Source organism: Mustela erminea, chromosome 1, assembly GCF_009829155.1.
Source record: "Mustela erminea isolate mMusErm1 chromosome 1, mMusErm1.Pri, whole genome shotgun sequence".
Lineage (NCBI taxonomy): Eukaryota > Metazoa > Chordata > Mammalia > Carnivora > Mustelidae > Mustela > Mustela erminea.
Genome location: NC_045614.1, coordinates 180,048,771 through 180,337,128, shown reverse-complemented (window position 1 = coordinate 180,337,128; position 288,358 = coordinate 180,048,771). Strand labels below are relative to the sequence as shown.

The 288,358-nt window shown below is 36.1% G+C and overlaps 1 protein-coding gene and 1 pseudogene across 3 annotated transcripts; both read left to right on the top strand.

Moving 5' to 3' along the window:
• The first annotated feature begins 93,252 nt into the window (after window positions 1–93,252).
• Window positions 93,253–238,263, top strand: HTR1F (5-hydroxytryptamine receptor 1F). 3 transcript variants are annotated; one of them, XM_032352010.1, is made up of 3 exons: window positions 93,253–93,354; window positions 154,378–154,565; window positions 236,581–238,263. In XM_032352010.1, exon 3 carries the CDS (start codon window positions 236,627–236,629, stop codon window positions 237,722–237,724), a length of 1,098 nt encoding a protein of 365 aa, XP_032207901.1. In that variant the 5' UTR covers window positions 93,253–93,354; window positions 154,378–154,565; window positions 236,581–236,626; the 3' UTR covers window positions 237,725–238,263. The 3 variants fall into 3 exon arrangements, with proteins under 3 accessions (XP_032207901.1, XP_032207921.1, XP_032207911.1); XM_032352020.1 differs by lacking the exon at window positions 93,253–93,354 and adding an exon at window positions 147,549–147,711; XM_032352030.1 differs by lacking the exon at window positions 154,378–154,565 and having other exon boundaries at window positions 93,314–93,354.
• On the top strand, window positions 132,403–133,115 carry LOC116595540 (annotated as a pseudogene).
• Window positions 238,264–288,358: the final 50,095 nt, after the last annotated feature.

Sequence of the window (288,358 nt, the reverse complement as noted above, 5' to 3'; positions counted from 1 at the left end):
TCTCTGTGGGGTAAACTTTGATTACTGCAAGGCAGGAACCTTTGCTTCCACTCAAGTTCTAGCAGGGTACTTCTGGAACAAGGGGAAGTACCTCCCTGTGGCTCTTCTAGGAGAGTACTACGGACCCAGTGAACATGCCTGCAGAGTGACAGGCCGCAGCTCTTCAGGGCTTGTTGGGCAACCAGGTCAAACCTAAGAATGCATTACATTATACTGCTTCTTTTCCTCACTTCCCTTTTATGCTTATCCTCACTGCCCTGGATGTGCTCTTCCCAAATCAAGTATGAGAACTTTATCCTTGTCTCAAGTTCTTTCTTTTCTTCTGCTCCAAGTGTTTGTCCTTAATCAGTAGCAGAATGAAAAATATCCATGCATGGCTTCCTTGAGAAATTCTTATTTTAAGATTAAAAAAAGAGGAATAACATACGTGTGTGTGTGTGTGCACGTGCAAGGACTCACACCATGCTTAGCCAAATAACAAAGCAGAAGTGGCTTTACTGAAGAATTTACATATTTGTGTACCTTTTATACAAAACCTGGGAAGATTCAATATTTCAGAGTATTAAAATTATGTCACACTGCATAGTCACTGCTTAGTATCCCACATATTCTTTCTTGATCTTCCTGGCACACTTTTCTTATCAGTTTACCATGGAACTCCGGGGGTAAATTCATTGTAGTAGGTATCCTATGGCTTTTAGGATTGTGAAGTATACAATTTTGGCACACAGTTACATAGAATCCTTCTTTAGATAGCAAATTAAGAAAACATGGCAGTGCTACTTCACCCTGTTTGAATTTAATTGTCAAAATAATCACTTAAAAATCAAATACCCTTAAAACAAAGGGTTAAAGTTGATTATATGCCAGAAGTTCTCCATTTATAATAAGGTCACATTTTTTAAGATATCAATGATTGCTATGTAATTTTCCTCCTGAAACTGCACCATTTTCACTTTCAATATAGACAAATATAACAAGTAGTGATGTGCCAGCCAAAGATTACTTTTTGTCATACTTTAAATGTTTCTGGAATTACAGACATAGCTGTAACCCCAAATTTCTCTAGTCTATCCCTTCTCTGTCTCCTATTGCAAGCACTACAATTTAGATTTGTGTGCAAACAGGGTTTATAGGTGCTACACCTATGCTTCTATACCGTTAGACTGGAAAAGGCAAAATTTACATATTTTATTTCTAACCTTTTCCTGCAAATAACCTTAATGTAGTATTTTGGAAAACATCAAATGAATATACTATCATTTTTTTAATGTAATTCCTGAGAAAACTTGGTTTTCATTTTTTCCTCCATTATAAGCAATGATGTAGTAAGCATCCCTACACGTGAGTTCTTTGCAGAATTACTTGAGATAGATCCTGAAGCAGGATTCCTGTGGCAAGTGATAGGTGCCTAATCAAATATTACGAAGTTGCCTTCCAGAGTCCATCCACATTTAAAGGTTGACCAGATCAAAATTCATTAATTGGGTGTATAAGATTTAAGTGATCTAGTTGTATAGTTGTATAATTTTTAAATCATTAACCTATTTCAATCAGTTCATACATTTTATTATCATAAAGACTGTGTCTATTTTCAATGATTTCACGTGGAAAACATCTGATTATTAATAGAATAAGTATTATTTTGAGAGCCCCTGTCATTTACATATGTCTATAAATTTTGTGAGGTTGATTATGACAAGATTTTCCAGAGAGCACAATTGTTCCATCTATAGCTTCTGAAATTCCTTCTCAAAAAGTGAAGCCATTATGCCAAGCAAAATAATCAGAGAAGGACAAATACCAAATACCATGATTGACTTCGCTCATATGTGGACTTTAAGAAACAAAACGGGGCAGGGGGGAGGCAAACCAAGAAACAGACTCTTAACTGTGGAGAACAAACTGATGGTGATGGTGGGGGTGGGGGGGAGGAGAATTGGTAATGGGGATTAAGGAGGGCACTTGTGATGAGCCCCAGCTGTTAAATGGAAGCATTTAAACATTAGGTTGCACACCTAAAACTAATATTACCCTATGTTAACTGAAATTTAGAACTGAAAAAGATCAGTTGGGGAAAAAAGTGAAGCCACTCAAAATTGTACAGCTTATGGATTTTTTAAATTTTTAAAGCAATGATATCTTTTAGATATGTGAAAAATACCAAAGATTGTATTGGAGTCTGATTGCTACTCTTCAATAAATGGATTGAATTTTTTCACCAATTGAAAAGATTCCAGAACTGAAATCCATATACAGATGTGAGGTCTTTTTTATTCAAAAGCTTTTGTTAGAACAATTCACATAAAGCAATTTAAAAACTCGAGTCAGAGTGTAGCTTTTCAAGCACATTTTATAGCTACTAATACCTTGTAATAATAATAGTAATTAACATTAAGTGCTTCTTACAAGCTAGACACTAAGTTAAATACACATACCAGCTTGCATTTTCCCCACATCTCCCTTCCCACAGGCCCTTCTTCTACAACACATTGAAAATCCATCAATTGTTAGGATCTACTTGCCTTCTGCTCAAACTTGGAAACACTTGTGATGGCTCTGAGAAAGAATAGAGAAGTGATGCTGTGTTACTTTCCAAGGCTGGCTTATAACAGTTTTTGCCTTGCCTCGAAGTCATGTGCTCCAGACTATTACAGACAGTGATGAAGTAAGCATCCCTGTATATGGGTTTTTCACAAGATTTATTCAAGACACAACTTGTAGTTTTCCTGTGGTGCATTTTTACCTTAACCAAATAATGCATGGACTTCTAGTCATCCAGCCCGGGTGCCAGGCATGTGATTGAACAAGTCTTTTATCACACTTTATCACAGATTTACCCTCAGACTTTGAGTCGCCCCAGCCCCAATCATTGTGAAGCAAACAATGCTTTCCTGCCATGCTATGTTCAAATTCCTGACCACGGGATCTGTGAGAACAAAATTTCAAGATATTAAATTTGAGTAATTTGTTCTATGGCAACGATTACTGGAACAGACGTGGTAACTTTTTAAAGTCCTAACAATTTTTTAGATTAATCCAATTTTATCAATGTGTTAAGAATGCTTAATAGTTTCTAGCTAAAAACTATACAAGTTAATCATCTCTAATAAACATGGTCACTGTAAAGTCTTCCATGGCATTATTGGGGGTGAAAGGGATAATACTTATTAAAAATATTCATGAAAAAACGTCCTACCTCCAATTTAAGTGCACTTTTACTGAAAAATTACTGAATTTACTGAAACCTATAATTCTGTCAATTCCTCTCAGAAAAAAAAAAAAAAAAAAAAAAAAACAATTGGATAAGAAACCAGCAGCAGAAGAGACATTTGGGAAAGGTCAACGTGTTCTAAACTAACACCTTTAACTTTCAAGTTGTTTATACCCAACTTACTGGACTACACCTGAAATTAGAGGATTCTTACTCAAAATGAATGACACTTGGGAAATAAAGTCATTATTCTAAGTCTGCCCTTTAGGATGAATTATACATTTTATTACAATTTTACTCTCAAGAAAAAAAGGTCCAAGTATACTTTTAGCCAAATCTATAAGTTAAATATTGACAAATGACATATAATCATCATACAATAAAATGTAAAGAAATACCCCCAACATCGGGTACACGTTTATCCTTTCAAAAGGTTAAACAAAGTCTGTATTGGGATTTCCAGACTTAGAGTTAAGAGGTCATTAAGTGTATGGAGTTTATTGTGGGAAAGAGACTTACTTTCACCTACCTGGATCCATGAAGTTCTTTTTTCTGAGTTTTCGTTACAAAAAATGTGACCAAACATTTCTATTGTAACCACCTTATTTCAAATCATCAGCACATTGCCAAGTTAATGCAAAACATTTGCACAGATCTTTCTATATCTGTTGTTGCCCCCTCAATCCTATTTCCATCAAAAAGCCTAGGATTTTTAAAGCACATATTTTTAGAACATAAGTCAAGTAATGCTGCTTCCCCGGTTTTAAACCTCCGAATAAAAGCTTAACAAAAATGGAGGGAAAAAATCCCAACTCTTACCCTTGCCTGAATTTGGCTTCGTATCAGACCCCTCTCCTCTTCCCTCAGTATGTCCCAGTTCTTCTGTCCTTCTGTCCCCATTGCTCACCAAGCTCCTTCAACTGTTAGGATTTCTACAGTTGTTGGACTCTCTATTCAAAGGCTCTGTGTCCCAAGATTCAGAGAAGTGCTCTTTCACTTTTTTAACTGAAATATCAGTCTCCATGTCAGAAAAGGTTTCCCCAGACATCACAATCTAATATTGCTCTACAGACTCCCACTTCAATGCACTCTATCAACCCACACTTTTTGTTCTTCTCTCGTTCTTAATGGCTATCAGAAATTACACCATGAATTTATTCATCTTCTATTTATTGTCGATCTCTAGAATATAAATTCCATAAGAGCAAGGTCCTATACCTCCCTTTCCTCCCTATAACAAATAATCATTTGTTCAATAAATAGATAGGAAACACAAAACACAAACTGAGTTTTTATAGAAGCAGTGTGGACATCAGTTTGACTTGATACAAACTCCAAAGAAAGCAATAATAAGGACACAGACACTGCAAGTGAGTAATTTCTTCTACTAAGAAACTACAACTCAATTGCCTATCAACCTAAAACAGAACCTTTAAATTCCTTATCTTTTGTAAATCCAGGACTGTTACAATTATGTTAATTTAATTTCAATTCCCAACCATAAAAGAGTATTTTACAACAACATTAAAGGATACTAACATTACATATATATGTACATCAATTATCTCCCTCCAAAAATAAGGTCAGGTTCTAATGCTCAAAACCTCAGAATAGGACCTTATGTGTTGTGGCTGAGCCACAGGCCCAGATACATGGCCAAACATTATTCTGAATGTTTTTATGAAGTGGTTTTTGGATGAGATCATCATTTAAATTGGTGAATGTTGAATCCACTGCACTCCATCATCCTGGTAGGACTAATCCAGTCAGCTAAGACCTGAAGTGGGTGGAGTTGGGGGAGAAAGACTGAACTCTCGCTGAGCAAGAGGAAATTTTGCCAAAGACAGCTTTCTAACTTGAACTGTAGTTTTGGCTTTTCCCTGGGTCTCCAGCCTGCTGGTTTACCCTGAGGATTTTAGATTTGCCAGCTATGATCTCATGAACCAATTCCTTAAAATAAATCTTTTCCTTTAGTATACATATATTCTATTGATTCTGTTCCTCTGGAGAGCCCTAATACATTTATAAATAGGAACTTTGTAGATGTACTCAAATTAAAATGAGATCATACTGGATTAAGGTGAACACTAATGACTGGTACGTCGATAAAACTGGCAGAAAGAGGGGAATTTGTACATAGAGACAAGAGGCAGGCAAGAGCCTATGTGACAATGGAAGCAGAGTTTGGAGTGATCCATCTACAAACCAAGGAAAGGCAAGCATTTCTCATCAGAATTTCAGGGAAAAAACAAACCCTGCCAACACCATCATTTCAGACTTGTCCTGCCAGAACTGCGAAAGAATACGTTTCTGTTGTTTTAGGCCATCCTGTGTGTAGTAACTGGTTACAGTAGCCCTAGGAAACTACTACAAGATGTTAAAAAAAAAAAGGTTTCAAAAGCATTATGGATGTACTCTCCAAAGAGCAACCACAAAACAACAACAACAAAAAAGAACTGAATTTAAAAGTGAAGAGATCAGATCCAAGGGTAACATGCATAACTCGTTAAGCTCTATTCTCTAGGTTACTGTACTAACAATGAAGATTTTTTTCACCAAAAAAATAAAAATAAACCACTTGTAAGATGTAAAATGTATTTGGATTTGTTTTGAATTTTAGACCTATTTTAATATTCTGATAATTCATGTGGTTTTTTATGCCAACCTTCCCTGAATATTTCAGCACAATCTTTTGTTCTATCCCACTCCTGCTCTTGAAAATCCCTCATGACCCCTTAGGTTTAGAGGAGCCATTTTCTTAGGGCATAAAAGTATATCCCAAACAGAAGAGTTCATTCAGAGCCAGTTTAAGCAAAGTGAAGTTGCAAGGCAATTAGACATTTGTCTAATGAATTCACATGCAATGAATTCTGATTTGCTGAAATAGCTCTGATTTTTCTACTGGCCACAGGATAATTATTCTAAGGTTATCTTGACCTTAAATATTCAGACCTTTACCCAGAAAGGTTAATGTATTAGTTCCTATACCTGCGTAGGAAATTACTATCAACTTGGTCACTTACAGCAACAGAAATTTATTCTCGGAGCTGTGGAGGCCCAAAATCTCAAGGAGTTGGCAGAGCCGCCCTCCCTCTGGAGCATATAGAGGAGAATCTGTTCCTTGTCTCTTTCAGCTTCTAGTGGTGGTCCATATTCATGGACTTGGGATCACATTGCCTTCTCTTTGATCTCTTCTGAGGACCCGTCATTGGAATGAGGGCCCAACTGCATAACACATCCTCATCTCGAAATCCTTAATTGCAAATGCAAATACTTTTTCTTACTCATAGGCTCCAGCGGTTAGGGTATGGGTAGATTTTTGGGAAGTCCAGATTCAGCCCACTACACTAAATTTTGCTCATGAATTTCTCTTTAATTGCCACCCAGATCTGGTAATCCTTTATTCACCTTATAGGAGTTATCGCTTGAATGAAAATATCTTGCATCTGTATCATTTGACACATACTCATTAGCAACAGTTTTTTTTTTTTTTTAACTTTCATTAGGAAATGGGCAGAAACAGCTTTTATCAGTCAAATAAGTTGAGACCACACATAAAATAATAGACTTTCACTCCTGGAACCGATATAACACCATGCACTAACTAGATTTTAAATAAGCTTGAAACAAAAATGAATACAATTTAAAAATTAAAAATTAAATAATAAACTTTCAGCATAGCAATTCTTTTATACAGAAGTCCATAAACCACTGAAATTAAAACACATTCCCGAACTGTTAAAAAAAAAAAAATTTACTTAGGAACACACACTTCCACTTTTATAAACAAAGTCTATTTTTTTTTTCCTGTTTACGTCACTTTATAGCTAGATTCTATCAACTTTCCTTCCTTCGTCAAAGCCTACTAAATGCTACTGGGTTTTAAATCTATTTCCTTATCTCCTTTAACAACTTCATCTTTAAAAATTGCATATCTGCCATTTCATTCACCGCCTTTCTCCTGCTCTGCGTCCAGTCATTTATACAATCCTACCCGTTTTCCTTTCTAAATGTCTCTTGAATCTATTACATTCTCTCCAACTGTCCTATTTCCCCCGCTTCTTGGTTCAGATATCCGTCACCTCTTACTTGATTAATTGCAAAAGACAACCTGAGATTCCTAGCTCCCCTAAAGACCCAGTACTTCCTGCACACAACCACCAATTAGGGACCAGTTTCCAAAAGACAATTCCACTCATTCCGTTTCCCTGACTTAGAAGGCTCCTGGGGTTCCACACTCGTAAGCTAAAAAGCAAGTTACACTTTGACATACAAATTCATCATCTCTTTCAAAACCTCCAACTCTCCCTGCTGCCCACCACCTCCAGCTAAAAGGGGGCTTGCATATTGCCCAAGAAGTCCCAACTATTTCACTCGTCGGCTTCCAACTTGGAACACACAACGCAATGCTCTTCATTCTCTTTGTTGAAGGATAAACTCCTGCTCATCTTTCAGGAAACAACTCAAATTTCTCTCACTCTGTGACATCCGCTCCATCCATTTTTATTGACAATTGTTGGGCTGGCAGGAAGGGCTACTAAAGATGGCGAAAAGTTCCCGCCACAAGACCTGAACTCGGCCAGAAGAATAAAGGTCCAAGATGGCGAAAGTTCCCGCCATAGGACCTGAGCTCGGACAGGAGAACAAAGGCCCACGCAGGAATCTGAGACCCCTGCCCCCGGCTCCTGTGGACCAATGGGATCTGAACAAGCAGGGGAGATATCCGAATAAGGGAAACTTGCCAAAAGACCCCTGAGCTTTCCCCAAGACCCCTTAAAAGCCCTTCCTTCCTGCCTTGGGTGCGACTTCTGCCACTCTGCTTTCCAGAGTCGAGGAACCTCACCAGAGGGTGCCCACCTCCTCCCTGTGCAACTTTCCCGGCTCCCCTTCTCCTGAGCCCTGAAACTTCGCCAGAGAGTGTTTTTAACAAATCTTGCCTTGCACCCACTTTGCCTGGTGTTGTGTTTATCTCACCGGAAAAACTTTACAACAATGACAAATTTTTACATGCAAAAATGGGGCTGACGATCAAACCTTACTCACCTATCCTTGGCTTACGGCTTCTGGAGCTACACAAGGGCAATCTGACACTGGCCACCGCACCTGGAGGGCAAGAAGCTGAAGAAAGTGGGTAGTTTTAAAAAGCAAGGGATCTTACACATACAGCTTGTCTCCATGATCGGCAAAACCAGGAGACCTATACACCCACCCACCAGAATCTTGACTTTATATAGAGGCCACAAGTGGGGGCTAGTCCTGTATATAGTCCAGGTGATCTTAATAACATTACTCCTTCAAGAGTGCATTCTCCTTGAATTTGGCCCCCACCCTCACCGCTGTGGAAATGGTAAGCGGAGAGGTATGTTGCCCTGATTCAGCTTCAAGGTCAACTAGGGGTCATGTCCTCTGGATGACCTCCTCTAACACCTGTATGGCCTATTGTTAAAATGTTGAAATAGTTTCATTCGGTTGTAATCATTTAATCAGTGCCATGAGTCCTCAAGAATTTTCCCAAGATCACAGATGCCAACGTCCTTCAGGTGAGCTGCAAGGATTTGCCCCAACACTATGGCCAACATTGGTTCTGATTTGCTAATGCCTATGAGTTGTTTCACTTTTTAAAAAGCCTTAACATGGGGCGCCTGGGTGGCTCAGTGGGTCTAAGCCTCTGCCTTCGGCTCAGGTCACAATCTCAGGGCCTGGGATCAAGCCCAGCATCGGGCTCTTGGCTCAAAGGGTAGACTGCCTCCCTCCTCTCTCTCTACCTGCTTCCCTGCCTACTTGTGATCTCTCTCTGTCAAATAAATAAATAAAATCTTAAAAAAAAAAAAAAAAGAATCTTTAATATTACATCTAAGAAGGAAATCGAGGAATTGATACTCTCTCAAATTTTCATAATTTAGAGTGTCATCCATGAGTAGGAAACTAATGGAACTATGCTAGAAATTCAAGGTATAATAAGATGTCTTTAAAGGGTATATAATTAGCAGGCAAAATAATATATTTGCACACATTAATACAGGATATCCTATATAACTGAGCCATGCATGGTGCAAAGAACTATGTGTTATAGAAGATGAAACCATCATTCACTGCTGGCCAAAAAAAAAATGAGATAGAATCTGACAAATGCACAAGATGTAGTAAATCTAGAGAGGTATATAGGGAGGCAATTCTGGATCAATTGAGTATTTGGTGCAAGTGGTGAATTGAGATAATAGAATGTGCACACTGATAGTGATTAAATCAGTTTAACTAGAACATTTGATCTGTATAAGTGAACAGGGAAAATTAAGCCAGTTATGTTATGGTGGCAAGCATGAAAAAAACCTGAATGGAAAACTAAGAAATGTGCATTTATTCAAGAGGAGAATATTTCTTGCAATACTATTTTGAAATTGTGGAGAAAACCAAGTCATTCTTTGTCCATTAATAGATCAGTGGTTACAACATGATACAGACATGCTACAGAATTTTGAGACGCATGGGGTAAATCCATATGTATTGACAAGAAAAAAAATCACCAAGACATATTAAGTTATAAAAGAAAGTGGTAGGGCCCTAACCGTCCCTCTCTCTTTTCCCTTTATCTCTCTCCCTATCTCTTTCTCTCTCTTTTTTTTAAATTTTTTAAAAGATTTTATTTATTTATTTGTCAGAGAGAGTGAGCACAGGCAGCCAGAGTGGCAGGCAGAGGCAGAGGGAGAAGCAGGCTCCCTGCTGAGCAAAGAGCCCTATTCGAGACTCGATCGCAGGACGCTGAGATCATGACCTAAGCTGAAGGCAGCTGCTTAACCAGCTGAGCCACTCAGGCGTCCCATCTCCCTATCTCTTTCTCTTTAAACCACAAAAGTATACGTAACTTATTTGGGAAATTTTGGAAGGTAATAAAAAGAAATTTGAGAAATCTTAGAAACTGATAGAAAAAAATCATACCCATAATAATATAGAACTTTATAAATAGTATACTTCATAAGGCTAAAAAAAAAAAAGACAAAATAATCTCCATTCTACACCTCTCCGAGCACACCCACCAGAACACTTGCAGAACCAAAAAAAAAAAAAAAAAAAGCATTGAAGTTATTTAACCATAGGAATCATGACAGTGATAAAATTGATGTGATTTGAAGTTGGGTTCATGAGCGAACGGCTAAGAAAGAATTTTTGAGGCATTTTTGGTGCAAAAAGTGGCTTTATTATAGCATGGACATAGGACCCGTGGGCAGAAAAAGCTGCACCTGCAAGTGTGAGGCATGACTGATCATGTATTTTAAGTTTTGTGGAGGGAGCAGAAATAGAGATAACGTAAGTTTCTAAAAAATTTTTCTGTGCAGGACCTTGAAGAATTTATTATTAAGATAAGGTTACTCTTAGTCTTTTTTTTTTTTTTTTTAAGATTTTATTTATTTATTTGTCAGAGAGAGAGAGAGTTCAAGCATGGGGAGCCGCTGGCAGAGGGAGGAGGAGAAGCAGGCTCCCTGCAGACCTGGGAGCCGGATGAGACTCAGAACTTGGAACTTGATCCCAGGACCCTGTAATCAGGACCTGAGCCAGACACAGACACAACCATCCTAGCCACCCAGGCGTCCCTACTTTTAGTCTTTAATGAAGTGTAAGCATTATTAAGGCATAAGGCAGCCGTGAACTCCTTGAGGAATGTGACGCTCCTCATGTCTCAGGTATCTACCAATGGGCTGCGAGCTCTAAGTAGATTTCACTCTAAGCTAAGCTTTTCTTGCCTTTGTTCTTCTCATCAATAGAATCTGCTTTTGTGCACATCATTTGTTCACCCCTAAGACATTGAAGAGGTTTCAAAATTTGAGAACATTAGGGAGGTCATCCAGAGGATGTGACCTTCAGCCCACCCAGTGAGAAGGAGCCCATTGGAATCTTCTCACCCCCTCCCCTGTCCTTGAAATATACACTCTGCTTGCTTTCCCCACTCCCCGAAGCTGCTTTCAAGACATAGCCTTGAGACAGCAATGTGGTGCTGAGAACGTCTAGACGTTGCACATGACTGTACCCAGTTACGCATCTATATAAACTTTTTAAGATTTTGCTAGCAGGTGAGAACTACTCGTTTTGTGGCTGCTCAAGACAAGCCTCGTAAGTTCTCTTGCTTATGAAAACTGCCACCTAAAACTCTGGAGGGGTTTGCTTCTTTCTTAGGTCTCTCCCTGTCTTCTGAGTATGGGACAGGTTTCATTTTTCACCTGGGAAGCTCACAGGGAGGTTACATACAAGCAGAGAAGTGTCTGCTTCTTATTAATTTTAGTATTGTATTAGAGTATATTTTTGGTTTAATTTTTATCAAAAAAATTTAAGAGTTTTTCCCACCAATAATGATTTTAGAGGAGAGAAACCAAATGTAAATGTAAAAGTAGGTTTCCTTACTCAAAATAATTTAGTGGCTTCTCTTAAACTTTCCTAGAAACACAGAAAATTACTCTGCATGCCTGGGGAAAGAATTTTTTAAAATCGTAATATAAAGATATGTTAAATAAACCTCCAGTTCTCAAATAAGGCATCTCTGCCAGAAACAATTGAAAATAAAAATATTCTTTGGTAGAATTTATGCTACAAATCGAATGGTTTCTCCAATGTTTGCTTATAGATCCCATTTTAAAAAAAATGTATGTCACAAGAAAAAAAAAAAAGATTTGAGGGAGAATTTTAAGACTGAGAAAAGATGAAATAAGCTTCACTCCCTTCTCCCTACCCCAAGAACATTTACAGGTCTAAAAACAAAAAAGTGGTACCTTTTGATGTCAACATGCATACAGATTTGGTGCATTTTATTGTTTTACTCCAGACCATTTTTAATAGAAAAGGTTTTTTAGGGTTTTTTTTTCCCCCTTTGCCTCAGAGCCCTTGTCAAGTTGCTGCTACCTGTTAAAGACGAATTCAAACATGCTGAGTAATAACTAGCAGCCTACAGACCCAGAGAGTGTTTCAAAAGCATACCAAGTACACTGACAACATTTTTTATGAAAATATTTCATTCTGTGACTTCAAGCTTAAACAAGAAACCAGAGGAATCTAGGTTTGGTAGGTTTCTAAAAAACTTGGAATTTAATATTTTATCACTTGAAAGAGATTAAGGTACTTCATCTTTCTTATGTAGTCATGTAAAAAATAATGAAACTAGAATCATGAGATGTGTTCATATATTCTAAAACCAGTGTGTTTAATATTATGATTGAATATTCTCTATATAATGTTGCATAAACTCAAAAGAATAATTAAGAGTTGATATATTTAAAAATGAAAGAAAAATGTACCCTTTGGGTTAAAAGTAATGATACATATCCAGTTATATGTATTTATGTTATGTTATAAAATATATTTATATAAGATGTAAATATACATATATTTTGAATACATATAATGAATACATATTCATTTGCTGGGATCTAAAAAAGGGTGGTTTATATGAGCTAAAAAGTTCTAAAGAGATCGATTTCTCAATTTATATTATAAAATTATTGCCACAGTGATCAACAATGCAAACTTTAACACAAAATATATATTAACACTCCTCGTAGTAGATGTTATAATGTGGTCCATATAAAGACAAAGATATAAATTTTTTTAGGTTGATACCAAATGGTATAATATTTATTGAAATGTGTGACCTGATATAAAGTCTTCATGCTCAAAAACATTTCTGAAAGACAGAAACTATAGTGGCGAGCAATGTTTTTTTAAACGTTTCATTTGGTTTGTTTTCCTTAGGAAAACATTAATTGTATACTAATATCAGATATTAGTATATGTCAGGTAGTATGTATATAAATAAAGAGGAATTTACTTTTCTTGATATTCATGGGACAAGTGACTGGCGGACAGGAAGTGGTCAATGCTGAGCTGATTCTAAATCGATCTCCACAGAAAATGTTTATTTGAGAGATAAGTTTAAAAAGGAATTCAAGAAAAAAATCAACAACAACAGGATTTGAGGGTCATGGAATTTGCCAAACCTTTCTATTCAAAGAAAGATTGTACTTTCAGATTCTTTCATTCAAGTTGTAGTGTGGCTAGATATAGATATGTAGTTTATTTGGACCTTTACAACTTGTGTATATATCTGTGCATGTGCATATACATTAATAATATAATCAAAAATGGTTTTAGAGTGAAAATGTCTTGTTTTCACAAATAACTTCAGATATTAAGTATAAGACAACATAGAAAAAGGTGTTTTACTTTGCTTTATTTTTTATTTCTCCTCTAAAGAAAAATATTTAAAATCAAGAAATACCTAAGATATGTTCTGCTATGATAGAGAAACTCCAGCTCTAGAAGTAAGAACAAAAAATCTGACTGAACAATACATCTGGGCCCTCAGAGAAACTTTGTTCTGATTATTATTCAGAATCCCTAAATTACAGAGGAAATGAAAATAAATGGCAGAGGCCAACTTAGCAGTTCAGTAATTGGGATTGAGGTGCTTTGTCATCAGAATAAAATAGAATACATTGGTAGCCTGGCAGATGAAGAATATAAATGCACACTCATTGGGGTGCCTGGGTGGCTCAGTTAGTTAAGCGTCTGATGCGATTTCAGCTTAGGTCATGATCTCAGGGTCATGAGATGAAGCCCTGCAAGGGCTCCGTACTCAGCAGAGTCAGCTTGAGATTCTCTCTCTTTCTTCCTTCCCTCTGCCCCTTCCCTCATTTGTGCTCATGCTCTCTCTCAAATAAATAAAATCTTTAAAAAAAAAAAAATGCTTGCTCATTGGTGAAATTTGGCCTTCTGAGTTGAACTGGAAATTGTACAAAGCAGATAAAAATGCACTCTGTCCAGTTAGCATTTCAACCTAAATACCAGCAACTTTTACCTGTATACCCTAGAGCTTTAGAAGTATATGAGTTGTAATTCACACAGATATACATTATCTCATCTTTTAAAACATCACAAGGTATACCATGAAGTAATTAATCATATTCGCTTATATAAATTCTGTCAAATTATCAGAATAACTCATCAAGGTCTTTCTGTTCTATACGCCTAAGATACTGCCTCACCCCAAGAGATGGGCCCTTCATTTGTTCATGTATATGGGGTTTACTACAGTGCCCTCAATTAGAAGACACCTATTATTTGTGTTGAGTGAACTGGGTAACTAGGAAAAATTCTGATCCCATTTTTAAGCTATATATTTCCTAGTTTGCAAATGATGATGCAAGTCTGGACTTTCCAAAAGGGGACGAAAGACTTGTAAATACTAAGAAATACTAGAAAATTACAGAGAAATTTTATTAAAAATAAAATAGATGTCCGTGTCCCATCCTGAGCATTCATGAGTCAGGAAGATGTGAGAAGCAAGAAGAAACATGCATTTTTAACAATAGTCCCACATGATTTTGAGGTCAATTTCAAAGATATCAAATTGAAATATTTGTGCAAAGGGGTTATACCATACTATTCCACATTTTAATAAAGAACAGAGAAGATGTCAGATACATTCAACTGAAATATGTTGGCCTTACCCAATTTTGACATTTTGTGTGTGTATGAATTGCAGTGAACTTACTCTAAGTTGTTATATTTAAAACAAGTTTTGATAATTCAGAAAACATAAAGACCTTTGAACAAAATAAAAGACCTGTTTTCTAGGAAATTTAATACTAAGAACTGTCAGTTGTCCTGTTCTATTAGGTTGGAATCTCAACCTAGTAGAAAGCTGGGAATTGTAAATCAAAAGCCTGAATTGACCAATACCTGCCAGCATCCTATCTTTCGAAAGACTACATACATTAAAAAGCTGGGATACTCAGAATTCCCTCCTACACAGTTTTGTATCCTTCTGTTCTATAGATAATCTACTCATGGGAGCATAGGCATTGCCAAGTTTGCCTTTGAGATTAGTTCAATTTCAGTGGGAAGAAGGCACAGAGAGAAGAAGGTAGAGGAAAGGAATTGCATAGCATCACCATTTCTACTGGGTCAGTATTCTCAGATAAGTGGACTGAAAAATACTACACGTGATTGACTTTATTTTTTATTGCAAACTTAAAACAGGAGGACTACTAGGATCTGACATTAAAAATTATTCTGGTCTTGGGACTTCCAGATAGCTCAGTTGATTAAGTGCCTTCAGCTCAGGTCGTGATCTCAGGGGACTGGCATCGGCCCTGTGTTGGGCTCCCCACTCATTGGGTAGTCTGTTTGTCCCTTTTCCTCTCCCTCTGCCTCTCTCCCACTGCTCATTCTCACTCATTCTCTCTCAAATAAATACATAAAATCTCTAAAAAAAATTCTGGGGGTGCTTGTGTGTTACAGTAGTTTAAGCACCCAACTCTTGGTTTCTGCTCAGGTCTGATCTCAAGGTCTTGGGATCAGGCTCCCCACTCAGCACAGGGTCTACTTGAGATTCTCTCTCCCTCCCCTTGCCTCCCCCCGCCCCCGCCCCCGCCATGCATATGTGCATATGCTCTCTCCTTCTCTCTTTCTCTGAAATCTTAAAAAAAAAAAATTTTCTGGTCTGAATAAGAATTTCTCTCAAGAATCCAGCTTGGAGAAAGGAGAGAAGAAGTGTTTTATGAGATTATACTATTTCTAATGAGACCCAAGAACGAAAAAGTTTAGAAAAATATTTCTATCACAATTTGAGTTTTAAAAACAAGGCTGAAACACTTCCAAGTTTACTCCTACAGAGGCACAGAAATGGTGTCTAAGAAAGGTATGTGATGCACATGGCCAGGAAGGGAAAGTCAGAGGTGGTGGAGATGGCAGAGAAACTGGGCTGATAGAGCCTCAAGCCTCAGGAAGTACCTTCTTCCCACAGTCCCCTGGCTGCTTCCACAACTAGAAGCATAACAATATATTCCATTGCTGTAAGACTTTGTTTAGTAAAGGCATGATAAACTGAATGGTTTCCATCCTCACATGATGAATATCCAACAAGCCTATCTCTCAATGTGTGTGTCTCTGTTGTCATAATTACACCGTTTATGATATATCAGGAACCATATTCTGGTTTATGAATAGCTCCTCATCAGCCATGTATTTCATCTGCCATTCACCCATATTTTTTTTTTGACAACCCAATATCTACCTATGGTAATTGCATGCTGGTAATTTATTTTTAATATCTGTCAGCTGGTTTGGCTGGAATTTTAAAATAGATAATAACAGCATTGAGTCTTACAACAATGTGATTTTTTTTTCCCTCCCTATTAGATACAAAATGACTACTTTTTGTGAAACAGAGAAACTACAAAAGGAATTTTCTAAGACACTTGAACATATTAGAAAAATAAGGCATTTAACAAGTCATAAGATTTTGAGTGCTGAATCTGTCACCCCGTTGTTTCATGAATGTGTGTCTTACCACTTCATCCTTCTAAGTAGAATATCATTTTCATCTATTTTTTCAAATAAATGAAATATTAAATGACACTAATATTCTAGAAAATTTTAATCAACAAATTTTAACTCTGACATTTCTTTTAACCATTTTGGTTGTCTTTCTTTTAAAAAAATTTTTTTTTAATTTACTTTGACACAGGGAAAGAAAGAGACAGAGAGAGGGCAAAAGCAAGGGGAGCAGCAGAGGGAGAGGGAGAGGCAGGCTCCCTGTTGAGCAGGGAGCCTGATGTGGGACTCAGTCCCAGGACACCAGGACCATGAACTGAGCTAAAGGCAGACACTTAACTGACTGAGCCACCCAGGTGTCTTTTAGTTATCTTTCTAATATACAATGGCTAGTGCTAATCAAGAGAAAAAGGTAGAAAGATAAAGAGAAATTATTAAACTATTAAGCAGGTTTGTAAGAGGCATTGGGTGTGACACAATATTTTGGAGATCTTTTACATGTGTCATTAACAAATATGAAACATACAAAACCAGAAGTTTATGGATCATCTAGGCATATGAAAAGTAGGCAAAAATTAATATATTTGAGCACTTTTGAGACAATGTAAGAAAATAAGTAATGAACGTAAGAGAGATTGAGTTAAGAATTGAACAAGCATCATATTTTTTTTAATTAAAAAATAATGTAATAGTCAGCTATAGTTAAACTCAGCTAAGCATCTGCTTGGGACTTTATTGCTAATGGGAGTTAAGAGCACAGGTCTTGTGCACACTTGTGTATCCATGTGTATTTGTTGTAGAGGAAACCTTGTCAGAAAGATACCCCAAAAGAGTTCAACAATGAAGAATACTGCCATTGGCAAAGGAAAGGAAATAAGTTGAAGCTTTCATGGCATCTGGGGAAACTTAAGTTCATTCAAAACTTCTGGTGCATATGTATTAGAATCATTTTTGTTGCACAAAAATAAAAAATAAAATTAAAAAATAAATAATGTATTATTAGCCCCAGGAGTACAGGTCTGTGAATCGCCAGGTTTACACACTTCACAGCACTCACCATAGCACATACCCTCCCCAATGTCCATAACTCCATCACCCTCTCCCTAACCCCCTCCCCCTGGCAACCCTCAGTTTGTTTTATGAGATTAAGAGTCTCTTATGGTTTGTCTCCATCCCAATCCCATCTTGTTTCATTTATTATTTTCCTACCTCCCAAGCCCCCCATGTTGCATCCCCACTTCCTCATATCAGGGAGATCATATAATAGTTGTCTTTCTCCGATTGACTTATTTCGCTAAGCATAATACCCTCTAGTTCCATCCATGTCATCACAAAAGCCAAGATTTCATTTCATTTGATGGCTGCATAGTATTCCATTGTATATATATACCACCTCTTCTTTATCCATTCATCTGTTGATGGACATCGAGATTCTTTCCATAGTTTGGCTATTGTGGACATTGCTGCTATAAATATTTGGGTGCATGTGCCCCTTTGGATCACTACCTTTGTATCTTTAGGGTAAATACCCAGTAGTGCAATTGCTGGGTCATAGGGTAGCTCTATTTTCAACTTTTTGGGGAACCTCCATGCTGTTTTCCAGAGTGGTTGCACTAGCTTGCATTCCCACCAACAGTGTAGGAGGGTTCCCCTTTCTCCGCATCCTCATCAGCATCTGTCATTTCCTGACTTGTTAATTTTAGCCATTCTGACTGGTGTGAGGTGGTATCTCATTGTGGTTTTGATTTGCATTTCCCTGATGCCAAGCGATGTGGAGCACTTTTTCATGTGCCTGTTGGCCACCTGGATGTCTTCCTTGCAGAAATGTCTCTTCCTGTCCTCTGCCCATTTCTTGATTGGATTATTTGTTCTTTGGGTGTTGAGTTTGTTAAGCTCTATAGATTTTGGATACTAGCCCTTTATCTGATATGTCATTTGCAAATATCTTCTCCCATTCTATCAGTTGTCTTTTGGTTTTGTTGACTGTTTCCTTTGCTGTGCAAAAGCTTTTGATCTTGATGAAGTTCCAATAGTTCATTTTTGCCCTTGCTTCCCTTGCCTTTGGCAATGTACCTAAGAAGAAGTTGCTGCGGCTGAGGTCAAAGAGGTTGCTGCCTGTGTTCTCCTCAAGGATTTTGATGGATTCCTTTCTCACATTGACGTCCTTCATCCATTTTGAGTCTATTTTCGTGTGTGGTGTAAGGAAATGGTCCAGTTTCATTTTTCTGCATGTGGCTGTGCAATTTTCCCAGCACCATTTGTTGAAGAGACTGTCTTTTTTCATTGGACATTCTTTTCTGCTTTGTTGAAGATTAGTTGACCATAGAGTTGAGGGTCTATTTCTGGGCTCTCTATTCTGTTCCATTGATCTATGTGTCTGTTTTTGTGGCAGTACCATGCTGTCTTGATGATGACAGCTTTGTAAAAGAGCTTGAAGTCTAGAATTGTGATGCCACCAACTTTGGTTTTCTTTTTCAATATTCCTTTGACTATTCAAGGTCTTTTCTGGTTTTATACAAATTTTGGGATTATTTGTTCCATTTCTTTAGAAAAAAATGGATGGTACTTTGATTGGGATAACATTAAATGTGTAGATTGCTTTAGGTAGCACAGACATTTTCACAATATTTGTTCTTCCAATCCATGAGCATGGAACATTTTTCCATTTCTTTGTGTCTTCCTCAATTTCTTTTATGAGTACTTTATAGTTTTCTGAGTACAGATTCTTTGCCTCTTTGGTTAGGTTTATTCCTAGGTATCTTATGGTTTTGGGTGCAGTTTTAAATGGGATTGACTCCTTAGTTCCTCTTTCTTCCGTCTTGTTGGTTTAAAGAAATGCAACTGACTTCTGTGCATTGATTTTATATCCTGACACTTTACTGAACTCCAGAGAGGCATCATCTTTAACATCTCCCTTTTAACCAAATTTTATTCTCTTGATCAGTACATTAATATTTTTAGTTAAGACCTCTCTTCTGATCTCAAAATATATGTGTAATTGTCTGCTAACATCTCCACATAGAAGTCACAGAGGCACTTTAAATTACACAGATACGTCTAAACCAGTCATCCTCTCCCTCCTCCAGAGAGTTCCAAATAAGTTTGAAAAACTTTTTTTAGGGTGATCATCCCTCATCCATTTTTCAACATCCTTTTATTGTACTTTCTGCAATACATATTTATAATTTAAAAATCTGTCTTCCCTGTAAGACTATGAGCTTTTAAAGTAAGGCATGGGTCTAAAATGTTCACCACTGTTTTCCAAACACAGTGAAATATCTGCCTCATGGTATGTATTAAAAATTGAATTAATTAAATTAAATTAATTTGAATGAAAAACATTTACTTGAAAGTAGGGTGAAGAGTAGAGTAATTTTCTCCATAAGATAATTCCATGATTTAAATAAAGTACAAGAAGTATAATGAAGTATAATAAAATAAGAAATGGGAATATAACCCAAGGAGAAAAAGGAAAAGTTGACAAGAAGAAAATCCCAATGTATATTCCATATGCTGAGTTTACCAACAAAACCAGACACCCATTCTAGCAATTGTCATTATAGCATTTCAGCATTGTTTTCAGACTTGCCAATGATATTGATATTTATGTTATAATTCAATATTTTAGAATTACAAAAATGTGTATATACAAGCACAATGTTTAAAGCACACACACAAAAATCCATTTCAACACTTGGAGAATATACCATGATTTTTGTTGTTATCATTTGAGGATGAATTTTCAAAAAGAAATTAAATGTAATTTAACTTTAATTGTATTTTATTGATTTTTATAATGAAGTAATTATTTCCCTGTCTGGTAAAATTACATAGTTCTGCATCTCGCTTTAACAATTAATACCACATAGTTGTCCTGATAATGTTCAGGGAACTTATCTCAAAGAGTATTTCCAAGTTGTTTCATTACATAAAAATCCTTATATAAATTTTTTTAAGATTTTTATTTATTTGTCAGAGAAAGAGAGTATGCACAGGCAGGCAGAGAGGGAGGAAGAGAGAGAGGAGGAAGCAGGCTCCCTGCCAAGCAAGGAGCCCGATGTGGGACTCAATCCCAGGACCCCAGGATCATGACCTGAGCTGAAGGCAGCGGCTTAACCAACTGAGCCACCCAGGCGTCCCATTTATATAAATTTTAATTCCCAGATTTCTGTCTTTCATAGTTTGATTTTAGTTTGTCTGAGGGCTGCAATATAATGTGTAAAACTTGACCAATCTTTTTGAAGAAAGTATTGACTATTCATAAACAAATTTAAATAGTAGGTAAGAGTCAGCTGCCTTATATATTAAAAAAAAAACCTTTTATTTAATAGGAATCTGTAGAAAATTAGTAAACATAAGATCAAATCATCATTAAGTTTCTTTTCAAAATACAGTTGGGTCTATTTGCCTTATTGTTCAACTTTATTAAAACTTTATAAGAGAATTATTAGTAATTTGTCTTTCATGTAAACACTAATATTTTTGTGAAATATGAATATTTGTTTCTGGGATAGTCTGAGCTCCCTCTATATTTTAGACAATGAATGGTATTTTTTTACTTGCTAGTTAGAAAAGAAACCTTATATTGCAATAAATACCTATACCAAGAAACAACATATGCCTCAGGGATAAGTTAATTGTATGAAGGAATTACTCTTTGACTTTCCTAATGACATAAGGAAAAAAACAAGACAATCAAAATTATTTTTCAGGTTAATGTTTTGCATTGGTATTTTTCCTTTACTTCTTCAAGCATATTTCTTTTGCCATTGAGATTGCTTCCAAGTTCTTTCTACCTCTCTTAAGGATTTTATATTGTTTGGCTTTGTATTTTATATTCTATGATAGAGAATTTAAACAGGTGTAGAGTATATTATACAGCGTAACAAATTCCTGTGTATCCTTCCCCCAAATACAAACGTTTTCTTTGTTTACAGTTCTTGTTCATCTATGATCCCTCCTGCTTCCCACTCCCTAACATGGCAGCAGTGGTGATGATGATGATGATTACAGTGATGGGGGGGGGGGCTAGCATTTATACCCATTGAAATACAGAAATCTTATACATACAATCTTATACAATTTTGAAAAATGGATGCCCCCATAAAGGAAATAGGTTTATCATATTTTTGTCTTCCCAGAAATTTCGCATGTCCCTTCCCAGTCAATCTAGCCATCAGAAGCAAAAGCTCTTTGAATTTTTTCAAATTAGATTGCTGTTGTATATTCCAGGACTTCACATAAGTGGAATTATGTATTATGTGTTCTTTTGTTTATGGATTTTTTCTCTAGCATTTTTTCTGTGAGATGCATCGAAGTTGATGTGTGTATTGCTAGTTCATTCTTTGTCATTGCTGAGTAGTAGCTCATTTTATAAATACACAAAAATGTATTAATTCCTTCCTTTATTAATGGCTATTTGAGTTGTTTCCAGTTTTCAGCTGTGTATAAAACTGCTATGAACATTTTTGAACAAGTCTCACTGTGGACATATGTTTTTATTTTTCTTTGATAGATAATTAAGGAATTATTAGATCAAAAGTAGTTGTGTACTTACTTAACTTATTATGAAAGTATCAAGTCTTTTCTGAAGTTATTATGTAATTTTATTTGTAATGCATGAGATACTGTTTCTCCACCTTTTCACCAACATTTAGTGTGGTTAGTCTTTTTTCTTTTAGCCATTTTGATAGGTATATAGTGGTATATCATTGTGATCTTAGTTTGCATTTTTCTCCTGCTTTTTAGCCACTTTTTAATCTTCCTTTGGGAAGTATCTGTTCAAATATTTGCCCATTTTTATTTGTACTTTTTTACTACCCTATCATTGAGCTAAAGAATTTATATATTTATAAAATATCTATATCTGTATCTAGTGGATACATGTCCTTTGTCAGATATGTTTTGCAAATGTTTTCTTTCAGTCCTTAGCTAGCCTATTCATTTTTCTATTAATGGTGTCTTTTAACAATCAGACATATAACTTTAAGGAAGTTGGTTTTCTGTTTTTGTTTTTTATTTTTTTTCTCTGTCCTGTTTAAGAAATCTTTACCAAATTAAAAAATGAAAAAAATTCTTTTTTGCCCTAAAAGCTTCAGAATGGTTTTTTTATAATTTTTTTTCATTTTTCAATTGTTTCCTTCTTATATATAGAAATACGCTTGATTTTATATATTCATCTTGTATCTTGAGACCTTGCTAAGTACTTATTCTAAAAATTGCTGGTAGTTAATTTTTTGAATACCATGTAACTTATCATAGGTGACAGAGACAATTTCATATTTTCTTTCAAATCTCTATGTTCTTTATAAATATGAGCAATATTTAATGTAATACTGTACTTACAGAAAATATTTGATCACAATTATAAACAAATGTAAATCTATAAAAATTTGGGGAGCTATCCTGTAGCTATCTATAGAATTCTAGTATCCCAACTTTGTCCAGTAATTCCTTTGAAGCATTATATGCACATTAAGTAGTAAATAATAGTGAAAGATTAATTGAATAATGTTATTTTATTTGCACATGATTAAAAAAATCAAAGTGTTTTTTAATTCAGTCTATTAGGCCATTATTTTGGACATAAATTTCAGATTATCATTTTATTTTTAGGAATGTATTCATTTATTTATTTTTTTTAAATATGACTTGAATTTTTATAGCAGTTTAAGGTTCACAGCAAAATTAAGGGAAAGTTACAGAGATTTCCCATAAAATTTTATCCCCCTCTCCCACATGCAGAGCCTCCCCCATTATCAACACTTATCAGAGTGGCACATAGATTGCGATTCATAGACCTACATTGACATATCATAATCACCCATAGTCCATAGTTCTTGTTTTCTACAGATACAGCTTCTGTGGGAATAAAGAATTTAGGAATCTTAAATCTTAGGAATCCAAAATTCCAATTGTGTCAGAGTTGAGAAACTCTGCTGTAATGAGAGTTATCCAAAGGCTTAAGGAGATTACGTTAGGCACTGTATTTTTCATGGAAGGTCTGTTCACCCATTCATTAAGTCTGTGCCCTGGAAGGGTCCAGAAGAAACTCTCTCTGCTCCTTACAACAGTTAGAAATACATTTGTGAGGAAACCCCAGTATCCTGGAAAAGCTCCTATTATCAAAATAATCTCCCTGAATTCAGGTGGGATGATGAGATTCCAGAATAACAAAAACTTAGTGGTGACATTTAACTGCCAATAAAGATGAACATGGCTATCATAAGGAGCACCAGAGTTAAGGCCATCCTTTGACCTGCAAAAACCTTTAGCTTTGACCAATTGATTATAACGCCTCTAGAACTGGAGTAGATAGACAATTGCTAAAATCTCATATAATTTACATACAAAGAAAAGGTCTAGATCTGGTGAACAGACTTGTGTCACCACACTAGAAAGTCACAGCCCTTCCACAATTCCCACAGACTTCAGCAGTTTACATACGTAGAGTCCTTTAAATGAGAGGGAGCCAGGGTCTGATTGAAGGTATCCCACTACAATGCCAAAAATTTGTACTGTAAAGCTTCTTCTGTGACACTCCCAAGGTCACTGGGATAGCTGCTCATTAGAGAGGTAGAATAATTAACATCTTCAGCTTACTGGTCATGACTTCTAAACTGACACTAATTCCTGGGGACTGAAAACACTACTGTGGTCCAATAGTCAAAATAAAGACTGACAGAGGTCAGGTGATCAATGGAGTTTTGGTTTCAGTAAACCCAGTGTGTCCTTAAAACCATCATGTGGTTAGCGCCTCTGACTCGGAATGCAAAATTGGAATAGACATACTCACTTCCTGACCTGTTGGTCTCCTGACCAATGCAAGAAAGGCTGTTGGTATGAAAAGTCCAGTGGATGCCAGCAGAACTGCCTCTAGCTAACATTTAACCAATAGCCATACTACATTTCTTATGGGATTTCAATAATCAATGTTCTTCTCAAGGACTAAAGCAAGGTGATGCACAGAGAGCAATCTGTATCACACATATGCTAGATTTCTCTGAACCCAAACCTTCTCAAAGCGGATACCTGAGAAGGGAAATTCTGTTGTTTCCCACTTGTTTCCTGTTTTCTCAAAGCAGCACTTTTGTTGAGTATAGTGGCTGAAACATCATACCTATATTTATTTCCAAAGCCTACCTGATCAGAGATGTCAGAACACCAAACTATAGGGCCCAGTAGCCATGACTGACAGACCTAAGCCAATCCTTTCCTATCTGATTAAAATTATTTTCCTCAGTCAATGTTTATAACCCCTCCCCAAATCACCCATAGTTTTCCCCTTAGAGTTAATTAGACTAAATGTCATTCAGCATCTAATTTCTGTCTAACTTCATTTGCATGCCTTGTGGATAGCAGCTGAAGTGGAGTATGGAGTTCAACTTCAGTTCTTCTTTGAGTTCCATTTGATCAATGTTCCAATGTTCTTTACTGACTTTCTGGAAAAACTTTCCATTTGATCAATGTTCCAATGTTCTTTACTGACTTTCTGGAAAAACTCACATTCTACTTGGAATTTTAATGTGTGTGTGTGTGTGTGTGTGTGTGTGTGTGTGTGAAAAGCTATACATGGTTCGTTCTTATTTAATTGAATACACTAAGTGTGAGCATGTTCCCTTCCTTACTTTTAAAATTGTCTGTGTTTGCCCTCCTTGTTTCAGGATGACACTTACCATAGGTGTTAAAGTTACTGGTTTCCCTCTTAGTATTGCTTTGGACTCATAAATTTTGATACGTACTATTGCCCTGTCATTTATTTACATTTTTAGTTACATTTCTATGATAGGTCTTTATCTCATTTGTTACCTATTTGTTGTTGTATCTTGACATCTCTAAAGTAATATGTCTTTTCTTCATCTTCCTCCTTCCTAATGTTAGGGCCTATTCTTGATCAGTTTTCAGAGCTTTTTCTGTCCGATACTCTTGAAAGAATCCATTCTTACAGTCATAAATTCTACCAGGATGAAGGGCAGTTACTATCTTGTTATGTGGTATTTACAATTCTGTTTCACGAGTTCTGCATCTAGATTAATTTCTTATTTGGTTGATTTTGCTCCTTTTTTGTTTCTAATCCTGAATTGACATCATTTAGTTTATGTTTTCATTTTTTTATGAAATTATAAAATAAGGTTAACACTTTATCTCTGACTCAAGCTAAATAAAACAGTTTTCTAAATATATTGTCATTATGATTTTAAGTTTTCACTTCACAAAAAATGTTGTAAAATTTATTATAATTCCTCAAGTATATTTTATATTCTTTATTTCCGAAGAGAGCTTCAAATTTTTTTAATGCATGATTTCCTTCAATGTCACTTTTAAAGGAATAGAGGACTGAGAAGTTATTTTACTAAAGGTCATAAGGCTACCTTAGGCCAAATCTTTGAATCCCTAGGTCTTTTTTTTTTTTTTTTAGATATTTCTTTCTTTATTTTATTTTGAGAGACAGTGTGAGTAAGCAAGAGAACAGGAGCAGTGTGGAAAGGAAGAACCAGGCTCAATCCCAGGATCCTGGGATCATGACCTGAGCTGAAGGCAGATGCTTAACTGACTGAGCCACCCAGACGCCCTGAATTCCTAGGCCTTTGTATTTTTCACTCAACTGCAGAATATTTTACTATTTCTTATATTATGTATTCTTAACAGTGAAGTTCTGCCTACCTTTCAATTTCCTAGTTAAATATCTATTTTATGAATATTATCTTCTACAATATCAATATGACAACTATCTCCCATGAGATCAATGTTGAATTGATAGTTTCAAAAAGATATCTTCCCCCACGACTATAACCATACATGTTCACTCATAGCAGATTGATATCAAGAACTCAAGACTTTGTCAAAAGTAATTCTATTTGCTTAAAACAAACAGCAAACAACCTCCTCTCAGATTTTATTTTCTCTTGGATGTTTCCAGAGTACTGATTATCAACATAGATCCTCTATTGAATCCCAAGATGATTAGTTTTATTGGTTCCCAGGTGTAAACAGAATAAAATAATAGCTAAAGCATTAATTTTTAGAGTCTCAAAAATTTTCTTTTATCTAATGCTGCAAAAATTCATCCAGTGTCTTATAGCTGTAAATATTATCTTGCTTTCTTTTATATAAGGGAAAACTTCTAAACAAACTTCTGTTTGGTATTTATCTAAATCAAAGTTAAACTGCTCATTGTTGCTGTTGTTTATATACTCTTTTCTAATAAATGCAACTACAGAAAGCACATAGAAAATACGGCTGCTCTCCCTCAGTTACTGATATCAGTATGAGGAAGTGAGCTCTCTGGAGAGAACCAAGTTTCAGAGACAGCTTTTTGAACAAAGAAAAAGCCAGTCATAACATTAGAATAGAGAATCACTAAACAATCCCTCCTGTCTCCAAATCTACTCAGTTCCAGTAAAGAGGCTTTTTATTTGTGATGAAGAGAAGAATCTCCTACACTACTAATCATGTTAAATTACAATTACCTATTCACGTCTTAGACAACTTGGGTCCAGAAGCAGTTTTCCTTGCCATTCACAAATGCAGAGGCAAGTGCTCATGACCTGAGAGGAGTGGAGATTGAAAAGTGGCCAGACACAGAAGGATGGAAGCCAGGGCCTCTTGGAGCAACTTGACTCCAGCAGACAGACTGCCACACGTCCGAGAGAAACAGGAGGAAGAGTGGGGGGGACAAACACAGTGGACTTCTTCAACACTTTTGCCAAGGGCTCATTACATGTTTTCAACTACAGTTATAGAATAGTCACCTGGGAAGATTTTAAAAACACCACCATTGTCTGTGCCTCATATCACAGAACAATTAAATCAGGATCTTTAGAAGTGAGGCCCAGGGGCACCTGGGTGGTTCAACTGGTTAAGCCACTGCCTTTGACTCAGGTCATAATCCCAGGGTCCTGGGATGGAGTCCTGCATCAGGCTCCTTGCTTGGCAGGGAGCCTGCTTCTCCCTCTCTCTCTGCCTGCCTCTCTGCCTACTTGTGATCTCTCTCTGTCAAATAAATAAATAAAAATCTTTAGAAGTGAGGCCCAATAACTGTTTTCAAAAACTTCTTGATGAACCTAAAGAACAGCCTAAAAACTCCTGGATTCTGTTCTGGTCACGTTACCCTCAGAGATTTGTCCTTGGCAGATTAAGTATAACAAATGGCAGTTACCCCTAGTAAATTTGAAGAATTATGTCTCCCCATCTCTCTAAACTACAATTGGCTTGTCTCTCAAAGAAGCAACCTTTGACCTGGACCTATAAGTTTTAGGCTATCTTAACTATTCAAAGAGTCTTGCTTTTCTCTGTCAATATTTCATTTGATTATGCAGGACTACATTTAAAATATATAGTGGATCCTTTAAAATACGTAGCGGATCCATTTTGGTTGTTGTTGGTTTTTTTGTTTGTTTGTTTGTTTGTTTACCTTCCAGCTTCCTGATTATATTTTTTAATATTTTCTAGAACCAAAACTAATAATAGAGGATACCACTATACCCTCCAATTTATGAGTTAACCAACTTATGAACCAATATTAAACATTACATGGCAGACAACATACAATGAGATGTCAAGTTTGATTTGAGATCCAACTTAAAATCCAACGAGACAACTATAGGCCAGTATCTAAGGAATTTGAAAAAGTCTAAGATTAAAAATTCTCCAAGTTGATGTCTGGTAGGATGGAAATAAGATAGAAAGATGAGCTATTATACCAGTAGAACACAAGGAGCGTAAGAAAATGATGGAGGGTTTAGGAGTGTGACATTTGTATGCATATATGTATATGTAAGAGAAGCCAAGGTAACAGGGCTACATAAGACAAGGACTGGATCCCAGGAATTAGTTCTAAAAGAGAAGAATTACTAAAACAGGTCTTCAGGGTAGGCAAAGACATAGATTTGGGGCAGAGCAGCATGTTAATCAGGAAAATGGGTTGTCCGTAACAGAGGAATCCAAAATTAGAGTAAAATCCAGAGGATTGAAGAATTCCACTAAAAACACAGCTTTGACCTTTTTGTAGCTTTGGCCATCTTCTTTTATTACCTGGTGTGCTCGCTTCGGCAGCACATATAATATTACCTGGAACATTTCTCTAAGTCCGTTCCTTCCTTACAGATAAAAAGACCAAAAAAAAACAAATAAGGAAAAGCTTTCAAAAAATTGCTAACAAGTGTGAAATTCCATAAGCTATTGCCCAACTCAGGGCTCTAAGTCATTAAAAACACCTTGGTTGCTGTGGTTCTTTTTTCTGTATGCAGGGTCCATAGGGAGTTCATCTTCAGGTTTTATTATCTCTTAGGAAAAAAAATACTTTATAGGCTCAGTCTTTAATGTCTAACTTAATCATAGATCTGTCTGTATCTTGGAGTAAATATATAAAGAATATTTTAGATGGAAGAAGAATTTGCTATCATCTTCTTTTGTTAAACTAAAAAAAAAAAAAAAAAAATCAGACATGTGGGAGGCTCTTCCCTTATGAAAACAAATCCTACAGTTTGCTTATCAGTCACACTTGGTGATCAGAGGTATATGGAGAACATTCTGTCCTTCAAGCTCAAATGGCCTATTTCAGTTTGTATAGATCTTTGTGTGCAAAATTAGCATCCACTCCTCACAGGCACACAGATCTTTTTCTTAAAATAATGAGAATAAAATGTCAGGAATCTAGCTGTATTGCAAATTTTTAAAACTTCATATTACATGATGTCTCAACATCCCCACAAGCAGGTTGGGAGCAACCCCCCCTCCCAGCCCCTAACCAGGTGACCAGGGACAGCAAAGTGATAAGGCTTGACCTTGCCACAAGTTCCCTTTCTTGCTCTCCCCTGTGTCCTAGACACACTCAGATACACCAATAAAACCCCCTCATGCATTTTGCTTTCGTGCTCCACCCTGACCCCTACAACAGCACTTGTCCATGGGTCCCCATTTCTTTTGGACTCCCTGATATTCCTCCCAGATGGTCCCCATATGGTGTGCTGCATCTCCCTCTTCCAGGACCAATGAGTATAATTAATCTCTTTCACTTTCATAGCTTCTCCCTGGTGTTATTTCATGTTTGCACCAGACTGATCATCAAACAATCCTATGTTTAAGTAACATAATCATTCCTTACAATGCACCTCCCCACTGCTCAGCTTTATCAGGGAGCTGAGTCCATCTGGTGAACACCCCTTCCCTTTATCCCTTTCCCACAAGTTCTCTCCATTTGCCTACTATTATTCCATGGTTTCCAGTTTCAAGAGATGAGAGAAAGTAACAGGGGCCACACACATCAACATGGCACTAAGTCCATCTCCAGAATCTGTTTTGCCCTATATAACATGACTCTGTCCTGCATAATTACTGCAAGTTATTATACTAGAAGAACCTCTCATTTCTCCATTGTAAGTTAAATTTCCAACAAACCCCTACTTTTATCCTAACTTGGTTAATGCTCAGGCCTGGAAAGCAAAATAAAAATCCTGGCCTGCCACACAAGATACGGGATTCACTCATTTACATATTTATTTTTGTTAGAACATAATAAAAAGTGAAGTAGTCTCAATTTGCCTCATGGCATGAATTGCAACAGTGCACATTCCAAGAAGTCAGGTAAACATAGATACATAGTAAACAACTTCAGATTTTAATACGTAAGTAGCTAAATTGTATTTTTCTCCTATTACTAAAATATAATGTTTAGGCAGAAATTTTTTCCATCATTTTGATATATTGACATTCTGAGCTCTAACAAAACGCTTTGTGCTCTGAACTCATGTTTTCATCAAAAATGAAAGCACAAATATAACAATATAAGAGCAAATCTTGGGGCAGATTTAGATGTGAAGAGTTGCTTAATAGCACATCTAAAGTTCAGTGCTAATACATACTGCTTCCTTCTATGAGAAAATATGGGGGGAAACAATAAACAATATTTTATTTTTTTTAAATGAAAGACATACAGAAGTAAAAATGAGCTAGAAGTTCATTTTAGAAGTTCCCATTTTGGGAGACACTGTTTTCCAGCTATAAGCTGTTCAAATAAAATTTCATCAAGACTGGGTATGTTTTTTAACTCATTCACACAAGAAAAAGAATATATTTGTATTAACAATTCCAACTTTGGGACACCTAGATGGCTTAGTTGGTTAAGCATCTGCTTTTGGCTGGGGTCATGATCCCAGGGTCCTGGGATCCAGTTCCACACTAAGCTCCTTGCTTAACAGGGAGCTTCTCTGCCTGTCTCTCTCCCTCACCCCTACTTATGAGCTCTCTCTCTCTCTGACAAGTAAACAAATAAAATCCTACAAAAAAAAAAAAAAAATCCTAACTTCTAAGGCATTAATTCCTTACTTTAAACAATTGTGTCTTTTCAAGTACTTTGAGATAAACCACTAATAAAGATTTTTTTAGCAGCCATCTTCTATAGCCTTTATTTAATCTAATAAACTAGATTAACCTCATTCATTCAACAAATATTTATAAATCATCTATGTGCCAGGGATTATCCTTTATCTAACACTTTAATGATGTATTATTGGGCTTCAAGATGCTGACTGGGGCTAACCCAAATAATCATAGGTCCATAGATAAAATCCAAATTTTCAGCCAATAATTTAATCTGAGATGAAAGACCATGCATTTGTGCTGCCCCGTAAGTATTCCCTATGTAGGCAAGTTTGCAGGGTTCAATCAGGTAGACCCAAAAATTTCTGTATAGCATGTCAGAGCAACTCTTCCTATTGATCATAGGGCAGAGCTACATACAGACTCTTTATTTCAATGGTTTGCTTCTTTCAAACCACACATTTGGGGTAGAAAAGAGGGAGTGTTTGATATACCTACTTCAAGTCACTTTTCCCCCCAACCCATAAAAATGCAAAACTTTGCAAAGTGTACCTCTGTGATCTTTTCTTTTTCTCTAATTCTACAGCTGTCCATGTTCCTTCCTGATGACACATTACTTCTATAGATTACTTAATATTTCATTTGGGTCCTCATCTTAGGAATCATTCTGTTTTCATAAGATGACTTTGTCAATTGCTATTCTGATCTTTTATGTATTTATTTTATAAATGTCTCAGATACTTTTTTGAATGATAAAGGGATTCATAGTAAGGTATATTTCCTTTATTTTCTGCTCTGAAGAACCACCTACAAGCCCTATTTTATAAATGTAGTTGCTGAAAATCAGAGGGATTATTATAGGACTACTCATCGATGTTAGTAAACTGAAGTGGAATTAGACTCAAATTATTCTTATCTTGAGTTTAATTACTTCTCTTTACTTCTTGATATTTCTTCCACATTATGGTAGATATGTGAAATCCCATAGAACAAATGATATCTAGAGATGAGAAGGAACCCAAAATAGAAGGGCAAAATGAGAGTTCACTGCTAGCATGGAGAGCCACCCCAGGCTAGCACACCTACGAGATCAAAGACCTCTACCTTGTTTAGCCTGCAGGCTGATCAAATTTCTCCACAACACAGCCTATATTTCTTTTGAGGCATAGTGGTTATTTTAATTTGACCTCGGCAGGGGCATTGGGCAGCAGCCAATCTCAAGGTATTGAAGGCTTTAGAAACCCAAGAAATTCCATTGCCAGTTTAGATGGTTTGGCAAGTTCTGAGAACTGGCTTGTTCCCAACAATTTACCTATCATGTAAACTAACAGCGCACCTTATGCTGGGCGGTAATTGAGCAGGACGGTAATGGAGCAGGACGATAATAAATAAATGAGAAGGACTTACCAAGAGCAGGTTCTGCTTCCACAAATCTATGTGCTACTTACTACAAATACATATAAAAAGATTTACAACTGCTTTGTATATCTTGGGAAATTCCATAGAAATGGGACCATGCAACATCAAATCTGAATGTAGCTTTGCTTTCCATCTTTCTTCTTAAATTATTTATTTAAAACAATGTTTTTGGCTAGAGGTTCATGTTTCCAGACTTTCATATAAGATACAAAGACTAATTTTTGCTAAAAAAAAAAATAAATAAAAACAGGGAAGGATTGTTTAGGAATGAATATTGTAGTTATTCCAAAGAAAATGCAATGTCATTTATAACATAATGTTTTTATCTGCAATTTACACTATTTTGCAGAGTTGATGCAATATTATAAATATATTAGTAGTAAGAGGCAGCTGAGCCAGATTAGCAAAGAAATTTGGCTCCAGCTCTAGAGGAAGACCACCTGAGTATGAATCCTATCTCCCCAACTGCCTATCCGGAAACAGATAATTCACTTGACCTTTTTAAACTTTAGTTTCACGACTTGTAACATTGTAACATGCCAGTTCCCCTCTTGTTAGATTATCGTGAGGGATTAATGAGAAAAACCCACGCAAAACCCTAAACCCAGTACTTTTTTAGGTAAGCACCACTAATAATCAATGTAATTTCCCACCAACCATTGCTCAACTTCTTTCTTCTAAGGATACATCAATCAGTATTATCATTCACCTACTACCTGGATAACAACTAAAAATCTCCACTCTAAATAGACAACAGTGTTAATCCAACTTTTTGTTATTGTGATATGATGCCACAGAGCATCTCCTGTTTAGATTTCAATGGAATATTACTCTATTCCAGAAAAGAAACTTCTGTGTTTTTCTATCAAGGAAACTTGACTTAAAAGAAAAATAAATTTGACCCAAATGTTGACCCTACAGAAGTTTATAATTGATGTTAATTATGTTGTAGTATAGTTTTTGATAAATTGCAAATGACAAATAGAAATTACAAAATTTGTTTTTAATAAATACAGCATGTATTTAAAGCACTCACCTGTATTCCATTTTTCGGTTAAGAAAAAGCAAGGAAAGCAAGGAGTAAAGGGTATGAGAGGAGGAGAGATTAAATTGAAAAATGAGAGAAGGGAAATAATTGGATGATGGAAGGAGAGAGAAATAGATCTAGAGAGACTCTGGAAGAAAGCTATGTTTGAGGAGAGAAAGAAAAATACCACCACTAGAAAAATCATGATTCCTCCAGGTATCCGGACTAGGGCAGGTTTACAGATGCTAAAGGAACTACTAATCTTCTTGCTTGATCCATCAAAGAAGGCTGGTTTCTTTCTCATGTCCTCCATCAAAATCTCCTGATTCTAGGCCAGATTCCCTCACTTTTCAAATCCAGACATCCTACTTGAGAGTCTTTCGTTGCCTGTTTGGACAAAATTGCTCACTGGCTCTCCAGTGATGACCAGTTGTCAACATCAGGAGCCAAACAAATGCCCCCGACTTTAATTTGCTTAACCCCAAATATTGTTACATTGTAAACCACCCACTGCTTCTGCCACCACTGGGTGGATTAAACTGATTCCTAGAAAATATCGTATATAATTAGCTTTTTCTGATCTTTGCCACCTGCAGAGAGGGTCAGATCTCCCCCACTGGGACATTTCTACCATGAAACGAATGCTTGTATGTGTGTAGATCATTAAAGTAGGATCATCCTCCATGACTGAATTTATGCTTCTGAAAACTCTCTGTGGTACTGGAATATAGTTGAAGACATTTGGAATGCACAGTCTTGGAATGAGATTGCTGGGAGGAGAAAATGGAGAGTAAACATAGATTTGGCCCATTTTTTACTTTGCCAACTGAGATATTTTATTTTCAAGAATGCAGATTTGTCATTTAATATTCTTGCTCATTGGCATCCATTCCTCTAAAATGAAGTCCCAAATACTTAGTACGATCTCACAGACCCTTCAGGAAGTGTCCCCTGGTTGGCATCCCAGACCATCTCCATCCATACCATTCATTGCTCTCTTCACTTCTGCTCAAGATCTGTGCACATGCTGAGTCTTCCACATGAAAAGGTGCTTCCCTTCTTTTGTCACATTCCCTGGAGTCCACCTTAAATACACTTCTTCATAGAACTGAAACATCACTTCTAGACATTACCTCATCTCTGCTCAGATTAGTCAGGCTTCCTTTATTATGTGTTATGATAGTACCATCTACTTTTCCTTCATAGCATTTTAGCACAGTACAGTGTGTGTGTGTGTACATGAGAAATTAGATACTATCTATCTCTTACTTTAAATTATAAGCTCCATGAAAGAAGAAATCAAGTCTGGTATCTTCATCATTGCACTCCTTTTGTCTTGGGAATAGTTCACATGTGATAGATGCTAAAAATAACTTGTTGAATGAGCAAATCAGTGAATTAATTCTTTACAGACTAACCATTACTGCCACTTTCAATTCCTTGTAAGAGCTCATTTAGTACCAAACAACAAATAAAGACTTAATCCTAGCACAAGAGTTTAAAACTAAAATTTAAAGAGCTCAATAAAAAAATTGTTTTTCATCCTATTAACTAGGAAAATCTTAATTATATACTTGAAATTAATCTAAGAACTATTTTTTTCTGCACTTAGAGATTGATTGTTCCAGATATAAGATGTAGCTTTTTAAAAGGAGAGGATACTTTTTATGACATTGGCTGTAAATATTCTGAAATGGCAGAGGAACAAGTTTTCATTAGCACAGGATCCTGCTTCCTAGCGATAAGAACCATGTGTAAAAGGAATCCTGTCATAAATTTCTAATAGTAGGTAAAAGTAGTTTTGATTACATACTTCAAATTTCTGTTATTTCCTCAGAGTCTGCCCATAATTTCCTTAGGCTTGTTTTGTCTTATTACTTGACACCAAAAGTTAGAGTGTGTATTGACTGATTGGTTTGGTTGGATGAGTAGGTGGTGGTTGTCAGTAGATGTGAGGGATACTGGAGAACTAAAATGTTAAGCCTCAAGCATGGATTTCTACAGTAAAATTAATTAAACTTTCAGATTGAACATGATATAAGAAATAGTCAACTGGCACTACCTTGCAATGATTTAATTTCTTTTCTATTGACATCCTATCTGTCATGGTCAAAGAGGTTCAGACATCATAAACAACAAGTAAACTCAGGAAACTATAAACCATAAACACACATACTTAAAAATCCAACAGACCAGGGTGCCTGGGTGGCTCAGTGGGTTAAAGCCTCTGCCTTGGGCTCAGGTCATGATCCCGGGGTCCTGGGATTGAGCCCTGCATCAGGCTGATCAGTGGGGAGCCTGCCTCCCCCTCTCTCTCTGCCTGCCTCTCTGCCTACTTGTGATCTCTCTCTCTCTGTCAAATAAGTAAATAAAATCTTAAAAAAAAAATCCAACAGGACGTATATATTATGTTTAAATATTGCTATAAACATGTGAACCAGAACATTGTTATAAGTATTAAATACTAATCAAATAATCTATCTTTCCTACATAAAAAAATATTTTTTGATTTACTCTTGAAACAGCATATTATTTTGGGGCTTACCAATAACATTTTCAGAAGATTGTTCATACATTTAGAAAATTGCCAAAAAGGGTGTGAAAGATGCCTAATATTTAAGGATTTAGAGCACTTCTGTCCTAAATAGTCTGACATAATATCTATCACAATGCAGGTAGCTCACCACTGTTCAAGGCTAAAAAGGATCAAGGTTATAAGCAATTCTACAATCTATTCACTCCTCCCATGAAAGGGTCTCTAATCTGTTTGGATGTGGCACCCCCGTGAACAGGTCATTATTTTTAATAGAAGTGGGTCTATGGACTCTAAGCACTGGTGAGCTGACAACAGTGATAGCAGTGTGCTTACCAACCTGCCCTGGAATTTGTATTTTAGATTACTGGAACGAGGAGTATTTCTCTCTTCTCGGATTTAAGATTTAGTTCTTGTGCTGATGCTGTGGGTTTTGCTGTAACTTTTGTTTCCCATTCTGTATGAAGCTAATTAGAAGAGACCTCATAAAAGTAATTAAACTGAAGAGAAGACACTGATAATAGTAACCTAATATGTGATCATTTCATTCAAGTATGTATAAGTCATCACTTGAATAACTACAGGGTAAGAGCAGAATGTATTTGCTGATTGTGGTTGATACTCATTCCATTTTTGTCATGTTTGTGTTCTCTTCATATGCCTTTGGATCTAAAGCCTGCAGTAGGATGAAATGTTTAAAATCTTATACATTAGGGGTGCCTGGGTGGCTCAGTGAGTTAAAGCCTCTGCCTTCTGCTCGGGTCATGATCCCAGGGTCTTGGAATCAAGCCCGGCATCGGGCTCTTTGCTTGACAGGGAGCCTGCTTCCTCCTTTTTCTCTGCCTACCTCTCTGCCTACTTGTGATCTCTGTCAGTCAAATAAATAAATAAAATCTTTAAAAAATAAAAATAAAAAAATAAAATATTGTACATTAGTATATTTTAAATCCATATTTTTATTGGTAAATGCACAGAAAATCTAGCAGCAGTCTTTCTGATGATAAACATAGAAATAATCTAATGAAATTCTACCAAAATAGGAGTTTCAACAAAAAAAATGAGTTTAGAATTAATAACTATGTTGCTGGGGAAAAACTGGAACATTAAACTATTAATTAAGTTTTTGGACAATGATGAAAATTTTGTAATGTAATCATTTAAAGGGAATAAAATTAAACTAAAATTAATGACTGTTTAAATATTTAAATTAAGAGATACAGTTAAAAAGATGTCAAACAAAACATTTAAGCACATAATACTAAACAGTTAAAATAATCCCCTAAAGAACATCAAAAACACATTCAGAGAAATTCAAAAATAAGCAAATAAAACAACTGTAATTACTAAGTTAATCTATGCTTTGAAAATTACTTTCAATTTCAGTGTGTTTTTAGAAAAATAACAAATGAACAATTGTTCCCTGTAAGAATAAGGAAATTGTCGTATTGATTTATTCTCATATATCTGTCCCTAGAGCATGATTTTCTTGAAAGCAAGGGTATTTTATTTTTTGTTGTTTTCATCTTCACCTCTCATAATAACTGAGATATAATTGAAAATATTCTTTTTTTTTTTTTTAACACTGTTGGACAGAAGACTGGCTAGCTAGCCTCTCTGAAATCAACATTTTGAGTCATATATATCCCAGTCTCTCTTGATTGATATTCTTTTAAAGTCAAGTTCAGCTTTCTCTTTATTCCATTTTTTTAGGAAAAAAGTTGATTAACCCATTCCACCAATTTGCATTCCCATTTTGGCTGGTTAACTTGCCTTTGAAAGTTGAATGAAACCTTCATTTTACTATTTAGGTTTTTTTTTTTAGGGTTTTTTTGGTTTTGTTTTTAATATGCCTCTCATGACTCTTATTCTAAATGAAAAATTCCTTTTCATTCATCTATAAGCTTATAGCAATCTCTTCTCCACCCCAATTATTCTTATTTGCCCTTCTGGCATTATTTTGCTACCAATATATTCTGGGCAAAATAAACTATATTTAATAAAAAGTGGGGCATGAATTTTGTTTTGTTTCAATATCGTTCTTCATTATTCCCAAATAGTGTTGTGGAATCAAACCTATCAATGGATTTAATTAATAAAAATTGCAGTGTGAATCTAGTTTTAAAAACTATGCAATCATCTCATTATGCATGTGGAAGTGTGTGTGTATACCACATCTCCTTATACATGCTTCTATCAATGGACACGGAGGTTGCTTCCATATCTTGGGTATTGTAAGTAATACAACAAACATATGAGTGCATATGTCTTTTTCAATTAGCCTTTTCATTTTCTTTGGGTTAATCTCCAGCAGTGGAATTACTGGATTGCATGGTATTTCTATTTTAACTTTTTGAGGAATCCCCATACTATTTTCCATAGTGGTCATACCAATTTATATTCCCACCAATAATGCATAATTATTTTTTTTTCCCCAACATCCCCACCAACACTTGTTACCTCTTTTCTTTTTTCTTTTATCCATTCTGACAGGTCTATAGTGATATCTCATTGTGGTTTTGATTTGCATTTCCCTGATGATGAATGATGTTGAGCATCTTTTCATGGGTGTGGCCATCTGTAGGTCTTCTTTGGAAAAATGTCTATCCAGGTCCTCTACCCATTTTTTAATCAGATTGGTTTTTTTTGGTGTGGCGTTGTATAAGTTCTTTATATATTTTGAAACCTAATCTTTTATCAGATAGGTCATTTGTAAATATATTCTCCCATTTGGTAGGTTGCCTTTTTGTTCTGTTGATTGTTTTCTTTGCTGTGAAGAAACTTTTTATTTTTATGTGGTCCCAATAGTTTATTTTGCTTTTGTTTTTCTTGCCTTAGGACATATATCTAGATGAGATTTTGCCATTTGCGGCATGAATGGACCTAGAGGGTATTATGTTAAGTGGAATAAGTTAGACTGAAAAGACAAATACTATATGATTTCACGTCATATGTGGAATCTAAAAAAATAAAACAAATAAACAAAAAGCAGAACCAGGCTTATAAATATGGAGAACAAACTATGGTTGCCAGAGGGAAGGGGGATGATATAGGTCAAACTGTATGAAAAGGAGTGGAAGATACAGCCTTTCAGTTATGGAATAATAGGTCATGGGAATAAAAGGGGGAGCATAGGGGATATAATCAATGATATCGTAACAGCATTGTATGGTGACAGATGGTAGATACACTTATGAGCAAAGCATAATGTATATGTTGAACCATTATGTTGTATACCTAAAACTAATGTAACATTAGTTACATTAATGTAACTCAAATAAAAAAAATGTTTATGTAATCAAAAAATTATGGTAGCATTAAAAAAGGAAGTTAGGAAATCTTCATGGAGGAGGTGGCTACTAACTGTGGAGTTTTTCATTACAAAAAGTAGTATGCATAGTGTTTAAAGCATTCATTTTGTAATGTGAAGATGATAATACATACAACAAAGACTTGTTCTGAGGATTAAAACAAGATAATATCTGTGGAGTGCTTTGCTCCCTGCCTAGCCTATTCATCCCAAAGACAGTACCTGGTACATTCATGGCAGGTATAGGGTGATGATGATTGTGGTGTCAGTAGCAATCGTCACATTTGGGGAAGAGGATTCCAGTTGTTGACAAAAACCTAAGAAAACATTTTGAAAACCACAGCAAAGTGTTTCAGTTAAAGTGTAGAGAATATCCTGTTATAGCTAGAACACATTGTAGAATAAACTGATTAAGTCAATAGATTGGAATTTTCCCCTTAAGTAGACTTTACCATCATAATTAGCAAAGTAATAACATCATGTTATAATGTTTCAGAAGTGGCATATAATTGAGAAAAAGATCCACAGATATCCCAAGAGAAGAAAAGTTACTGGAATCAAACTTAAATCCTCAACAAAATAGTAAAATACTTTTACAATTACTAATTTTTTAATACCAGTTCACAGATAACCATTTATTTTCTTCATAAACAACAATTAAGAATTATTTATCTAACCTGCTAAGTTACAAATATCACTGCAAGAAGCTGTTCATTGGGATCCAAAAGAAACCATGTGTATGTGTGCATGTGTACATTGCAAAACGGGAACAATAATGGTTCCTACTTCATAAACTTATTATAATGATTAAGTTAATCACTCTCAAGTACTCAAAACAATGTTGGGCACATAGTAACTTTTTTCCACAAACATTAGCTATAATTTATAATGGTGTATTAAATGTTCATGAACTAGATCTCAAACTTCTATGTTATGAAATGCATATAAGCAACAGTATATAGACTTTTCATTGAAGTACTTATAATTATTTTGTGGTCTATCAGTTTCACAGAAATTTTGCTTTGCTTTCCATGCTACGAGTATTTCTATGATATTTGGTTTCATTAAGACATGGTCTTTGCCTATTTAAACCCCACATACCCTTCAGGATGCACCCTGAAGACATGCTACGTCTTCCATGAGTCTTTCACACTTTCAACCCCAACATCCACCCCAACCACTATTTAGGATCACAATGTTGTTCCTAACCCACTGGGAAAAAATACATTCATTCAGAGGTCTCATTCAGTTTTCTCCTCCCTTTTATCTCCTAACTTGATTAGAAAATTCCCTGGGGTCAATGGTTCCTTCCTATCTCATTTTTGTATTTCTGATAATAATGAGCTGTCATTTAGTGGACAAAATCTTGTAAGACTGTTTTATACTTAATATAATTAACATGATTGACTTTCAGGAACAGCAACTGAGAACAACACTAGCAGAACCAAATTTTCACTGGTAGGGAGCAGGTTTTAATAAGGGAGAAAAACATGCCAGACTGCCTGTTATGGACTGAATTTTGTTCCCCCAGTATTCATATGTTGAAGTACTATTCATCAATGCCTCAGAGGGGGACTGTGTTTCAAAGTAGGGCCTTTAAGAAGATAATTAAGATTAAATTAAGTCACAAGTTTGAGCTCTAATCCAATATGACTGGTGTTTTTTATAAGTGAAAGAGATTCCATTGATACATGCATACAAAGGGACAGCCATGGGAGGACAAAACAGTTAGAGGGCAGCAAAATGCCCACCAAGGAGAGAGGCCTCACAGGAAGCTAATCCTGTTGCTACCTTGAGCTCAGACTTCCTTTACTAGTTGTGCCTCCTCCCCAAATCGATATGTTGAAGTTCTAACCCTCAGCACCTTAGAATGTGACCTTATTTGGAAACAGGGCCATGGAAGATATAATTAGTTAAGATGAGGTCTTGCTGGAGAAGAGTTGGCTTCTTATCCAACATGAGTCACCATCCTCCTAAAATGGAAATGGGCACAGAGAAACACAATAGAGGCAGGAAGACATGGAAATTTTCCATGTGGAAAAAGTCATGTGGAGTTCTGTGGCCACAAGCCAAGGAACCACCAGAAGGTAGTAGAGAGGCAGAGTCCTCAGAAGGAACCAACCTTGCAACACTTTGAGCTCAGACTTACAGTCTTTAGAACTCAGGCAATAAATCTCTGTTTCTTCCCCCATTGAGTTTTGGTACTTGGTTACAACAGCAAGGGCAAACAAAAATACGTGATTTAACTTGTAGTCATTTTTATATAAGAAGGATATTTACTGGGGTGTCTGGGTGGCCCATTTGGTTAAGCGTCTGCCTTTGGCTCAGGTTATGATCCCAGAGTCCTGGGATAGAGCCCTGCATTGGTCTCCCTGCTCAGCAAGGAATCTGCTTCTCCCTCTTCCTCTGCCTACCTTTCTGCCTACTTGTGCTCTCTTTCTTTTTCTGTCCAATAAGTAAATAAAGTCGTTAAAAAAGATGAAGAGGAAGGAGAAAAAGGAGGAAGAGGAGGAGGAGGAGAAGAAGAAGAAGGACATTTATTTGGATGTCTAGGTGGCTCAGTCAGTTAAGCATCCACCTTCGGCTCGGCTCATGATCCCAGTGTCCTGGGATCCAGTCTGAATTGGGTTCCTTTCTCAGTGGGGAGCCTGCTTCTTCCTCTGCCTGCTGTTCTTCCTGCTTATATGCACTTTCTCTCTCTGACAAATAAGTAAATAATCTTTAAAAAAATTATTATAAAGCAGACTTTGCTGCTGATAATCCATGGAAGCCTAGTCTGAAATTAACTGTTGAATCTCATATACAAAAATGGAGCCAGAGGAGCAATTAGTATTCTAAGAGGAGAAAAAAAGTGAGCTTGTATGAAGTTTCTCAGTAGTTCCAAATAAGGATTTTTAGTCCCTCATTTCTCTAGCTTCCCTTCCATTAGCTTGAAATGTTCCTTTATAATTGGAAATGGTAAAGTAACAATTGCAAAGGAGTTGGGATTTGGATAGTCCTCTGCCCCGCTTTAAACTTTCCATCTTGCCTTCACACCACTGGAAGCACACTTGAGAACTAACTGGTAAACGTGGCATTACGGAGTAAGAAAAAGGAAAAGCAAAATTCCACTAGACACATTGCCTTGTATTGGCTTTTGCTAAGCAATTTTAAAGAGCACAATTGTAACTGGTTGTATGAAATTGACACAATAATTCAACTTACTCCTACAAGAGGTATTTGCCTACTCATTGCCTGGACATTGAATTAAAGGGTAAATCAGTAGGTGAATGAGTAAATGCCCAACTATAAATAATATTTATGGAATCAGGCTGGCCAATCTGATATCAGAAAATATTTGGGTATTCTCTTTGAGATAGTCAGAATCAGGAATTATATTTTCTATCCACTTCCTCCAAAAATCATTTACAATGAAGTTAACAAAGCTTATGATGACTCAAGCCTCCTTATTTGCAACTGCCCCTTAGGAGAGGACAGAGCAATGTGTTCTTTTGGTCAAATGCTTTTTGTAATATTGTGGGAGAAAAAATAATCGTATTTTTTTCTTAAAGAACGCCCTCAAAATTCTATAAGTTTCTGAATCCATCTCTGCCTCGCAGACAGCCACATTCAGACTCTCTGCCCAGAAGGAGGGCTTAGAGTTTCCTGGTTGTAGCTTTGGGGAAATGAAGGTGCAGAACCTGAGTGAAGATAAATCTTGGCCCATTAAATAGCTGACAGGCTCACTCATAGGTGACAGAGACCTAAAAGAAGCACCAATTTGTCAAGCACGGCCCCAGAGACTGTCAGGGAACTCTAAGACTACATTAAAAGTTGTTCAGTGCCAAAGCCACATACTCTGTCCCTTGGTAATTTAATCAGTGAGGTTTCCATCTTCACTTCTGCTAAATAGGAAGCACATGTCAGAAAAGTCAAGTTGGCTAGATTAGGCAAGAGAGCCAGGGAAAGAATAAAAAGTAAGGAAACAATCTGGAGTAAGACCTTTTTAAAAGGGAACAATCAATTGAAGTACCAAAATCAAGTTTATTTTAGGGAAATCATAATGAGCTTTTAAACCCTCACCGCCTTTTGAAATATACTCTTTTTCCAGAAACTTGAAAAATTAATTTAAAAATATGTTGGAAATACATGAAAACTCAAGAATAAAAATATTCCCAATATGAGTGACACAGAGTTAAAGAGATATAAATGACAAAAAAACTTTGAACTCTCATTTTAATCCTCATGTTGCTAAAGTCAAGTGAAGTGACTAAAGGGAAGAAAAAAAACTGTCCTAATTTGATTTTCCTTTTTTTATTTAAATAAGTCATACAGAAGGTTGAAATGTGCCTTGTTCTTTTAAAATGTCACCAACTGTCCTGCTATCAAAAAGCCATTGTCTGCTGACCTAATATGTGAAGTGGTAATCAATGTACCACCAATGTGATAAATTAGCTCTTATTAATCTAGACTTGGGAGGCATGAAGTAGTTATAAAATTCTTGCAGAGCTTCAACCAAACACTTACCAGAAGCTGTCTTAAGGGGTGCCTGGGTTGTTCAGTGGTGAAAGGTCTGCCTTCGGTTCAGGTCATGGTCCCACGGTCCTTGGATTAAGTCCCACATTGGGCTCCCTGCTCAGTAGGAAGCCTGCTTCTCCCTCTCCCACTCCCCCTGCTTGTATTCCTCTCTCTGTGTCAAATAAATGAGTGGGATCCTTTAAAAAAACAGAGAGAGAGAAAGAGAGAGAGAGAGAAGGAGAGAGCTCAAAAGAAAAGAAAAGAAAAGAAAACCTGTCTTAATTAAGCCTAACATCAGGACTTAATTATTAATAATCTTTTAATAGAAAAACAAATTGAAAATCTCACAATAAAAATCTGGAAAATTAGGAGCATCTGCCTTCAGCTCAGATCAGGATCCTAGGGTCCTGGGATCCAGCCCCGCACTGGGCTCTCTGCTCAGCAGGAAGCCTGCTTCCCCGCTTGTGTTCCCTCTCTCACTGTATCTCTCTGTGTCAAATAAATAAATAAAATCTTTTTAAAAATCTGGAAAACTTAATACACACTCAAAGCATTCCATAATAATCGGTGAAAATTTGACTATAATTATCAAACTTAAGATGGTTTTTAAAACTCTGTTTATCCTCTGTTTCCAAACCCCATCCCTTTCCCAAATCCAGAAAAAGTATTTGTTTTTCTGATCTTTCTCCATTTTCATAAATAATAAGATTACATTAGATGAAGCATCTTTCCTTGAATATTTAATATAATGTCTTTCAAATTAGCCTTTGGGGATAAATCTATTCTTCTTTGGATCTGAAGCATATATTTTTCTGATGAGTCACTGTAGCTTAAACTAAGTATTTAGCTGTTATATTTAAATGTCTATAATTTCCTAAAGAAGTGCTAAACAGCTCCTTAGGATATGATCTAATTTGACAACCACTCAGAAATTCATCACTATGATTCGTAACTCTCCTTCAGTAAACAATCAAATCGTCCACTGGATTTATTGCTTTTGACTTTACAAACCAAAAAGAAGTCTATCTTATTAAGCTTTATAATTTAAGTAACCAGTTTTCCAATGTATTCTCACTAGTATGTGCGGTAAGTATGCCCAACTCTTCCACTGAGGCCTGATGCTAATTAGAAATTTCTGGACAATAGATTTGTTATTTAAATCTCAGTTACTAACCTTCATGTGCAACAAGATAGATAGCCATATATATTTTTTTTAAGTCCTCAAGTATACAACAAAGAAATCACAATGTTTCCTTCAGTGGGTTGCAGCTTTGTTTCTATTAGGAATAACTGATAATCAGGGTGCTGCCAGAAGAAGGGCTCAATTTTCAGGAAGTTGCACCTGTGATTTCAGCTGCTGCGGGTCAGTGGCAGGCACTCCAGCTGAAATTGCAGAAGCCATAAAACTGTTGACAGCAGAACTCAATTTTATTGCTTTCACATTCCAGAGTGAGCATAACAGGAGTAGGGTTTAACTGGTTGCATCCCAGGCTGGAGACACTACTACCAGAGGAAGCCATAGTATTTTGAGAATCCTTTTTTTTTTTTTTTTTTGGTCATTAATTTTCATTTGAGCTATACTAATAATTACCTTTTATTGAGGTCTTACTGTGTGTTAGGCATCATCTAGAGGTTTTATATGTTATTTAGGACTCATAGATGAATAAAGAGAAGCTGACAGGAGATAAATAATCCATCCAAATCCTCAAGTCTTTTCCTCTCTATACAGCAATTTGAATTGGCCAGTTAAATGAGAAATCACATTATATTATAATCTTTCTTCATATAACATGGCCCTTGGACCAGCAGCCATGGCTTCACTTGGGAGCTTGTAAATCTCAGACACCACCCGCAACCTACTGGATGAAATCTTCATTTTAACATGTTTCTCACATCAGTCATATGCACATTTAATTCACAAAGCACTACACAACATTCTATGCCATTGAAAATATTCAAGAGACCCTTATGGATATCCTTTATCTCTCTAGCAAATTAAAATCAGCGACTTACTTGTAAACATTTTACAAAAACATTCCAGCAGTCACATTTTCAGGTGTATAAGTAATGTAAAAATTAAAGGAAAGTGCTTGAGAGAAGCAGCATGTTGGAGAGCCTTGCTAGGAAGTAAGGCATATCAGATCCTTCCTAGCCAAAATTCAAAGATGTTTCATGATGTAGAGTCCAAATCTCAACAGAATGCATTTACCAGCAAAAATAATTATAGTAACTGTCAGATGTTTTATTTAATAATCAACTAAATGTAATCCCATTTGTTTACTTATTCATCCTTTCAACAAGAGTCTGCTGAATGCCTACAAGAGTGGGTCCCAAATTTTACCAGTATCAGAATCACCTGGAGGACTTGCTAAAACACAAATTGCGAGTCCCCACCCCCAGAGTTTCTGATCCTGTACATTTCTAACACGTACCCAGGTGATTCTGATGCTGCTGGTGCTGGACCTGCACTTTGAGAACCACTGACTTTGAAGATGTCAGACTAGGTATTTGGATGATTATAATGATGAACGAGATACTGTTTCTTTTTTTAGAAACCTAAACTTATGTTGGGCAGCCAGAATAACTACACAAATATGTGTAAGGTACAAAGTGATCATCAAAAATGAGTGAGTGACAAAATAAACACTACCAGTATTCAAAAAAAAAAAAAAGATACACGTACTTCCTGCTGAAAGGTTGAAGTGGAATTTGGAGAGAGCTGATGTGCTTGTAACAAACTGTGGATAGAATTTGGGAGTAAAGGCATTCTTGGGGTAAAGAATCATTGAGTTTTTATACTAAGATAGAGAATTGTAAGACTATAAAACTGAAAAGTTGATTGCTCCACCATAGTTTTTGAAAATGGGAAAAAAGAAAATGAGACTGGGAAAATACGCTACAAATAGAGAAGGGTGAAATTAAGTGCACTCGACATTTATTATAAGACATGCCGTGCTAATTAGTAGTTAATGGATTAGAAACATAATAATTTCTGTGGCTTAGGAAATTTAATGTAGAAACTCTCTTGCCTAAATTCCTACAGCTAATATGTGTCAGAGGTGGGATTCTAAACACTGGTCCTCCTGACTCCAAAATTTTCTCTGTTCCTCCATTTTCCAAATGTATTAGGGGAAGTGGGAGAAAGAAGGATACCATGGTAACAAAATGTGGCAAGTTCAAGGGCAGGATGGATAGAAAACCAGACTGATAAGTAGATAGATGAGAAGAGACAGGAAACTATGTGTGCTTGTAAACTGAAGGAGAAAGAAAGGAAAAGATTAAGAGGGAACTTGATGGTGAGCAGTATTCAAAAAGACAGGAAAGAAGATAAGTGACACCAGTGGCTGGCTGAGCTGTGAAAGGAAGGCAGCTTGTGCTCCCCCTGTAATAGGAGGAAAGCAGAAGTGAGGTAAGTGAAGATGCAGACATCTTTACTACGTAACAGATACGGATGAAAAAGGTAACAGAAAATTCCAGTAAGATCGCTTAGCTGAAGGGGTCTCCTATCTTTCACAAAGTGCAACAGGAGGGCATTTGGAAAGGATAAAGATAAAAATGGAAACATTGCAAGATTGAGGAATTTAGAGAATTTAAAATAGAGATGTTTGCAATAAAAGAGACCAATTGTGATTCACTTGCATTATTTTATTACTCCAAACAAGAAATTATGTTCCTTTAATTCAGGTACTAATTTCAAATATCACCCTCTAAAATACTACATTCCATGTGCCTGCCTCCCTGATTTCTGTCACCCTGTTTTATCTGGCTTTGTATTTGAAATCATCATTTTAGTTCATTTATTTCCTATCTTTCCACTGTTACTAATTTAAATAATTTAGGAAAATAGATACCTTTTCTATCTTTCCCATCACATATCCCCAGTGCCTAAAACAACATTTAGTACATGCTATATGCCCAAACAGTATTTGTTAAATGAATAAATGTTATTTATTCATTCTAATATAACTCTCTCAAAAGTTGGAGATTGAGATAATCCAGGATGAGAGGGCTGGAGAGGGTGATTAAAATAAGCAAACAACGAAAAATTCAAAAAACACCAAAAAAAATAAAAAGGAGGAGGAGAAAATGGGCAAATTATTTAAAGTACAACAAATGTAGCATAGAAATGTCTGATGTATGAGTATAGACACAGAAGTTACTTTCAGAGTAGTGGTTCTCAAAGTGTAGTCCAGGGCCAGCAGGATCAGCAACACTTGGGTACTTGTTAGAAATTCACATCAGCCCCACTTGAGGACTATTGAATAAGAAACATCAGGGTTCTGTATCTGTTAGGTAATTTGCTATTGCTGCTTAACCTTTTGGCTAAGTTAAGTATAGGAGATCTGTTGCAAGCTAAAGTTTTAAAACCACAGCTTTGCCATGATGATCTTTCCTAATGACAAGCTTGCAATTAAAAGAAATTGCTGTACATATACCATGAATAATATTCTGTGCAAAACACGTATTTCACGTAATCTCCCTCTGCTGAAGGTACTCAGGACACAACTACATGACTACTTGTTGAGTCTGTTGAAGACAGAGTTTATTATGCATGTATAAAGCTGGGTTCAGAGTGTGTCACTGGGAGTATTACATTACTGAATTAACCTTTCAGTTTTGAAAATCAGTGATTCTAAAAGATTTTACCCTACATTTAGTGTACTGTAGACAAACACTTAAAATGGACTTTCTTCATATCTTCTCTTTTTATTTGAAAATAATTCGTTTCTCTAAAAATGATAGTCATCTCCATTAGCTGAGAACTCACAATTGAGGAGCTGAACTAAACTGATTTCATTACATTTATATAAAGATAAAATTACCACAGATACCATTTATCTCTGTATATTCCCAGTTCTTTTCAAGGAAAATTTATGCAATGCCTCCAATTTTTTTCCACTTAAAAATTGCCAAAACAACACTAACCAAACACTCCACCTCGAATGTTCTTTGAGAAAAGAAGAGATGGAAGTAAGTGAGTGCAGCAATGTCAACCTAGTACCTGGAAATCAGAAACAAGCCTCCAGAACCTCATCTCACAGGTGTTGGGAGTTTTATTACATTTCTCTGCCAATGAAGTATGGCTCTGCTGTCCAAAGAAAAAAGTCTGCTTAAGATTTTTAGCAGCTTTCCAAATGATCTACATTCCACCACAGATAAAATATCTCTTCCGGACACATCAGACTGATTGGGGGAAAAAAATCTATAAATGAGTGCCACATTGCATTCTCTAGTGAATTATCTTAGCAAAGAAATCCAGAGAGAGCGACAAAATGAAATTTAAATTGGTGTCATGACTGAGGCAGACAATGAAGAGGCTGAGAATTAGGAGTTGGAGGTGTTCGGTAGGGATAGAAATAGGAAGAGGGTTCTAATGAATGACCTCATGAGAGATAGACTAAAACGGAGTCACAAATAGGCCAAAAGCTTGACAGAAAAAAGCTTCATTTGTTGTAAATTGGGACAAGTAGGGGTGCCTGAGTGCCTCAGTTGGTTAGGCGTCCAACTCTTGATGTCAGCTCAGATCATAATCTCAGGATCGTGAGGTTGAGCTCCACATCAGGCTCTGTGCTCATCAGGGAGTCTCATTGAAATTGTGTCACTCTGTCTCTCTCTCCTGCTCCTCCCCACTCCTCCACCATGTGTGTGTATACACACACACACACACACACACACAAACTCACACACACACTCAGTCTGTCTCTCAAATAAAGAAATCTTTAAAAAAAAATAGTTGCAACAAGTAGTAATACTTCTACAAATTTTCATTATCAGATACTTTTAGTCTGATTGTTCTGTCCTTTGCACTTCTAGAAAAAATTATATGACCCTAAAAGGTTATGGCTAGAACCTAAGCTCAGATTTACAAAATAAAAGTAGTCCAAATTATCTGGGACTTCCTTAATCTATATCTGAGGGAAGAACTACACCCTCGTATTGTGCTTGGGTTGGGAGGACTGACTTTCACAAAGGAGGGTTTGAGTTCATCAGAGACGGTCAAAGTTGGAAAATTTAAATTGACAAAGTCCTCAGAATATGCTGGCCTGAACTGATAGGAGGGTAAAATGTAAAATGCACTGTTTTGTATGCCAGTGTCTGCTATATAAAGCTGGGTTTAACATACATTTCCTAGAAAGTTTAATGGATATCAATTATAACCTTTTTATTCTACAAATGTATTATAGTAAAAACTCACATAAGTTATCTATGATTCGTCATTTAGCTATATAGAAGACTAAAAAAACAATGTATTCTTCTTTTTTCTTTTAAAGATTTTATCTATTCATTTAAGAGAGAGAGAGAGAGAGAGAGCATGAGCAGGGAAGGGACAAAGGGAGAGAGAGAGAGAAGCAGACTCCCCGCTGAGCAGAGAGCCCGAGGCAGGGCTTGATCCCAGGACCTAGAGATCATGACCTGAGCCAAAGGTAGATGCTAAACCAACTGAGCCACCCAGGCACCCCAAGAATATATTATATAAATGCATTCCACACTTTCTAAAGTGAAAATTTGGTAATCAAGCTCTCACTAAACATGAGATTTACAATGTACTTAGCATGCATTGTGTACTTATACCTGCACACAGTGGGATTCTTCAATATTTACTTTTTTTAATCAGTATGCCTATCTATAATAAAAATATGTGTTCACCTTTCCAATAAAATTATCTTTAAAGACCATCCACTCCTCCAAATTCATCTCTCAAAAACCTGAAACCATTTAAAACCGGAAGTATTAAATGCTATTGTTTTCCATTTGTGAGATACCCTTTACATTTCGAGGTCATAACTATTATGACAATTTGTAGTCCTCACTCTTTGCTTATTCTAGGACCTAAACAGAAAAAAGATCTGGATATTGAATTTGTCTGGTGGGCTTACAATGGCCACAGATGTTGATACTATTAATAAAACAGCATAGCATGGTTAGTCATCTCAATGAAACACCAAGAATATGATTTTGTTTACCAAGTAAAATTAAATGCAATTATATAGTGATACAGAAGTAATATTAAAATTGATACAGGATATAATAATTGAATAACACTTTTCCTGTTTCTTCTTGTGCTTTTTCCTTCAAGTTTAAGTCATGAATTAGTATCTTTTAAATAGTATTTTCTTCATTGTTGATAAAGTATTCTCAAAAAAAAAACAAAACAAAACAAAAAAAAAAACTTCCAAAATCCTAACCAACCAAAGAAATGATATGAATTTAACTATCAGGGGAATTTTTCATCATTTTGTTTCTTTTTAAGATAATCTTTTTCTCATCCCCAAAGTAATTTATACACTTATATGGGACAAAGCATCAAGAGGAAATATACAGAACATTTGAATGAAGAAATAAAGAAAGAACCTTTACGTAAAGAAAACAATTGCTTAATACTTCTGTTTTGCTCTTACACAGTTAGCTTGGAAACTGCTGGGAAAGGAGGTGTTAATTAGGCTGAAGAACTGAGCTAAATGGCAAATAATATGTCTGGTTATTAAAAAATCAAACTTTAACACATTCATAGTAAATTTTTCTTATTTGAATTATCAAATAATATACAGCATTAGACAGTCTCTACAAAATTTCCCAAATCAGTCAAATATAGAGTTCATAATTTCTCATAATAGGAGACTTAAGGTAAATAAATCACTATACATTGCTGGGTTTTAAGCTACATTACGTTTTTTAAAAATTAAAAAGTTGACCATTTCAAAAATATCTCAAAGCAAATACGGATGTAGCATAAGCAGCTGGATTACTACATGCATGGCTAACGTGATAACAATGTTTCTGTGCTTCTAGAGAGAATTATATCAAAGATGTCATGGTGGGAGATGCATGTTAAAAGGATATATAGGCAGAAAGAGAAATCACACTCTGATACCTTCTCTCATCTTCATGATCTGTTTGTGCTCTGACTTGGGCACCTGGACTGACGGAGAACTTGGAGATTTTCAGAGGGAGTTCCTAGCGTGTCACCACCTCTATGTCTGCGTGGGAAGGAGAGGGAAGGGACGATGACCGCAATATGAAGAGAATTTTCTAAATTTTCAGATATATGCTCGATATTCAAATACTACAGCAGCACGAAACAGCGCCTCAGGGAAAAATTTTGGAGAATGAGTTGCTAATTTTTTTCTTCTACTTTTTTTTTTTTTTTTAGAATTGACTTTTCATTTTCTTGCTTTGTACAGTGGAAGCTAAGAACATTAAGATTACATTAAAACATTAGAACATAGACTTTAACTTTTTTCAACATGCTTTCTCTGTAAAATTTTTGTAATGTTTTATTAGATTTCCTCTTAGGCAGTTAGTATTTTTTATGTTACTACAAATAGTATCTTTCATATTTCATTTATAAATTATATATTATACAGAAAATAGTTATTTAGCTATTTTATACTTCATACTATAATCCTGAGAAGAATTTTAAATATTCTTAGGCAGTGATAAAATTAAGATAAAAGAAAAAACTAAACTGAAGTAAAAGTTTACTAAAAATAAAGTGAAAGAACAAACCAAAAAAATAGCAAAAAAAATTATTTGTTAAGCCCTGTAGTATGATACCTTATGTATAAGATATTCCCTATTGAAAGAAATATTGTCATCCAAGGAAAAGGGTACTTATAACTAATAAGCATATTTCTCTTTTGCATAACTGGAACTTCCTCAACCTAGTCATATAGATGACATTGCATTTCTAATAATAATTCAAATTTACCGATTCTTACCTCTACCTGGTAATACAAGAATTTCAGCAATATAAAAATGGCTCAGCCCTCATTCCATCTCTAAGCTCAATTATTCTGCGGTTTCCAGAGGGCTCACAATTCTTGTACAGTCCAACCAGTTCCTGCTAGCTGGTGCCATTGCTCTTCCTAGTTGGGCCACAGTTCTAGAAGGACACTTCCAGAGACACTGAGAAGACTGTGCTCAATGTCAGGAGAACTCTCTGACCTGTGTTTTCCACTCTGTTAAGAACTCAAAACCTTGATGCTTATGCATCAAAATTTTTGAGAGCTTTAGTTATAACTCCTCTGCACTTTATAGAACTCAGTTGAGGATGAGTGAGAAAACAAATCTAAATAATAGAAACTACAATAGTCCCAATTAATTATTGAGATATAGCTTAATAAGCACCCATAATATTCCCTACATATGTCCAATTGATCAGATTTTATATAAATATACATAATATTATACTGATATATAGCGTGTATATATATGTGTGTGTGTTTATTGTGTGTGTATGAGACATGGTATTGCATGAAACTATGCAATCGACATGGAGCAGATTAAAAAAAAAAAAACTAACAAATTTGTATTGATATCCAAAAGCTCATACAAATAGAAAGGGAAACCCTCCCACTTAGGCTAAAGTCTGCATGCCTGTACACACACACACACACACACACACACACACACATTCATGTGCAAATCATCTTTTTCTAAGATGTTCTTAGAAAAAGCCTCAGTTGTCGCTTGTATTCCATAATTTGAAAGCTATTGCTATGACTTTCACCTCACAGTTTCCAGCAAACTAATATCTGAAGTTCTAACACTCAGAGTTATTTGTCCTAAGCTTGTACACTTATGTTGCACTGAAAATGAAATGACTGATTAGGAGCACCCTGAGCTACTGCGGCCAGGAGTCTCTATAAAAGACTTACAGAGGAAGAGTGATGTCAGCCATACATTAACTCCAAGAAGGATTCTTCTGCTCATCAAAGCTAAGTCAGGAGAGTCTTCCTGCATGGTGGTGAGACCCAGCCCTGTCCGACTCCACAGCATGGGTGGAATGCAGAGGCAGTGCCAGGGTCACTGAGTGCTTAGATAAAGTGAAAAGGAACACTCTTGATATACAGAAACAGAAATCAAGTCAACATTGTGAATGTGCAGCAGGCATCTTTCAGAGCAAATTGGAGGGAACTAATGTTCTCCAGATTTCCATGGATAACATTGTGGCATTTAAATTGAACTTTGAAATTCTGCACTAAAAGGCATTATAATAGCACTTTCTCTTAAAAATCCAATAAATCCACAGTAAAGAGATTTTAAAAGCATAACCTGATAAGCAGTGAGGGATAGCAAAGGGGGCAACAGAAAATGAAGGTGAGAGCAGACGATTGATACAGAGTTTCTAAGAAAACCGAACCTTAATTCAGCAAGTGAAGAAAGTTTACACCACAGAGTGTTCAAAAATGTCATGGATCTATAGCACCAGATACCTCTGTAACTGGGGAGGCAGGGAAGCAAAATGTCAGGAGGATTAGGTGAAATGGCATTTAGACTGCCATTCCGGACTCTGTGATAAGGCTCCCTCTCTCTGTTCCTTCACCCTCACTATTTTTTCTGGAAACCTCTTCATTATAGAAGATATAATGAAGAGTCTTTGTTGGTAAATTATGCTAGACACAGTTGAAGATCTGCGTTCTAAACCAAAAATAAAATTAGGGAACATATGACATTTGATTCTATATCCCTTCAACAACTAACTCTCAAAAGGCTGACGTTCAACAGTGTCTACATAGAAGAATACTGGGAAAATTTTCACTGGGGAATCTGACAAACCCAAGAGAAAAGACCTAAAAAGGCAGATATAGAGAGTTTCCAACAAATTTCTCATCTAGATTACTTCGAGTAAGTTTTCTCAATAGGGCCTATTTTTCGAAAATAAAAGATAAGAAGTGTTGGCCTGGATGTGGAGAAATTGAAACCCTTATGTACTGTGGGTGGGAATGTAAAATGGTACAGCCATTATGGAAAACACTATGGAGTTTCCTTAAAAAATTAAATATACAATTACCACACGATCTGGCAATCCTACTTCTGGGTATTTATTTAGCCAAAGAATAGTATTCCATTGTATGTGGATGGACTATATTTTGTTTCACTCATCAAGGAAAAAAATAACAAAATATTAGCAAAGTACTTATACATTAAGGAACACTATCTTAAAAACCAATATTAATAAGAAAAAAAGTCGAACTGATGTTATGACTTCAAAGAGAATAGGCCACTCAAGAAATAAAAACCCAAGCAACTAATAAAACATAGGGCAAAATGCTCCACCTTGGTATTATTCAGGGAAATGCAAATTAAAACAACAAATGCATATCATATTTCAGTTATCAATTTAGAAAAGTGAAAGTGGAATTGCATTACTGCTGACAAATGAATGGGATGAAAATTGCTTTCTCATGCCTTACTGGTGGGACTCCAAATTGATACACTTTTTTTTTTGGAGAATATAAATTATCCTTTAACCAAACAACTCAAAAATAAAAATAAATGCTTAAGAATATATTTACAAAGATGTTTGCAGAAATATTTCTGAGGTGACAAAATAAAAAGTCTTCAAAGAATTAAAGAATAATTATATAAATTGTATCACAGTTTCTCTATGCAATATTAAGGGCTTATAACAAGATATCTTTGGAAAAAGAACTTTATTTTTGATTTAGAGGAATATTAATATAAAAGTGAATTCCTGCAGACTTGATGCAGCAAAGTTAGAATGTTTACAGATTTATTCCAGTTCTTAGAAAATAAAGGGAAACCGTGTGTTGGAGAATGTGGGACATTGGTCTGATGGGTCATGAGGAATTTCAGTTTTTTTCGATTTACATTTTTAGGAATAGCCTTTGACATGTTTTCCGGGTCTTCTGTCTGAATTTCCAGAGTTCAGAATTCATTTACCACTCAGCTTTCAGTAGTGCTTTCACAGAAAGACCAATGACTTTAACAACCACTTTAGGAAACTTCATTTAAAAAATGAAGAGGAAATATCCAAAATAAGAACAATAGCAATAATGAAAACTGAAGCAGAAATCAAGGAAATAATAAACAACAACAACAACAAAATAATCGAGAAAGTGATGCTCTCCAAAATTGATTCTTTGAGAGGATTAATAAGATGGGACAACTACTCACCAGACTTTTCAGGAACAAAACAAGAGGACACAAATTAACAATACCAAGGAGTAGGAGACTTGTCTTTATAACCTTTATAACCTATAATCCACAGGTTAAAGTGATAAAAAGAAATATTATGAATAACTTTATGTCAATAAATTTGACATTTTAGATGAAATGGAAAAACTTCTTAAGAGACAAGAATTACCATAGCTAACTGAAGAAGAAATAAACTGACTAGACCTATAGCAAATAAATAAATGCAAAATTAAACCCCACTGAGATAGCAGTGCTCAGCTATTTAAAAAGCCAGCTGTATAATTGTTTTGAGGATGTGGAACAAGAGGAATTTTCATACACTGCTGTAGGAGTATAAAATGGTATCCCCACTTTGAAAAACAGTATGGCAGTTTCTTAAAAAGTTCAGAAACATACCTAAACTTATGATTCAACCTTTCAGGTATTTATCCTAAAAGAGAAATGAAAGCATAATATGGCCACATAAAGATACTCACATGAATGTTCATGCAAGCTTTATTTTTTGATAGCCAAAAACTGGAAACAAGGTAAACATCTGTCAACATTTGAATGAGCAAAGAATAACAAATCGTGATATATCCATATAATAGAATGCTACTTAGCAAAAAAGTGAAAATCCTACACACTACAACATGATTTCTCTTGAAATAATTGTGCTGAATGAAATAAGCCAGACGAAACATTCTATTATTTTCTAAGAAGTAGAAGTGGATATATAGTGACAGAAAGCAGATTCATGGTAGCTGGGGAAAGGAGTAGGGAGGATTATAGGGTAAAATTCCCAAGGAGCAGGAGGAAACTTTTAGGGATCAAGGATGAGTTTCTTACCTTGATTGTGAGTTTCACAGGTATATACATTTGTCAAAACTTATCACTTTGTACACTTTCAATATGTGCAGTTTATTATGTATTAACTATACCTTAAAAGGGGTGTGTGTGTGTGTGTTTAAGTTGACTCATGGAGCGCAGCACAGTTGTCATAAATATGTGACATATTTATATATAAATGTCACACACATGCCACATGTATGTACATACATTCCTACATGACATATGTATATAACTTATTGCATTATATATATATATATATGTGTCACATATACATGGCAATTGTGCCACAGCTAGCTGAGTACCATGACAGAAAGATCATACTAAGGAGTATGATATCAGGAGATACTCCTTGCCATCATCTTGAGAGATCTTGCTGCAAAAAAAAAAAAAAAAAAAAAATGCTTTCTTCAAAGACTTGTTTTTCCTCCTGGAAACTGTGATCCCCAAAACAGCTCAAGCCATACTTCAAGCTAGTGGATATGCAGAATAACTCTAGATGTGATAGGAAAGCAAGCACTCTCCTCTCTCAATAGGCAGTGGAAATCCCTGAATCAAATATCAGAACCACATATATGGTTTTCAACTGTGTTGAACTGAAACCATTTTACTACAAAATTCCAAATATGGCCCAATTATTATAATAATACAATTCTGCACCGAAAGTCCTATTTCAGGTTTTAGTCATTAGAGAATAATATGAATATATTAAATGCAAATATCCAGAGCCCCAGAAGACATAAAAAAAAAAAAAGGCCTCATGATATGCTTCTGAAGAAAATCATTAGCAATAAAAATTATGTCTAATTTACATGGCCAAACAATCATGGGCTCAGTAATACTTTATTTCCAGATATTTTAGAAGCTAGATTGCTAAAGTCAACATGAGAAAAGACATTTTTTTAACAGATTGTATTATAGATGTTGCTTATAATTTTTGCTGCGAGGGTAATTTTTTTTTAAAAGATTTTATTTATTTAAAAAAAAAGATTTTATTTATTTGACAGACAGAGATCACAAGTAGGCAGAGAGGCAGGCAGAGAGAGAAAGAGAAGCAGGCTCCCTGCTGAGCAGAGAGCCCAATGTGGGGCTGGATCCCAGGACCCTGGACCTGAGCCAAAGACAGAGAATTTAACCCATTGAGGCACCCAGGTGCCCCGAGGGTAATTTTTAAAATAAATAAGCACTATAGGGCAATCCTAGGCCAGCAGGTATATGTTGGGTCATTTATATACACCATATACAGCTGGTTCCTTGGATTCTGAATAGGAAAAGCAAACAGGGCTTGTAACTGGGGGGCTATATGCCCCTCTCATTGCCCTCTTAGGCGGATTTGGGACATTAAGGCCCAGAGAGGACCAGAGCTGTGTTCAGTTCACAAAGCAAATAGTAGTGCAGCTAGGAGTCTAACTCACTTATCACCTGCCTTTCCCACTGTTACCTCCTGGGGGGTGGGGGTAAGTTCAGGAATGGGAGCAGTCATCCTGGGGAGAGCAAGGAACAGCCTAGGGATTCAGAGTAAGGGGCCGTGTGATATTATGATTTTTAGTAAGAAATGCGTATTTGGTCTTTGTCTGCATTCCTGGCACAGTACTCCTGAAAGACTTGGGATTTTCTAAGTTATGAGACTGATAAGGAGTACCTTTTACTATGTTAATCCAGTGCCATTGGGAAGCTTCTAAGGATGGGGGCTGGTTGCCAAGGAAACCAGCAGAGTTGTTTGAGGGTTGGAACTTCCCATCCAGGGAGGGGAGAGGCTAAAGGTTGAATCAATCACCGATGGTCAGTGATTTGATCAATCATGCCTGTGTCATGAAGTCCCCATAAAACCCATAAGGATGGGATTTGGAGAGCTTCCAGGCTGGTGAACGCATGGAGATGGGAGAGTGGTGCCTTTGTAGAGTGCACTGAAGCTCCACGCCCCTTCCGCATACCTTATCTTACCCACTTCTTCCATCTAGCTGTTCCTGAGTTATAATCTTTTATAATAAGCTGGTAATTCCATAAATAAACAGTTTCCCTGAGTTCTGTGAGCCACTGTAGCAAATTAACCAGAACCAAGGAGGGATGGGTCATAGAAACCTCTGATTGATAGCCAGTCAGTCAGAAGTACAGGTGGGTTTGTGTCTGAAGTCGAGGAGAGGCAGGACAGTCTTGTGAGATTTGACAACCTAAATAAGAAGGTAAACTGAGGAAAGCTCCAAAAAACCCGAATTCATTCAGGAAGAGCAGAGGAAGTGCTTTTTGGGACATGCCAACTGCAGCGAGCTACAGGCAAGTCCACTGAGGGTTTGGGGTGGGCTGTATTTAAGGGCAGAGAATGTAAAGGGAGGACGGTTCCGTTGGGGTCTGATCCAATGAAAGTCAAACACACACCAGCCCTGACTGACAAGATGAAGCATGTTCAACAAGCCTCACTTGTCAAGTCGAAATGGCCTGTGCATCCTGGCCCCAGCAGCATCTTCGCTTTCCGTGAGAGAGCGGCAGCTGCACCTGTGAAGGACTCTTCATTCCCCCCACTCCATTGCCTGAAGGGGAGCCGCCTGCTCAGTGAGTCCTTCTGTCCCTGAGAGTCCCCACCGCGGGCCTGTTTCCTGCGGCTCTGCGAATCGGAAACCTGACAGTGAGCACAGGGCTCCTGCGGGTTCCACCTCCCCACCAGCTGTGCTGAACTGAAGAGGACTGTGTTTATTCTACTGCATGGGCAGATCTCAAACTGTTCTCATAACGCAGACAAATATTCCCCTTGATGAACTCTGTTATGTTTTCACCGACTCGAGTTGCTGCAAAAGGCCTAGAGGTTTGGTCAGCCACATGGAAAACTACGGACTGTTTAATGAAAGACACCCTTCTTCGGGGCCATGGAGTATAAAAATGAGGCTGCTCATCAGACTGTCTGGGCCACTTGTCCAGATGGCCAGGATGAAGCTTTCTTCTCTGATGAGGCCAGTTAGAATCACACTGCTCACCAAGTCTGCTCCGCACAGACTGCCACCGTCCCTGCCTAGACTGATCACCGTCACGGGATGTGGCCGTCTATCTAATGTCATGGGCTGGGCACAGGGTAAAGGACACTGTGTTCCTGATGCGGAGGCTACCACCACATCCCACACTCTTGCCAACAGTTGGCCTATTGTCTCAGAGTGGGAGGGACCAAATTAAATGGGACTTGGCCCCCATCCAGTGTATGCAGGTTAATTATATTAGTCCCTGACACTCTCATCGAGGCTACTAATGGTGCCTCACTAATGCGGGCACATTTTCTAGATTGTGGAATCGCTGTCCCAATCCAGGCAGCTGACTCTAGTCACACCATTGTGGTGCCAGAAATTAATCTTTATTATGTGTTTGACTGTCTGAATCATTCGTAGTCTGACAATGGTGCTCCTTTTATCACAAAAGTCATTCAACAATTTTGACAATGCTCTGATAGGTATTTGATGGATCTTCCACACTGCCTCCCATCCTAAGGCGTCTAGTATTTTGGAGCATTGGAAAGGTCTCTTAAAAATCAACTCAAAAAGATTTATTTTTTTTTTAAGATTTTATTTATTTATTTGTCAGAGAGAGAGATAGAGCATAAGCAGAGGGAATAGCAGGCAGAAGGAGAAGCAGGCTCCCTGCTGAGCACGGGGCCTGATGTGGGACTCGATCCCAGGACCCCGGGATCATGACCTGAGCCAAAGGCAGATGCTTAACTGATTGAGTCACCCAGGTGCCCCTCAGAAAGATTTCTTATTGTATTTCCCTCACTGCCTCCACCCAAGTAAGGTGGGTTGGTCGTTCAAAGAGCATCAAAAGATCATGATGAAAATGGTGGTGGTGATGGGGAGGGTGGTGTACGTTGAAAATTTGGGATTCCAATCCGATGAACCCTGAGTCTCGTGGTCTTTTCTCTTCCTTAATAAAAAACCCAGGCTTGATGAGCTAGTACTTCTCCGAGAGGGACAGCTGAACCAAAAGGGGCCTTAAGGGATTCAAACTGAATTCTGGCCCAGCCACCTGAGTTCTCTTGTTAAATGCACATGGTTTTAGAATGTAAGAATAAATACTCTTTGGTATACCATATAGCAAGCATACTGTACAACAAACCCCCTGCAGTGACCTACTAGGAGATACACTGAGTCTCTGAAGATTTCATAGAATGTCCTCATCCCTTTTGCTCCTTCTAGATGAAAGGTTTAGTTGACAGTAGAGGATGGTTGGGAATAGGTGACATTATATACTACTATAGTAGGATATACAGATTGTGTAGCAGTGAAAAGAGAGCAGGAACCCTGACACCTTAGAAGAAATACATACCTTAGACTAAGAAGGTGCAAGAAAGGAAGGGATCTTAATGATTTCTGCATTTCAGAATTGTCCTGGAAGTTGAGTTTTCTATCCCCTACCATTGCCTACCTGGCAATGATTGGATCACCATTCTCCTTAACTGTCCAAGAAATCTACTGGAAAGGACAGGGGAACGCCCCATCCCCACATCTCGCTAATCAACACTTGTCAATACATCTGGATATCTTTCCCAGCCTTCTTCTTGTAGCTGTTGCTTTGATGCTCCATGGGACAGATAACTCTCCCCCAGCAGGTGGCATGTGAGAACCAGACAGATCAGGCAAACTGCCTTCAGGCAGTCTCTCCAAAAACAAGAATTAGACTCAACTATTCAGACTGAACTAGGAGCTAAACCAGCTGTGATAGAGGTGCTCTTAGAGACACTGTCAGCCTGTGTCTCCTGACCAACATCGGTCCCACTTGGAGGATTACTTTTTATTTTATTTTTTTTTTTTAATTTTTTTTTTTTTTTTTAATTTCCAGCATAACAGTATTCATTATTTTTGCACCACACCCCGTGCTCCATGCAATCCGTGCCCTCTATAATACCCACCACCTGGTACCCCAACCTCCCACCCCCCGTCCCTTCAAAACCCTCAGATTGTTTTTCAGAGTCCATAGTCTCTCATGGTTCACCTCCCCTTCCAATTTCCCCCAACTCCCTTCTCCACTCTAAGTCCCCATGTCCTCCATGCTATTTGTTATGCTCCACAAATAAGTGAAACCATATGATAATTGACTCTCTCTGCTTGACTTATTTCACTCAGCATAATCTCTTCCAGTCCCGTCCATGTTGCTACAAAAGTTGGGTATTCATCCTTTCTGATGGAGGCATAATACTCTATCCCCAGGGGTACAGGTCTGTGAATCACCAGGTTTACACACTTCACAGCACTCACCAAAGCACATACCCTCCCCAATGTCCATAATCCCACCCCCTTCTCCCAAACCCCCTCCCCCCAGCAACCCTCAGTTTGTTTTGTGAGATTAAAAGTCACTTATGGTTTGTCTCCCTCCCAATCCCATCTTGTTTCATTTATTCTTCTCCTACCCACTTAAGCCCCCATGTTGCATCACCACTTCCTCATATCAGGGAGATCATATGATAGTTGTCTTTCTCTGCTTGACTTATTTCGCTAAGCATGATACGCTCTAGTTCCATCCATGTTGTCGCAAATGGCAAGATTTCATTTCTTTTGATGGCTGCATAGTATTCCATTGTGTATATATACCACATCTTCTTGATCCATTCATCTGTTGATGGACATCTAGGTTCTTTCCATAGTTTGGCTATTGTGGACATTGCTGCTATAAACATTCGGGTGCATGTGCCCCTTCGGATCACTACGTTTGTATCCTTAGGGTAAATACCCAATAGTGCAATTGCTGGGTCATAGGGCAGTTCTATTTTCAACATTTTGAGGAACCTCCATGCTGTTTTCCAGAGTGGCTGCACCAGCTTGCATTACTTTTTAAAATAATAATGATCATTATTATTATTATTTCTTCTAATTTTTTAAATTTTTATTTAAAATTTAAGTATAATTAACATATAGTTATATTAGTTTCAGATGTGCAATAAAATGATTTCAACAATTCTATATGTTACTCCGTGCTCATGATGATAAATGTACTCTTAATCCTCTTCACCTGTTCACTCAACACTCCCTGCCACTTCCCATCTGGCAGACTAGTTTGTTCACTATACTTAAGGGCCTGTTTTTGTTTGTCTCTTTTCCCTTTGTTCATTGGTTTTGTTCTTAAGTTCCACGTAATAGTGAAATCATATGGTATTTGTCTTTCTCTGACTTATTTACTTAACATTATACCCTAGGACCATCCATGTTACCTCAAATGGCAAGATTTCTTTTTTATGGCTGCATAATATTTCAATGTTTATATATACCACTTCTTAAAAAAAAAAAAAGATTTTATTTAGTTATTTGAGAGATAAAGAGAGAGCATGAGAGGGGGGAAGGTGAGAGGGAGTCTTCCCCACCAGGCAGGGAGCCCAACACACGACTCAGTCCTGGGACTCCAGGATCATGACCAGAGCCGAAGGCAGTTGCTCAGCTGACTGAGCCACTCAGCTGCCCGGTACCACTTCTTCTTTATCCATTTGTCTATCAGTGGAACTTGGATTGCTTCCGTAATTTGACTATTGCAAATAATGCTACAATGAACATAGGGGTGCGTCTATCTTTTCAAATTAGTGTTTTCATTTTCTTTGAATAAATATCCAGTAGTGGAATTATTGAATCATATGGAATTCTATTTTTAATTTTTTGAGGAATGTCCATACTGTTTTCTATAGCAGCTGCACATTCCTACCAACTGTGCATGACGGTTCCTTTTTCTCCACATCCTTGCCATACTTGTTATTTTTGTGTTTTTGATTCTAGCCATTCATACAGATGAGAGGTGATATTTCATCGTAGTTTTGATTTGTATTTTTGTGATGATTAGTGATGTTGAACATCTTTTCATGTGTCTGTTGGCCATCTGTATGTCTTCTTTGGAAAAATGTCTATTCATGTTTTCTGCTCATTTTTTGTTGGATGACGTGTGGTTTTGGTGTTAAAGTTCTATAAGTCCTTTATATATTTTGGATACTATTTGGATAATGTATTTGGATAAAATATCTGGATATTTGCATATCTCTTCTCAGATATATCATTTGCAAATATCTTCTCCCATTTGGTAGGCTGCCTTTTTGTTTTGTTGATGGTTCCCTTCACTGTGCAAAAGTTGTTTTTTTTTTTTTTCATTTTAGTGTAGTCTCAATAGTTTGTGTTTTGTTTTGTTTTTTTAAGATTTCATTTATTTATTTGACAGAGAGAGCAAGACAGCATAAGCAGGAGGAGCAGTAAAAGAAGCAGGCTCCCCACCAAGCAAGGAGCCTAATAGGGGGCTCGATCCCAGGTTCCTGGGACCATGACCTGAGCTAAAGGCAGATGCTTAACCATCTAAGCCACCCAGGCACCTCTCAATAGTTTAATTTTGCTTCCACTTGGAGGATTCATACAATTGTAAACAGCACTTTCTTCCCAAGATGTACATATACCCCCTGATGGAACTTCTTATGCAAAAGCCACCATTAACTTTCTCCTTTCTTCAAGTTTTTAAGGAAATTCAACCAATAATTGATATAGCCCTCAGATGACTGTGGAGATCTTTCCAAAATGGCTACTCTCAATTCCTTAGGGGATCTTCCCAGAAAGAGAGCTGATTCATGATTTATAAGTACTAAGTGGGCAGTTATACCTACAATCAGCTTCCTTCCATTAGAAAATATGATACCAATTTGGAAAATTGAACTACAGAGCATAAGACTGTTCATATCTCATCATAAACTCCTCATAATACAAGTCACCATTAATTGTGTCTATTCATGAATATAGGCTTGGCAGTAAATCTCTCTGAAAGACAGGCTTTCACATTCCAGATGTGCCACTTAATAATGGAATGAACTTGAGAAAATTAGAACACTTCAGTGTTTTAGATTTGTTTTATCCCTGAAAATATGGGTAATATTACCAAAATTGAAAAATTACACAAATTTGTCTGGCACAGTTACTGGCATATAATAGAGGCTCAGATAATTCTCTAGTTTTCCTTCCCTCGCTTAAATTCTTTAGTGATACAATTGAAATTTTTAAATTATTTTTCTTTTGTTATTTATTATTTGGGACTTTTAAATACTGACTCTTTAAGAGAAAAAAAAAACAGTCTTGCCTATACTATGTGATGTGCTGAAAATAAATTGCACTTGGAAATCTACTGATCTAGATATATAAATTGAGTTGCCATCACTTTTTATCAGTGTAAGCTTCTGCAAGTTACTTAAATTCCTGGACATAAAAAGTTAGGGATTTTAACTAAATGATCATTACTGTGCCTACAATTTCTAAAAGAATAATGTCTTTTTGAATACTGTGTGAGATTTCTAAAATATCTTTTAAGAGCACTGAGATTTATTTTTTAAGGATCTGGAAGGGTCATCTTTTAAAAATGCATTACATATATTCTTACATTCTTTAAAAAATTATTCAGAAGACATTTAACCATGTATTGATAAATCAGGATTACTATTAAGGTTATTGAATATCATAACGTGCTGTTATACTGAATAGTCAAAATATCCATGCCTCATGATTTTTAGATTTAGGGCTTCAGATATGTGGCAACATCCTTCTGAAATCTGAAAAACAGAAAGTCTTATTTTTAAAAATAAAGTCAGAAAAATAGTTTCAAATTTTATTTATTTGTTTCTTGAATTGTCATTTTTTTCTACTGATTTCTTTTTCAGATTAGGATCCAGTGAAACTGCATAAATTGTAATTGGTTGATATGCCTCTTTTTTTTTAGTTTTATTAATTTGTTCTTTTTTTTAATTTTATTTTATTTCTTTTCAGTATTCCAAAATTCGTTGTTTATGCACCACACTCAGAGCTCCATGCAATACGTGCCCTCCATACAAATTTTATTTTTCAAGTGAAAAAAAAGTAAATTTGTTTACCGTAGGCAATGGCTCTATTTAAATATATGTCAACTCTTGAAGAATACAAAGGTTAGGGGCACTGACTCTTACACAGTCAAAAATCAGGTATAATTTTTGACTCCCTCAAAACTTAACTACTAATAACCTACTGTTGACTGGAAAACTTCTTGATAACATAAATAGTCAGTTAACACATATTTAGTATGTTATGTGTGTTATATACTGTATTCTTACAATAGAATAAGCTAGAGAAAAGAAAAAGTTATTTTAAAAGTATTGCAAGAGAAAATGTACTTACAGTACCATATTATATTTACCAGGGGAAAAAAATCCACATTAAGTGGACCTGTGCAGTTCAAACCTGGGTTGGTCAAGGGTCAATAGTATTTCAATAAAATTCCCTACATTATTAGATCTATTCACAGAAACAACTTGCCTTCCAAGTCAATATTAAGCACTAGCCCTGCTGTTTTAAAATATAGGCAGAAAAAAACAATGGGATTCCTATTGACAGAGCTCTACAACATCAGCCCTCGCTGAGATTCTGGAAGGTGTTAGGTACCTAACAGGGAAGTCATTGTGGTCTAAGCACTATTGCAGCTCATGGCCAGCTCAGGTTCCATGCATAGATTTTCACAAATTAATTTTCCAAGCATGAATCATATTCTGGCAGTTCTTTTCAGAATTATAGCAAAAGAATGAAATCAGTGTGTAAGGGTTTTGTGTGGGGACCCTGGGGGAGAAGAAAGATGGATATTGTATGCCACATCATTTAATCCCATTATCTCATTTTATATCCTGGTTACTCAGGTTCATTCAGAAGCTAATAATCATGTTTGTTAAAACAGAATATTTAATTGCTATGAGTGGGACATCTGAGAGAATGCCCAGTATGGCAAAACCTTGGCAGATCACAATGACCTAAACTCTACTTTCACTCCTCTTTCAAGGGTATATTGATTGGATTGAGCCCTTACATGTTAAGGGGAAATGGACTTGGCAAGAAGGAGAGGCAAAGATTGAATGATGCTCTCTGAATGCAGATTGTCTCAGTATCACAAGGAAAATTTATTTTTAGCTGGAAAATTTCAATGTTGAAAGTCATAACTAGTACTATTTTATTAAACATAAGTGCTTTTTAATAATCTCTATGCAGTATCTTTTTTTACAGAGCTGAAGGCATTTTTTTTTTTTTTTTTTTTGCTCACATCTTCTCAGTCCATTAGGTAGAACCACTAAGGGAATCATCTGTTTTAGTGATTTTTTTGGTTCTCTTTATTGAGAACTATAATTATGTCTTCCTACCTTCCCCCAAGTATATGAAATAGAACAATTTCTTCATCTAAAGTAAAGTGGTGAAATTATGTGTCCACTCTTTCATTATATATATATATGTATTTCACTATATTTATAAAGAGTACATGATTTAATTCTAGAACCTCAGAGTATTTTTTTTTTATCATTTTGCTGAAAAATGACCAACTAAAATACCAAACCAGGCATGTAATCAAAAGCATTTTTTAAAAATGGATCACTTCGGGTGCCTGGGTGGCTTAGTGGGTTAAAGCCTCTGCCTTCGGCTCAAGTCATGATCTCAGGGTTCTGGAATTGAGCCCCACATTGGGCTCTCTTCTCAGCATGGAGACTGCTTCCTCCTTTCTCTCTGCCTGCTTCTCTGCCTACTTGTCTGTCAAAAAAATAAAATCTTTGGGGAAAAAAAAAGAAATTACATTTCAATAAGCAGTAACACATCAATAAGAGTTTGAAGGAAGTGTTCTTGACTTCCTAATATAATATTTCCCAAACTGTCAAATACCCTGGAAAATAGATATATTACTTTCTCCAGGAAAAATTCTGAAGTCTTATTCTCTTAATGTAAATAGTAGAGGGTTTCAGGGAATTGATGAAGTTATTGGTAATGCATTTATTATATTATATTTCTTCCTTTTAAACTCTGCTACCCACGATTCTGGCTACCTTCTCCACCTGTGACTCCCAATACCTTTCTAAGAATGTCTCCCTTTTTATAATATAACTTTTCTGCAGAAAGACTCTGTCTTCACTATCCCTTCAGGAGCCTTGTTCGTCAAGTACAAATATGAGAAACAGTTCTAAGGAGGAGTGAATGGGATCTAATGACTTATTTGCTATTGGGGGCAAGGGAGAGGACAGCATTTAGATAAGTAGAATCAGAAACCTTTGGTTACCAGCAGAAATGGAGGTAATATATTTATTTATTCCTTACAAGTAAGGATCATTGCTGCAGTTTCCTTATTGAAAAGTTTGCTGCCAGCTTGAGACCCAGAACATTTACTGGGGTTTCTGTTGTTCTTCCCCAACACTTAAGAAACTGAGAATGAGAAATCAGTAGCTTCCTAACCACCCATTCCAAGATTCCATCTGTTTTCTTCTTTATTTGCCAAAATAGTTTAGATTTTTTTTTTTCTATCCATGCTGCCTCACCTAAAAGTAGATCTTTCCTTCAGATCTCAGTTATATACTTGAAACTGGAAACTTGAAAGCTTTGCACTGGAAAACGTTATCTTCTTTGAAATATACTTATGCCCGAAGTGGTTTAGAGAAATGGCATTTCTTGTTCATGACTCATGAGCTCCATCCACTATGATGCCAGACATCATAGTAGTACTGAAGGGTTCCGAGGCAACTAAACCAAGAAGACTTCCCTTCCCCCAAAAGCTTACAGTGTACATGTGCAAAACAATAAAGCCACACAGTATGGCAGGTATATAGCAAAGGGGAAGAGAGAAGTGTGCAAGGAATCAACAAATTCTACCTAGGAAATAAGGCATCACAAATGAGTTCATAGAGCTGATGCCTCCATGCACTTTTGAATAAATAATAGTAGTTTGCATTCCCTGCAAAGAGAGTAGGTCAGTATAGGTACAGATGCAATAAACAGACTGATGTGTTCAGGGAATGTTAAACAAAACAGCATGTATAAAACTACAGTGCAGACAAGTATTCTACAAGAGATAAAAATGGATAGGCAGGCAGGATGCCCTTTACAGAAGATTTATGATATTTCTAGGTGTATTGTGATTGCTTGTCCTACACCCACCCACAGCATCTTTATTACATGACAGCTATGTAGTCTGAGTGGGGTTCACTCCAGTCCAAGTTCAGAGGTGGGTCATGATGGATTTCAACCACCAGGGTCATTCCACACCCCCTGTTATTATGGTTGGTTCACTGAGAGACACTAACCAAGGTCTAAATGAGTCGATACACTGCAATTACCTAAGGGATTTGTTCAAAGAAGGCTCAGTCAGCACAAAGCTAAAAGCCGTTTTTTTAAAAGTTCATGAGAACTGACTGGAACTACCCTTCCTCTGAAGAAGGAAGCTCCTTGTCTCATTTGCAGCTAAACAAAGTCAGCCTAAGAATGAAACTAATGGAGTAGAAGAGAGAATCAAAAGAAAAGCAGTAAAAAAGTCCATGAGGCACAGTCTTAATTTTAATGACACGATCCAATCAATTTACTTTCCATTGAGACAGAGTTGGTGTTAAATCTTCTAATACAGCACCCTCTAGGACCCCTTGAAACAGTTTAGTTAGAGATATAATATCACCATTTTTATGTTTTAAAGAGACCATTCAAGCCATTCATAGAAAGAATATAAAAATTACAAGCCACAACACTGGCTACCTAATTTGCTAAGAGTGAGCCCCACTCCTGTGTTCCCCTGTAGACACATCCTCTCCAACCAAGCCTCAGCTCCAGGTTCCCTCCTATAGCAAACCCAAGCAAACCTGCCTAATGCTGCATATACCTCTCCTACCTGCATCTGCAGATCTGCCTTCTTTAATATGTCCTTTGCTAGCCCCTATCCAAAGTGGTACCACAAACCTGGCATTATATAAGAAGCCCCAACAAAAACTTCTACCATGGGAACAGGGGAAGATAACCACATTACCAGTCTGACTGCAGCCCCAGCAGTGGGCTGGGGGCAGACATCTGGTTTGACTGCAGGTCTTGCCCGCTGATGAACCCTTCTCAGAGGACAGCACAGAGAACGTGTCCAGCAGTTTGGTGCTGCCACCTCTCTGGCAAATTCCTGGGCTGAGTCAACTCTGGCCTAAGGCAGCTCCAGAATGGCCCACTAACAACAGGGGGCAAAACCCTTTCCACAACAGCCAGAGGGTCCTTACAAATGACTGGACTGAAGCAAAAGCAGCTCAACCACAACAATAGGGTATACACAGCACATATAGGAGACATCCCTGTAGCTCTGAGTCCTTGTGAACAGGGAACACTGAACTGCAGGACAGTATAGGGCCTGTTTTTCATAAGGCCATAAGGCCTGCTTTCAAGAGCAGGAGATGTGGCTGCCTTTCCTAACACATAGACACAGAGAATTAGTCAAAATTAAGAGACAGAGGAGTATGCCCTAAATGAAAGAACAGGACAAAAATCACAGGAAGAGAGCTAAACAAAACAGAGGTAAGTAACATACCAGATAAAGAATTTAAGGTAATCATCATAAAGATACTCTCTGGATTTGCAAAAGGAGTAGAGCACCTCATCATAAACATGCTCATTGAACTTCTGAAAAGAGTAGAGGTCTTTAATGAGACACTCAACAAAGAGATAGAAAGGATGCCTGGGTGGCTCAGTTGGTTAAGCATCTCCTTTGGCTCAGTTCATGATTCCAGGGTCCTGGGATCAACTCCTGCATTAGGTTCCTTGCTCAGTGGGGAGCCTACTTTTCTCTCTGCCTGCTGCTCCCCCTGCTTGTGTGCATGCTGTCTCTCTGACAAATAAATAAATAAAATATTTTTTTAAAGAGAGAGAAAAAAAAGAACTACTCAGAGACAAAGAACTCAATAACTGCAAATAAAAATATGCCGTAGGGGAAATAAAAGCAAAAGTGAACTATTAGGACGTCATCAAGCTAAAAAGCTTCTGCCCAGCAAAGGAAATAATCAAAACAGCTAAAAGGCAACCTACAGAATAGGAGAAGATAATTGCAAATGACATATCTGATAAAGGACTAGTATCCAAAATATGTAAGAACTTATAAAAGTCAATACCCTTAAAACAATTAATCCAGTTTAAAAATGGCCAGAAGACTTGAATAGATATTTTTCCAAAGAAGTCATATAGATGGCAAATGGACACACAAAAAGATGTTCAACATCACTGATCACCAGGAAAATAATAATCAAAACTATGAGACACCACCTCATACCTATCATAATGGCTAAACACAGGAAACAACAGATGTTGGCAAGGATGTGGAGAAAGGGGAACCCTCTTAAGCTGTTGGTGGGAATGCAAGCTGGTGCAGCCACTCTGGAAAATAATATGGAGGTTCCACAAAAAGTTAAAAATGGAACTACCTTACAATCCAGCAATTGCATTACTAAGTATTTGCCCAAAGGATACGAAAATACTTATTCAAAGGGACACATGCACTCTGATGTTTATAGCAGCATTATCAACAATAGCCAAATTATGTAGAGCCTGGATGTCTATCAACTGACAAATGGGTAAGAAAGAGGCGGTATATACACAAAATGAAATATTACTCAGCCATAAAAAAGAATGAAATCTTGCTATTTGCAATGATGTGGATGGAATGAGAGAGTATTATGGTAAGGGGGAAAAAAGAGCAAATCAGAAAACAGACTCTAAACTATAGAGAACACACTCAGGATTGCTGGAGTAGAGGTGGGCAGGGGAATTGATTAAATGGGGGATGGGTTAAATGGGTTATGGGTATTAAGGAGAGCACTTATTGTGATGAGAACTGACTGTTGCCTGTAAGTTATGAATCACTAAATTCTACACCTGAAACTAAAGTTGCACAGTATGTTAGCTAACTGGAATTTAGGGGCTCCTGGGTGGCTCAGATGGTTAGATGTCTGCCTTCGAGTCAGGTCATGATCCCAGGGTCCGGAATCGAGCCCTGCTGTCTGCCCTGCTTGTGCTCTCTCACTCTCTCTGTCAAAAATAAATGAAATCTTAAAAAAAAAAAAAAAAAAGAGAGAGAGAGAAGAAAAAGAAAGAGAAAAAAAGAATTGCTTGCTCTCTTTAAAAACAAACAAATAAAAAAATCCCTAATTGGAATTTAAATAAAAACTTGAAACTATAAATAAATAAATAAGTAAAGTGGCTCTGCTGTATTGACAATGTTAATTTTCTTATTTCAATAAAATCAATTGACAACATTAAGTATATATATATACACTAGAAGCAATCAATAGTAGACTAGAGAAAGCAGAAGAATGAATCAGTGACCTAGAGGACAGAGCAATGGAAAACAATCTCATTCAGAATAAAAGGAGACATAAAGAGTTTCAAAGACAAACAGAAGTTAAAGGAATTCATGACCACTCAACCAGCCCTATAAGAAATGTTAAAAGGGATTCTTTGAGCAGAAAGAAAAGACCATAAAAGTAAGAGTAAGAAAAATAGGAAGCAGAAAAGTAGTAAAATTAAGTATATCTACAAAAATCAGGAGTTTCACAAAATAAAAGGATATAAAGTATGATGCTCTATACCTAAAATTTGAGAGGGAGAGGAGTAAAGAATGGGATCAGACTCAGTGATCATCAAGTTAATATAAACTGCTCTATGCAGAAGATGTTACATAAAAACCTTACGGTAATTACAAATCAAAAGCCAATAATAGACACACAAAGAATAAAGAGAAAGAAATCAGAGTATGCCACTAAAGCAAACCAGCAAACCATGAGAGAAAAAAGCAAGAAAAGAAAGGAAGAGAGAAAGCATGAAAACAACCATAAAACAAGTAACAAAATAGCAGTAGGTACATACCTATCAATAATTACTTTGAGTATAAATAGACTAATCACTCCAATGAAAGGACATTCGGTGGTGGAAAAGTTAAAAAAGTGAGACCCATCAATGTGCTGCTTACAAGGGACTCATTTCGGACCTAAAGACATATGCAGACTATAAGTGAAGCATGTGTCATGCAAATGGAGGTGAAAAAGAAAGCCAGGAAGCAATACTTGTATTGGGATAAAATAGACTTTAAAACGTAGAACAAAGACTATAACAAGAGACAAAGAAGGATGCTATATAATCATAATAGGAACAATCCAACAAGAAGATAAAGTGATTGTAAATATTTATGCACCTAACATGGGAGCACCCAAATACATAAAGAAAATATTAACAAACATAAATGAGGAGATTAATAGTAATACAATAACGGTATGGAACTTTAACACCCACTACATCAATGGATAGATCATCTAAACAGAAAACCAACAAGAAAACACTGCTTGAATGTCACATGGGACCAGATGGATGTAACAGATATATACAGGACATTCCATCCTAAAACATCAGAATACACATTTTTCAAATGCACAAGGAACATTCTCTGAAACAGATCACACATTAGTCCACAAAACAAATCTCAGCAAATTCAAAAAGGTTGAAGTCATACCATGCATCTTTTCCAACCACAATATTATGAAACTAGAAATTAACCACAAGAAAAAAAATAGAGAAAGAATACAAATACGGGGAGGTTAGTGACGTCCAGGTGGTTCAGTAAGTTAAGTATCTACCTTCAGCTCAGGTCATGATCCCAGGGTTCTGGGGTCAAGTTCTGCTTTGGGCTCCCTCCTCAACAGAGAGCCTGCTTCTCTGTCTCCGTCTGCCATTCCCCTGTTTGTGTTCTCTCTCTCTCTCTCTCTCAAATAAATAAACAAAATATATATTTTTTTAAATATGTGGAGGTTAAATAACATGCTATTACAGAACGAATGGGTCAACCAAGAAATCAAAGGGGACATTTTTTTTTTTTAGTTGAGACAAATGGGATGCCTGAGAGGCTCAGTCCATTAAGCATCTGCCTTTGGCTCAGGTCATAATCCCAAGGTCCTGGGATCGAGTTCTGCATTGTCTTCCTTGCTCAGTAGGGAGCCTGCTTTTCTCTCTGCCTGCCACTCTCCCTGCTTGTGTGCTCGCTTGCTTGCTCTTTCTCTCTCTCTCTCTGACAAATAAATAGAATCTTTAAAAAAAATAAAAATAGAGATGAATGAAAATTAAAACACAATGGTCCAAAATCTGGACAGCAAAATCTAGAACAGCGAAAGCTGTTCTAAGAAGGAAGTTTATAGAAATACAAGCCTATCTCAAGAAGCAAGAAAACTCTCAAATAAATAACATAACCTTACACTTAAAGGAGCTAGGAAAAGAAGAACAAAGAAAACCCAGAACCACCAGCAGAAGGAAAAAAATAATAAAGATTAGGGCAGAAATAAAAGAAACAGAAACACTACCACCAACACCCACTACATCAATGTATAAAACAACAGCAACAACAATAACAACAACAAACCAACACCCCCACACACACACATCAATAGATAGCAACAACAGCAGCAACGACAACAAACCAAGAGAAAAGATCAGTGAAACCAGGAGCTGGTTCTTTGAAAAGATCAGCAAGAGAGAGGACTCAAATAAACAAAATCACAAATGAAAAAGGGGAAATAGGGGCGCCTGGGTGGCTCAGTGGGTTAAAGCCTCTGCCTTCAGCTCAGGTCATAATCCCAGGGTTCTAGGATTGAGCCCCACATCGGGCTCTCTGCTCAGCAGGGAGCCTGCTTCCTCCTCTCTCTCTGCCTGCTTCTCTGCCTACTTGTGATCTCTGTCTGTCAAATAAATAAATAAAATTTTTTAAAAAAAGGAAAAGAAAAAGGGGAAATAACAATTGACATTACAGAAATACAAAGGATTACAAGAATATTATGAAAAACTATATGGCAACAAATTGGACAACTGAGAAGAAGAGGATAGGTTCCTAGAAACATATAACCTCCCAAACTGAATCAGGAAGAAACAGAAAACTTGAACAAACTGGTTAACAACAATAAAATTGAATCATTAATCAAAAAATTACCAAGAAGCATAAATTCAGGACCAGAGGGCTTCACAGGTGAATTCTACCAATCATTTAAAAAATATAGAACTATAGGTCAATATCTCTGATGAACATAAATGCAAATTCTCAACAAAATATTGGAAAGCTGAATCCAACAATACATTAAAAAATTATTTACCATGATCAAGTGAGATTTATTCCAGGCATGCAGGTATGGTTTAATATTTGTAAATCAATCAGTATGATGATACACTGTATCAAGAGAAAGGGTAAAAACCACATGATCATTTCAGTAGGTGGACGAAAACATTTGAGAAAGTACAACAATCAATCATGATAAAAACCCCTAAAAGGAGATTTAGAGGGATCATACCTCAACATGATAAAGGCCATATATGAAAAACTCACAGCTAACATCACACTCAATGGTAGAAAACTGAGAGCTTTTCCCCTAAGGTCAGGAACAATACAAGGATGTCTACTCTCACGACTTTTATTCAACATAGTAATAGAAGTCCTAGCTCAGCAATCAGGCAAGAAAAATAAATAAAATGCATCCAAATTGGTAAGAAAGAAGTAAATTTTTCACAATCTGCAGATGACATCTTACTATATATAGAAAACTCTAGATTCCACCAAAAAACTACTAGAACTGATAAATGAATTCAGGTAAGGTTGCAGGATACCAAATCAATATACAGAAATCTGTTGCATTTCTGTACACTAATAATGAAGAAGGAAAAAGAGAAATTAAGAAAACAATCCCATTTATAATTGTGCCTATGATAATCAGATACTTAGGGATAAACTTACCCAAGGAGATAACTATATGAAAACTATAAACTATATGAAAACTATATGAAAAGTTATATGAAAAACTATAACTATATGAAAACTATAAAACATTGATGAGAGAAATTGAAGATGACATAAGTATATAGATATTCCTTATGGATTGGAAAAACAAATACTGTTAAAATGTCCACATTACTCTAAGCAATGTACAGATTTAATATAATCCCTATCAAAATATCAGTAGCATTTTTCACAGAACTAGAAAAAATAATCCTAAAATTTTTATGCAACCACCAAAGACCCTGAAGAGCCCAAGTATCCTTGAAAAAGAAGAACAAAGCTGCAGGTATCACAATCCCAGATTTCAAGATACACTGCAAAGCTGTGCTAACCAAAACAGAATGGTAGAGGCACAAAAATAGATCAACAGAACACAGTAGAAAACCTAGAAATAAACCCACAGTTACATGGTCAATTAATCTGTGACAAAGGAGGTAAAAATATGCAATGGGAAAAAGATGTTCTTTTCAACAAATGGTGTTGAGTAAACAACATTTACGTGCAAAAGAATAAAACTGGGCCACTTTCTTACACCATACACAAAAATAAACTCAGAATAGATTAAGAAATTAAATGTGATGCCTGAAACCATAAAAATCCTAGGAGAGAGAACAGGAATTCCTCTGACATCCACTGTATAGCATTGTTCTTAGACATGTCTCCTGAGGCAAGGGAAACAAAGCAAAAATGAACTGTTGAGGTTTCATCAAAATAAAAAGCTTCTACACAGCAAAGGAAACAATCAACAAAACTAAAAGGCAACCTACCGAATAGGAGAAGGCATTTGCAAATGACACATATGGTAAAGGGGTAGTATCGCAAATATGTAAAGAACTTTTATAATTCAACACCAAAACTACAAATAATCCAATTAAAAATGGCAGAAGACTTGAACAGACAGTTCTCCAAGGAAGACATACAGATGGCAAACAGACATCCAAAAAGAAGCTCAATATCACTCATCGTCAGGGAACTGCAAATCAAAACCACAAGGAAATATTACCCCACACCTGTCAAAATTGTTGACATCAAGAACACAAGAAGCAACAGGTGTTGGTGAGGATGTGGAGAAAAAGGAACCCTCGTGCACTATTGGTGGGAATGCAAACTGGTGCAGCTACTGTGGAAAACAGTATGGATGTCCCTTAAAAAATAAAAAATAGAATTACCATATGATCCAGTAATTCCATTACTGGGTATTTACCCAAAGAAAATGAAAACATTAATTCAGAAAGATATATGTACCCCTATATTTACTGCAACATTATTTACAATTCCCAAGATATGGAAGCAAATTAAGTGTCCCTTTGTAGATGAATGGATAAAGAAATTTTATATACACACACACACACACACACACACGCACACACATATACATACAGTGGAATATTACTCAGCCATAAAAAAGGAATGAAATCTTGCCCTTTGAGACAAAATGGATGGACCTAAAGGGTATAATGTTAAATGAATAAGTCAGTCAGAGAAAGACAATTACTATATCATTTCATTTATACATTGAATTTAAGAAACAAAACAAATGAATAAAGAAAGAGATAAAAAACAGACTCTTAACTATAGAGAACAAACTGATGGTTACCAGAGAGGAGGTGGGTGGGGGTGATGGGTGAAATTGGTGAAGGGGATTAAGAGGACACATATCATGTTGAAAACTTAGTAATGTATAAAATTGTTGAATCATTTTATTGTATACCTGAAACTAATATAACACTGTACATTAGTCATACTGGAATTAGATAAGTAGATGTTAGATAGATAGATGATAATAATAGTAATGAGAGGAAGAAGAAGGAAGAAAGGAAGGGAGGGAGGGAAAGGAAAGAAAGATGAAAAAAAAAAAAGACAGGGAAAGAATGACCAAAAGAGAGTAGGAGAGGTGTTGGCAATACCACAGAAAGTAAGAAAAGATACCACTCATTTATTCACACTTTAACTTTGCTTCAGGTGGGATTCTGAGTGCTGAGATGCAATGCAACCAGCAGATAAAACACACTTTCCTGGAGTTGATAGTCTCTGTGAGTCATTTCTCATCTTGCACAAAGCAGTTTCAGGTCAGTGGTGAAAGCAAAATTCAAACAGCACATGTGGAAAACTGAGTGGAATGAAAAGAAGCAAATCCCTGCACTGTAGTCTGAAACATTGAGAAGCATGGTCTTGAAACAGGCAGGAGTAACTAGTTGTGGAGAGTCCAATCACAGGCTGGCTGTGATCTGTAAGGTGATGATGATTATGTTTAGGCTTTGGGACAAAGAAACAAACAAACAAACAAAAAAAAACAAAAACAAAAACAAAAAACACAAGAAAGAAATGTTTAAAAATACAGTTAAGAACGGGAACAGCAATTATTGCTTGCAAGGTCCTGGACGAAGTGGGATAAGTTTGAATCAAGAACACAAATGGTGAAGTCAGCCTTGAATGTGAAGAGGATGTGACAATAAGAACGTGGTCGGCCATTTTGGGCCTCCCCAGAGTGTGACTCTGTTCTATGGTCTTGCAGAGCTGTGCCCACACCTGTATTTTACTGTTGTGATTGTTGCTTTTCTCCCTGATGAGCTTGAACCGTGTGCAACTGGCAGTGGTGTGTATTACCTGTTCACTAATGAGAGCGGTGCCTGGAATATAGTACATGCTTAACAAACATATGTCAATAACAGAATGCTCCCAGAGCAGGAGTGAGCATTTCTGACTTAAAAGTGTAAATTCTACAGGTAAAGGAATTTCCAAACAACTTCAATTAGTTCTGACTTTATTTCCATGAGGCCTCAGGAGTCAGTAAACAAAATAAAAAACTTCAGAGTTATAGTGGGGTTTTCTTTCTAGTTCTTATTAAACTTTCTTGCCATCATAGCTATAAATAAATATACAAACAACTCCATATGTATTCAACTTACACCCATGACAATTGTCATCTGTCTTCACTGACTAATGGTCCTCCAAATGGGAACAGCTTCTCTGCAGTTATCTCTTTCAAAAATGTTTAAGTACTTATGAGACTTCAGAGTTAACACTACAGCTCAAGTGTTATAGACCACCAGTCTCCCCAAAGCATAAATAAATATAGAAATCTCAAGTCCTTTATATTGCTGATAAAATAAGAACTGTTTTTTAGTTAAGAGTTCTCTAATGACTCACATAATCAATATTCTCTATGAAAGAATAGATTTAAAATGCAAATCAGGTGTTTCCCTTTATACAACTAAACACACTACTGCAATCACCATTCCTGCCCTTTCTTCCCAAAATGTCTCTAATCATAGCAACAAAGAATAGTTCATTACCCAGTGAATTGGAAGAAAATGCCTCACTTTTGAAAATCCTGTTTCAGAGAAACCTTAAATAGCTTCCAAGTTCAAGTGACTGAACTTTATTCATCCTTAGTTGGTAAACTTGTTTTTAGTTCTGAAAGAGGGAACATTAAGAAATAAAACTTTAAGTGTAGCCACTACCACTGACCTGTACAGAAGAGATTACACCCTCTACTAAGAATACATTCTTGACATTTGTACCGCTTTTCAAATCCAATTACAACCAAAAATTAATGTGATAGTGATTTCTAAGCTCTTACCAATGACTCACTTAATTCACATGGTTGTTAGGAATACAAAACTTGCTCTGTAAGTGTTGGCCCTAATGTATGTTATTTTGTTATATCCCTATCGATCCCTGTGTACATGGGTATCTATTAGGAGCCTGTTCCACTGTGACAGAAAATGCAATTTATAATGATTTATACTAATAGGGGTTTATTTTTCTCACATAAGAAGTTTGAAAGTAGGAGTCAGCTGCTCGGTAATATTGTCAGGGGATTGCACTTTCTATCTCTCTGCTGTGCCATCTTTAGTGTATTACTCTGTTTCTCGTGAACAACAGATTATGATCACAATATGCCAGCTACAGGTCTGGATGCCTGTCTATTTTCAGGGTAGAAAAAATGGGGACAAAAGATGCAGGCCACCACTTTTCTTTATTTCAAGAATGGAAAAGCCTCTGCAGAAGTCCCTCGATATACTATCATTTTGGTCTCATTGGCTACTTTTGGCTGCAAGAGAAATCAAGAAATCAGAAAACAGTATTCTAGAAATTGGATTAAACCAAACACTATGCATTGCCAAAGGTTGTGCTCACTGTTGTCTCAGGTAAAATCAGAGAACAATCATAGAAAAAAAAGGAGAAGACAGATCTCGGGTAGACAACGAATAATGGCTGCCATAGTACATAATGAAGTCTATTGTCTAGAAGGTTCAGGCAATACAGTTTTACTTTTCCTCACTTTTTCTAGTTAAAAAATGTTTAGGTAGTAACAACTCTAATCCCCTCAAGAGCAGGAACTGTGATTTTCCTCTATTTTGCTACAATACAGATACAATAACTGACAGAGGAGATGCACACTGGATGATAAATGAATGAATGGATGAATAATCCATATGTAAATTACTGATTTTCAGAAATTTGGATGCCATAACATCATTCTGTACTAAATTTATATTGAATAATAAATATTTTATGTTGTGTACCTGGGATTCTCTTATGTCTTTGACTTCTTTTTTAGCTGACATATAACACTGTGTAAGTTAAAGGTGTATAACACGTTGATTTAATACACTGATACACGGCAAAGTGATTGCCACTACAGTGTTAGCTATACCTCCATTGTGTCACAGAGCTACCATTTCTTTTTCATAGTAAGAACATTTAGGATTTACTCTCTTAGCAACTTTCAAGTATATATTAAGTTTTCTTAACCATAATTATTCTGTTGCATAATAACTCTAGATCCCCAGAACTTATTTAACTTATTCAAAAGGTTGTACTCTTTGACCAACATCTCTCCATTTCCCCCACTCTATAGGCTCTGGTAACTACCATTCTAGTCTGTTTCCATGAGTTCAGCTTTTTCATATTCCACATGTAAGTGAAATCATGTGGTACTTGTCTTTCCCTGTTTGACTTATTTCATTTAGCATAATGCCATCGAGGTCCATTCATGTTGTTGCACATGACAGGATTTCTTTCCTTTTTTATGTCTGAATAATATTCCATTGTATATATATATATATCACAATTTCTTTTTCCACTATCCATCCACAAACACTTAGGTTGTTTCCATATCTTGCTGTCATAAATAATGCGACAATAAACATACAAGTGCAGATAACACTTTAAGATCCTATTTTCATTTCCTTTAGACATATACCCAGAAGTGGGATTGCTGGATTATAGGTAGTTTTATTTTGAATTTTTTGAGGAACCTCCATATCATTTTCCATAGTACCCTGCAACAACTTACCTTCTCACCAACATTGCACAAGTTTTCCCTTTACTCTACATTCTTGCCAACACTTTATGTCTTGTCTTTTTGATACCATTATAACAGGTGTGAGGTGATATCTCATCAAGGTTTTGATTCGCATTTCCTTGGTGATTCATGATGTTGATTTTATTTATTCATTTGACAGACATAGATCACAGTAGGCGGGGGTGGGGGAAGCAGGTTCCCTGCTGAGCAGGGAATCCTATGTGGGGCTCAATCCCAGGACCCTGGGATCATGACCTGAGCTGAAGGCAGAGGCTTTAACCCACTGAGCCACCCAGGTGCCCCAAATCTTAAATTTTTTTTAAGATTTTATTTATTTATTCATCAGAGAGAGAGAGAAAGAGCAAGTATAAGCAGGGGTAGTGGCAGGCAGAGGGAGAAGCAGGCTCCCTACTGAAGAGCCTGATGCAGGACTCAATCCCAGGACCCCAGGATCATGACCCGAGCCAAAGGCAGATGCCCAACTGACTGAGCCACCCAGGCATCCTCCTCTGCCCATTTTTTAATCACATCATTTGATTTTTTTGCTAAAGAACTGTGTGAGCTCTTTATATATTTTGGACATTAACCCCTTCTTAGATATATGATTTGCAAATATTTTCTCTCTTGCTATAGATTCCTTTTCATTTTGTTGAGGGTTTTCTTTGCTGTGCAGGACATTTTAGTTTGATGTTGTCTCACTTGTTTATTTTTGCTTTTGTTGCCTTTGCATTTGGTGTCAAATTCCCCCAAAAATCACTGTCAAGGACCATGTCAAGGAATTTAAGCCCTGTGTTTTTGTCTGGGAGTTTTATGGTTTCAAGTCTTTAATCCATTTTTGAGTTGTTATATATATATATATATGTTGTAAGATAGGGTTCTAATTTCATTCTTTTGCATTTTGCTATTTTGTTTTTCCAACACTGTTTAGTGAAGAGATTATGTTCCCCATTTTGTATTCTTGGCTAATTATAAATTGATCTTTATTTTCTTCCTTTTAATAACTTTGGGCTTCATTCTCCTTATATATTTTTAACTTCTGCCAACCCATGTGAAATTTAAAGGCAGTGTCCTTTTTCAAAAGGGAGAAGCTGAATTATTTAAATATTAAATGTACTAAAGGATGAACCACAAAGTAAATGTTCACAGCAACTGGAATGAAGTAAGGAAGGGAGAAGGAAGTATCAGAAAGGAAGTACTCAAGCTACCAAAAGATTGTCAGGGTTTGGATGGCAGCCAGATGTCTAAGAGTGAAATGCAACATCATCCAAAGTCCTGGGGAAAAACAACAACAAAAAGTTTAAGTTGATTTAGGTGTGTCTTTTCAAGTTTAAAAATAAAACCAGACTTCTATTAAATAGTCTTTGATAACTGTTAAATTCAATATAATGGAAAAGGATCTTAACCATATAGGGCCATTAGAAGCTCTTTAGATAATACTCAGAATGATATTTCTATCTTTTTGAACAGTACCAAATGGCATGAAGCAGGCAAGGATTTTCTTTTCCCTGTAAACTCTTTTCTCTATTGCCCAATCCTCTGCTCAACCTTCCAGCTTTGACAAAAGGGAGTCATTGCTTAGATTGAGAAAAAGCCCCTAGATTGCCTTACATGGAACTAAGAAAATCTCAATAGGAAAAGTAAAGAAAGTTTCACACCATCTTCTGAACTCTCTAGGAGTCCATGATAGATAAAAATAAATATTTTCTTTCTGGAAACAAGCTAGCTCCACAACCTTGTCGAAGGTGAAAATGAGAAGCTTTTTTTGCAGTTACTTTTCAGAGATTTAAATTTTTATAGGAAAAAAAAAGTTGAAAAGAATCCCATAATCTATTACTCTTAACCACACAAGAAAAGACTTGTTAAACTGATGAAACAGTGCCCTCCTAGTGTGCAGTTGTTTTAGTTGCAAGGCAAATGTAAGAAAACAAACAGCACCATAAATATCGTAATTCTGTGCAAATACAAATCAGTCAAGTAATGGCAAATTCAATGGAATCATAAAAATTTAAAGCAAAATAAGATCTTAGAAAACAATAAATCTACCCTTCTTATTTTAATGAAGAGCAAACTAAGATTTAAAGCTACATAACTGGGAGACAGAGGTCAAACAAAACTCAGGTATCCATTGGCACGTGATTAATCCATTTCATCATGCTGTAAATTTTTGGATGGTATATGACTACCCTTGAGTTTATCATTATGATTATCAGATACGTATGCAAATTTATATGTAAATAGTTAATCTAAAAGTTTCACAGATTTTCATTGACTACTTTGATTTGCCTAATGGCTAACATGATTATGAATTTTTAAACTGTCCCTTTTAAATGGGTGTTCTTGGCTTTTATTATGCATAAATTATTATGCACATAAAAAATTAATGTGTGAAAGTTTATGTATATACTTGCCTATTAATTCTAATATGCATAATATAGACATTAAACCTGGGGTGAAGTCTGTCAGAGCCATGCTGCAGCTGGTGAATATCAAAGATACAGCCATTTGCCTTCAAATTAATTGCAGATGACTTGTGTATGAAATAGGAAAGCATTGCTGCAGTTTTACGTTCCTTTAAAATCAGTCCAAATTGTGTATGTGGTTGCCACAGACTAGATAAAAAAGTTGGTATCAGGTGCCTGGGTGGCTCAGTGGGTTGTCTCTGCCTTCGGCTCAATTCATGATCTCAGCGTCCTGGGATCAAGCCCCGCAGAGAGCTCTCATCAGAGAGCCTGCTTCCCCCTCTCTCTCTGCCTGCCTTTCTGCCTACTTGTGATTTCTCTCTCTGTGTGTCAAATAAATAAATAAAATCTTTAAAAAAAAAAAAGTTGGTATCTCCATTGAAATGGTATGTGCTAATCATCTGAAATGGTATGTGCAGATCATAAACATTGTCCTACAATGTCAACTTCTCTAATTGTGTATCAAATTTTTTAAATTATATAGTATTTTATGAAGAATGGCACAATAACTATTATGGCTATGTTTTTATTTAATTAGTAATGTGCCATTTACTGGATATTAGTGGGAACTCATCTGTAGAAGAGTTTCTCTGTATGTTTCAATCAGAAAATTAGCTGAATGTTATCTTACTGAATATATCAAAACAAGTCTGAAATAGTTTATTCTAATGAAACTATAGTTATTTCATTTGTGAAGTTATAATCATGTTTTCTAAAAATTCAACATTAGATACTTTTATATTATCTTATATCCTATCCTAAAATTTCTTAAGTAATAATATTTAACAATAATAACATACTTATTTTAAGTCATTTTCTGCTTCAGAAATTAAATATTCATTTTGAATGAGGAGACAGGAAAGTGTGCTCTCTTCTAATACCATATAGAAAGACTAATCAAAATGGACCGAATGCCTAAATATAAGAGCTACAAACCTAAAACTCTTGGAAGAAATTAGAGGAATAATTTCATAGGCCATGGATTAGATAAAGCCTTCTTAGATATGACACCAAAAGCAACAGTTTTTTGTTTGTTTGTTTTATTACAATACACAATTTATTGGAGAGTTAAATTGCTTATTTGGGTCAGTGTCACATGGCCTTTTAATTTGTACTTTATCAAAATTTAAAACTTTAGGGAATACCAACAAAGGAAGTTAAAAAACAACCCAAAGAATGGGAAGAAAATATTCATAAGTCATATATCCTTATTTTATAATATATAAAATACATAAATATATATATAAAATGTATATAAATATATAAAAACTCTTACAACTCAAAATAAAAGACCAAATAAATACACCTAAAAATTGGCAAAGGATTTGAATGAATACTTCTCCAAAGACATACAAATGGCTAATAAGCATATGAAAATATGCTCAACACCATTAAACCATTAGGAAAATGCAAATCAAAATTCCAATGAAGTACTACATTGTACCCAGTATGCTGGTTATAATCAAAAAGTCAGATAATAACTAGGGTTGACAAGAATATGGAGAAATTAGAAGCCTCATATTGAATGAAAATGCTGCAGATGCTTTGAAAAAGCATCTGGAAGGTCCTGAAAAGGTTACTATAGAATTACCATATGGCCAGCAATTCTGCTCTTACGTCTAGAAAGAAATGAAATGAAAACATATGACTATGCAAATACTTGTACACGAGTGTTTATAGCATCATTATTTGTAACAGTTAAAGACTGGAAACAACTCAGAAGTCTTCACCTCCTGAATAGATAAATGTAGTAAACTCACATAATGGAATACTGTTCAGCAATCCAAAGGAATGAAGTACTGATACATGTTGCAACATGGATGAACTTTGGAAAAATGTTGAGTGAAAGAAGTCAGTCATAAAAGAGTGCATATTGTATATTCTACTTACACTGAATGTTTGGAATAGGCAAATCTATAGAAATAAAAAGTAGATTAGTGGTCACCTAGAACAAGGGAATGGAATGGGGGAAATATGGAGTAAGGGCTCATGGATGTGGCATTTTCCTAAAAGAATTTTTTATTTATCTTAGAGAGAGAGAGAGAGAGAATGAAGAGAGCAGAGGGAGAGGTAGAGAGACAAAGAGAATCTCACTCAGACTCTCAGCTGAGCACAGGGTTCAATCTCATGACCCTGAGATCATGGCCTGGCCAAAACCAGGAGTCTGACACTTAACCAACTGATCGACCCAGGCACTCCAGATTTGGCATTTCTTTTGGGGGTGATGAATACGTTCTAAGATTGATTAGAGTGATGGTTGCACAACTCTAAGTATACTGAAAACCACTGAATGTAGACTTTATATGGGTAAATTTTATGGTATATGAATTGCATCTCAATAAAAATGTTAAACAAGACTATAAGGTGTGAGCTTGTGTTGGTGAAAGCAAAGGAGCAGAGAAGGGATAAAAGGAAGAGAAGAGGCCTAGGAACAGGGCTGAACAACAAGATAAGGGCTGGAGTTGAAACTGGCAGGACAGAGATAATCAAATAATAGTAATAACACATGCTTTATAATAATATAAAGGGTGTTATAATATAGGTATTATATATAAGAACAAATAACATAATAACCAAAACATAATAATATAACAAAAACTCAGACCTTAAAAAACTTACTATATAGCAACATAAAACCATTCTTAGTACCTTTGACTTTAAAATTAATATACACAGCTGTGTTTTTTTTTAAAGATTTTATTTATTTATTTGACAGAGAGAGACACATGAGAGAGGGAACACAAGTGGGGCGTGGAGGGGAGTTGGAGAAGGAGAGGTTAGACTTCCCACTGAGGAGGAAGCCTGATGAGGGGCTTGATCCCAGGACCCTGGGATCATGACCTGAGCTGAAGGCAGATACTTAATGACTGAGCCACCCAGGCACCCCACAACTGTGTTTTAATAATAGTGTTTCAAGAGGAAAAACATTCTTTGGAATTAGTCATAAGATGGATTCAATCCAGTATATGCCACTTACTCGCCGATTAACCCTATGAAAGTTACTAAGCTTCTCCAAGCCTCAGTTTCCCTATAATTGAAATAGGTACAATGATACATTCTCCTGATACTACAATACAATACGGGTAGTGTGCTTCTGCTTGGCATGGTATTAGATTCCATACATGGTAGCTTTTAGTAGAGGAAGTAGTATAATCATTATCCTTCAGTAACAATCACTACCAATTTGCTGTATTCTACTGAAATTTCTGTTGTATTTATCTACTATGGCAATAGGATAGTCCAAAGTCGTTACTTAATAGAATATCGTTTCTAGGTTCTACAGGAGGATGTCAGCAAAAAGAAGCTTTTCTTTTCTATTACATATCAAACAGTTAAAAAATAGCAAATACTTTTCATCATATAGAAGAAAACATAGGGAAAAATAGAATAATCAAAAGCAACTGATCTAAAACCCAACTGTATATTATTACAAAATAATATAACTCTCTCACTGAGGTATCACCATTTAGAAAAGAAAGTTAAAGTGAAAGGAAAAACAGAGGTAGAGGTACAGAAAATAGGAGACAAATAGAAATTGGAGTCTCCAAAAGCAGAAGAACAAGAAAAATATATGCAACTGAAGACAAATAATTCTTCATTATTATACCATCAACTTAAAAAATAGACAGTTTCAGTTGTGACAAATAGGCAATAAAATATAACAATAAAAAGGGCAAAATGACATTTAAGTTTTGTATATTGTAATACTATGTCATAAAAAAGCATGGTATATAATAATAGATAATACTTGGTGCCAAACATTTGCCTATCTATTTCATAGAGAGATGCTCCTCTAACGCTGAGAGGTTAATTACACACATATACTTGTGCATTTATCCATAACATCCCTTATAAAATGCCAGATAAGAAATAAAATGGAGGGGGTGCCTGGGTGGCTCAGGGGGTTAAGACCTCTGCCTTCGGCTCAGGTCATGATCCCAGGGTCTTGGGATGGAGCCCTTCATCGGGCTCTCTGCTCAGCAGGGAGCCTGCCTCCCTTCCCCTCTCTCTGCCTGCCTCTCTGCCTACTTGTGATCTCTGTCTGTCAAATGAATTTAAAAAAGGAAAGAAAGAAAGAATAAAATGGAGATGAGCCGCAAGGAATAAAACAAAACAACAGGAGAACAGACATGAAATTTCCATATTTTACTGGGTGGTAAGAAGTCTGAAAGCAGATAGATGAGTGCAGCCTTGCCCCTTCACACCCATGAAAGGCTCAAAGCTGGAGAGAGAGCACAAGGCATCTTAGAGGTGGGCGAAGCATAGTACTGAAAACAGTCGTGTTGGTTGGTAAGTCTTGTAAGCATAGCTGAAAGCTATGGCTAGGTCCAATGATGGTACATTGTAGCCAGGCAATAATTTCTCTACCTTCACTCCAGGAGAGAGACTGGAGATTTATTCTCCAGGAAAATTGCACCAGAGATGGAAAACAAGACATGCAAGGCACCATGCAGGAAGATTAAGTGAAAATTTCCATAATGAAACCTGGAATCCCCAGTTCCTTTGCCCCCCTCCTATTTCCAGAATACCTTCTGAAATAGACTGGAAGATTCTTTTTGGTAGGAATTGGACAGCCCCAGAAAACAGATTCTCTTTCCATGGCATATATGGCTCACGTACCCATCAATTTTAATGAAGCCCATTCTTGGGTAGGCACAACCTGGCACGAACAGCCTCTGTGTCCCAGTTTTAATTATTAATGCACATCCAAAGAACACCAGACATTTGAAAATACCTCCCACATAGAAAGCCAGAGGGACAGTGGGAAAAGACAGAGGAGGGATATTTTATATAGCATCATTGGATAGCTCTGTAAAAGGCATTGAGCAACTTATACCATTCAATAAATACCATTTTTGAAAAACAGAAATACTAAACTTAATTTATTATAAAATTAAAGATATGTACTTGGTATATCCATGCATACATTTAAAAGATTCCTGAGCATTTTCCAATTTCTAGGCATTAGGCAAATTATTAAGAGTAAGCAAAGAAGAATGAAGGTTTCTCTTTAAAATAGCTGAGAGTCTAGAAGAAAAGAGACAAAAATGCAACACCTCCCCAAATTATAACAAAGTGTAATAAATGATGAAGTAACAGGATGGACACTGTTTCGGGTATCATACAAGAAAAACAATTAAATGGGAGAGTCTCCGTACCAAAGCAGTATAAACACATATGTAAAACAAATTCACAAATACTATTACATATGTTTATATGTGCTTTTTAAGGTAATATAAGGAAATACTTATAATTAAAAATGATTAAAAGTTTTTCTCTCGGAAAATTAAAAGCTTTCTGGGAGAACCTAATTTCAAAGAGACTTAGCTACTTCATCAGATAGTCTTAGTAGGACTCCAGTTATAACAGCAGGCTTACTCGTAGTAATCAACTGCTGCATTGGGCTATTTTTACCTTTGGGCTATTACTATCGAGGCACTTTAAATGGTTACAGAATTAACACAGAGCTTTGAACAAAATGTATTAAAATCCTTTGAGAGTTATACTTAATCAAGCAATAATAATTTATCAACAGCTTTACCAAGCTGTTAGCTGGTTAGTCTAATTTCACATTCATAAGAAGAAACCTTATACAAAAACATAATAAACATATTAATTTTTAGTAATCACAATTTGTTCTCCATCAACGACACATATCAATCTCTTAAATACTAAACTTCTCGGGTAATTTTGTTCCATTTTAAACATGCAAAGTTTACTTTTTTTGTCTTAGTAAATTTCCAGTAGTAGACATTAATTACAGTAGAGCCTGTTTTACATATCTTATGAAGGGCATCTGTGTGTTGAAGTCAGTTAAGCGTGTGACTCTTGGTTTCGGCTCAGGTCATGGTCTCATGGTCCTGAGATTGAGCCCCATATGGGGCTCCATGCCCAGCTCAGCGTCTGCCTGGGATTCTCTCTTCCTCTCCCTCCGCCTCCTGCTTGTAATCTCAATCTCTCTCTCAAATAAATAAATAAATCTTTAAAAGGGGAGGGGGTAGGGGAAAAAAAAGGACTGGCAATGATCCAGCATAGGGTTTTACCTTGATTTTTCAAAAGCATCCTTGTTTCTACCAGCATCATCTCTATCACTATATCTATGTAGAAATAACCAGCAGGACATTGTGGGGACAAGAGAGAAAGCCATGTTTATCCTAAGTACATACTGTTTTTTCTCAATGTTGCCATTCAGTATTCCAATTGACTGAGTCCTCACTGCTACACATGCATGCAAAGCACCCTCTCAGGCTAAGCTTCTGTGAAATATCTTCACTTTAAAATTTGGTTTATATGTTGACATAACATTCTGAACTAAAGATTAGAAATTTTGATGATATTTCATAAAGTGTCAAAATCTGATGGTTTTATTCTGATTTCTTTGCTAATTTCTTTATATAAATTTGATCTTCTGTTGTGTAATACTTTACTCTTTCTATGAAAGTTTATATAGTATATCTCAGTTTACTCAGGATAACTTCTAGAAATAGATTTAGCATTAATCCCACCTGGAATCTTAGGAAGCTGAAAATGGAAGAAATTAAATATCTTCTTTAGGTCACCAAACTGGTTAATGGCCAGAAGAAATTGAGTCAAGTTAGTTCAGCTCTAATGCAAGTCTCATTTATGAGGCTTATGCATAATTTTCTCATGAATACACAGAGAGTACTGCTATTTTCCTGTTGCCTTAAGAAATGCAGACTAAATGAGAAATTGTGAAGTGGTATTGAAAATATTAAGGCTAATATAAATAATGGCTAAAGGTAAAACACAATGATAAAATAACTGACAATAGCATCAAAATTATTAAAAAATGGTGTTGGTACTGACTGTCTCTTACTTGAAGGGTTAGAATATATCAGTCTCATGTTGTTCATATGTCTTTAATTAAAGTTGATCAACAATTAGTCTTCCGTCATACGTTCGTAGTAGACTGAATAACTACTTGTTTTTATACTCACATAGTCTTCAACGTTTTTGCCCATTTATACTACATCTAGTGTGCAAAACATCATGCTGCCATTCTTTCAGTTGTGGAACCAAAAAACAACTTGGCAACAAATAAGAATATCATTTAAGTGTTTGTGTTTATCTTGTTCACTACTTTTCTGCCCAATGAACTAACTGTGCCCAGTTCACTTACCATAACATTGTTCCAGAGAGATGGGGTTCCTGGGTGGTTCAGTGGGTTAAGCCTCTGCCTTCAGCTCAGGTCATGATCTCAGGGTCCTGGGATTGAGCCCCGCATTGGGCTCTCTGCTCGGTGGGGAGCCTGCTTCTTCCTCTCTCTCTGCCTGCCTCTCTACCTACTTGTGATTTCTCTCTCTGACAAATAAATAAAATATTAAAAAAAAAAAGACTCTTCCACCCTTTTAGTTAAGTGGTCTTTCTGCCCTATCATATTGCCTCTGTTTGAAAAATAACTCACCAATTTAGCTAACTAGAATGAGAATTTTAATGATTTATATATAAAAGAACCAATCTAAACTATGAACCCAGTTTTTCTGTTGGTGTTCCAAGTATTACAGTATTCTCCTGAGAGTTGACTAGGCATATTTTCTACTTACAAAAAAATAAGCATTATTTTATAATGGGATTATTTCCTAATCTAGTCTTCCCCTGCATGTTATGGAATTCAATTATATGTATTCAATCTCTGCGATAAATACCTTTTTTATTTAACTTCTTTCCAAAAGAACTGAGCAATTATCTTATGAATTTAATGAATGAATGAAGTCAATCTAAATTACTATGCAAAAAATATAACATTTTTCCCATAAACTTAGGGAGAGGTTGTTTATTTGATTGCTTTAATTTGCATTATGTTTTCATTTTACTCTGCAGTATTTTTTCCAAAATAGAAAAAGCAGTACTTAAAATAATGCTCCTAAAAAGTGACCTTTTGATGTGATGGAATGAGTCAGTGGATCTTACTTGTGAGGTTTATAAGGCCAAGTTTATCTTCTGTAGGTAAGCAAATAACTTAAGGAAAATATAAGCCATTACAGGCAGGTTACCTTTAATACCTGCAGGATTATGTAACCCTGCATTATTTGTGTTGATTCTACTACTACATCTGTAGTGTTGATTCTACTACTTAGGTCTTCTTACAATTTCTCAATTTTTTCCTTAATTTTACACTTTATGTCTGGCTTTTGTAGTTATTGGAATAGTATGGTCAGCTTAATTAGAAGGAAAAAGGGAGCTTCAACTTAGTCTTAAACTGAGACCAATCAATAGTATCAAAATAGTGCAATTTGTCCTTAATGAAAATATCTTTTCTGGCAAAATCTCAAGAAATAGACTATTAGCATCTTGCCTATTAATACATGCCCCTGAATATTTAAGATTAAAAACAAACAAGATCTTTAAGCACTGACACTTTCTGGATCTTTCGTCTAAGCTTTTGAAAATAACTTGTCTGTGATGATTTCATTCATCTTAACCAACCTAAAAGCAGTGAAATTAATAACTGACTGAGCTTCTGGTCTTTTTCTCACTGAGACTCAGGCTTCTAAGATATAGTAAGATATCTAAGGAAGCATCCTACTTACTCAACCTCTAGTTACTCAGAATAACCTTCACTGAGTGCTGTGATTGTGTCTTGCTACTGGGTTAAGTATGTGTTAACTGAATAGCAAATGGAATAGCTCTGGGTACAACATCCTGTTGTAACATGCAAGGTATATTTTCATCACTGATACCTAAGCGAATTTGTTTGCTGCAGCCACAACAGCAGAAACAACTGAAACTTAAGATTTCTCCCCCCTCCCACCTTATGGATAAGGTCTTTCCCATATCTTCACCTAATATACATAATTTACTCCCCGGGTGTACTTGAGAATTGGTAACTCCCAATTGCCCAAGTCCACACACGGCATCTGGGAACATCCCTCTGTGTAGAAGGTAGAGACATTCCCCCTCTGTTTGTTGAGGTGGCATAATCTTGGACTCTTCCCTTGGCTGTTATCTACAAGATTTATTACAAATTACTCTGGATACAAGTGTAAAATCAAGGTGGTCAATATTATATCTTCTGGGGAAATTACTGTGTTCTATTAGGAAAGCTATGAGTTTTGACTTCCTCTATGATTATTTTCACTATGCTTTCCAAAATGAGTAACCTTTACCACATAGTCATACATCTGTAAGAGACAAGGGCTGAAGCTGTGCAAATCATGGCAGAGAGTCAAGTTCCCTTGTTTCAGAATTATGTGAAAGAATAAAAACATGAAATAAATGTCAATGATAATCTGAAATCATTACCTGTAATGATTTGGCTAACATTTCTTGGCAACTAAGTGCCAAGCATCATATATAGTGTTTTTATACAATACCTCATTTAAATTCATGATTCCAAAGAACAAAGATGACCTCACCAACAGAAGACAGATGGGCTGGAAAACACAGGTTTTTATCTATAAAGAAGATGGTCTTTGGACCACCCCATTTGAGAAATGGGAGAGCAAAAAGGATCTTCAGTGACAGGAGTTCCTTTCTCGGGAAAAGGATATAAAAGGCAGGCCCAGGGTGAAACAGTCCTGGGAGGGGCAATCTGTGAACTGTGGGGTTGGTGCTCTGTACGGTAAGTTTGTCCCACTCTTCTCCACTTTAGAGACCTGTTCCACGGCTGGAGAACTGCCACCCTCCAAGAAGCACTCAAGTTTCTAGGGGAATTCCTGGTAGGCTACAGCTGGGCTATAAAACATTAGTCTGGAAAAATGATTTTAAGCCAGCAACAGAAAAAGCCAAGTATTTTCTCAAGGTCACATCCGGATCCAAACACTAGAGATGTATTCTAAGAAAGTGGAGAATAAACCACAATGGATGCCTTAGAATAAAGCCCTGAATAAACTCAGGTCCCATTACCCTGCCTATCTCCTCTGTCATCCTTCGCCCTACCTCATTTTTTGAGGAAATGTGAAATTGTGAAACTGTGAAATTGTGGATAAACAGATCTCTGGGCCCACTCAAAGGGTGGTTCTCAATCCCACTTGTGAAGGCTGCTGCCTCTAGCTCCCTCTTCGTTTTCCTTATCTGACCTCACCTCCTTCCTAGCCACTCCATCAAAAGAGAGAGACAGCACCGTCCTCCAGAGAGAACCAAAAGGAAAAGGAGACTGAAGTCGTTTTATTCTAGATGTTTTCGGAAAGGTGCTCACGTCATTTCCAGATTCCGTGAAGCGATCATCTCCAAGGTATCACTCAAGTTAAAGAGACGGGACTTTTTCCCTCCCCCGCCCTCCACCACGCACCAGTGCAAGGCGAGGGAGGAGACGGCTGAGAGAAGAGGGAGGAAGGGGGAAAAGTGAGCGAAGCGAAACGAGAAAGGGGTGTTGAAGGAAGAGATGAAGGCAAGAAGAAAGGAGCGTTAGGGGTGGTGGCGAGCGTCTGGCGACGGCCCGCCCGCGCTCCGGACCCAGCCGGGCGCGGCGCCCGAGTCCCGCAGCGCGCAGCCCGCCCGCGGCCCAGAGAGCGGCCCGGACGCGCCACTCTCCGCCCGGCGGCGGCCGTCGCCCCGCACGGCAGCAGCCCCCCTCGCTCCCCCGGACCCGGAGCGCCGCCTTCCTGGCTCCGGACTGCAGCGGGGCAGCGCTCCCGGTGAGTGTGCGGGTCGCGCCGGAGCCTGGCGCGCAAGTGGGGAAGCGGCGCGGGGGAGCCCGGGGCAGTGTCCGTCCTCGGCGGGAGGGCCAGGAAGCCCGGCGGGGCTGGAGCCTGATTCCTTTCCGACAGTTCTTTGGGGTGATCGAGCAGCGCTGGAATTCAAGAACTGCCCTTCCCCACTCAGCCCGCAACCTCCGCTCCCTTGGGGGCGAAGTTGCGGGGAGCAGGAGTGGTCCTGGGCGGAGCGGGTGCTCGGGGCTGGGAGGGAGGGGCGCGCCCTAGGCCCAAGGGCGAGGGGTGGCCGACGGAGTCTGCGACACCCCACTTCGCGCGCAGGCTTGCGGCGCTCCTACCTTGAGGAGCGGGTAGGGTGGGGAGAGACCGGGAACCCGCCAGAATTCAGCACGGGAAGGACAGTAGAGTCTTCGAATCCTTCCTCCGCTGGGGTGATTCTGGGGAAGATGGTTAGAGAAATGTGAGGAGCCGGGGGGAGGCTTAGATCGGGGAGGGGGAAAGGTTGCAGTTTTCTAACTTGATTTCCCGCGGGTGCGAACCACTGAGGTGAAGGGCAGGAGAAAGCTTCCACCTCGCGGCCGCAAGGTGTCTGGGCGGAGGCAGGTCCTGTCCGATGAAGGAAGGCGCCTTGTTCAGGGGGGCGGTTGAGCAAAAGAGAAAGGGGGTCTGAGTGGGGGTTGATAGGGTTCCGGTCCCCGAAGGGGCTTGGAAAGCGGCATCTGTGCGCCGGGAAAGTTAGGAAATGAAACGCAGGAGATGAGGAGGCAATCTATACGGAGAGGAGCATTTGGGGTGCCTCAAATGCTGAATGGGCTTTTGGGTTATTTCCACTTGCACGAAAGAGGCGTCCCCGATAGCGCACTGGATGAGAGCTGAGGATGCACTTCCACGCACTTTGGAAGAAGCCTTGAGAAGACTTCGTTTTCTGCATGTAAAGTATTTCCCTGACGCTTTGACCATTGTAATACAGTTAAGCGGATTAGTTCAGTGAACATTTAAGACCACAGAAGGAGGAAGAGTCATCGGCCACTCGTACCATTTTTTTTTTTCTGGAATATCTACGTAATCACTGCCGTTTGACTAAATTTTAGTGGGCGTGCTATACCAAAAGCCAGGAAAATGGACCAAGTTCAAGATGGGTTTCACTCTGGTTCCATTTATATACAAATCTTTGAAATTTGATTTGGTGGTCAAAAATCTAAATCATTAGGTTTGAGTTGCCCCTTTCGTCCATGTATTTGCTGACGAAGGAGAACTGGACTCTCAGCTGGTTTTCACTGGGGAGTTGGACTGTCAGTGAAGAGCCAGAGCAAACCTGAGGAAGCCTCCATCCCTCTGGGCTTACAATAGCTGTTCCTCCTCCTCTTTTCCTTCCCCCCCTCTCCAGACTAACTCTTAGGCAGGTTTGAGCATCATCACCGTGTGTCTCCTACAAGGCAAGTGTAGTTCCTGCTCCTCTCCACCCCATTCAAATCTGTGTGTCAGTTGGTTTTGGTAATGAAAGTAGTTATTCACTCTTCCCAATCAGAAGTATTTTTCGATGATTTAGGTAGATTGTTCATTAAACTCAGATGTTTCTAGAACAAATGTTCTGCTTGCCTGGTATCAGCTTAGGAGTTCCCAGATGTGAAAAGCAACTTATTTTGTCCAAGATATTTTAATATATTTTCCCACACCTCCTTTGGTCAGTATGAATCTTCTGTCAAGCCTGTCCTCTGAGGCTTATTACAGAGCTAAGTTATATCAAGGGTGTGTTCCCTTTCAACAATATTTAAAGAGCTCTGTTGGGAGGAAGATTTAAAGAATAATTCAAGTTTTGAGAGTTCATCTCATTAGGTAAGTTTTATAGATGTCTGGGATTGAGCAACAGCACATTTGTAAAAGCAGCCTTTTCAGTTTTAAATAAATAAATGTATTATTTAACTCATTTTATAAAGTTCTTAAGCATATTGTTCTTATAAAGACTCATAAAGCTGCTAATAAAAATAATACACCACAACTTTCTTAGCAAAATTTGGGAGGGGTAGTCTAGAATTGGGTGCATATCTCTTTTAAAAGACTTGCAAAATTACAACATAATTCTTTTTTTTTTAATTTTTTGTTTGTTTGTTTATTTGACAGAGATTACAAGTAGACAGAGAGGCAGGCAGAGAGAGAGAGAGAGGGAAGCAGGCTCCCTGCTGAGCAGAGAGCCCGATGTGGGACTCGATCCCAGGACTCTGGGATCATGACCTGAGCCGAAGGCAGCGGCTCAACCCACTGAGCCACCCAGGCGCCCCTACAACATAATTCTTAACTGGAAATGAGAGGAGTGATAGTTTGAATTTTCTTATCTACTAAGTATGGTGTCTTTTTATTTATTACTGAAATCACTACAAAGATTTTTAAAGGGCACTTTCTAGTATATTAGTAATAAATGGCTAGTGTAAAACAACATGGATATGGTAATATTTGAAATGCCATGGCAGGATTCTCTCTCTTTTCTATTTTTTCAATATGAATTTAAGAAGTGGGAGGAATACTGTTTGAGGCAGAGTAAACAAGATGTAGTTTGTTGCTTCCTGATTGCTATTAACCGAAAGCACTAATAATCCTTAGGTGGTGGAGTCCTGAGACCCATAGGGAAATAGATGTAGTGATCTGATATAGAACCATAGCTCCATACCCGACAGTGGGAAACCTTGCTTTTCCATTCCCTCAGCCTTAAATTAGACAGACAAGAAATACTCACTTCTTCTCTAAAAGTGATGAACTCTTGAAGTGCAGTAGGGAAACTCAGAATTAGCATCTGTAATGGAAGTCATTACTTCCACTGGAGTCGTGCCTGGGTGGTGTAGTCCATTAACAGCCCAGCTCTTGGTTTTGGACTGGGTTTGATCTCAGGGGTAGATGGAGCCCTGCGTGGGGCTCCGTGCTCAGTAGGGACTCTGCTTGAGGTTCTCTCCTCCTCTCCCTTGGTCCCTCCCTCCCTCTCCTGCTCTCTCTCTGTCTCTCACACACATAAATAAATATTCAAAAAGGAGGGAAAAAAGAGAGAAATTTTTACTTCCACTTGAAAAGGTGCAAAGAGAAATGTCAGAGCCTAGGACCAAACATAAAGAAGCAAAATTCATATCAATGAGTCTACATAAGTATTCACACGAGGTGACTGTATTGACCTGACAATTTCTCCAACTTCTTGATGGTGTTTCCTTCTCTCAAAAGTAATAGGTGGCCTTTTAACCCATGGTATGGAGTTTCTGTTTTCTTCTATGTACTATAGGAGGCCATTAAAGCATTTCTATTGGGAAACAGTTTTACCAGGACCCTTTTGCTATTGTATTGAAATAAATTTTTAAAGATAAGAGGAAAAGAAAGGAGGCTATTAGGAAGCTACTAGTTGCCTAGCTTCATGTTTGACTAGAGTGATAGCAGTGGATATGCCAAACCTTGGATATATTTAGAGGTAAAGGTGACAAGACTTCATGACGTATGAGATGTGGTTGCTGACAGAAGGAAAGAAATCAAGGTTCATGCCTGGATATATGATCAGAGAAGCTGAAAGAGTGCAGTTGTCACCAACTGACATGGGAAGAATAAGGACAAGCAGTTAAGTTTTGAGCAGCTGAGTGGATCTTCAGAGGCAAGCATCACAAGAGAAGTTGGGATGGAGCTCAGGGGAAAAGTCAGAGCTGTAGATTAAAATGTGTAAGTCACTACTGTGTAAATGGTATTTAGAACAATGGGGCTTTATGAAATGATTTGAGGAGAAAATGTATTTAAAGCATCATACTGAGAAAAGAGCTCTAGAACAATCCAAAACATGGACACTGGAAAGAGTAGGAGCCAGAAAAGGAAACTAGAAGGAGCAGTCAGTGAGATAGGGGGAAATGCGAAAGAACGTCAAGTCATGGAAGCCAGAGGAAGAAAGTATTTTTAAGAAGGAAGAAATAAGAATCAGCCATGTCCAATGCTGCAGAAGAGTTAAGTTATATGAAGACACAGAATTAAAAAAAAAAAAAAAAGCACAGAATTACCTTGAAATTTTATTTGGCCTTGATAAGAGCTATTTCAGTTGAAATGGTAGTGATAAAAGATTGACCGATAAAGATTGAACAAAGACTGTTGACCTTGTGATTCCAGTCCAAGGAATTTATCTTACAGATATATTTGCACTTAGGAAAGATCAGTAATGTTCCAAGTTACTCCCTGCAGCTTTTTATACAGGTAAACAATTGAATGCAATAAATACCTGTGAATAGAAAACAAGCCAAATAAACTATGTACATTCATTCAGTGGATTACTATCCAGCTGTTAAAATTATTAAGGCAGCTTTCTGTGTACTAAGGTGAAAAGATTTTCAAAGTATATTAAAGATTTTCAAAGTATATTAATTTTTAAAGTATATTAATGAGGATAAAGGAAAGAATGGGAGGTGAGGAAGTGAAAACTCTGTAGAAAATGGCTCTTTCAGGAAGAGGATTAAAAGTAGCCAGAGCAGGCCATGGAGATTTGTTTTTAAAATAGGGACTTAAATGGAATTAGACCAATGAGAATGAACCAGCAGAAGGAAGAGCTGATTTTATTTATTTATTTATTTGTTTATTTAAAGATTCTGTTTATTTATTTGACAGAGAGAGAGACAGCAAGAGAGGGAATACAAGCAGAGGGAGTGGGAGAGAAAGCAGCAGACTCCCCACTGAGCAGGGAGTCCCTTGTGGGGCTCGATCCCAGGACCCTGGGATCATGACCTGAGGCGAAGGCAGCTGCTTAACAACTGAGCCACCCAGGCACCCCAGAAAAGCTGATTTAAAAAAGAGAGAACTGAGCCCCTGGGTGGCTCAGTCACTAGGCGTCTGCCTTTGGCTCAAGTCCTGAACCCAGGGTCCTGGTCCCTGGTCCCTGGTCCTGGGAGTGAGTCCCACATTGGGCTCCCTGCTCAGTGGGGAGTCTGCTTCTCCCTCTCCCACTCCTCCTGTTTGTGTTCCCTCTCTTGCTGTTTCTCTGTCTGTCTAATAAATAAACAAAAAATCTTTGAAAAAAAAAAAAAAAGAGAGAGAGAGAGAGAGAAAACTACGGGAGCAAAGTCATTTAATAGTTGGTAGGGGATAGCATTCCAGAACCTAGTGAGGGAGAGAACTAGCAACACTAGGAATGGGGACATGCCTTCTCCTACAAAGTCCCAGACCTGTATCAGTCCTTTGGTCAGCCTCCTACGTTCCTAGAGCTAAGTGCTGCCTCGGACATTTGTATAAGCTCTTCTAATTGATACTACTGTAAAGTCTTAGTTCTAATGTCATTTGGACACTTAACCTCCCATCAAAGCTTTTCTTACCATTGGTTGGCATTTTTTTTTTTTAACCAATGGTTGGGATTCTCTCTACTTCTCCAAAGTAGCCTGAGCATAGCTTGCCACCCTTTTCATAACTCTATCTTGTCCCTGCCCCTGTGCTCTCAGGATGATTCTTTTTTACTAGGAATTCAGACACTCTCAGGAATGAAGCTCCCTCCCCTCTTATGACTCTTGTGTATTAAATTGCTTAGCTACTCTCCTCCGATCCAATCCTACAGTCAAGCCGAACTCCCCTGCTGCTCTGGATCCTACAATTGCCCCATTCCAATCTGAACCTTGCTTCATTATTCATTCTTTTTATCACCTTCAACTTTAACTTCTTTACTTAATGACTCCATCGAATAAATTTATTAAGATCATATCACTCTCATCTTTAAAACAAGCAAACAGAAAAGACTGTCATGATCCTGAAAAACCCTTATATCTAGTCCTATTCACTCCTTTTCTTAGCCAGCTTCTAGAATAAAACCAAATTTTATTTCTCTCCACCATCTCTTCTCCTCCCATTAACTCCTTTCCCACTGTAGCCTGACTTCCACCCCTACCACCCCCTGAAATTCCTGTGGCCATGGTCATCATACCTTTAAACCAGAGGCTACTGATCACTGAAACCTTAGCTTGCTAAACTATGTAGGAGTAATTGACAAAGTTAACGATTAACCATCCATGCCTTCTCTTCATTAGACTCAAAGATAACTTTCTTGCTCTTGAAGAAAGTTAGTGACAGCACTCTCTTGGTCCAGTTTCTTTGTCTTTGAATTTTACTTCTCCATTCATTTGGTGATCCTCTTCCACTGTCTATCCTTGGCTCTCTTCTGCATTCACTGTCATTTTTCTTATTCTCCTTTGGTCAAAGATCCCTTTGAGAATCTAAAAACAAAAAGGAACAAACAACTATGGTATTTCTTCCCAGAAAACTAATGCACTTAGGTAGAAATATTTGCAGATAATTTTTGTCAGTTAAGAGACTCACTGAAGTGCATCTGTAAGTATCAGGAATCCTTCCTACACATTCTTATAAAATAATACTATTACCTACTATGTTTTCAGTTACCTCCAAATGAGATAATGGTCCTAGTTATTTCAAAAGTGAACGAATCTCAGTTCTAACATTGCTTATTAATGGTTCTCTTTTGCTGTATCCAAGTCCCAATACATACTATCTTCATGAGTTTTCCATACTTTCACACTACATTATTTCTTCTTTACATAATTTCTCTTTAATTTGAATCACATCTTAAAATAAAAATAAATTATTATTTTATCACTGTAGTTAGTGTAAAATCAATATTATTTCACAAATAATAGGCAATGATTAAGAAATGTAATACAACAACAGAAAAGGTAGCAATGTTATTAAATTTTAATCAGGTGTTTATTGCCAGTTAAAAGCCTTGAGCCTGAGGCCAACTTCCCCTCTGCTTATAAGGGAGATAGAAAAAGTTAAAAACAAATCTTCAACAAACTGCAACTCTCTCAAGAGATTCATCCAAAAGGAAAGAACACTAAAAAGTGAATTCCTCACTTTATGAGACAGTGTTATTTAATGCCATTACTAGTGCAAATGAAGTCATGTTGTATAGCCCCAGTGGGACTTGGACTTGGGAAAATTTCCCTCTCTTGAACATATCCAGCCCAAAGCTACTCACTAAGCTATACACCTGGAGATCACCATAGGGACAGAGAGATGACATCTAGGTCCGGTCAACAGGTTCACAATTAAACACATCTTTTTTCTCCCCTAAATGTAGAAGTCTCTTATATTCCATATCCTATTGAAGAAACTCCCAGATTCCTTTTGTAAAATTTTTCTGCATACCAGGCAAACTCAATCAGTCTGATGGGTCCCTTGAATCTACTTTCCTGATCATCCGTAAACTTACTTTAACTCAATATGCCTGGTCAGGACCTTTTTAAATACTTTTAACCTCATATCCCTGGACCAAGCCTTGTCCCCATGAGTTGTTTGTCCCTACTGTCAACAAATTAATTTTAAAGATTAGTTCTGTCCTATGCTTAAAATACATTGATGGTTTCCCATTTCCTTCTGGCAACAAGCCAAGCTATTTAGCTCCCCCTTCTAGCCCTGGTTCACCTGGATTTCTGCTCCAGCTTCCTTCCCACCACTCTACGTTGCCCACCTGCGAGCTATGCTTCAGCGGTAGGGAACTTCTCACATCACATTCAGCTCACACTTGAGGCTTTCCTCTCTGTTCTTCGCTTAGCTCTGGATGTCCTCCCATCTACCTGGAAGATTCTTAGTCATTTGCCAAAATTCAGATTTATTTGCTTTCCTTTCCAGACCCTTTCTTTAGCCAGAAAACAACTCACTCCCGATCCCTGGTTATGAACCTTTTGCAAGCTTCTATGCTGAACTCACCAGGCTATTTGTAGTTTATTTATTTATATGTCTTCTCTCCAATTAGACCAGTGAGTCCTTGGATGCCAGAATTGAGGCTTTTTCATCTCTATTGCCCCTAACTGGATGAACCATAGTGTTTGGCACCAAGGGCATCAGGGGGACTTCTCTAACTCCCCTGTCACTCTAGAAAGCTCCCGTAAAGAAAACATGGCCCTGAATACCTCACAAATACCCTTGGGTAGAACTGATTTTTGAAAAATCATCTCAAAAACATCTTTCTCTATTCAATGATGTCTCTCTCTATGGCATTTCACTCTTTCGAACCACTTCACAAAATTAAAAAGCTGAAAAATTCAGAGAACCTTCCTAACGTAATCTTCTATACCCACAATCTCCAAGACAGATGGTTGTTTTCTTACATAATGAAACCTCAAGGAAAGAATATTATATAACTTCCCTCAATAACCCACTTTAGTGTTCAACTACATTTGCTTTTTTATACAATATAAATTGACATTGCTGTAGTTGCTCTATTTTTTTATGAAGTGGACAATATGTGGTTACATTATATCAATTTTTCATCTATTTCAAAACAATATCAGCCAACATTGAATGAAACTATCTCAGTTAAACCAGGAATTATTGATACTCACTCATCTTTTGCAAATTTCTGCCTCTTCGCTATTGAAGAGGTCTTTGTTTCCAGTTCACCTTGCATCTTTCCTCTCTTTTTTTATTTCTCCCTCTTATAATTAGTATATATCAGAGTATTCACACATGGTGAGAACTGATAGAATAAAATCGCCTTTGAGATGGAGGTTTTATCAAAGTAGAAACCAGTATATACACTAAAGCACTCAAGGTTATGTGCAAATACCTAGCTGTCAAAAGCCCTAATTTTAGAATCATGTTGTTTTTTTTTTTTAATCTTGCAACACTTCACATTTTGAGGCATTTGTCATATCTTAAGAAGTTTATAAAGTATGATTTTGTTTTCCAGTTGCCAGAGCAAGCAGGTGTCCTGCCTACTGCATCAATAGCTGAAACAGTATCAAGAAAAGACTGATTTGGCTCATGCTTACAAGCAGGGGTGGTTTAGTGAGGTGCTATCAGTAATGTTGAATAGGTTAGCCACATATTTTCATAACTTCTTATTAAATAATGTTTGAAATAATGAGTTCCCAATTTGGAAAGTGGTCATTTCAACATTCTGTCTGCGTATTGCCCAGTGCCCCCTCTGCAACACAGCACTAATAATTCGAGGCATTTTTTAGCTGTTCTTTGGCATCTTGGCAGCTGTGCTTGACAAGGCAAGGACCCTTCAATCTTTATAATTCTAGTTGAAGTAAAAGCAATGGATCTCTCTCTTCTTACTTGCATAACTGAAGTCTAGACTGTGCAATTTTGACCCTTCCTGTTTTGAGAAAAATAGCTTGAATTTTAAATGCTCAAAGAACCATTTTCTCTCAAATCCATCTATGGACCTTTCTTTTCCCTCTTTCCCCTTTTTTTCCTGATTAAGTTCAATTAACCACCATTATTAGTCCTGAGACATAGCAGAAGAGAGAAACACACATTCTTCCCTTCCTAGGCATAATTCTGGAAAGGGTTTTCAAATGAGTAGGTTAAAGCTGTGACAAACTTCAGTTTTGTCCTAAAGAAGGTTACCAAGATTTAGCAAAAATCTCTGCAAGCTTGCTTTCTATGCATATCCTCTCTATATACTCTGTCATGTAAAACATTTGTGATTTTCATTAAATATCATTCTTACCTTAGGACCCAAGTGGAGAAAATCTGTCGATTGTTGCACTTTCTAAAAAGTTTACAAGTGTTTCCACCATTGTAAAATTGTAGACAGACAGTAATTCTGCATTGGCTGAAGGTTACATTAAAACCAGTATCACATGTTAGAACATTAGATTTTTGGAAAATCATCTCATTGAATGTAAGATACAAATATGTAGAATTCACAGTGAAAAAGTAAGGAAGCATTTCAGGAATGAATAAATGTATGATTAACTATAGCATACAAAAAGTGGTATTGGACTCACAAAACGAAAATGGAATGTAAAAGGAATGCTCCTGCCCCGAACACAAATTAACTGAGTAGAAGAAAAATTGACAAAATTAGATACATTAGATACATAATTCCATGAGTACAATCAGAATGGCTTGAGAATAAACCGTTTGATAGCTTTTAATGTTGCCTTCCAATGTATTATTATATTTTATCTTCATATCCGGACAAGAATGATTATCCCCATTTTACGGAAGAAGGATGTGAAGCCCAGAGACTTAAATGGTTTATCCTAAATGGTGAGAGTGGCATGGGGGTGGGGCAGGGGACCGGGGACACAAATCCACATCTCACCTTGGTCCATTCATCTCCCAGCTATAGAGTATGTTGCCTTTTAACCCTGAAATATTTGAGAAAAAACTACATCCTCCTCTGGATTCTTTTTAAGGTATATTTTATCATTTTCATTGTTAGGTTTAAAACAAAAATGAATCGCAAAATTAACACTTAAAACTGAAAAGTATTTTCTCTCATACTACTTTACAGCTGCTTCCATATACAAAAATGTGATTTTATTCTAATAACATTTTCCTCGTTATTGAAAACATGAATGTATAAAACTATTTAAAGGAAAAAAAAAATCTCCAGAATTCTATCACCACATTCTCACAAGAATTGGGTATTATATCTTAGTTCTTAACAAACTTTTGCTGAATTGATACCCAAAATTATATATCTCAACTCTTGTTGATACTGGTGTATTTTTCCTTTGATGACCTGTAAAGTTGAATATAATTTTTTTTTTTTTACTTTTATAGACATTTGAATTTCTTCTTTCTGAATTATCTATCTGTGCTTTTTTTGCTTTTAGTATGGACATATTTGTGTTTTTCCAAAGCCTTGTTTGTTACATCATACAAATTTTTCCCTTTGTTGATTGATACCTTTGACCTTGTCCCATAGTAATTATTTTATGTGGTTTGAAATTTTATGTGGTTTGAAATTTCAATTTTTTACTTTAGTCTTAGTCTCATGAAACCAAAAGTTTCCATCACAACTTTCCATCTACACTTTCCATCCCAAGATCAGTGGGATATATGTTGATATTTTCCAATTTTTATTATCTTATTTTCTGTTTAACTCTTTGATCAAACTTCAATTCATTTTTATATATCATGTATGACCTTTTTTTCTGAAGAGGTGCCCTATTGTTTTAACACCATGTTTTGAAAAGTTATTCTATCTTCACTGGTATGAAATATTAAATCTCTCATCTTCTAGATGTTTCTGTTTGCAGTGATCAGTTCTATTTCATTGCGGCCTCTCGATTGCTGTAGTACCTGAGCTACTTTTAGTTATTGTGAATTGTGTATTATTTAAGCTACTGTTTTTAGCAAGGGTTTTCTCTCATTCTTCTCCAAAATTTTGTGTATTTTTCCTGTTTGTTCCCCCTTAATGAGTGTGAGCAATTTTCCGAGATATCAAAAAAGTTAAGGTTTTTATTGAAATAAGCATCTTGAGTACATTTAATGAGAAAGGACTGACTGGATTTCCCATGGAGTAATATGGTATCTCTCAATTTATTTAGGACTTATTTCATATTGTGAATAAAGTTTCATAATTGACTTCTCATGGGTTCTTTACATCTCTTCTTTGGGCTTTTCCTGGGTATTTTATGTTATGGAATATTAGTATGACTTATGATTATTTCTTACCACGTCTTCTTATGGTTATGGCTAGTTCACGGAAAAGTCACTTATTTTTATTAATTTATCTTTATTCTATTTAATTTATTTAATAATTTGATTTGCTAAATTCTTGTTAATATAAATAGTTTTTTATTTCCTTGGTTATTTAAAATAGACTATAATATATTCTGAATCCAAAAATTTTTCTGTTTCATATTTTAAGCAAAAACAATAGAATATAATTATGTTTATAAGGAATTATTCAATGTCATTTAATATCATTCTCAGTAGTACAAAAAAATAGTGTACCATTGAACTCTAATGTTCTTCTTTAAAAGTTATTTTGAAGGAGTCATTATGAGTGACAAAGTTTTAGGTTTTTGTGCTTAAATATTTTCAGCTGATGCTTATTTTTATTATTATATTGCATCTAGAAAATGTGGCCAGCATGATTTCTATTTGAGATGCTTATGTAAAGTTTTCTTTTTGGTTTATATATGTTTAATTTGTGTAAAGTATCACTGCACACTTGAAAGAGTGAATTACGTGCTGTGTATGGCACTAAAATTTAGCATTATATTCATCACTTCTATATTCTTGGTATTTTATATGATTAATCTGCTTACTTATTTATAGAGGTCCATTAAAGTTTCCCTCTGTAATCGTATTTGTGTATTTCCCAGTGGATATGCAACTTACTGTTGGTTTGTTTTGTTTTTGTTTTGTTTTGTTTTGTTTTTCATATTGTGTTGCTTGAGTACTGGACACTTAAAGATATGTGATTGTCTAGTTTTCCTATTTGAAATTTACTTTCTCTCTTTCTTTTTTCATTGAATTCATCTTGTTTAATAGTAGGCTTATTGTCCTTCTTTTCTTTAGGTTTGCCTCAAGTCTGTTGGCCTGAATCATATTTGAATTTTTCTTACAAGCAAAATATTACTAGCTTTTATTTTTACCTAAGCTGGATACTCAATCTGGATATTATTCCCTTTTAATGTATCAGCTCACCTTTAATTTTTAATTAGCTACTTTAAACATCATTCCATTATACCTGGACCAAAAATTTTTCAGTGTTTTTTTCTTTTTTCTTTTGTCACTATCTTTTGATATTGATGGATAATTTCTTGATTTGTTTATTCTTTTTGATGGTATAGCCAAGTGGAGTTGACATGTATTCTGTTAGAAACTGATGCGGGTCATTGTTTAAGTTTCTTATCATTTCCAAGATTGTGTAGCTTGATAGGAAGTGAGGGAACAAATGTTTCCATTATTTTCAAGACATTCAATAGAGATCTGTTGTGAAAAGAAGCACTCCAGACAAGAGCTCAAGCTACTTGATTCAGTACCTGTGGCACAACTACATGAAAACTGCAATTCTAAAAAGGGTCAAGGTAGGGCTATGAATAAGTAAGGGGGAAAAAGGAAATTGATGGGTTTTATTTTGTGATAGTGTGAAGTCTTTGAAGCATAAAGGACATGACAATAATGTTTCAAATGTGAACACATGAACACTCACCTCTGAAAGATATATAATTATAAAAGAGATTAATGTTAAAATTATTTTTTAAAAGCTTTTCATGATTTTGGATGAAAATATTTTGACTAGTGGTGTTCCGGTAAATGTTTCTCAACCAACGGGGGAGGGAGAACACGAGCCCAGATTTGTAGAGTTTGCCGATCTTCACAGTGCAAACAATATAAATGCACCTGAAATAATCAGTTCCAAACTACCAGCGTGAAGTCACCAAACACAGTTCAGTGAGAAGAAATGTGCCCAATGACATTTAGCCAGTGGGAGGCAACTCTAGCATACTTTAGTATACCTTTGATATAATCTCAGTCACATTTTTAAAAAATGATTACCAGGCTATATAAGATCTAATTGGTAAAAATAAAGGATTTTTTTAAACCTGGTATGAACAAGGCAGTGTGGTACAATTCAAAGTGACTGAGACCATTAGTATCAGAAGCTGATGGGCTTCAATCCCAGCACCATTGCTTAGTGTGTGATTTTAGCAAAACTGCCTATTTAGCTAAGTTTTGATATATTCTTCTGTAAAATTCTGAATAATGAAAGCTATTTCACAGGCATCTGTGACTAAAAGATACCACAAATAAGAATGTAGCTGATATATAAGTAGATAATAAATAATTCTTTTTTCTCCTTCTTCTGTACTATCCATTTCCTTCTTCCTGTCCTTACTCATTAGAAAGCAGAAAAATGAGGTCAGAATTGATGCAATGTAATTAGTAAGGAAATGGTCAAGCCTCCAGTGTTGGCATACCTATGTAGCAACCTGAAAAAATGGCTTTTAGGGACAGCTGGGTGTGCAGTCTGTTAAGTGCCTGATTCTTGGTTTCGGCTCAGGTCAGGATCTCAGGGTTGTGAGATTGAGCCCCATGTCGAGCTCTGAGCTCAGTGGGGAGTCCATCTGAGACACTCTCTCCCTGTCCCACTGCTCCTTCTCCTGCCCATCCTGAACAAATTCTCTCTCTTTCTTTCAAATAAATAAATAAATCTTTTTAAAAATGGCTTTTATATAGGGAGAAATCCTGAGAAATGCAGACACTTCAGGAAGAATTCAAGAAGAATTACGTACATTTGTTTTCTATTCCATCTTCGAAGTGTCAAAATAAGCACAAAACTTTGAAGAAGCTGGAGGGGGCAATGGCACTTGGATACTTTGACTGGATGTCATTGCTCATCATTTTTGCAGCCTCTATGGTAAAGGAAGAGGAAGACAAAGAAGGTGAAAAGGGTATCAAGTGGATCAACCTATGGGTGGTATTTGCCACAAAAATACAATTCTGCAAAAGGTAGAGATAATATGTCATGGGAAAGCATGGAAGAAAATAACTTCTGGGGTCTCCTTGGGCTCAGGTCCTGGGATCAAGCCCTGCATCGGGCTCCCTGCTCTGTGGGGAGCCTGCTTCTTCCTCTCCCACTCCCCCTGCTTGTGTTCTCTCTCTCTCTCTCTGTGTGTGTCTCTATCAAATAAATAAATAAAACCTAGAAGAAAAAAACAAAACTTCTGGCTATAATAAACAAGAAAGGCTTAAAAGCCTGACATTTAAAATGATATTTGCAGGATTTTGATGAATCAAAATTGTCAGATTTGGAGTATTTTCGGTGAATCAAACAAAAAGTGAATTGGCACAGAAGTAGAAGAGATTTCTTTTTAATGAAAAAGTGAGTAACCCAATGGATTTCAAATGCAAACTAGACCCAGGGTAGATTCAGGAGATATACCACAAAAGTAGCTTTGTACCTAATCAACAAATGAGCCTATGTGAGATTTTCTATTTTGTATGTAACATCTTTGAAGATGTGTACACTGTATTAGCTGCTTTATATACATTTTTGTTTAATTCCCAAATCAATGCTAAAAAGAAAACATACTCTCATTTGCTATAAGTTACAGAAGTTACTTCTCTTTTTTTTTTTTTTAAGATTTTATTTATTTATTTACTTATTTGACAGACAGAGATTATAAGTAGGCAGAGAGGCGGGCAGAGAGAGGAGGAAGCAGGCTCCCTGCTGAGCAGAGAGCCCTATACTGGCTGTGACCGCTGCACCCTGGGATCATGACCTGAGCGGAAGGCAGAGGCTTTAACCCACTGAGCCACCCAGGTGCCCATACTTCTCTTTTTTTCAAAAAACCACTTTATTGAGGTATAATTAGCATATAAAAAGCAATAAATACTTAATGTATACAACTTGGTGTGTCTGAAGATAAGTACATATCTGTGAAACCATCGCCACAATCCCTGTCATAAGCCTAGCCACCAAAACTTTTATCTTGCCCTCTTCATTATTTTTTAGTAACAAGGACATTTAACATGATCTATCCTCTTAGCAGATTTTAAAGGGTAATGCTTCCCATTTACCCTTTCTCATTAGGTCCTGGCAATCACCATTCTACTCTCTGCTTTTGAGTTGGACTGTTTTAGATTCTCCGCATAAAAAGGATCACATAATAGCTGTCCTTTTCTGACTGACTTTTTTCCCTTAAGATGATGTCCTACAGATCTATTTATGTTGCTGTGAATGGCAGGATTTCCTTCTTTCTAAGGCTGAATAGTATTCCATTGTGTGTATATGCATAAATGTATATGTATATACATTCACATATCCAAAGGAATTAAAGCAAACGCATTACAGCACTAGTCACAAAACCAAGATCAGGAAACAACCCAATATCCATCGACAGACGAATGAATAAAGAACATGTATATACATATATGTATGTGTGTGTTATGTACATGTATGCATATATTTGTGTGAGTGTATGTATATGTGTGTGTGTATAAAGTCATGTTCTTTATTCATTTCTCTGTTGATTGGGTTGTTTTGTGATCTTAGTTTTGTGAATAGTGCAGCAATGAACATGGACAAGATTATGATTTTAATTCCTTTGGATATATACCGACAAATGAGATTACTGGATTATATGATAGTTCTATTTTTTCATTTTTCAGGTGCACCTCATACAATTTCCATAGTGGCAGCAACATTTACATTCCCATGACAGTGCACTAGGGTTCCCTTTTCTCCACATCAATAAATTTATCTCTTCTCTTATTGATAATAGCCATTCCAGCAGATGTGAATTGGTATCACAGTGGTTTTTATTTTCATTTCCCTGATGATTAATAATGTTGAACACTTTTTAATATACCTGTCAGCTCTTTGTAGGCCTTATTTGGAGAAATGTCTATTCAGTTCCTTTGCCCACTTTTTAGTAACTTTTTTGTTTGTTTTGTTTGTTTTTGCTACTGAGTTATAGGAGTTCCCTACGTATTTTGGATATAAACCTTTTTTCAGATAGACGACTTGCAAGTATTTTCTCCCATTCCTTAGGCTGCCTTTTCATTCCCTTGATTGTTTTCTTTGCTATGAAAGTTTTTAGTTTGATATAGTCCTATGTGCCTATTTTTTGTTTTTGTTGCTTATACTTTGGGTATCCTATCAAAGATTATCACTAAGATCAATGTCAAAAAGACATTTTTCCTTATGTTTTCTTCTAGAAGGTGTAGTGTTTCAGGTCTTACGTTGAAGTCTTTTTAATCTGGTTTTAGCTAATTTTTTTGTACTGTATAATATAGGGACCCAGTTTCATTCATGCATATGTATACTCAGTTTTCACAACACCATTTATGGAAGAGACTGCATTTTCAACATTGTGTATTCTTGGCACCTTTCTCAAAGATCAGTTGACAATATATATGTGGATTTTATTTCTGGGCTCTCTCTTCTGTTCCACTGGTCTGTATGTCTGTTTGCCAGTACCATGCTGTTTTGATTATTTTACCTTTGTCATATATTTTGCAATTTAGAAGTAAAGATACCCCCATCTTTGTTCTTCTCACTCAGAATTGCTTTGGCTACACAGGACCTCTTGTGGTCCATATGAATTTTTAGGATTGTTTTTCCTGTTTCTCTGAAAAATGACTTTGGACTTTTGATAGGGATTGTACTGAATCTATAGAATCTATAGATTTGGGTTGTATGGACATTTTAATATTAACTCTTCCAATCCATAACACAGAATGTCTTTGCAGTTATTTGTGTCTGCGTTTTCTTTAATCAGAATTTTATAGTTTTCAGTGTGTGTATCCTCCACTACCTTGGTTAAATTAGTTTCTTTCTTTCTCTTTCTTTCTTTCTTTCTTTCTAGATTTATCCATTTATTTGAGGGAGGGAAAGAGAGTCTGAGTGCAGGGAAGGGCAGAGGGAGACAGAAAGAATCCTCAAGCAGACTCCCCACTGAGCTTAGAGCCTGAGGCTGTTGTGCTATTGAATGTGCTGTTGAATTTGGTTTGCTAATATTATGTTGAAGATTTTTGCATCTCTATTTATCAGAGATATTGGCCTCTAGTTTTCTTTCCTTATGGTATCTTTATTGGGTGTAATGGTGGCCTCATAAAATGAGTTTGGAAGTGTTTCCTCTTCTGTTTTTGGATGAGTTTAAGAAGAAATGGTATTAATTTTTTTAATGTTTAGTAGCATTAACTTGTGAAGTCATCCAGGCCTGGGCTTTTCCTTTGATAGGATATCTTTTATTTCTGATTCAATTTCCTTATGTGTTACTCATCTGTTCATGCTGTTTCTTCTTGATTCAGTCTTATTCTATTGCATGTGGGTAGGAATTTATCCATTTATTTTACATTTCCAATTCACTGGTATACAATTATTTATAGTAATCTCTTATGGTTTTTTTTATTTATTTCTGGAGCATCACTAATAATGTCTCTTTATTTTTTATTTTATCTATTTGAGATGTCTGTTTTTCTTGATTAATCTAACTAAAGATTTGTCAATTTTATTGCTCTTTTCAAAAAACCAAATCACTGATTTTTTTCTCTTGTTTTTCTATTATTTATTTCATTTATTTCTGAAATAATATTTATTATTTCTTTCTTTCTGCTAACTTTTGGCTTAGTTTACTCTTCCTTTCTTAATTCCATGAGGAGTAAAGTTAGATCGCTTAATTAAGATCATTCTTATTTTTTAATATAGACATTTATCACTATAAAATTCCCTCTTCAAACTGCTTTGCTGTATTCTGTAAGTTTTGTTATGTTGTGTTTTATTTTCATTTGTTTCAAGATAGTTTCTAAGTTCCCTTTTGATTTCCTTTCTGACCCAATGGTTGTTCAAGAGTGTGTTGTTTAATTTCCATGCATTTTGGGGTTTTCTCCTTTTCCTTTTTTTATTGTAGTTTTATGCCATTGAAATTGGAAAAGATACCCAGAATGATTTCAGTCTTCTTAAATTCGTTGAGATTTGTTTTGTGACCTAGTATGTAATCTGTCCTGGAGAATGATCTACATGCACTCGAGAAGAATATATATTCTGCTGTTGGGTGAAACATTCTGTATATGTCCATTAGTTCCATTTATTCTAGTGTTGTTCAAATGATGTATTACCTTACTGATTGCCTCCTTTATAGATAGTGGAGTACTGAAGTTTCCTATTATTATTGTATTGTATTATATCATATATCTTTAATTAAATTTTTGTGGTTATAGTCATTCTTAACACTTTCATTTCCAGAAACTATTTCTTAAAACTATCTCTTTAATTAATTTCTACAACATTTTCCTGATTTTCCTACTTAACTGTTCTTTCTGTATTTTCTATAATTTATTTAATTGTTTAATTGGAGGGTGGTACTTGAGAGACAATAGGTTTGTCAAAAGCAAGGAGGTAGAAGAATGATAAAACCTGGTGTAAAGATTCTTCACAATATGGCATCTGTCTACATTTTCAACTTCATCTCTAAACCTACCATTCTGAATTTCTCAACCAAGAATCACTTAGCAATTGCATCCTCAACAAAATCTTCCTAGAGTCTCTTACAAATTTCTATTCAATTTACTGGCCTCTCACAGCTCTTATCTGTATATATTTACAGTTGAACTTATTACATTTATGTGTAGATTATGTATAAAAATATCTCCCCCACCCTCACTATCCCATGAGCTTCTGAATGGCAAGGAACATGTCTTTAATTATGGTGTACTCAGTGACTACAAACTAAAATAAGGTTTAAAAAAATCAACAAATGCATATTTAATAAGCAAATGAAAGTTCAATGAATTAATACTCCCTGAGCCTCTTATTAGTAGCATCGTCTTGGTAAAGTCTGCAAACATCTTTGTATCGCTGTCTCATTTACCACAAAAGAGCTATTCTTGGACTCCTTAAAATTTCAAAATTGTTGTATCAAAATAAGATAACGAATTACACAAATGTTTTATAAACAAAATTATAAAAAAAAATTCTGTTTTAAAAACAAAATATAGCTATAAGTAGACCAACCTGAATGTTATGAGTCCATAGTTTTTCTGAAATTCCAAATAGCTACTTACATGCATGCATACACACAAATGAAGTTAAATGCTGCCAGATTATCACCCTTACTAATTCCTACACTTCCCAGTGTACAGAAAAAGTATCAGTTTTGCTGATTTGGTAGCCCTGCAACTGAATGCTATCAAAGAAGAGGTATTAACTTCATTCAACATAGCTTTCCGAATTGTCTTGTACTACATCATTACTGTTCTCTTAGATTTTAAGTTCTTGAAATATGAAAAGTGCATCATATATAACATATATGTTATATAACATATATAACATATATGTTATATAACATAACATATATCATTATATAGAAATCATCGGTTTAAAAGTATCTTTGATAGTGATAATGACTTTCTGAATGGCTGTGAATAGGATTGGCAGTAATTAAAAAAAAAAAAAAAAAACCTGATGCTCAGTAAGAGGAGTCAAGGCAGTGGTCCTTATCACCCATCCTCATTTAGCTAGCAAAACATTCTTTCCAAGTCCTTGGGACTCTACCATTTGGGGTGCTACACTTGTTGAACTGCTGGGTACTCCAGCTTTTTATTATCATTCTGTTGTGTATGAACTAAGCAATGCTTTCGGCATTCCTCCAAACTGTGAAATTTTACAAAGGAGATGCCCAGCTGGGGTGTGACTTGACCTCTGCTTCTGGCAGTCTTTCAGATGCCTTCACTCCGAGTGACACAAAGGAGTGACATAAAGGAAGTTTTAATCTAGACAAGTTAAAGAAGACAAAGGGTGAGATTACTAAGGTGTTTCAAAACATATGTCAAATTTGTCATCATTCACTGCTTTAGCAGATGCCACTCGGTGCTACGGCTCATGCTGCTGATGAAGCAAGTCGTACTATACAGAGCATAGCTCTGTCAAATCCCAGAGAGCTAACAGAAAGATATTCTTTGTCAGACATGGAATTGACAAGTACATATTCTGTGGCAACTGTCTGATAACAGAATGGCACTCTGCTTTTATAGGATCCCAAGGAAACACCGTTATCAGGAAGGAAAACAAGAGTTCTTGTGATTTATATTTGGTTGTTTAAAAGAATTATACAGACACTGTGTAACTCTGGGATTTCTGCACATATTTATTTGCTTCATGTTTGAGGAGCTCTCAACAGAGAGACCTTAGCCTAGCTGTAAAGCAACCCTCTGAATGAGTCAGAGAAAATGTTGTACTAGGTACATGCATACATAAGACACACATCTTTAGATTTTTTTTTTCCCGGATATTGACAGTACTGATATCAACTGACACAGAGTTCAGAAAGTTTGTGATAGGAACTTTAAAAATAATCCATGTACAAAGCACTGGGACTGATGGCGCGGTGACAGTGGAGACTCCAACCCACTGTTTAGCATCGTGAGGTTGCATATTTCCTGTAGGTCAGAAGGAAAATCTGGACGATTCTGTATGTAAGACATCCTGCCAATACTGCACCATGAAGTCTGCTCACAGAGTAAGCCAACTCCAGAAGCAGAAGGATCTGTGGAACAGGAGGAATGGCGGAAGACGACAGCATAGACCTAAATGTCATCCCAGACCTCCACTTGACCCACAGGAACTCTGCAACCCTAGCTTGCCAAATTATGGGCTTTCAGGCTCCCCTGCTGCCACCCCTTCTTCACCATCTCTTTCGTACCACCCTCTCCCTTCCTCTCTCTATTTATGCTTTCCCCATTTGTGTATCCCACAGACGTAGCATTGAGTCTATAGGCCAAACCAATACCCAACTAGTAAAGAAACCTAGAGCAAAATATTTAAGGAGGCATTTAGTCTCAGGGCTGTGTCTGTACCTCCTTCAGTTTTGCTCACTAGGAAATTTACTGGTTTCCTCTCAATTGCAAATGTGAGGGGAGGGTATAATGAGGCATCTTCGCTGAAGATGCTCTAACAAAGAACCACAGACTGAGTGGCCTTCAAACAACAGAAATTTACTTCTCACAGTTGTGGAGGCTAGGAAGTCGCAGATCAAAGTATTCACAGATCCAGTGTGTAGAGAGCTTGTTTCCTGGTTTACTGATGGCTGTATTTTCCCTTCTTCTAATCCTTCCATGGAGGAAAGGAAGAGGGAGCTCTCTCGGGTGTCTCTTTTGGGGTGGGAGGGTGTCTTTTTTAAGGGTACTAAACCCATTCATGAGGGTTCTACCCTCATGACCTAATCACTTCCCAAAAGCCCCATCTCCTAACACCATCACATTGGGGATCAGGTTTCAACATAAAGAATTTGGTGGAGACAAAAACATTCAGTCTTTAGCACAGGGTTAACTTTGGGATCTTCTCTGTATGCCCTGCAGGAGTATGACTAGCTTTAACAACTTATTGAAACTTACAGAGCCTTATCGTTGGATTTATAAACTTACGTATTGGTTCTTTTTACCTTCCAATTTCAGCTTTGGGCTAAATTCTAGGGAACAAGAAAAATATCCTTTAACTTCTTGTTATCCGTAGAACAACAAAGAGAGTTTTACTTCATGTTTTTCACTGTTATAAACAGTTTAATGAAGTGCTTCATATGCATACTATTTTACTTAAATATTTCTGCATGACAAATACCCAGCAGTAAGATTACTAGTCAAATGATATGAACATTACTGGGACGTGTTGCTTATTGCCAAGGTTCTTTTGAGAAGAATTTTACTGATTATCACTATAAATTTGTATGGTTGTTGTATTCATTTTTCCAAACCTGATGCACATTTAAGTATTTTAATTTCTGAGCCAATTGGCACAAGATAATAAGATTGTTATTCCCAACTCTTGAATATTCTTTTTTAAAGATTTTATTTATTTATTTGACAGATGGGGATCACAAGCAGGCAGAGAGAGGAGGAAGCAGGCTCCCTGCTGAGCAGATAGCCATGCGGCTTGATCCCTGGACCCTGGGATCATGACCTGAGCTGAAGGCAGAGGCTTTAACTTACTGAGCCACCTAGGCACCCTTGAATATTATTATATATTTGTATCAGTTGGTTCATCTTTTGGCTTATTTTTATAGGGCAGTTTTATTTTTCATCTCATTTATGAGTTTGGATCTTTTAATTTCAGAGAAGAAATATTAGAATTTTAGTAAATTACCTCATTAACTAGTCCCTCCATTATTATTTTTTCTTTTCTTTTTTTGACATCACCATTATAGTGTTATTCCTTTTCAAAATATCTTCTGGTTTGGTTTGGTTTGGTTTTCCCCTTGTTCAGGCTGGGTATGGTAAGTTGTAGAAAGAAATAAAACTGGAAAATTAATTAATTTATATTTATTAATAAAAAACTTTATAATTAACCATATCTCCATTACATCAACATATAAGATCATAAACTTTTAATGTTTGTAATAAGGTAATAAAAGAACATTAGCTATATGAAGTAAAATGTTTTTATATTTTATAAATCCCCTAAAATGAGATTCAGTATTAATTAGTATTTCAACCCAAATCCATGCTTAATAATGACAAACTACAGACTTTAATAAAATTAGGAAAAAATTTAATATTAAATGTGAAAAAGTTAATTCAAATTTATTGGACTCTTTTCAAGGGCACTGCACTGATAATTTTAACTTTTTAACCGTATTCTACTTTTTCATATTTCTGTGTGGATATTTTAATTCCTTTTTGAGCAGTAGAAATACTTCAACCCAACTTTGGGAAGTAATAATAATTAGCAAGTCTAAATCTTAGAATCTAATAAAGAAAAGTGAAAGAGACATGAGTAAATATTTCAATAACATTAGTTTCCTAGAATTATGAACCACTTTATCATGATTTATACTTATATTCAGAGAATGAAATGTATTGCTTACTGTTATCTCCAAGATGTTGAGAAGTATGCAAAAGATGGTCAGATTCCACTATATTTGGAAATATAGTAATACGTTGTTTTAGAATAATTACTGAATAACACTTCATAAAAAGATGGACAATATTTTTACATCCTTTCAATTTAAGGGGTAAATTTTAAATAATAAGTTTGAGAGTTGATACTGGAACACTTAGCTAAAATCAACCTCATAAATGCATTGGTTCTTTTTTTTTGTTACTATTTGATGTCACTAGTTTTCTATCTTAAAGACAAAAGGATAAACCTAAAATAAAGTGGTTAAGATTTACAAATTTGACCAACAGTAGTATTTATTATCCTAGTTATGTTTTATAAGTTTTGCTTGACCATTTGAATACTAACTCAGGTAAATAAAATTTTAAATTTATCTTGAATGATACTAAATATGACCAAATCAAAGCCAGTGTAAGCACTCTGGAACATACCAAATAAAGCTTTTTTTTTAAATTGAAGGTTACATCCATTGATTTCCTGGCTAAGACAAGAAGTAATAAGTTTGCCAATTTTTTTTTTAAAGATTTTATTTATTTGTTTGACAGACAGAGATCACAAGTAGGCGGAGAAACAGGTGTGGGGAGGGAGACAGGCTCCCCATTGAGCAGAGAGCCCGATGCAGGGTTCGATCCTGGGACCCGGAGATAATGACCTGAGTGGAAGACAGATGCTTTAACCCACTGAGCCACCCAGGTGCCCCAGGATTGCCAATTTTAAAACAAAACCTTAAAATAAGCTACCTTTATACAATCCTTATATTTTCCAAGTTACTTCCAAGTACATTATCTTCTCTGATTTTCTTATCAACTCCATGAATTAGGAAAGACCAAAATTATTGGTTTCTTTTCTTTGTTCCATGAGAAATTGACCCCAGCTGACATAGCCAGCAATCTTATGGTATTCTCCCCTTAATCCCACAAAGTATGAAATGTAGTATGCTACTAGCTTATTCTGTATTATATGTTAACAATTTGATGTCCCACCTCCACTAGAAAAGAGCTTTCCCATAGCCCCTTAAATCTCAAAATATTTGCGATTGCCTTTCCATTATTGATAATACTAGTCCTGCTCCCCTATATGGAATAAATAGTATCCTTCTTCTTTTTTTTTTTTTTTTTTTTTAAAGAGAGGAGATTGCTCAAGCCAGGGGGAGAGGCAGAGGAAGGAGCAGACTCCCCAGTGAGCAGGGCTCATGACCTGAGCCAAAGGCAGACACTTAACTGACTGAACCAAATAAGGTGCCCCAAATAAATAGTTTCATAAGGAGCAGGTCAATGAACTCATTCTCCCAAGTGTCATAATTAAATTTGTTCTCAGTTCTCTAACTGATTCTCTAACCCGGTGTCTGGTAGGTACTGATAAACGTTAATTACAAAAAGAATAGCAAAATATCCTTATTTAGTATGCATTGTATAACACATATATTATGGTTTATATTCACACACACGTACACACACACACACACACATGCATATCTTTTCTATTCTTTGACTTCTAAACCTGATGTTTCATTTTTTAAAAGTGGCTGTTGGTGGGAATGGAAGAGGAAGGGCTACAGCTACGTCAATACCTCAGAGCCAGGGTATATTTTGGCTGGAAAAGTTTTGAGAAAAATAAAAGAAACAATTTGCCTCATTTTTTTTTTTTAAGGAGGAGTTAAGAAAAGAGGGTGAGATTAAAGTGGACTGTGATCCTCTCACTGACTTCTCACAAGAGCAGGGACATGAGGAGGCAGAGTGGTGATGAAAACCTATAATTCAATCTGTCACAATATGGTGAGCATTCTCAGATTTACATGTTGAAGAAAAATAAGTTGTGAATAGTTGTGAAAACAATGTGGTAAATCAAGAAACTAAAAGCAGATGTGACATTGGGAGAATGGAAGTCATGAGTACTGTTTCCAAGAAAGACCACCACCATTGACTAACTGGTTCAGTAATGGCCAGTAGTGTTTAAAGGTGTAAGGAAGATAGGAGAACCTACTGGAAGAAGATAGGGTAGAAACTTAGAAACATTGCTAAGAGAACATTTCAGTGAGTGAACATGGATCAAAGAAAAAGTGAATTAGAGAAATGTTTCTAGAAAATGAAAAATAGACATAAAATACTATATCAGAAAGAAAGCCTACAGAATTTCAGATTTAGCAAAGAATTTTAATCATCATCATCATCTCTTGGAAGATCCAATTTTACATTTTTGTTATTTGGAGGGATGATAGTTACCTCACACAGAATGACAAATCTGTTTTAGCTCTTACTCTCTCCATGTTTCTGTGATTTTTAAACGTAATGGCCAAAGTAAAGTATTTTAATCACAGCTACTGCTTAGCTTGCTTAGGCTGCTTACTGCCCAGTGCGACGGGACCACTTATCTCTTACCCATGCAATACACAATCGGCGCTTGCCTCTCTCATTCTAAATGTAAATAAGAAGTCAAACCACAGGGACTCCTGGGTGGCTCAGCTCTGCCTTAGGCTCAGGTCATGATCCTAGAGTCCTGGGATTGAGCCCCTCATGGGGCTCCCCTCTCCTGCAGGGAGCCTGCTTCTCTCCCTCTCCAACTCCCCGTGCTGTTCTCTCTCTCGCTGTGTCTCTCTCTGTCAAATAAATAAATAAAGTCTTAAAAAAAAAAAAAAAAAAGGAAATCAAACCACATAATAAATGGTGTGGGAAGAGCAATGGATTGAGAGTCCTAAGATCCTCGTTCAGGTCATATATACCTAGCTGGATGACATGATTCAAATCAGTCAGCCTCTCTGAATCCCATTTGCTTAGTAGCAAAATGATGATAATAATATTTACCTTGCAAACCTTACACAGTTGTCTGAGTTAATCAAAGAATATTTCGTAAAATTTCAAGTGTTATAGAAATATGTATTATTATTTAGGATATTAATGCAGCCATAAGATAATTCTGTTGCAGTGTACATGGTTTTTAATAGTTTTTAAGAACAGTCTGGCATACTGCTCGCGTAAGCAACAGTGCCAAGCTAGAAGTATTTAATAATTAAACTATTTTTTTGTTAAGTGGATAGACAAAATGTTACCGTCTATGAAACATACTTTTAAATTTATACTGATTTATTATTCTATATATTAGATTTTAAAATCCCAGTGGTCCCCAGTCTCCTTAATACTCTTTTTAAAAGGTTTTTATTTTCCCAGGGCATTGAGTCTCAGTTATGATAGAGAATACCAACAATTTATAAGCTGCAGTGGGTTGCCAGTTTGAGTTACAGAGAAGTAATGTAGAGAGCAGAGGTATTCTGTTTCAAGAGCGCTTACCCATGCAGTCTCCTTTACAGTTCATTGTCCTTTTTAGGACCTCCAGATGTAGGAATGCTCTGGGAATCTCAGCCCTCTTCCCTTCTTCATCCTCACTGATATTGCTTCAACAGTTCCCGTGGCTTAAAAAATTTGCATTATGCCGAAGTTTTCCAGATTTAGACTCTCAGTCCTGAATTTCCCATGACCTCTAGACTTAGACACCAAATGACTCTGCACCATCGTTGCATATCCAGTCTATATCTCCAGATCAACTTCTCAGGGTTCTATCCAAAATTGTTTCTCTCCAGGTTTCCCCTATTTTTCCAGTGGTGCCACTAAACCCTTGGTTGCTTAAGTCAAAAAATATGGGTGTCATTCATGACCCTTTCTTTTCCCTCTCATCCTCATTCAATCTGTCAGCAAGTCCTACTGATTCTACTGTAATGTATATCCTTTATCATGCCCTATAAAATGCTATCTGATCGGATCCGTGGCCACTATTTTAAACTCTCTGTGTAGAAGAGACCTTTTTACTTGTCACTCTTCACAGCGCAAAGCACTCTTGAAAATGGTATTTCTATGTATGTGGGGTCTTTTCATTGTCTCTCCCCTATTAGGAAAGGACTTGTCCAATTTTATTCTCAGGCCCATACCTACAATGCTGCCTGGCACTTTAATTCTTGAGAATGAATTAATTCATAGGCTTTATATGAATCTATCAGTGGAAACAGGCTTGGGATCCATGGGAATCAGATTAACAGCTGCACATGAACATCAGTGTGCTAAGTGTGATTTCATAAATGCATTCTTTGTTCATGAAGTACAATCTTGGCATTCCTTTTGAATACAGAGAGCCAAAAATATCATATTGATTCAAAGATATAATTCTACCTGTTTTCAACTCCAGGTAATTCTATAAGAAAGGAAGCTCTCAAAAACTGAGAAAGGGGAAGTGATTTTTGTTTTTGTTTGAATTATTCATCTCTCCAACTTCCGTCCCTACCTCCTGAAGGCTTATACTTAGGAACATTCTTCGTCTTTCCCCTCATAGTCAAAAATGGTGTTTAGATTTAGTGGTAGTGACCATCAGAAGTAATATAATGCCAAATCCTTTCAAACTGTGTGGTTGCTAAAGCACAAAAAAATGCATCTTGGTGGGGAAAAAATGTCACGGTGGTAAATCTATTTTCCTGCTCTTCATATCTCTTGTTTGCCCTAACAGCCTTTCAGACCATAGCCATAATAGATTAACTTCGCACGGTGGATTTACATATCTCTTACCAGAAAAGTAGTGTCTGCTTCAGATCTTTAAGTTGTATTTGAAATATTTAAATGAACCCAAATAATAACCTTCAGAGTTGTCTGGACATGACTGATAATGAATTTTATAGTCTACTATGGTGTTCATTTGCTTGGGCTTGCCAGAAATTAATGATCAGTAAATGTATGAAATGTGGTATGGTTAAATCTCTGGTTCCTCTCTTCTGAATTTATTTGAGCAATTACTGAAGTATGTCCCATTGTTTTCGATCAAATTTAACCCCCTAATCATGGAGCTTGTACCTCCTCACATATTCGATGTTGGTTGATTGTACCTTTTTTATCCAGTCTCTCAAGCTAGAAGATACATTTCTAAATGCCCAGCTTTCCTTCATTTCAAATATCTATTGGATTACCATATCCTCTCGGTTATGCTTGCAAAATTTCTCTGGCATCTATCCCTTTTTCTTCACCACTGTGACTTCGTTGAAAGATTGACCCATTCTAGTCTCATGGAGGTGTACTGACCTGGTTATCTGACTGCACCACACATTCTCTATAAAGCCATAGAGGGTTCAACTCAGAATCATGTCCCTGAGAGGCAGTGAGGTTTGGGAATGGTGGGTTGGAGAGATGCTATGTTGAGCATCTTCAAAAAGAGTATAAGTGATGATACCAGACAGGCAGGGTTTCAGATCCTGTCTCTGCCTCTACCAGTGGTATCATCTCAGGCAGGTTTGTCTCTGGAACTTAATTTAACCATATTTGACTTTGAGATAATAATTCACACTTCATAGGGTTATTGTGGAAATCACGTAAGATCATATTACTAAAAGGTATTTCCTGCCATGTGTTGGATGCTCACCAGACGTTAGTTCTCTTCTTGCATTCCCCTACACTCTCGGCACCGTTGTCTATTACCCAGGACACACTTGCAGAAACCCTGCTTGCTTTCCTAGTCTTCTTGTACGGATGTCTTTGGAATAGCAAGGATTTCCTTTTGTCTCTATACCAGGATAAGAGAACTTGAAAAAGACCCTATTCTGTCTCAGGGAACCTGTTTCTTTCTATGCTTCTGAAAATCTTTATTATAGAATAGCTGGAACCTATTTCCCTTCATGCTGTTTTCTTGCTTTGATATACATCAATGGCCCTCTCCGGGTGAGAAACAAAAATACAGATTTTTTTAGCCTTCTCACCCTGACCCTTGCAAATTTTTCCAGACTCAGTTCTGACACTTGTTCTTTTCAGCTGCTTGGCTTTCTCATAAAGTTCACCTTTGTTCACTCCACTGTACCCACACGACCAGTCTCTCCAACTAGAATGACTCTCCCCACTTGCTGCTTATCTGTCCGGTGAATGCCTGATCGTTTCAGATAAAGTCCCTTGTAAAGCTTTGTCAGCCTTGGCCTCATCTTGATCTGTTTTTCTCAGCTTGGTATTCCCCTTGCACTTGGATATGTGTCTATAAGCATGTATCGTGTCATATCGGTACTGTGTATGTGCTATTTGTCTTACCCATTATCAAATCAATTCCTTGAATGGACGACAGTGCCACAGCACCTACAATATGATTGAAGGTCCATAAATAATGAATGGCTAATGGAGGGTGTTATTATCATTATTCCTATTACCCAATTAAAAAATTTATTTCCAAGATTTTATTTATCAGACTACACTACCATCTTGTACTCTATATCATAGACAAATACGATTTTTATGTAAAGCTATTTTCATGTAATTCTGACATCAAGATTTAAAAGCCTAAACAAATTCTCTAGTTTGTGTGCTTTTCTCATGTGCATGGAAATCATGTTCTGCAATTGAGATTTTAAGTTCAGAAATTTCAAAGCCCTGTTTTAAAAAAAATCCAAGTCCTTAGTAAAAATTATTCATATTCTAGCCAGTTTATTTAAATAAATTGGAAAACAATGGAGCGTAATTTCACCAACCTTCAAAATAAGCTCTCACCGTTTATCCCCAAATTTCTTTTGCATTAGAAATCGGTGCCAAAAAATATATCTACCATGATAGCCTTCAGAGAAACTCCTTCCTTGGAGAAGGATGAGGAGATGTGGGAATAACCAGCATCCAGCTATTGTACCGCATTTAGGATCAGTACAGCCAGGCCAAAAGCAACCACATCCACATCCACAACCACAATCTCTATCTTTCTCTCCTAGGATAAGGTAATGAATTTCTATGGTTCCCTGCCCTGGGTCTTCATCACTAAGGAAGAGGTCAGAGAGAGCAGAGCATTTGAACATCTAGCCAGCAAGTCTACCCTACTGAAGACCTAGACCAGAAGTTTTGAAGATTTCTGTAATTTTATCTGGGGATGTGGAGGGTAATTGTACTGTCTCTTCCCATGTATGCCATGTGTTTATATTATTTGCATTATTTTAAGATATTTTTTAAATTATTTCCCATCTCCTAAGAAATCTGGTAGGTTATCTATGTCTTTACATTCTTTGTTCGCATATGAGAATTTTTCAAGAACCCACTTTGAAAAATAGCTGACAAAGTGGGGAACTTGTACTTCCTGACAGATCATGAGTTGAGAGTGTCTTTCAAGTTTGATTAGTTAAGCATCAAAATATATTAGTTTCATGCCTAGGGAAAAATAGTATCATTAGCCCCTTTTCATACTTTAAAAGGAATTTTCTAACAAATCCAATTTAGGTATAAGTACAACTTTTTAAAAATATTTTATTTATTTATTTGAGAGAGAGAAAGAACAGGAATAGAGGGGAGGAGCAGAGGCAGCGGGAGGAGCAGAGGCTGCAGGAGAAGCAGACCTCCACAGAGCAGGGATCCTGATGCTGGGCTCTGGGCTTGATGCAGGGCTCCATTCCAGGACCCCGGGACCATGACCCGAGCTGAAGGGAGGTGCTTAATGGACTGAGCCACCCAAGGGCCCCCAAAATACAACTCTTAATTGTCTATAACAATGGGGAATAGAAAATTGAAACCTATAGATAATCCAAAATTTTATTTTAAAGAGCACATTAAAACTTTATTCCCAATGAGCTTCTTAACATTGCTCAGAGTTGAGAATTAATTAGTGTGGATTCTGTCTTTTTGTATTTGACACCTCACCCATGAAGGATAGGTTAATAGGTAGTAAATTAGGCACTCAGTAGAGAGTAGCCAGAAAGGATTGAAATCAGAAACCAAAGGACTTAAATCAACCACAGAATTTATATCTAGCCCTTAAAATTTTAAAATAAAATAAATCTTTGTTTTGGTTTTATTATAACAGTGGACATTCTGAGAACTAAATACAAAACATTTTGAGTGTGTGGATTTTCTAGAAAAGATTACCTCTTCTCATTCAAAGGTATAGATTAATATCTTTGATTCAACTTTCTGAATCAAACAGTGAAATAACTATTTCCTACTGTCTCAAGTCCATTCCTTCCTGAGCAACAAAACAGAGAAAAAGAAAAAGAAACTTTCTCTGCTTCCCTTCTCAATTTTCCAGGTGCTTTTCATCAACAGAAAACCGTTGTAGATGGGGTTCCATTCCGAAGTAGGTGTAAAGTCAGCATGCAAAAGAAAAAATAAATAAAAAGTAAGAACTATGCAGATAGTATCTTTGCTTCTGGCCCTCCCTTTAAAAAGCCTCACTGCCCAGCCAGCCAGTACCCTCCAACAAAGTCCCAACCACAGAGACTTTCCTCCCGAGACTCACCAACGCTTCCTACTGCCCATTGGACATCTTTAATTTGGTCTCTAAACTCTGACCATTTGGTTGGGTGATTTCATGAGAATTAGCCACAAATCTCTGAAGGGATATTTGTTTTCACTTACTATCATTTGAGGATAAGTCATATTCTGTATCTGTAGGTAATATGCAGAATCTGAAATTCGGCACTGAAATTATCAAATGAAGCATAAGTGACATGTTGAATGTACCTAAAAAAAAAAAAAATCATCTTCCTTAATAAGCTAAAATCCAAAGCCTCCAGAGCTGGCATGGAGATAGGGGAATCTTGCTCTCATGAGAAGGCATGCAGACCCATACCCTTCACAGTCATGCTCCTGGGCCTTCCAGTTTCTTTAGAAAACTCTTGATTCCATTTCCTCATCCACACTGGCTTGAGTGGAATTAAGCAGTGCATCAAGGTTTGCACACTTGCCTTCCATTCTCCAAACATGTAATTACTACTGCGTGTTGCTTCAAGGAAGCCAGTCCCTCTTGTAAGATACACCATTATACTCACAGAGAAAATACTCAAGTCCTCCTTTGAAAAGAGAATCATTTACTGAAATTGTGAAGATAGTGTTGGAGACTGTGCTTTTAAATCAAAGGTGTATGCAATTTGTGAATACTTCATAAATTACTGGTATCCTCCCTTAAACCCAATAATAAACATTTTTGACAGAAGTGTAAATATGATCTCAGTGAGAAGATAAACTATTCCTTGTTTAAAATTTGTAGCTCCAAGATAGTATTTAGTCTAACATATATCCCCTAATTTAAGTGCACTTAACTTTTAATCTTATTTACAAAATAAATTGAGTCATATTATAAAATTTAAAAATGAGTTTTAAATTTTAAAGTGAAAATAATTTGGCAGAGCATACTTTTAAAAAATCTCCCTGTTCATTTAAATATTTAATGTAGATACAAGTTTTTTGTAGTGTATTGGTTACTCTAGAATACTATTCTAGAGGGATTATAAGCCCCTTGAAATCATGTGCAGAAATGTACATGTCTGCATATTAAATTTTTGAGGAAAAAATAAAATTGCTTACTTCAGAACCATAGCCTAAGGTAAAATCCATTTACTTTGTGTACATTCCTCTATGTGTGCAGGTTTTTAAATAGTAAAAAATACCCACGTGTATGGACACACTGAAATGTATCAGAGTCCATCAGCATATGCCCATAGGAATATTTTCAGAGAAGCAGAATATTCTTGGTCATAAGATAAATGATATGTTTTACAATGATAAAACTTTATTATTCATTAGCTCATTTTATTATGCTCTGGTTTATCTTCATAAAAATATTAATTTCCCATGACTTCTTTTGTTCACTTTATGGAAATAAATTCTTTTGGAGGAATCAAATACCTTGAAATTAATAATAGCAAAGTAGATTTGAGAGGACCTATTTAATGAGTATTTGTGATCTCTCATGATATTTTAGTTGCTTTATTTTAAAATACAGAAAAACATTTATAAAAAATAAAAAAATAATTAAAAAATACAGAAAAACATTTTGGATGTTTAAAAAGTGAATGTGCAGTGGAGAGCTATGAACGTGAGCCTCTGCATTACATTGCCACCTATGTCTTGAGCCAGTAGACTGATGGACTTTCTCCAGATAATTTGTATGAAGTCTGGGACCAAAAATGGCATCACTTAACAAAAATGCTTTTCCATAGTTCTTTTTTCAGATCAATGCTTATGGCACATTTAAAGTAGAAATGGGTCTTAAATATTGCATATAAATGTAAGATACAGTCCCACAAAAGAAAGGACTGTCTCACCCAGTGAGGTATTCTCAGAGTCTGACATTCAATCAATAACTGACAAATGAAGAGACAATTACTTGGACAGTATATACAGTAAATCAATAGTTATTCTTCTGATTCCTGCAAGTAGTAGGTGCATCTTGTGACTAAAGAATAACCGGAATAGCTAGATGTTCTTGTATATATGAGAAGAATTTGGTATTACGATGGACAAACATCATGGTACAGAAAAGTGACAATCTAGTCGGAGTGCCCAAGTATTTTGGCCTACAAAATACACAATAGTGATAAAAATATTAGTAACTAAGTTTTATAGGTCCTCATACATTAGAAGATATTAAGAAAATTACATGAACAAAGCAAGGGAGCATCCTTTTAATATCTAACAGGCACACTCCAAATTATTTAATAATTTAGAGAATGGGATTTGTTAAATTCAGTGCTATTGATGAAAAGTCCAGACTCAGTGACATCTTAACTTGTAGATGATTTTCTAACACAAAAATAATTTCCGTCCTGGAGAAAAATAAACCCAAGTATCATAGATTGTTATCCCATTGGACATTAATCATTGCTGAATCTTACCTAGATCTTGTTACTAATAATGCTTCAAAATGCTTATAAATGCCCAGATCCTCAAAATGCTGTGAGTCTGCCTTGCTAGCTGATTGGTTTATCCATTGGTTACTGGGTTGAATAAAATCTTTGACCCATATTTAACTTATATTTGTAAATAAGCCATATTGTTAACTTTTTGAAAATTGTGTTTATACTATGAATTATTGTACTTTTCCCCACCCCATGAAGTAGATACTAAAATCATTCCCATGCACTGTTATTACTAATAATATGATAGGTACTACTATCACTCTTGTAGGGAAACTGAGAATTAGGGAGGTTAAGTGGCTTGCCCAAGGTCATACAGTCAGTAAGGATTGCAGACTCTAATGCTGCAAGCCTGTGCTCTTAACCACTGCACTGTGACACCTGCCTAGAGGCTAGAAGAAAGCTCACACTGAATAAACAAGCTAAACGCCACTTCTTAGGTGAATCTGAAAAGTGTTGTTAAAGGCAAAGTGAATTTATGAAAGTACTTCCTTCATTAAGCAAATGCGATGATAGATATAATTAATAATATATGTAAAGTATAATATGTATGATATATACATGCAGGTACATAAATGCCCAGAAATACTCTTTCTTAGAAGAAATGATCATCATAGTGCATATTCTGCAACTGAAGTCATAATAGAGGCAAAAATCTTTGTCTCTTTCACCGAGTCAAGCTAAACCATTTACAGATCACCCCAGGGTTTCACATTTGATGTTCACATTTGATGTTGAGTTCATATTATAGCAAAATAATGATATTTGAAGTTATATTTGAAATATTCAAAACTTGTCTCAAAATCTCAGGAATAAAAAGCCTTTGGATGGTGGAAGAATAGAGAAAATATTTGCAAGGTTTTGTTTTCTTTGTTTGCTGTTTTGTTTGTTTTTGTCTTCAATTTGGCAAACTTCAGACTTGTGTAACAGGGTTGAAGTGTCTTGAAATCACCATTTTCTTACCTGAAGTTTCTTCTTTAGGGTGTGAGAGCCTTTTCTCTGACTGTTAAGGAAAGGCCATGTATGAGAGATTTTTGCATCTTGTTTAAACTGAAGTTGCAAAGAGTAGCGCTCAGTTTGTCTTTGTCTGCTGTGTTCTTCATCCTGGTCATAAACTGCTTAGAAAATTGCCATTGTTTCCACTAGTGGACTCTGCTTCCTTGAGAATCGTTTTTAAGTCAAAGCATACAGCGTGAACAGGCTTCTGCCTCTTTTAAGTCCCTAGAATGTTCCCAAATTGAAACTAGGAAAAATAAAATTAAAAGCCTTAGCTGTTTGCCTCTTAATGCCATTTCCCGAATGTAGCCCCTGAGCCGACTATATCAAAACCACCTAATCTATCTGTTTAAAAGAAAAATGTATATTTCTTGGCCTTGTTCCTGATCTGTTGGATCAGAACCTCTGAGCTGGGAACAAGGAGACAGTATTTCAAGAAGCAAAGCAGATAACCCTTGCACTCTATAAAGCACTTTTTAAAAAAGCCCTCTATATATTTTTCCATAACTTGGACATGTACACAGATTCTTAACTTTTTACTCTGGAAAAAACATGTACTTACATTTTAAATAAGTAACTTAAGAATCAGAGTTCACATGCTAAATTCTAATTAATTATAAATGAAAGTTAAAAAAAATAAAATAAAGGAAAGTTATTTTGTTCCATCCGCAAAATATACATAGATTGCGTACTTAACTCAGGAGGACATTTTGTTTTTTGTATGGCAAGAAACTGCATAGTAAAGATTGATGTCCTAACTGTTGCAAATTAGCTGATGATCATGTTTATAATTCAGTGGTTGTATTACTGGCACAGAGATAGTGTATTTGGTTATAAAGCCCAAAGTGCAAGTCCTCTAACCAGTAAACTACATGTGATATGTGATTGAATTTGTAAATTGGAACTGTAAGATGTTTTGTGTGTGTGTGTGTGTGTGTGTGTAGATTGATGTATACATATATACACACATACAGGTATGCATAAGACATGTATATATGTGTCCGTACATGAGCACACATAACTCTACCACATAACCAGATATGATGCTTTCCCAAGTTAAACAATCTATCTGTGCCCAATTTATACAGTAATGCAGTATTTGTTATCTATCTCAAAAAGTTAGGGAGTCTGTGTACCACATTTATAAAGCAATTAGCAATATTCTCAGCTATTTATTTTTCAATTTTCTTCCTTCCAGGACTGATTCGAGAAGTATTATTCTCATCATAAAAACTAAATGTCATTTCCTAGTCCTTAAGTTGAAACCAAATTCCTTCGTACCATGAACTTCATCTATGATTGGATCTTACATTCTCCTAAAGAGATGCCCACATTAGAAATAAATTGAACCATTAGTTGGATCCATTTTGATTCCTTGTGATTAAATCATTCCCAAAGCATTTATTAAGCTGTCTGTCCCCTCTGGGAATGCACCTTCTAAAACAAATGAGAAACATTCCTTAGGGCACTTTCAGACCTTTGCATTAGTTGTAGTATGCCAGTGCAAAGAATCCTAGCTTGATAGTTTTATGGTCACAAGTGCTAAGTTTACAAAATGAACACCATCACTGCTTGTCCTGATTGTTCTCCAGGATTCTACCCAGCAGAAAAGGAAAGTCTTTAATTCCCCTCACTATCAGCAGAGCAGTCCACATTAACTGTCCGCCAGGGGATATACTGCCCACTGGGTCAGATGGATTCCATACTCGTGCTTAGCTTCTTTTGGAAATCCTTGTGGTTCTGCGCAACCAGCTCACAGCTTCAGGAAGAAAGCAGTAATTGCAGTAATTCTGTTGTTCCCACAGAGAACTAAGATTGTGAGTTCACTCAATGCACTCATAAAAGTAGCATTAGCAAAAAGATTGTCTATCCCATTGAGATGATTTTAATAGGAGGAAGGCCATTTCCTCTTTTAGTTTTTGGGGAATTTTTGTGCTGAGTCACACAACAATGTGTCCTAGTAAATAATAGTTTCTCAGAAGATTTTATTTGTTTTTCATATTAAGTCACTCAACTTTTATTTGGAAAAAAATTTTGGTATCCACAAGTGGTATTTTTTCTCTCCATAAAAACAAGTCATTTGTTTTGGATAATAGAAGTATTCACTAAGTGTCGAATTAAGATGAAGTTACAGAATTCCCTAATGCTTTTTTTTTTTTTTCAGAATTCCTTAATACTTTAAATTTAATAAGTTTTCAACTTATTAAGGACTGATATTTATTGGTATGATAATATAGCTTGTCAAATTATAATTCCAAATTGTATTTGTAATGCTCCCATCTCTGAGAAGCTAACAGTACTGTATACAAGTAATTTATGATCATTTTGGATTCCAGTATCTACTCATTCCTACCCTTAGTTCTATAATTATAAATTATTGGTCATGATGTTTAACTTTGAGTTATTAATATAGTATCATTACAACAAAATAATACTTGATAGATTATAGGGAAAGCATTTCATACAATTAATATCAATGTATAAATAGCACCTTTTTTTTACTCTTTAGAGTGTAATTAACTTAAAGTGTAATTAACATAGAGTGTTATATTAGTTTCAGTGCACAATATAATGATTCAACAATTCTATACATTCCTCTACAAGAGAAGTGTATTCTTAAAACCCTTTATCTATTTCACCCATTCCCCACCCACCTCTCCTCTGGTAACCACAAGTTTGTTCTCTATATTTAAGAGTCTGGGTTTTTTAGTGTCTTTTTTTTTTTTTTTTCTCCTCTTTGTTAGTTTGGATTTTTTTCCTTGAATTTCACATGCGGGTGAAATTATATGGCGTTTGTCTTTCTCTGAGTTATTTCTTTTTTTTTTTTTTCCTAAGATTTCATTTATTTAGTTGACAGAGAGAGACACAGTGAGAGAGGGAACATAAGCAGGGGGAGTGGGAGAGGGAAAAGCAGGCTTCCTGCCAAGCAGGGAGCCTGATGCGGGGCTCGATCCCAGGTCCCTGGGATCATGATCTGAGCTGAAGGCAGAGGCTTTAACCCACTAAGCCACCCAGGCACCCTGACTGACTTATTTCAATTAGCATTATGCCCTCTAGTTCAATGCGTGCTGTCTCAAATGGTAAGGTTTTATTTTTTTATGCCTGAGTAATATTCCATTGTATGTGTGTACAAATATAACACTACTTTGTCTGCTGATGGACACCTGCGCTGCTTCCATATCTTAGCTGTTGTAAATAATGCTACAGTAAGCATAGGGATGAATATATCTTTTCAAATTAGTGCTTTTGTTTTCTTTGGGTGATTACCCAGTAGTGAAATTACGGGATCTTATGGTAATTCTATTGTTAAGTTTTTGAGGAGCATCCATAGTGTTTTCCACAGTGGCTACTCCAATTTGCATTCCTACCAACAATGTATGAGGATTCCTTTTTCTCCACATCCTCATCAACACCTGCTGTTTCTTGTATTTTTTATTTTAACACCTTATTTTTTAGTTGCAATATTAGCAATCCAATCAAACTGTCTTCTGTTGATAAAGAATCTGCTTATTTAAAAAAATTGACTGGGGCACCTGGGTGGCTCCTTCAGTTAAGCATCTGCCTTTAGCTCAGGTCATGATATCAAAGTCCTGGAATTGAGCCCTGTATCAGACTCCTTGATCAGCAGAAAACCTGCTTCTCCCACTTTTCTCCCTCTGCTTGTTCTCCCTCACTTGCGCTCTCTCTCTCTCTCTCTCTCTCTCTCTCAAATAAATAAATCTTAAAAAAAAAAAAAAAAGAATTTGACACACATGACTGAAGAGGCTGTAAGTTCAAGGTCATACACAGAAAAGGCTCAGTTTTTCTCCATATTCTCAATTCTGCTTTCCTCTGGTAGCTTCATTTACAAACCTTCATTGTCTTTATAGAAATAGTCATAGTAATTCCAGGTCTATCGTTTGTTAGCTAGCAATACTAACAGAATAGAAAACCCGTTTTCTGGGAGCTCCAGCAAAAGTACTGAGATTGACCATCATTGCAATTTTTTGATTAGCCAAAGTGAGGCATGTTCACAGTCTAGAAGCTCAGAATATATGTCTAGCCTTGCCGGAATCACAGGAGGAAGGAGTAAAGAGGAATAGTTCCCTAAAGAAAATCAGGTGTTCTTCCTGGAAGTGAGGATAATGAATTCTCCATAGAGAAAAATAGGGAACATTCTTCATAATTTAATAATGGAAATAGATGAGAGATTCGAGGGAAAACACTTGCTTGTAGAGGGCATGGAAGCCCTGTACCCTCGTGCTATGCATCTAGTTGAATGTTCCTCAGTTACATTCTCTTCATTGTAAACCAGTGATCTAAAATATGACACACACACCTGTCTGCAGGAGAATTTTTTCATGATGAAAGGAGCAGTCCAGACTCACAATATGATGAATCATTGAAAAATACATTAAAGATGTGCAAAGATTGTGCCAGTTGAGAAAAACATCAGTTAGTTAAAGAGGGAAATGGATTAGGGGCACCTGGGTGGCCCAGGTGGTTAAGCAGCTGTCTTCAGCTCAGGTCATGATCCCCGGGTCCTGGGATGAAGCCCTGTATCAGGCTACCTGCTCAGTGGGGAGTCCGCTTCTCCCTCTCCCTCTCTGCTCCCCCTGTTTCTGCTCTCTTGCTCATGCTTTCTCTCTCAAAAAATGCATAAAATCTTAAAAATAAAGAGGGGAAATGGATCAGACAATGGCTCCCAATGCTCAAAAGGATGAATTCTTCACGGATGGGTTTCCAAGAAATTAAGACAACCTTGAAGGTTGGAACAAGACCATGGATGGAAAGGCAGATTTATCTTTCATTCTGTTTTTTGACTGTAATAATGAGATCTGTATTGAACTATGTCTTAAGTGGAAAGAGTAAAATAAGAGGGATAACAACAAAGGGGGCTTGGAAAAGAGAATTTGAACATATCTTCAGTCAATATAGCCAATTATTGGCTTATATGAAGAAATGGGGAAAGTCAAGAAAAGAGATGCCTCTAAATCTGTCATTGAAGTTTTTGAAGTTGCAAAAATTTTTTTACAAAGAAGATAAACTCTAAACCTGAAAGCATCGTTGAAATCATGCTTGAATATTGCCTTGATAGCTACTATGACAACCCCTTTTTAAGGCAATTTTAACCTTTCATAATTACACCTCAGTTAATGGCTGGAAATTATATAGTAAGCCAAATTAAAATTTTTATCTTTTTTTTTTTTGTCACAGAAGTAGACAGCGAGTTCAGGTCTAACTTAATCTTAGCTATGGTGTACACAAAGCAAAGACATCAGCTAGTTCTTTGTTTTTATTCAAAAAGCATATCCTTTTATAGTTTGTGCCTTCTGTGAGTAAAACTCTAGCATGTGTGTATATCCCTTTAGTAATTACAGCACATTAGGATTAGGGATTCCCTACTTCCTCATTTTCTTGTAGGTTTTAAGTTTCCAGCCTGTGAAGTGAATTTGTGGACCAAATACCAAGGGAACCTTTTGTGTAGTCAGTTCTTGAAAAATATATTTGGTAAACAAAGTCATAAAGTGAATTCCTAGAAGTATTTTAATATTGGAGGTTCTGGGTGACTCAGTGGATTAAGTGGCTGCCTTCAGCTCAGGTCATGATCTCAGGGTCCTGGGATCATGCTGCCTCCCGCCCCCTGCTCAGCGGGCAGTCTGCAGCTCCCTCTCCCTCTGTGCCTCCCCCTGCTTGTGCTCTCGCTTTCACTCAAATAAATAAATAAGTAAATGTTTAAAAAAAAGTGTTCTAGTATTTATCAAATAACTGACCATTTCCTATAGAAATGTAAGAAAACTTGGGCTTTGTTTTATTACAACTTATACTAAGTTGTGTGACAGGACATCTTCCTTGTTTCTGGGGATTGGGATGCAGTCACTAGGGGTTCAGAGCCTGGGAGAACTGTCAGCTTTATTCTGACATAAATCTGAGGGTAAGAGGCAAGGATCACATCTAATGACATGTGTTCCTGTGCTCTCTTCCATAGTGTTACTAATGATTAAACAGATCTTAACAAAATTCCTAGCGGTGGAATCTTGTAATGCATGTACTGGGTTTATTTTTAAATGATTTGGTGAGCGTTTTAATAACACTTTATTAAGAGTTTTTTGGGTTTTTTTTTTTTTAGACTAAATATAGGGTGGGTATGAAATAAAGAAATCTAATAGTTAAATTTCTCATCTGTGTTTCTTGAATACTTTTTTTCAGTGACTTAAGGATATTTAAAAAAAATTGCACTTTGGTCAGAAAAATAATAAATGTGTCTTAAAAGTGTTAAAAATGAATCTTAAAGACTTTAAATGCATCTTGATAAATTATTATTAGATTATTTGAAAGCATATTATATATTGGCTGACAATTTTCTAAATTCTTACCTCATACTCTCTTTTGGTAATACAACATATTTTTTAAATAAATGGTACTTAACCAATTACCCCGGATTAAGTTACATTCAATGTGTTTACCTCCTCCCTTGAGTTAGGGCAGATAAAATGTTGTTATTACTATGTCGTGGTTGAAGAATCTTTTTATCTTTTATCAAAAACAACTGTGCCATATTTCTATTTACTTCATATTTTTCTAGAATTCATTTTATCTGTGAGAATACTATCTGGAAATAATAACTGTGATTGTTGATTTCTTTCAGAAAGCAAAGGTATTTATTTTGAGATCTCTGGAAAGAAACCATATTGAAGCCTCCAAAAAGGTCCACTCAAAAAGAAACTTAATAATATAATAATTCCTGATGGGAACTGACCCATTCAGGAAGAGAGATGTTACAGATGGGGGTTAGCTGAGGATGAGGAAACCACTACTAATCAAAACACCAAACCTATAATTTTCTATCTCCTCTCAATGAAAGAGGGACCCTTTAAGAGCCAGGATAAGTATTTTCCCTTTCTTTTGTATTCCATACAGAACACACAACTTCAAGAGACCTGCAGTGTCTCTCTGTCTAATTCTCTAGCCCCCATGTCTATCTTCAATCTCTCTCCATGATCCTTTCTCATGTGTATGATTCCCCTCACTCTGTGTCCATGGCATATTTGTTTCTAATTACTGCCCATCTCTCTCCTTTCCTTGGCATCTCTAGTCCTGAGATTGATTTCATGTGGTATTTTCCATTTCTTCATCCTTTATTTATTCCTCAACTACTATTACCATCAAACTCAAACTGCTTTTATCACAGTTGCCGGGGGCAAGCATCTGCCTCAGAGCGTCAGATGCTCTGATCTTCATACTGTTTGAACTCATTAGATGTTTGGCTCTTTAGATGAGATTGGGGGAGTTCAAAGTGGTATGGCCGGAGACTGATGTTTGGCTCTTTAGATTGACTACTCAGTTATTCTTGAATCTTTTCCACCTCTGCCCAATAAACAAGCGTTTAACTATTCCTCTGACTCCGTTCTTTTTTTTTTTTTTCCATTTACCACTGAACCCACTTCAAAGTGACTTTTCCCTTATCCCTTTATTCTAACCAGTGAAATAACCAAGCTAGCAAATCACACAGCCAGAAGTTGAACAGTTTCTGCTGGTCCCAAACCCATACTCTTTCTATCATATTACTCTGTAGAAGGTGTAATGTCTCATGCATCATTTTAAATTCTCAATCTATATAAGGAATTTAATACAGAAGATAAATTGCTGTGGCCCTTTTTATTGATACCAAGGAAATTCTTAGAAGTTCGTGCATAAAAACCTAGTAAAGATCCATAAAACTACTTTTGTAATCTTTTGTCCTGGCTCACTCTGAACTTCCCACACAATTTTGGCTGGCACATTTATTGGAACCAGTTTTCTTGAGTTCTGATTCTTGCCTTTACATTTTGAAAGTTTTAATGTGTTACTAAAATATAATATGCAGGGGAGGTAATTGAACACAGAAGACTTTTTTACTATATGAAAGACAGACTTCAAGACTTCAAATTTGGGTTTATTTGGTATCTGTAATATATGACAGGATATTATGAAACTGATCTTAAAAATGAAATTCATATGTAAAAGTTTAAATTGATTAAAAGACCTTATTTGCTAATAACCATGGTCCTTAAAAATTTATTTTGGAATCAGCAGTAGAGTCACAAGAAGTTGCCAAATAGAACAAAGGGGGTCCCTGGTACACTGCACCCTACATTTTACATAACTAAAATATATTATCAAAATCAGGAAACTAGTTTTGGTAAAATACATTTACAAATTTCCATGCCATTTTATCAAATGTGTAGATTTGTGTAACCACCACAACAAACAGGATACAGAATTGTTCCAACACCACAGAGTTTTCCCCTCATACTACCCCCACATTCTCCCTAGCTCCTGATCCTAGCTCCTGATCACCACTAGTATGTTTTCCATCTCTATAATCTTGTCATTTTGGAAAGGTTCTATAAATGGACTCATGTAGTATGTGAAATTTTAAGATTGGCTTTATTCACTCAACATAATGTCTTGAGATCATTCATATTACTGTATTTCAATTGCTTATTCCTTTTTATTGCTGTGATTGCCTTTTGGTATTGTGTCGTTGAAGAGTTTTAGATTAAATTGTTGCAATATCACTCAATAATGGACCGAAATGAAAACAATTTGAACTATACACACACATTATGGAAATAATATATAAGAAGAGGAAACAGAGACACCAGGTGACTCAGTCAGTTAAGCGGCTGCCTTCCGCTTAGGTCATGATCCCTACTGGGATCACCGCCTTGAGCTCCCTGTTCAGTGGGGAGCCTGCTTTCACCTCTGCCTCCTACCTACTCCCCCTGCTTGTGTCCTCTCTCTTTTTCTCTCTCAAATAAATAAAGTCTTTTAAAGAAAAAAAAAAAAAGGAAACAGAATTGGGACAACTCCACACTTTTAAAATCCACGAGTCTCTTCAATGGGAAATTCTAGAAAGGCCCTACCTAGCCTGCGTCTGAAGTAGAATAACTGACCGGTTGCACGCTAAAATCTGAGTGGATTTGAAAGCGTTCTTCCATAAATAAATAAATAAATAAAATTAAAAATAAGGTATTTCTCTAGGTTTGCCTTAGTCCTTGAAATCCCCATCATTAATCAATCCTTTTGATTATACTGGCAATGAAAACTCTTCTTCACTTATAACTGCATTTTTTGAAAGGGGGGCAGAGATGAACTAAAATATTAATCCACTATTCCATTAACTGTCATAACAAATACATGAGAATACAAGGGGAGTTGAGAACTCAGGTGAGTATAATGACTAATTTAAAGAAAATGATTTTAGCTATATTATTTGGAGTTCTGGACTTCTATGAAATTCAATAGCCTAAAAAACTAAAATGAAATAAATTTCATGTTTTGAAGATTTCCCAAGAACAGCTGCTCATACCCCACTCCTGGTCACTTTTTTTTTCTCCTTTTAAAAATTAAAAGTTGATTGGATTATTAAAGCATCTCTTCATTACTACTAAGATTACATTATATACTCACTTTTCTGGAATTCAAAGAATATTTTAATATTAACAACTCAACAATCCAAAACAATAACTTTTTTTTAAAAGATTTTATTTATTTGACAGAGAGAGAGCTCACAAGTAGGCGGGTTGGTGGGGGGGGAGGCAGGCTCCCTGCTGAGCAGAGAGCTGAATGCGGAGTTCCATCCCAGAACCCTGAGACCATGACCTGAGCTGAAGGCAAAGGCTTAACCCACTGAGCCGCCCAGGTGCCCCCCAAAACAATAAGTTTTATAAAGAGACCCAATACATTGAAATGAGTTATAGAACATCATTTGAGCTATAACAGAATTTCAAATACCTAGGACTTTGTATCAGTAAAATAGTTTCCTGGAAATAAACTGTAAAAAAAGCAACTTCTATGTTATTAAGTTCAGAGAAATCATAATGAAATATTACTGCACATGTGATGGCTCTAAAGTTTTTGTACCACACAGTACCCACATCCCTTCTGGAGGACGAACAAGAGGCTGGACATCTCTACAGATTACAAATGAGAAAACTTTGTAAGACTTACCTCTTATAAAATAAACTTGTGGCACTTAGACTGTAGCATGTCAGGGTGTCTGTCTAAGGAAGAAATGTATTTCCCTCTACCAGAGACCATAGTCAAGTAATTTTTAAAAGCCGAAATATTCCTCTAAGAACCATACCATAACAGGCACACATTCAACTACAGAATTGAAAGGACATGCCGTATAGATGCTGTAGTTGGGTCTTAGTAAACCTAAGGGTCATGATCAAGGTTTCCAAGTTCAGACAAATTTTCATGACCCTTTAGCTCTGAAGCGTGGCTGGCAGACTCCATTATTCAGGGGACCTGTATAATTGCAGCCCCTGAGATTGTATTTCTACCTGTGTATCTGGAACGATGCCAGAAGTTTCCTGCAAGTAGTGATTAAGTTATATTCACTCAAGAACAATCTCAGAAATAAAAATATTAATAAAATCAAAAGTGAAGATAACTTGTAAAATCCTTTTTTTTAAGAGTTTATTTATTTATTTGACGGACAGATCACAAGTAGGCAGAAAGGCAGGCAGAGAGTGAGAAAGAAGTAGGCTCCCGCTGAGCAGAGAGCCTCATATGGGGTTCAATCCCAGGACCCTGGGATCATGACCTGAGCCGAAGGCAGAGGCTTTAACCCACTGAGCTATCCAGGCACCTCTTGTAAAAATTTTTTTGCTTATGTTAGTGGTATGAATAATTACTTCTTGAAGTAATAATTACAAAAAATTACTTCTTGAAGTAACCTACATATGTAACTCATTAATATGTTTAGCTATATTCTGTTTATGATATTATTTCTCGAATATTTTATATTTTCATCCTAAAATATTAAATGTGAACTATGTTCTTCCCATGTGTACTTTATAGGTCTGTTTGATGTTGACATTGTATCCTTTGAAGTACCTTGTGACCAAATGCAATACATTTAGCGATATCACATAAACTTAACTGCTACCCCTTCACTCTCTGACTTTCTCAAACAAAGGCAAGGCCTAACGTAAGTTCTATTTACAAAAGAAAGAGAAAAAAAAATCTATTTCCATGCATTCCTCAAGTTCTCATTATCTGATTTAAGTGAATATATTTGTCAGATGATTTGGACATTGTATATGTTATGTATTTCCCACTTTTAAGTCCTAATTTCTTATTTAGAGATGGAATATATTCTCCTCTCTGAAAAGATTATTTTGGCATTTTCCCTCAAACTCATCCACTGGATTATAAATTCCTTCCCACATGGGTTTTATTCATTATCAAGTTTTCCCTAGCACTTAGCACGTAACAGGGCACCAGCTGTTCTGACAGTTTTGTTTTTTTTGTTTTTTGGGGTTTTTTTAAGATTTTATTTATTTATTTGTCTCAGAGAAAGAGAGAGGCACAGGAGGGGGAGGGACCATGATCAGAGGGAAAGGCAGATACTCAAAACAACTGAATCACCCAGGTGCCCCTTTGGACTGTTGTTAATGGAGCACTCACTGTGTGCCTGCACTCTTCTAGGTGCTGGGCTAGACAGTAGCTGAAAGCCCTCATTCGTGGGATTTGACGTTCCAAGGTGGGGGAGGAAACAGACCATCACTATAGTCAAATAAACATACAGTTAGTTACCTGAAGTTGGGATGAGGACAAAGCAGGATAAGTGAAAGAGAATGCCAACTTCATAAATTATAACTTAATAAATGAGAAAAATAGGCTCATGAAAAATTAAATCGCTTTTCCAAATCACCCAGCTAGATAGCAACATAGTAGGCATTCCTATTTGTGGTTGTTTTTTAGTCATAAATCTGACTTTATTGTTATGTCTGAATGCTGTCTTCCAACCTCTGACTGGGAAGAAGATACTATATAGACTCCCCTTGAGCATGAAGTTTGAATGAAAATCTTCCTGATTTAAGAAAAATTCCTCATGGATAAGAATGTAATTGTATCTTAACTGCATAAGATAATTTATAACTTTTGAAATAGAAATTCCAAGTTTTTCACACTAGGGTTTAATTTTATAGGAGTCTTATAGGAATCTTCTAGCGGACAGTGAAATGTCATTTTGTGGCTAATTACTGTAATAATTTGCTTTAATTGAAAGAAAAATAATCACATGGTCATTGTATTCAGAAATGTCCATTTTTTCCAGATAGGTGTACTATTCTTTTTTAAAATTAACTTATTTGAGAGAGAGAGCAAGAGGGAAAGGCAGAGGGAGAGAGAAAATCTCAAGCAGACTCTCCACTCGTCATGGAGCCCAGTGCATGGTTCGATATCACCACCCTGAGATCATGACCCTACAGATCATCACCTGAGCCGAAATCAAGAGTAGGATGCTTAAATGACTGAGCCACCCAAACACCCTAAGTGTATTTTTTTTTAAGGTAGGTAACACATTTACACACAAACATCCAAATCTAAAATGGAGGAAAAAATGACTATAAAATTCATTAAATAAAATATACAAATGATTATTTATCATGAAAATGTACAACTTCACTCAAAACAAATATAAATTTAAAGATTAATGAAATGCATTTTGGGGTTTAGGTTTTCAAATTAACAAAGATTTGGTACAAATTTATTATAGTTCTACTTGACAGTATCAAGTACCTTAAATATCAAGTACCTAGAGTTTGGACTGAAGAATTCCACTTCCAGAAATTTATATTTAGGAAAATATCATATGAAATCAAAGATATTTCATAAGTTACTGCAATGTGTTGTGTCCTTTTTGTTTTGGGGTTTTGAATAGTAAACATTCAAAGATTCTTTGTTTTCAAAAAGAGAGAATACACATGTAATCTGAATGGGAATAGAGATTCTCAATCTAATCAGCATCTAATTTTAGGAGGGCAAGGGGAATATCCAGGAATGAGGCATGAGCAGATGTTCTTGGGAAAGCCTCAAGAAATAAAATGTGTTTGGGGTACCTGGGTGCTACATTTGTTTAAGGTACATTTGTTTTGGTTTCCACTCAAGTCATGATTTCAGGGTCATGGGATCAACCCTGTGTCAGGCTCTGTGCTCAGTGGAGAGTTTGCTTGAGATTCTCTGCCTCTGGCCCTCCCTCCTTTAAATAAATAAGTAAAGTCTTTTAAAAAAAGAAATAAAATTTATTTTATTTTAGTGTTCTAAGTTATTAAGCTTTATAGAAACTTGGAGTTTCAAGTAATATATATAGAAGACTTTTTTAAAGCAGATATTAGGTACAAGGAGATGTTTGGAAGTACAAAAATAAATAATCCAAATGTTTAAAAATGAGAAAATGTTTTAACAAATCAGTAAATTATGATGCAGTCATCAAATTAAGTGTCAGTATGAGAAATATTTGCAAAGATTAGTCATACAAAAGCACAGGATTTTATTAAACATAAAGTATAAAGAAAAATATAAATATATAAACCTTGAAAATGCAAAATGGTATAGACAAATTTTGTCTACAAACTGAATTATATACAAGAACAGAAAAAAATACTAGAAAAAAATTTTTTAAATGATGTTAAGTATTTCTGTGTTTTGGAACTAAGTGATTTTTTTTAACATATAATGTATTATTCACCCCAAGGGTTCAGGTCTGTGAATCATCAGACTACACACTTCACAGCACTCACCATAGCACAAACCCTCCCCAATGTCTATAACACAGCCACCTTATCCTTCCTCCCCACCCCGACCAAGCTACCCTCAATTTGTTTCATGAGATTAAGAGTCTCTTATGGTTTTTCTCCTTCCCAATCCCATCTTGTTTCATTTTTTCCCTCCCTAGCCCTCCATTACCCCCCCGCCCTGCCTCTCACATTCCTCATATCACAAGGATCATATGATAATTATCTTTCTTTGATTGACTTAATTTCACTTAGCATAATACCCTCTAGTAACATCCACATCATTGCCAATGGCAAGATTTCAATTTTTGATGGCTACATAGTATTCCATTGTATGTATATACCAGCTCTTCTTTATCCATTCATCTGTTGATAGACATGTAGGTTCTTTCCATAGTTTGACTATTGTGGACATTGCTGCTATAAACATTCGGGTGCATATGCCTCTTCAGATCACTACATTTGTATCTTTAGGGTAAATACCCAGTGGTGCAATTGTTGGGTCATAGGGTAGCTCTATTTTCAACTTTTTGGGGAACCTCCATGCTGTTTTCCAGAGTGGCTGCACCAGCTTGCATTCCCACCAACAGTGTAGGAGGGTTCCCCTTTCTCCGCATCCTCATTAGCATCTGTTATTTCCTGACTTGTTAGTTTTAGCCATTCTGACTGGTGTGAGGTGGTATCTCATTGTGCTTTTGATTTGTATTTTCCTGATGCCAAGTGATGTGGAGCACTTTTTTTATGTGTGTGTGGGCCATCTGGATGTCTCCTTTGCCGAAATGTCTGTTCATGTCCTCTGCCCATTTCTTGATTGGATTATTTGTTCTTTGGGTCTTGAATTTGATCAGTTCTTTATAGAATTTGGATGCTAGCCCTTTATCTGATATGTCATTTGCAAATATCTTCTCCCATTCTTTCAGTTGTCTTTTGGTTTTGCTAACTGTTACCTTTGCTGTGCAAAACCTTTTGAACTTGATGAAGTCCCAGTAGTTCATTATTGCCCTTGCTTCCCCTGCCTTTGGCAGTGTTCCTAGGAAGAAGTTGCTGCGGCTGAGGTCGAAGAGGTTGCTGCCTGTGTTCTCCTCAAGGATTTTGATGGATTCCTTTCTCACATTGAGGTCCTTCATCCATTTTGAGTCTATTTTCATGTGTGATATAAGGAAATGGTCCTATTTCGTTTTTCTGCATGTGGCTGCCCAATTTTCCCTACACCATTTGTGGAAGAGACTGTCTTTATTCCATTGGACATTCTCTCCTGCTTTGTCAAAGATTAGTTGACCATAGAGTTGAGGGTCTATTTCTGGGCTCTCTATTCTATTCCATTGGTCTATGTGTCTGTTTTTGTGCCAGTACCATACTGTCTTGATGATGACAGCTTTGTAATAGAGCTTGAAGTCCAGAATTGTGATGCCACCAACTTTGGCTTTCTTTTTCAATATTCCTCCGGCTATTCAAGGCCTTTTCTGGTTCCATACAAATTTTGGGATTATTTGTTCCATTTCTTTGAAAAAAATGGATGGTACTTTGATTGGGATAACATTAAATGTGTAGATTGCTTTAGGTAGCACAAACATTTTCACAATATTTGTTCTTCCAATCCATGAGCATGGAACATTTTTCCATTTCTTTGTGTCTTCCTCAATTTCTTTTATGAGTACTTTATAGTTTTCTGAGTACAGATTCTTTGCCTCTTTGGTTAGGTTTATTCCTAGGTATCTTATGGTTTTGGGTGCAGTTTTAAATGGGATTGACTCCTTAGTTTCTCTTTCTTCTGTCTTGTTGGTTTAAAAGAAATGCAACGATTTCTGTGCATTGATTTTATATCCTGACACTTTACTGAACTCCAGAGAGGTATCATCTTTAACATCTCCCTTTTAACCAAATTTTATTCTCTTGATCAGTACATTAATATTTTTAGTTAAGACCTCTCTTTCGATCTCAAAATATATGTGTAATTTTCTGCTAACATCTCCACATAGAAGTCACAGAGGCACTTTAAATTACAGACACATTTAAACCAGTCATCCTCTCCCTTCTCCAGAGAGTTCCAAATAAGTTTGAAAAACTTTTTTTAGGGTGATCATCCCTCATCCATTTGATTAGTCCATTTCTCCTGCAACATCCTTTTATTGTACTTTCTGCAATACATATTTATAATTTAAAAATCTGTTTTCCCTGCAACACCATGAGCTCTTAAAGGCAGGCATGGGTCTAAAATGTTCACCACTGTTTTCCAAACACAGCGAAATGTCTGCCTCATGATATGTATTTATTAAATTGATTTGAATGACACAAAATTCCAATTCTCTTTTTTCATCTAACAGAATACCATGATCATCTGAGAAAGAGAACTAATTCCATATTTTTATTTGAATTTCATCAAGCATGTCTCATTTACATAGGTATGATTTTACCAAACTGAAGTGTCAAGTGGGTTTATTATTACTATCTTTTTAAACATTCTCTCACTCAGGTCTGTAAGCCTTAAAGTATTCCATTCCCACTCCCAGATAGTAGTCAGTCAAAATTGACTTATATAATTATTCATATTTACAAGGGGTTTCATTTGCTTTTTAAAAACACAATAGTATATATGCTTATTTACATCTTAATTTTATTGCTTACCATTTCATGGGACTCTCCAAGTCAACTATGCTAATTCACTCTTTTTAATAACAGACTAATATTTCATGTTGTTGCTGTGCCATAATTTATCCAACTGTTCCTCTGTGGTGTTCTTTTTATGATCATACAGTAAATATTCCTGGACATTGAGCCTAATGAATTGGTGCCTCAATTGCTATGGGATAGGTTTACAGGAGTGGCTTTGCCAGATCTAGGGATATGGATCTTTTAAATTGAAATAGTTAGAGCTAGATTCCTCTCCTACACACACACACACAGACACACACACACACACACACACAACATTTACAGATATGTATATATATAACACAATGTAAACTGTGTACATTTCTATGAACAAGAATTGAGAATGTATTTTTCTCAATATCCTCACTAGCAATAAATAACTATGCCAGTCTCATAGCTATGAAATGGTATTTAATGGTAACTTTCATGCACATTACCCTGACCAATAATGAATTTCATATCTTTTATATTAATTGGCCTTTGGATTTTCTCTAGTGTGAGCTGATTTCCATATTTTTTCCAGTCCAAATTTTGATTACATTTTGCCTTCTTGTCAATTTAACGATTTTTTATTGACTTTTAACCTTCAACTACCATTCTTACTATAAATTTTGTAGCAAAAAATCTCTTTTTTAAAATAGTGTACTCACTTCTGTTTTTGTTTAAGAAGTCTTTTCAGTCCTTGGCTTTTACATGTAGTCTCCAAGGTTTACTTCTAAAACTGCTCTTCTCAGTACTTCTGAAATGTATTTTGCATATGATGTAAACTGGGTCTTCAACTTAGTTTCACCCTGAAATAATACCCAGATATGTTTATCAAATAAACCACATTTTCCTCCACTGAATTGATACTGCCTATGTCATACATTAAATTTTCATATATTCTGACGTTTGTAGAATCTCAGTTCTGCTACATCAATCTCTTTGTATCCGTATACCACAACCAAATGATCTATTTTTTTTTTTTAATATAGACTGTTTGCAAAAGCAAATTCCACCATGGTAATCTTTTTTACTTTTACTTGGCTGTTCTTAGACAGCCATTCTTCCTTGAGAAATATGTATTTGTTTAGGTGTCTTAACTGCAAAAAACTAAGCCCCATTGTGATACTAATTACAAGTTCCTTCCCAAACATCTTTGCATTTTATTGCTCGTATTTTTATGTCCTTTCATAAAATTTTATACTTTTTCCATAATATGGCATAGTGTAAATAATATTTTAATGCCTGCCTCTTAAAAGCTAGTAAAATTTAGCTGTGAATCTATGTTGATGCCTTTTAGATATTTTTATATTTATTTTTACAGTAATTGATCCATTTAAGTTTGTCCCTTCTTATGTTAATCTTAGTGAGTTGTTTTTCTGGGAGAAGATTTTTCTCTAGGATTTAAACTCCACCTCCAGAATGATGCATGTATTGTTCCCTAATGATTCTTGACAGTTCAGAGGGTGAAATCTTTGTGATGGCTTTTTCTCCAGCTCCTCCAGTCTGTCTGACTGGCAGATGCAGAAAAGATAATTTACTTTGACACTGAGAACAGAGAGAAAAGTGGGATGAATTCAGCTGCCACACTTCTAGAATCCTCTTACTCCACCCATTGTGTTACCTCTAATCAGAATAAAGCAATATATTTAAATTAGATATGGAGGGTGGGGAGTATATGTCAAGTCTCTGTACTTCCTGCTTAGTTTTATTGTGAATGTAATACCACTCTAAAAAATAAAGACCATTTAAAAAAAAATGAAATATGTAGAAGTAAATATATTTTAACATGATTTAAAAGTTTAAAGTATCCAAAGGGACAGTGTACTTGTCATATATGGCATATATTTGAAGTTTATACCCCTGTTCTTCAGGGCATATGCAAAACGAAGCTGCTTTCTGAGAAGAATTTCTTCCAACATTGCTGTGGAAGATAAACTTCCAATCAGTTGCTAACACATAGTTATTAAACCAAAAGGGTTAGAGGCACCTGGTGGGGGTGGTGCTCGGTTGGTTAATCATCTGACTTTGGCTCAGCTCATAATCCTTGTCATCTTGGGATCCAGCCCTGTGTCGTCGTCAGACTCCCTGTTCAGTGGGATGTCGGCTCTTCCCTCTGCCCCTTACCCCACTCATGTTCTCTCGCTCTCTCTCAAATAAATAAATAAAAATATTTAAGCCAGAAAGTTTAAATAAAATAAAAAAAACTTGCAGAATATGCAACTAAGCCATTTTCATCAAAGTTTGTGCCAGTGTACGTGTCCACTTGGATAAATGTAATGTCATAGAAGCCAGTGAAGCCTGCCTCATATCTTTAAGATTGGAAAAAGAGTCCCATAACTGCTATGATAAACTTCAATCCATATGCCTTCACATTAAGTTTTACTCTCTGAGAATCTCAGAACACAGTCCCTGGGACATTATTAGTAAAATTGATGCACAGCAGCTTCTATTGATTCTGATGATGCTTTCATGCAGTTTACAGCCATGTGTTAGTTACTGTTTTATTTCTCCAGACTTGTGTTTTCTATGTTTTGCACTCTGCCTTTGTGATGTTGCTCTGCCTAGGACTGTTCGGGAAACAAGAAATTATTTTATCATGTTCACGTTTGCTGAAGAACACAAGTGAGGCAGAATGGAGACAAGCAGGAGAGGATTGTCTCTGAATGTTCAAATATACATCTTGCCAACTATTTTTATGTTGCACCCAATTAAGATATTTTCCAATAAACAGAAAATTCTAGACACACTTGTCTAGTTCTAGTAGAGAATATGTATTACTACATCATCCTGATTTATATTCCATAAATACACTATAATGAAGAGGAAGAATATCAAATGTGTAATCCACATTTTAAAAATTAATTCAATGAAAAAATTAATTCAATTAATTAATTCCCTATCTAAAGCCAGCTATACAGATTTATAACATGTGACAAATGCCTTCTATAATTTTTTATTTAACACAGAGAGAGAGATCACAAAGAGAGAAAGGGAAGCAGGCTCCCTGCTGAGCAGAGAGCCCGACGACGTGGGGCTCCATCCCAGGACCCCGAGACCGTGACCTGAGCCGAAGACAGAGGCTTTACCCACTTAGCCACTCAGGTGCCCCAACAAATGCATTCTAAAAGGAAGAATGATCCTAGGTATGTTTGTTCCATCATAAATAGAACCAAAATAGGGAAGAAAAAAAAAAAGACAACTAATTTTAAGAAGATATTTTAATATGTCTTTTAAAGGTCCATGATCTTCATTCCATTCAGAAGAAGGAGGAATCTCTTAAAGCCTTCCGAATTGTTCTTTAACAGTGCAAGATCCAATCTTGGATTCTGGACTTCGGTGTCATGCAAATTCGGCTACATATCCTGTGTCAGTGGCTCTGAAACTGTCAGCCTCCCAACCTCCATTCCGTTATCACTGGAATAGCATTCCTTAAGGTTCTGTCCCAGGCACTTTTCTTTCCCCCTTGGTATATTCTTGCTTTATTCGTCAGTGACTCCCGGACCTGTTTCTCAAGCCCAAGCCTGTTTTCTGAATTCCAAATCCATATATCTAATGGCAACTCAGTATCCTTACTTGAATGACTCAAAGACATTTCAAACTCAATATATCCAACAGAACTCGTAACAGAACTCTTTTTCTCCAACAAACATCTCCTGGAACATTGCCGTTCACAATGAATTGCCCCATGTTCCCAGGATTTGATGCCAGAATTTTTAAAACTACTGTTGGACTCCAAATGCCCCATGCCAAGTCAAGTCCATGCCAAAGCTAAATATTTCTTGAATGTAGCACATTCTTTCAATCTTCATTTCTATCATTCTTCCCTGGTCTGTCACTATGGTGTATGAATTGTCTTGGAAAACAACCCACTACCTCCCTTCCGAGCCATTGAAACTCTTGCAACCAGAGGAATACTTAAAATGTGAACATTTTTCAGTCATACACTAGTTTAAAATCCTTGACTCATTTTTCCTTGTTTTTAAGATGAGATCCAGGGACCTCTCTGTGCTCATCTCTTCAGTCTCACCCGGGCACTTCTTCCCTTCTTTCAGTCGCTTGGAATTGGTTTCAGTTTGTGAAATACTCTAAACCTGGCTTTATCTCCAGACCTGCCTCCATGGTATAGCATTTGCTCAAGAAAGTGTTTCTCCCACAACTTCCCTCGCTTCATCTGTCTAACTTACTTCATTCTAGATCTCATCTAGGACGTGGTATCTTCAGAGCATTCTTCCCTGACCTCCTGGGCCGCATGCTGGCCTCAATTTTACAGGCCAGTAGCTCTCTGATTTTTCCTTGCTGTCGTCCATCATACTTATATTTACACGTCCAGTGCCTTTCTTTTCCAGCAAAATGTAAGGACAATGCAAGAAAACTTACATTCTTTTTTTTTTAACTACTATGTCCCAGCACTTAATAGAGCATTTTACATATTATAGATTTTTAATATTTTTTATAAAGTGCATGAATAAGAGAGTGACTGGAAAAAAGCTAGACAAATTAAGATTTCATCTTTAAACTGAGGGTATTAATGCGTATTTCATCAGCCGTTGTAAAAGATCCGTGTAAAGGGGAGGGCTTGGGTAAAATAATTGTATCCATTTCTTTTCTTCTTATCAGTCTTGATGGACTCATTTTCAAGTATTGCTGTGACAAATTATCACAAATTTAGCAGCTTAACACAAATTTATTATTTTATAGTTCTGTAAGTGAGAAGTCTAATTTGGGCTACATTAAGCTAAAATAAAAGCAGGGCTATGTTCCATCTCCAGGCTGTAGGGAAGAGTGTGTTCCCCTGCCTTTTCCAGCTTCCAGAAGCCACCCCCATTCCTTATCACCTTTTCCTCCATCTTCAAAGCCAACAACGGCAGGCTGAGTTCTGTCACACTTCAACATTCTTTTCCTTCTTTTCCTGTCTTATCTCTCACTCCCACCAGGGAATGTTCTCTAAGATTATATTGCTCCCACCCAGATAATCCAGGATAATCTTCCTGTTTTAAGGTCTATACTCTTGATAACATCCAAAAGGTCTTTTTGTCATGTAAAGTAGAATAATCACAGGATCTGGGGAATTAGAGCATGGATATCTTTGGGGTTTATTCTGCCTACCACAAGGTGTGATGGTAACATCACTGTTCGTTTTGTTATTAACTAACTTTCTTCAGTATTCTAATGTCTTAAAGGAAAAAAGAAAAATTAAAAATGGTAAAGTGTACTGTTATTTCTCCTTTTGTTAAGGAGTGTAGTAGTAAAGGGAGAAAGAGAATCATAACCTATTCTCTACCCCCAACCCAAACTCAGGTCCTGATCCAATTACTTTCAATAAATCTCAAAATGTTTTTTGTGGATAAAGGAGTTTAAGGCTTGATAAATATTCCAACATGTAGAGTCTAAGTGAGTTTGCAGCTTTCACTGAGCAAAGTATTATACAGAACAATGCCAAAGTTTGTGTACCTCAGGCGTATGCCCAGGCCTGGCTAGGCCTATCACACTGTGGCTTGTGATTACCTATGAACTCATTCTTAACTGTCTGTATTGGGCTTAATAGTAAAAACTCCACCCTTGGCCAGCATATTGCACTGGTTGGCCCGAGAAGATAACACGACCTTTTGTGTCGTGTTTTGCTATTGGTTGGGCTTCTCTTTCTACCAATGTGGGATGCCCTTCAGATCAATCACCTTTTTGCCTTTGCATATTTTACTTTTTAAAGATATTTTGGAATTCCATGTGCTCCATGAACTTTCTTATATGTCATTGACTCTATTTTAGAACGCTGGCTACCATATTCGCAAATGTGGGTTCAGGGCTTTCAAGGACCTGCAATCACCTGTAAAATCAATCTTAGTTAAGATGGATATTCTGCATTTCTTTACAACAATGGGATATTTTGTGTACATTTCTTCCTTTTTATCAATCATATCTTTACTAAGAATGACAGAGAGATAGATGCTTTATCATAGAGGTCAGCACTTACTTTGTAATGGATCAAACCATTTCTAGTCACTTTGCAAATCCAGGCAGCAAAAGTCACAGATCTGAGACAGCTGGCTGCAACACCTGGGTTTTTATTAATTTCCCTCTTCAACAGTGCATTTCCTTCCTTGAGTCTAAGAAGTTTTGTCAAAGGAATGTATTACTGCTATTCATTGCTTAAGCACATTAGTCGCACATAAATGGTCATTTCTAAAAAGATACTAAATTAGACTGAGTCAGGTTTCTGGAGTTAGGCCAACACAACCAGCTGGTATCTTAGTATGCAGTATGCCCTTCCATAGACAACAGGAACGAGGTACTAATAGAATGTTCTTTCTAGAGTAGAACCACAAAATCATCATCCCTACAGCCATATGGCAATGATTGGTTTTCATAGCTATAATGCTAAGAAATCAATAGGACCACTAATTAAGGGAAGCAAACCTTTTTTCCATGTTCGACACCTAGGGAATTATATCATCTATTGCTCTTCTATTTACCTCTAAAGAGTAAGTTCTTGCCTAAAACAACGGTATTAATTATTAATATGGCAGATAGCAATATAAATCCGTGGAAGGGATGAGCTATAAAGGGGTTGGGATTTATGAAGTGTTCCAGAGTGTAGTCTATGAGCCCAATACCACTGACAACACCTGCAAGCTTCTTACACATGATAGCCACTTATGTGAAGTCTACATTTGACATTGAAGATAATGTAGAAATTTCAAAATGCAGTGCTTAGATATAGAACTTTGCTAAGAAATGTTTATCATAATAATCTGAATTTTTTTTCATTAATAGCATTTTAGATAACCTGCATTTTTAAGGTGAAAAATGGATAATTTTTATGAATATAGGTAATTGTAAAATCAATTCTCTTGTTTAGAGTGCAACCAATAACTTTTTTTTTTTTAAACTAGCCTCCACACCCAATGTGAGGCTTGAACTCATGACCCTGAGATTAAGAGTCGCATGCTCTACTACTGACTGAGCCAGCTTGGTGCTCCTCAATAACTATTTTTTAACTTAATATACCAATTGATAGATATAAGGGTGTTTCTATTATGTGTAAATACCATTGAATGCTGGGTTATAGTTTGTGTTATTATTTAACTGAAGCATAACATACACTGGACTGTAATTTTTAGAGAGCATTAGGCTGAGTTAAGCATTCTTTTGTTGTCCTTTCTCTGTGCAACTCTGACTCAGGCCAATCTGTACCCAGACACACCTACTTCTTTGGAATTCACCACCCTTCCTCTATTGATTTTTCTTATTTCTTAGATTCACAGTCATTTCTGGTTGCTTTGATAAACTACCCTATAGACTGAATTCTATATTAAACTTTCCTCTCCCATCATTAGTGATACAATAAATATACAGAGTAAGGTATCCTGTATTTTCAATTTTGTTAAGATCCAGGTTTAGAATCAGAACAGGATATTAAGTTTATCTCAATCACAGTTCAGCATTTCTTCGCTTGCATAAGCTCATGGCATAATAATTGGAATATTTAAATAAGTGCTTTACCCCAGCAACCTTTAGACTCATAACAATTATAAGTGAAACATTGAATAAATTATTCTCGAAGAGAATGCCATAGTGCAAGCCCATTGTACCTAAGAAGGTATGAAATTTTGCTTTTGAAAATTGAAATAGTGGCTCTACTGGTTTTACCTAGAACCTCAATAGGTTCACCTATTAAGAAAAACATTAAATTTTGAAGTAAAGCCCCAAAAGTTAGGATGAAGAATTTTACCTCTTGGAAATGACAAGCTTCTTTAATCTTCAGTTAGAAGAAAAAATCAAAATTATTGCCTTTGCAAGAACTACATATCCATTAATATACCAACAATAATTATTGGCATTAACCTAAACATCTAGATAAGCCATTTTCATCCTTTGTGCAGAGTAGCAATATTCAACATGTCTTACAATTTATCTTGTATGAGATTTAAATTTCTGTTGCTAAAGCTTAAGGCCAGAGAGCTCATAAATATTTTTAGAAAACACAAAAATAGTTCTTTTCCATTGCACTGTGAAAATTAGATGGCTGGTTCCTTTCCATACCTCTTCTAGTTACATAAATTTGTGTTTTCCTAAGCCTTTATTGGTAGTCATTTATATCTATTTTTTTATTAGACTATTTCTTTTTTATTAATTTTTTATTTATTTTCAGCATAACAGTATCCATTATTTTTGCACCACACCCAGTGCTCCATGCAATCCGTGCCCTCTATAATACCCACCACCTGGTACCCCAACCTCCCACCCCCTACCCCTTCAAAACCCTCAGATTGTTTTTCAGAGTCCATAGTCTCTCATGGTTCACCTTAGTATACTTTTCAATGACTTAAGGAATTACATCAATTATATCAATTAAATAAGGAATCATATCTTAGCTTTTCACATTCTAGTTGCAGTTAATGTAGTACTACTACACATAAAATATAAAAACCATGTAATCATGTAGGTCTGTTTACCCCCCTGATCTTTTATGTTATTCATATGTATTACATTTATATATGTTAGAACTCACCACCCTGTGTTATAATATAACACACATATTTTACATATATTTACATATATTTTTAAAGGTAAATTACATTATAATTTACCTTTAAACAGTTTACATTTTAGGGTGCCTGGGTGGCTCAGTCCATTAAGCATTTGCCTTCAGCTCAGGTCATGATCCCAGGTTTCTGGGATCAAGTCCCATATCGGGCTGCCTGCTCAGTGGGGAGTCTACTTCTCCCTGTACCCTTCACCCCTGCTTGTGATTTCTTTCTCTCTCACACTCTCTCTCAAATAAATAAATAAAATCTTTAAAAAGAAAATTTATGTTTTAAATAAGTTAAGAGGGGAAAGAACAACCTCTAATATTTACTATACATTTACTTCCATTTACTGTTTCTAATGTTGTGCTCTCTTCCTTCCTAAAGATTCAAGTTATCAAATTTGATCCTTTTTGCTTGATAGTTTTTCTGTAATTTTATCTCTCTCATTTCACATTTTACTCTAAAAAGCAAGAAGAAACCAAACCACATCTTCAACACTTTGCTTGGAAATTTCCTCAGCTAAATACTCACATTCATTACTTACAAGTTTTACTTTCCATATAACTGTAGAACACATTTCTGCTCACTTCTCTGCCACTATAGATCCCCTTTTTCCAGTTTCCAATAGCATGCTCCTTATTCCCTTCTGGGTTCTCTCTAGCAAGTTTATTTAAAAAACATGTTTTTACTAACAGTCTGTTCAAGACAACTCAGGCTTTTCCTATAATGCTCCTCAAAAATGTTCCAGCATTAATCCATTACCCAATTCCAAGGCCACTTCCACATTTTCAGGTATTTGTTACAGCAGCACCCCACTTCCAGTACCAAAATCTGCATTAGTTTTCTATTGCCTTTGTAACAAGTTACCACAAGCCTAATGGACTGAACAACATAAATTTACCTTACAGTTCTAGACATCAGAGGTATAAAATTGTTCTCACTGGACTAACATGAAGATGTTGGCAAGACTGCATTCCTTTCCAGGGGCACCTAAGGGAGATTTTTTTTTTTTCTTTTTCTAGTCTTGATGCTATGAATTCCTTGGCTAGTGGCTCCTTTCTATGTTCAAAGCCAACGGTAGCATGTCTACTCTTTCTCATATCCCATCACTCTGAAACTGACTCTGCTGCTTCCCTCTTACACATTTTAAGACCCTTGAGATTCCATCGGGCCTAGAAACATAACCCAGAAAATCTTCCTTTTTCAATTAGGATGACTAACAATCTTACTCCATCAACCTTAATTTCCTTTGGCCTGTAATTTTACATATTGACCAGGTCCAAGGATTAGGACATGGACATCTTTGGGAGACTATTATTTGGCCCACTGTACATAGCCAGCTTAAACCTGGAACTATCTTTCCTGCAATGGTAGCAGCCCAAATGTCAGTTCATTTTTGTAGCCTTAGCTATGCTGCTGGAGTCTGTCCCACATATATGTCGCTCAGATCAGCCGAAGAATGGGTTAGTATTGATATATGGAATTCAGGGCTCCTCCTCTTAGGCTCTCTCATTTTGGGAATCTCACCTGACATCATTCAGTGACTATGTTTGACCCAAATTCTATCCTCAGGTTCTTCAAGCCAATAAGATTGTGGATTTTCTATTGAAGTTTTAGCTACCCTACATGATGAAGACCTGTGCCTGTCGTCAGTTGAAAAGTCATATATATGGGAAGCCCACTCCGTGTGATTCCATTCTACCAAGTGTTGATTTGTCTCCAACGTCTGTCTACTTTTGGACACTATCTGGTGCCTTCAGGTAGGTTTTCTTTTTATTTCAAATGTAAAATATCGCTGTATCTATGTGAAGGTTGGTATGAAAGTTTGTCCAAGGGTTGGTCCCAGCCCTCTAACCATACCAAAAGCTTCGATATTTGTTTTTTGAAATTGCTGGTGATCAGGCAATTTTCCACTAAAATGAGCGCTAAACAATTTATAAAAATAACTCAGTAAGTCAATATTCCACTGTTCTAGAATCATGTCAATTGATTGTCCACTGCTTCTATCTAGAATATTCAAAATAAGAACCTTACATGCAAAAGCAAATATTGTGTACTAAGGTGTTATCAACATACATCCAATCTGAATATTTATATATTTGAATAGAGATTTAAAGCTACTAGTCAGAATATGACTTTAGATTCAGAGCCTTGCTGAAAAGAGACTAGTTAAGGCAATTAATTTTGTATATAATGCACCTATAAGCAAAATCATAAATACGTCTAACAAAAAACAACCAGTTGCTTCAGAATGTCTTTTGAGCCTATTAAAACACAGCCTCATCTTTACTACAAGGCATCACAAATTTTACCCAACACTATCACCTTCACATTATAAAGAAATTTAGAAATTGACCTAGAGGGATACCTCAAAATACAGGATGTTTGCTGGTTTCATTATGCTTTCTACTGTTTTGTTTTTTGTACACAAGATTTCTTTCTCTGTACTTGTAAAAAGAAAAAAAAAGTTTTAATAGTTTTCCTGTGAAGTATGAGGTTTGATTTCTTACAGTTATTTATCAGAATTTCTCTTAGGCCAGTGATTTCCAGTGATTTTAAGGAAGGGAAATTGTTTGGGTTAGGATTTATTTCAGAGGCATGCATGCCACAAGTGTGTGTGTGTGTGTGTGTGTGTGTGTGTGTGTGTGTGTGTATTTGCACACATGTGTGCATGTGTGCTTGTTTTCAGATGGTAAAACAACTGAGGAAAAGGAAGGGAGTATAGTACCACTTTTCTAGATTTCCTTTATAGCCACCCTGAGCAATATTTCTGTAAAGAACATTAACTTAACTTAAAATCAAAGCTTAGACAATTGTTTAAAGACCAAATGTTGATGCAATATGATTGTTGAAAGAAGTCAAGTGTTTTATGAAAAGTGTTTTGATCTAGAATACAACAAAAACAATTCAGTACTAGCCTGTAATATGTCAAAGTATTTTTTTAAACACTGGACGATTGAATCTTTCAGACCTCTAAAGGAAATATCATTGTTTGAGCTCATCTCAACCTGTGGCAACACCTTTCCTGTGGGCCAGGGATGCTGTTTAATATACTTTAGCATTTTCCCCTTTGATGAAAATGTGGTAGTAAGACAACAAGTTCTGGGCTGCCTGGGTGGCTCAGTCAGTTAAGCATCTGTCTTCAGCTCAGGCCCTGAACTGAAGACTTGTGTTGGGCTCCCTGCTCTGTGGAGAGCCTGCTTCTCTCTCTTTCTCTGCCTGCTTCTACCCCTGCTTGTGCTCTCTCTTTCTCTATCAACTGAATAAATAGATAAATCTTTTTTTTAAATCAATAAATAAAAAATTAATTAATTAATTAAAATATAAAATAGCAAGTTCTTAGAGAACATAGAGGTATCAGATTTTTCAATCTCTCACTGCACATTAAAATTTTCTATCTTTTGATGGCTGCATAGTATTCCATTGTGTATATATACCACATCTTCTTGATCCATTCATCTGTTGATGGACATCTAGGTTCTTTCCATAGTTTGGCTATTGTGGACATTGCTGCTATAAACATTCGGGTGCATGTGCCCCTTTGGATCACTACGTTTGTATCTTTAGGGTAAATACCCAATAGTGCAATTGCTGGGTCATAGGGCAGTTCTATTTTCAACATTTTGAGGAACCTCCATGCTGTTTTCCAGAGTGGCTGCACCAGCTTGCATTCCCACCAACAGTGTAGGAGGGTTCCCCTTTCTCCGCATCCTCGCCAGCATCTGTCATTTCCTGACTTGTTGATTTTAGCCATTCTGACTGGTGTGAGGTGATATCAAAAGAAATGAAATCTTGCCATTTGCTACAACATGGATGGAACTAGAGCGTATCATGCTTAGTGAAATAAGTCAAGCAGAGAAAGACAACTATCATATGATCTCCCTGATATGAGGAAGTGGTGATGCAACATGGGGGCTTAAGTGGGTAGGAGAAGAATCAATGAAACAAGATGGGATAGACAAACCATAAGTGACTCTTAATCTCACAAAACAAACTGAGGGTTGCTGGGGGGAGGGGGTTTGGGAGAAGGGGGTGGGATTATGGACATTGGGGAGGGTATGTGCTTTGGTGAGTGCTATGAAGTGTGTAAACCTGGTGATTCACAGACCTGTACCCCTGGGGATAAAAATATATGTTTATAAAAAATAAAAATAAAAAAAAAATTTCTATCTTACTCCCTTCTTCCTTCATGTTCTCTGTTTTCTCACATACCCACACAGAAATCTTCAGAACACTTAAAATGGTGAAAAAATGAAACATATTTTATTTGCTCTAGCATTGGATAAGATCTTTAAGGGGACAAAAAGTTTTAACATTTATTCAGAAATCTCTAAGTAAAATAGATTATCCAAGAAGATGAGTTATATCCTGTATCCTTGAGTTGCCTCCAGCAAAGCAAAGTATATGTGTTCCATGGACTATGCATTTCTTACTATAAGAAGTTGGACATGTAATATCCAGTGAAAATCTGTTAATTCTCCTAATGCAGCCTGGAATTTCTTTGCTTAAAATATCAAATTGTATTTCATTCATATTACCATAGGTGTTCTCATTTTACTCACTGGAGAAAGTGCAGTCTGGCTGAAATTTAAAATGGTACAGCTCTATCCAAATAATAGGGACCTTGAAATACAGTTACACTAGAAAACTTTTCCACATCTGGATTTGACTTCATAGCTTCCTCTTTTTCTTTTCTAAATCATTAATTAAAGACATATCTAAATATTGTCTCTGCCACACAAACAGGGTAAGTGACAGGTCAAAGAGAATATAGATATTTTGCTACGGTTTATGACTTGGTTTCTTTCTTAAACATTCATGTTATGTTTCCTTTTAGTGTTTCCCTCTCTGGTGTTCCTTATGGCACTGCTACAATATGCTTTTCTCCTCTCATCTTACAGTATTTACCAGCCACATCAATTCATGAAGTTAAATATGTATAATTGCTGACACTTTATATGATTTTGTTGTCACAGTGGCTTTTAGCTTGGAGGTTTCTCACATTTGTTGGATCTCATTGTTTCTTCTAGCTCTTTTTCCTTTTTTATAATAAAGTAAATGAGTTGTGCTCAGATTAACATTTAATAAATTTATGAACAATTATGAAGAACCAATTAGATTAATTTTATAGTCTCTTGTTGAGATTTGGTTAGTGTGTGATTTTCTTTTACTGTGGTGGGTAAGTAATACTTGCAAAAAGATCTGCTTAGAAAAGGAGAAAGAAACAGATGGCTCACAAAGATATGCTTCGATAAAAGAGTCAGTGCAACACAAATCTTGGTAGCAGATTTTCTTAAAATATTTTCTTATCCCTAATGACTTTGATATTTCTGATTATATTTTGTTTTCTTAAGTGAAATGTTATCTACCTGAATTGTTATAAACTGGTTAACATTTCTCAAAGCATCAGGAAAAAAATTTTTTTTATATATAAGGAGTAAATGAAATTGAACTCCAAAATAGATTGCCTTACCAGAGAGTTATAGAAAAACCCTATCTGGTTTTAAGCCAGTGTCTATAAAGTACAAACAAAGATTTTATACTCTATAGAGGATAGACTTCAATTAAATACATTTAAAGATCTAGCATTCCCTGTAGAATTAGCAGGAAATTTTGCTTTGAACATCAGTATATATTTACTTGCAACAAACATTCTGGTCCATCGTCTGAACCTTATACACTCCTGCCTTTTTAAATTATCACTAAGCTAAGAGAAATAATTGATACAGGTATTTCCAACAAACTGTCCTCCAAAATGAAGAAAAAGTAAAGACTTTAACAGATAAATAAAAGCTAAGTGAGTTCATTACTACACTACCTTACAAGAAATGCTAAAAGGAGTCATTGAAGTTCAAATGAAATGATGCTAGACAGCAATATGAAAGCATATAAAAATATAAAGCTTTCTGGCAAAGGCAAATATATAGACAAAAACTGAATCCTGTGACACTGCAGTGGTGATCCACAAATCACCTTAATTCTAGCATAGAATTTAAAAGATAAAAGCATTAAAAATAACTGCAACTATATTATTAGGTTAGTGGATACAAAAGAAAAAAATACCTAATTTGTGACATTGTGACATAAAATAGAGAGGATGCAAAGGAATAGTTTTTATGTGCAACTGATATTAAGTTATTACTACTTCAGAATAGACTCCTATCACTGTAAGATATTTTATGTAATCCCCATGGTTACCACAAAGAAAATTCTTGAAGAAGATACATGAAAGGGATAAAGCATGTCAGTAAAAAAAAAAAAAAAAAAATCAGTGAAACACGAAGATAGGAAGAGAGGAAAAGAAAAACAAAACTGCTATAAAATATACAGAAAACAACAAAATGACAGTAGTAAATCCTTATCTATTGGTAATTATTTTAAGTGTATGTGGGTAAAACTCCAGCATCTAAAGATAGGAGTGGCTAAATAGATGGTTTAAAGATTTTGCTTATTTGAAGGAGAGCATAGGAGAGAAAGAAAGAGACAAAGAGAGAGAGCATGAGATGGGGAGGGGTAGAGGGAGAAGGAGAAACAGATTCCCTGTTAAGCAGGGAGACCAATGTGGGGCTCAATCCCAGGACCTGGGATCATGACCTAAGCCAAAGACAGATACTTAACCAACTGAGCCACCCAGCTGCCCCTAGAGTGGCTAAATAGATTTTTTTAAAGATTTTATTTATTTATTTTTTGACAGAGAGAGATCACAAGTAGGCAGAGAGGCAGGCAGAGAGAGAGGGGGAACCTGAGCAGACCCTGCAGAGCAGACAGCTTGATGCAGGGCTTGATGTGGGGCTCAATGCAGCTCTCAATCCCAGGACCCTGAGATCTTGACCTGAGCCAAAGGTAGAGCTTAACTCACTGAGCCACCCAGGCGCCCCAGCTAAATAGATTTAAAAACAATATCTAACTATATGCTGTTTGTATGACTGACTTTAAATTTAAGAACATATATAGACTAAAAATGAAAGAATGGAAAAAGATATTCCATGCAAATCATAACCAAAAGTAAGCAAATGCGATCATACTTATAACAAAACAAGATTTGAAGTCAGAAACTATCACAAGAGACAAAGAAGGACATTATATGATGATAAATAAAGGTCCAATCACCAGGAAGATATTACAATTTAAATGTTTATGCACCTAACACTAAAATGCTCAAATATATGAAACAAACATTGACAGGTGGAAAGAAGAAATAGAAAACAATACAGATAATAGCAGCACTTTCAATAGCCCACTTTCAATGATGGATAGATCATCCAAACACAAGCTATAAGGAAACAGAGAACTCAACACTATAGAATGGACTTAACAGACATATGCAGAATATTCCATCTAACAACAGTAGAACACAGATTTTTTTCAGGCACACATGGAACATTCTCAGAATCGATTATATGTTAGGGTACAAAACACGTTTTACAAATTTAATATTAAATTTATATCAAGTATCTTTTCCAACTACAGTGGAATAAAACTAGAAATCAACAGCAGAAGGAAAAAGGAAAACTCACAAAGAAGTAGAAATTAAAGAACACACTCTTGAACAACCAGTGGGTCAAAGAAGAAACCACAAGGAAAATTTGAAAACATATTGTAACAAATAAAATAAAAAACACAATATACCAAACCATGGGTTGTTGCAAAAGCAGTACTAATAGACAAGTAAATAATGATAAACTGGTAATTAAAAACAGAAGAAAGATCCCAAATAAAGAACCCAATTTTACATTTCAAGGAATTAGACAAAGAAAAACAAAATAAGCCCAAGTTAGCAAAGGAAAGAAAATAATAAAGATTCAAGCAAAAATAAATGAACTAAAGAATAGAAAACTATAGAAAAGAAATCAACAAACTGGAGCAGGTTTTCTGAAAAGATTAATGATACAGACAGACCCTTAGCTAGGCAAACTAAGGAAAAAAGAGAAGAAAACCAGACAGAGATAATATTAGAAAAGAAACTACAGACCAATATCACTGATGAATATTGGTGCAAAAATCCTCAAAAAAAAGTTAGCAAATTGAATTCAACAGCATATTAAAAGGATTGTAACATTATAACTAAGTGGAACTTAATTTTTAGAATGTAAGGATGTTTCAAAATATGAAAGTCAGTCAGTGTAATACACCAACTTAACAGAATGAAAAATGAAACTTGGTGATCATCTCAACCGATGAAGAAAAAATATTTTACGAATTCAACACCTTTTCATGGTAATAGTAAAAATGGTCAACAAACTAGGAAGTGAAGGAAATTACCTCAGTATAATAAAGGCCACATATGAAAAGTCCCAGATATCATACTCAAAGGGAACTCTCAAAGATTTTCCTCTAAGATTAAAAACAAGGCAAGGATGTCCATTCTGCAACTCTATTCTACATAGGATTAGAAAGTCTAGCCTGAACAATTAGGTAAGAAAAAGAAATAAAAGGCATCCAAATCAGAAAAAAAGTAAAATTATCTTTGTTCACAGATGATAGAAAATCCTAAAGATTCTGCCAAAAACTATTCAAACTAATAAGCAAATTCAGGGAAGATGCAGGACAGTCAACACACATACACAAAAAATGGCTTTCTATTCACTAATAATGAAAATCTGAAAAAGAATATTAAGAATACAATCTCATTTAAAATAACACTAAAAATAATAAAACATTTAGGAATAAATTTATCTAAGGAAGTTAAAGACTTGAACACTGAAAATTACGAAATGTTGCTGAAAGAAATTAAAGACACAAATAAATGGAAAAATATCCCATGTTCATACATGGATTGGAAGACTTAACATTGTTTCAATTCCATATTACCCAAAGCAAAGATTCAGTTCAATCCTTATCAAAATCCCAAAGGCAATTTCTTTCAGAAATAGAAAAAGCAATTTTAAAATTCACATGGAATTGTAAGGTCTTTGAATAGCCAAAACAATATTGAGAGAAAAAGAAAAGTTGGGGTTCTCACACTTCCTGATTTCAAACATTTTACAAAATTATAGTAATCAAAACATAAAGTAATCTGGCATAAAGATAGACATACAAACCAATGGAACAGAAGTAAACTGTCATGTACATGGTCAAATGACCTTCAGCTAGAGTGTCAAGACTGAATAATGAAGAAAGGATAAGCATATCAACAAACATGTTGGAAAAACTGGATATTCCAACTCTGGGAAAAAATGAAGTTAGACTTTACATTGCACCCTATACAAAAATAAAATTAATTAAAGACCAAAGTATAAGACTTAAACTTTATTTCCTAGGAGAAGATATAGGTGATAAACTTCATGACATTGGATTTGACAATGATTTCTTAGATGTGGTAACAATAGCACAAGTAATAAAAGCAAAAAATAAATAAATAAATAAATAAGGAAATGGGACTATACAAACTTTAAAGTTCTATTACAGCAAAATAAACAATCACCAACTCTTTTCAACAATTGAAAAGACAATCTATGGAATGGAAGAAAGTGTTTTGCAAACTATGTATCTGATGGGGGTTGATAGTCAACATTTGTAAAGAATTCCTGCAACTCATCAAAAACAACAAAACAACCTGATTTAAAAATGGGTGAAGGATTTAAGTAGATATTTTCCATCTTTTTAATTTTTTTAAGTGAGCTCTGCACCTAGTGTGGGTCTTGAATTTGTGACCCTGGGATCAAGAGTTGGATGCTCTACCAACTGAGCCACCCAGGCATCCCTTAAATAGAAATTTTCTTAAAGAATATATATATACATGGCCAATAAGTACATGAGAAAATGCTGAGCATCACTAATCATTAAGTATTTTATGAAACAAAAAATTTTAAAAAGTATTGATAAGATGTAGAAATCTGGGAACTCTTGTACACTGATAATGAGAATTTAAATGGTGTGTCTGCTATGGAAAACAGTATGGAGATTCCTCTGAAAATTAGACATAGAATTGTCATATCATCCCACAATTCCATTTCTTGGTATTCATTCAAAAAAATTTTAAAACAGGATCTTGAAGAGATATATGCACTCCCATGTTCATTGCATAATTATTTACAATAGCCAAGAGCTGGAAACAACATACATGTCAATGGATGGAATAATGGATAAAGAAAATGTGGTATATACGTATAGTGAAATATTATTCAGTCTTTAAAGTAAAGGAAATCCTGTCATATGTTACGATATGTATGAACCATAGGACAGTATAACAGATTAAGCTAATCACAAAAGATAAATTCTGCATGATTTCAATTATATTATGTGTCTTGAGTATTAAGACTCAGAAACATGAAGTTGAATGGAAAATGTTATGTGAATATAGATAGAGGTATAAATATTTTTAAATAGTTAGTGGAAAATGAATTTCAATTTGTGCTTTTTAAGAATATAGGCACTAATCAAATAGAATCTTTTGAGATCATATACATTATGAATCTGTTCTTAGTTACCTACAGCTTTCAACAAAGCTGTTTCCTTTTTTAATTTAGAATTATACTGGAAGTCAAAAATGGTGACATTATCTGCAATCTAAGGAGGAATGTACTGCATATCATTTATTATTAAACAGAGTTAAAATTCTGTTTATCACAATAAACCTTTTCTAAAATTCTCAATTCAAATACTCACCTTGGGTTATTTCACTTCATATTTTCACTTACACAATATAATTCTTAACACTGATGTACACAGGATACTAAATATCATTAAAGTTTTGTTATTTCACTGCGTTTTAACCCATAACCGTCTATAACTTCAGAGTTACCTTACAAGTGAAACCATGGCCCTAACACAGAGACCAAACACATACACAAACACACACGCATGTGCATGCACACACACACACGCACACCCTTCCTTGGATGCTATATTTCATTAGATTTTTCTGTAAGACTATCATAACAATATTCTAGTACATGTAGAATCACTAATTAAAGAAAAAATATCAATTTCCCAAGATTCTTAAAATTTCAGTAAAAGAAACATTTCTTATGATGTTATTCTAATATACAGTATTTCCATAAAATCAATTATTTCCATAAAAATTTCCATAAAATCAATTATTCATTTCCTGTAGAGCTTAATCAATATATTTATTTGTAAATAAAATTTAGTTAGATAAACAAGATTTATTTAACTTCCATATACTTAAAACACCAGCCTACTTTATTTCTTACACTGTTAATAATATATAAATTTTAATAATAATGAGTCCCAGAAGAGAGGAGAGAAAGAATGAAGTAGAAAAACACATGAAGAAATTATGACTGATAATCTCCATAGTTTGGTAAAAGATATAAATGTAGAGATCCTCAAAGCTCAGTAGACTCCAAGAAATATAAATGCAAAAAAAATCATGCCTAGGAAAAAAATACTCAAACTCCTGAAAACCAAAGAAAAAGAGAAAATCTTGAAAGTAACCAGAGTAAACATACTATATATAGGGAAACAATGATTCAAATACTCTTTCTTATTGAAAACTGCAGAGGCCAGAAAACCTGGGAGGGATTATTTAAGAACTGACATTAAAAAAACAAAAAACAAAAATGATGAAAAACAGTTAACTCACAATTTTTGTTTTTGATGAAAAAATCCTCTGAGTACAAAAGTAAAAAAGAAAAAACTTAGATAAAAGGATTGGTTTCCCTCAAACCTATACTATAAGAAATACCAAAAGATGTTTTCAGGCTGAAGGGAAATCTTTTTCAAGAAGTGAACAGCACTGGAAATGATAAATACCTGGATAAAATAAAAGAATTTTTTCTTCTTAATTAAAAAAAAATAACAACTTGAAACAAAAATTAACATTCTAAAGCAGATGTAACATGTATAACAATTGTGACTACAAAATCCTTGTCTAATGAACAAATTGTAAAAATACCAAGATAGTAAGCCTAAATCCGTGTCATAACCACATCAATGGATTAAACAGTCTGATTAAAAGGTGAAAAATTTTCACAATAAATGTGAAAGCAATACCCAAATACATTCTGTTTCTGAGAGATACACCTTAAGTATAAAAATAAAGAGAGGCACCTTGGTGGCTCAGTCAGTTAAGTGTCCAAGTCTTAGTTTTGACTCAAGTCATGATCTCAGGGTCATAAGGTCAAGCCCTATAATGGGCTCTGCACTCAGCATAGAGTCTGCTTAAGATTCTCTGCCTCTCCCGCTGCCCCTCCCCCTGCTTGTGTGCTCACTATTTAAAATGAATAAGTAAATAAAATATTTTAAATAAATAAATAAATATTATAGTTGACAGTAAACAAGGAAAAATCTACCATCAGCGTAAGTAGTTTATCTGATATAAATACCAGATAAAATAGGTTTTAAAATAAAAAATACTGCCTGAGTTAAAGGACATTTCATAATGATAAAAAAGATCAATTCATCAGAAATAAATAGCAATCATGAAAGTATATAATAATAAGAGAGCAACAGATTACATGAAACAACTACTGACATAATTAAAGGGAGAAATAAACAGTTCTACAGTCTTTGTAAGAGATTTTAACCCTCTTTTCTCAGCAATCACTAGAACTAGAAAAAAATATCAGTTAAGACATATATGATATGAACAATACTATAGGACCTTGACATCACTGATAATTATAGATTATTATTCACAGCAACTGCAGAATACGTATGTTTCATTCACCAAGATACACCATGTAACAGAAAACAAGTCTCATTACATTATAAATTACTGAATGGATAAGAGTTTGTGCTGTGATCACAATTAAATAACCCAGTAAACACTAGGAAGAGATCGAGAGGACACTCTGCAAGAGAAGATGATTGACCAATTAGTATGAGATTCTCAACAACATCAGCATTAAGGAACTGCCATTAAAATTTACAAGGAGGTAACACCACACACTCATAAGGATACCTAAAATTAGCATGCTGATAATACCAATTGCTGGAGAGCATGTGGAGCAACTAGAACTCTCAAACACTGAGGGTATAGAGGTGAAATGATACAATAATTGGAAAATAGTTCACAGTTTTTTAAAATATTAAAGATATACCTATTTTACTACCCAATCATTGCACCCTTATCCAAATTAGAGAAATCACAGTCTTGTACATGGATATTCATAGCTTTTTTATTCACAGTAGCCAAAAATTGGACACAATTAAAATGTTCATCAATCAAAGAATGGACAGATGTCATATAGCCATACAGTAGAATATTACTCAGGAATAAAAAGGAGAGACTACAAATACATTCAACAGCATGGATGAATCTTAAAATCATAATGTTGAGTGTAAGAAACCAGGCTCAAAGAAGTACACAACATATAAGTACATTAATATAAAATTCTAAGGAAATGCAAACTATATCTATAGTGACAAATAAATAAGTGGCTGCCTGGTCTCAGGGCAAAAAAAATGACAGACAAAGGGACACAAGAAAATACTGGGGAATGATAGAAAAGTTCATATATTATGGTATGGTTTTCAGGTGTATATGTCTTTCAAAAATGTATTAAATTAAATATTTAAAGTGGACACAATTTATATACATAGATTACACCTCAATAGAATTGATTTTAAAGGAGATACACTTTTCACCAAAATTAAAAGTCTTGAAAAGACATCATCAATAAAAAAACAAACAAAATATCAAAAATTTAAGTTGAATAAATAAAAATTTATTTTCTTTTGTTAAACTGTGGTTATTGAAAACCTGAGAAGAGTTAAAGTTGATTTAGAAATGTTAACCTGCTTACTCCATTTACCTTGTCAATGCAAAATGAACTTTTAAAGAGAATGGAAAGAGATTCATTCAAGTCCAAGTTAGGACAGCTGTCCAGGATTCACAATCTTCACAAAGAAGAGAATGCTCCGGGGAAGCAATATTTGGTATAAGACTGTATACTTTTTTTCCATTAAGAGCTACAAATCATCCTCTGCTTGACTTATTTCACTAAGCATGATACGGTCTAGTTACCCTGGGGATAAAAATATATGTTTATAAAAAATAAAAAATTAATTTTAAAAAAAAAAAGAGCTACAAATCATCTTGATGAAGGACATTCCAGAAAGTTAGACTTTCTCTTATGGTTTTAGTATGTGCAAGGCTGTATGAGTTTAATCTTGTGGGAACGAGGGTGGTTTTTTTGTTTTCCTTATCTTTACATTCAGAATGCTCCCTTTTGGTTATTTTTTAATGAGGCAGAGGTATAATCACTGTATTCTCGGGACAGAAATAGAGCCAATGCTTTGAGCTTTTATGGAGTCATTTTGACCTTCGTAAATATAAGTATAGCTTCGCTAGGAGCCTAGGAACAGGGCCCACATATATTGAAGGTTGAAATTTTCCTTTATCAGCAGGAAAAATTCCTCCAATTATTCATTGGTACCTAGAATTAAAATCTGTAACTAACTCTTAAAACTGTTCAGCCAAAAAGGTATATGTGTACATATATATTATATACATGCACCGAGGACCATCTCCACATACGTATGAGAGAGAGGGGGACTGAGAAAGACAGAGAGCAAATATGTCAAAATGTTAACAATTTGCATATATAGGTGAGCTTATGTGGGTTCTCATGTTACTATTTTTTCAATTTTCCTCTAGCTTTGAAATTTTCAAAGTAAACAGTTGAAGTAAAATATAATCAAAGACTTACCAAATTTACATTAATAAGTCTGGTCACTGAAATTTTAATACCCTGGAAATTTTAATAACCCAGAAAATGATGTGAATACATATTTTATAAAACATTAAAATTGAAACATGAAATTACTAAATGTATGGAAGATGAGAAAAGAGCAGTGTGGGATAAAGAATGTGGATTTTATGGATTGTTTAAAATATTCCACCTAATCCAAGCAATTTTTATATCAAGAACTCTGGTTATTTAATTATTTTGGGAGCATAAAGTAATGAATGGATATGATCAGAGGCTCTGCAGTCAATTCCTTCTCAATCCCTTACTAACTACATGAACTCAGTGTCCTCATATGTAAAAATGAGGAAAATAAAAGTATTTGCCTCAAGGATATTCTAAAGATTAAATGAGATATAATGTGCTTAAAGTGTTTTTTCACAGTTTTTTGTACAAAGTAAGAACTCAAGAAATTTTAGCATCTATAATTCCTATTATTTTAGGAGAAACTAAAGGAGGTACATTTATAAAATTATGAATGACTAAATTTACTATACAAAAAAATCCTATTTCTATCCTACCACATGCCATTCCCCAGTTATTGTGGAAGACTATTTCATTTTTAGATTTTGGGTTGTTCCAAGAATTTAGATTTCTTTTTAAGTTTTTATTTTAATTCCAGTTAGTTAACATAGTGTCATATTAGTTTTGGGTGTGCAATACAGTAATTCAACACGTCTATGCATCACCCTGTGCTCACCACAAGTGCACTCCTTAATCCCCATCACCTATTTAATGTATCTCCCCCCACCTCCTCTCCGGTAATCATCAGTTTGTTCTCTATAATTAAGAGTCTGTTTCTTGATTTATCTCTTTCTCTCTCTCTCTCTTATTTTTTTCCTTTGCTTGCTTTGTTTCTTAAGTTCCACATAGGAGTGAAATCATATGGTATTTGTCTTTGATCTGTTTCACTTAGCATTATATTCTCTAGCTCCATCCATGTCACTGCAAATGGCAAGATTTCATTCTTTTTAAGGCTGAATAATATTCCATTGTGTACCACTTCTTTATCCATTCATAAGTCGATGGACACTTGACTGCTTCCATATCTTGGTTATTGTCAATAATGCTGCTATAAACATTGGAGTGCATGTGTCCCTTTAAATTAGTGTTCTTGTATCCTTTGGGTAAGTACCCACTAGCGCAACTGCTGGATCCTAACGTTGAATTATTTTTAACTTTTTGAGGAACCTCCACTCTGTTTTCCACAGTAGCTACACCAGTTTGCATGCCCACCAACCATGTAAAGGTGTTCCTTTTTCTCCACATCCTTGCCAACACCAGCTATTTATTGTGTTGTTGATTTTAGCCATACTGACAGGTGTGCGTTGATATTGTAGTTTTGATTCGCATTTCCCTGATGATAAGTGATTATGAGCATCTTTTCATGTGTCTATTGGCCATCTAGATGTCTTCTTTGGACAAATGTCTGTTCATGTCTTCTGTCCATTTTTAATTGAATTACTTGTCTTTTGGGGTGTTAAGTTGTATCAGTCCTTGATATATTTGGATACTACCCCTTTACTGGATATATCATTTGCAAATATCTCCTCCCATTCTGTAGTTTGTCTCTCAGTTTTGTTGATTGTTTCCTTCTTTTTTGATGAAGTCCCAATAGTTTATTTTTGCTTTTGTTTTGCTTGCCTCAAGAGAAATATCTAGAAAGAATTTGCTACAGCTGATGTCAAAGAAGTTACTATTTGTGTTGTCCTCTAGGATTTTTATAGCTTCAGGACATACATTTAGGTCTTTAATCCATTGTGTATGGTGTAAGAAAGTGGGTCCAGTTTCATTATTCTTTTGTATGTTGTTGTTCATGCTTCCTGACACCATGTGTTGAAGAGAAAGTCATCTTCCCATTGGATATTCTTTATTGCTTTGTCAGAAATTAATTGACCATATAGTTGTGGGTTTATATTTGGGTTTTCCATTCTGTTCTATGTTCTGACCTATGTTTCTATTTTTGTGCCAGTACCATACTGTTTTGATTACCACAGCTTTATAATAACTTGGTATGTGGAATTATGATGCCTCCAGCTTTGCTTTTCTTTTTCAAGTTTGCTTTGGCTACATGTAATCTTTTGTGGTTCCAAACAAATTTTAGAATTGTTTGTTCTAGTTCTGTGAAAAATGCTGTTGGTATTTTGATAGGGATTGCATTAAACGTGTAGATTGCTTTGGGTAGTACAGACATTTTAACAATACTTGTTCTTCTAGCCCATGAGCATGGAGTGCCTTTAGAATACAGGTCTTTCATCTTTTTCACTAGGTTTATTCTTAGGTATCTTATTTTTGGTACAAGTGTAAATGGGATTATTTTCTTAACTTCTCTTTCTAATGCTTTGTTATTGATGAGTAGATATGCAACAGAGTTTTGTACATTGGTTTTATTTCCTGCAACTTTACCAAACTAATTTATCAGTTCCAGCAGTTTTTTGGTGGAGTCTTTAGAGTTTTCTATACATAGTATCAGGTCATCTTCAAACAGTAAAAGTTTGACTTCTTCCTTACCAATTTGGATACCTTTTATTTTCATTGTCTGATTGTTGTACCTAGAACTTCCAGTGCTATGTTAAATAACAGTGGAGAGAGTGGACACCCTTGTCTTGTTTCTAGGGAAAAGCTTTCAGTTTTTCCCCATTAAGGATGATGTTAGCTGTGGGTCTTTCATATATCACCTTTAATATGTTGAAGTATGTTCCCTCTAAATCTGCTTTGTTGAGGGTTTTTTATCATGAATGGACGTTATACTTTCTCAAATGCTTTTTCTGCATCTATTAAAATGATCAGGGATACTTGGTGGCTCAGTCTCTTAAGCATCTGCCTTCAGCTCAGGTAATGATCCCAGGGTCATGAGATCGAGTCCTGCATCTGCCTCCTTGCTCAGCGGGGAGTCTGCTTCTCCTTCTGCCTCTGCTGCTCCCCCTGCTTATAGTCTCATGTGCCCTCTCTCTCTCTCTGGCAAGTAAATAAATTAATAATTTTTAAAAATTATCCTATGGCTCTTATCCTTTCTCTTACTGATGAGAAGAGAAATATTGAACCACACTTTCATCCCAGGAATAAATCCCACTTGGTCATGGTGAATGTTTTTTTAGTGTATTGTTGAGTTCAGCTTGCTACTATTTTGTTGAGAATTTGTCAAGGATAAGGTTTTTAAAACACAAAAGATCTAATTTTATCAACTGAAGCCTAGAGAACATTTTTTCCCCTCCAAATTCAGACAAGTTTTCTGACTGAGAAGATTTAGAGGTGGATAAAATCTCACATAACCAAGTTTGAGATGCCACAAGAAAAATGTTAGGCAGTTAAAAGAATCTTTTGAAACAAGGCTTGTCTGTCTGATGATCCAGACTACAGCAAATTGATTATTTTCTTGTTTCCTTTAAATGAGCCTATATTTGATCATTTGACATTTACTATTTGATTATTTTATAACTGGAAACTTACTGCACTCAGTAATTACCAGCCTGCTGAGTACGACAAGAGATATTCTGATATGAAAATGAGGTTAATAATTTAACTGTGATTTAGATATGATAGCCTTTGAATTTAGATTGCTAGTCTTACATCAGGGTCTTCTGTTGAAAATATACTTTGGATTTCATTAAAGTAATAAAGCTGTTTTAAATTTTCATTAAAATATTTTATAATTTTTTTCCTGGTATCAAATTGTCAGAAGAGGGGCACCTGGGTGGCTCAGTGGGTTAAAGCCTCTGGCTTTGGCTCAGGTCATGATACCACAGTCCTGGGATCGAGCCCCACATCGGGCTCTCTGCTCTGTAGGGAGCCTGCTTCCTCCTCTCTCTCTCTGCCTGCTTCTCTGCCTACTTGTGATGTCTCTCTCTCTCTCTCTGTCAAATAAATAAATAAAATCTTTAAAAAAAAATTGTCAGAAGACAGCTATAACAAATGGGATATTTGAAACTCTGTGTTATATATGTGTGGTTCTGACCTTATATGCAACTTTAATCCTGAACTGCCCAGCTCAGACCCGGATAATATAATGTGATCATGGATAACACCTATATAATGTGCTCCTTTTAAAGAGTTTGTGTTATCCAATCAATAGTCTGTATTCTCTTCCTTGATGAAAAGTTTGCTCTTTGTAGCATCTTGAGGAAGCAAAAACAATTCAAGGTAATATTTAATATGTTAACACACTTAGGTAAGATGTACTCCTATTTTTTAATATATACATTAAAACTTAACTTCCAAAATATATAATATCTGTATATATTATATATTTTGCAGTATATATTAAATATTTATATTATGTATAAATATATATTTTATTATTTTTATATTATAAATATCTATATGTTACATATATTATTTTTATATATTAGTTATTATTTGTATGTTATATATTATAAAAATATAGTTGCTTAAAACTTTGCAGTTTTCACAGAACTTCATATCTACTCATATCTGTTACGGATTCTCTTAGCAATTCTTTAAAGTATAACAGCTAATTTTAAAGATTGGCGTTTTCAAAAGGCTAACGAAAGTGGGAGAGAAGAAGCAAATCTTCCCTACAGAAGGATTCTAAATAATATACATAGATAGTTCTCCCTCCAAGGGGTGGAGTTTAGTTCCCAAGTCTTCCTTTGAATACGGGCTAGACTTAGACTAGAACATTAAAAGGGGAGAAGAGTAAGTCAACTGTGGAGAAACCTGGCAGTACCTTAACTAAGTGATCAAGATTAAATCACTAGTACAGTCATGGATTTCATGTACCCTTTGATATGACGGGAAGAGAAGGGCACTTTTTATAATTTCAAATAATTCAAAATAAAGTTTAATTTTTTTTTCAAAAAAGTGCTCACATGTGGGTACCAGTGCTAGCTGTGAAGTGAATTCCTACTGAATGCATTCCCCACTCCACCCCAAATCAATCATTTATTAAGGCATAGGAAGAAAATTTTGTGATATATATAAAAAGAATGCTGACAGTGGTACATATTTTAAGTTGCATTCAATTCAATAAAATTACAATTTAAACGAAATCTTCAAAGAGAAATCCTATCTAATAAATGCACATATAAATCTACTATTTTTGTTAAATAAAAAACATGCAGTTCTCCCTTGTTCTCTGATCAATGCTCAATTGACTTGTAAGTTTGGCAGATTAATTTCCCCTAAACATTTAGCAGCATTTATGAGCCTGATTAATTCAATTTCCTTAGACATTTTAAATTACAATTACAAATTTTAACACATCCAAGTCTCTCAAGCATTTCAAAACATCTAACAAGAGAGATATGTAAATCTAATAAACAATCTCTTAAGCACTTCACTACTTACAAACCTAAGAAGTCTACATTTCTAGAATACTAAAGTATCAAATATGTAAGCAATCAAATATCATATATAAACAACTTCTCTTTTCTTACAGTTTATCAGTTTAAAGTCATAAGTACAAAATGTACATCTTTATTATTATTTCTTAATATCAAAATTATAACATCAAATAAAGAATCTTGAAAAGTCCCAATTAAAAACTCTAAGTTTAGGGTTTCCTGGTTGGCTTAGTCAGTAGAGCATGTGATTCTTGATCTCAGGTCATGGGTTCAAGCACCATGGTGGGTGTGGAGTCTACTTAAAATCCTTTTTTTAATTAAAAACCATAAGCTTAATATCAATCACATTTTCTTAAACATTTAAATTAAAACAACAGATCCAACATGTCAGATTCTTTAATGTCAAAGTATCTTCAACATTTGTAAACTTAATGAACAAAGCACACACACAAGTTACATGAGACTTATAAAACTATTTCTAAACTTAGCAAAAATGTACTATATGCCTTACTTCCATATTTTCTCTATATATTGTAAACATTTTCATATTTGTAGACATAATATAAACATTTTCACTGATGTAAATGACCTGTGGAGTCATTTGCTGGTTACAGGGGAAAAAGGCTATCCAGGCCAGAGTAGAGGTGTTGGTAAGCCAAGATGCAAATTTATGGGAATCTGGGTTTGCTTTTCAAGATGATTTAGCAGCATTTATTTTATAAAGTTCTTTTCTTATAAAAAATGAAACTTTCCAAATGCTCTCCTTTTCTTACAAAGACTCTACATGATTTTTAATTGTCTGAATAGAATGGAGATTTGGTGGTCCTATGCAAATAATCTGGTTACTATTTTGTTTGTTTCTGAACCCTCTTTATCTCTTACTACTTATCCATCAGGCTCATCATCATTTAAGGTCATTTTATTGATTGCTGCATCCCATTATATGTCTCTCTCTTAGCTCTTTTTCATGGATGAATGACCATAAAATTATCTATTTGTTGTCAGATTCTTTGTTCCATTCATTAAGGCATTTTTAATTTCAAGGAATTTTTCAACTCAGTTATTACCTTCACAGTTGCTATCATTTGTACTTAATCTCTTTGGCTACCATACAATGCTGGGCAGGGAAGGGAATGAGAAAATTTAAGTTAAGCTCATGTTTCTGTTGAAATGCCAATTCAGCACTTATTTTCACTCTCTCATGGGATGTCTTGTGGTCTGATAGAAACCTAACGGGGAAGAATTGCATTAAAATCACATGAGTGTTGCAACTTCATTTCTGATATCAGCACCTTTGTTTCTTATCAGAGCCCATCAGTAGTTTTGTGACTTCAATTCTGATGATTGTAGATGAATCATCTCAATGATACAACTTCATTTAACTTAGATAATAAGCCAAAAATTATAGTTGAGAGACATTGTCATGATATTTTCAAGATATTGATAAAGAGTATTAAAAACTATAAAAGGGGACATACTCCAAAATAGCCAAATTTAATTTAATTCTGTTATTGGCACTTTCCCTAGAAGATTCACATACTTAGACCTCTTTTATTCAACATTTCTATTCCCAGTGATCACTAGAGCTTTCCATTATACCCAGACTCACTATGATGTCTGGATGCTTTATGACAGCCACAAAGGCAGCAAGATATAGTAGAAAGAACTTAGTTTACAAAGTCATAAACCTGGGTTCAAATTCCAACTCTTTTTACTTCACTTTTCTAACTGTCAGTTTTCTCTTTCTGAACAAGGGGCTAACACCTGGCTTGAAATGAGTTAATATTTGCAGGGTTACGCAGTACAGTTGCTGCGACATAGTAGGTGTTCCAGAAATAGTAGAATTTTTTTCATGTCATTGCTTTTCAGCCTAGATTCACCTATGGTGTTAATTTTATAGAAAATGTTGCTCTAATGCCACTTTTTTAAATACAGCAAAATTATACTATGCACCTTTATTGAGGGTTTTTTTTTTTTCATTGATACTGCAATGAAAAAGCAGTGATTTTGCATCTTGGATCTCTTAGGCGAGTTACAAATATTTTTGTGACATAGCTAATATCACAGTTGTTTAATAAAGAATGTCTTGCCACTTGCCACCTTTGTCAAAGTTTTTATGAAATATTGGCTAAATCCCTAAAATGAAGAGGGTCACTAACTTACTAAAAAGAAAGAGAAAGAGTTGCCGTTGCCATTTAATGGAACTCTAGATTTTTAGATTGTAGGTATTTGACATCTGAAAAAGCCTCTTCCAATTTACATATTTCACTAAAGAGAAAATTGGAAATCAGAGACAGGGTACAACTCTAGATTTGCACAACAGATCAGTTCGTGAACCCAACTCTTCTGAATCAATTTTGATGGTATATCCATATGTCGTGCAGCCTTGAAATAAGATGTTTACCTCATACAGTTTCCTCAGCCAGAATTCTTCTGAGCAGTGATTAACTAGCCATCTTTAAACTCCAGTTCTTATTAAATCCAAATTTTCTTTCTGGTATCCATTTAGTTAAGTAGGTGGCTCAAGTCGCAAAGGTAATTTCAGATTTATCCTTATTTGGTTTGGTAGTGAAAACTTTTAACTCTACTTACTCAAAAAGATTATGAAACAAAGATACAAATGCAAATACTAAATGAGTTGCAATAGTCATCATTTCCTCTCTTTTATTTTTTAAAATGTCTCAGGAGTCCTTCTTCTGTGAGCAGTGGATAGTATTTCAGCATCATTTGGTCTGAATATTCTAGCACAGTTCTGCCATTCCAGTAGCCATGTAAATCAGCCCATGCATGTCTGTTCACATTCTTCATCGTTCCCCCCAAAAGATTCCAGACACAATGATGGCTTTAATTCACAATGCATAAATTTAAACAATTATTAACTCGCTTTAAAGAAAAATAGATCATCACAGAATCCTAACACATTTTTAGACTCCAGAGTTTTACAGATTCTCATTTGGGAAACACCAACCAGCTGTCTCATCTTTTGGACCCTTCACTCTAACATACCAAATTAAGGAAAGCTAGGTCTAAGCACCACATCAACAGCATCAAGTAGCTGCTAAAACACCTGACCACAAAGAAGTTTTTTTTTTTTTTTTTAAAGATTTATTTATTTATTTATTTGACAGAGAGAGAGAGAGAGAGAGAGAGAGAGAGATCACAAGTAGGCAGAGAGGCAGGCAGAGAGAGAGGAAGGGAAGCAGGCTCCCTGCTGAGCAGAGAGCCCGACGTGGGACTCGATCCGAGGGCCCTGAGATCATGACCCGAGCCGAAGGCAGAGGCTCAACCCACTGAGCCACCCAAAGAAGTTTTTAAGCACGGTGGCCTGGGACCATTTAGCTTGTCAGTACAAATTTGTGTGTTTGTATAAAAACCTGACCCATGCTAATGGCCCTTGAGAAAAACACTGCTTTGCAATACCTGACAGTAGCCAATGATTTTTCATAAGACTCATCCTGACTGATCTCAGAGAGTTATCCTCTGCATTCTTCCTCAAGAAGACAGGACTATATTCATCCAAATGAATACACGTGTCATTAATTTTATTATGATATTGCATAAACAAGATGCATATCATTCCTTGAAATCAGTCACTTGTCTGCCCACATAATGTTACAGGCTTTACTTAGCCACTTAAGCCCTCAATCATCTTCCTCAGTTGGCGTAACTTTTCTGAATTGTTTACTCTTAAAAAAAAAAAAAAAAAAGTAAAGAGCAAAGACTCTGGAACCAGACAACCTGGATATGAAATCTCATCTCTGCATCTAGCAGCCGGGTTACCTTGACTGAGATACCTCATCTCCTTTTGCCTCATGCTTCCCAACTGGAAAATGGGGATAAAATAATAACCACCAAACAAAATTAAGTTAATACATGTAAGGTGCTGAGAATAATCCCTGGCACATTACAAGGGCTACAAAATGTTGCTGTTATTAACCACCTCTAAGAATTTTTGAAAGAACAGAATAGGGTGCATAACACCAGTAGCATGGTGCCTGGCCTAGGATTATGGCTCAGGGAATGGTATGAATCATACTGTCTCTTCTGTAAAACTAAAATACTGAATTAGATATCAGCCCCAGATGATGAAAGCAATTTAAGTAGTTTGTAAAATTCAGAAACTGTTCCAAAGAGTATCTCCTCAGAGGCAGCTATAGTGAACAAACACATACACAAAAAGGGGACGGGGAACACAAACAGATGAGAGCTTGCCTTTTACTAGTTAGATAACACTGATCAGGCTATTTAACTTCGTTATTGATAGCATGAAGTTAAAAACACTGATCCCATGAGATTCTTCTGAAATTTTAATGATAATATATATATGAATATGAGTAGAGAGTAAATACTCCATCAATGCTGTTTCGTACACTTTCCCTTCAAAAACAAACAAAAAAAGATGGTTTGATTGCTGGGACTGATTTCCCCACCATACAAAATACATCTTTGGATTTTACGAGATTTTTCGCAAGTTCGGTTTATAGGAAAAAAGGTAATGGTCCTACTAATGATTCCTGTTACTCATAGTTTTCAATTAACATCTCTAAATTGCTTGTTATTTTCCAGATTAAGTAGGTGAATGTGTCATACTTACAGATAAAAAGCCTTTTATTTAGTGAACATTCATTATTTTTTAAAATTTCTTAAAATGAAGTTAACACTTTGATGAGTTTTTGCATTTTTCTAACAGTTCAGGTAAATGCAGTACAGGTAAGATACAGGTTAAAAGCACTGCACCAAAAAAGAGAGATGGGGGAAAGAAACACTGGCAGGTGGTGCGATGAGAAAATGATTTATAGGAGTAATGAATTGAAGCCCTTCCAAAAGATGTATTTACCAGAAGAGTGCTCTAAAATGTCACCTACATTGCTAAATTATAAATACTTTTTTTTTAATAATTTTTTATTTTTTATAAACATATATTTTTATCCCCAGGGGTACAGGTCTGTGAATCACCAGGTTTACACACTTCACAGCACTCACCAAAGCACATACCCTCCCCAATGTCCATAATCCCACCCCCTTCTCCCAAACACCCTCCCCCCCAGCAACCCTCAGTTTGTTTTGTGAGATTAAGAGTCATTTATGGTTTGTCTCCCTCCCAATCCCATCTTGTTTCATTTATTCTTCTCCTTAAGTGGGTAGGAGGAGAATACTTTTAAAATAAAATGGGAAAGAGAAACTGTTGTGAATCATTGATTTCCTCCACTGTGGGACAATGGCATTGCTAGGGAAGAAGACATGACCTACTAGTCTCTGAACGCTGCTCTTTCTCAGTGCTGCTCCTCGAGGACCTCTGACTATTTACCTGTCATTCTATTTTAACCCAGAGCTGTTAACAAAAAGGGGCCTTACCTGTTCAACGTCTGTGCTAATTAATGGTCACAGCTGCAGCCTGGACATCCTCCTGAGGAATGCAAAGGATACCTGGACCCTAACTGAGCTGAATTAAAGAAAGGGGTTTACAGTCCATCTACCATTTTGTATTATTGCCTAATGGTTTCCAGCCACTGTGCTTGGCATTATTTTATCATGTCACCCAAGATAGAACATCTTTGTATCTTTTTTTTTTAATTAATTAGTTGAAAGAACTCTAAGTGATTTAAATTTAAAAGTAGGTCTACCTAACTTAAATTTTTGGACTCTGTAAATGACATGAAAAAATGTTCTTGGCATCAAAATTTAATCATTTAAAATTTGATCAGTTCTCCACTATCTATCTGTTTCACATTTATTTTAGTATATCCTGTCGTAGAAACACTTTGTTCATCTAAAAGGGATCTTCAAAGTAGTTTTTAATTTTTTTTCATGAAATTAACAAGAGTTTTGTCTAAATTAATTTGTCTGCACTGGTTCATAATATTGGTGGATATTTACTACCAACATTTCCATTAAGCAAAGGACCTGAACTATGTCATGACTTTAGATTGCTGAGTTCTTATTTCTATAATGAATAATATTGAATGCACACTAAAGTGAAATTTAACCCAAATTGGTAAGTGCGTAGCTCTGTTACACAGAAGCTCCTTAAGATTACAATGCTGCTGAAATTTATGAAGGCTATAAAGCATTTGTCAATTAAGGAAAATTTAACAAATTCTCTGAACTTTAATTAAGCCGAAGTTTCAGTTTTAGAATATCCCTTTGTGGTAAGTAATATTTTTCTTCAGACTTTTCCTGAAACAGGAAATTATTTCACTTTTTTTCTGATTACTAAATCAATATAATTTTGTTGATGTAAAATTATGAATACTATAGGGATGTATAACTAAAATGCCAAAGTCTCCTATAATCTACCTGTAGAGAATTAACCATTTTTAATCAGTCCTACTGGCCCAATATTCAGGTTATTTATTTTTATTAACTGAATCCCTCAACCTAGCACATGAACTATGTGTGGATCACTTTTTATAATTCTCTCATTTTAAATAACTTCTTCATTTTTTAAAAATTTTACTTTAAGTAATCTCCACACCCAACATAAGACTCAAACTCACAACCCCAAGATCAAGAGTCATATGCTTTACTAACTGGGCCAGCCAGGTGCCCCTAAAAAACTTCTTCAATTACAGACCACCTATCAATTCAACCTTGTCAAACATGAAAGCTTATTCAGTTTAATTTGACAGTAAAAAATAACCATTTTTAATTTCTTTTTTTTAAGATTTTATTTATTTATTTGACAGATAGAGAGTATAAGTAGGCAGAGCAGCAGGCAGAGGAAGAGGGAGAAGCAGACTCTCCAGTGAGCAGGGAGCCCGACGCCACGCTCGATCCCAGGACCCTGGGATCATGACCTGAGCCGAAGGCAGCTGCTTAACCGACTGAGACAACCAGGTGCCCCTCAGTGTCACTTCTTATTAAACCCCCCCTCTTTCCTGCCTCCTCCTGGACACACGCTCTGTATTCTCACAGAAAGAACAAATTTGCTTTATCCATTTCGTATCCTTTCACACCTCTAGACAAGTCATTTCTTCCATTCTATCTTCCCACTTCATCCTGAAACTCTTACAGATACCTCTTGCTGGTAATTTTTGCTCTTCTCAACCAACTTTGTGATGCATATTTATGCAACCTATTTATTATACTTACCTCAGTAAATTACTATTGGATTAAAGGTATGTCTCTCCAACACTGTGAGGCTGGCACAAATTAAGTGCTGAACAATTAGTTGATTAACTGAGTGAGTGGATGGATAGATCAACGGATGGATAATGGGTGCATGGTGCATAGTTGGATGAATGGATGGCTAAAAAAATAGATGAATGTATGACAAGATGCATAGTTGGATGGGTATAAGTAAGACCGAATGGAATTTCCTGAGACAGAGGAACCCCATTTATTCTGAAGTAAGACCCAAGGTTTTCTCTAAATGAGAAAGCATGTAGAACATGTAGAAGTTGTCATGATGATTAAACACTTAATAATATCAGAAAAGGAGGTCTTATGCTCCCTAATTTCAAACTGTATTACAAAGCTACAGTTATCAAAATAGTGTGGTACTGGCACAAAAAGAGACATAGATCAATATAATAGAATAGAGAGCCCAGAAGGAAACCCACACTTTAATGGTCAATTAATCTACAGCAAAAAGGGCAAGAACTTCCCGTGGCAAAGACACTACTTCTTTCAAATAAATAAATGGTGTTGGAAAAACTGAAAAACTGGGTGCAGAGTAAAACTGGACGACTTTCTTATACCATATACAAAAATAAGCTCAAAATAGGTTAAAGATTTAAATGTAAGAACAGAACCATAAAACTTCTAGAAGAAAACAGGCAGTTAACTCTTGGAATTGGTCTGAGCAATTTTTTTTGGCGGGCAGGGCGGGAATCTCTCTCCTCAGGTAAGAGCAACAAAAGTAAAAATAAACAAATGGGACTATATCCAACTAAAAAACTTTTGCAGAGTGAGGGAAACCAACAATAAGACAAAAAGGTAATACACTGAATGGGAGAAGATATTTGTAAATGATATGTGATAAGAGGTTAATATCCAAAATATACAAAGAACTCACACAACTCAAAATTTAAAAAAAAACAAGTAATCAAAAAATGGGCAGAGGATCTGAATCGACATTTCTCAAAAAAAGATAAACAAATGGCGAACAAATAATGAAAAGATGTTCAACATCACTGATCACCAGAGAAACACAATTCCAAACCACAGACCCCAGTGAAATATTAACTCACCATGTCAGAATGACTATTATCAAAAAAATAAGAAATAACAAGTAATGAGAAGTACATGGAGAAAAGGGAACCCTCATACACTGTTGGTGGAAATGCAGAATGGTATAGCCAATATGGAAAACAGTATGGAGGTTTCTCAAAAAATTAAAACTGGAACTATCATAAAATCCAGCAATACCTGTTCTGGATATTTATCTTAAAAAAAATGAAAACACTAATTTAAAAAGACACAAGCACCCCTATGTTCATTTTAGCATTATATACAATAACCAATGTATGAAAATAAGCTAACTGTCCATTAATAGATCAACAGGTAAAGAATATGTGGTATATATTTACATGGTGGAATATTACACAGTCATGAAAAATGAAACCTTGCCATTTGCAACAACATGGATGGACCTAAAGAATACTATGCTAAGTGAAATAGGTCAGAGAAATAACAAATAATATAGGAGTTCACTTTTATGTGGAATCTAAAAACAAAACAAATGAGCAAGCAAAACAGAAACAGACTCATAAATACAAAAAACAATCCAATGGTTGCCAGTGGGGAGTATGATAGGTAGGGATAAGATAAGGGAAGAGTATATTTTTTTTAAGATTTTATTTAATTATTTAAGAGAGAGCAGAGTGAGAGAGAGAGCACATGAATAGGGGGGAGGGGCAGAGAGAGGGAGAAGCAGGCACCCTGATTGAGCAGGGAGCCCAACGTGGGGCTTAATCCCAGAACCCTTGGATCATGATCTGAACAAAGGCAGATGCTTAACAGACTAAGACACCTAGGCGCTCCAAGAGGGGAACAGTATTAAAAGGCACAAACTTCTAGTTATAAAATAGACACAATGGGATATTTCCCACATAGGGAATATAGTTAATAATATTAAAGACTATGTATGCTGACAGATGGTAGCTAGATTTATTATGGTGATCACTTTGTAAAGTATATAAATGTTGAAAGTGTTCTATGTTGTACACCTGAAATTAATATAATATTGCATGTCAACTGCACTTCAAATAAATAACAGAAAGGGTTAATATTGATACGAATTTTATGCCCTAGGAAAATATTTTTATTTATTTATTTTTGTATTTTTATATTTTTATTGTTTTTAGAGGGATAGGCGCAGAGGGAGAGGGAGAGAGAGAATCTTAAGCAGGCTCCACACCCAGTGCAGAGCCTGATTTGAGGCTCAGCCTCCCAACCCTGAGATCATGACCTGAGCCGAAATCAAAAGTTGGATGCTTAACTGAGCTACCCAGGCATCCCACAAATTTTTTTAAAAGAAGAAAAAAATGTTCTAATTATAGTTCTTTATATGAACTGCTTACACTTGTATCTAATTATCATTCATTCATGAATAAATTATTAGGGTGCCCAGATGGCTCAGTCAGTTATGCATCTGCCTTTTGCTCAGGTCATGATCTCAGGGTCCAGTCCCATGTCCCATTCTCTGCTGAGAGCGAGCCTGCTTCTCCTTCTCCTTCTGCCCCTTCCCCCACTCCTGCTCCCTCTAAATAAATAAATAAATAAAATCTTTTAAAAAATAAAACTTGAAAACTTGAAAAAAGAATAAATTATTATATTTATCATTAAATATATGTCTGATTAACTGTTTTTACTTGAATTAAAAACAATGTGCTTGTGTGTCCAGGTACTTATAATTTCCATTCTGTTATCACTATATTTTATATTATATCATACTATATTATTAGCATTATCTGTGAATATGATTCATGCCTCATATTATCCTCAATGGGGTACTTGCCTTTCTAGGATTAGTAACTGTCTATTGCTAATCTGAACACTTCAATATATCGGGAGACTACATTTATCATTCTCCCATTGTTACTCTGCACATGGCAGTGTTGAAATATTCCCTAAAATAAATACTATTTTCTAGTGGAGCTTCATATGCTTAAGACAAAAAAAAAATCATAAAGATATTAGGACAGTAACCAACACTGATACTACCATGGGTTACTGACTAATACCTTTTTGGACCAGGTAAGGTAAGGTGTTAAGCATGGGAAACAAACATCAGATATGGCTCTTACCTTCCAGGGGATCAGTTTCAAGGAGAATTTAGACAAAATAGCTGCTATAAATTCTTACAAGGAAACAAAATGGGCTAAAAATGAAATAAGTGAAAAATCCCAAATTACAATGTGATAAGACTTCAGAGAGAGAGGTCAATACAAATCTGTACCAGGTGGGCTAATTGTGTAGTCTTAGGGTGTGGAATGGTAGAGCCCAGAATTCATCTTCAGTTTTCTAGTCCCAGCCTTTCTTTCATTTTAAGATACAAAAATGAAGCGCAGGAATACTAAATTACTTGAAGCCTTGAGGAGTTTTTTATAGGTTTTATAGCCTTTTATAGCCTTTATAGATTTTGTCTCATGCATATGTTTGTCCTATAGGCACAAAGACAATGGGTAAGAATCAGTTGGCATATGTCATAAAGCTAAATCATAATTCATGCCTCAGGAGGTTAACTACTGGTAAGATTAAGGTAATATATTATTACAATATGATTCAGCTCTCTAACATTCTAGTTTTTACTAGAAAAAAAGAGGTACCTAGCATGGGCCAGGCTGGCTGATAAAACTACAGAGATATGGTAGTTGACCTTTTTTTTTCCCCCTTGGGAACTCTGTATTTCATTTTACCTGTTTTTTTTTTTTAATGCTTTTGATTTACATACACTTTTTACTCATTTCTCTGAGTTATAATTATTTGTCTGCTGAAGTTCTTTTTAAAAATGTTTATTAATAACTCAGAGAAATTCAAATTATACTTTAAAAAATAGATCTTTGGATGTTTGAAAGACTGATTTAGCAGTAATTTCTGAGGCAGAGTGTTGGTTTATTGTGTGTGTTTTCCCTCCTTGAGAAATAGCATCAATCCCTTTACGAGGGAACTATTTCCTTTTTTGTTCTGAAATTGTAACAAGATTTTACTGTGAGAAATAAAACATGAAATATACTTAATATGCTTCAGGAAGTAAATACTGACATTAAATTTTCTGTGACAGAGATAATTTTTATCATCTGTGGTCCACTTTTAGCCTTATGAATTTTTATTCATCAAAATTAATATAAATAACACAAGTAAGGATGGTCCTTTGACAATGCTAGAGCCAAGCCAAATAATATATTAAGGAAACAAAATCAACTTATTTTCTGACTCTTAGACACAAAGGAGAAAATGCCTTCAGTATTTTTATGTCAACCTTGTTAATACACCACGGTATATTTTAAGTGCACTTTCTTTTGACTACAATAAATACTCAGAATTCTTTCATTAATACAGCTTTTTTAAAATGTTCACACTAATTTAAGAAACAAAACAGAGAATCACAGGAGAAGAGAGGGGGAAAAATCAAAACAAAACCAGAGAGGGAGACAAAACCATAAGAGACTCTTAATCAGAGGAAACAAACTGAGGGCTGCTGGGAGGGAGGACGGTAGAGGGTTGGGGTAACTGGGGTACCTGGGAGGGCACGTGATATAATGAGCACTGGGTGTTACGAAAGACTGCTGAATCACAGACCTCTACCTCTGAAACCAATAATACATTATATGTTAATTAATTTAATATAAACTTTTTAAAAAATCTTTTTAAAAAATGTTCACACTAATCTATTCTTGGTAGCTACTTCCTTAGTTTTTTGTTTTATTTATAACAAAATGAAAACTTGTTAATTTACGAAGGACACAATTATATGTTAATAAAAACTAAAGCTCATACAGGAAACTTATACATCAATATTTGTATTTTATTTGTATTTATTGTATTTATTATATTTATACATCAATTATACAAGCAAATTTTATTGCTAGATATTTACTCAACAGATATATCCAGTATATACACCTATGTATTCTCCAAAGGAAAAATAGAAGAAGGCCCCCAGCAGCTTTGTTTGCAATATATCAAAAACTGAAAACAACCCAAATGTCCATCAGTAGTAGAACAGATAAATTGTGGTATATTCATACAATAAAATAATATACAGCAGTAAAAACAAAAAACAAAAAAACTAACAACCACTGCATACAACTATATGACTATCACAATTATAATGTTGAGCAAAAGAATCAAGCATAATAGAATATATTCATATCACATGTTCACATTTATATAAAATTCAAATACTAGCAAGTTAATACAGTGGTGAAATTAAGAATAGTGGTTACCTTTTATTTGGCTTGGCTAGCATTTAGAAGGACACAGGGGACATTCTCACCTGCTTACAGTGTTCTTCTACAGGCTGATCTGAGAGGTGGTATATGATATGTTCATTTTTTAAAAATCCATAAAACTATACATGGAGGACTTGCTCACTTTTCTATATAGTTTTATTCTTTAATAAAAATATTTGTCCAAAAAACAAAGAAAAGGAATTGCTGCCACTTACATTAACTGTTGGCTTAGACTTATCTGATATTCCCTACTCAAAACCTGACTTTTTTCTCTTCTTTTGTCCACTGTTTCTTGATTTTTAAAACATATCTATTTTCTTTTCTTTCATGGATATATAGGTTGAGATCATTGGTTGTAACAAAAATTTTGTGTGGCCCTCTCAAAGAAATAACTGCCATAAAAACAAATTGTAGAATGTTTGAATTCTTCCCAAGACAATATTGACTGTCATCAAAATACTTTTTAGATGGATTTCTCCTAAAGTGTGTTATTACTAATTGTCGTTATTTTGATTTGTCGTTATTTTAGGAGAGCAAGGCAAATCCCATTCAAGGGCTTAGAGGTGAAACTTTTTCTATTTTAAACAATTTTTATTTGGCAAAGATGGAAACAGTCACTCCACTTTTCCTTTTGAGAAATTGGCACCAAGGTAGCATTTTAAAAAGTTTTAAAGTAAAATGCCTAAAGGCTAGACTGTAGATTTAAGGACACACACTTGGGTGATAAACCACAAAGAAACACAGGGATTTCCTATCTATCTATGCAAGTCAACATAATAGTTATAGTTGGGAAAAGAACAAGGGCCATGACTGGGATTAGGAGCAAAGAGGCACTCCTGAGATGGCTGGCAAGGCCCTTTTTCTTGACCTGGATGATGCTGCAAGAGTGTTCACCTTAAAACAATTCATTTAAGTATACATTTGTTTTGTGTTTGATTTGACAATAAAAATTTTAAAATAAAGTAAAATGCTTAAATTTTCACATGAAAAAAAAGTATCCCAATGTCAGAGTCTGGGGGAAAAAATACCTGAGATTATAATGATAAACTAACTTTTCAAAATCGGTCTCTGTAACTCACATTCATTTAACCTGTTTATTATAGGGTCTCATGAAACTTACCTGTCCTTCTCTACCTGTGTTGATATCAAACTATATGTTTTTTAAAAAGCAATCACTTCAGGTTACTAGAAATAATAGCAATTGAACAAGTCATTATAGGACTGTTATGACAAAAATTGTTTTCTCACATTCAATTTTTTAAAAAATCCTTTTCTGTTGACAGTCTACTGAAAATGTTGTTTGCTGAACTGTTTTAGTTTTAATTAGTAGGCATGAAGAGTTAATGACATTTTTAATCAAATGATTTGAACACAAAATTTAAGCAGCTAAGTTTTCATAACAAAAAAATAATGAGTTGTCCAAGACAAAATTAGTTTGTAAGATCTTGTTAAACCACAGCAAATTTGTCATGCTTTAAAGGTAAAAATAACCATAGTGACCATTTATTCTATAAACAATTTATTCTATAAACAATTGTTCTTATCTACTATAAGAATGCACTATTCTAGGTTAAAAGCTGTGCAGGAAAGAAGGAATAAGTAAAGTAAATATTAAATTAAATAACTAGATTGGAAGCAAAAGAATAAAAAACCATAATACTATCATTAAATATAGGTAAGTAATAATGTGGTTTCTGAATAGGGAGGGCTTTTTAGCATAAAAGCAATGGAAGAAATAGCAAAGAGATAAGATATTCTGGAACACTGGTACTTTATTTACAGCAGTTCAATACATCTTAAGGAAACAGAAAGAACGAGATTGATGACTCTTGGATTAAAATGCCAATGAATCTTGTATTTTGTGAAAAATAGCCACATTGTTATGTAATTGCTAGGAAATGTTTGAAATGTTTATGTAGCTAGCTAGCATCAGTTGGTCAGGAAAGTCTTCTCAGGATCTTGTCCACAGAGAAATTTGATTTGTTTACTTAGATATTATTTTAAAAATTCCCCAAGTGGGATAAATGTCATAGCAATATTTTAGTCATGGTGATATAATTAGTTTCCAAGAACTATCTGATAACTTAAATGTATTTGGAAGCTATAATGTAGTTGCTGTATTCTGAATAAAATTATATTTTGAGAGAGAATTCTAGAAATATTTAGAGTTATGTCCATTTCCCTTCTCATATCCTATATCCTCTTCCGTATGCTCTGGTTTCAATAAATCTTATCTGAACAGTATTAAGAGATGTCCAATCCGTGTCTGCTAAATGAATGGAAGAACAAAACATGTAGGTGTTTGTGAATCTTTAGAATTTAATGCTCATCTTCTTCTCAGGGAAAAAGACTTGCTATTTCTCTAATTGCCTTATACATGCCAAAGAGAGATTAGTCTTGTAAAAATTCTTGCCTGGAAATCTTTTATCCTTTTCTTAATGGTGGAAAACCTTTCTTAAAAAGTTAAATTACAATGTTTTATGGTGAGTGTTGTGAAGTGTGTGAACCTGGCGATTCACAGACCTGTACCTCTGGGGCTAATAATACAGTATATGTTTGTAAAAAATTAAAAAAAAAAATTAAATTATAGTAATCCCCCATATCCGCAAGGGATACATTGTCAAGACTCCCAGTGGATGCCTGAACACACAAATTATACCAAACCCTATTTATGCTATATTTCTTCCCATACATGCACACCCATAATAAAGTTTAATTATAAATTAGGCACAGTAAGAGGCTAACAACAATAATAATATAGAAAAATTATAGCAATATACTTCAATAAAAGGTGAATGGGGTTTCTTTCTTTAAAAATATCTTATTGACTGTACTCACCCTTCTTGTGTTGACATGAGAGAATTACATTCCTACATGATGAGGTGAAGTGAGGTAATTGACAAAGATGTTGTGATGTAGCATTAGACCACTACTGATCTTCTGGTGATATGTCAGGAGGATCATCTGCTTCAGGACTGTGATCAGTCTTGGGTAACAGAACCTGTAGAAAGGAAAACTGCAGATAAGGAGGCACTGCTGTAATTATAGAGAAATTTTGTAACCAAAAGGTAAAGCATTTTTATTGTGCATTAGATATTTCCACATAGATTATTTCACATTTTAATAGGGTAGTAAATACTGGTAATGTTTCCCAATCTCTTCTTTTCTTCTGCTTCTGGGTCTGAGGAAGACCATATTTTCCTACCCCTTAAAGTTAATCGTGGTCTTATATGTAGTTCTGACAAATGAAATGCGAGGGGAGGTTTTGTGTCACCGGCAGTAAGGACTGGTACCCAACTATCTAGCCCATTCTTCCCCTCCTGTGCAAAGCAGGTAACATATGATATGGAGTGACTACATGGAAAAGAGCCCCCAATCAACCCATATTGAACTTGCAGAGTGAGCAAGAAATTTTGTTTTAAGTCACTGAAATTTTGGTGTTTATTACCATAACATAACCTAGTTCATATGTTTCAGAATATCACTGGTCTGTCTCCATATATGATCTTTCTTCAAGACCACATATGCATTCACTAACAGTGAGGGGGAAAAAAAAACCCAGATTGTATTCACAATATGCTTTAGCTCCTTGATTTAAAAGTAGAACAAGTCATTGATATGTGTTTAAGATTCAAATCATCAAAGTATAGTTTCCCTTTCTCCGTCCCTTTAGAAGTTCCCTATTGGTAGATAGATACTTGGTAGAAATTCAAGAGCCCTGGAGATACAGCATCAGTTTCTATAAGAAGGTTTGAGTTCAGGTATAAAATATAAACCAAAAAAAAAAAAAATTCCTTAAACATGATAATTTATTTTCTTTCATGTAAAAGTAGCTAAACTTGAAATCTGGGGCTCACATGGTAGATCCACAGTGTCTCCAGAAATCTAAGTTTTATCTTTCTGTTCTGCCTTCCTCAGTTCATGATTTTATCTTCCAGATTACCCCTTGGTCTAAGATAGCTACCATAGCCCCTACACTGACATGTAGCAGAAAGAGGAAAATGACAAAGGAGTGTCCATCCATCCTTCCTTAAGCAGCCTTCATGATTCTTCCTGGAAATTCTTGACACCTCCTTTTATATCTCATTGGGCAGAACTCGGTCACATAAACTCACTGACCTGCAAATGTAGCTTGAAAATATAGTCTCTTAGCTAGAATTAAAAGAGGGTTCAATATTAAATAGCAGCTACAATCTGGGTCACACTCCTTGCCAAAGAATCTATCCCATGTTGGCTATAATAATAACTTAGTATATAAAAATTCTTTTAACCCCTTAAAATCTAACTACTATCCCTACTTATACTTCGTATACATAATGACATCACTCTCTTAACTATTATACCTTTTTCTTTTTTCTTTTTTTTAATTTTGATTTCTGTGTTTTTTTCTCTTTTCTTGATAAACTAAATGATCCTTTTTTATTTCAAATCCTATTGACACATATTACAACGTGAAACTCATAATTTTACTCTCTCCTGCTTCTCCTCCTGCCTCCTTGATTGTTCTTTTCCTCACATTTTAATTTACTATCTCACGTGGCATCCTCCACATCTCAAGACTTGGTCTTTAATACAATTCTACATATATATACAACTGAGCTTTTTTTCTATATATGTATATAGATAAGACTCTTCTTGGAACAATATCTTTCCTGTCTCCCATTTGTCAACACAGCCTCAGCTATGTATTTATATGCTCCCATAGTAACCCATTTTGGTTTATCAGAAAACTCATAATATTCTAATTATTAGTTTGTTTACATGTCCCCTATTCTGTGGGCCTCTTATGATGAAACACTGATCATCACAAATCTTTGTATTCTAGACTATTTGGAAACCCCAAAAGGTATATTATATTTGGAAATCTCAAATATTACATTTTGTAAAACTACTTGTTCTTTGAGAAAAGAAAGAAAAAAAATGAATATAAGCCTTTCTCATGCAAATTTATTCTGATTTTCCTTTCTATTTGTTCTCTTTGTACACATACCAGTCAGGATTTGCAAATACCTCAACTGAATCACTGCAATTATTCATTTATTATGCAACAAACATTTATAGATGTCTACCTATGCAAAGCATAGTGCCAGATACTGGAGATCCAAAGTAAATATGACAGGGAACAGTGCAGAGCAAATAAGCCCTCAATGACTTGAATACACAGTAATGTCAATTAATTTTACAGATGGTAATTCTACACTGCATTAATTTTAAAGCATTTTTTAAACTATTGCATCAGAGGTAATCATGAAATGTGTAAATAACCTCCTCTAGTGCCTTAATAAATAATTTTGTATAATCATTTTCTGTGCCTTAAATTGTGTATACTAATATCTGCAGTTTAGATAACCTCCATTTACTTCTAATTGAAAAATACATAAATGCTTTCTTCGGCTACATAGTGAAATTTGTGAATCAAATATGCTTTCTTTGGATGGCTCTACCAGTTCTAAGTCATAATTTTAGAAGATTTTGGATCACTTATTTATATACTTCTTTTAAATTTCATGATTAAATATGATTTCCTGTATCCCTAAAAATGAGTATTTCCACTTGGATGGATACAGCTCACTCATATAGAGTCAGTTCATGTACAAAAACAAATCGTGCTGTTTTCAATGGTGCATACATAATCTTGCCCTAGAAACACTGCTGAAATGAACTGCCTTCCATGGGTTTTGATTCTCCTCACTTTATGCTTTGGTTTTAGTCCTTTCATTCTTTGCCTATTTATCTTTTAGCAGCTTACTTTTCCTCTCGCGAGATAAAAACACAAAAACAAGGCAAGACCACTGTTCTTTGGGAGAAGGAACAGAAAACATTAACTTGTAAAGAGGGAGAAAGAAATACACATTTTGTGTGTGTGTAGGTGCAACTTATCAGTTCCAGGTGCCTAGAAGGCTGTCAGTGAAAAAGAACCATCTCAGTCTAACAGTTCCCCGGAGCAGCTCTCTTGGTGATAATGTTGTGAAATCACATCCAATTTTATCGCAAGAATGCAATGTGTGAGTTCAGAAAAATGAGACGTCTTACTTTTTATATTTCTTTGTCAGCCAGACATAAACAGGGATATGAGGCTTGATGGATTTAGATTTGAGGAGTGAGAACCTTAGGCTAACAGGAATCAGCTATGTCTGGAAGCAAGGTTCAGTAGTTAAGGTATTTGCCTTTCAGACCACACTGTAGTTGTAATGAGTGCAACAATAAGGACCAGCCCTGTAAAGTGCATGGCACCTGACACTTTACTGGTAGAATGCAATCCTCAGCAAAACAGTGACAGAATTCTGCATCAAGGTAGAATTTGCCCTGACTTGGTTGGACCTGTCGGTGAAAATATGGTGTCTTGAAAGACAAGGGAGAGTATCACTGGCTGCCATTTTGGTTGGTCTTTCTCGGCTCTTAAGATCCTCCAGACACTAAATGTTATTGTACCCTCCAAACCAGATACCTTACTCACCCAATGCACTTTCTACAATATTCTGTTGGCTCAGGTTCTTTGAGTTTCACTTAATAGAATCTAATTATAGCTATTTGACCAAAAGGGATATTTGGATACTGGAAATTTCAAATGAGCCCTACTCTTCAGATAACATTAATAGGAGTACATCTAAGCATAAGAAGTTAGAGACTCTTCATCCAAAGGGATTAAAAGTCTTACTGGTACACTAGCAGTAAGTCTAGGTCTTTCAAATAAAAGTAGTGGGAAAACAAATAAATAAATAATAAAAGAAAATAAAAGTAGTGAGAAGTTATTTTCCAAAAATGAAACCAAATATCATAGTAAAGTAAGGATTTTAAAGTCAGAAAATTTATTATATTTTTCCACTTTAATTTAAATATTCAACAGATATTTACCATATATTTATTATAAGTCAAGGACATTGCACCTACTAACTGTAAGATGTTAGATAATTCTTTTAACTCTCTTGAACCTCAGTTTCTTTATTTAAGACAGAGATTTTTTTTTTAAGATTTTATTTATTTATTTGACAGAAGGAGATCACAAATAGGCAGAGAGAGGAGGAAGCAGCCTCCCTGTTGAGCAGAGATCCCAATGTGGGGCTCCATCCCAGGACCCTGGGATCATGACCCAAGCCAAAGGCAGAGGCTTAACCCACTGAGCCACCCAGATGCCCTGGAGACAGAGATTTTTTAAATCCCTTACTGGGGATCCAAATGAAATAACATATAAAAAAAATTCTAAACTCTAAAACACTGTCCTAATATCAATTATTGAAAGTCCTTTTACTTTACAATCTTACCTTAAATTGACTTTGTCCTTCTATATTCATCTGGTAGATTGAGTTAATTTTATGTGCTGAGTGACTATTTCTGGTGTCCACAGAAATAAGTACTTGTGCTTAATGACACTGGAAGGCCTACCAAAAATTAAAATATCACAATTAATAGGAATTACCACAATTGCCTTCTCAACTCTAAATATTCCAGACTTGAGTTAATGCACAGTTAGTGATCACTACACAAGGATTCCTTTAAGTGAAAAATAAAAGGTAGATTCAAGAGATAGAGAGTCTCTCTGAAAGAAAAAAAATCTTCTAATAACTGTTAAATGCAATGCCTGACCTCACTGGATAATGGGCTACTACTAAAAAAAAAAAAAAATGTACAAATAGCATTTATTTGACAATGGTAGAGACTTGACTATGTCAGCTGTATTACATAAGAATATAAACATATTGTTCATTTTCTCCAGTTGTGATAATGGCATTGTAGTTAGTAAAATGACAAGCCACAGAATGGGAGACAATCCACAAAACATATAAATGGCTAAATATTTGTGTCCAGAATATACAAACAGCAAGTAACAGTAACAAAAATGAATGAGAGGTTGAGATAATGTGAGGTGTATAAAAATAAAGGCTAACACATACTGAGAACTTAACATTTGCCAAGCAATGCTATGCCAAGTTGTAGCAAAAACTGTTTGTGCTTCGCCTGGGTCCCCTCAGATCTCAAATGCTTTTTCTGTGGGAAAAGCACCCTCAGCAGCCCTTAAGCTGGAGGACTGCCCTTGAGCATCTGGAGCTGCCATGGCCCCTGTCTCACCAGAAGTACCTGGGAGTTTATGTCCCCTTACCCCAAAGTGAAAAACCAGTGACTGACTGGTGCAGGGACCTGTGCCTTGAGTAGGATAACTCTGAGGTGATATTTACACCCCATCTTGTGAAATCGGGCCAAGGCTACCCTCAGTAGGACTTTGCATTTTGACTTCTTTCCCCAGGTCTCTCCCAGGAAATAACTTCCTCAGAAATCACTGGCACACAAATCTTCATCTCAGGGTCTGTTTCTGAAAAATCCCATATAAGACAAAGCAGTTTACCATGTGTTATTTCTTTTCATCTTCACAACATCCCTAAAAGGAAAGCTAAGCAACTTAGCTTAAGAAGGACAAAGTTGGAATGACACCTGAGTGGCTCAGTCAGTTAAGTGTCAGACTCTTGATTAGAGCTCAAGTCATGATCTCAGCGTCATGGGATCGAGCCCAACATCAAGCTCCTCACTCAGAGGGAAGTCTGCTGGAGACTCTCCCTCTCCTTCTGCCCCTTCCCTGCACTCTCTCTCTCTCTCTCAAATAAATAAATCTTAAAAAATAAAAAAGTACAGTGGCACCTAATTAGCTCCATCAGTTAAGCAGCTCAGGTCATGTTCTCAGGGTCCTGGGATTGAGCCTCATTTGGGCTCCGCACTCAGGGGAGGAGTCTGCTTCAAGATTCTCTCTTTCCCTCTACCCCTCCCCCTGCTCTCTCTCTCCCTCAAATAAATAAATAAATCTAGAAGAAGAAGTGGGGGGGGAGGAGGGGAAGAAAATGAAGGAAGTTCGATTAAAAATTCAGAATATGAAGGTGTCTGGGTGGCCCAGTTGGTTAAGCATCTGCCTTTAGCTCAGGTCATGAGCCCAGTGTCCTGAGATCAAGCCCCACATCAGGTTCCTTGCTCAGGAGGAAGCCTACTTTCCCCTCTTCCTCTGTCACTCACCCTCCTTGTGCTCTCTGTCTCTCTTTCTCTCTGTCAAATAAATTAAAAAAAGAAAATCTTAAAAAAAAATTTAGGACATCTGTTTTTAAAACTCGTGCTCTTAGACTCTTAATGTCACAAAACAAACTGAGGGTGGCTGGGGGGTGGGGGTAGGGAGACGGTGGTGAGGTTATGGACACTGGGGAGGGTATGTGCTATGGTGAGTGCTGTGAAGTGTATAAACCTGGCGATTCACAGACCTATACCCCTGCGGCTAATAATACATTATATGTTAATAAAAAAATTAAATTAAATTAAAAAACTCATGCTCTTAACCATTACTTCATAAAAGTGGGACCTTATTGGCAGAGAACATGAGGGGTTTTGACAAGGAGCCAAAAACCTAAGAGAAGAAGAGCGGGAGTTAGGGTGCTACCTGACCTCCTCCATCTTCATGTCACTGCCTGTAGTAAGAGGCTCCATCACTAGGTATCTTGGCATCACACTGTTCCTTAAGAGTTGACTTCCCTTTCCTCTCCTGACCCAGAAGAAGGGAGGACAGGTAATTTGTCACTATTATCTCCTAGTTTTCACCTAAACAATTCCCCCAGAGTGAGGCTGCTGCAATGGGACTGTCCTCACTAAGGATTTCCCACTAAATTAACTTGCTTTGTTCAGTCAAAAGACTTATGAATTGGAAATTTAAAACTTGAAAATTCTTTATTGAGTTAAAATATTCTACGAAATGTACTCCAGTTAAAATTTAGAATGATCAAATAATCTAGACGCAAACCATTGGTGTTTCATTAATTTTGTTTTGTTGAAAAATACTAAAATCATAAAGTTGTGAGAGATTTCATTAAATATCTCCATGTTAGAAATTGATTTAATGGCTGCACATGAAATAATTTGGGGAAAGAAACTGCTGTCTTTAAGAAGTTTAGGCTTAATAGCAATCCCCACATTTTTAGAGTTTCTCAATGTTTGCCAATACCCCCATCACATACTTTAAATAATGTACTAATACTCTGACAAATTTTACACAATGGAGAATTTTTCTTAAAGATTTTATTTATTCATTTAATTGACAGAGAAAGACAGCAAGAGAGGGAACACAAGCAGAGGAAGTGGAAGAGAGAGAAGCAGGCTTCCCGGTGAGCAGGGAGCCCACGCGTGGCTCCATCCCAGGAACCGGGATCATGACCAGAGTCGAAGGCGGAGGCTCAACGACTGAGCCACCCAGGCGCCCCACACAATTTTTTTTTTTATTTTTAAGAATTTTTATTGTTTTCTATCAGGCACCCTGAGAATTTTTTTAAAAGAATACAGTTATGCACTCAGAATCTAAAATTAAATGCCCTATCTTCTATTATATCATTTTAATATAGAAATTTAATATAGAAAATTAAGCAAGTAAAAGTGAACAATGGCGGGACGCCTGAGTGGCTCAGTTGGTTAAGCGGCTGCCTTCGGCTCAGGTCATGATCCCAGCGTCCTAGGATCGAGTCCCACATCCGGCTCCTTGCTTGGCGGGGAGCCTGCTTCTCCCTCTGCCTCTGCCTGCCACTCTGTCTGCCTGTGCTCGCTCTCTCCCTCTCCCTCTCTCTCTCTCTGAAAAATAAATAAATAAAATCTTTTAAAAAAATGTGAACAATTGCAAATGACACTATGGATACACTGTATTTTGATTGAAAGATTAGAATTTCTTCTTCAGCAATCTGAGTCTCCATGCCTCCTTGAATTTCAGCTTAGATTTTTTTTTTTTTGATCCATTACTAAGTCATTTATTCTACCGGATGAAAGGCAATAATTATTTAACTTTTTAAGATAAATGAGTAAGTGACTTAGAAAAAAATTAATAATTTTTCTTTTTTTATAACACTCCAGTGAAAGACTAACCATGGAGTGGAGAGAAAAATCTGTGATATTTCTAACCAAATGATGCAGCAGACCTTCTGAAAATAGTAAATTATAAAACATAAATGAGAGCTAGAGTGAATTTCAAAGCACAAAAATACATAATTTAAAGTTCATTTTATATATGAAATCATGGAATGTAAACAACTGAAGTCAGTTTTGCTTGGGGTTCAGAACAGCTGCTGCTCTTAATAACAAACCTGTTTTATAACACACTGGCAAATACATAAATCCATTTGTTTGACTGATACTCTTTTTATCTTGAAATCATAATATTGATTATGGAAAATTTATTTTTTCTTTCCCCTCATCTATGGTCTCCATAATTTTTGTAATAAGAGTGTCTTAAATAACAAGAAAAAAAATATTTCAAAAAAACCGTAGGGGTGTCTGGGTGGTTCATTCAGTTAAGTGTCTACCTTTGGCTCAAGTCATGATCCCAGGGTCCTGGGATTGAGCTGCTCTCTGCTCAGGAGGGAGCCTGCATCTCCCTCTGCTTCTCCCCATTTGTGCTTTCTTTCTCTCCCCTGTCATAAATAAATAAAATCCTTTAAAAAAAAAACCCTGTACAAATGATTTCACAAAATTAATGGAATCTTAATTTATTCATATTTGAGGAAATACTGGTGCATATTAGTTCATACAAACTCTGTAAATATTGGCATTGATTAGTATTTGAATAAGAAATGAAGAAATACAACTTGAAAATATTGAACATTAATACCAGTGATATTTAAATGATTATACTTGATCTTACATAGTAAATACTTTATTCTAAATTCTATTTTAAAATTTTGAAAAGCATCAAAGTTACCATTCTAAAAACCAATTATTATATTTTTCTGTAGATACAGAAAGTTTAAAAAAGATAAAGCTAAAATTATAATGCCCATTTATAATTTATTTTTCCTAGTCCTTGGATTTATTTTATTCTTAATTAAAGCTCCAAAAAAATTTTTGAAAACTACCACAGAAATATAATTAAATAAAAGAACTTGTAATCTTGCCATCCAAAGAATATATTATACTATAGCAGTTGAATGTAGTTCATTGTTATTTATAAGTATAAAACAAATGTAATTTTTCTAACTTTTCTAAAATCAAATGTTTATTCAAACATTAAAAAAAAATTGAATGGGGCGCCTGGGTGGCTCAGTGGGTTAAGCCGCTGCCTTCGGCTCAGGTCATGATCTCAGCGTCCTGGGATCGAGTCCCGCATCGGGCTCTCTGCTCAGCAGGGAGCCTGCTTCCCTCTCTCTCTCTCTGCCTGCCTCTCCGACTACTTGTGATTTCTCTCTGTCAAATAAATAAATAAAATCTTTAAAAAAAAAAAAATTGAATGTACACATAAATGTAGCTAAAAGGATAGAGATAATTCACATATAAACTAAGTCCAGGGAGGAGTGAAAAGGAAAAGAAAAATGAAGTTCTGTCCCCAAATAATCTGAATTGTTAATTTTCTGATTGAATGGCTCTGTTGAAAATAGTCATGGATATCTTAAGTCTAGGAATACACTTGACCTTGCTCACCAAGCATTTCTTTCAATGAGTATCTATAAACACTTCAAGATTAAATCTGTAATTTAAAATTTCTGCCAATAAGTACTATTATTGCCATCACACTATTTTCTTCTCTGTTATTCATTCAGAGTAATTTGAAATTTTCATTACTGGAAGGAGTATGTTAAACAGAAGTCTTTTTTATTTCGAATTGCCTTTAACTTAGATGTTCAAGTATAGGAGAAAAGTGGTTTGGATAGATAGCTTAAGAAAACATGAATATATGTGACGTGCTATAATAGTTTTCTCATAATTAACAAAAAATAAATTAATCCTCCCAACATCTTACATTATAATTTTAAGTCTAAGAGGAAATTATTGACACTTTTCTTTTTTTTCAATGAACTTAGAACTATTTTCACATACAGTATTTACATAAAATCATAACACTTAGAAAATTAAAAATATTTCTGTTAGCTATAGCCATAAATGTCTAAGGTACAGAAAATATTAGAGAAGCTCAATAGTATGGTATATAAAAAGTTTGGGTTCTGGAGTGCAAAAGGCCAACAACAGCCACTTCCCGCTGCAAGCCTTTGGGAAAACTATTTAAATTTTCTAACCCTTATTTACTTCATCTGTAAAATGGGATAACAACTACCACCCAGGAATTTGATGAAGATTAGTGGAGATAATGTATATGAAAACTAAAATGCTTGGCACAAAGTAATTGCTCAAAAATATTAGCCATTTTTATACTTATTATTGTAATTATTATCTCATTATGACAAGGATAGTGACCATTGAACCGGATTAATGAAATGCTAATGTCTTTCTCTTAATATGCCCAGCCAAAATAAAGTTGATGTGTGACCTTAAATTTGGTTTATTATTACAAAATCAAAGTTTGAAATTGTCAGGATCAAATCTTCTGCTTATCAAACCATACGTATGATTTTATCAAAGAATGAAAAAAAGATTCTTATCTTTTTTTCTACACTAATCTTACAGCCTTACTTCATTGAAAAAACTTACATTCAGAAAAATATTACAAAACATTAGGCTTATCCTAACATCCTAGAGGAATAAAGAGAAGTAAATATAGCTGATCTTTGGTCTTAAAAGTTCTGAATTTTAAGTTGACTATTTTCACTGCTTCACTCATTCTGGCTGAGCTGCCCCCTGTTTTCAGAGCAGCCTAGTTAATGACTATGAGATCTGTGTCTAAATGGACTTGAAAGACCAAAAGCCAGGTACCCTTACTTAAAAATTAAGAGGTCACTAGAATAAAAAGCCTCCAGGATATTGTACTGTTCTATATCTTTGTCCTATTAAATTACTTCTTCATTAAATCCATTTATGCAAAAACTTTAAGTTTCAAGTAAGAGGAGGACTTAGGAAAAATCACATTTTAGTTCTCCTACCAGCTGGTATCCTTTTTTATATTGCTTTTTTAAAATCACTATTTCAGGATTATTCTGTAAAGACTTTAATTTTTAATATTATGTTTGCTTTTTGAGAACAGAACTGAAAGCCATGTTATAGAATCTTGCTTTTGAGGTACTTACTAAACCCCAATAACACTCTCATTATTGTTAAACACTAAAACCTTATTCTGAGCATATTTACTAAGGTCTATAAAAAAGGAAGTATATTTATTTTCAGATGAGTTATACAAACTATTCTGTGTCTACCAAATTTTGCATCTCTAAATTCAATCAATGTTTATTTACCTCAGCTTAGGTTTTAGAAATTACAGTTTTTGAAGACAAATCTCAAACCACAATGCCAGCTTGCTTAAGTCTTTGGTAAATTTGTTCTTCAGAACCAAAAGAGTTTGTGTACACACAGACCCACACAGACCCAAAAGAAGTTCATTGTATTGCCAAGTAGACTGGAGATGCTTCCTGGCACAGTTTCTAATACTGCCCTACAAATAACTCCATTCTAAATACTTAGAAAATTATTAAGGACCTAAGGGCCTCCACTCCTGACAACCGTCAGTTACAAAGAATAGGAGTAGCTTGAATGTATGGATCTACATCTCAAGGAAAGAAGGTCATTTTAAGATCTAGATCCATGCCTCTCCTGTCCCAATCTTTGGAAGGACAACTGGTTCAGAAAGATAGGCTGCTGTAAGGGACTGCCAAATTCCTTCAAGTCCAATCTACGTGTGGAGGGAAAGATGTCACAGTGAGAAAATAATAAAGTTCAAATGAAAGCCATTACCATCTGTCTTCTGTCTCACAGACCAGCAGAACAAGCTGGGCTTCTTGTTTCTTATTGCCACTTCCAGTTTATTGTCTCACCAGGAGGCTAAAACCCCTTCCCCCTTGAAGTTCACACCAACTTCTTTACATCACTCTTCCTGTGACCTCCCTAGTACCATTAAGGACCTAAAGTCAGGGGTCAGAGGTTTTTAGAATTTGATTTTTTTTCTTTTTTTTTTTTTTTTAGATTTTATTTATTTATTCGACAGAGAGAGATCACACGTAGGCAGAGAGGCAGGCAGAGAGAGAGAGGAGGAAGCAGGTTCCCTGCCAAGCAGAGAGCTTGATACGGAACTGGATCCCAGAACCCTGGGATCATGACTAGAGCTGAAGGCAGAGGCTTTAACCCTCTGAACCACCCAGGCGCCCCTTTAGAATTTGATTTCTTAAGTCTTGTTTTTCCCCCATTTCCTCTCAGGTCCCTTGGGTATTCAAAACATTAAACCTTGCACCTTCACAGTTCCCAGTTTAAATGATTTTTACATATATTCTAATTTTTCCTCTCATAAGTACTTTTACACCTTGTACTTTTCCTATTACTCCAATCTGGTCAGTTGGAGAAACTTCTAGTTCCTAAATCTGGTGTTTTAAAACTACTTTTTCTTCTTTCAGACTTTCATTCATTCATAACAAACTCTTAATTTCTTCTGGTTTTTCAGAGTTCATCAGCATGCCCCGGTTTCGCTTTCTTCTGGGTTCATCCTGAACCTCAGGATCATTATGTTATCCCCTCACAAATTCCCCTGACTAGTGACCAATCTCCAAAACTTGGGAAGCCCTAGCAATTGTTTATACTACTGAGGGCACGTGGTATCAGTTGATAACAATCACCATGATTTCAAACTTTAGGCCTTTTTACATTTTATCAAAGATACCCAGTTTAGTGCTTGGACCATTATATTATTTATAGTTACAGTAATATATTAAAGTTCACTGTGGGCTAGGTACTCTAGATTTTAATTAATCTTCCCAACATTTTAGTTAATCCTCCCAACAACCCTAGGACACAGATACTATTACCATCCTCAGAGTAAAATGATCAAAGCAGACATAAGGAAGTCCACACCATTTAATAAATACTTGCTAAAGAAACTAATTAATGTATATTGTTACATTGCCAAAAACTTTTTTCTTAAATAAACGTTATTATTCAGTTTGGGTTCATAGTAAAATTGAGTGAAAGGTACAAAGATTTCCCTTATGCACCTCTGCCTTGTCCACAGTCAGTATCACAGTCTCTCCCATTACCAACATTCCCCACCAGAGTGGTTCATTTGTCAACAACTGATGAACCTCCACTGACACATCATTGTATCCCAGAGTCCATAATTTACAATAGCGTTTTCCCTTAGCATTGTGCATTTTTTGGGTTTAGACAAATTTAACCATGTACCCACCATTATAGATTTATACAGAATGTATCATTGCCTTTATGTATTCACCCCTCCTTTTCCTCTTAACCTCTGGCAAGCACTGATCTTTTCACTGTCTCCATAGTTTTACTTTTACCTTTACCATAGACTTACCTTTTACCTTTTCCAGAACATCATGATTGATTTTTTTAAAAGATTTTTAAATCTTTTTAAAAAATCAATAATTATTTCTGATCTGAATTTTTAAAAAGCAGTGGAGAAGCTTATTAAAATTTGTTCGTTTTCCTGTCTGCAAACCTTCACCTTACTCCCATCTTATATCATACGTGGTATTTGTAGACCATCAGTTCTTTCCAGGTTCTCCAATATACACTGGTTCTGCTCTATGCTGTGTTCTGCTTGGTAAATATTCTGGGCTGTGTCTGATCTGCTTTAGGGCCTCAAGTATTATGCCCTCATCTATTTTTTTGTTTTATTTTTGCCTATCTAGTTTACTGAGGGTAATTTGCATAAGATTACTTATTTCAATTTAAAATGTAAAATTCTATGAATTTTAATGGTTGTATATACCAAGAAACCACCACCATAATCAAGTTACACACTTAAACTACCTTCAAAAGATTCATGGAGCATCTTTGTAGTCCTTCCCTCTCTTTGTCCCTGGAATCATCAACCATTGATCTGCTTTTTGGCAGCTAAATTAGTTTACATTCTACATAAGTGTTATAAAATGTACTCCTTTTTGTTTGGCTTCTCCAACTCAGTACAATTTTGAGATTCATCCGTGTTTTTCTTATGTATCAGTAGTTTGTTGCTTTATACTGAGTCGCAATCAATGGTACAAATGACATATTTTGTTTATCCATTCACCATCGTGGACATTTGGGTTGCTTCCCAGTTTGCGGTGGTTATGAATAAAGTGTATTGAACATTCACGTGCAAGGCTTTTTGTGGACATATATTTTCATTTCTCATGAGAAAGATTTAGAAATGGAATGGCTGGATCATATGCCATGTTTATGTTTAAGATTTTTTTTTAATGCAGAGTTTTCCAAAGTAGTTGTATTATTTTATACTCCCATTGATAGTACATGAGAATTCTACTTGCTTCATATTCTTACCAGTGATTGGTGTTTTCCATCTTTTTAGTACTAGCCATTCTAGTGATAATTTCATTATTATTTTAAATTAAATTTCCCTGATGACTATGATGTTGACTGTATTCCATGAAGTTTGGGCTATTCAAATATCTGCTTTTGTGAGTTGTCTTTTAAACCATGTGTCTACCTTTTAAAAGGAATTATTTTTCTCACTATCAAGTTATAAAAGATTCTTATATATTCTGGATATAAATCTTTTCTCATTTATATGTCAAATGGACATTGTCTCACATTCTGTGGCTAGATATTTTATTTAAGAATGTTTTTTAGAGGGGTGCCTGGGTGGTTCAGTAGGTTAAAGCCTCTGCCTTCGGCTCAGGTCATGATCCCAGGGTCCTGGGATCAAACCCCACATCGGTCTCTGCTCAGTGGGGAGCCTGCTTCCCCCTCTCTTTCTGCCTGCCTCTCTGCCTACTTATGATCTCTGTCAAATAGATAAATAAAACCTAAAAAAAATATTTTCCAGAAAAAAAGATTAAAACATCAATAAATTCTAATTTAATGATTTTCTTTCACTATGCTTTGTATTAATTAATCCTATCTTTGAAAACTTTTAGAAGTCTAAAGTGACTAAGATTTTTTCCTATGTTTTACTTAAAAAGTTTTAAAACTTTGGTATTTAATTTTATGTATGTGATTCAAGTTATATTTTGTTCATTGATGATGGACAAATATTCACTTTTTTCCTTATGGATAGCCAGGTTTTTCAGCATGATTTATTGAAAAAACTTTCCTTGGATTACCTTGGCACCTTCTTCAAAATTTATTGACCATATATTTCCAGTATTTTCAGTTTTCAGATCCCTCCAATGCCCTGTGCTGTTTCTAGGACCCCCCCCCTTTTTTTTGGCTTTTTAAGTTTTTAATTCCAATTAGTTAAAATACAGTGTTATATTAGTTTTAGGTATAGAATATAGTTATTCAGTAGTTTCAATATATCACCCTGCACTTACCGCAACAAGTGCTCTCCTTAATCCCCATTACCTATTTAACCCATCCCCCATCCATCTCCTCTCGGTTAACCATTAATTTGTTCTTTATAGTTAAGAGTCTGTTTCTTAAAAAAAGAGTCCATTTCTTAATTTCTTTTTTCTTCTTGTTTGTTTTGTTTCTTAAATTCCACATGAGTGAAATCATACGGCATGTCTGTCTTTGACTTATTTTGCTTAGAATTATATTCAGTAGCTCTATCCATGTCGTAGCAAATGGCAAGATTTCGTTCTTTTTTATGGCTGAGTAATATTCCATTGTGTACCACTTCTTTATCCATTCAATAATTGATGGACACGGGGCTGCTTCCATATCTTGGCTATTATAAATAATGCTGCTATAAACATAGGGCTTCATGTATCCCTTTGAATTAATGTTCTTGTATTCTTTGAGTAAATACCCACTGGTACCATTGCTGAGTCATAGGGTAGATCTTTTTTTTAACTTTTTGAGAAGCTCCATAGTATTCTCCACAGTGGCTACACCAGTTTGCATTCCATCAACAGTACAAGAGGGTTCCTTTTTCTCCACATCGTGCCAACACAGATTATTTCTTATGTTTTTTATTTTAGTCATACTAACAAGTATGAGATGATATCTCATTGTAGTTTTGATTTGCATTTCTCTGATGGTAAGGGGTTGTGAGCATCTTTTCATGTGTCTGTTGGCTATATAGATGTCTTCTTTGGAGAAATGTCTGTTCATAGCTCCTGACCATTTTTTGATGGACTATTTATTTCTTGGGTGTTGAGTTGTATCAGATCTTTATATATTTGGGATACTAACCCTTTATCAAATATATCATTCACAAATATCTCCTCCCATTCAGTAGGTTGCCTTTTAGTTCTGTCACTTATTTCCTTCACTGTGCAAGACATTTTTATTTTGATGAAGTCCCAATATAGTTTACTTTTGCTTTTGTTTCCCTTGCCTCAGTAGACACATCTAGGAAGATGTTGCTATTGCTAATATCAAAGAGGTTAGAGGTTAGCACCTGTGTTCTCTTCTGGGATTTTTAGGTTTTTAGATCTCACATTTAGGTCTTTAATCCATGTTTAATGTATTTTTGTGTCTGGTGTAATAAAGTGGTTCATTTCTTTCTTTTGCTTGTTCCTGTCCAATTTTCCCAACACCATTTGTTAAAATGACTGGCATTTTCCCATTGAATATTCTCTACTGCTTTGTCAAAGATTAGTTGATCATATAGTTAGATTTATTTCTGGGTTTTCTATTTTGTTCTATTGATCTATGTGTCTATTTTTGTGCTAGTACCATACTGTTTTGATTATGGCAGCTTTTAATATAACTTGAAGTCTGGAATTCTGATGCCTTCAGCTTTGCTTTTCCTTTTCAAAATTTCTTTGGCTATTTGGAATCTTTTAGATTTTAGAATTGTTTGCTCTACTGTTTGAAGACTTTTTAAAGTATCCTTATGATTTATGCATCCATCTTCTCACCAATACTATACTGTCTTTATTACAATAACTTTAGAATATGCCTTGAGGGGCGCCTGGGTGGGCTCAGAGGATTAAAGCCTCTGCCTTCATCTTGGGTCTCCATCCCAGAGTCCTGGGATCAAGCCCCGCATCCAGCTCTCTGCTCAGCAGGGAGCCTGCTTCCTCCTCTCTCTTTGCCTGCTTCTCTGCCTACTTGTGATCTCCGTCTGTCAACTAAATAAATAAAATCTTTAGAAAAAAAAAAAACATTAAAAAAAAAAGAATATGCCTTGAAATCAAGAGCTATACATCCCTCAACTGTGTTCTTCTTCTAAAAAGTAGGTTTAATCTTTCACTTAATTTTAGATCCAGCTTGCCAATTTCTTTTTTTTTTTTTTTTAAGATTTTACTTATTTATTTGACAGACAGAGATCAAAAGTAGGCAGAGAGGCAGGTAGAGAGAGAGGAAGGGAAGCAGGCTCCCTGCTGAGCAGAGAGCCCAATTTGGGGCTCGATCCCAGGACCCTGGGATCATGACCTGGGCCAAAGGCAGAGGCTTAACCCACTGAGCCACCCAGGTACCCCTCAGCTTGCCAATTTCTAAAGTGAGTCTACTTGAACTTTGACTGGTACTAATACTAAACTGATAATCTTAGAGATAATTATTTTCATAGAGTTTTCAAATCCATGTTTCTCCATTTATTTAGGTCTTCTTTAAATTGATCTCAACCATGTTCTGTTATTTTCAGAACAGATGGTTTGCAATTAATTTCATAAAATTAATTCCCAAATACTTTGCATTTTTAGTGTTCTTGGAAGTGACTTTTTATAATTTCATTTACCAGTATATAAAACTCCAGTTGATTTTATTAACCTTGTGTTCTGAAACTTGGAAAAATTCACTTATCCTTGTAATTGGTTTTTAGATTCCTGTACATTTTCTAAATAAATAGATATGCCATCTGCAAGTAGAGAAGCTTTACCTCTTTCGTTTTGACCCTTAGGAAATTTTTTCTTGTCTTTTTTGATATATCTGTAGCATATAATGTTGAATAAGATGCTGTGAGAGCAAGCCTCTTTACCTGTTCTCAGGCTTTGGAGAGTAGCATTCAGAATTGCTCAAGGAAATATGTTAGCTGTAGGTTTCTATTAAGTACCTTTTGTCAGATGGGGAAGTTCCCCTCTATTCCTAGTTTTCAGAGAGTTTTGTTTGTTTGTTTGTTTTGGTTTGGTTTGTTTTTTGTTTTTTTGTTTTTTGTTTTTTATCATGAGTGGGTGGTGAATTCTATCATTATTTTTCTCTGCTTGCATTAGAATAATAGCATGGTTTTCTCCATTATTCTGTTACTATATTAAAATACACTGATTGAGTTTATTAATGTCAATGTAACTTCGCAATCCTGAGATAAATCCCACTTGATCGTGATGTGTTATCCTTCTTAAATAGTGCAGGATTCAGTTGCTAGTATTTTGGTTAGGATTTTAACATCTAAATTAATGGACTATTGGGTGATTTTGTTTTTGTTTTTGTCATTAATGTCCTTCTCTGGTTTTCTTAGTATAATATTGTAAATGTTCCCTCCTCTTCTATTTGCTGAAAGCATTTTTATTAAATCTGTATCATTTTTTTCTTTAGATATTGGTAGAATTTACCAGTGATACCACATGGAGTTTTCCTTATGGAAAGGTATTTAATGACCAATTCAGGCTCTTTTATTGATACGGAGTGCTTCAGATTATCTTTTTTTTTTTTTTTTCTTGAGTGAATATTGGTAATCTGTGACCTAAATTGCCCACAATTACCAATAATTCTCACACTATCTCTTCATAGATAGCATCAGATCTCACAAGTAGAAGCAGCTCAGTTCCACAAGACTGCTTCCCACCCCCAGAAGGTCCCAGCTCAGGAGGTTCTGCCACATGGAGTTGGTGTGTGCCACCTCCCACTATGGATGTGTTCACTCACCTGGAAGCTCACTAAACCCTATAATACTGAGATTTTTATGGAGGCTTCCTCATTTTGGCATAATTCATTATTAACTTCATTTCTAGACCCCTCCCCTCATGGCTTGGTCTTTCTGGTGACCAGCCCTCATCCAGGAACCCACCCAGAGTCACCACAACAAAACAAAAGATGGTCCTACTGCTCTTAGGATCTAGGAATTTACAAGGTTTTTAGGAGACCTGTATCAGGAACTGGGGCAGAGACCAATATAAATATTTTCTATTATCTCATACTGTCCTTCAAGGAATTTGTCTGTTTTATCTAAGTTGTCTAGTTTGTTGACATTATTATTCCTAATATTCTCTTAATTATCTTTTCAATATCTGTATCATTTGTATGGAAAACTCTTCTTTCAGTTCCAATATTGCTAATTTGGTTTTAATCCTTTATTTGTCTTGATTAATCTAGAATTTCATCACTGCTATCTTTTAAAAAAACCATTTTTTGACTGTTAATTTTCTTCATTTTTTTACCTTTTTATGTCATTGATTTCTGCTCTTTATTATTTCCTTTTTCTACCTACTTGGATTTAGTTTGCTCTTCTTCTTGTAGTTTATTGAGTTGGAGACTCTTTTTTTTTCCTTTCAAGCTTTTATTTGAATTCTTGTTAGTTAACATATAGTATAATATTAGCTTCACTAGAATTTAGTGATTCATCACTTCTGTACAAAACCCAGTGCTCATCAGGAGTGCCCTCCTTAATCCCCATCACCCATTTAACCCATCCCCCTGCCCACCTCTCTCCAATAACCCTCAGTTTGTTCTCTGTAAGTAATAGTCTGTCTTCTGGTTTGCCTCTCTCTCTCTCTCACCCCCTCCCCCATGGTAAGCAAAATAAGTCAGAGAAAGACAAATACTGCATGATTTCACATATATGTGGAATTTGAGTTAGAGTCTTAAGTCATTGATTTCTAATACATGCAATAAATCCAGATTTTCCTCTAAGAACTACTTAGTTGTCTACTGAAATTTTGATATGTAATGTTTTTATTATCATTCATTTCAAAATATTTACACTTCCCTTACAATTCCTTACTTCACCCATGGATTATTTAGAAATGTGTTTTTCAATTTCCAAATACTTAGGATTCATCTTATACATATTTTGCAGTTGTCAGGTATTCTGCAAATATAAATTAGACCATGGTAGAAAATGGTATAGTTTAGATCCTCTATGTTCTTACTCTTTTCTTTCTGTGTTTTTTTTCTTTCTTTTCTCTTTTTTTGATCTAAATGCTTTATATTTTTTTGAAGATTTAATTTATTTATTTGACACAGAGAGAGAGAGAGAGTGAACGTACACAAGCAGGGGGAGTGGCAAGCAGAGGGAGAGGGAGAAGCAGGATCCCTGAAGAGCAGGGAGAGCCTGATGTGGTACTAGATCCCAGGACCCCAGGATCATGACCTGAGCCGAAGGCAGTTGCTTAACCAACGGAGCCACCCAGGCACCCTGATCTAAATGTTTTATCATTTGATGAGACAAGCGTTTATGGATTGGGTTTTTTGTTTTGTTTTGTTTTTTTAAGATGTATTTATTTATTTGAGAGAGAGGGAGAGAGCAGTGGGGAGGAGCAGAGGGAGAGAGAGAATCTCCAGCAGACTACCTCAACACAGAGCCTGAGGTAGGCTCCATCTCACAACCCTGAGATCAAGATCTGAGCTGAAACCAAGAGACCCATGGTCAACCAACTGAGCCACCCAGGTGCCCCAGTTTTGGGTTTCTTTTTAAACATCTACTATGTTGTCCATTTTTCTCTTTAACCCTCAAGAACACAGTATCCCAAAGCAGGATTGTTAACTCATTTAAAAACATATAAAACCCTTCAACAGTTCATGATCCAGAAATATTAGCTACTTCTAAACTAACACACTTCTTTTACTCAATAAGCTAATGGTCTCTATTCCAGCCCTATAAGAATATTAAAACCATTCCTCAGAAGGTTGCTAATAATTTGCTAATAGTCAAATCCAAATCCAGGACCCCTGTACCTGCACCCTCTTCTAGTACATTTCTGATGCATTTCACACATCAGTCAACATTTCTTTCTTAAAACTTCTTCCTTTGATTTCAGTGATGTGCATGCACTTTATTTTGTTATCTCTTTTCCAAATCCGCTTCTGCTTCACAATTAGAGGTGTACCATTACAGGATTCAGTGTTTAAAACTCTTCTTATTTGGGGGGATTTTTGTTTGTTTGTTTGTTTTTAGCAAGAGAGAGAGAGATAATGAGTGGGAAATGGGGGCTGGGGTGGGAGGTGCAGAGGGAGAAGGAGAATCTTAAGTCGGCTCCACGCTAAGTGGGGAGCCACACATGAGGCTCCTGAGATCATGACCTAAGCCCAAATCAAGAGTTGAGTGCTTAACCAACTGAGCTACTCAGGCACCCCTAAAACTCTTCTTTTATACCTTTTGTTTATTTCAGCTCAACCACCACCTCTATGCATATAGTAGCCACATCTTTTTCTCTAGCTCTGAAATTTCTCCTGAATTTCAGATCCATATTGTCAACAGCTTGATGAGTACTACCTCCAGGTAAAATTCCAGCAGCCCAAATTACATGTGCCCTCTGAATTCAATTCTCCCATCTATATAGTTAGGATAATAATAGTATCTAAATATTAGTATTGTTGGGAACCTTAATTAAGCTGATAACTTTGATGCAATTAGTATATCACAGACTTTTGCCAGCCTTATTATCTTTGAATTTTCCCTTGCTTCCTACACCCATTCAGTGCCACAGCCTGGCAATTTGAGCTCTTTGCCTTGTCAATAAATACAATCTTCATTGTCATTACTATTACTTTAGCATTTTCTTTTAAGATTAAAATTATACTATACTAGAGCAAATCTAAAAAATGTCTTCAATTTTCTTTCTTCAGTTTTGCAAATTAGAAAAAAACAAATTAACATCTAAAATTACGGAAGATTTTGGAAAATGTTTTAGTACAGCGAAGAAGTGGTAGCTTGCCTAAATTCACTTTATGAGACTTCAGACAATGTTATTATGAGAGACACAAATTTGAGATGTAAAAAGTACATTAGCAAAAGGATTTAGGACATTGCTATGGGGATATTTCATGCTGTTTTGATAATGTGATTTTCTTAGTGCAATAATTAAATTTACACTGAGATGTGATGTGAGACCACTATGGTTTAGGGAGGATTATGAGTTTTACAGATTAAATAGAAATGACTCAACAACCTAATGAAATAAGTACATATTTTACACCACAGTACCCCAACTGAATATAAATATCATTTAAATAGGAAAAGATACCAAGTTGCAACTTGCTCATCTTCCATCTGAAAAAATTGATTGGGCATCTATTTAAAACAAAAATAATAATAAAGTTTTGTTAAATAAAAAGTAACATTGACACATTTCCTTTGCTTCTTTATGGAAATACTTAAAAGTTCATCTTGATTACCTGAAATCAGTGATTCTCAAGGCCTGCCTGCACATTTTAATCACCTCGGTAATGTTTTAAAAACCCGGGCCACACCCCAGATCAATTAAATCAGGATTTCTAGGACTGAGGCACAGGCATCAGCATTTTTAAAAAGTCCCCGGGTGATTTCAAAATGACAGCTAGAAAATTAAGAACAGCTGTCTTTTCAGTACCTAATGAGCCTTATTTTACCCCTGTGAGGTTACTGATCCACAGTTTGGAAATATTCAAGATGAATCACAAAAAGAAGTAGTCATTCTAAATTACCAGAAAAATGTAGTTGTCCAGTTGATTAATGCAAAAAAATAAAAATAAAAGAGAATAATTATTGCTTTAGAGTGGTAATTCTCAAAACTGAAGTAGTCTAGATAGTTCTTGGGATAGCAAAATTCAAAAAGGAATGACTTTAACTGGATTTCTATGAGTAAGGAAAGAATACATGTTTGATGCCTTCTAAAGAACCTATATCAAATCCCAGTTGTGCCAATTTGACTGGAAATATGACAATAAACAAGTCACTAGACTTCTGAGCCTCAGTTTCTCCATCTGTAAAAGGGTATGATGTTTTTGTTATGATGATATTAAAAAAATATGTAAACAAGCTATATAAGGCATCTTACACGGTTTCTAATATGATAGTGGATACTCAACAAAGGTTATTTCCAAATTTTGACCTCTAAGGACAAAATATTTCTGCTAAAAATTTTTCATCCAAATTAAGATGTACCAAAAGTATAAAATACACATTGGATTAAAGACTTAGCATTAAAAAAAGAGTAAATACTTAATTAAAAATGATTTATATTGACTGCATGTAAAAATATTATTTTGGATATGTACTAATGAATATAATGTTATTAGCATTAATTTTAGCTGTTTCTTTTAAAATTTTTAATGTATTTATGATAAAGTTTTAAATTACATAGTATGTAATTCTTATCATATTTCTCTTAGTGTTGTTCTAGATTCTATCTTGTGAACAAACACTAACTTTTCAAGACACCCCAGTATCACCTTATGTGGAGTCAATAACCCGATACTGAAATATTAATAACAAGTTAATAACTTTAATAATAATTAACACAAATTAATCTTGTACACCAATTGTACAAGATTTTTAGCATTTTACCTATATTATGGTATTGTATTTCTCCCTTAGAAATTCACTTGCTAAATATTTAATGAGTATTTACTGTTTCAATTTCTAGAAATAAGGCCGTGTCACCAAAAGAAAAGGTTATTTCCAATTTTCCTTTTATTCCACCCCTGTGCCTTTCCTATTCTCTATTCTCTGTTACTTATTAATTGAATTTATTCAATTCAAACTCACCCACCAATGATCAGAGTGGGCCATTTGAAATCTGTCCCTTGGATGCAGCTTTACTGATACTATGGTAGACTGGTTTCTGATGACTGTCTTACTACTCCAGCATTCAAACCACCTATGATCTAGAAATGAAAATGAGCTGGAACTTTCTTCAGAATCCCCAAACTGTGTTTCCTAGAATTCAAATGTCTCACAAAATGTACTTGGTGTGCCACACACACAAAAAGGTGTATAGCCAAAAAAATAAAAACAAAAACCAGGGGAAAACAATATACTATAGTCCCCTCTTATAGATGCCCAGCAAAAAGCAGCATACTGAAGCTTCAGAGAAGTTCTACAGGTAGAGATATGTCTTTAACCCATAATATTCTAATTTTAATTGACCACCCTCTCCCCAGAGGCACCCATTAACAGCCTTAATGAGCCAAGTTCAAGGAGCACAGTTTGAGAAATACTACTGAATAATATCACTGATGACTAGTCAAAAGCCAGAAAACCCATTTTAAATTGTCCCCCCTTGTCATTAGAGAATAGCCCATCCCCAGCCAACTACAAAGAAGCGACAAAGCCTAAAAGCTGTGGGGAAAGTTTTAAGTAAATTCTGAGGTGAAATGTTCAAGTACAGATTTAGTTAGAGTTGAAAGTGCAGGATTGTGGCTACTTGGTTGTTGAATTTTTCTTCTAACTTTAAAGTGCTGTGTGTAAATATAGCATCTAGTATTATGATAGCTCCTCTGTATGGTAAAAATTATACAGCTGAATTCACTGTCTTCTCATATTATAATCCAAAAATAAATAAAGAAGACAGTAAAAAAGAGAGGAGATAGAATCTAAAAAGGAATGGAATGTTTACACAAATCCTACCAAATATGATAAAATGTGTTCGGGTTGCCAGACAAAATGCAGGACACTAACTTAAATTTGAATTTAAGATAAACAATGAACATTTTTGTCAGAATAAGCATTCCAGACATACTAAAAAAAGTATTCATTGTTTATCTGAAATTCCGATTTAACCAGATATTCTCTACTTTTTTTACTTGCTAAATCTGGCAACCTGAATGTGCTAAATATCTAAACTGCATTAAAAATAATATACATAGAATACAAGCAATGAAAATTGATGATTTTTTAGCTTTCAAATATTGACATGCCACAATTAAAAAGAGAAAGGCAAAGAGAATGAGGAAACTTTGATTTTTTACAAACAGATGATAAAAATTAGGATCTGTCTAGGAATTCAGAATACCTTATTTGGCAACGACCTAGTTCAGCAAAATTTATGGGCAAAAATGGATGATAACTAATATGCAAATAAATTAAATTTTGCAGAAACTATTTTGGGAAATAGAGATTAATATTGTGAGAAATAGCTACAAAGGCTATTTTAAACTGTATTTTTAAAAAGTCATCAACATACAAACAGCTTTCATTTGAATGGATGTAAAATACCTTGAGCCTAAAACTAAAGATAAGCTAAGGAAGACATTTACATGCAAAAAGAAACCATGAACTTCGTTATAGTTGAGTCAACATTGGAGAATTGCACTGTCAGAGAGCTTCTTTTCAAAATATAAAAGGAGTGGGGCCCCTGAGTGTCTCAGTCAGTCATGCATCAGACTCTTGATTTCAGCTTAAGGTCAAGAGATGGAGTGCTGAGTCAGACTTGCACTTTAGCTCAGAGTCTGCTTCATATTATCTCTCCCTCCCCTTCTCCCTCTGCCCCTTCTCCTGCTGGCTTGCACTCTTTTAATAAATAAATAAATAGATAAACAAATAAAATTTTTAAAATAAAAAATAAAATTAAATAAAATCTTTAAAACATAAAAGAAAATTAAAAAATAAAAATAAAAAAGGAACTAAATGTATATCTACATTATGAATTAACTCATTATAAACATAATAGGTTTTTTACTTTATATTTAAATTAGCAAAATATGAAGTAATCAGAAATTTTTGAGAACTAAATTATATCAGTTGCATTGATTGGCATTTTATCTCAGTATTTATAACTCCTTAGATTGATATCAACAAAATTTTTATACTATCTAACTAATGGGAGGGAAAAACAGAAATGCAGAATACAACTGACAATTTCCTTTGTACTTGTTAGGAAAGATCATTTTTAAATAATCAAAAAAATTTTTTTAATTAAAAATAAATAAATAAAATTAAACTTTTTCTTTTTTTTTTTTTTAAAGATTTTTATTTATTCATTTGACAGAGAGAGAGACACAGTGAGAGAGGGGGAGTGGAACAGGGAGAAGCAGGCTTCCTGCTGGCCAGAGAGCCTGATGTGGGGCTTAAAGGGGGGTTCAATGTAGGGATCGATCCCAGGACCCTGCGACCATGACCTGAGCTGAAGCCAGACGCTTAATGAATGAGCCACAATTTAGGCGCCCCTAAATTGTTTCTTAATAGCTCTTAAGCAAAGGCAGATAGCACTCCTCCTCCTCCAACGTGCACACCACCACCACCACCAAATTCTGCCTTTGGTTCCACAGATAAAGCTAATGATCCTTACATACAATAAATTACCCTAATAACACCAAAATTTATGTTCATTTTTTTACTCCTTTCATAAATTCCTAATAGATCAAATAATTGTGATTTTATCTTTTTCAGTAGTCTGTGCAGGATTAATTAAAATACTGATTTTATACTCTAATAATGATATTCACTAAATTTTTCAATAAATAGAAAATGAGTAGTCTTAGGCAAAGGTTAGTGAGATATTGAGCTTTTCTCACCATATATATCTACCAAATGTGAATTACTGGCCTTCTTATTCTTTGAACCACCTTTGTTTTCTTGATTTGTTTTTCATAGTTGATTACCCTATGAACAATTTCATTTGCTTCAAACATGTGTTTAGAACTAACATGCAGGGGCTTCTCACTAAGAATTGTTTTGGGGCATTAATCAGAAATATTTATACTATTTTTGAAAGTTTCACATTATGGCAAAAGAAAAAAAAACAGTTCCTGCCACATGTCTAGAAATGCTTCTTATAATATATTAGAATATTAGGTAGGAAGGAGGTGATGAGTTGTCCTGATCTGCCTAATTGCCTAAGTGTGAAGAATTTAAGAAACCCAGAGCTATCCTACTAAATCTTATTTGTTCTAAAAATACAGAAAAGAAAGGAAAAAATACAAGAAAAAAATGACACTTTTGCATCGGGTTGTGTATTCCACAGTGACACAAAACTATCTCCTTCCCCTGGCCACTCACTCTTGCCTTTTTTGTTGCCTCAAGGTGTTACCTACAACACTAGTTCCTGTGTAGGAAATCCATGATTTTTGCACCTCAGAACTAAGAACTGGGTTCATGACTCCTCAAACTCAGTAGAGTTGAGAGCATTCAGAAGAGAACATTTCTGCTATTGCTTCAGGACCAGAGAGCTTAACTCCCTCTGAATTCAAGGTGTATCTTATCCAAGCCTATCTAGCAATACATGTGATTTGTTATTCTGGCCGAGTTGTAAACCCTTTGAAAACAAGGTCTGTAATTGGTTCTTATTTTTCATAGCCCCAGAGCAACTGACTTCATACTTGGTAGGAGCTCATTAAACATTCAGAGCCTAAGACTAAGAAATGTCTTCTTCTGTTTAGCCCCAGGACCTCTCTCTAGTCTGGGCCACTTTTCTGGGCTTTGCTTCCCTCTTTGCAGTAGGATCCAGGAATTCAAACCACTTTCTTTTTCCCCAGTATTCACACAATCCCTTTGCAGTTCTTTTTCCCTAAAATTCATTTCCTAGCAGAACACAATGATCACAGTTCTCTGCTTATTTATTTCTCCTACTTAAAGATTTAGATGAACTCTTCTCAAAGAAGCAAGACCCAGAGAGAGAAGGAAGGCATGCAAAAAGGCTGGGACTGTAAAAAGTAGTTGAGTTAGAGTAACTTCCTCTGACACTCCTTTGACATAGTCCTGCAAATATGAAGTGACCTAGAGAGGAAGAAGTAGACACATTTCAAAGAGATTTGGGCAACATCTGTACCAATTGCCCAAAATATCATGGTCATCAGATTTTCTCATGTTGTTTTCTCCCTGCCTTGGAAGAACATCAAAGTATTCAACCTCTTTCAGGGATGTTCTGATGGCAAGTCTGCCTTAAAATGCTATAACATTATCCACAAATATTAGAGTATAAAAATGTGGCATAGCCCATATTCTTACTCTGAATCCTCTCTTCAACTGAGTGTACTTCAGGCCAAAGTGTTTTCCAGAGCAGCTGCACCAGCTTGCATTCCCACCAACAGTGTAAGAGAGTCCTCCCTTCTCTGCATCCTCGCCAACATCTGTTGTTTCCTGACTTGTTAATTTTAGCCATTCTGACTGGTGTGAGGTGGTATCTCATTGTGGTCTTGATTTTTATTTCCCTGATGCCGAGCAATGTTGACTATTTTTTCATGTGTCTGTTGGCCATCTGGATGTCTTCTTTGGAGAAATGTCTGTTCATGTCTCCTGCCCAATTCTTAATTGGATTATTTGTTCTTTGGGTTTTGAGTTTGATAAGTTCTTTATAGATTTTGGATACTAGCCCTTTATCTAATAAGACATTTGCAAATATCTTTGAGGAGAGAGAATCTTAAGCAGACTCCATGCTAAGGAAAGAGCTCCATATGGGGCTCATTCCCATGACCCCGTGATCATGACCTGAGCTGAAACCAAGAGTTGGATGCTTAACTGACTGTACCACCTAGACACCCCAGTGGTCTGTTTTTATGCAAACAATATGCTACATAATGATTTCGAAAAAAAGTTCCAAACACTGTTTAATAGACATTTTCTATTGTTTTTGCCCTATTCACATACTTTTTCATATATATTACAAAAGTAAACTTCAGTCAAAAGGAGGTAGCTAACATCAAATGGAATGGAAATTGGAAAATTGAACCAGACCATATAAAGCTGAAGCAAAATATGGGAGAGGATGCCATTTCATTCTGGACCTTCCATATAGACAAAAAGAATTTTGATTGTATGCTGCCTTCTTTTTTTTTTTAAAGATTTTTTTTTTTTTTGACAGACAGAGATCACAAATAGGCAGAGAGGCAGGCAGAGAGAGGAGAGGAGGAAGCAGGCTCCCCACTGAGAAGACAGCCCGATGTGGGGCTCGATCCCAGGACTCTGGGATCATGACCTGAGCCAAAGGCAGAGACTTTAACCCACTGAGCCACCCAGGCACCCCTGTATGCTGCCTTCTTAACATTAAAGTCAACAGACATATTCCAAGGACAATGGATAATAATGATGTCTTTAGAGATAATTGATGCCATAACCTATGAGTAATATAAGTTGTCTGAGCCGTTTTGAGGATGCTAAACAAGTACAGAATTAACACAAATGCCAAATGTTATACCTATAAAATACTAATTTTAGATATCCTGTACAAATACAAAATTTAATACAAAATTTAGCCAGGACAGATCAAGGCAAGGAATATCTAAGTACCCATGAATTGTTTTTCAAGTCAATGCCAAAAGGTTATTGACTAAGGCTAGACCTACCTAGGTTAGAGTCACATCAGCTGAAACTGCTAACGCTCTACTTTCCCTTAGCTCCCCTGTCTCTCAGATGCCCTTTTGAATTATCTACCAAAATGTCCTTTAGGGACTTCATATTAGGTCCTTCCCTTCTAAACAGAGTAAGACAATAAGAGAAGTATCAGAACTGTTGCATAACTAACTTCTGAATCATTTTTTCTCCCACTTTTGTGAGCTTCTTTCCTATTCAAAGGAGAAAATTGATTGCTAAATATGGTATTCTATTATATGTTAAACTTCAGCTTTGATAGAAAAATAATGGTCCATCACATGGACATTTTTTGCATTGTAATTTCTTTTCACCATTTTATGACAATTGACATCTGACAGAAAATGGTAAATAGGTTAAATTTTTAAGTCGATGATAACCCAAATGACAAAAATAAATTCACCTCATTAGTGATCTAAGAATTAAAATAGTATTTATTGATTAATTAGATTATTTTACATGCTTTTCTAAACGCATAAAAGACAGCTCTGTTTTAACAGGGCTTAGAAAATCCTTCAAATAATAAAAAAGAAAATCTTTCAAATACAGTAACTCATATGCTCTTAATTAATTATTCTGCTTGCTAAATCTACTAAGGGTGTTTGCTTCCAGAATTATTTACATGAGGGGCACCTGGGTGACTCAGTTAATTGAGCATCTGCCTTCAGCTTGAGTCCTGGTCTCAGGGTCCTTGGATCCATCAGATCTAAGGGAGTCTCACATCGGACTCCCTACTTGGCAGAGAGTCTGCTTCTCCCTTTCACTCTCTCTCTGTGCTCTCTCTCTTTTATAAGTAAATAAAATCTAAAAAAAAAAAAAAAAAAAAGAATTATTTACATGATTTTTTTACTTTAAAAACTCCTATTACAATACAGATCATTAAAATATTAACCCAAGTCTATTCAAGCAATAATAAAATTTAAATAGAGATAGGTTAAAACATGTTTGTTTAATTCTTTTATATATACTTATGTTTATGGTTTTTAAGCCCTTTTTGAGCAAAGAGCAAAAAGTTGAATACTTTAATAGTCAAGTATGCTGGAAACAAATGTCTCAGAAAAAATAGAAATTTTAAATGTATTAAGTTTTCTAGATATTATTATAGACATTCTACCATAGCAAAATACTATTGTCACATGATACAATTAAATCTTGTTTTAGAAAAGCTGTTATATTTTAGATGTGTAGATCTATGCAAAGTAAGCCATGACAGAAGTGAATAGATTCTGAAAGAGAAGTCCAAGTGGCTCCCATTTCAACACCAACTCCTTCAGACAGGGTAGAGGCCCCAAAAATGAAAGAAAAGCTCACCCATCCCCACTACCCAACCACCATCTTCCCCCTCTGTCCCAAGCTCTTGCCATCCCTCGTTCAGCTCTCCATGAAGTCGGGAAACAGTCTGAGCATTCTGAAATCCCACTACCCTCTGATACCCCCATCCCCACCCCTAGTTCTCTCCTCCCACAGAACCCCTTACACTTTGCTCTTATCTAATACTTATCATACCGCAGGAAAAGTTGGCTCCTTTCTTTCTTTCTTTCTTTCTTTTTTAAGATTTTATTTATTTCTTTGGGAAGGAGAGAGAGAGTGCAAGAGCAGGGGGAGGGAGAAGTAGACTCCCTGCTGAGCAGGGAGCCTGAAGGTGGGGCTCCATCACAGAACACTGAGATCATGAACTGAGCCTAAGGCAGACACTCACTGACTGAACCACCCAGGCTCCCTTCTTGTTTCTTTCATACTCTGACTGGAAGTTTCTTAAAGGCAGGGACTAAAAAAATTTTTAATCAAAATTGTGTTACCAGCATAAGGCTTAGCGTGTAAGAGGCATACAATAAAATGTTCATCCAGTATTTACTGAAATCTTCCATACTAGATATTGTCCTTGACACTGCGCAGCATTGAACCAAAAAGTCTAGATCCTTGTTTCCATGAATCTTACATTCTAACTGGGGAAACAGAAAATACACAAGTAAAAAACTGTAAGAATTTTACATAGGGATAAGTACCATGAAGAAAAATAATGTAGCATGACAGTGTCTGAAACCTTAATGAGGAAGAGCCAGTTCTCTAGGAGAAAAACTTCCATGCAGAGGGAACAGTAAGCCAAAAAGCCATAACCTAGGAGGGCCTTTGATTTTATCAAGTAGCAAAACTAAGAAGGCCTGGGGTGCCTGGCTAGCTCAGTCAGCAAAGCGTGCAAATTCTGATCTTGGGGTTGTGGGTTAGAGCCCTATGTGGAGTGTGGAGATTACTTTTTAAAAAAAGTTAAAAAAAAAAACTAAGAAGGCCTGTGGCCTCAAGGACAGTAAGTAGCAGGAACTGATACATAGGAGACTAAAAATATGAGTGAAAACCAATTCATAAGGGCCTTGAGGGCAATGTTAAGGATCTAGATTTTATTCTGGAAAATCATCAAAAATTTTGAAGAGCAGAAAAGGATCATTTAGTTATGTTTTAAAGACTTGCTTTGCCTAAAATGTAAATAAAAGCCAAGAAGACCATGTAACATGAATAAAAATTGAACATTCTATTTTGGGCTGACAGCCTAAGAAAACAGATACTAACAGATATTAACTATGATATTCCAGTACAAGATGCTGCACTAAATTATGCCCTGTTCAGAACTGAGAAAGCAGTAGGGAAACCAAGTTTTTTATCTCTTAGCTTTCACTACCTCAAGATTATTACAGTGTTAAAATTGAAGAGAGTAGGAATTGGAAAAAAGGATAAGGATGATATTTGGAGAAAGTTATAGATTTGCTGAGAGTTTACCTCCACTTTCTATAAGGAAGTGTGTTTAGAGGTGAGGGAGGTTTGGGGGTAAGAGTGAAGACCTCATGTCAAACTGAAAGAGAGGAGCTCAAGGGAGCTGCCCATTTCTCCTACAGTCTGGAAAACTAAGACTGCTAAGAGACCCACACCTGGAACATCCTCAGGTTGAGACACTGTTGTTGGCCAACTGTTTTGCCACAAACCCAGCAAAGGGATTGCTGTGGAAATGGCTTTTTATTAGACAATGGACAAATAATTATTTTATAAATATTGATTGAGGTCCTATTATATATATCAGGCACTGATCTGGGAACTTGGAAGATACCAGTATGAACAAGACAAAAAGATTCCTGCTCTCAACTCAATTAGATAAAAAATTCCTACTCAAATCAATTATAAGGGCTAAGAATAAAAGAACAAATAAAGCTGATGAGGAAGATGAAGGGGAAAATTTCATCCATAAGAAGGATGAACGGTAAAGGTGGGTTGAAATACTAAGTAGAGGGTGCCTGGGTGGCTCAGTGGGTTACAGGCTCTGCCTTCAGCTCAGGTCATGATCCCAGGGTCCTGGCATTGAGCCCCGAATCCGGCTCTCTGTCCAGTGGGGAGCCTGCTTCCTCCTCTCTCTCTCTCTCTCTCTCTCTCTCTCTGCCTACTTGTCATCTCTGCCTGCCAAATAAATAAAATCTTAAAAAAAAAAAAAATTAAGTAGAGTGGTGGGACTTAAAGCAAAAACTGGAAGGTGGTGATGGAGTTAATTATCCAAGTGGTTATCTCCGGTAATAGAGAACAACTAGGGCAGTTGTTTCTACTTCAGCATGTGTCCAAAACCTTGAGAAGCTTTAATACACTCCCAAAGTTTCTGCTTCAGTGTCAGGAGAGGAGATGAGAATTTGCCCTTCTGTAAGTTCTCACCTGATGCTGATGCTGCTGATCTGGACCTGCATTTTGAAAATCACTGAATTAGGGCAAAGGCCCATAGGTGGTAATGTGCCAGCTGTGTTCAGATGCTTCCCTGTGAGGACTGCCCAGAGAAGAGGGTAGCTGGAGCCATTCTGGAAGAATTTCACCCTGGAGGGCTACCTTCTGAGGCTGTGAGTTGAGCAACAGAAAACCACAGGCTAAGGGAGAATTTTTGTGACCAACTGGACAAGATCACAGTTCAGCCTTGAAATTCTCATTTGACTCATTAATTCACCCCTTCCTTCAAGATGCTACCTCCTCCAGTTGTAATCTAAACTTGTTTCCCAATTGGTGTCGTTATCATTTGACTTTAGCTACTTTTCTGCAAATATCCTCATTGTACTTCTCCCACAAAAGGTAAATAATCCAACATATATTTTCCATTATTATTACCAGGGGAGCTGAGCATTTCCAAATTAAAATTGCACTGGGGCACCTGGGTGGCTCAGTAGGTTAAGCATCCCACTCTTGATTTCAGCTCAGGTCATGATCTCATTGGTTCTGGGTTTGAGCCCCACTTCTGGCTCCACACTCAGTGGGGAGTCTGCTTCAAGACTCTCTCCTTCTGCCCCTCCCCTGACTTGAGCTTGTGCATGACCTCTTTCTTTCTCTCTCTAAAATAAATAAATCTTTTTTAAAAATTATACTGTAGTTAAGAATGATTCCCAAATAGCATTAAACGATACACAGAATACTTTCTTTCTGCCTCTGATCATTCCCTTTTTACTCTCTATAGCAACTGTGCCAAATGTTCCTCTTACCCTTCATGATCCCTGCCTCCTCCCCCTCAACAGATGACTACGTCTCCTGTTCAGAGAGAAAACACATCTACAACACACAAAACCTCCAAGTTCCTGCCATTTTCCACCCTTTCCCAATACATATGTGCTCACATGTTCACTGGCTACAAAATTATTTCCTTCACTTATCTTCTTTCCCCTGAACTATACAAAGTATTTAGGAAGGTATTTGACATAAACTAATGTGCTCAAATAAGTCTGGTGCTGCTGCTGCTTCTCCTTCTTCTTCTTCTTCTGCTTCTTCTTCTTTTTTTTGCTTTGTTAGTTTCTTACTTTTGAGAAAAATAGGTAAACACACACTGAGTATAAAATTTTAGAGTCTCTTTCCAAACTTCTTCCCTATTTCTACTCCCAGTTTCTTATATATTTTTCCAGGTACAGTCTATATATAAATAAGCAACTATATTCATACATATTCTTTATGTTTTTCTTCTGCTTTTTCACTTTAAAATATGTTTTAGAAATCTTAGGTCAGGATATAAAGAGCTTACTTATTCATTATAAGTATGCACAATAATTTATTTGTCTATATGTATTGATGACACATTCATTTATTATACATGGAAATATATTCATAGGATAAATTCTTAGAAATAGAATGACTGTATCAAAGGTTATCAACACATTGTCTCCATGGGTTGTACCAGTTTATGGCAGCAGTGTGTAAGAGTAATTTAACTTTTTTTTTTAAAGATTTTATTTATTTATCAGACAGAGATCACAAGTAGGCAGAGAGGCAGGCAGAGAGAGAGAGGGGGAAGCAGACTACCCGCCGAGCAGAGAGCCCAATGCAGGGCTTGATCCCAGGATGCTGGGATCATGACCTGAGCCGAAGGCAGAGGCTTTAACCCACTGAGCCACCCAAGCACGCCAGCAGTGTGTAAGAGTAAATGCTTCCCTCAGTCTCAATCAACACAGAATATTTTCCATTCATTATTCATTCATCAGATTTTTTTTGAGTGACTATTATGAGCCAAATTTTGTACTAGGCCCAAGAACTAAAGTGTTGCTCTTATACAGCTTACATTCTAATGAGGAAAGGTGCAATAAACAAATAAAGAAATGGCAGCTGAGTTTATAATTTAACTCTTCACTTTGCCTGAGAGCTTATTTCCCATGCTGCATAAGTATACCAAATTATGTTTGTGTTTAAAAAAAAAAAAAACAGAATTTCTGTCTCTTATTTTTACCTTTTCAAAAGTTTCTAGATTTTAACTTTTTTCATCAGTAATCAAACCTCTTAAAAGAATGCTTCATACGACTTTCTCCAATTCTTCATCTTCCATTTATTCTTCAGCGCATTGCCTTCTTCAATCCCTGAGATTTTATAGATATGTAGGAATTCAGCTAATAATGTATGAGTTCAATTTCCAATCCATATTTGCCTTCTAGATGATTCCATACAGGTTGTCTTATATGTTAGTCTAAGTGTATTTGAAACTATTACTTTCATCATGACCCTATCCTTTTCCCTTCCCACCAAACCTCCTTTTCCTATGTTCTCTCCATGTATATAATGTCGTCATCCAACTAGTTGCCTTTCATGGAACACAGGAATCATTCTAGGCTCCTCCTTTCACCTCAAGCTTCACCGCCCCCCAAATTAAGTTAACTGTCAAATCCTGACATACACTAAAATAGGGTTTAAAACCGTTTTGTCTCCTCATCTCCTCGTTCCATTCTTAGGCTGAAAACTCATTGTCTCTCACCTAGTCTATTTAATAATCTCTTTTTATTTTTTTAAAGACTTTATTTATTTATTTGACAGATAGAGATCACAAGTAGGCAGAGGCAGGCAGAGAGAGAGAGGAGGAAGCAGGCTCCCCGCTGAGCAGAGAGCCTGATGCGGGGCTCTATCCCAGGACCTGGGGACCATGGGAGCATGATCTGAGCCGAAGGCAAAGGCCTTAACCCACTGAGCCACCAAGGCACCCCTATTTAATAATCTCTTATCATAGACTCTAACCTTTACCCAATTCTGCCTCATATTCTTCAATGGCTCTGCATGGCCTCCAGCATTATGGTACATAAAACTCTTACTTCCTGACCAATTTTTCCACCTCAACAGTCATATTCAATCAAATTATCTCCTACAATACTCCTCCTGATATTATATCTTTGCAAAAAAGCCTTCACTGCAACCTACTACTCCCAACCTTCTATTGATCGAGGAAACTTTTTTCCAAGTCTTTGATTAAATTTAAATTCCTGTGTAAGGTCTTTTCTGGTCTTTCACAGCAGAACTGCTGCAGCTTCCTATGAATGATCATGGCTTCTTTCTTACGTATTTACCAATGTATGTATCACATAGTACATTTCAGGTTATAAGAACTGCCTTGATTCACAGGCTTCACATGGTGGCAAAGGCATTTCAAGAAATCTAAACTTAAATAATCATGGCTTAATGTCCAGTAGAAAAATTAGAATTCCTCTTCTTCAGAACTACAAAATTACCAAGACTCACTTGTTTTTGGTACATGCTCACTACCAAACTCATCATTGTTAGTTATAATCATTCCCATTACCTGAGCCAAAATCAAGAGTCAGACTATTAACCAACTAAGCCACCCAGGTGCCCATGACATATTCATTTTTATATCCAGACTGTCAACTACAATGCTGAAACTAAATTAATATTTGCTCAATAGATAAATGTCTCTTTCCCCAACTACTGTTAAACAATATAGTCCTTGATATCATGGGCTGCATCTTTCTTTTTTAAGAAGATTTTATTTATTTATTTATTTATTTATTTATCTGATAGAGAGAGAGAGATCACAAGCAGGCAGAGAGAGAGGGGGAAGCAGGCTCCCCACTGAGCAGAGATCCTGACACAGGACTCGATCCCAGGGCCTTGATATCATGACCTGAGCTGAAGGCAGATGCTTAACCGACTGAGCCACACAGGTATCCCTGGGCTGCATCTTTTATACAAATGCATGTAGAACCTAACACACATTGCATTACTTAATTAATTTTATCAACTGATGCTCAAAACTTAGGGAACAAATCAGGAGGGTCAACCATTGTGCTTTCCAATATTTTTTCATTCTGTCCAGATGACAGCTCTGATTTGTTCTAGGCTAAGTCACAACTAGGTAATATACAAATCACCATCATTTAACCATACCATATCTGAAACATCCAACAAACTCTTTGTAACTTGTTGGTAATTTTCTCTAAAATATATGACTTTACTGGAGTAAATTCTAAGTACAGGCATTAAGATACTTTTAATCTAAAGATAATAATAACCACTACTATAGTAGTAAACAAAGTAGAAGAAGGGTAGAAGTGACTGAAGTTACTGAATGAGAACTTGTATTTTAAATTATAAAAAGCTGACCCAAAAATCTTGGACAAGAGAAAAACTATTTCGTAGCAACTTCTGTATTCTCAGATGGAAAAAAAAAAAGTTAAGTCAAAGTACATGAAGAGGAGTTCTCCTTTCTTGTTATTCGGATATAGACAGATTTCTCATAATTATTTTGGGATCAAGTCTCAAGATATTACTATCTTAACCTTGTGCTTCAATCTGTATTTTTGGATTTCAGGATAAATTACTGTGTAAAACACAGAAATACAAGATATTATATTCCATAGCATTATGTAAAGCCAACTAAATACAATGAAAATAGAAATGCCCATCTTATTTAACATTGTGGCTACTTTATACTGTACATTTAAAGAAAGCTAGTGTATATTTAAGCTAAACATGTTTTAGTCAATCACTGCCTACCTTATCCAGGTTAAAAAGTTAAGCTTTTCCTCATATTATAGTTAATAGCCTATAGTTAATAACCAGCAGACTGGAAGACCAGATTATGCCTAAGCAGAGCTCCAAGTCATGGCTATATAATAAATACCTGTCTTGTGTTTCAGTGCTGAACACTCTATAATATCATTTATTGAAGATGATGAATCAATTACCCAATTTCAACTGACAGCAATTAAGCACTTATACTATGTTACTATATTATACTTTGTATACCAGCCCTAACAAGCCAGTGGTGTCCAATAAATGTCAATATTAAATATTTGTTTCTTTAGATACTCAGTTAATCAAAGTGGTAGTTACTAAATTTACCAAATACAATGCTGTAGTTTATAAAGCTTAAGTAAAGGGGGTCAAAAGAGATAAAGTGAATTAAAGATGAAAAAAGAAGAGAAATACTTCCAATTTAACATATTTACAAAATAAAAATAGAATAAAATGGAAAAGCATACATCCCAATCATGTGAAATACCTTCCATCCCATTAGTTACATTTGCATAAAATATAAGATATAATAGTCTAATGTTTTTCAAGCACTGGCTAATAAAAAAAGCAGAGAAAAAAAAAGAGATCATTGTGCTTTGCCAGCGTGGTGCAGTTAACTAGTTTTTATGCACTAAAAAGATTGAAGTTGTCAAATTAAAAATCATCACTAAAATTAGATCTCTTTTAATCTCATAACAGTTTTCACTGAGTTTTAACACATCCCAAGCATGTGATTTTTTTTTAAGAAAATAATTTACCATGACATTTTGATTTATGTTCAGGTAAATTTAGCTATTTTCTTTCCACATTTTAAGAAAGACTTTGTCCGATCTGATATTTTATTCTAGATTAAGAATATAAAATTACATATCTGGATTAAGATATTTACCAGACTGTTAATAATTAATTTGAGAAAGAAAGTTTTTAGGGGTGACTGTGTGGTTCATTTGATTGGTTGTCTAACTCTTTTTTTTTTTTTAAAGATTTTATTTATTTATTTGACAGAGAGAGATCACAAGCAGGCAGAGAGGCAGGCAGAGAGAGGAGGAAGCAGGCTCCCCGTCGAGCAGAGAGCCCAATGCGAGGCTCGATCGCAGGACCCTGAGATCATGACCTGAGCCGAAGGCAGCGGCTCAACCCACTGAGCCACCCAGGAACCCCGGTTGTCTAACTCTTGATCTCAGCTCAGATCAAGGTCTTAGGATCATGGGATTGAGCCCCACCCTAGGCTCCGTGCTCAGCAAGGAGTCTGCTTGAGATTCTCTCTCTCCCTCTCCCTCTCCCCTTCCCCTGCCCCCATACACACTCTTTCTCTCATGCTCTCTAAATAAATAAATAAAATAAATCTTCTTTAAAAAAGAAAATTTTAGGGGCACCTGGGTGGCTCAGTTAAGCCTCTGCCTTTGGCTCAGGTCATGATCTCAGGGTCCTGGGATTGAGCTCTGCATCTGCTGAGAGCAGAGAGCCTGCTTTCCCCTCACTCTCTGCCTGCCTCTCTGCATACTTGTGATCTCTCTCTCTCTCTTTCTATCTCTCTCTCTCTCTCTCTGTGAAATAAATAAATAAAATAAAATAAAAATCTATTTTTTAAAATTCATCTTTAAAAAAAAGAAAATTTAAAAAATATTCTTCATATCTAACATATAGAAAATTCAGCTTTTTAGTATCTTTCCAGTAAAGGTACAGAATTTCTAGATTCTTTGTCTAGTTCCTGGTGATAAGCACTTATATAAGACATATTATATCCAGTATCACTATGGAGTAAACTATTTGCCTTATTGAATACTCAAGAAGTAATGTCAGGCAAGGAGGAGAGAAAGATCACAAACATATTCTTTCAAAATCTGATCTCTAGCTTGCTAACCCATTACTTGTTTTCTGTTTTAACTCAAATATTAGAAGAATATATCATTTCTCACCCACAGTAATTGCACATTGTTTCCTCCCACTACCACCATCTTTTTGTGGGATTAAGAAACTTTTGTGGAATTAGACAATGGTGGTAATACAGATACTATAAAATGAAGACCGAGGTAAAAATAAAAATACCAGAATACTTTTCACCTTGTTATATACATTTAATGCCTTCACTAATGCTTACTACAGAGGACAAATATAAATACTGAGTTTATTAGGGGCTAGGACCTAACGATTTACATTTAATCTTCAACCACACTTTAGAAGACCTGAATCTTATTATCTTCATTTCACCAAAGAAGGCGAGTCTTTGAAAGTTGAAATGACTTTTTGAGCTCATACTAGTAAATGGGGAGACAGGCTTCAGATGAAGATCTGTTTAACTCTAGCACTGTGGCTTCTATTCACAATATGTGATAGTCTCTTAATAAACTGAAACCCCAGTTTCAGAAATAAGCATCAGTTCTTACTGCCGTCACAGCCCCATCCCTTCCATATCCTCTATCCCTCCTCTGCTCATACACATACACACATTTAGCTTCTTCCAAGGTAGGTTTCAGCAACAAATAAAAGAAGTAATGTAACATACTGAGTTTGTGCATGTGTATTTGCTTCCTTTTCCATAACCAGTGCTTTTACAGATGGTTTCACAGTTCACTGAATGTAGTGCAGTTTTCCCTAAGATTTTTCATTGTTGCACTTTGTTTTTCCATTTTTAGCAGACTCCTATGCAGGTGTCTCTTAAAAAAAAATAACCAGAATCATCCATGCAATGAAATATGTGAGTGTGTAAATTTCATTTAAAATCAGAATTGCTGCTCTTTCTAAATATATTTAAGATTCAGTAAAAGTCAGTTAATCCTTCAATGGTTAAAACTGTTTTCATTAACGGTCTTAATGAAAATATTGCTTAATATTTTCAATATTCAGTTACGGCTGTTTTGGTTATTAATTCCTATCAATCACCTAGCAGTATATCTGCTTGTATTAGTCTGGGCCTGGTCAGGGAAACAGAGTCACTCAATACATTCCTGTAATATTAATTAATTAATGAAGACATTGGAGTTTAAGTTAATATGGAACACCAAGGGGGGGAAAGTCGAGAAAGTCAAAATTTAATTCCACCCAATTGTTGCCTAAAGTCAAAGGAGACATTGAAGCACCTTAGCCCAAAGCCCCTAAGTAGGTAGTTCTCAAAGACTTTCTTGGAAACTGTTGTAGCTCTCCAAAAATCTGAGAAAATTCCCAACAATGGTTTCCAAGAGCACACAGAAGCTGCTGTCAATGTTTGACCATGCGTCTGTCTGCAACCACCTTCAGATAGTCATCAACCACCCTTCTCTTCTACTTCCCAAACCTTGTGGTAATTCCTCTCACTATCAAATTCTAAAGCCAGATTTAAAGAAGCAGATTCTGGGATGTAGTTCCTTACTACTCCTTACTCTGCAGGTACTGGGAGCCCATGGTGATGCCAAAATGACAACAAACAGTCAAGCATAGTCCATCCTTGTAAACTTATCAGCAATACACATGACATTGGCTTTGAAATAAGGTACTATATTGAAAAAACAGTGAGAAGACTGTTAGTGCACAAACTTTTTGGTGGCTGAAAAGGAGGTGATGAAACCCTCTTGGAGACTAGAAGGGAAGCCCATGTTTTGAAGTAGCAAAACAATTTGTAAGTGTGGCCTCCAGTAACCTGAAAGGTCAATGTTCTCGATGAACTTATGGATCTGGCCAAGAGGCAAAATGTTTCAAGTGCCAACTGACAGTTTTTTAGCTTTATGTAATAAGCTATGGAAAGCAGGAGAGGAATAAAGTTTACAAGCAAAATTTAGAAGAAATATATAAGAATCGGGACTTGTCAAGATAGGAAAACAAACCTATTTCATATCACTGATCTATCTAGATAGCAAAAGATTGTCAAAATAAAAATGGCCTTAGGATGAAGAATAGACAAGGGTATGGTCATAAAATAATTTATTAGGCTTCAGAAAGATTTAAAGAAGTGCCTAGTGAAGTCCTCAGCTAGGCAAAAAGGCTTCTGAAAATCTTAAAGATGTGGCCCCATAGCCCTAATACTCTAGGCAAAGTAAAGAGAAGCCTGTCTTGGAAAATTATGCATGTGAAATGTTGGGACCTGTCATGACTTCCAGTCAGATTCACAAAGTTTTTAAGAGAATTTTACTTATTTTGGACCAAAGGGGAAAGATACAGTTCAAAATGAAAAGATTTTCTATAGGCAGAAAGCACACTGTGAAGTCTACTTAGTTGTAAATCCAGACTATTTCTCATAGAAATACAGGATCTCTTAGAGCAGAGTCAAGAACCCAAAGAAGGGATTCAAGAGCCACAGTGGATTACAGAACTAAATTAACAAGTAGAAGTGGATCTAATGAGGGTATATTTCTAACCCTCAGAATAGAGCATTCTCACAGCATTTGCCTGGGTGGGCTTAAATCAATGGCTGTTATGTACCTCCATTTCCTCATCTTTTTGAGATGTGTCTGTGTGTGTGTGTATTTTAAGTTGATAACAACTTAAATTTGAACACATTCTGAAACTCTGTATTTTTGCTCTTTCCCATGTTTTATATTTTCAAAGTCACACTTGGTATCTTTTTATTGTTTTTTTCCCCCTCACTAATTATTATATTTTAATTTTACTAATTTTGTCTTTTAACCTTCACAATAGCTTTATAAGTTATTAATACACTGCCTTTACTATATATTTACCATTTCCAGGGAGATTTTTACTTTTATATATTTTCTTGTTATGAATTAGTGCTATTTCTTTTCAGCTTAAAGAGGTTCCTTTAATACTTCTTGTAAAGTGGCTTTAGTAGTGATTAGCTTCGCTTGTCTGGAAAACTCTATATCTCCCCTTCAATTCTAAATGATAGTCTTGCTGGATAGCAATAAGCAATATTCTTGGTTTCCCTTTAGGACTTTGAATATGTCATGCCACTCTTTTCTGGCCTGCAAAGTTTCTGCTGAGAAATCATCTGTTACCTTTATGAGGGTTTGCTTTATATAAACAATTTTTTTTTCTCTTGCTACTTTTAAGATTCTCTCTTTATCTTTAACTTGTGACATTTTAACTACAATGTGTCTTTGGTTTATCTCTTTGGGTTCATCTTATTTGGAACTTTCTGGGCTTTTTGGACCTGGGTGTCTGTTTCCTTCTATAGGTTAGGGAAGTTTTCAGCCATAATTTCTTCAAATAAGTTATCTGCCCCTTTCTCTCTCTCTTCTCCTTCTGGGACCCCTATTATGCAAATTTTATTCCACTTGATGTTGTCCCATAGGTCTCTTAAGTTATCTCCATTTTAAGAAATTGTTGGTTTGTTTTTACTTTGCTGCTCTGTCTGGGTGAGTTCCACTGTTTTGTGTCCCATCTCACTGATCTGTTCTGCTTCATCTAATTTGCTGTTGAAACTCTCTAGCATATTTTTCAGGTCAGTTATTGTATTCTTCAGATCTGTGACTTCTGCTTGATATTTTCTTATATTTTCTATCTTTTGAAGTTTTCACTATGTTCATCCATTTTTCTCCCAAGTTAAGTGAACACCTTTATGATGATTACTTTGAATTCTTTATCAGGTAGATTACTTGTCTTCTTACCATTAAGGCCTTTTTCTGAGGTTTTTGTCTTCTTCTTTCATTTGAAACATACTTGTTTCCTCATTTTGCTTCTATATTTTAGGTGAAACAGCTCTTTGCGCGCTCTCTCTCTCTCTCTCTCTTTCTTTAAGGAGTGTCCTTATATAGATGATGATCCTTCTTGTTCAGCCTAACTTTTGGTTCTCTCTCAAACCTTTGTGATTGTCTACCTGATTTATTCATGATATACCCTAGATGTGAAGGGTGTGCCAAGACCTATTGGTGATCCAAAGGGAGACTCTCATTTAGCCCTTAGTTTCAGCCTGATTGGAAGCCACACCCTGAGGCAATACCTTTTAAAGTATGCAAATCAAAATCCCTGCTAGCCTCTGGACCAGGAGATCTGGAGGTATCCCCTAGGTAACAGTTCCAAAAATTGGGACTCCAGACGAGTGTGAGGCTTCTTTCTGAGAGGTCTCTTCAGGCTAGAGGGAGGCTGGTGGGTGCACAAGCATAATTTCTCCCTGCTTATATTTTGCAACCACTTCCTTAGCTTCTAGTTGTGTGGGAAACCTGAAGCCTGTCCCTTAGGCTGAAGTTCCAGGCTAAGAAAATGGACTTTTTTCACAGAAAGTCTGGGGTTGCATTTCATTCTGCTGTCTTTGTAGTGCCTTAAGAGGAGTGGCCTGCCAAGAACTGTCTTCTGTTGTTACATTCCCAGGAGCTCAGGAACCACAGCCCCCTCAACCACCAGGGCTAGGCAATTAAAGGGTGTCCTCTGTGTGGATTGCATGTGCTTGTTGGCCTTAGCTAGGAAGCTAGAGTGCATGGGGTGGAGCACTCTGACAGACCGGGATCATGACCTGAGCTGAAGGCAGAGGCATTAACCCACTGAGCCACCCAGGTGCCAGGTACCTCAGTTTTCTTATCTATGAATGAGAAACAATAATTGCACCTACCTCAGGGAGCCTGAGTGGCACAGTCAGTTGAGTCTCTGACTCTTGGTTTTGGCTCAGGTCTGATCTTAGTTTTGTAAGACTGAGCCCCACACCAGGTTCCACGCTCATCAGGGAGTCTGCTTAAAGATTCTCTCCCTAGTCCTCTGTCCCTCCCCCATCACTCTCTAAAATAAATAAATCTTTTAAAAAATAATCTCTCCTGCTTCATAGATTAGCAGTGGGTATTAAATGAATTAACATATGGAAAACACTTAGCACAGTCCCTGCAGACGTAAACACTCAGAAAGGATAAATATTATTATTATTCTAACTGAAGCAGCCAACCCATAGGTTCTCATGAGATCTTGATTAAACTGAATTTTATTTTCTTGCATCTTTACAATGTTGTTATTAAAACTATTTTCGTATGACATCCCTCCCCAATGTTATTTACAATATAAAGTAAACCAAACTATGCCTCTGTGAACTTATATTTTAATATGAATGAAATATATTTGGATATCAAGATCAAACTGATAACTGAACATAAATCGGCATTAAGAAAAAACAAACAAACAAACAAAAAAAACCTGTGTAAATGGAGGAGCAAATGCATAATGTGGCTAGACCAATAAATTGGCAAATATTCACACTGAGTAAAGCCTGGGTAAAATTTTCTCTTTGTTATTATCAAGAAGGCTACATATAATTAACGGGACGACAGGCTCTGCTTAACAAGGAATCCTGACTATTTCCCAGTGAAGACATTCAAAATAAAGAATGCAATCTATGTTCTAAGAGTAGGAGAAAAATGTGTGACAGTCTATGTCTCCCAAAGGTGGTCTCCAGCACTGTAAGGACTCACAATGGGAACTTAAGATGTAATGGAATAGGAAAGAATCTGATTGGAGGTCATGTATGAATTAATTTCAGTATGAAATTCTGATTGTAAGTGGCAAGGCAAATAAAACAAAAAGAAACCCAATTGTGATTGCTTATATTTGTTTTCCTGTTTTCTTTGTTTTTGATAAAAACAAATATCAGAAGATTAGTTTTCTAAATTTAGTAATGGTAAGATTTCTGGGACGCCTGGGTGGCTCAGTTGGTTAAGCAGCTGCCTTCGGCTCAGGTCATGATCCCAGCGTCCTGGGATCAAGTCCCACATCGGGCTCCTTGCTCAGCAGGGAGTCTGCTTCTCCTTCTGCCTCTGCCTGCCATTCTGTCTGCCTGTGCTCACTCTCTTCCCCTCTCACCCTCTGATAAATAGATAAAATCTTAAAAAATAATAATAATGGTAAGATTTCTTAGAAACCACAATCAAATTTATATGACACATTTTGATATTTTCCTTAGCATTAACTACCACTTTATTAAACTTAATTTAAATGCTACAATATGGTTCTTAAGGGATTCAGTTGAATTATCAAATAATTTGTCTGCTAATTTTAAGCTGGCCCATCTACCAACAGAATTCATTTTTACTATGAAAACACACATAACTATTTCCAAACAGTTCTTATATTTCAATATTCCATTCAAAATGTGATTTCAGAATTACCTCTTGAACAGACTCTTATGTCAAAACTGTTTAACAGGCAAATTAAAGTGGAAAGTTAGTTTTGGTTATAATATGAAAAATGTCAACACTTTTAAATCAACTCTATAACACTAAATAAACACTAGATAAATTCCAAAAATGCTAAATAATTAATTAAGTAAGTAAACACTAAATAACCATTGTTGGAAAGAATGAACCAATCAGGAAAATATTTAGTTTTCTAATTGAATATTTGGTAGAAGTTTTGTATTTTTTTAAAAATATTTCATTTATTTATTTGACAGACAAAGATCACAAGTAGGCAGAGAAGCAGGCAGAGAGAGAGGAGGAAGCAGGCTCCCTGCTGAGCAAAGAGCCCAATTCCGGGCTGGATCCCAGGACCCTGGGATTATGACCTGAGCCGAAGGCAGAGGATTTAACCCACTGAGCCACCCCTGAATATTTGGTATAAGTTTTATGATGAGAGAATGGGGGGAGAGGGGATTAGAGAGAAGGTAGAAACTAATTAATCTGCCATGTTTCTAATACGTCTAATTGGCTTACAGTAAGTGTTTCACCTGTGACCATTGACTGCCTAAACATATTTCCAGGGAAAATAGCTTGAGACTGTTGAGGTCCACTGATATTGAAAGCACATAGCAAGGATTTTCATGACAATCATGATGGTACGGATGATCACACCATTATACCTCAGGCCCTGGGATCCAGTATGGATTTAGGAAATATAGTCATATGACTCAACTCTCACTGCAGGCTAAAAGAGTAGAAATGATGTTGGGGGAGGGGAATAACAGTCCTAGAGTAGGAGGTCCAAGAGCTGTACTGCAAAAAGAGGGCAGTAAAAATAATCACAGAAACATCACAATAAAAGGTAGAGTAAGATCATTTATTTGGAAAACTCCAAGAAATAAGTTAAGAATGTGAGAAAGATTCTGAGGAAGTCATACACAAAAATGTCAGAGCTTCTCTCAATTGAGAGGAAATCACAGATGCTAGAGCAGTAAAAAGATTAGACAGACAGCTGAGTAATGGGCATGTTGAGTTCTCCCCAACATTGCGTTCACCCTCACACCTGCATTTCTAACAAGGTCCCAGGTGTTGCTGCTGCTGTTGGTCCAGGGCCCCAGCCCAGTTTTACTGAATCTCTAATGTCAAAGGGTGAGACCCAGTAATCTCTGTTTTGACAGTCCTCATCCTGGTTCTGAGGCCAACTAAAGTGGGGAACCACAGGTTTAGAATTTCGAAGGAAACTTTGGCTTCTATTCTTTATCTGGAGCTATCTTAGTTGCCCTTTACAAATGGACATGTTTTGACATAAATAATGTAGATTTATAATTCCTTCTCAATTGCACACAGCACAACTACTCATTTTCTGGGTAGCAGGTATTTAAATTTCTTCTGCCATTCAATTCGCTTAGAAGCAAACCATCAGCACCAGCTTTCAAAGAATATCAGAAAATAAAAATTAAATTTAGTACTGGTAACCAAACACAAGTAGAATACTAGATATGCTGTACCTCTAGGTTTCATTATACACACACACACACACACACACACACACACACACACACACTTCACAGGAAGTACTTAATATAATAATATTAAGTATTTTAAAGTATTATTTTATTAGTTCCAACAAATGAAACATAAGCACATTAAGATAAAAATAAGTAATATGAGGGTACAGTAATAAAGCTTCAGACTTCTGTCCTCTCCATCTTTTCCTAAGATACAGGTAGCTGCTAAAGAATTATTTTAAAAAGAGGGGCAGCTGGGTGGCTCAGTCAGTTAAGCATCTACCTTCAGCTCAGGTCATGATCAAGCCCTGAGTTGGGCTCCCTGCTCACCAAGAGTCTGCTTCTCCATCTGCCTGCTGTTCCACCTGCTGTTCTCTCTCTCTGTCAAATAAATAAATAAAACTATTTTTTTTAAAAAGTTATTTAAAAAGAGAGAAAGGCTGATGCAGAAAATAAATACATAAAAAATACTATCTTATAAAAAAGATTAATCCTATTATACTCCAATTGCTGTTTGACTTATAATTAAGCAATAGCATGAACTGAAGCAAAACTTATAAGCCATGTTTGAGGTATCCTCTTTCAGGTTACATGGTCCTTACAATGGTGACTTGTAAAGAAGAATAATTTCCATTTCAGAGTGAGTGCCATTATAAGCTCTCCATGCTGGCAAGTTCACCTTGTTAAGTGAGTTACTTGGTCATATATGTCACTGTATTAACGGGCAGTTTTTTATGACTATTTGATTCCAACTAATTTTATTTCATCTTTTTAAACCAAATTATCTACTTATATCCACAAAGACTACTAAACACTCTGGCATTTTCTTAATTTCATTAAATGATCATAGAAAGCTAGGGATATTTTAAAAATATTTTATTTTTGTTTATTTCTCTTTTTATAATCTTTATATTCTGACATTAAATACATTAAAAATTCCTCTAGTCTCCAAGAGCTCAATGATAATGTCCTCAATGTAACTTTGAATTAAGTATGAAATTGTTTATGATTTTGAATACTGCCTTTAATATGGTACTTTCTTTAATTACATTATATAAAGCATAAATAGATATTAATGTCATGTGCTATTAAACTTTATCTCCATAGACGAAGGGAAAACCATAGCTAGGAATATTATAGTTTTTTGTTATGTTTTGTTTTTTAAAAATTTTATTTATTTATTTGACAGAGAGCGATCACAAGTACGCAGAGCAGCAGGCAGAGAGAGAGGAGGAAGCAGGCTCCCCCCACTCCATGTGAGGCTCGAGCCCAGGACCCTGAGATCATGACCCAAGCCTAAGGCTGAGGCTTAACCTACTGAGCCATGCAGGCGCCCCAGAATAATATAGTTTTAAATGCGATTCTATAATGGTAGAGATTTTACTGAGTAATAGGTTAAGTTTACTCATAAAAAATTATTTTATTTGAGCTATATTTTAAGAAATGTTTTGAAAGTTATTGTTACTGTTCTCATCAGAATATAATTAAATGAAAGGAAAAAGAAAATCTATAATCTAAACTCCCATTTTTTAATCCATAGAATATTCTGGGAAACATACATATATACTTTTAAAAATTCATTCTGAAAGGGAGAGAAAAATTTTTAAAGACTTCTCTGAACTGATTTTCTCCTCCTTTGTTACAGGTATCCATTTTTTCAGCTATATTAATCTTTTAAAACAAACAAAAAAATGGATTTCTTAAACTCATCTGATCAAAACTTGACCTCAGAAGAACTGTTAAACAGAATGCCATCCAAAATTCTGGTGTCCCTCACTCTCTCCGGGCTGGCACTGATGACAACGACCATCAACTCCCTTGTGATTGCTGCAATTATTGTGACCCGGAAGTTGCACCACCCAGCCAACTATTTAATTTGCTCGCTTGCAGTCACAGATTTTCTTGTAGCTGTCCTGGTGATGCCTTTCAGCATCGTGTATATTGTGAGAGAGAGCTGGATTATGGGGCAAGTGGTCTGTGACATCTGGCTGAGCGTTGACATCACGTGCTGCACGTGTTCCATCTTACATCTCTCTGCTATAGCTTTGGATCGGTATCGGGCAATCACAGATGCTGTGGAGTACTCCAGGAAAAGGACTCCCAAGCATGCTGGCATTATGATTACAGTTGTTTGGATTATATCCATTTTTATCTCTATGCCTCCTTTATTCTGGAGGCACCAAGGAACTAGCCGAGATGATGAGTGCATCATCAAACACGACCACATTGTTTCCACAATTTATTCAACATTTGGAGCTTTCTACATCCCATTAACATTGATTTTGATCCTCTACTACAAAATATATAAAGCAGCAAAAACGTTATACCACAAGAGACAAGCAAGTAGGATTGCCAAGGAGGAGGTGAATGGCCAAGTCCTTTTGGGGAGTGGTGAGAAAAGCACTAGACTAGTCTCCACTCCCTACACAGAAAAATCTTTATCTGATCCATCAACAGACTTTGATAAAATTCATAACACGGTGAAAAGCCCCAGGTCTGAATTCAAGCACGAGAAATCTTGGAGAAGGCAAAAGATCTCAGGCACGAGAGAACGCAAAGCAGCCACTACCCTAGGATTAATCTTGGGTGCATTTGTGATATGTTGGCTGCCTTTCTTTGTTAAAGAATTGGTTGTTAATGTCTGTGAAAAGTGTAAAATTTCTGAAGAAATGTCAAATTTTTTGACATGGCTTGGATATCTCAATTCCCTTATAAATCCACTGATTTATACAATCTTTAATGAAGACTTCAAGAAAGCATTCCAAAAGCTAGTACGATGCCGATGTTAAAGAAAGTTTATCATTAAAAGGCTGGGGATTTCTTGAGGGGAAGTAACAAAATGGATGCCGAATAATAAAACATTTAAACTTTTAGAAGGAAATAAATTAAAACTGCTAAAATTATAAGAACATAATTTATATTTAACAGCAACAAGACTATAAACTTATTGAGTAAAAGATGTTTCTTTGACCATCATTCTAGAGTACTCAAATGAAAAGATAATTTATTGTTTATAAACAATAATTTCCCTATGCAATTGTCCCTAACAGGCTAACTGGAAATATATATTATAATAATTATTATTAATAACAGTGACTTTCCAGGTTTATGGCTTATAATAATTACAGAAGAGTGTTCACCTAACAATATCTGTAATTTCTATATAATCCTATGGTTTTATTATATGATTCTATTATTTTATAGAAAAGATAATTCACCACAAAGCACACATTTCTCCTACCTAACCACTGTCCCCTCTTCATCTTACCCTGGGAAAAAACAAGAAGGGGGAAGGAGCAAACAAGGACTCTTGGGGTGTCTGGCTGGCTCAATCAGGAGAGCATATGACTCTTGAGCTCAGGGTTGAGTTTGAACACCATGTTGTGTATAATGATTACTTAAAAATAAAATCTTTAAACAAAACAAGACAAACAAACAAATAAACAAAACCAAGGACTCCTAATATGACTGGAGGAAATGTCAAAGTCAGAGATTGATACTGTCTTTGTATTTATATAATAAAGAGTATTCATAAAGTTGAGTTGGGCTTTGCCAGATAATTCTGAATACAGAACTTGTACACATTTGACATATTCTTTTTGTTCAAAACGAATTCCTAGAATAATATTTTTTAACCATGTATTACCAACATATGAAATCAAAACCTTAGCCTAATAAGAGTAATTCAAAAAGGGTACAGGGGAGGTGTTCTAATTGCCCCATGTTTATTTAGGAATCACATTTAAGGCACTAAGTGCCCTAGGTTACTCACCATAGTTATTGTATTCCTGATGTGTTTTTTAAAATACAAAATAGATTTCGTTTCTGTTAATATTAACAACCTCAGTTGCTAAATAAAATGTCAGTGGTACTTGGTACTGCAGCTGTTCCATATCTACAATTTAAAAATTATAACCGTTAAAAAAATAATAATAATAAATAAATAATCCCTTTTATTAGAGGGAATGTGACAGGAGTTCTTAGAACTGCCCACTGACTTCCAAAACATCTCTCATTTTTCAATTGGTAGAAATCGACAGGCAAAGATTCATATTATGTTAATTATAAATATATATATATATTTTTTTTTAAACATCTCCCAGTCAGTTAGCCAAAGCTATGCCATAAGTTTCTCTATTTATTCTCTTTCTTATAGAAGAATTTAAAAATAGAATAACCATGCTTCAGAGATCTCATTCCATTTGAACCAGCAAGTTGATAGGCTGCCTTCTGGAAGGCATACACCATCAACCAAGATCATTTGAAAAACAATACATTCCTTTTTTTTAAGGTACACTTTTATGTGTATTTTAAATATTGTTTCCTGGTCAGATACTTAAGAATACATCAATTTTTGTGTGTATCTATGACACATTACTCTCAATCTAACAAATATTTACAGAGTTCTCATTCTGTGTAGGGCATTGAGATACAGAAAATAATGAAACGCAGTTACTCCCCTTATCACATTTACAATTTAAAAGGTGAAACACACTGGGCACCTGGCTGGGTAGATCATGCAACTCTTGATCTTGGGGTCATGCATTCAACCCCACATAGAGCTTACTTTAAAAAAAAACAAGAAGATGAAACAAAGAAACAAATGAACATTATAACAGAAAAGAAAAAACAAAGCTCTGGCATGGAAGTTGTGTGCATAATTACGATGATTCAAAGGAAAAGTTGATCACATCTGGTTGAGAAAAATCAGCAAAATTTCATAAAGAATGTATCTAAAATAGATAATAAATAGCATTTGGCTAAGAGAAATGGAAAAGCATACTCCAGGTGGCGGCAACATCAGGAGTGAATTCTGCCAGCATTTCATGGGTCTTGTTCATGAAATAGCAAGGAATTTGGCAGCTCCTTAGGACAAAAGAAGAGATGAAAAGAGAAATTGGCCATTATTGTCATTGACTTTGAGTATCAGAAAAGGAAGTTTATGGTCAATTTGGCTGTCTGTCAGTGAGTGGTCACTGATGTTTTTAGTAGAAATATTACAAGTTTAGGTTAATTCTAAAAAAATATGTATGTTTTAATGGATTTGAGCAGAGAGGGTACAGGTGACAGTGGCTTCTTGTTAGAAAGCATATCACTAATCCACATAAGAGGTGAAGTTCTGAACTTGATTCTGGCCATGGGAACATAAATAAAAACACAGAAGAGAGACGGTAGGGAAAAAGAATCTATAGAATACAGCAAGGACGTTAACAAGCAGACAAATGCAGAGACACTGAGATAACTTGCTCTCAACTGAAATGAGGAGCTCAAGAGAAGGGGCCTGTTGGTGAAATGGTGCCTTGAGTTAAACATTTAAAGTTAAATGTTAAACACTTAAAGACTTGGGAGAGCTCACAGGCATGGCTGAGCAGGTCTGGCCCAAGTGAAAATGACTCAATTTATCTGCGACTACTGACCACTTCTTCCGTCTTCCTTTCTTCTATCTCCTTATGCTGTGCTGACAGTCCAAAGCCAACTCTAGTCCCTACCATTCTCTGCTTGTTTTTCTTGCTGCTTCTCACTAAAACTTGATTCTGTGATTTATTCATTCAAAGACCTTGCTAAATCAGAAATAATCTATTCAAGTAATTTATTTACACCCACCTCAGAAATTTATTTAGTTTTATGGGCGAGCTCTAAAAGACACACAACCCATCCACCAGAAAGAGCAAATCTCATGCAGGGTGAGGCTCACCCGAATACACATACTACCTTCTCCTCGGAGCTGGACGAAGCCTCAAATCCAGGGAAATGATACCAGCAAGTGACAGGGAAATTAAATCTCCCCTCAGAGCTCAGGGAGAATCGAGTTTATTATTTCTGTGTGTATGAAATGTGTTTTTAATCCAAAGAGGCCATAACACATTATAGTACTTATCACTTCATCTTTGTATTTCCTCCACATGCTGAAGGTACAGATCATGCCACTCCCATGAACAAATATAAATGATTTCTCTTTGATCCTTAAATGGTAGGTAATGTCAGGGCTAATAATCTGCCATTTCCACATTAAAAAAAAAAATAAAGGCCCCAAAGGGCATCACTGAGGCCAAGTCACCTAACTGAGGTGTAATACCTAACCTAATTGCAGTTTCAACCTCCACCAGAAATGTAAGTTTTAACTTATATTCAGTCAGGAATTTCTGATAAGCACCAATGGATGAGGTAATCTGTCACCTGGGTCCTCTTTGTCCCCCAAGGAAGATGAAGTAATCTGCATAAGACCTCCTGCTTTTCCCCCTAAGGGAAAGTGACCTTGCCTGCCACAATCCTTTTCTTTTACTAATAATTTCCTTTCCCCACCCTTCTTCCTATGAAAAACTTCCATTTCATGCAATTCCTCAGAGCTCCTAATTCATGAATCATTTAAGAAAGTCAATTTGATCTTCAAATCTACTCAGTTGAATTTCTCTTAACAGCACTTTCTTTGAAATTTGTGAAGAAGGATGTACTTCCCTGAATATATAAGATTTATTCTCTTAAGGAAAATTCCTCAAGTCACTAAAAGCTGAAGATTTTCACAGAGTATTTTCACATCTATAACAAATGTAACAATATGATAATGTATATATTTAACTGATAAGTAGAGAAAGAAAATATAAGTATCATAGAATGTGGTTAAATATTAGATTTAAAAAGTTTAACTCCCTGCTACAATTTCAAATACACTAGCATCAGAGATTAAGTGGAGGTTTTATTTTTGCTCTGCCTTTTCTAAATATTTTCAGGTTAAGGATATATAAAAGGCAAGGACAAAAACATCAAAGGAAGACTGAAAGTCAAACTACTAGATACGAAATTCAGTTCAATACATCACTATGTACAAATCATGTTTGAAAATCTGCTTCTGGTTATGAAGGACTATCTTTATTTTACTGCTATAGGAATATGGATTGCCTACTTTAATACTTTTTCTGTTGGTTTTGTTTCACAATAGGCCTACGGGGTCAAATTTATAGTATACACAGTTTATCCAGGCTCTGGCAGCTGATGGGTCTATCTTTAATGTAGGCCCAGTTCTCATTTTGTATCTCTAAAACCAATCTTTTCCCTTTCCTGGTGCAACTTATTTCCCTCCCCCACTTCTATTCCTAAGCTCTAACGGTGTGCAAGTTTCCTGTTTGCAAGTCAAGAAAAACTTCTTTGGGGCTCACTTCCAAATCCTTGCTTATATGAGTTATGTCACTTCCAAACTTTAAAATTCCCTTGGTATATGGGGCACCTGGGTGGCTCAGTCAGTTAAGTGTCTGCCTTTGCTCAGGTCATGATCTCATGGTCCTAGGATGGAGTCCTGCATCAGACTCCCTGCTCAGTGCGGGGGCTGCTTCTCCCTCTCCTGCTGCTCCCCCTACCTGTGCTCTTTCTCTCTATCAAATAAATAAAATCTCTAAAACAACAAAGTAAGGTAAAATAAAATAAAATTCCCTTAGTAGAGTATAATCCTCATATTTGTTGGCTCTATCCTAAGCTTGTCCCTCTGAAGCAAGAGTTTTGCTACAGAAAACTTTTCTTGTTGTCTGTTTTGCAGAAAAACAAAATTTTGTCAAAACAGACAACAAAAAAAAATGAATTATTAATTGAAAGCCAATTACTAGAAAATGTGTTGTCTTGCTCTACCAAATTTTGATGCGAAATATTGTTCGAGAGCAAACGATCAAAAAAGAGTTCTTGAAATGTCTTCGATGCAAAAAAGGTGGTTTTATTAAAGCATGGGGACAAGACCCATGGGCAGAAAGAGCTGCACTAGGGTTGTGAGGGTCAGCGGATTATATACTTTCAAGCTGGGAAGGGTTTAGAGAAAGTGTAAATCTTTAAGGAATTTAGAAGCAAGCCTTTCAGGACTTTGAGGGGCTAGCTGTTATTAAAATAATGTCTTTCACTACTGTCTGCTAAAACCTTAGTCATGAGACCTTCGGATGTGTATCAGTGGGCCATATGTTTGGAGTAGGGTTGCTAACATACTTCTTGGGGGAAAAGAGATAAAGGAAGTCTCCAAAGGGATTTTCATAAGTTAAAGACTTACACAATCCTGGAGGTAGGGCTAATGTCAGCTAAGGTTGCCTTTTGCCTCTACCAAAGTGTACAAGTGTTAACACTGAGTTAGTTGAGCTCCTGGAGGAAGGTCATTCTGCCTGTCTCAGCTACTTGACAATAACCAGTTAAGTTGTAAGGAAAGTTAATTTTTTTTTTCTGTTGTTCTCACATCAAATATCATGAAAGTAAGGGAGCTTGTATGCTTCTTGTTGACATGCTTTCCTCTACATCAAGGAATGAATAGTTGCCTCGTGAATTTAGACAAGAGCTTTCTTGACTTACAGTCAGAGAATCGGGTTTATTATATTGCAGAGCAAGGACTGAAGGATTTTTCCTTATTATATTCTAAAGTCCTTCAGAAATAATCATGTTCATTTCAGAATTTGTCCCCATTCATGCCTTTCAGAGAATGTGTTTCTAATATCCTCCTAATAAACTCAAATGATCACATTCAGACCTTTATTCACCAGAAGATATTTCTAAAGGCAAGTTAATATTTTTGACATGAATAAAGTAATATTTTCTTATGATATTGTGGTAATTTTTCTTAGTCTTATGAATCAATATGCTTTCTCCATTGTTTAAAATGAAGTTATTGTTGAAAGAAATGTATTCCAACATTATAATAAATGTGTGGTTATTGATATAGGATGTCTTCTCTGTATAAAACATGATAGTAGTACTTGAAACCCACCTGTAAAGATAAAGATTTTTCAGAATTTATACTCTCTTCTTATGCCAGGAAGCATAAAAATTCTGAGGGAAAAAAAATGTGTAATCTCTTTATCAATAGTAAACAACAATGTCTTGTCCAAGCAGCCTTTCAGTAAAGCTGGCATTTAGTCACAGGTCTGATTTCTACCTTGGAGAGTTTCCACCTCTGCAAGGGCAACTAAATGACCTTATTGATTTATGTCCACACAGCAAAGTTTGCTGTGTCTTTCCTCCTAGTCTCACCAATAGCCTTTTCATGATGTTCTATGAATATTCCTAATTTATATGTAATTGATATTCACTCCTAAAAAGTATACTTATTGTATCATCATATTTTATATTGAATCATTATTAATTATTATAATGTATTATGTTGTTGGGTCTCCTGCTTTGAGATTTCCTTTACCCCAATCCACTTAATAAATAAAAATTTTGCTCATCCCCACCCCCCTCCACACATGTACACATCAACAATTTCCTCCTTGTGTTGGTTGTCTTGGCTATGATTCAAATGGGTCTGTGACCCTAGTAGAGGAAGAGAGAGAGACTTTGCAGATGTTAAGCAGGACTGAACTAGGAAAAAAAAAAATATATATATATATATATATATTTTTTTTTTTTTTATATATATATATATTTTTTTTTCTCTTTAGCACAGCACATGTTGAGCTTGAAGATGAAGGAGGAAGTGGAGGAAAGGGAGATATTTTAACAGAAAGGCAGAAGAGTAATTCTAGTATCAGATTTGTAAAACCAGCGTGCCTAAGAATTACCTGAGAGGCTAGGGTCAGAGTCCAGAGATTCTAAGTGTGTGAGTCCAAAGTGGAGCTGCCAAAATCTGAGTCTTCAGCAAGATTCTCCACCTACTGTAACAAAGATGGAGCATGGAACTTTCCTAAAGACTGCTTGAAAGCTCTCAGCTAGTTAGGTGTTTTGTGGAACAGAGTTAATAACTCAAAATGAAATTTCACCACCATTTCACTAGTAGAGGACCCATCAGAATCCAGAAAACTACTTTATGACTACATGAGAAGCGCCTAATATAAAACTGAACAGAAGTAAACGTCACATCAGCATTGCTGAGTGTATTATAAAGCATTCAGTGAGGAGGGAAAATTACCTACTAAAATCTATTTTCAGTCAGTATTTACTTAAATGCTACTAGGGCAAAGAATACAAGCTTTTCAACATATATGAAGCAGCAATTCAGAGGAGCAGAAAACTCTCTAGATTTGAAATCAGCAAAGGAGAAAATGGGAGCCCTGATTCTGCTAATCATAGTCTTGATGCTGAGCAAGTTCCATCTACCCTTCTTGCCTCACATTAGTCAAAGGCTAAGGGGATAGAGTGAAATAAAACCAACACTCTTGAAGAATCCTGAAGGACTACAAAATGTAAATGAGCATTCTTCTTCTCTATGATAGGTCTGGAAAGAGTCAAAGTGCATTTGACATGGCAACTGGTCTTTTACATTGTATGTGAGTCTGGAGAGGAGCAAGTGCGTGATGGCTTCCTGCTCCTGGCTCCCCCTGGAAGCTCTATCCTGGGTAGAGCCGTAATTCCAAACAGCCCTCTCTGCAGCTACAGAAATGCTACCCTATACGGCCTCAACTTCCTTCCTCTATTCTGGCATTCCTCTTATCAAAAGCCTGACATCATCAAAAACATGTTGAGCTTTCTAGAAGGATGCAATGCAATCCTCCTACCTTATTAAAATCATCACTACAATTATTCCAGCACTAATTTCTTCAACCAGTAGATTCCGAGGTGATTTCCCGTATGTTTCAGGATTAGGGTTTTATTTTTTTAATCTTTTAAACACTACAGGAGAAACTTTAGATTGAAACAAGAATTCTAAGTTGATGAAAACAAGGCCGCCAGGCTTAATTTTTGGCTCTACTGAGTGTAAGAAAAAGATTACTAATTTATAATAAGAATATTAAAATTTAAACTACTCTGTAATGGCTCCCTATGGTTTATGACACTGCACCCAGCCTCCCTTGCTTGGGTCTTAAGGCCTGAGTATTAATAACAAAGATACCCTCTAGAAAACCTTATTTCCCCTTATCCTACCAAGGCCCAACAAATGCTCTCATCTTTAACCCGGTCCCCCTTTCTTCCCTGTCCTTGCAATATGTCTGTTCATTCTTTCCTCCATGACTCCATGGCTTTTTTAGCTTTTTTTTTTTTTTCCCCCTGAAGTGCACTATACTTCCTTGGTGTTTAAGCAGCTTATCGTTCAAAGCACAGAATAAATTCCACATCCTCCTTAGACTGAATTTGTATTCAGTTTCAATATTGTAAAGACAGAGTATTGTCTTCACTAATTCCTTGTCTGTTCTGAATATCACTAATTTCTTCATGAGTGCTTGGTTTTTATATCAACTAAAAGTAGTAAGTTACTTGAAGGACAAATGTTCATTTCTTTTTTTTTTTTTTAATGTTCATTTCTTTATATTCCTTCTATACTTGTTTCAAATATCGTTAAAAGCCAATCTTCTTTTCTAAGTAAATCCAATCCATTTCACTGTGTACAAGTAACTGAAATGCAGTTAAACAGTGGATTTATCGTTATTCCTAAATTTCACAAAAAGAAATCCCAATGGATTTTTATCAAAAAGGAAACTAATAGGTAATGTGTGTGCTGAAAGTAGAAAACTAACCCTTTTTTTTCAATGACTAGGTAGTATATTACTCACAATAAAATAATGAAATACATAGAACACTAATTTTTTGGAACTATCTATGCATAATGATAATTTTCAATAAGCTATGTGGTAAGGATACATTATAAATCATAGATGCACTATAGAAAATGTTTTAAATTACCTCTTTCTAAAGACAATATTTCCATTGTGATTCTAAAACACTTACAAATAAATGTGCTTGGTCATATTAAATCTCAGCTATTGGCTTTCAGCCTGCCTGACGTGAAGTCACTCTTCTTCATATACCCTCCTGGGCCCCAGTCCCATTCCATTTCACAATTTGTATGTGGATGAAAAGAGGATAGTATTTTAGAAGAGGAAATATCTCGGCAGTTAAGTACAAACTGCGATATAATCTTCAGCTCAAAAAGAACAGTTCCCCCTGGAGAATTCTAGAAATCATTCTGTATATTTTTAAAAGCTGGAGAAACAACATTTCTTCACTTTCACTTAGTCAAGCATCTTGAAAGAGGTAATAAGTAATTGGAACCCACACCTACCTCACCATCCTATATCTGTCATGTTGTCCTTAGATTCATAAACTCTGGTTTTAATTACCTACTTGTAAAAAAGGGAATAAAGGGTGAATTACAAGTCCATATCATATCTTTATCTCTTGTGTTTTCATTTATGCTGACATTTCAAAATACAAAACAGCAGTGACTTTTGGCATTAAGCTTGATCTTCCTTTCTATTATGTCTTCTTACCAACCTAAACGTTTAAATTCTATCTTTTCTACTTGTCATATTTCTACAAAATAACTAATTATAAATGCATGCATGCATTAGGAATTTTCTGTCATTTTTCCTGTTCTCCTAGTATGTCATTAACAAAGTATCTGGGGGCTCAGATTGCATAACTGACTTCTTATGGTTGTATTTTTCATTGAGTTACGGCTAAACTAGAATTGTGTGTGTACACTATTAACCCTGAGCCAACACTTCAAATGCATTTTTTTTCCTCCAAATCTTCCCATTAATGAAAAACAATATATAGTAGTTATTATCTTTAGTACAAAAAAAAGACATGAAAACCACTTGTTTAACATTTTAATAGCAAGTGCCCAAACTACAGAAAATGTTCAGACATGAATTTTAATAGTCTATGAAATATGAAAGTCTACTCAGTTTGTTGCTGTTAAGAGGGTCATAAAAAATAAATGTCTGCTCGAATGTTGCTTAGCCTAAAAACATAGTAAAATGTGAAATAAACCATATTCTTCAACTAATGAGTGTTGGTTTTCACTTTATCATTTCAAAATATCCAATAGCATTCTATTTTTAAAAAACTACAAAGGAAGAATTAAAAATATGCCACAGACATGGAGTTTTTAAGTGTCCACATGTTTTTTCATAGTGTTTGTGGAAGCCTGAGTTATAGAGTCTCTCTTATTTGACCACGTAACGCGGAACAATTTCCCTTACGGCCCTTCACCTTGTTTCACTGAAAGAATTAACGTTCTCATTTTTTAAACACTGTTTAGAACAAAAGCAATTTATTTTACTTTCCTAAATTTAAAAAAAAAAAAATCAGTAAAAAGTAGTTCCCGAAATACTGTTACCAAAAAGCATCCGAGAGCGGATGGAAAAGAACAATGGGAGTTTTCCTTCTCCTGCATTGTTTTATTCCAAGTTCCAATCTTTCAAGAACAGTTTTGAGTGTAATCATGAATTATGTATTAGGTTTGGAGAAACAGCTTCTTTCAACTTTTCTCTCTCAAAATAAAGCACGAAGTGAAGGAAGTGTTTGCACTTACAGAGCTTACAGTGCCAGTCAAAGAAAAATGTTTGCACATATTCCACAAAGATATATCTTCATTAATTATTAAGCAAACCATATCAAAAGGAAATAATAGGGGGAAAACACAAACATTTACACCTATTCCAAAATATTTGTGGTACTTCTAGAGAGGTGTGGGTTTGTTTGGTTTCAGTTGGGCTTTGTTTCTTTTTCTCCTCCTCCCCTCTCCCGTCCCCTTCTCCTTCTTTCTATTACAGTATCAATTTCGTGTACACACCTGCGATTTAGATAGTGGCGTTTTCCAGCAACTTGATTGCTGAGGTCTAGTCAATGGAATCTAGGACCAAAGGTCTGTCCTTCTGCAGAGAGCCCACGACCACATCTGCCCCCTGGCGTTGGCTTTGGGGCTTGGCGCGATTCCGAAAAGACCGCGGGCTTGATACTGGGAGCATGCGCAGTCCAGCCCTCGCGGGGTGTTGGGAGTGCGCCGACTCCGACGCTTCGCCCGCCGCGACAGGGTTCGCGCAGAGCTAACTTGACTGCTCAGTGCCCGGGGTGTTTGTTTGCACTACGCAGCTTGAGGTAACCGTTTTACCGCACGGTGGATTTCTTTGTTGAGTCTTCAGAGCAAACCGTATCTTCGTCAGCGTACCTCAGCTGAATTTCGCTGCGTGGTAGCAGCACGATTGAAATACATTTGCCTGTTTGAAGATACAGGCGCTCGAATCACGTCTTGACATTGGTCTGAAAGGAATCGTACATGTGCCAACTAAAATGGCTAAAACTTTTGCAAATAACTATATATATACACACACACACATATATATGAAGAGAAGATTTACTCAGGAATAGGATTTACCCCTGCGTGGGTTTCTCCAGCAGACTTGGAAACACGGAAGAAAATTCGATTTGGGGGGCCCCTGGGTGGCTCAGTGGGCTGGGTGGCCTCTGCCTTGGGCTCGGGTCATGGTCTCAGGGTCTTGGGATCGAGCCCCGCATGGGGTTCTCTGCTCAGCAGGGAGCCTGCTTCCCCCACTCTCTCTCTCTGCCTGTCTCTCTGCCTACTTGTGATCTCTCTGTGTGTTAAGTAAATAAAAATCTTTAAAAAAAAAATTAGATTTGGATAAATCTCTTCCTCTGATAAAAACTGCCGTAACTTTAAAGATTCTTTCCCCTTTTCCTTTTTTTCTTTTCTTTAATAAGTGACCTGCAGTCTAACGAGGGTGGATCTTCACTTTGGATTTAAGTTTTTCTCCTCAGATTTTTAAAAGATTTTATTTATTTGTTTGACAGACAGAGATCACAGACTCCCTGCTCAGCAGAGGAACGGATGCGGGGCTCTATCCCAGGACGCTGGGATCATGATCTGAGCCCAAGGCAGAGGCTCTAACCCACTGAGCCACCCAGGCGCCCCCCTCCTCAGACTTTATTGGAATTCCTGGTTCTGATGCTTTGCTCTCAGGAGTTTTGTAGAGGTTCTCAATCACTTTTTTCAAATATAGCCCCTGACCCCATCCCCCACCCTCCTTCTCGAATTCTAGTTAGATCGATGTTACACCATCTTATTCTGTCCTTCCTCTCTCATATTTTCTACTTCCCTGTATCCCTGGGTTTCAGTTGTAGGTACACACTTCAGATAAAACCATCTATTGAGTTTAAAATTTCTATTATCTTTTATTATTATTACTATTATTTCTAGAAGCCTTGGGTTTTTTACACATCTACTTACTCCTTACTTGTGATTTTATGGTTTTTTATTTTTTGAAACATTTTAAATAAACTTATTTTTATTTTTTTCCATCTGATGATTCCTGTATCTGAAGACTTTGCACCTTTATGCTTGCTCTCATTCATGATGCCTTGTTTGTCTGTTTATTGATTTTTTTTTTCTTTCCTCTCTCTTTCCTTTGGGCTCTCATTTTCATTTGAACTTAATCAGCAGAAATTTTTTGAGGCCTGGGAGGATTTCTTCCTGGGAGGATTACCATTTGCTTTTGTTAGGCATCCATAGGCATTATCAGTGCTGTTTCAGTTTAAATTATTGACTTGAGGTTTTTACTTGTGTATGTGTGTTTCGTAATACCAGATGGTGTGAATTCAGGATACAAACTTAAATGGAAGACAGATGGTGGTTATGATTCTTTAGGAGAAATCCAGTCAGAATCAAGGTTCAATGTTCAAGTTGCAAGATGAGCAGAGGTTTTTTTTAGTCAGTTCTGGACTGGTGTCAGGGTGTATATTCTGCTTCGCTCTTAAAGTGGAAGTATAACATTTTGGGGTTTCAGTTTTATTTTAAAAGGGGTCCCATAATATAATCCCTAACTTGGGTGAGGTCTTGCTTTTGCCTTCCATCCTTGAAAACTCAAAAATTTGTGCTTTTGAGCTCAGCACATGCCAGTAAGGCAAAAAGCCAACCTCAGTGTCTTACTTATATCTCAGAGTTCCTGGCTTTAACTCATTTTTGGCCTAAGCAGAAGTTACCTCTTTTGCCAGCATTTGCACACATTTAAATTTTTTAAAAATATTTTTAGTCAGCAGTTGCAGTTGTTTTCAGCAATAAGATCAGTTCAGGTACTCAGTATTGAGTACTTGAGTACTCAGGTACTTGAAAAATTGTTTTAAACATGTTTTTTCTTCTGCATTCATTAGAGTTATCTCAAGCCCTTCCTTTATTATCATTTTGTCCTTTGCTGTTGCTGATATTATGATTTATTTGTTAAATTGACAATTATGGGTCAGTTCTCAGGTTGTTTTCTTGTCTCTGAAATCTCCTTTCAACCCATTAATCTAATCATCTTGGGTTTTAGCGCTTCTTTTATTGAGTTATATTTTGTTACTATGTTATTGCATAGCACAAAACACTAATAGGGATTCTGCCTCTGTACTGTGAGTGATGCCTACATCCAGACTTTTGCATAATATGAACCATAAGTCTCTTTCTTCCTTGTTTCCTCCCTCCCTTTCTTTCTTTATTCTGTTTTTCTTTCCTGTCTTCCTTCTTTGGATTTTTTCCTTTATACTCTACTGTAGTTTCATTAATTGTCATGTGATTTATTTTTACCTGGATCACATTTATCATGAACTACCTCCCAGTTCAAAACAAAGTAGATCATTTTCCCTGAATCACTTGGCATCTAATCTAAAACCAGCTGGCCTTCTCTTTCAAGCATTTGAGCACGCAGGGATGGCAGGGTGCAGGCTTAGCACACAGGGATCATGGTGGGGTGAGGCTGAGCAGTCGAGATGGTAGCAGAGGTGCAGGAGCATGTAGGCATGGTGGGAGGGGGACAGGCTGAGCATGCAGGGGTGATTGGGGTAAGCCCTGTTGTAGGGGAGTTACACTTGCTAGAGATCTGGCATCTGAGTTCCCTTCTAAGATTCGGTCATAAGTGGCTTGTTGGATTGGCTGCCATTACAGTGTTCCACACTTCCATTAAATGTAGCAAGCCGGTTGGCCCTTCCTATCTCCAACGAATTCTCAAGGATGTAGTTAGGATTGAATTTTTGCCGATCTCCCCTTCAATTTTGTTAGGGCAACTTAACACCTCAGTCTGCGTATTTCTAAATTAAGTGACATTAGTGAGAATTTTCAGGATGCTCTGGATTCCTTTTCCCCAATAATTCTTCTGGGAAGTGAATGGCAGGTTTAGGAGATCTAACACAATATGACAGTATTTTCTGTTTCTTGCTCTGACCCCATTTCTTCTCATTTATGGTATTGGGTTGTGACCTTTTATGTGTTGTGTTGCTGGTGGTGGGTTTTACCACAACCACCCTCCTTTTGTAACTTTTTGTAATTAGTTGATATTGGTCTACATTTTGGGGAATCTTGCTTCATTTTCACTGTCCTTAGCCAAGCAGAACTTACTTTAAAATGCCATCAGAAAATGAAAAGTATTCTTTTAATGAATAGTTTAATTTTAGATAATTAGGTTTTAGTAATATATATCTATGAAGGATAATGTGCATATAACAAGGGTAGTTATTCTTTATAAATTATCACTACCCATAAAAGAAAACACAAGAAGGAGCGAAATACAGGATAATTTTTTTGTTGGAGGGGATGTAATTCTGGCTGCTGGACTTACCTGATTGCCCACTGGGAGACCTCAGTATCTAGAGGCAGTGACTAGGTCCTTGATTGTCTGGAAAAAAGGGTCTAGAAATACCAGAGGAATACAAAGCTAACAAAAATAAATTTGACTACTTCTTTTTCATTAACAACCAACTTGCCACTTATTTTTTTAAAGTAGGCACAAAAGTCTTCCTTATTTCAAGAAAATTGTTCAGTATTGATTTTAAATTATGTGAAATAACATTCATTCTTTATTCATAATCAACTGCTTCTCCAAGCCTAAGGTTTAAAGCACGTGTTTTTTTTCCACTACTGTCTGCTGCCCTCTGCAGGCTAATTTTTAAACTCACAGATACATTAGAAGTCCAGAAGAAAACAACCCTCCCTATATTCCAAAGTAAACTTAACACAAGAATGCTCATAAAATCTCAAAATTCTATCTCTATTGCATAGATGCTATATGACTGGTAACTGTCACTTGTTAGATGACCAAAAAATGGAGACTTCTCTTTTGAGTGTAGCAGTGAAAGAAAGAGAAATGTGCTTGGGGTAGAAGTTACATGCCATTTGGTTTTTATTCTTAAATAACCAGTAGTTGAACATATTGGTCAATATGTGAAACATTACTTGTTACATTATTTTCCTCTGAATTTTCTTTTCATCAGTAGATTCTCATTCAAGTCAGTTTCTCTGGAATAAATGCTAAATAGTGGCCTTCAAATTCAGAAGCCTCATTATAACATAGAAGAATTTTTTAAAAAAAATTCATTTATTACAGATTGAGAGAGAGAGAGTGAGAGCAGAGGGAGAGGGGGAGAGAGTCTCAAGCAGACTCTGTGCTGAAGGTGGAGCCCAGCACTGGGCTCAATCTTACGACCTTCAATCATGACCCTGAGAACAAGACTTGAGCCAAAACCAAGAGCTGATTGCTTGGTTGCTTAACTGACTGTGCCACCCAGGAATCCCTAACATAGAAGAAATTGTAAAACATGTTTATCTCAGTAAGTCAAACATATTTTGAGTTACAAAGTATGGAGCTGGTTAATAGATATGCAGAATTTATTCAGGGGACCTGAAAGTGAAGGATTTCTGAGCTTGCTTTCCTTCTGGAAGCCTTAGCATCCAGGAGTTCCCAGAGTTTTCCATTTTAGAAGACTTCAGTGGGAATCTCTGTAATATAGTTGCATAAGCTATAGGGGTAGAAGAGGACTGATGTCTGCCCAATGAGCATCCCGTGGCCAGGGGTAACATGAGCGTTCTCGCCAAAGATCCAAGATAGGAGATAGGTCTTGGAAGTGAGAAAGAGAGAGCCAACCAGCTGCCTTCAGGGACACTGAGGGCCACTTAGATCACATCTTGAAAATTATGTCAGCATGGAGAGAGAATGTGTGAGTACCATATAAAATACATAAAATGAACTGCACACCAAAGATTATAACAGCATTGAGACAGATCAAGCAAGAGAAGTTGATCTACTTTCCCAAACCTGGGACAAAAGAATATGGTGGAGAGCAGATTCTGAATTTGAGTAAGATGTGAAATACTCAGATATCCATGGAGCAATTACATTTACTTGGAAATTGTTAAGCTTTATCCTTCTGACAGAATAGGGTCTTAAGATAGAGATTTTTATCCAGAAACCAAAAAAAACAAAACAAAGTAACATTTTTCTTGCTAGCATCTGTGATTGGGGGGAAAAAAACAATGAAAGATTCAAAAGAGATTTCTGAAGAAATCTTACCAGTGCTAGAACTTGGCATCTGTCCACCCTTTTGCTAGCATCTTCCTCAATTTTCATGCTTGGTGTTCAGCCCCCAGTCTGCATTTCTACCTGGTCCCTTTCTTCGTTTGGTTAACTGTCCTCAACTAAATAGAAAGCACCAGGAGGACAGGTCTTGTGTTGGTTTTGATTATCATTTGTCTTCAGTACATAAAATGGCTCCTGGTTTATGGTACATGCTCAATAAATACTCGTTATAATGAAATAATTTTAAAAAACTAGATGACTGAAGCTTAGCGGAAAAACAAGTCTTTTTTAAGATATGCAAGCAAAAAGGCAAAATATTACCTTCACCCTTTCCTCCTCATTAATGGACCGTGGGTAATTTTTGTGGGTACTTAACTTGGTATGTGGCAATTACTTACGACCCAACTTAGAAATAGTAAGAGATCCACCATTTGCCAACACAAAGGACTGGCAGAGAGTTATCCTTTTCTTAGAATTGTAATTGTTACTCTTTTTCACTTTTGGATGTCTCTCTCACCCTCAGTCCTTCTGGCTCAGCATCAGTTAGAGGAGAAGGAAGGGGGTCAGAGAAATATTCATGAAGCAAAAGAATGAGAAGACGGGTCCAATAACTTAAGGTATTTCAAACAAACATTGTTGTCTGCTGCCCCTTACTGGTAAGATAATAAAATTGCTAAATTACATTTTAAAAGTGTAGTTCTTGGCACTGAAATCCTATTTTACAGGAAATAGCTCCTTTACAACAACAAAAATTATATAAGTGAATCATCTCAAATGCTAAACACCGTATGAGGCAAGTCACTTCGTTGAAGGCAGTTTTCTGGCCTTGAATTTGGATAAAGAGAAAAGTGAAGTAGGAAAAATACTAAAGCAAATCCCTTTACTATAAAGTGTTCTCCCTTGCTTGAAAACTTGAAAGTTATCATTGGCAACGAATACTCTCAGTTGATTTCTTTGAACTGACAATCTCATTTCATTTATTTTTGAGAGAATATCTGCCAAATGCCCATATCTGAATAACCATGGTCTGTCTGCCAGTCACCCTTTCAAGTAAAAATGACATTCCAAAAAAAAAAAAAAGGCAGCCAAATCAGGTTGCAGTTGAAACTAGAGCCCAAGTGTTTTCCTCAAGATAACCATCATAATACCTTAGTATTCAGCAAATTGCCTTATGCACACTTCCCAGGTCATCACATAGGAGATTAGAAAGGAGCAGGCCCGAACTGCTGGGAAAATGCTTTAGCAGGTGCCTGCTTTAGAGTAATTCAAATTCTGAGGGCTTGCAGAAGTGTGGGGGTTGAACCTTTGAATGCAGAGCCAACAGCTCTGTCCCAGTCTCTGTTAATGGTTAATGAGCCCAGAGATTCCAGGTACTAGAATAATGTTCTACTTCTAGTGCCAGGTTGGCTGGCCATGGAGGACTTTAATTTGGGCATGAAATGACCATGGCTTTACCAAAGAGGTGATCCAGAACTGTAGGTTAACAACCTAATGTATGGTTTCACTCCTATACCTTCAGTCACCAGCATTGGCCCTGGATTTGGGTTGAGATAAGCACCCCTAAGGCCGTGTGCAGAAGGAACCTCATTCTTGATCAACAAGGAGACACAATTATGGATAAGCAAACAATGCTGAAATTTAGTCTCAAGCTCAAGGCAAAGTTAAAAATGGAAAGTGAGCAGTGGAGTCAGAACTCAAGATTGGGAGACAGACAGCAGGAGGAAGCAATTGAAGGATCAATTTGGCTAAAGGTGAAGAAATAAAAACTGCCAATAGCACAAGAGTTCTAGCCATCCCCTCTCTGTGGTACCTGGTATATGACATGAGAATTGTCAGCTCCAAAGGAATTGCACAGCAATGTAGAGCACAGCTGTACAGGGAAAGAATGACCAGAAGCCAAAAGGAAACAGGATCAGAAATAGTGGCCCCAGGAGGGGAGTTAACAGTCAGATGGTAATCCAAGCAGAGACATGGCAAATTGTGTATTATTTCTGCTAGCCATAGTGTTCTCTTCTGCTCCAGGAAGAAACTATTGTCTCTCCTCTTACCTTTGTCATAAGCTATGGGAAAGAATAATGCTGTCTCCCTTTTCTCATTTTCAGCCAGTGTACTTCAACTTCATCCACACTCTGGTAAAGGTCATCAGTGGCTTCCTAACTGAAAAAGCCTATTGACTCATTTTCATCCTTATTTGCTACTTCATTTCCAGTAGAGCAACAATTTTAAAGTGCTGGGATAAAAAAAAAGTTATGTCTGTACTCAGTGAAATGTTTCAAAAATGAAGATGAAATAAAGACATCTTCAGACATACAAATCTGGAAGATCTCCACCATCCCACACCATGAGAAGTATTAAAAGAAATCCTTCAGTTAGAACAATGATGGGAATATAATCTATACTGAGGAATGCAGAGCTCCATGTATGCTAAATTCATTTATATGAGTGAGGGTTTTAAAAAAATTATTTAAATATTTTAGTAGCTAATTTATTGTTCAGACAAAGATAGTAACAATGCAGTGTGGAGTTTATAACATATATAAAAGTATCATGTATGACCATAATAGCACAAAGTTCAGGAGGGCAGGGCAGGGAGTATACTATTGTAAAGTTCTTATGCTGTATATGAAGGTAGACTGTGATTGTGTAAATATGTGTACTGTAAAACCTAAAGCAACCACTAAAATAAAACAATAAGTTATAACCAATTAAAGAAAAAATGGAAATAAAATGAAATCACACAAAATGTTTAGTTAAACCAAAAAGAGGAAGAAAGAGATGGAAAGGGGAGGAAAGATCACGTGAATCAAATAGAAAACAAATAACAAGATGATATATTTAAACCTACCCATACTTATAATCACATTAAATATAAACTTTTTGAATACTCCAATTACAACGAGGAAGTTGTCATGTCAGATTTATAAATCAAACCTCAACTGCATGCTGCCTACAAAAATAAACTTCAAATATAAAGATACAAATTGGCTAAAAGTAAAAAGAGTGGAAGGAGATATACTATGCTGTTAAATAATCAAAGAAAGTGAGAATGGCTATATCAATACCATGCAAAGTAGATTTCAGAGCAAAGAAGATTATGAGGATAAAGAATATCATTTCACAATGATAAAACTGTCAATTTGTCAAGAGGACAAAACATTCCTAAATGCTTATTTGCCTAACAGATCTACAAAATATATGAAGCAATAATTTATAGAACTGTAAAGAGAAATAAGCATATTCACAAGTACATTCAGGGAGTTCAGTACCATTCTCTCAATAATTGATGGAACATATCACCACTGCTGTTCAACATAGTACTAAAAGTCCTAGCCTCAGCAATCAGACAACAAAAAGAAATTAAAGGCATCCAAATCGGCAAAGAAGAAGTCAAACTATCACTCTTTGCAGATGATATGATACTATATGTGGAAGATCCAAAAGGCTCCACTCCAAAACTGCTAGAACTTGTACAGGAATTCAGTAAAGTGTCAGGATATAAAGTCAATGCACAGAAATCAGTTGCATTTCTTTACACTAACAACAAGACACAAGAAAGAGAAATTCAGGAGTCAGTCCCATTTACAACTGCACCCAAAACCATAAGATACCTAGGAATAAACCTAACCAAAGAGGCAAAGAATCTATACTCAGAACACTATAAAGTACTCATGAAAGAAATTGAGGAAGACACAAAGAAATGGAAAAATATTCCATGCTCCTGGATTGGAAGAACAAATATTGTGGAAATGTCTGTGCTACCTAAAGCAATCTACACATTTAATGCAATCCCTATCAAAATCCCATCCATTTTTTTTCAAAGAAATAGAACAAACAGTCCTAAAATTTATATGGAACCAGAAAAGACCTTGAATAGCCAAAGGAATATGAAAAAGAAAGCCAAAGTTAGTGGCATCACAATTCCAGACTTCAAGCTCTATTTCAAAGCTGTCATCATCAAGACAGTATGGTACTGGCACAAAAACAGACACATAGATCAATGGAACAAAATAGAGAGCCCAGAAATAGACCCTCAACTCTATGGTCAACTAATCTTCGACAAAGCAGGAGAGAATGTCCAATGGAAAAAAGACAGCCTCTTCAATAAATGGTGTTGGGAAAATTGGACATCCACATGCAGAAAAATGAAATTGGACCATTTCCTTACACCACACACAAAAATAGACTCAAAATGGATGAAGGAATCTCTCAGTGTGAGAAAGGAATCCATCAAAATCCTTGAGGAGAACACAGGCAGCAACCTCTTTGACCTCAACCGCAGCAACTTCTTCCTAGGAACAACGCAAAAGGCAAGGGAAGCAAGGGCAAAAATGAACTATTGGGATTTCATCAAGATCAAAAGCTTTTGCACAGCAAAGGAAACAGTTAACAAAATCAAAAGACAACTGACAGAATGGGAGAAGATATTTGCAAACGACATATCAGATAAAGGGATAGTATCCAAAATCTTTAAAGAGCTTAGCAAACTCAACACCCAAAGAATAAATAATCCAATCAAGAAATGGGAAGAGGACATGAACAGACATTTCTGCAAAGAAGACATCCAGATGGCCAACAGACACATGAAAAAATGCTCCACATCACTCGGCATCAGGGAAATACAAATCAAAAGCACAATGAGATACCACCTCACACCAGTCAGAATGGCTAAAATTAACAAGTCAAGAAATGACATATGCTGGCGAGGATGTGGAGAAAGGGGAACCCTCCTACACTGTTGGTGGGAATGCAATTGGTGCAACCACTCTGGAAAACAATGTGGAGGTTCCTCAAAAAACTGAAAATAGAGCTACCCTATGACCCAGCGATTGCACTACTGGGTATATATCCTAAAGATACAAACATGGTGCTCCGAAGGAGCACATGCACCCAAATGTTTATAGCAGCAATGTCCACAATAGCCAAACGATGGAAAGAACCTAGATGTCCATCAACAGATGAATGAATAAAGAAGAGGTGGTATATATACACAATGGAATACTATGCAGCCATCAAAAGAAATGAAATCTTACCATTTGCGACTACGTGGATGGAACTAGAGGGTATTATGCTTAGTGGAATAAGTCAATCAGAGAAAGACAACTATCATATGATCTCCCTGATATGAGGAAGTGGAGATGCAATGTGGGGGGGTTGGGGGGTAGGAAAAGAAAAAATGAAAGAAGGTGGGATTGGGAGGGAGACAAACTATAAAAGACTCAATCTCAAAAAACAGACTGAGGGTTGCTGGGAGGAGGGGGGACAGGCAAGGGTGGTGGGGATATGGACATTGGGGAGGGTATGAGCTATGATGAGTGCTGTGAAATGTGTAAACCTGGCGATTCACAGACCTGTACCCCTGGGGATAAAAATACATTATACGTTTATTTTAAAAAATTAATTAATTAATAAAAAAATAATTGATGGAACAAGTAAATAGAAAATCAGCAATGACCTCTGTGTTCAGAGGTCAGCAGTCTATGGCCTGAGAGTTAAATCCCTTCGTCTCCCTGCCTCACTTGTTTTTGTAAATTATATTTTATTGGGTGAGAGACAAGCTCATGCATTTATGTATTGTCAGTGGCTGCTTTCACATTACAACACAAGATATATATGGCTGCTTTCACATTGTAGGAGAAGAGTAGTATTTAGGAGGAAATTTATAGAAGTAGGTGCCAATATTTTGTACAGAATGAGAATAAAAACCAACATAACAAACTTTGTGAAGCACCACCAAAGCATTACATAGAAATTTATAGCACTAAGTGCCAATATAAGAAAAGAAAAACAATCTGAAATAAATGACTTTAATTTCCACCCCAAGAGTAGCATAATTCTGACAGTGATTCTGTGGCCTGCAAAGCCAAATTATTTCCTGTCTTTCCCTTTAAAAACAAGTTCACTGATGCATGACATACAAGAAGAGTACAACCAGTTTGATAATAGACATTTATAGAGAACTCCGTTCAACAAAGCAAAATACACATTCTTTTCAGGTGCACATAGAACACTTAACAAGAAAGACTGTATTCTGAGACACATAACAAGTCTCCATTAATTCAAAAGGATTAAAATCGTATGACATATGTTCTTTGATTACAGTAGAATTAAATGGAGGCAATGGATATATCTGTCAAATCGTCATGATGATGGTTTCATGTGTGTAATACATACACCAAAACTTATCAAGTTACACATGTGAAATATGGATATCTTATTATGTGTTTGTTATACTTCAGTAAAATTTGTTTAAAAATAAATAGGGATTAGAAATAAGCTTGGGCATGGGCATCCAGACAACTTGATTGGTTAAGCATCCAATTCTTGATTTCTGCTCTGGTCATGATCTCAAGAGTTTGGACTCTGTGCTGGGCATGGACCCTGCTTGAGATTCTCTCTCTCCCTTTCCCTATGCCCCTCCCCGCCAAATTTTTTTTTTTTTTTAATTTAAAAAATAAGCTTTGGCAGTTAAACTTCTGTAGGCTGACCTTGTTGGTCACCAGGTGGCTGGTGGCTCTGGAATGGTTTCAGCTGAGATGATTTAATTCTGTTCCATGTTATCTCTTGCACTAGCAGGCTAGCCCAGAGTTTTTTGCAGTGTGGTGGAAGGGTTGCAAAAATTAGAAAGCACAGTTATATAAGATAGCAAGCAAAAGCGTGTAAGGGTTCTTGAGGACTAGTTTGAGAACTGACACACTGTCATTTCTCTTGCATTCGAGCAAGTTATAGGACCAATTCAGATTCAAGGAATGGAGAAAATATGCTACCTCTTGATGGGAAGAGCTGCAATCACAGTTGTAAGGCGCTGAGATGCAGGAAAGGGGACAATTGAGGTTATTTTTGTAATCAGTCTAAGAATTATTATTGACTTAGAGAATCATCATATTTGATGTATTTTAGTCAATTGCTGTTACCCTTATTGATATTCAAATTGTCCATAGTAGGATGCTGGGAGCTGGTGTTTATTTGGAAATCTTGCCCCATTAGTCTGGAAACTCCATTTCCCAGAATCACCTTTCCTATGTGATTAGGGTCAGATTTTTGTCAAAGACAGGAACTTGGGTAAAAATTGAAAGTTGGAAGTGGAAGCAGAAGTGAAAGCCGTTATTCTCAGGAGTTTGCTACAACAGATTCACTCTCTTCACAGACCTATATGGGCTCCTACTTCCAAAACATTGTAGGTAAATTGACAGCTTCTCAAACTCTTCTAGAATTCATACCTTTCAAATAAGCTCCAAGCTTCAGGCTGAAAACAATAATGATATAATTTTGTGGTTTCTTTCCCAGCTTTTCCACATTCATGTAAATTCATATTCTTGTAATAAACCCTTTTATTCCCATAATAGTTGTGGTGGCTCTTCTTTTGGTTGAATATGGGCTGATGAAGAGTTTCTTCAGATTGGTTCCTGTGTCCTTCTGACATAGTATCATGTAGTCTTTGATAATTCATTTACTTCCTGGTATAAGAAGATACTCTTTTTTGTACTGTTACTGCCCAAGATCTGGAATCAGCCATTTCTTCCAGAACATCCTGTTTTTTGTTTGTTTGTTTTAAGTCACTTGGAATAGCTCCTCTCTACCTGAGTGCACAATTTATTAATAATAGTTTCTGTCACTATCTGATATTAAATTTGCTCAGTCTGTCTCCTTCTTTAGAATATAAGTCTAGTAAGAACAAGGGCTTTGCTTCATATGCCATCATACTCCTAGTACATTTCCAGCCACTAAATAATTTGCTTCCTTAATCTCATCAAGAGATTTCTTATAATTTCTGTTTTATTACTAATAGCTTGAGGCTCTTTAATGCAGAATTCCTCCAACAAAAATTGAAGACATTATTATATTCTTACCTTGTTTATTTATAAAGCACACCCCACAGATTTCTGACTCTTTCTTTTCTTAAGGCTTTTTCTTAAGCAATAAATAAAATGTTGGTAAAATAAATAAGTGTAAGCCTTTTATATTAAAATTATTATGTAAGGTGACAAGTTAGTTTTTTTCATCTGTATTATACTAAAATTAAATTTAACATGTTTTTAAGATTTTATTTATTTATTGGGTGGGGAGCATGAGCAAGGGGAAGGGACAGAAGGAGAATCACACTCCCTGCTAAGCAGGGAGCTCAATGTGGGGCTCCATCCTAGGACCCCGGGGTCATGATTGGAGCCAAAGGCAGATGCTTAAATGACTGAGCCACCCAGGTGCCCCTTAAATTCAATATTTAACAATTTTTTTAAAAAGTGTTCAGAAAAGTGCCTGTGATGCCAAACATTTTTCTTCCAGGGACAAGTCTTAGAATACTTAGTAAAAATCCACCAAGCTGGGGCAAAAGTAAATGTGGTTTTGAGCAAAAATTTGCTGCAATGCAGCTGCTATGTGACACCTAGTAGCTATGTGGTTTTTGTGGACGCAAAAAATAAGTAGTGAACTTACAAAAAAGTATAACCACAGTAGTCTATTCTATACAAATACATTGGTGCCAAACATTTGATGCTAACCACAGAGCAAAAAGTCAGTATGCAGATTAATACATGGTAAAATTTGAAATGTAAGTAATCATAATCACACCACTACAAACCACATGTTTTTCATAAAATGTTGTTGGCAGGCTGAGTACCTGTAATTGGAGAAAGGCTTCAGACTAAAGAAATATAATCTTTCTACTGTAAACTTTATTGATTTGAATTGATTGAGATAGAGGAGTAGCTATAAATTGGGGGGGGCGCGTTTAACAATCCAAATTACCACGCTAAACTAAGAATGTAGCTAGAGAGACCCTTCATGTTTTATTAAATTAATGTGCTTTAATATAAAAATGTACATATTTAAATTATGCTTGTAAAAAGTTTCTAAAATCAAGTTTTTAAAAACAATTCATACCTTTATATTGTAAGCATGCCTTCTTTTGTCTTCTTTATGAACTCACCTAGATAACTTAAAAGGTATTCTAAATTCTTGGTGTCTGAATTCTTAAGTTTTAGCATTTTATAAAGTAGCAACACACTGAAGATGGAAAACGTTAACTCTAAATGAGTCAGAAACCACTCACAGATTTCTTAAAACCAGAAAAGTAAACAGGAATGACGTAACAAGTACTGCCAAACCAATACCCAAGTTGTGATCTACTGTGACAAAACGAGTCTGATAAACTATGAATGGGTTAAAGAGATAATGGTAAACATTTGTATTCTCTTTATACTATAAATACAAAATATGGCATGTCAAGCCAGAGAAGGCTGTAATAAAAAGAGCCTATTGATCTATAATAAAAAATGTATCTATTTTTTGATAACCCAAAATTTGTTTCATTGCAAGCCTTGATGGGGCGAGGAATAGAAAAAGCAGAGCATGCTGGGTAACAGAAGTACAACTCCCATTGCAGCATGCAGAAAACGATCAGGTTTCAAGTCTTCTGGGCTGGGCTTTCTTAAATAAATAACACACGCACACATGCACACACACACACACACGCACACATTTTTTTCCTCTCAGTCTGGGCATCCCGGAAGCAGACGCCAAAAATGAAATTAGAAATGCAAGAGCTAGAGAGGAGGTAACACCTGTGAAAGACAAAGAGCAGAGGGAGCAAAAGTAGGCAGACAGCCTACAGTCCGCTGTGCACGTCTGACACCTGTGAAAGTGAGAGGGGAAGAATGAAACCCTGGCCAAGAAGAGCCGCAGGCTATGGTGTTATGTCTCTCTGAGAAAGTCTCAGGCAGCCCACTGGGGAGCAATGGTGCAAGGATTTCCCACAGTGGAATTTCAATGTGGGAGGAAAGCGCCAGACTCTAGTAACCTGCTGTGCTGCTTCTCTCCAGGGAGCTGTTTGGAATGAGCTTGGCCTTGATGGGAACACTGGAGCAGATCCTGAAGGCACCGCAGTTGGAGGCTAGCAGCTCACTGCAGCTTCGCCCTTGAGGGGAGAGCTAAGAGGCATACCTTCATAACTGCTACATTTCCCGTTCAAAGTATTGGGATCCATAAAGCTTGCCTTTTTTTTTTTTTTAAATGATAGAATAGTTTTTAAATGCCAGATATAATATGTACTATCTTAACATGTCATATGGACAATTCTTTCAGTTATTGTGATGAGTAAAATCTTTAAATAAAATCCAAAATAAAATCTTTAAAAATGAAAAATAATAAAATGACACCAAACTTTTCAAGAACAACAATAGAGGGGCACCTGGCTGGCTCAGTCACAGAGTAGCTTGTGACTCTTGATCTCTGGGTTGTAAGTTTGAGCCCCACATTGGGTGTAGAGGTTACCTAAAAATAAAAACCCTTAAAAAAGAAAAGAAAGAAAGCAATAACAGAAGGAAGGGGACAACAGAGTACTCATTTGGAAACTGAAAGAATTTTGAATTAGAGTTTTGTATCTAGGTGATATGAGGGTAAATGTGAGGGTAACATGAAGATGTTCTCAAGCATACAAGGTCTCAAAAATTTTATTACACATAGTTATTATCAAAAACAGAATAAGCATTTCGAAAAGAAGAGAAATTAACAAAAACATTTAGTTCTTTTTATATGAGCACTTATCAAAAAAAGAAAGTAACAAAAAGGGGAAAAAAGGGAAAAAGATGCATCAGTAAGATTCTACAATGAGTAAATAATAATGTCAACACCCTTGAAAAGTGCTAAAAAGACCAGTGGGAATGGAGAGAGGGCTTCTGATCTTCTTTAAAGGAAACATACCAATCTTGTTTTAGGCTGGATTTTTCCAGGATCAGACCCTGAGCCAAAGACTTGAGTGCAAATATTTTATTTTGGTGGTGACCCCAAAAAGTGCCAGCAGAGAAATGCAGGAGGGAGACAGGGAAGGGAAGAAAGCCAATATAGGACATGTTAGAGAGCAGGATTTCACTTTGGGCAATGAAACTAAATCCCACTGGAGCCTTCTGGAAGTTGTAGGACAGGCCTCAGAATTGTCCCATTCAAAGAGCAAAAAACTGGGTGTTACCCACCAAATCCTGTCCCTCATTGGCTAAGGGCTCTTCCCATGGGCATTAGCTCCATGGAGATCCCATTCTGACCCTTCTAGCTGAGGGTCACAGTATTCTAATTGGCATGAGTGAGAAACATTATGACATAGGGGATATGGCATGGACACCAACAGCATCTACTAGAGACCACCCCTGCACTGCACAGATCTACTTATGTCCCACATTAATTTCCTTCTGTCTAGTAGTTGTTCTTCAGTTGAGTGGCCAGTCACAATTTTAAAATAAAATGAAATACTAACAATAGGAAGCTAATGGGACGCACGGCAGTCTCCGAAGCTGCAGTTCACCCCAAGACCATGATTGCTATTCATTGTCTCAGTTTGCTAGCAGCCATGTTATATTCCACATTCTTGGCTGGCATTTCTGTTAGTCTAGCTTTCTTCATTTGACTGAAACTCAGACCCTTATTCCTGAGGGGTCTGATCGTCCTTTTACTACTTTCTAGCCAATCCATGGTAGTTGCAATTGGGTTTTCACTGTTACCATCAGACAAAGAAGAACCAAGAAGAACCCAATGAATCCCTAAGTTCCAGACATACTTTTCCTTGGCCTGAGGAGCCAAAAATGACCAGGTGGTCATTATACCTTCAAATTCAGAAGAATCTTCCTGGGCCCCTGCAGTCCAGTAGAAGTCCTACTTCTATCTTTTGATCCCATGATCTGTGTGTTCCAGCCATCACGGTCATAGCGCATGTAATGAACATTGATTCAAAGCATATATCACATCTTGAAGAACAGCACTGCAGTGCCACAGAATGTCATCCCCAAGCTAATGACTTAGCTTTTATCTATTATGAAATCATTTCAGCATTGTATCACACTGACAAATTTGGCTAATGTTGTATAGGACTGGTGGATCCTGGTCTTCTGCACATTGTCATGCCTCCTTTGCTGGAAAGGGGGTCCAAAGCAACCAAATTGCCAAAAAGTTGTTGGATGATCTCCTTGAGTGACTCTACCTACCATCTGGGGGCTCAGCATCAGTCTCTGCTGTGGCAGATCTGACATTCGTCAGCAGCTGTAGTTGGATTAGCGTTGGTGAAGGAACCTATGCTGCTGAGCCCATATACAGCCTCCATCTCCACCAACATGACTACCCTCTGTGAGCATGCTATGAGCACTGGCCAAGGACCGAGGCTAGCTAACCCCCATGGATGTGCTATTCTGTACACTTGGTTGTTTAGTTCCTCCTCTTCCATTTTTTGCCTATTCCAAAAAATCTATCCCCATGTCTGTTGCTCAGTCTTCATTGATTCTGATCTTTAAATCTTGCTCTTTCTAGACTCCTGACCCACCAGCCAAGATACCTGGCATGTCTCAAGATCTTTTGTATAGTCTTCTTTAAGACTACTTTTCTGTCTACACAAAGATGGTGACCTAGGGTGCTGCTTGAAGCTGTTTCCTCTGGGAGGATTTCTCTTCATCATTGTCTTTCAGTGCCACATCTGCATAGGTCCATATTGTAGCAGTGGTTCATTTTTAGCTCACTCCAACATACTGAGCCAACTTATCCATAAAAACAGGCCTAAAAGAATGTCTTTAAAAAATAAATATATTTTTTAAACTTGTAGAGATTTTATTTTTATTTTATTGTATTGTATTTATTTTTATTTTATTTTATTTCTTATTTTTAAGAAAGGGAGGGTAAGGGACTGAGGGAGAGAGAGAGAGAATCTCAGGACTCAACACAGGGATCAGTCTCACAGCCCTGAGATCATGACCTGAGCCAAAATCAAGAGTCAGATGCTTAACCCACTGAGCCACCCAGGGGCCCCTGTTTAGAGATTTTAAATAACATTCTACTAAATGATTTCTTACTTCTTTTTTTTTTTTAAGATTTTATTTTATTATTTGACAGAGACAGAGAGAGGGAATATAAACTGGGAAAGTGATAGAGAGAGAAGCAGGCTTCCCGCTGAGCAGGGAGCCCAATGTGGGGCTCAACCCAGGACCCTGGGATCATGACCCGAGCCGAAGGCAGACGTTTAACAACCCAGGCTCCCCTACTAAATGACTTCTGATTAAACAGAGAAAAATAAGAGAAGAGAAACTTGTGAAATACCTAGAACTAAAAAACAATGTACTCTGTATCGAGGCTAAGGAACATTACTAAAGCATTGCTTAATGGAAACATTATAGTTTTAAATGTATTTATCAGAAAACTGGAACAATTAAAAATAAATGGGCTGGGAGGTCAACCTACGAAGATAGGGGGGGAAAGGAAGAAGGAAATAATAAGAAAAGATGAAGAATCAATAAAATAGAGAATGACAAATAATAATAAGAATAAGAATAAGAAAGTGAAAAGAAGAGATTAATAAATCCAAGAGCTGTTTTTTGAAAAATCAAATTAAATAGAAAAATAAATACACATACAGCCTTTGACTCAGAAACCCCAGTCCTGCTAATGTGCCCAGAGACAATCTTGAACAAAACCCTAAAAAGAATCGATACAAGATAGTTTATCTCAGCATTATTTGTGAAAGTGAGCATTTGAAGTCATCTTAGTTCTCCATCACTGAGACAATGGATAGATAAAATGTGATGATGCATATTATAGAATGCTATGAAATAGTCAGAGATAATGAATTAGAAATAATCAAAGCCACATGGATAATCTTGAAAACATAAGTACTGAAAAAAAATACATAGTATAATGTCATTTGTATAAATTAAAAACACATGAATAGAGAAGAAACACTACATGTTTTAGGGCTACAAAAATTTCCTAGGACATAAAACACATTAGCATATACCCTGGGGGTAGGGGAGCAGATATGAGTTGGAATAAGATCTGAAGAGAAAATATAATAAAATTAAATAAGACAAAATCAAAGAAGAGAAAGCTGTGCTAATGGTCATAGTGTACCATGGACCAAGAAAAGAGACTGGCAACTATTTGCACCTGAGGTTAAAAAAGTAATGATATGTCACTATTAACTACTACTTACATGACATGGAAAATTTTATTTTATATAATGTAGAGATCAGAGATTACATTTTTTTCATGCAGCCAAATAAATAGACGACATATCTGGTTTCTGATTCAGGTTTCCCTTGGGTTTTCATATGCTTTTTCTGTGAGCAAACTTTGGCCATAATTTTCTCAATCCCTAAGGAATTCAAGTATTTATCCAACTTAAAAGTCCATAGAATATTGTCATTCCAGATGAGTTAATTGAGACAGTAATATTTATTGATGCAAAAAGGCCAATACTATCACTCATACATATGTATGAGTGTACATATGAGTGTACTTAAAGATATCTAAACAAATACAAAATGGACTTAAATGGACTTAAAGATATGTACTTAAATGTACTTAAAGAAAATGTACTTAAAGATATCTAAACTAAATGCATTTCTTTCTATTATCAAATGTTCTAGACAGAAATTTCTGTATTTCTAAATTCTCAACATTTATTCACTTAGTCTTAGAGGAAACATACTCCTAGTAAACATCAAAATAAAAATCTAAAAGTAGAAACTTAACAGAATCAAACATTCCCTAAATTACATCAGAATCAATTTTATCTTTAAAAGAATCCATATCTAAATAGGAAATTTGGAAATCATGGAAAAATATATAGTTAATCAATTTTTAAAACATCCTAAAAATAATAAATTATATTATCTGATCCTAAATCTTAGCTTTAGAGCTACATTTTAATGTTTCAATTCCCCTTCTTAAACTTCTTTTTTTTTTTTTTTAAGATTTTATTTATTTATCTGACAGACAGAAATCACAAGTAGATGGAGAGGCAGGCAGAGAGAGAGAGAGGAGGAAGCAGGCTCCCCGCTGAGCAGAGAGCCCGATGCGGGACTCGATCCCAGGACCCTGAGATCATGACCTGAGCCGAAGGCAGAGGCTTAACCCTCTGAGCCACCCAGGCGCCCTTAAGCTTCTTTTTTTAAAGATTTTATTTATTTAAGAGAGAGAGACAGCACAACCAGGGGGAGGGGCAGAGGGAGAGAGAGAAGCAAACTCCCCACTGAGAAGGGACCCTGATGTAGGGTTCCGTCCCAGGACCTGAGGATCATGACATGAGCTGAAGGTGGACATAACCCACTGAGCCACCTAGTCACCCCAGCCTTAAAATATTTAATGATTTTTTTATAAAGATTTTTTTGTTTGTTTGTTTGACAGATAGAGATCACAGGTAGGCAGAGAGAGAGAGAGAGAGAGGAGGAGGAGGAAGCAGGTTCCCTGTTGAGCAGAGAGCCCGATGTGGAGCTCGATCCCAGGACCCTGGGACCATGACCTGAGCTGAAGGCAGAGACTTTAACCCACTGAGCCACCCAGGCACCCCAGAATATTTAATGATTTTTAAAGTTGATGTACATGAAGACATTTTTAGTTCAGATCTAAATATTAATTGATTTATGTTATAAAATGTACATCTTATATGTTTTAAAGTATATGTTTTATAACTGTAAGATCTTTCCCAAAGATATCAGTTTATCTTTGTTTTAAACACTTTCAGAACATAATAACCAAATTCATGTATTTTCCATTGTTTTGAATACTGGTAATAGCTTTGTCCTATGCCAAACATGGTTTTATATAAAAACTGACATATTTAAGTTTCATGATCAGTTTTGGAGCTAGAATAAAATTGTCCTTTAGGCAAAAATAATCCAAAGAAAACTTGGCCCCAGGGTTAAGGCTGGAAGAGGCCTTGATATAGTTCATGAGAACTATTATCTAAAAGTATCACCTGTGTTAAAAATAAGATTTACGTGATTTAATATGCTGGAAATCTAACTGCTATTCAATTAATATTTTGGATGAATGAATGAAAGGCCAACACATCTTATCACAGCATATCATTTCCTTTTAAATATCCTTCATTGAACACTTTCGTCTGCAGAAGATTTAGAAGGTTCAGGAGGCAGGACATAGGGCCAGGAGGATAGCATGGTTGAGGCTTAGTGACAGTTTTGCCTGTACTTCTAAACTTTTTTCTGCTAATCCTCCTCCTGTTACCTATAATAGGCCTCTGACTGAATATATTTCAGAAGGTATTGATGTCCTCGAGGGTATAGACTTCGTGACTTGTAGTGCTGTTGCAGATAGGATCCAAATAGACGTACGTATGCGTTGATGTTAGTGAGTAGGCTACTGAGAATTTATTCCAATTAGTTTCGCTTTCAATTTCTCACGGGGTAATGGTTCGGTTTGGCACTGCCTGTTGCACTGCTGGTACCAACTGTTTAACCTTAGCTTCCTGAAAACCTCTGTAACAAAGAACAGCATCCTAAATGAAACTTTTTATATAATGCCATTTGGAGATTTATGCTTATTCTGCAGATTTAACTTACTTTGCTTTTGTTGCCCCGCTTTTGTTTAACATTGTTTTTCTTGTTCTCAACTTGCACTCTGTGAGTTTAAGAACATGATTTGTCCCTTGCTTCACTTGGTACTTGGAGAGAATCTCTCCTGCTTCATTTCACGTCGATCACTTCATGTCTTAATAACTTCCCCGGATTTTGTGTTTTGTTCTTATAGCTGCTGTGACCTATAAATGAGACTTTATTACTCTTCAGATGTGAGCTATGTGGTTTCACTGCCTGATTTAATTTCCAAATTCCTCCTTGATCTCTGAACTCCTCGTCAAGGCCAGAGACTGTGACTTACTCATCTTTGTGTAAAGTATCAAGATCGGATCCTGAATTATGGCAGGTACTCAGTCCTTGTTGAACAGGAGGAGAAGGAGAGTTGGGACTGGAATCTGGAAGAAACTTATTCTAAACATCAACTTTGTTCTATACTATATGTCGATATCACATATATTATGTGGCCAAGTTATTTTACGGTATATGCTTCTTACGTATATGCTGCCACCAACCTCTCAACAAAGTGGGAATTACTACCCTCGCTTTATTAAAAACAAAACAGAAAACAGCAAACCTAATGCTGTGTGTGAGAGTATGAGTAACTTGCCTGAGGCGAAAGAGGATTAGTAGGAATAGTAAAAAAAAAAAAGAAAAAAAAACACTTTTCCCAAAATTGAAGATCTTTTATCTAGTTCCAGCTGGTAGAAGATAGATACAGAATTTTTCCCAGTCCCAACATGGTGTCAAACACAGAAGGCAGGAATATTTGGAATGAAATTGCCTGTTTAGAACAAGAGGTGGTTGGATCTTACTTAATGGAGTTTGGATTACCAGGTGACAGACCTAAGGGAATTCTGGTCCTCTAACTGGCATGCAACCACCCGAAAAGAGTAAAAAGGGGTGTAGAATTAATGTAAATTTCTTAATTTGATGTTAAAATTCAAGTAGTCATCAAACAAGACCCAAGACTAGAAGGTCTGATTTCATAAACTGCCTTCCCAGTATATCATAAACCAAATAAAACTTCTGGGACAAAAAGAAGCAATGTAACAATCATTTATCAGATTGTTTCAGTTACCTATTGCTGCATAACAAATTACCCCAATATTTAGCAACTCAAACAATAATTTTACTATATCTCACAATTTTGTGGGCAAGGAAGTTGAGCCTGTCTCAGCTGAGAGATGCTTCTGCTCCACGTGAGATTGATTAAAATCATTGGGTTATGTAAACTGGAGGATAGGATGATCTGGAAGGTCCAAGACCTTTTACCTGCATAACTGATCCCTTCGTGGGAAAATCTAGAAGGCTGAGTTCAGGCATAATTGTTGCCCAGGGCACCTGTTTATGGCTTTTCTAGCATGACAGTTGCAAGGTAGTCAGACCTCTTGGCAGGGCATGACCCACAGAGAGTTTTCAAGAAACAGGAAGTGTAAACTGCCAGTTTCTTAAGGTCTGGTCCTGGAAACTGGCACAATGTTTTTTCTATCATAATTTATTGGTCAAAGCAGGCATAGAACCCACAATGATTTAAGATGAGGGGATATAGACTCTCACTTCTGGATGACAGGAATGTCAAAGAATTGGAGGCAACTTTTAATCCACTACACAGCCCAATTAACTTTCAGTAATTCTTGCTTATAAATTATAAATTTCTTATAAATTCCTGCTTATAAATAAATTCTTGCTTATAAATTCCTCAATACCTTTTTCCAAAACTGAAAAGAAAGAAATGTCTTTATTCCTCTCTGTTCTCAGATTACTACTCCTGTAGCCGTATCATAGTCTACCTTATATTATGGCTACCGTATACTTTTTATCTCCACTTCTAAAGTTGACATTGACATATTTTTACATTTATGCACCCCGTTTGTTTATATACAGATATGATCGGACAGTTCAGGCAGAAATTTCATGATGTTTATTGTTATTCCCACTCTTTTCTTCTTTGCCTCCAACAATAAAAAATTGTTTAAATACTTTCAGACTCCACTCTTCAAAGAAGAGGCTGAGTGTGCTGCCATTACAAGCATCTCAGTGCACACAGAATTTTTCTTATTATCATTAAACAGTAATTTTATATTTATAAATCCAAAAAGCATTTTGGGGACTGATAGACCAGACCTGACATTTCACAGAAGTAAAAACTGGGGTTCAGAGAACTTTATTTTAACTTCTCCAAATCATTGCAAACAAGTTACAGGACAGCTTGGAACTAACATCTAGGGCTCATGGGTCCTCTTCAGTTGGACTGACAGTATATGTATTTTGTGTTGATATTTTTTCAAAAGGAATTTTATTTGGAAACTAAAAAGGAGAAACCATTTTTAAATCCCAAACTGATCAAATAGAATACCAAACCATAGAGACTAGTGAATTTCCTAAAGACAGATTGAAAATAAAAACAAAAATAGGGGTGCCTGGGTGGCTCAGGCAGTTGAGCATCTGACTCTTGATTTCAGTTCGGGTCATGATCTCAGGGTTGTGAGATAGAGACTTGTGTTGGGCTCCACACTCAGCAAGGAGTCTGCTTGGGATTCTCTCTGTTTCAGCACCTCTCCCTCCCCTCCCCACTCCCCACGCCCCCACCCCAGCTCGCATGCTCACACGCACTGTCTTTCTGTCTCAAAATAAATAAATAAAATCTTAAATAAACACTTTAAACTATTGGTCATCAATAGACTCAGTCTAAATGTTATTCATGATATTCGTCTATCTGTCTTTCTCCTTCTCTCTCTCTTTAAACTCACTTCCCTTTGTCTTCTTCCCCTTGTTCAAAGGTATCTTTCCAACACTTTGTCCTTCTCCTGGTTACCTCCTTCTTTTTTTTTTTTAAGATTTTATTTATTTATTTGACAGATAGAGATCACAAGTAGGCAGAGAGGCAGGCAGAGAGAAAGAGAAGAGGAAGCAGGCTCCCCGTGGAGCAGAATTCCTGATGTGGGGCTCTATCCCAGGACCCTGGGATCATGACCTGAGCTGAAGGCAGAGGCTTTAACCCACTGAGCCACCCAGGTGCCCCTTCTGGTTCCCTCTTAAGTCTTTCCTGTCTCCAAGACAATTCTGGTCACTTTAGCCAAATGGAACCACTGGCTCTTAATTGTTTTCAAGATAATTCCTTGTAGAAAACACAATGTATTTTCCTCCCACAGGAACGTATTAACATAATTAACCCATGTCTCAGATATCCAGTAGAAAACCTATAAAAGGCAAATTAACTTCAGATTCCATCTTAACTTACTGGCACACATAGTTTTTTGAAACTTACCTCAGACTGCTTGGTTGGTATTAAGGATATAGGTGATAAATAACACTCAAGTATGTAAAATTCTAATACCAACATTTGTAATTAATGCATTTACTTTTTAAATTGATTTTACAAATCACTAGAAGAAATTCTGTCACTATGAGAAATCTGACACCAAGGAAATTATATTCTCATTCAGTTAAGGTAATAATCAACCCTCTCAAACCACACAAGCCACATTGAATTTTTTTCTTTTCTTTTCTTTTCTTTTCCTTTTTTTTGCTCTACCTTTCCTATAGCCTATTCTCCCCACTGAGGAAATAACACATAATTTATGGTGTCACTATCAATAAGCTCTAGCTGTTGTAATGCTAAAGATGTAGACAAAATTCTTTAAATAAACCAATAAATACACTATACCACTTGCCAGGGCTATCAAGCACCATTTGTAGGAGCAGTTGGGTAAAGAGGAAGGATGCCAGACTGTTATATATCATGAGTTATTAGAGTATCAGTCATACAATGCAACTTTTGACACCTGCTACACAGATCCTAAAGACTATCATTCTGAATTAATATGACCAACATATCTTGAGGCTCTCTTAAAGTCATAAAAGCAGCATGTACATAACTGAATATCTTTCTAATAAATTTAATAGGCTCTCATTTCCCACCAGTCAACTGTTTGCTCCAGGGACATTAACTGCCTGACATTTTCAGGTTAGAAATCATGAATATGCATGTATAAGAAAATAAAAATTCCTGAGATTCTACTACCCAAAGACAAATGTAAATACCTTAGGGTGGATTTATTTGTAATTTAATTTTTCATTTACTACCAAAATATAATGTGGGGGCGCCTGGGTGGCTCAGTGGGTTAAGGCTTCTGCCTTCGGCTCAGGTCATGATCCCAGGGTACTGGGATCAAGCCCCGCATCGGGCTCTCTGCTCAGCGGGGAGTCTGCTTCCTCCTCTCTCTGACTGCTTGTGATCTCTGTCTGTCAAAAAAAAAAAAGTTAAAAAAATATATAATTTGAACATTTTTTTTCATGTAAACTCTCTTCTACAGCATCTTTTTCTAAGAACTGTGTAGCATTCTACCCTATTACTGGTTACATAAAAATGTACTAATTATTGGTCATTTAAATCCACTTCTTTGTTCTTAAAAAATGCTGTCATGAGTATACCAGAACGATTATTTCTTTATGACAAAAACAAAGAAGTGCAATCTGTGGACTAAAATATTTGCACTTTTCAAGGCTTTTACTGTGTATTCTCAAATTGTATCCAGAATTTACCATTTTTTCCAAGTTTTTATGTATTATGTATGTATGTATGTATGTACGTATTTGAGAGAGTGAGAGAGATGTGTGTGTGCGTGCACACACAGGCACAGGGAGAGGCAGAAGGAGAGAGATCGGGACAAGCAGAGACTCTCCGCTGAGCGGGGAGCCAGATGAGATTATGACCTGAGCCAAAACCAAGAGCTGGACGCTTACCCAACTGAGCCACCCAGGCTCAGGCGTGCCCTCTCATTTTTTATTCTCTTAATATTATATGAGATAACCATCTTTCCCATATGCTGATAACATTTAAAAAATGATAGTCATCTTTACTAGCCAAAAATAAGTCCTCTCAATGATATTTCAATTTTCATTTATTTGAATAGAATGATGTTACTACCCTGTTCTGGGGATTTTTCCCCCCAATTCTTTGTACTCTTAGAGCTTCTGGAGTTTGCTATCAACTTAATCTTACATCCCTCAGGTGGAGAGTAGAGTGTCTCTCACAACACCAAGAGCAGTTTATACCCAATAATGTCTGTTGAATAAATGAAGATGACATCAGAAAAAATTAGACCAGAAACTTGATAATGAGCAAAAGTCACCCGTAGGGGCGCCTGAGTGGGCTAAGCCTCTGCCTTCGGCTCAGGTCATGATCTCGGGGTCCTGGAATCGAGCCCCACGTGGGGCTCTCTGCTCTGTGGGGAGCCTGCTACCTCCTCTCTTTCTGCCTACCTCTCTCTCTACTTGTGATGTCTGTCAAATAAATAAATAAATAAAATCTTTAAAAATAAAAAAAAGTCACCCATAATTAAAAATTGGTCATATATTCATACACACACAAATATACAATGGAACAATTCTCACATAAAAAATATTAAGAAATTTAGTCTCTTGAAAGTGTAATGGAAGAACGTCCTTTGGGACTAATAGTTAAAAGATCATTCTAATGTAGTTAAAACCCTTAACTGTAGAATTCTTAAATGCGGTTTTACTAATTTATGAATGTACCCCCACAACTTGAGGTAGGAGCTTCCAAATTCCTCTCTAAGTCTATATAGGGCCTGTTGCAATGAACAGACGAGATGCATATATAATTAGAACTTTCCGTTGCATATATTAAATTCATTGCTAAAACCTAAAAAAAAAAAAGTGTATTCGCTTAAGTAATACAATGAATTCTGTTGATTATCGAAATGCTGATGAAAGAAAAAAACACAGTAATCATACAATCATATAATAAAAACCTCAGTTACATGAAGGAATATAATGCAAACCAGCACAATTCAAAGCATAACTGTGTGGAGTGAGTTGGCATGTATCTGTGTGCTTGTCTCTCCATGATACCGCAGCCCATCTGAAGGAAGAAGAAGTTCACTGTTCTGATGACCTTCTACAGAGTGACCTTCCTTGGTGACAGGGCAGTGTCAGCGTTTGATGTTACCTCTATGGGAACACAGTGCAACTTCCCAAGCTCCTTTTGTTTTGTCAGTTCTCCCTTTAGAGCCCAGGAGTCAGCCAGCAGAGAGGGGAGAGAATGAAAGAAGTTAATGTGGTGTCTCTCTGCTTTGGATGAGGGCCCCCAAATGTGGGGGTGACGTGACTGGGTGGAAGCTGATGGCTCAGGCAGTGAAAGAATTCACCGGAGGCCGAACAAAGGAGATAAAAGTTTATTGAATCCAAGGCAAGGGCGGGGCAGCAGAGGAGAGGCCTCCGCCACAAGGCAATGGGTGGGGACCCTCTCTAAAGGGGGAGAGTGAGGAGGTATGGGAGCATATGGAATTTTCCTTTTTTGGTACCAGTGTCCAGGTGTAAGTAACCCATTGGTCAGGTGGGGCTTATAGATATTCTGAGGTGGGTCTCCTGATGGGCCTGCCTGTATTCAGCCAGGGGGTTGGGGGTCACTGTGGGCCATTTCTAATCCCATTATTCAAGCCTATTGCCTAAAAGCAGCCTCCACAGCTAACACTTGACTTCCATTCACATTCCACCAGCCAGCACCCCGTGACCTGGAGAAGGAGACTGGGAAATGCAGTCTAGCTGTATGCAAGTTTGGGGAGCAGCTAGCCATACTGTGCCACATGGCCTTTTGGGTGTGTGGCATCACACGGTGCCTAGGAGTATTTTGCTCTACCCAAGTCTCATATATGCTATTATTTACTTGGTATTTTACATTCACTTATTTTTTATGATTCAGGATTTATTTTGGAAGAAAACGAACAAAATTATAATTGGAAAACCAAAGTGAAATATCATAAATAGAACTTAACCATAAAAACTAATGTGCTAAAAACAAAACAGTGTTACAAATTCTAAGCCTCTGAGCCGAGGCTGGCTCTTTCTTTGATGAAAATGGAGAACAGAGGGCCTTTAGAAAGAGGCACAGTGTCTGTTTTATCAATATCCAAAAAAAATTTTTTTCCATTTTACAATTGTGAATTCTATTTGTTTCTTTTTTTTTTTTTTGAGATTTTATTTATTTATCTGACAGAGAGAGAGAAAGCATAAGGGGGGGGGGAGCAAGGAGGGAGGGAGAAGCAGACTCCCACTGGGCAGGAAGCCAGACAACACAGGACTCCATCCCAGGACCCTGGGGTCATGATCTGAACTTAAGACAAATGCTTAACTGACTAAGCCATCCAGGCACCCAAACTCTACTTGTTCTTGGTTGTAATATTGTCAAAAATGTTTTCGGTCTCCTAGCTTCTCACTAATATACCATTTTCAAACTTTCAGTGTAATTTTAAGTACAGTTCTAAGTTACTCTTTTAAAAATCCAGTATTCTTTCGGGCACCTGGGTGGCTCAATGGGGTAAGCCTCTGCCTTCCGCTCAGGTCATGATTTTAGCGTCCTGGGATCAAGTTCCGCAAGGGGCTCTCTGCTCAACAGGAAGCGTGTTTCCCTTCCTCTCTCTCTGCCTGCTTCTCTGCCTACTTGTGATCTCTGTCTGTCAAATAAATAAACAAAATCTTTTAAAAAAATAAAAAAATAAGTAAATTCTAGTTTGGATAGGAGTGCCTGCCTGGCTCAGTCAGTGGAACATGTGACTCTCAAGCTCAAGGTTCTGAGTTCAAGCCCCACATTGGGTGTGGAGATTACTCTAAATAAAGGAATAAATAAATAAGTAAATAAATTCCAGTTGGATAGGTACATACTTGTGATTTCAGAAAATTCATACTAAGCATTTGGAAGGTGTTTCTGGAATATTTTTCAACAGCCACCAAACAATTTTCTAATTCTCAGTAGACACCGACTGTGTGTCCTACAAATTTAATCAATTCTGTCACTACCTGGAAATAGTATTAGATCCCACCAGTTAAGGACTCAGTCCTGCAAGACTGACCTCATTCATGTCAGATGCCAATCATAAGTTCAGGCTGTCACTTGTGCTTCTGATAGACTAGTTATAAATGGGAGGCTCCCTGGCCCTATCCTAGGTTCTTCTAATTTTGTTGAGGAGTTCATAAAAGTCAGAGAAACATTTACTTATGTTTATCAGTTTATTATAAAAGATATTGATAAATAGCTAGATGAAGAGGTACAGAGGTGAGGTACTTTTCATAAGTACTTCTCCAAAAAGCTGGAGCTTCTTTCCCTGTGGAACTGGGATACAACACCCTCCTAGCATGTGGATACCTTCACCAACATGGAAGCTCATCAAGCTCATTAGCATCACCTCAGGTGTGTTCAAAAGGGTTAGCTATGAATAGCAAAAGATGCCTCTCTCTTAGGAAATTAGAGTTTTAGGAGCTCTGTGCTATGAACTAGGGATAGAGACCAAATATATTTCTTACTATACCACAGAATTGATCTATTGATTTCTATTACCAATTATTTAGTATTATTTGTTACTGAAGTAGTGCCCAGCTCCTGGAGGCGTTTTCTGACCTTGGGATACAATCTCAGGGAATGTCATGGTGCCCCTAGAGTTTGCCCTTCAATTGTGGAGAGTTCCATTACTTTGTCTCCCAAATCATTTAGCACTGATTGTCCATTCATTAAATTATATTATTTTTCATTTGGAGAAACTATTTTTTTCCTGATTGCAATCTTTTTGTTGCAGCCTATAGTTTTGTGTATACAGTGTACTCTTGTATGATAGCCAATCTGAAGATAGTTCTTTTTGGGCACCTGGGTGGCTCAGTGGGTTGGGTCGCTGCCTTCAGCTCAGGTCATGATCTCAGGCTCCTGGGATCGAGTCCTGCGTCGGGCTCTCTGCTCTCTACTCAGCAGGGAGCCTGCTTCCTCCTCTCTCTCTCTCTCTCTGCCTGCCTCTCTGCCTACTTATGATCTCTCTCTGTCAAATAAATAAATAAAATCTTTTTAAAAAAAATCTTCTCTTTTGGTGTTTTGAGTCACTTGATGGGTCATCTTAGTCAAAGTTATTGAATGCCTTTCGTTTTGTCAAATACTTGGTGAACTTTTTGACTGATGCACTAAGTTAGTGAGTAAGTTGGTAGTATGGGTTGAATTGTGTTCTTCAAAAAGATACATTGAAGCCCTTACCCCGGTACTGGTGAATGTGACTTTAATGTGAGAATAGAGTCAATAGAGTCTTTGCAAATGTAATCAATTTAAGATGAGATCAATAGCATAGGTCCTAATCCAATATGACTGTGTTCTTACAAGATGGAAATTTAGGGGCTCCTGGGTGGCTCAGTCAGTTAAGTGTCTGGCTTGTTATTTTGGCTCAGGTCATGATCTCATGATCCTGAAATCGAGCCCCCCATAGGACTCTGTGCTGGGCTTGGAGTCTGCTTAAAATTCTCTCCCTATTTCCCTCTGCCCCTCTGCCTTCTTAAAAAAAAAAAAAGAAAAAGAAAAAGAAAGAAAGAAAGGAAGAAGAAGGAGGAGGAGGAGGACAGGACGAGGAGGAGGAGGACAGGACGAGGAGGAGGAGGGGGAGGGGGAAAGGGGAGGGAGAAAGGGGAGGGAGAGGGAGAGGGAAAGGGGAAGGAGGGGGAGGAGGGGGAGGAAATTTAAATACAGGCACCCTGGGAGAAAGCCAGAATGTGACAACAGAGGCTTAGACTGGAGTGTTGCTGCTGCAGGTTGAAGACTGTCTGTAAGCCACCAGAAGCTATAAAGAAGCAAGAAGGATTCTCCCCTATATGCTTCAGAGGGAATATGGCCTCGCTGACAGACTTGAATTCAAATGTGTGACCTCCAAAACTGTGAGAGAACACACTTCTGTTTTCATGTATATATGTGTTCTCTCTCTCTCTCTCTCTCTCTCTCTCTCACACACACACACACACACACACACGATTTATTATGAGGAATTGCCTCATATGATTATGGAGGCTAACAAGTCCCAAAAACTGCAGTTGGTAAGCGAGAGACCCCAGACCCAATGTTGTGGTTCCAGTGTGAATACTGACAAGCTGGAGACCCAGGAAAAGCTGATGTCCCAGCTCAAAGCAACCCAGCAAGAAGAAACTTCCCCTCCCTTGAGGGAGTGTTAGCTCTTTTGTTCTATTCAGGCTTTCCACTGATTGGATGAGAGGACAATCTGTTTTATTTCAGGCCACTGATTGAAAAGTTAATCTTTTCCAAAAACACCCTCTTGCAGACTCATCCAGAATAATGTTTGACTAAATATCTGGGCATTCCATGACCCAGTCAAGTTGACACATTAAATTGACCATCACAAATCTGCCTCTGGTCAACTTGGCACCCATCCACATCTTACTAAACCACACTTAATCTTCAAATAAAGACACTAACAAGGTCATAATTCCACCTAACATGACGTAACTATCCCGTGTACAACCAAAATCATATTAAACCTTCCTTAGAAGAAAAGTTTAGATCTTGGAGTGAGGTTTACTCTTCTCTTTAATATCTTTTAACTTAAATTCTATGATGTAAAATTAGTATGTAAATAGTATGTTTGTTTTCTTTCTTCTATTCCCTTATCATGGTATATAAATATATTGCCTTTAGATGTATGTAAATAGTATGATATAAAGGCAATACATTTATATACCATGATAAGGGAATAGAAGAAAACAAAGAAATAGATACAGATATATAGACACACAAATGTATTTGTAACCAAAAAAAAAGCGGGGGGAGGGAATACTCAGTGACAATTACAGTCCTCCTTTCTGTGATTTGTTTTATAGTCATTGCTGGTATTTATAACTATCTTCTTTTACTGCCCGTTCTGTATTCTCTTTACCTTCAGGAAGTACCTCAGCAGGGCATATTACCTGGTTGGGGGACCCAAACCTTCATTTCTGAATGGTTTGGGCCCTTAGTAGTCCTGCCTGGATTAAGTTGTCAAAGTTTTCCATTGACCTTCATCACAGGGCATGGCAATACCAGGAGATACCCATAAATATTCTTCCTTCCCTCCACTGTGGAGTAGCAGTCCAATTTCCCCTTGGCAGTCAGGCTCAGTTACCCCAGCCAGCACAATAACTCCCTTCCCTGGCTATTAATGGAGAGACACAAGAAGTCCAAAGTGGCTGGGCTGTTGTCTCAACTTCTAGTTTAACAGATCATAATTGTGTCTCCTGGTGGAAGCATTCCTCCCTTTGGAACTAAGACCCCTAGGCCAGCAGGGCATAAAGTCGTGAGAACAGGAAGCAAATATTTTGCTAGAGGGTCACCAGGGGTAATAGTAAGTGGCCCCACTCCCATTTCTACTCCTTGATTCCTGCAGAGCTTGTGGGAGAAATAGTGTTGTATATCAGATGCTGAGTCAGGGTATGTGGTAGATATCTGGAGAACACTTCTCCAGCCCTGTAAGGTATCGCCATCTAGCTAGCCTTTTAGCCATTTACCCTGCTGATTACTCAGAGACAACATCTCCTTCTCTTCATAGTCGTTTACTTCAAGCTTGCCATTTTTCCGACCCCTTCTGGATTCTTCAGTGGTTTTCTTCAAAGCATTTGGGCTTTGTTTTTTCTCCCTGTCTCACTTCTCAATCAATCTAATAAAATCTGCTTTTCATCATCCATGCAATTCAATCTTTCCATTATTCAGAGATCCCTCAAGATGTCTTATCTGTTCATGGAAACCTTTCTTATTTTATAATGCTACTATGAATTTCTTCTCATATTTTAAGGGATTTGAGACTTAAAGGGAAGCAAATATATGTGTTTGGCTTGTTATATCTATCCATTCTCTTGTCTCTGATGTTTAAATGTCACATATTGAGACGAGAAACAAAAGACTTCTGGTTAAAAATGGTGAATTAGTGGGGTGCCTGGCTGGCTCATTAGGTACTGCTGTGTGCAATGCCTGACCTTACAGTTATGAGTTTAAGCCCCACACTGGGTGTACATCTTACTTTAAAAAAGTAAGTAAAAATATTTTTAAGGGGCCCCTGGGTGGCTCAGTCAGTTAAGCATCTGCCTTTGGCTCAGGTCATGATCTCAGGGTCCTGGGATCAAGTCCCACATCAGGCTCCTTGTTCCATGGGGATTCTGCTTCTCCCTCTGCCTGCAACAGTCTCTGCTTGTGCTCTCTCTTGCTATCTCTGTCACTGTCTCTTGCAAGAACATAAATAAAATCTTTAAAATTATATATTAATTTTAAAGATTTTATTTATTTATTTAACACAGAGAGAGATCACAAGTAGGTAGAGAGGCAGGCAGAGAGAGAGGGAGGCAGGCTCCCCGCTGAGCAGAGAGCCTGATTGTGGGGCTCGATCCCAGGACCCCGGGATCATGACCTGAGCCAAAGGCAGAGGCTTTAACCCCTGAGCCACTCAGGCACCCCCAAAATATATATTTTTTAAAAATCAAGAAATACTTGTTTTTAAAAAAATCCTTTTATGAGTCTTTATTTAAAAGAATGTGGATTAGGATGTTTTTACTTCCTTTGTCTCCTAAACTTCACTAAAATAAAAATGCATAAATTAAAGTGTGTGTGTGTGTGTGCGCGCACATATATATAAAACACAAGAACAAATGAAACAGAAGGACACATAATACTATATGGTAAATTTTGCCAATTTTTTTTTTTTTTTAGAGTGGAAGGGAGAGGGATTTGGTAGGGAGTGGGCAAAGGAAAGAGAGAGAGAGAATCTTAAGCAGGCTCTACACCCAGCATGGAGCTCAATCTCACAACCCTGAGATCATGACCTGAGCCAAAATCAAGAATAGGACTCTTAACCGACTGAGCTACCTGTGTACCCATGCATGCCAGCTTTTAAAAGATAGAGTGTGGTTGGGTGGGTAATAAGTGACTGTCTGGGATAGAGGGCATGCACAAGTCCTTCACTCTGTGGAACCTCTCAGCGACTCACCACTTACAAGCTGAAATGAGGCTCTCAGCATGCTGCCGGCCCACTTCCCTAGACCCCACACGTAGGTAACCATTTCCCCACTCACGCATCTCCAACCCCTCACTATCAAAGGACCAGAAGGTTATTCTCTGGAAAATGTGAGCCTAAGAAACTCTAGATTTAGGAAAGCCAGTCAAATAGAGGGTAGTAGTGAGGCAAGGGGCTAACAACATTGGATTAAAAGAATTCTTACATATTGAACCATAAACTCCTGTATTGGTTTCCTCATGATGCTGTAATGAAGTACAGCAAACCACAAGTCAGTGGCTTAAATAGCAAAAATGTATTGTCTCCCAGCTCTATAGGCTAAAAGTCCAAGAATCAAAATGGAGGCAGGATTGGTCCATCTGAGTGCTGTGAGGGAGAATCTGTTCCTCTCTCTCCTAGCCTCTGGGGGTTTGCTGGTGATCTTTGATGTTCCTTGGTTTCTGCTGCATCACTTCAATCTCTGTCTTTATCTTCATGTGGCATTCTTCCTGTGAGGGCATGTCTGTATTCAGATTTCCCCTTTTCACAAGGGACTGTCATATTGAATTGGGGTTCATCCTATTCTAGTATGACCTTATCTTAAGGAGCTATATCTGCAGTGATCCTATTTCCAAATAAGATCACATTCTGAGATACTGGGGGTTTAGACTTCAACACTTGAATTTGGGGGTACATAATTCAACCCATAATAGTTCCCTTTTTCATCCTGTTCTCAGAATCCCAATAATTGGGTATTCTATACACATCTTTGTCACCTCTCTCCCTGTGCGTTTGAAAAAATTGAAACCATCTAGATAAAAGATTTTAAGAAACAGACATTTGGAATTCTTCAAAAACTGTGTTTTGCTTCTGATTATTCTACCTGTTGTCAAGTCTCATCCATGCATACAGAGATTGCAATCAGCTCTTTAGTTCTTAAATATGAACAACCATCCTGGAATCACTGGATACCTAAATAATGTTTCCAATAAGGAAGAGACAGATTGAAACAGTCAGAAACAGAAAGGCCTGGAGGAAAGAGACAAAATGCACGATCAGAGGAAAGCTTCTAAAAAAATTATAATTAAGAAACCTGGAGGGATAAGATAGAGCAATCATAAATTTCTTTTTTCTTTTTTTAAATAAACTCTACCCATAATCCGAGATTCAAATGCCTAACTCCAAGATCAAGAGTCATATGCTCTACCAACTGAACCAGCTAGGAGGAGCCCCTGCAATCATAAATTTATAATGGGATGCGATGAAAAGTAAATGTTTACAAAAAAGGAAAGAGATCTTAGAAATCAAAAGCAGGGTAGAATAAATGAAGGAGAGTAGATTATCAAAGAAATAATATAAATATAATACGAAATATAAAATGAAACACATATGAATATATGAAAATACATATACATGATTTATATGTGAAATATAATATATGTATATTCCGTTTATTTCCCTGGAGACCTTCCTTCTCAACCCTTCTTCCTCTTGCTCCCCTTTCAACCTGTGTTTCTCTAGGTCCAAAACAGTAGTCATCCCAGGATGTCTCCTTACTGCTTTTCTGGAAATAACTATTTACAATCTAAAAATAATATAACACTACCTTATAAACTAGGAAACAAGTTTTAAAAAGCTCTAAACTTATTAATATAACAACAGATGATAAAAGACAATGAACCAATGACTTCAAGTATCAAAGAAAATTATTTTCAATCTTCTTAGCCAAAATTTTAATTGTGAGGCAATGATGAAGTTATTTGTAGTTACACAACATATCAAGAAATAAATCTCCTATACATTCTTTCTTGAGAAGCTTTTGGATCATCATGCTTAAACCAAGAAATGGATTATGCAAAGCATAGATTGTGAATTGCAAGAAAGGTAGGATCTAGCCAGACAAGCAGCAAAGCAGAGACATCTCAGGATGACCACTGTTTTTGAACTAAGAAAAAAAGAAAAAGAAGCAGATTCAAATTTGAGCAGGGGGAAAAAGGCTGAGAAGAAAGGTCTCTGGGAAAATAAATAAGATTAATAGTTTAGTTGACATGTTTTTACATTATAAAGGTATCTGCTATAAATAGGTATATAGGTATTCGCCATATCTCTTGGTGCATTTGAGAAAAAAAGGAACATAAGCAAAAGAAAAAATGATATAAAATGATAAAAATTCTTACAAAAAAATTGTCTGGGCGCCTGGGTAGCTCAGTCATTGAGCCTCTGCCTTTGGCTCAGGCTCCTGGGATCGAGCCCCGCATCAGGCTCCCTGCTCAGCAGGGAAGCTTGTTTCTCTCTCTCCCACTGCCCAGCTTGTATTCCATCTCTCGCTGCCTCTCTTTCTGTCAAATAAATAAAATTTTTAAAAAATTGTTTGAGAAAGGAAATACAGTACCTTATTTAGTTCAGTGGTGAAGAGTCATTTACATGGCCTATAAAAATAGAAACATTTTTTGTTAATTTTAGCTACATAAAAATCTTATGGTGAGAGAAAGTGCGGAATGATGATAGTGGAAAACAACAAAATGTTCATTTTTAAACATCATGTCTAAAATTGATAAATCAAAATTGTAGCATAAGCATATTATACTGACAGTAGAAGAAGAAATAGGTAAAAGAGTTCAAGGTAGGTGACAGGAGAATTGAAGAATAGGAAAGGGTGAGAGGGTGAGGCAGGGACACTGATTATAAATCACTTACATTATTGGATTTTTAAATCTATATGTATGTGTTATTTTGAAGAAGATAACAAATTTTAAAAGAACAATACAGAAGCAAAGAATATACCAAAATATGCCGATTATAATTTGAAAACATATTCATGTCTTTCCCAGATGCGGTATGATGTTTGATACTCTACCTACAGTCCCAAGAAAACAATTAGATTTATCAGATATTTATATTATTAGCTTCATTGTTGATACAAGTTAACAAACACAAAAGTCAACGTGATGGGCACATTTACATATACCTAATGAGTTTAAGTTAAGTTTGTTTAACTTAACTTAGTTAAGTTTGCAATTAACTTAAGGTTAATTGCAAAGGCAGGGAATTTTATTGTAAAACCTACAGAAATGTAGAATTTAGTCATTTTTATGTATAGCTCTATGAGGATACTGGTTGCAGCATTTTGGCAGTATATGCTTTTTTAAAAAAATTTACCATTTTAACCATTATTTATTTATTTATTTATTTATTTATTATTTATTTATAATCTCCACCCAATGTGGGGCTTCTGCTCACAACCCTGAGATCAAGAGTCATGTGGTCTACTGAGTGAGCCAGCCAGGCACCCCAGTATTTGCAATTTGAATTACAAAAATCTGCTGCATTTTATGGGGATACCTAAAAATTGTGGATTAATAACTACATGAATTGTAGACATGAATTTCCTACTTGTGACTCTTGTGATGTCAGTGAGTTGATAATATTTTGTGTTAGCCAAAGATGCTGCATTAAGAATCTACAAGAGGAAGAAATGAAGAAGCATTAGAGAAGAAAGAAGGAAAGAAAGATTAAGAACAGATGACCATTGGTATAGGGAAAGATTGCACCTTGATTGTTCTATGCAACTGTGATACTAAATAGTAAAGAAATCACTATTGCGCCAATAAGCAATGGGATGCTAGGCAATGCGCTGTTAGAAAGGGTTTTCCAAAGACTCTGAATTCCAGAATAACTACATTCATGGAGAGGAATAGAGATAAATGACAAACAATTACCAGAAATAGAGTTTCAATCCTGATTTAGTGCTCGTTTTCTGAAACAGAAAAAGCGTTTCACAGACATTATAAGTTATAAAGAACTACCTGAGGATATATTATGACACTCCTCTTATTCCCATGAACTGACAGATTTTGAAACACATTGATGGGTTTTAGCAGTGATTAAATTAATGTTTATTATAGACATTATTGAAACACAGTGGAGTAATGTATACAACTTTTGTGAACAACTAGAAAGTTTAGGCTATTTATAAAAGAAAAATAGAGGGATATTAGAGTTGTAGCTTTGAAATTAACTTCCCCAGAACATACATAGTAATGAATAACTTGGGAAAAAGAAAGATGACTTAACTTTGTAAATATGCAACAAAATTTTATGACAGTAAATTTTAAAGAATTGAACAAAAATAAGATGTTTTAAAATATTTTTTCAATATTCTCATTAATAATCATGTGATATTGCTATTCTTTTTTTAAAAAATATTTTATTTATTTATTCAACAGACAAGAGATCACAAGCAGGCAGAGAGGCAGGCAGAGAAAGAGAAAGGGAAGCAGGCTCCCCGCTGAGCAGAGAGCCTGACACATGGGGCTGGATCCCAGGAACCTCGGACCATGACCCCAGCCAAAGGCAGAGGCCTCAACCCACTGAGCCACCAAGGTGCCCATATTGCTATTCTTTAAAGTTGGATATAACTATTGTGTTTGCAGGTTTCAGTAACAGTTCACTTCATATTTCTACACACATTTAAGTGTGTGACAAAGATAACTTTGCTTGTTGTAAGTCAGTCAATACACAAGGATGTACAAAAAGCAAGTATTCTCTCTCACTGGGTTCAGTATCACCACGTTAGTAATCTTGGCATATGGTGGGTGCTGACCAACTCATATATAGTGCACTTCTACAGCCGTGTTTTTTTTTCTCAAAAGTGAAAAAGTACACTTTATAATTGTTTTTACTTAGTTAATATTATAGATATCTCTTCTGATCCATACTTTTATATCACTTGAATAGCTCTGTAAATAGATATGTCATGATTTTTTTCCCCTCTTGCTGGACATTTATAGTATTTGCATTTGTCACTATTATATAATATTAAAATGAACTTCCTTTTCATATATCTTTACATATTAGCTATTTGTTCCATAGGATATATTCATAAAAGTGGAATTTGCTAGATCAAAAAGAATTCCTTCAATTATTATTATCATTGAATCGGTACATGAGCAATGTAAGAAAAAAATCAGAGAGGGAAAAACAAATGAATATAAAAATAGTATCTTCCATTACACATTGATTCATATGATGCTTAAAAAGAAGTTTGGAGAATCTGTCATCTAATATACATACCAGCTGAAGGGACTGGATTATGACAATCATTTGTTAATATGTGGTTAGGTACACCTTTGAGTATCGATACCAGTATTCAATGGAGCTCTTGATTTCCCACACATATTGCATTAAAATGTGTGGCAGTTTTGTATTTTAGAGGTATTTAACTTGGTTAATTCCATTGCTTAATAGATTTTAATCTGAAAATATGT

What these genes read in the sequence shown, in the direction of transcription:
- HTR1F (XM_032352010.1), top strand. Translation starts at nt 236,627, where the DNA reads ATGGATTTCTTAAACTCATCTGATCAAAACTTGACCTCAGAAGAACTG.